This window comes from Falco punctatus (genome assembly GCF_963210335.1).
Source record: "Falco punctatus genome assembly, chromosome: 18".
Lineage (NCBI taxonomy): Eukaryota > Metazoa > Chordata > Aves > Falconiformes > Falconidae > Falco > Falco punctatus.
Genome location: NC_137598.1, coordinates 3,435,551 through 3,681,468, shown reverse-complemented (window position 1 = coordinate 3,681,468; position 245,918 = coordinate 3,435,551). Strand labels below are relative to the sequence as shown.

The following is a 245,918-nucleotide window of genomic DNA, read 5'->3' as shown; positions in this document are numbered from 1 at the left end:
GGGGGGGGGCTGTCAGTGCCGGTCAGCCGGTGCTGGCCCCGGCAGGGAGCTGGGCCCCCCGGCCCGGGAGCACCGGGTGGCCCCGGGAGCGAGACGCGACCTGATTAAAAAGGACGTTTCAAAAACAACGAGACGCAACAACCGGCTGCCATTTCCCGGCTGCTTCCTGCGGGGGGGGGAGGGGGACGGACGGACACGGGGGGGGGGGGGGGGCACGGCCTCAGCCCCGCCACCGGGAACACCCCCCCCCCCGGGCCCTGCGGCAAGGACAGGCCACCCCCTCCCCCCGCGCTCCCCCCGCCGCCCCCGCCGGGTCTCGCGTGGATGGGGGAGCGCCCCGCCCCCCCCCCCCCGCCGCGGGGGGGTCCCGGGTCCGGAGGGGGCGGGGAACGAACGGGGCCGGGGAACGACACGACGCTGCAGGGGGGGACTCCGTCCTGCGGGCGGGACGGGACCGGGAGGAACCGCACCGGGCACCGGGCCCGGGGCTCCCCGACAGGGCGGGGGGACGGACGCCTCACCGCGGGGGGGGGGGGGGGGGGGGGGGGGGGGGGGGGGGGGGGGGGGGGGGGGGGGGCGAGGGTTCGGCGGCGGCCGGTCAGGGGAGGGGGGCACAGAACAACAACGCCTCACCGAGATGGGGAAACGGGGGCAGGTCCCGCCGAGGCCGCCCCCCCCCCCCGCCCCAACACCCACCCCCCCCTCTCCGCCCCGGGACCGTTACCCCCGGTCCCGACCCCCGCACCTGGCAGCGGCGGCGCGGGCCCGGCGGGCGGCCGGGGCCCGGCTCAGGCGGCGCGGGGCGGGAGGCGGCTCGGCATGGCGCGGCCCCTCCGCACGGACCGGGCCGGGCCGGGCCGGGCCGCAGCGCGCCGGGCCCGCGGAGCCCAGCAGCGGCGCAGGGCAGGAAGCGCCTCGCGCCGCCGGGCGGTCCCAGCCCCGCCCCCCGGCGCCGACGTCACCGCCGCCGCGATGGCGTCACCGGGAGCGGCGCCGCGCGTCATCGGGGGGTGGGCCCAGCGCCCACGTGGGAGGGGATCCCCGCCCCCGTAGGGGTCAGGGCGGGGGGAATCCCCACGCGAGGGCCGCCCCCCCCCCCATCCCCTCACCCCCCCCCCCATCCCCTCACCCCCCCCTCCCAGCGGCCCGCGGCCCGTCACCCTCCCGGGTTCCCCGGGTCCCCCCGCCCCAGGTCCCCGGGGACCGCCTCCCCCCCCCCGCCCGGTTTCCCCGGGGCAACCCCCCCGCCCAGCGTCGTCGTCGTCCTCACGGTTCCCACAGATCCCCCCTCCCCGGTTCCTCCGGGACCACCCCCTCGCCCCAGTGCCCCCCCCCCCCCCAAGTACTGCCCCCTCATCCCCGTCACCCTCACCCCCGGGACCACCCCCCCTCCCCGCTGCCCCCGGCATTCTCCCCCCGCAGCCCCGGCCTCGCACCGGGACCGGGACCCCGGCATCGCCCGGCTCAGCGCGGCCGCAGGGACCCCCCTCACCCCCCAGGATCCCCGGTGACGCCACGAGCAGGGTCCGGGGGCGCCTCCGGGGACGGCGGTGGGAGCAGGGGGTCCCGGAGAGCTGGGGGGGGGGGGGGGGGGGGGCTGTCCCGGTGCGGCCCCGGGGGACCAATCCCTACCCGGGGCGGGGGTCCCCTTCCCGGTGGCGAGGGGGTGCCGGTACGAAGCCGGGGCTGCCGGTACAACCGGCCGGGCTCAGCGGGGGTCCCGGTGCTCGAAGGGGAGGGGGGAGGGGGGGGGCTGTCCCCGTGCCCGGCCGCGTGGTGCGTACCTGGGGGCGGCAGGGCCGGCCCGGTGCCGGTGCCCGCTGGTGGAGCCGGGCGGCGGCGCAGGTGCTCCCGGCCCCGCGTGATGTCAGCGGCCGCCGCCGCCCCCTCCGCCACGCGGGACGCGCCGCCATTTAAAGGGACCGCAGCCCTTCGTGGCATGGCGGGGGGGGGGGGGGGGGGGGGGGGGCAGGGAACGGCAAGGGGTACCCCCACCACGGCCCCTAGGGCTGCAGCCCGTACGGGGACGCCCCCGCAGTACCCCCTCCCCCCCGCTTCCGTGAGCCCTCGCTGTAGGGCCTGGCCCACCCCCACTGGGGTGGGGGGGGCTTTGGTGCCCCCGGGTGGGGGGGCGCAGCCCCGCACCGAGGAGGGCCGGGCCGTGCGCGGCCCCCCGGGACCCCCCGGACAAAGCTGCAGCTGGCGGGGCGGGGGCGGCCCTTTGTGCTGCAAAACGGTGGAGCTGCAATCGGAGGGAGGGGGGGGTTACTACGGACACACACCAGCCCCTGCCCGTGGGAGGGGGGATCCCTCCCAGCTTCCGGGGACACCCTCGGCCGAGGGTCTCTTTGCTGTGCAGACCTCCCCCCAGTACAGCCCCTTGTTGTCCCCCTCCTTCGGTGGAGGAGCCCCGCGGGGGGGCGGGGGGGGGGCAGGGGAGAGCCCCTGGAACAGCCTGGCCTTGCCAGTCCCGTGGGCAGGGGGCTCATGGGACCCCCGGGGGCAGAGGAGAGCCCCCCCGGAACAGCCTGGCCTTGCCAGTCCCGTGGGCAGGGGGCTCCCAGGACCCCCAAGCCCCCAGGACCGGGAGCCGCAGCACACAAGGCACCGGGACGTTTTCACCGATGTTTTATTGGAAACGTTAAATACTGGGGGTCCGGCCCCAGGCAGAGCCGGCGGGGGGGCGCAGGGGGGCCAGGCTCAGGCGTGCTCTTCAGCCAGCTTCTCCGCCTTGGCCACCGCCTCCTCGATGGGCCCCACCATGTAGAAGGCCTGCTCTGGGAGGTGGTCGTACTCGCCTGGGGGGGAGACGCCTTGTCAGTGGGGGGAGCAGGGCGCCCAGCCCTGCCCAGCCCCTCTGGGCCCCCAGCTCCCCCCCCCCCGCCCAGGGGGCCACCTCACCTGCCAGGATCTGCTTGAAGCCCTTGATGGTCTCCTTCAGTGGCACCAGCTTGCCCATGTGGCCGGTGAAGACCTCGGCCACCTGGAAAGGCTGTGACAAGAAGCGCTGGATCTTGCGAGCCCGGGCCACCGTCAGCTTGTCCTCTTCGGAGAGCTCGTCCATGCCCAGGATGGCGATGATGTCCTGCAAGGACTTGTAGTCCTGCGCGGAGAGATGTGGGGTGAGCGGCCAGTGCCAGGCTTCAACCCCCCCTCCCAGCACCCCTGCGGGGGGCTGCCCTGGCCCCCTCACCTGCAGGATCTTCTGCACCCCCCGAGCCACGTCGTAGTGCTCAGGCCCCACGATGTTGGGGTCCATGATGCGGGAGGTGGAGTCCAGGGGGTCCACGGCCGGGTAGATGCCCAGCTCGGCGATGGCACGGGACAGCACCGTGGTGGCGTCCAAGTGGGCGAAGGTGGTGGCTGGGGCAGGGTCGGTCAAGTCGTCAGCTGGCACGTAGATGGCCTGGGGAGGCGGGAGGGGACGGTGGGCCCGAGGTGGGTGCCAGGCAGGAGGGGACGGTGGGCCCGAGGTGGGTGCCAGGGAGGAGGGGACGGTGGGCCCCGATGTGGGTGCCGCGGCTCACCCGGCGCGGCGGGGCTGGCCCTGCCCTCACCTGCACTGAAGTGATGGAGCCCTTGCGCGTGGTGGTGATCCTCTCCTGCATGGTACCCATGTCGGTGGCCAGCGTGGGCTGGTAGCCCACAGCGGAGGGGATTCTCCCCAGCAGGGCTGACACCTGGGAGGGAGCAGGGCCTGTGAGAGGCTGCCCGGGGCCTGGCCACCGCTGCGCTCAGCACCGGGAGCCAGCACGCCAGCAGCCCCGCACCGAGCACAGACCTCGGAGCCAGCCTGGGTGAAGCGGAAGATGTTGTCGATGAAGAGCAGCACGTCCTGACCCTCCTGGTCCCTGAAGTATTCGGCCACCGTCAAGCCTGTCAGAGCCACTCTGGCGCGGGCGCCCGGGGGCTCATTCATCTGTCCATACACCAGGGCGACCTGCGGGCAGGACCCAGGTGTCAGCACCGCACCGCTCTGCCACCCACGCCCCTGGTGCTGCCGGGACCCCACCCAGCCACTCGGGAGACCCAGCCCACCTTAGAAGTGGCATCTTTCAGGTTGATGACCCCAGACTCAATCATCTCATGGTACAAATCGTTGCCTTCACGGGTTCGCTCCCCCACGCCGGCAAACACCGAGTAACCGCCGTGGGCTTTTGCCACGTTGTTGATCAGCTCCATGATCAGCACAGTCTTGCCAACGCCAGCACCTCCAAACAAACCTGGGAGGGAAGAGGAGTTGTGCTCAACACCAAGCTGATCTGGCGGCTCCCAGTGTCTCCCTTCCCCCATTTCCTCCTCAGATCAATAAACGTGGCTTCAGCAAGCTCAGGAGAACGAAAGTCAAGTTGTTACTCATCAGTGAAGGAAACAATTGCTGCAGAGGGACTGGTCCTGAGCCTCCGTGGGGCTGGCAGGGTGCCCCCTCCCCAGACAACCCCCCTTTCCTCTAGGGGCAACGTACCGATCTTGCCGCCCTTGGCGTAGGGAGCCAGCAGGTCCACCACCTTGATCCCTGTCACCAGGATCTCCTGTTCAACGCTCATCTCCACAAACTCGGGGGCTTCAGCGTGGATAGCAGCAAACCTGCAGCAGAACAGAAACGGAGCTGAGCAACTGAACCGAGACCCTCAGTCGGGGTGCTGGCAGGAGGCTGCGCAAGTGCAATCCCTGCTCATGACCCAGGAGAAAGGGAGCGTGGCGGGGACGTGGCACGTCCCTGTTCACACATGTGTCTCCTACTCCAGAACCCGTGCCCCCACCTCCAAGCCCCACGTGATGCTGGCTCCAGGCCCCTGGCATCACTCACTGTTTCGTCGTGATGGGGCCCCTCTCATCGATGGGTTCCCCAATGACGTTCATGATCCTGCCCAGGGTCTCGGGGCCAACGGGGATGCGGATGGGCGCGCCAGAGTCCAGCACCTTCTGTCCCCTCACCAGGCCTTCTGTCCCATCCATTGCGATTGTGCGCACAGTGTTCTCCCCTGCCAAAGCCCAAGGACAGCATCAGAGCAGTGCCCTCAAGCTGACCCTGGGGACAGCTGCTGGTGGCTTCCCCAGATCCTGCCAAAGGAACAGTTTGCTGGGTGGAGGACCAAGAGGAGCAGCAAAATCCAGGAAAAAAATAGCACAGAGCAAAATCGAGCCCAGGCCACGCTCATACTGCAGCCCTGCAGCCCAGAGCCCTCTGGCAGCCATTTTCCTCCTCCTCAGATTGAAATCCATGGCTTCAGCAAGCTCAGGAGAACGAAAGTCAAGACACATCATCACAGGAGGACCCCTCCCACCCTCTGCAGCCCTTCTGCGGCAGATGCTCACCCAGGTGCTGAGCCACCTCCAGCACCAACCGGGTCTCCCTGCCTTGCACCTCAAGGGCGTTGAGGATGGGGGGCAGCCCCTCATCGAACTGCACGTCCACCACTGCACCGATGACGGCCACGATGCGGCCGGTGGTCGAGCCGGCCTTGGCAGCAGCGGCTGGCTGGGCTGCATAGTCCCGTCCTGGGGGGAAGCAGAGTGACGAGTCAAGGTCAGCTGGGGAACGGGCAGCTCCCGGTTCCCGTGTGCGCTGGGGGTGCAGAGCTGGGGGTGCAGAGCTGGGGCTCCCCTGCATGCCCTGGCATGTGCCCAAGACCCCGGCACCCCGCCCCGTGTACCCAGGACCCCCTGCAGCCCTCGATCTGCCCAGGACGCCCTGATTGCCTCTCGGTGCACCCAAGGCCCCTGCACCCTTCTCGGTGCACCCAGGGCCCCCTGACTGGCCCTCTGTGCATCCCAGCCCCCCTGCTGCCCTCGATCTGCCCAAGCCCCCCTGAACACCCCTCGGTGCACCCAGGACGCCCTGAACACCCCTCGGTGCTCCCAGGACCGAGGTGCACCCCCCTGCATCCCCTCTGCGCACCCAAGACCCCTGCACCCTCCCCAGTGCACGCAGGACCCCCGTACACCCCCGATGCGCCCATGGGACGCTGCCCCCCGTCCCCTCGCCCTGACGGCCCGGCCCGGCCCACCGTGCCCCGGTAACGGGCCGGCGCAGGCCCCAAGGTGACCCCACGGCCGCCCCGCACTCACGCGCCCCGGCGGCGGCGGCTGGGCCGGCCCCGCGGCTGAGGAGCAGCGGCAAGAGGTCGCGGCCCGGCCCGGCCCGGCGGCGCAGCAGCGGCCGAACGGCGGCGGCGGCGGCGGCCGAGCAACGACCCGCGAGCCCCAACATGGCGGCGCCGACTGAGCCCCGCGCCCCGCCCGCCCCACACGGCTCCCGAGGGGCGGGGCCGCCGCTGCGTCACGCCCTGCCGCGCGAGCCGATTGGGCGCGGCCCGTATCCGCTCTCCCATTGGCCAAACCTACCTCGTTGCTTGCTCTCCGCCTCCTCGCCGTTGGGTCCTAGCGCTATCCGTCAAGCAGCGCGATGAATTGATTGGCTAAGGTTGGCGGAAAGGGCGGGCACACGCGGAAGGGCACCGGAAGCACCGCCGCACGTGTCCCGCGCTTGTCCTTGGGGCGGGCGCTGTGACCGACAGCCCAGGCCCCGCCACCGGCCAAGCTCAGCCTCGAGGGGCCGCCCGCCCCCCACCGCGGGCCCAGCTCAGTCCCGAGGGGCCGTCCGTCCCCCCCAGCACCGGGCCAACCCGTTCCACCGCGCCCCAACCCCCCACCCCCACCGTAGGGGAGCCCACCCTGGGCACAGCAATGCACAGGGCCCAGGCAGAAGGAGAGCCAGGGAGTCTTCAACAGTTTATTAGAAAGAATGCAGACATTAAAAAAATCCCAGCTGCTCTGAACATAAATTGAGGTTTTTCAGCCCGGTTATGAGGCGCCCACGCGCCCCCACGGTCTGTCACTCGCTTCCATGCCCACAGTGCAAATACGATTTGGTCTAAACGAACAGATTGACAAGCAACAACGTACAGCCACTCGCACCCCGGATTAGGAGATGTAAAGCTTTAGGGTCAAACGGTACCAGGGGACAGGCTCCAGCCACCTGCGCTGGGTGGGGAGCACGTGATGGGATTGAACACCAAAGGAGGAGAATTTTGTTTCCTTTTCAATACAAACTTTAGTGGAACAGACCTGAAGACACCACAGGGGTACTGCGCCTCGCCAGCCAAATTTTGTGAGCCAATGACAACACCCTTGTTTCAGCCAGTTTTGTTCCCGGTACAAACGTACAATTTCAGGCGGCAGAGAGGGGGGTGGGGGGGTGGGGGAAATTGCTCATTTACCACTTGGTGTAAATTCAGGATTCTCCCATTGTAATTACATCTGCTACGAGGCAAGGAGGCTCCGTAAACTTTATTGCAACTGTTCTCTATGGATTGCCTACACCTCAATTGGGTTTTTTTGGAAGTCTGGAAAACGGTTCACACATAACGTTATTGCCTCTCGTGGCTTAAGACCGCCCCGTGCCATAGTACACACCTACCATCGGTGAAGCCATTTAAAATGGACTGAAAATGGGTTAAAAGATGCAGGATCTCCCTTTAGGGCTATCAACTCAGGAATTCTTATCTCGATTATGAAATGTTGTAATGAACTTCTTTCCCCAAACCCTGAAGACAACAGTTTTCCTTACTCCAGATCCGGCATTTCTAGAAAGAAAGAGCAGAGCATTAGCAGGTTTGGGTTGGTTGGTGGTTTTTTTTGTTGTTTTAAAAAAAGAAGCTACCAGGAGCCCCATTATCACAAGGGACACAAGCACAAAGATCCAGCCCTCAATCACGAAGGGCACAGCACCTTCCAAGGCCTCTGACCCCACCCTTGGTTCTTCACAAGGAAGATCCACACGCAGCCACTGCTGCAAGCGCAGAAATCACGCAAGTAGAGCCAGCACCAGGCACTGATGCCCCCCCGCCCAAGCATGTGCCTGCTGCTCTTAAGGCCAAAGCCTCCCCAGGACCACAGCTGGCTGGGAAGGTCAAACTCGTGTTTCATGCTTGTGTGGAAAGGCTTTTGCTAGATTATATAGTGTCACACTGCTCAGGCAGGGCACTGGCATTAGCTCCCAGCTGGGATTCAGTGAGACTAAAAGGACAGAGCATCTCCTGGCTCTGCTCAAGGCTCTCGCTCAGCAAGGAGTGTTCAGCACGCACTTGCACCGTTGCACAGTGCACAGAAAGAAACAAGAACACCGACTTACTTTCATCATCACTGTCTGGTGAGTCCTGGAAAGAAGAAGAAACATTAACTGGAGCAGACTGTGCGTGAAGGCACTCTTCCCTCTGTCACCACTAACACAGCAACTGAGCTGCTGCTTCCAAAGCCCAGCGGCAAGCGTGCGCTCTGCCAGAGCGTATACCCCGAGGAACCCCAGGTTCCACAGGACATGCTTCACTTGGCCTCACCGGCCAGGCCCACTGTAACCAGCGGTCGCTGTGGAAGGGGCAGACACCAAGCTGTCCAGACACTGCAAGCACTGGCAGCACTGCTGCTGGAGGGAAGGAAGACGACTTTCACAAGTGCCATCATTCATCCAGACAAGGTCTGGTGCTATTTAAGCCTTTGACAGCACTGAATGAGTGCAAGTTTGACTTCAGCAAGCAGCAACGAATGTGCAGGGTGCTGAACCAGCCCTGCACGTATTTACTGCAAACAAAGTACTTACATCATCTGCCCCATCTACTTCTGGCAAGTCTACGTCGTCATCTCCGCCCATGTTATTCATCATCTGTTCCAGAGACATAATAGCCACATTACAGGGGTGAAGCCAACCACACTCTCTACATCAACTAGGGGAGCACTGTAAAAATCTAAAAATAACTTAAAATTGTCATAGTCAACAGCTGCCAGGCCTTTGGACAAATCAGCTGCACCTATGTAGGGATTACAAGGTGAGCATCTGAAAAAAATAATCTGAAGTTAATGGCTTGGCAAACCAACTGGTGCAGAAAGTCAGCACTGTTGTCTACCACAGGATGTATGTTCGCTTCCTATTTAATAGCAAACACAAATGGTCAACTTGGCTGCAGCATGGACGGCCCACAGCACTGGTTAAAGCTGGCAACAACTGTGCCTCAGCAAACCGGCAGAGCCTGCACCGGGACCAGCAGCCAGGAATGCGCCAGGAGGAAGAACGTGACTCTTCCTACAGCGGTCTGTCCCTGCTTGCCAAGACACAGCCCAGAAGGGAACCCCAAACTTCCAGGGACTCATCTTCGCATACCTCAGAAAAGCGATCGAAGTTGGACATGTCTTCATCTGAATCATCTTCCCAATCTTTCCAGTTGTTGAAGTCCACACTGAGCCAGTTGAGCTGCACATCAACACAAGAAGTTATTTAAGGACAAGCGAGTAGCAAGCTGTTACTGAGAGAAGGTTAATAAGAAGTACCAATCTGATCAGAAGCAAAGTAAGTGACCCATTAACTGCTACATCATTTAAACATGACCCAAATATTAAACAAAACTAAAACCCAGGGGAGGCAGCAGGCAGTGCTGCCCCGGCCACCACGGAGCCCACACCCACCTTTGCCCTCTCTTTTGTTAACCTCGGCCATGCCTGACCAGATTCTCCTTTTCGTAAACAACACAAGATAGATCTGTCTGTTCTTTTATGCTTTGATTCCTGAAAAAGAGCAAATACGCATCAGTACAATCATCACTAACTTCATCAGGAACTGCTTCTATTACTCCTTTTGTCTTAAGCTAGCAACTTATTCTCGGTCCTGAAAAACACCATCCAGAGATGCTTCCATGGATCTGAGTTTAAGCACATTATTAGTCTGAGAAACGATGTGCCCACAACACCAGAAGCAGCCTGAAGAACGGATGGTATTTTTCAGGATACAGCACTAAGAACAAAGCAAGAGGAGAGTCAAGAGGATACTTACAGTCAAGAGGATACTTACATTTGGATCAATATTATTAAAAAGGTCAATTTCGTTTAAATGTTTAAAGTTATCACTTCCTCCAAGACAACTGTTAAAAGGAAAAAAAAAGTTTGCATTAGCACAAGACACCTTATAAAATAAATAATAGCTCATTAACAGAACTCTATACTTTGTCAAGTTGTTCTGAAAAACCACCTGATCACCATCAGCACAGCCTTTACGTATCTCCCTGTTACCTTTCAGCTTCATTAAGGTCCAAATCACTTACCTGAACGTAAGTTTGGATTTTTCAAAATTTACATTAACATCTTTACTGTCTTCAACGCAAAATTCAATAAAGACATAGTCCCTCCGGTCGTACCACTTCGCAGAAGCGGGCTGCCTGTGAACAGACCATTTAAGAAAAGTTCAAATCAAGTTTTGTACCTTTCATCAAAATACCAGAAAAATATTTTCAAACTCACCCTTCCATGCTACCAGTAAACTTAACACCGGCTTTCCTTGTGTTTCTCCCCAAAAGGCAACTTGAGCAGTTTGATTTTTTTTTTTTATTACAGTTCAGGAAGTTCAACTAAAAGACTCCTTCCTGTTCTTAAAAGCTGCATTATTAGCTTATTATTAATAATCTTTAAAAGGCACTTAAGGCTGAAAAAAGCTTGAATAATAAAGAGATACAACACATTTAGTGCCCAATGCCCCTAAAAAGCTCATGCCAACATTCCTTGGAGAAGCCATCAGAGCCTGTGAGACTACAGTAAGCGCTACAGCACATCAAAATTATGACAAACTTTTCAAGATGAGCTACCACAGATTATGACACAATTTCAGTCACCTCTAACAGCTACACAGGCAGACTTCATGATGCTTTTTATTATCCAGAGTTAAAACCCCAAAGCCATTGAAAATCCCACTTTTTTGGACATTGTTACTATTTAAAAAAATGGATCCTTCCAACAACCTTGCTGTAAGACCTAGCTGAAGTCAGTACAGGTACAGGACTTGTAAAAAAAAATCACTTTTTTTCCTGTTCTGACTTCTTGCTACAACCTTCTACGTACAGACTTTTAACTCCTACGCTCTTGAGGATCTTCCTGGTTTTGCACAAGTATCACAAGCAGCGACAGCCTGTCCAGGGCACCAGAAAACGTGCCAGGGCTCCTGACCGACTGTTGCGTGCTTGCAATTCTATAGCCAGAACTCACCTGCAAAGCTCAAGTGCAGCCATACCCGATCGGCAGGTGAAAGTGACCTGGACCCAGCTCCCCACGCCTGGGACTCCCTCCCCCTGGTTTCAGTTATTCTCCTGGCAACTCAGGCCAAGCCCACAACCAAATGTCTGCATTCCAGGAAAAAGCAAACAGCCACCCAGCGGGAGCTGCTGTTGCTAAGGCACAGAAGACAACGACGGGTGCTTCTCACACTTCAGCTATCTTCCAGAGGTGCAAGACTGAAGCTGGGATTTCACAGTTAACGCCCCTACAGAGAAGACCTCAAAAGACCTACCTGTGAAATGTTCTGGTCACTTACCGTGATGGTTACTGTGACTACACAAAGCTAAACCACACAAGGACACAAAGAAAGCTGATGTTCCGCCCTGTATGTGACTGAGCAGCTTCCCCTTCGCGCACCAAGGAGTGACGTTGGGTCTCAGCATTGCACTCTTCGCATTACAGCACAATAACCTGACAAACTATAATTACCTTTTCAGAATATGTATTAAGGTGACCATTGCCAAGCCTTCAGAATAGATTGTGACTCACCTGATCATCAATCAATTGAATTCTTGGTGTCAAACTGACATATTTAGCAAAATTACTTACCAAGTGCTGCACCACTCCCCAAAGAAACCCCACTCCCCCACCCCAGGGCTGGCTCCTGTCCTGCTCTGTACACCTGCCTGCAGGATGAACTGAACCAGGACCCAGCCCAGAGCCACCAGCACCAGCTTTGAGCTCCATCAGTGCTACCTGTACAAGCACCAGTGCCAGCTCACGGAGAGGCTGGTACAGCAGCAGAAGCAGCCATGACTGCCTCCTCCAGCACTAGCACCTGTTTTAAGTGCAGAAAGCATCTGATCAGAGGCCAGTAACAGAGCATTTAACTTCTGAGAGCACAAAACCTACCTTGTTTCTGAATGCAACCTTTAGTTTCTAGCAAGATACTGTCCCCCCGCGTGAAAACCTAATGCTTTCCCTTGTAGCAGCATTTTTGGGAAATGTTAAGGCATCTCCCTATTCAGGTAAAGCACAGCGATAGCAGAGTAGCAAATTTCTTACTACAGTATTTTTAATTCCTTACTGGACATAGTTTTCCTCTTCTAAAAGGGAATGAAAGACTCTGAGGAAAAAAGGGGATGAGAAACGACCTGCTCTGCTCCCTCTGTGTGCGCCTCTGCATTTGGGAACTGAGCATTAGCCATTTCTCACGCTGCTGGAAGACAAAAATCCCTCTGCGTGGAACTTGGTACATGCTCAAGCACACTGTTATCAGAACAGAAATCTCAGTGTCCCTGCCCACGATGATGCAGGGGCTCCTGCTGAATAGCTTTAACACTTCACAAACATTTTCAATGTCAATGGAGATATCTCCAGCCTCCCCAGGGAGCTGCAGGCATTCCTCAGTTTTGCAGCTTTGGTTTGGCCGTGACCTCGGTATCTTTGCCAAGATCAGGGGTCAGAGGCACCAAAAGCTTGTTCACAGCACTTCCAAAAGTCTCACTGAGCTGTCCTAGAGCTGAAGGAAACTCACATACATCCAAGCTACAGAAGGGAATGAAAGATCAAAGAAAATGCACTAGAACATCATTCATGTTTCTAACGCTAAACGCATGCCGCCTCCCCAGATATTTAGTACTTACCACTCTGAACGTGCCTACTGTAATTAAAGCTAGGATGGGGTTGCCTCTTACCCTTTTTATCTGTTTTTCTAATCTCTCATCCTCCCAAAGGGAGGATGGAAACCTTCCTTTGGCTGTCCGTGAAGCGCTTTAGTCAGGACTTACCATTCAAACCAGTAATGCAGGATACATTGGAACTACTAACCAAAGTTACAGATGAGACGGAAGTCGCAGCTCATTTGCGTTGCCTGCCTACACCAAGATTCCTAGGAGACAACCGCACATGTGGAAGCCAAGGGTAAGGCGTGCACGTGCTCCGAGCGCTTCAGGGGGATGGTTCCCCTACGCCCACAGAAAGTCTTCTGTTTTCTTACAGGCACCAAGAAACACTGCCAGGACTTCTGAGCACAGTCACTTGTTACACAGAAAGCCTCACGTCTCCTCCTTCTTGCTCAAGCAAACTAATCCCAGGGGACCTCAGCCTTATGCCAACAGCGCCAACCTGAGTACAGGCTTTGGTTATGTATCATCCCCATGTCCTAATGGGATTTAGATTTCTCTGAAACAGAGAAGTTAATTTAAACATGCTTTTACCCATGCAGCAATAAACCACAGCAGACTTGGAGCAGCATACAGCCCAGGGAACCATCACTAGTGTTCCACATTCAGCAAGGATTTCTTCTGTCAAATCTACACTTGCTGCCACCTGTGCATTTTAGTGACTTCCTAAACAGACACAGCTGCCATGCATCTCCATCCAACTGCCTCTTCCATCACATTCAGAAGACAATCATGACAACAGCACCACAGAACAGCTTCTAGAAGCTTCACAGCAGAAATTTCCTGCTACTGGGCAATGTGTGGGCTCAGCTTCACCCAAGCAACCTCCCTGCTTCACCTGATCCACAGGGGCTCTGTGGTTGGCTGCCCACAATGCCAAGAGCCACCATTTGGCCACAGGCACCCTGGTCTCCAGCTTAACCACAGGCGCAGAAGCTGCTCCTTGCACACCATACTCACGAGCTGAATCTTCAGTTCTTAATGTTTGTAGCTCGGTGCGATTCAAGAAGTTTCCAAACCTGTCCTTGCGCTTCCTTGTCCACTCTGCAGACTGTGCCTACTGGAAGCCTGTCTTTGTCTCCTGGAAAGCATCCCAACGATACCTACAGTTTGAGAACACTGGAAAAGCTGTCTGCTGAACAAGACTTTTACCCCCAGACAGCAGTAAGAAATCTGTTCTACAGAAGTAGTTTTGCTTTCATTTATATACTCTGGAAAGGCGCCTTTTTTTTAATTAAAAAATTAGTTTCAGACCATAGGCAATTGTAAGTGGGATGCAGTAGCATTGTAGTTTCAAGATGATGCATTCTACAGACATTAAACATGAAAAACTCCCAACTTTTTTAATGTGCTTCTCGCTTTCAGTCACACTAAGATGAAGCAGCCACACATTTCGGAGTTTCAGAAGAGCTGCACTGAAGTAAATGCCTCTCTGGGGACAAGGGGGCAAAAAGCAACAGGTGACATCGGCTTTTCCACCGAGTGGTAATGCTTTCCTCAGCACCTGTGGCAGACCAACCTTTCTGACAAAAGAAAGCTTCAGAAAAATACTACCCCCTCCAGTCACTGAAGCCAAATACGGGGAAATCCAGACTGTCAGTGGGCAACGCTGCCATCAGGTTCAGGGGCAGCGCACCCCTTCCTTAACCGCCTGGTTTTGCTCTGAGAACCCCCACTCCGCGAAGTTTGGCTCCTCTTTCACTTGCACGGCTAGAGAACACTCACGTTGGCTGGAGCTCTGTCACAAGCAGCACACGCTGGTTTTGGGTCACTGAAGCAGCTTCAGTAGAATTACAATGAAGCCAGCTAATTAGGACTCCCCAGCATGGCACGAGCACTGCCTCGGAGCCCGGGTTTCCACTCGGGATATACCGGAGGCCGCACGAGCCACTCTCGGCGAAGGAATCCAGCCGCTCGGCTCCGCTCCCCTCCCGAGCACCCGGGGCTCTGCCCGCTCCCCCGCAGCCGGGAAGCTTCCCGAGCAGGCTCCGGCACCTGCACATGCACCACGGAGGCATCTTTTCACTTTTTTTTCTTAGTGGAGAGCTAAGAGCTTACAGACAGACCAGCATGCCCGGGCAGCACCGCGGATTTATTACTTACCGGGAAATGTTCTCAATTTTAGCTACTACCGCGTGCTGGAGGTCAGCGCTGAGCGACCGCTCCAGCCACGCTCAACACCCCCGTTCCGGGGGGCCCCTACACCGGCCGAGGGCCGGGCCCCGGCGAGCCCGCTCCGCCCCGGACCCATTCATTCCGCACGCCCGGGCCCCGCAGCGCGGGGGCGGCAGATCCGTGCCCCGTTCGCTTTAACCGGGGGCAGACACGGGCCAAACCGGCGCCGCTCCAGCCGCCGGGCCGGAGCGCACAGCGACCGCCGGGCCCACCCCTACGGCGGGCGGACACCGGAGCGGGCCCCACGGAGGGGGGACCCCCCGACCGCGCCGAGCTCCCCCGGGCCGCGGGGACACGCGGGCCGGCCAAGGTCACCACGCGAGCCGGCGGGACCCCACGCCCCGCTCCCCTCCCGCCTCCCGGCGCGGGGCCGCGTCCCCCGGCGGCCCGGGCCCGCTGAGACCGGGCCGGCCTGGGCCGCCCCGCGCGCCCTCGCCTCTCCCCAGCCCCAGGCCTCACATGGCGAATGGCGGCGGCTCCGGCTGGCGCTCCTGGCGGGGGACGGGGAGAGGGGTGGCCAGGCTCCGGGTCCGGCTCTGAGTGGCGGCGGCGGACGGCAGCGGTGGGCGGGCGGGCAGGCAGGCAGGCAGGGCCGTGACTCCGGCGGCGGCGGCGGCGCTGCGGCGGACTCGGGGCTCGGCGCGGCCTCGCTCCCACAATGCCCCGCGCACTCGGCCCTCGACGGCGCCCAGCGCTGGTGACGCAGCAAAATACCCGCCGCGCCGCCTCCCGCCGCTGCCCTGCGCATGCGCGGGCCCCGCGCGCGGCCCCTGGCGCGCCCCGCCGTCCGCCCCGCCCCGCCCCGCCCGCGCGCCCGCTCCCTCCTCCCTTCTAGCAGCTTCTCGCCGCGCAGGCGCAGTGCGGCCCGGCGGCCCGGGGCGGGGCCCGCCGTTGCCGTGGCGACGGGGCAGACCGCCCCCTGCCTTCCCCCGAGGGCTGCCGGGGACGGGGGTCTCCCCTCGGGCCCCCGCTATGGCTGGGGGTCTCCCTGCAGGTTCCCCACCGGTGTTGGGGGTCTCCCCACGGACCCCTGCCCACAGGGCCCTGCCAGGGCCGGGGATCTTTCCAGGGGTCCCCCACCGTGGCTGAGGGTCTCACCATGGGCCCCTGCTAGGAACAGGGGTCTCTCTGCAGGGCTGGGAGTCTCCCCCTGGGTCCCCCATCATGGTCGGGGGTTCTCTACAGGCCCTTGCTAGGACCACGGGTCTCTGTGGGTCCCCACCAGGGCCAGGGGTCTCTCCAGGGCTCCCCCACTGTGGCTGGGGGTCTCCCTGCGGGCCCCTGCCAGGGCTGGCTGTCTCTCCACAGGGCCCTGCTGGGACCAGGGGTCTCTCCATGGGTCCCCACCAGAACTGGGGGTCTCTCCACAGGGCCCTGCTGTGGCTGGGGGTCTCTCCAGGGGTCCCCCACCGTGGCTGAGGGTCTCACCATGGGCCCCTGCTAGGAACAGGGGTCTCTCTGCAGGGCTGGGAGTCTCCCCCTGGGTCCCCCATCATGGTCGGGCATCCTCCACAGGCCCTTGCTAGGACCAGGGGTCTCTGTGGGTCCCCACCAGGGCCAGGGGTCTCTCCTCAGGGCATTTCCAGGCCCCACCTCGCCATGGCTGGGGGTCTCCCTGCGGGCCCCTGCCAGGGCTGGCTGTCTCTCCACAGGGCCCTGCTGGGACCAGGGGCCTCTCCATGGGTCCCCACCAGAATTGGGGGTCTCCCCACAGGGCCCTGCTGTGGCTGGGGGTCTCTCCAGGGGTCCCTCACTGTGGCCAGGGGTCTCTCCATGGGCCCCTGCCAAGAGCAGGGGTCTCTCTGCAGGGCTGGAAGTCTCCCTGCAGGTCCCCCACCATGGCCAAGGGTCTCTCCATAGGCCCCTGCTGGGACCAGGGGTCTCTGCATGGTCAGGAGTCTCTCTGCAGGTCCCCCACGGTGGCTGAGGGTCTCCCCATGGGGCACTGCCAGGGCTGGGGGTCTCTCCGCAGGGCCGGGGGTCTCCCTGTGTGCTCCACCATGGCTGGGGGTCTTTCTGTGTGCCCTCACCATGGCTGGGGGTCTCCCCACCATTGTAAAACACCAGAGCTCTCTTAGATACCCATTTTCTTACGCCAGACAAAGAAATATTTATTACCTAATGAATAAAGAGGGAATAAATTTTGGTAATGTTGCTATTTTCAAGTGCCGTTGGCTAAATTTAGCTACCTACAGGTCTAATAAAGCATCTTAAGAAATACTTTTTTTTTTTTTTTTTTTTTTTTTTTTAGTTTTGAGAACTCACCTGTTCCTAGATTCTTTTCTGTAAGTATTTCTTTTGGATCCTAATACAGGCTTCACAATTCTTGAATTTTATTTCACCCAAGTCAGAACTTTGGGGCTGAAATTATTTAGATGTTGTACTGAAGAATGACAAATGCACGTAACAGATTAAGTTATGGCAGAATATTAGAATGTCGCAAAGCCTACCCTTTTCTTTCAGTTGACAACTTCATTAACAAAATGCATTCTCACTGCCTTTCTGTTACCATTATATTTATCAGGTCAACATCCCATGGGTTCAATGTTTTCCAAGACGGCAGGTCACCTAAGCTAGAGTTTTTCAGAAACAACACGTTGCTGCTCACCCTTTCAACACACCGTAACTCTACTAATGCTACTCATTCCTAGCAGTAACGTCTTAGTCAAACCTGCTCCACAAATTCACTCTTACCTGACAGCCACCATGTTCTTAAAGCACTGAACCCGCAGTTCCTAAAGGCCATTAAAAGTTGTTCTCTTAACGTTTGAAGACCCAGGCTACAACAATGAAAACCTCTTATTTTTTCCTAAGTTGACCTACAGCTTGGTTCTCTGGTTAGCTCGTGGTAGCTGTTCCAAGTACTCAAGTGTATGAAGAAAACCCAAGGCACAGGATTTACAATTTTTCACGATCTAACAGGGCAGACATGAACAACCGGTGCCATCTCGTTCCCCCCCATCGGACACTCCTGCTGGCACATCCTCAGTGATGGGCAGCCGTGGCCACTGCAGGTGCCGAGGTGGCCGTGCTGAGGTGGCCGTGCTGAGGTGGCCATCCTTGGGGAGGTGGCCATGCCAAGGTGGCTGTGCTGAGGTGGCCGTGCCAAGGTGGCCATCCTTGGGGAGGTGGCCGTGCTGAGGTGGCCAATGCTGAGGTGGCCGTGCCGAGATGGCCGTGCTGAGGTGGCTGTGCCGAGGTGGCTGTGCAGAGGTGGCCGTGCTGAGGTGGCCATGCTGAGGTGGCCGTGCCGAGGTGGCCATCCTTGGGGAGGTGGCCATGCCAAGGTGGCCATTGCTGAGGTGGCCATGCCGAGGTGGCCGTGCCAAGGTGGCCATCCTTGCGGAGGTGGCTGTGCCAAGGTGGCCATGCTGAGGTGGCCGTGCTGAGGTGGCTGTGCTGAGGTGGCCATGCCAAGGTGGCCGTGCCGAGGTGGCCGTGCCGAGGTGGCCGTGCTGAGGTGGCTGTGCCGAGGTGGCCATGCCAAGGTGGCCGTGCTGAGCTGGCCGTGCCAAGGTGGCCATCCTTGTGGAGGTGGCTGTGCCGAGGTGGCTGAGGTGGCTGTGCAGAGGTGGCCGTGCTGAGCTGGCCATCCTTGGGGAGGTGGCGTGCTACCTCCCAAAGCCAGAGAAGGAGAGAACGGCCGCCCCAAACAGGCCTTTCAATGGCAGGTCATCTGTCTTTGTGGCCCATCCCAAAGAATCCTTCCTGAAAGGGACAATGCAGAGCAGGGAATCGGGGAAGGTCACTGTCCAGACTGAAGGTGGAGGTGAGCAAAAGGCCTCGGGGTCCCGCAGCCCAGTCCTCGCACAGGGCCCATCACTGGCCTGTCCATGGCTGGACACTGCCCCTGGGCCCATTCCTGGCTGGATACTGTCCCCAGGCCTGTTCCTGGCTGGGTACCATCCCCGGGCCCGTTCCTGGATGGATGCTGCCCCCAGGCCCGTTCCTGGCTGGGCTCCATCCCTGGTCCTGTTCCCTGCTGGACACCATCCCTGGGTCCATTCCTGGTTGGGCCCCATACCCAGGCCTGTTCCTGGCTGGATACTGCCCCCGGGCCCGTTCCTGGCTGGGCCCCATCCCTGGGCCTGTTCCCACCTGGGCCACATCCCCAGGCCCGTTCCCAGCTGGGCTCCGGCCCCAGGCCCATTCCTGGCTTGGCTCCATCCCCTGGCCTGTTCTCCCAGCTGGGCCCTGTCCCCAGGCCTGTTCCCTGCTCAGCCCTGTTCCCGGACCCGTTCCTGGCTGAGCCTCATCCCTGGGCCCATTCCTGGCTGGCCCCATCCCTGGGCCTGTTCCCAGCTGGGCTCTGTCCACACACCCATTTCCAGCTGAGCCCCCTCCCCATGCCCATTCCTGGCCTGGCCCCATCACTGAGCCTGTTCCCAGCTTGGCCCTGTCCCCAGCTGGTCGCCATCCCCGGACCTGTTCCCTGCTCAGCCCTGTCTCCAGGCCCATTCCTGGGTGGGCCTCATCCCTGGGCCTGTTCCCAGCCCCATGGGCCATGGGGCCCTGGCTGCTCCCAGCGAGCCTGTGCCCGGCAGAGCCCTTCTCCAGCCCACCCTGGGGTCATTTTTATCCTCCCCAGCTGCCCCGAGCCGGCAGGTTTGGGCCCACACCCCTGTGCATGGCAGCACGTGCTGCCCGCCGGGCCTTCATCCTGCACTGCTGCAGGGCCTGCGCTGTGCCGCCATACCAGCCCCGAGCCCCCAGCACCGCTGCAGAGGGGGACACTCGTGCTGGGCCTTCCCCAGAGCACGTGTCTTACCAAAAAAAAAAAAAAAAAGGCAGCTTCCCCTGGGAGATGCAGTGATTCACGCCAAAGGCATCCCAGCTCATCACGAGGAGCACAGACCAGGACCAGACTCGGGAGCGAGCAGCAGCATTTGGGAACTGGGAACGCGAAGTGCCCACCTGCCAGCTGAGCAACTGGATAGTGAAACCCTGGGCCAAATCAAAAGCCAATTCCTGCTCCAGCGGGCAGTCAGGGAACAGCACAGGGAATCGAGCACGGTACTAATGAAAACTCAACTCTGCACCGAGCAGATGGGGCCTCTCCAGGCCTCGTTCCTGCCTGCGGCCTCCGAATTCAACCTCTCAGAGCTGGAAGCTGCTCTGAAATCCCATCGCTGCTCCCTGGGCCAGCAGCTTTCCAGTTTCTTAATTAAAACTGTCAAACACCGCTGCACAAGCCTTCCACTCAATCCCCCCCACTCGGGCTTGCCCATGGCCACCCTCCCTTGCAGCCCCTCGCGCTGCTGCCTCCTGGCAGGTGGGAGCTCTGCCCACCTGCATGGGTGGGCTGCAGGGTAATGGAGGGCTCCCAGCTGGCATCGCCGTTATTTCCTCTTGGGCTTCTCGCTCGCTGCCTGTGCTGCCATGTCACTCATCAGCTTTAATGAGCTGTTCCGAAACCCAGCATTTATGGCACAGGGGAGAAAATTCTGCTAAACGGCAGCAAGATGCCCATTTTCGCAGCTCCAGCCTCTGCATTTCGTGAGACTCAGGGCCGTGGGAGGGTAGACGTCAGCTCACTCCCCTGCGAGTGGGGGGGAAGATTCCCTCTGCCTGCAAAGAGCGGCTTTCTGGATGAGCAGAGACTTCCCGAGCGCAGTGCCTTCCACTGCTCAGCCCTGCTGTGCTGCCCCATCCAGCAAAGCAGCAGGTTGCAACAGCGGACCCGAAGCTGGACGAGCCTCAGCCTCCCTTCGGCTCAGGCTGGAAGGTGTGCGATGCCCCAGTCCATCCCCACCCCACAGCTGCGGGGAAGTAAGAAGCTTGTGGTCACCAAAGGAACGTCGGGGGGGATGAAGGTGACACCCTGCAGCAGGCTCCTCGCCTCCCATCTGGGACCTCCCGCTGTCTATGGAAGGAGACGGCCTGGGCTGGACCCAGTGTCCCAGGCATGGTGGTGACACTGGGGCTCATGGCCAGCCGACCTCCAGGACAGGAAGGAAATGAGGGAACGGGCAGGTGTTCTTCCGCTGCAGCGGGACGGGACAGGGTATCGGTGCTGAGATCTTCCCGGGAGGAAGGCTCCACCCTGGGACCTTGGCTACCAGGGAGGGGAAGGTAGCAAAGCCAACATGGAGCAGAAAGTGTTTCACCAACAATAAGCCACAACTTTTATTAATTGATAGAAATAGTACAAATTTTAAATTTAGTTGCATTTTACTTTTCTCTGAAACACCAAAAAACACTCCTCCCTCTGGCAGCTACATCGTCAACTCCTGCAGAGAGAGAAAGGCACGTTAGGAGCCAGCCTTGCCGGCAGCACGGAGCCCCACAGCCCGGCCCCTGACACGCAGAGGAATCCGGCACCACGGCTGCAGGCGGGAGGCACATCCCGTCCCTCAGCTCATGCCCTACGTGCGGCAGCAGCCACATGGGAACTACGTGCTGCACATCTCCCCCCAGGGACATCCCACCGGGAATGGTTCTCCCTCCTCCCCGGGCGCCAGGCCCACCCGGCCAGGCACTCACCATTATAGCGTTTACAATATCGTTACTGTTGTTCTTCAGGGCACGGACTGCCTTTGCTCGGGACACGTTCGCCTGTGACATCACCAGCTCGATGTCTTTCACCTCGACGCCAGTTTCGTCAACCTAAAGGAGACAGAGCCCAGGGTTCACGCCAGCCCAACCACGGTTTGTTCCGTGCCTGGCAGAGGGAAATGGGATTGTCTGGACTGGGGCAGCTCCTGCTCAGGCCACGCAGACAGAAGCTGGGAGGCAAGGCCGGGTACTGCCCAGGCCTGGGGACAGTCCCCTGGCAGTGCCTGGGACCAGATCCCCCCAGGGAAGGACCCTGTGCTCTCCTTTTCCCATCATGGTGAAGACACGGATGGAGGGAAGAAAACCATGGGTCTTAACACAAACTCTGGAGGCTTTGCAGCCGGCTCAGCCCCACAGTGAAGTGCCCAGCCCTGCAGAACCAGGCTGGGGAAGGCGTACCTCCTCTTCCTCGCTCTCCTCCTGCACGGTGGGAGTCTGTGTGTTTTCTTGGATGTTTGAAACAGTTTCTCCTTGCACTTTGAACTTTTCGGCAGCTGCCAGCTGGGCTTGCTGGGACAGGTCTTCGATCTGGAGGAGGAAAAGGTGTAAGTGAGGCTGGCCTCGTGCAGAGCAGGATGCCAGCATGCAGGCTCGGCGCGCCGCAGCTGTGCTCCCCACCCTGCAGCAGTGCCAGCACATCAAACAGCTCTGCCGAACAACGCAGCTGGGAAGCTGGCCCTCAACGCCCACCCCGGGTCTGCCCACATCCCTCTGGAGTGGCACAGAGCAGCTGCTGCAAGCACGGATTAACACAGCTGCCAGACACTCTGCAGTCAGCTCACCTTCGCTTCACCGAAGACTATGTAGGTGTCTGATGCTGGGCTCTTGTACACGTCTGGCTTTGTGATGACGAAGAGGATGTTCTTAGATTTCCGGATGGTGACTCTGGTTACTCCTGTCACCTGGCGAAGGCCCAGTTTAGACATTGCCTGAAAAACATGAGAGAAAAGTAAGCGAGGGAAAGAAGTTACTGAGACAGCCCAGCCTGTGAAAAGATGCATCCACTCATCTGCTCTCCAGAGACCCGGGTCCAACGATCGGTGTGCTCTTGCAAATGAAAATGTGCATTTTACTGCTGTGGAGGAGAAGCAATCCCAGGCTTTTAGCCTGACAATGCAGTGGGAGCCCGGGAGGGAACTCTCCCAGGACTGGCAGGATCTGTAGCACAGCCCTGAGCCCCTCCAGACACAAGGGATTTTGCCCACAGATGGGATGTCCCCCTGCCCGGGGGCCTGACGAGGACAGAAAGTCATACAAAGCTCTCGGCTCCCCAACGCCCAGCTGCTACTGTACGGGGCGGGAGGGCAGGAGCAGCAGGTGGGGCAAAGGCCCCAGCACTCGAGGATACCGTGCCAGACCCTGAGGCAAACCCCAGCCACCCACGGGCAGGCTGTTCACCGTGTACAGGTTTGGTCCAGCCACCACCCCACCTCACCTTCCGTGCTTTCTTTTCACTCCGGCTCTGTTTTGCTTTGCTGACAGGTTCTTCATCTATTTCAGCTGCTGCTGCAAGCTACAAGAATAGAAAACAAGAGGAACCCGTGACAACCCTGAGGTGGCGATGGACAGCACCAGCAGGGATCCTGCTCTGCTGCTGCTGGGTGCAGGGACGTGGCCAGCGTGTGCCGCCCGCCCTACCTGTGCCTGCTGCGTCGTGGCCTGTGTAGAGTCTTGCTCTTCGAGCTCTGGTACGGATTCATCACTGTCAGACTCTGTTCCAGACCCTACAGAAACAAACACACGTGTCTCTTTCCAGCTCAGGTAGGTCCAGGGGACACAGCAAGATCAAAGAACCGCACTGCTCCAGTGCAGCCCTTGTTGCTGGGGGTTCTGAGTGCTGACACCATTTCCAGCCCGCACGGTCAAGCAGGATCAGGTGGAAGGAGTGCTCTCTGCAACCCCAAACGCCATCAGCAGCAGGGAGCACAAAAGCCTGTTCTGAGCACGCTCACCATGGTGGAAGGGCTGCCAGAGCACCGCAGATGCCTGGACACTGCCTCCGGAATGCTGAGGCCCCAGGAGACAGCCCCAGCCGCTCCCCCCAGTTTGAGGCACCGTGGTGGCCGGCGTGGCAGCACGGCTGGAGGAGGAGCACAGGGCAGCGCTCCTCAGGCCTGGCACTGACTGGGACTCCCTCGGTTTCCCTCTGTTCAGGCAGTGGTGAAGCTGGAGTTGCAGGAGCTCAGACACACAACATGGAACTGAGACTCGAATCCCCGAGTCCTTGGGGCTTCTGCACCTTTCCGTGACTTTGCTACACGAGGCGATTTGCAATTACCTCGAAAATCCCCACCAGGGAACAGCATCTTTGGACGCTCAGGTTGGCCTCTGTGCCAGGTCCTGAACGCTGCTGGAGCCGGGGAGGCTCAGAGGGCTGCCAGCTCCTGTGCCACTGCCGCAGTGCCACCATTAGCTTGTGAACCATCATACAGCCGTGTCCGACCGCGCAGGAGTGAACAAAGCACAGCTGGGTGTCTCCAGCCTTAGAGGAGGCCAGAGGGTGACCACGATGTCCTCTCATGCAGCTGTTACCTGAATTCAGTCCTGTTTCCTTCTCTGGAAAGGGCCTCTGTGCCCACGGCCGTGCAGAGCACGCAGGAGCCCCCGACAAAGCTCTCTGCAGACTGTCGGTGCGTGCCTGGGGGCCCCCAACAGTTCAGCCAGGCGAAGGACTTTCCCCAGTGTGTGGGGACAGGCCCATTTTGGCACTGGCAGTGCCCGTAGCTCCCCTTTGCTAGCAGACAGACACAGGGAACACCACGGTGGATGGCAGACAGCCCCCCCCCGGGGTACAGGCACGTGGCAGCTCTTCCCAGAGCCTCCGTGTGAAGCCAGCTCAGGCAACAATCGCAGCACCCATGCCTCAAACCACACCGTGCTCCATGCCTGAAAACACGCATTAGTGACACTGACTCGCTGGCACTGGACCATGCTGAGCCCTGACCTGCCCGATCCCGCGGCCACGGGGCATCTCCCTTCCCCATTCCCCGGCTCACCGGCTGCTCGGGCAGGTTCAGCCCGGTCTGGCACGGTTCAGGCCTGCCTCCACCGCGGCACTTCCACAGACTATTCGTCTAGAGCAACACGCCAAGCGCCCCATCTACGGGTTAGTATCTGGTGGGCAGCCAGTGACACTCCATGCACACGGCAAACCGAGGTGGCAAATACCCTTGTCATTCCTCAGGACAGGCTGCTTAGCCGGAGGAGCAGGGGCCTCAGCGGGGGCCACGGCTGCTCGGGGAGAGAAGTCCACCAGGATGGGCTGCACCGGCAGCTTGGCAGCGGGCAGCTCGGGGGGGATCAGAGGCGGCAGGTCATCATCATCGACGGCAGAGCTGACAGGGGCTGGGGCCTTCGAGGGGGGCTTGGATGGGGGTGGGCGGGGGGATGGCTTGGCGACTTTCCCAGGAGGGGTCTGCTTCTTTGCAGGGGGAGCGCGCGGCGCAGAAGAGGCAGGCGAGGGGAGGTTACCTGCCGGGGCAGAGCCAGGAGGGCTGCCCTCTGGCTTCTGGGGGGCACCAGCAAGCCCTGGGGCTGGGGCAGCCGTGCCTGGAGTGGGAGCTGGCGTGCTGGGTGCCAGGGCTGCTGGGGGGGCAGCTGGAGCTGGTGGGGCTGCAGGAGATGATGGGGCTGCAGCAGGGCGCTTGGGAGGCGCTTTGGCTGCAGCTGGGGCTGGTGGAGCCGCTGGCACTGGAGCAGCAGGGGCAGAGGGAGCATGTGGAGCAGGGCCAGGGCTGCTCTTCAGAGGCTTTTTAGCTGCAGGGGGAGCAGCTGGAGCGGGTGGAGATGCAGGAGCTGGTGTGGCAGGGGCTGAGGGAGCAGCAACAGGGCCCTTGGAAGCCGCTTTGGCTGTGGAGGGCACAGCTGGAGCTGGTGGAGATGCAGGAGCTGGTGTGGCTGGGGCTGATGGAGCTGCAACAGGGCTCTTGGGAGCTGCTTTGGCTGCAGGAGGAGCAGCTGGAGATGCAGGAGCTGGTGTGGCAGGGGCAGAGGGAGCAGCAACAGGGCTCTTGGGAGCTGCTTTGGCTGCAGGAGGAGCAGCTGGAGATGCAGGAGCTGGTGTGGCAGGGGCCGAGGGAGCAGCAACAGGGCTCTTGGGAGCCACACCAGAGCTCTTGGGAGGCTTTTTGGCTGCAGGGGGGGCACCTGGAGCTGGTGGAGATGCAGGAGCTGGTGTGGCAGGGGCCGAGGGAGCAGCAACAGGGCCCTTGGGAGCCGCTTTGGCTGTGGAGGGCACAGCTGGAGCTGGTGGAGATGCAGGAGCTGGTGTGGCTGGGGCTGATGGAGCTGCAACAGGGCTCTTGGGAGCTGCTTTGGCTGCAGGAGCAGCTGGTGGAGATGCAGGAGCTGAGGGAGCAGCAACAGGGCTCTTGGGAGCCGCTTTGGCTGCAGGAGCAGCTGGTGGAGATGCAGGAGCTGAGGGAGCAGCAACAGGGCTCTTGGGAGCCACTTTGGCTGCAGGAGCAGCTGGTGGAGATGCAGGAGCCGGTGTGGCAGGGGCCGAGGGAGCAGCAACAGGGCTCTTGGGAGCTGCTTTGGCTGCAGGAGGAGCAGCTGGAGCTGGTGGAGATGCAGGAGCTGGTGTGGCAGGGGCAGAGGGAGCAGCAACAGGGCTCTTGGGAGCTGCTTTGGCTGCAGGAGGAGCAGCTGGAGCTGGTGGAGATGCAGGAGCTGGTGTGGCAGGGGCCAAAGGAGCAGCAACAGGGCTCTTGGGAGCTGCTTTGGCTGCGGGAGGGGTGGCAGGAGCTGCTGGGGCTGCCGCTGCTGTGGTGACAGGTGGGGAGCTGGCAGGGACAGAAGGAGCAGAAGGGGCAGTGACCGGGCTCAGAGAAGCCACTTTGACTGCAGGAGGAATGGATGGAGCTTCCACCACCGGTGTGACAGGCGGGGAGCTGGCAGAGGGGGCAGATGCGGTGGGAGGTGACCTTGCTGCAGGAGGGGCAGCTGAAGTTGGCACAGCAGGGACAGAAGGCGTAGATGGGGAAGCAACCAGGCTCACGGGAGCCACTTTGGCTGCAGGAGGGGGGGATGGAGCTGCCACCACCGGTGTGACAGGCGGGGAGCTGGCAGAGGGGTCAGATGTGGCAGTGACAGGGCTCACAGGTGGCAATTTGGCCGCAGGAGGGGCAGCCGGAGCTGGTGGAGCTGGTGTGGCAGGGGCAGAAGAAGCTGACAGGGCAGTGACTGGGCTCACGGGAGCCACTCTGGTTGCAGGAGGGGTGGCCGGAGCTGCCATCGCTGGTGTGACAGGTGGGGAGCTGGAAGGGGCTGAGGGGGCAGCAGGCACAGGAGCTACCAGTGGGGAGACAGGACTCACTGGAGCTGCTTTAGCCAAAGCAGCCATGGCTGCTGCCACTGGTGGCCCTGGGGGAGATGTGGCAGCTCCCAGAGAGGGTTTTGACAGGGCAGGAGCGATGGGAACGGCCACAGCGGCAGGCGCTGCCTGAGGTTCCGGGCTCTCAGGAGGTGTCCTGGCCATGGAGGGAGGGACCGGGTCTCCCAGAGCTGCAGGGGCAGCAGCCGGGGCCACTGGGACAGGGTCCACAGGACAGGTCTGGGCAAGAGAAGGAGCAACTGGAACCAGTGGAGAGACTGGAGCACCAGGGGTCAGGCCCTGTGGGGCAACAGCATTACTCCCAGGAGACATCACAGCTGGCACAAGAGGGCCAGCGGGTGACAACGGGGCCAGGGCCACGGGGGCAGCCAGGAAGCCAGGAGGAGAGATGGCACCGGTCAGGGCTTGGCACTGGGGAGGAGCTGGGGGGGGCAGGGGAGAGCTGGGGGCTGGGGCTCGGGGAGAGGCCGAGGCAGAAGCCAGCAGGGTGGAGGCAGGGCTGCCAGGAGACACTGGTACTGCTGGGGCAGCCAAGACAGGGCACGGAGGGGCTGCCGTGGGAAGAGGGGGAGAGCCCGGGCTCTGGGGACAAGCTGCAGCCTCGGGAGGCACGGCAGGAGCAGGCAGGAAAGTGGGGGACGCTGGTGGGGGAGATGGTGTCAGGGGAAGGGAAGGGGGCAGGAGGAGAGCAGCCGGGGCTGCCCCGGGGGCCAGGGAAGCGGCGGGGGCTGCGGAGGCTGCTGTGGGGGCAGGGAGAGGGGCCTGGGCTGCAGCTCCCGTGGGGCTCGCGGGGACGGCAGCTTTCACGGGAGAAGTGAGAGCTGTGGGGGGAGAGCCAGGGCTCATGGCAGGGGCGAGGGGGGCCACCGTCACTGCGGCAGGAGCAGCAGCCAGAGCAGGCAACACTGGGGCTGGGAGTCCCGGAGACACTGGGCTAACTGGGGCAGGCCCTGGAGATCCTGGGGCTGCAAAACCCATCGGGGACTGCGGAGCTGGAGGAGGGGAGGTGGTAACTGGGACCTGCAGAGCTGGGGCAGGGAGCTGGGGGGGAAGAGAAAACACGGGGATCGCTGCTGCTGGGACCACAGGGGGGGAAACGGGGGCCGGGGGCCCAGCAGGGACAGGCAGAGTCGCGGCAGGGCTGGGCGGCTCCGCTGGGAGAGCCTGGCCAGCGGGGCCCGGAGATGGAGTCAGAGGTGGGGAATGAGCAGCATGAAGAACAGCTAAAGGAGAGAAACAGAGTGAACCCGTGAGAGCAGGGAGAGAGGGAGGGGAGGCCAGCAGAAGGCAGCGTGCCCAGCACAGCCGGCCCCGTCCTGGCCCTGGCCTTCCCCAGCCTTCGTGCCTGGCCTCTAGGGCAGCAGAGGAACGTCTGCCCGACCCACCAACCCAGCGCAGACCGGGGCGTTCATCCACTTCTAGAAACCGGCACCGATTCTAGAGAGCGCCGTGCCAGCATAATCCAGCTGGTGGGCACAAGTGACAAATGAAAAAAACCCGCTGCTGGGATCAGCACGGCCACCCCAGGCTTCCCTCTTTAGAGGGAACCCTGGCACGGCACGGGGTGGCACCTGAAACGCCAGGAAGCCCCAGCAGGCCAGGGGCCAGGCTTTGCTGCCAGCTCTACCCTTGGCTCTTCCCTACCCAAAGGGGCTGCCACCACCTCCACGCAGCTCCGGAGGCCTGGCCAGAGCCCCAGCGCTGCTCCCCAGTCTGGGAAATGGCATCCCGGGCTGGCGGGAGCAGGGAGGGCAACAAGGACCCACCCGAGGATAGGAGGGAAAAGTCAAATTTAACACACTGGCATGCATAACTGCTCCAGGAGCGCACTGGCAGCAGGCAGACCCTCCCTCCAGCCCCAGTGTGACACAGGCAGCCCCTCCTGGCAGGCACACGCCCTTCAGGGACCAGGACACCAAGACACAGGGGAGCGGCGTGGCTCAACCGCACTGAGGGGACAGGACCCCGAGTCCTGACTCCCACGCAGTGACCTGCGCTCCCCTGTGCGAGCTGTTAGGGTTAATGTAACTGCAACCACCCAGAACAGCAAACTCTGGTTAATGTGGCACACGAGGTGTTAACGAGGAGGGTCCTGAGTACCTGGTGCTGCGACAGGAGCAGTAACAGGGGCTGCGGGAGGAAGGGCAGCTGGAGCTGAGGTGAGAACAACAGTTTGTTAAGACAAGTCCCGCTGAGGGAGGGCACTTGCCATCCAGCTCCCCCAGCACGTGCCTGCCTCCAGCCAGCGCTGGGAGCCCGGTGAGAGCCCAGTGCTCCCAAACGCCAGCTCAGGATCAGAGGGAACCGCTCAGGGGAAAGGGCTGTGAGAGCCAGGGAGAGCAGCGCTTGTCTGACCAGCGTAACCAGCACCACCGCCCGTCGGGAGAGCAGAACCGGCCCAGCCACACACCCGCCCCTCAGCAGCTCCAGCCCCGTGCATGGCACCAACCCCGAACACGAAGGCAGCGTGTCCCGGCAAGTCCGCTGGCAGGGACAGCGAGGGGAGCGCTGCCAGGCCAGCTGCCAAGGAGAAGCCACCGACAGCTGCGGAGCCCAAACCACAGTCAGGTTTGCAGAGACCTCAGCACATCGAGGGAACGACAGATCTCCTCCTGCTTCCGCACGGGGCACCGGCTCTCACCGCTGCAGCCGCATCCAGCTCTGCACAGGTCACCCGCTGACCTGCGATGGGGGTTCTGCCAGCGATTCCATTGCCCCACCTCTCCCATGCTGCAATTAGGGCTAATCACAGACTCAAGTCCTTGCCTCCCTACCGTGCAAAGCAGCAACATGTGCGGCGTGGAACTCACAGCAGCCTCCTCTGTGGGCAACATCCCTTTCTCTGTCCAAGAACAGCGGCCTGGCCCTGAAAGATGATTCCAAAGCCCCATTTCCCCCGCCTACCCTGAAATGTGGGATGGTGGGAGGAGGCAGGAACCTGCCTGGAGCTGAGCAGCTACTCAATGAGTGCCAGACATCAGTGCCTCGTGCCAACGGGTGCCAGGACACTTCCTGCTCCAGAGAATCTACTGGCGCCTCAAAAAGGAGAAACAAACCCTGCCAAGAGCTGAGCTGGTCCCAAGACCTTTACAGAACAGGCTACTCAGACAACACCCTTTTCTGGGAAGCTCGTTTATCCCTGCCAGCTCCTCCTGTTCCTTTTCCAACTCCACCAACACCTCACCAGCACCGTTTGAGCACATTCCTGTGATAAGCACAATATTTCAATTCACCACTTCTCCACTGACAGCCCTGCCTCACAGGATTGTCAAGAAGCACATATACTTTTTAAGGGATGCTTCAAACAAGCAGGCTGCAGAGCCTTCCGCGGTCTGGCTGCCCACATCCCAAAGCCAAACCCCTCTACTGCTGGATTAGAGACTGCTGCACCCAATCTCACAAGCTTTCCATGGAGCAGCCAACCTCCGAAGAATAAGACTAATGTCAAAGGAAACTGCTTGCGACTCCCACCCACGGGGTGATCTGCGCCAGCACCCCCAGCTCCTCTTGTGCTGCCGGATCTCAGAACAGCCGGCTGAGTAGAGGCAAGGCAGATGCGACAGCCATTGCACCCACACACCCCCTCCACCTGCAGACCTACCTAACGGTTCCCCCGCAGCTGCTCCAGCCTCTGCAGCTGCCCGTGTTGCTGCCCCAGGGCCGGAGAACAGGTCCTGCATTTCCTGCTCAGCACAAGCTGCCCACTGCCGGCTTCTACTGACCTCTGTCTCCTCCATGAAGCTGTCAGTCACTCAAGGGTAGCAGTGCTCAAGAGGAGAAAACATGCCAGTTGTTGCCTGAGACTGTGAGAAAAGCCATTCCGGGAAGGGGGGACACGCTGCTAAGTGCCCCCACGCAAGAATCCCAGCTACGCCTGGAGAGAGACCAAAAGTACAGCAGCTCCCCAGGACCTGAAACTGCAGCTGTCACACTGACAGCTGTCATTCAGCCGCACTGGGCATGGGGGGCCGTCTCCTCCCAGGGGCCTTTCTGCCAGCACCTCCTGACCGGAGGGAAGGCCCCACTTCCCTCGTGTTCCCCAAATCCAAGGCGCCCTTTGGACAGACCCCATCCACCACCGTGCACCACGTGGCTCCCCCAAGCTGGGTGACAACGCCTGGTCACATATTCCCATGGCCTGGAGCAGACGCAGGAAACCTGGGCAGAGCGTTTGCACCGCAGCACCTGGGACACCGTCAAGGCAGCTGGGCAGCGCAACAGGCAGCGCAGGCTGGGCACCACCTCCTGCCCCACGGTGGGCACAGGAGCCCGCGCTCCCCCGCCTGCGTGTTTCTGAGCTGCCCCGAATCCCTGGGCCGCCCCCCGCCACCAGCACAGCAACACTCCCCGGCCGCACTGTGATTCCAACATGGAGCCATGCGTCACATTCCCAGACCCGACCGGTTCCGGTGTGCAAAGGGATTATTAACATTTGTAGGCATCTCTGAACGTCCCAGTCACCACGCGGCTGCACCTCAACCCAGCTCCGGCCGCCCTCCTCCCACTTGCACTGCTCCAACACCCAAATCCGTATGGGAACATATGAGCAAGGTACAGAGCGTGCTGATACAACGCTCTCCCTGATAGTTTGGGACACGAGGGCCCACAAATAACGTGACTTTAGCAATAGCGATGTGTTTTGGGGTAGGAAGCTACAGAAGGAACACAATTTCCTTCGGCCCACGGCACAACGATGCAGAAGCTGAGAAAGACCCTCAGGCCTTGGTGCAGCCCCCAGCACCCCTGGGGTAACACGGAGCAGAGCACCTGCTGCCACCGGGTCCTCGCCCCCCGAGGACCCCCAGCCCTGGCTCCGCCGCTCCCGTGTCACCCAAGAACCCACCGGGCAGGGGTGAAACTCGCAGCGTCCGACCTTCCCCCTTAAACGCGACTGGGGGCCTGGGGGCCCAGGGGCCGTTCCCCCCCCGTAGCACGTTTCGCCCCCTCCCCGAAGCCGCGACACCCCCCCCCCCCGCCTCACCTGTCTCAGCCTGCGGCTGCGGCAGCTCCTGCTCCGTGGCCGGGACGGTTTCTGTAGCTTCGCCAGGCATTTCTGGGGAGAGGGAGAACGCACCAGGCCCGGGCTCGCCGGGGCTCCGGACAGCCCCAGGGCGGCCGCCGGTCCCTGGCCCTTCCCACAGCCACCCGCCAGCCGCTGTCTGGGGCACTGAACGCCTCCCGGTACCGGCAGGTCAGGAGGGACAGCTCAGCTGCCCGCTCGGTACCGGACACCCCGGGCCCAACGGGCCCCGAGCGCCGAACAGCACGGGCCGAGCCCGGTCCCACCCGGGGCTGCCAACGGTGCTTCCCCCGCCGGGCTGCGGAGCCGGCCTCCCCCGGGGGCCCGGCCCGCCGCCCCGGCCGCCTCTCCCCTCTCCCCAGAGCGGGCGACTCCTTCCCGGTGCGCGGCGCCGTCCCCGCCGGCCTTCCCGGCGCGACCATGGCCCCAGCGGCGGCTTCGGCCGGGCCCGCCGCCGCCCTCCCGCCCCCCTCCCGGCCCGGCCGCGGCCCGCGAGCAGCAGGCAGCCCCAGCAGCAGCCCCGACCCCGGGTGGCGGCGGATGGCGGCGGATAACAGCGGCGGGACTCACTGTACGGGGAGCAGGGCCCAAGATGGCGGCGGAAAGAGACAGAGCGGCTGAAGGCACCACTTCCGGGAGGACGAGCACTTCCGGGGCAAGGGGCAGCGGCCCACCAGCCCGCCCCGCCCGGAAGGCCGCGCTCCACCGTTCCGGGCCCTGGCCGGGCCGGGCCCTGGGGGCGGGGGACTGGAACCTCCCGGATGCTGACAGGGAACCCCCGGGTGCCAGCAAGGACCCCCGGTTGTAGGGCAGGGACCCCCCCGGTGCCAGCCGAATCCCCCCGCTGTGGGGCAGGGACCCCGGCCCCCTCCCACCTGGGCGCATCCCGGGCGCAGGCACGCGGGTGACCACAGACATTTAATGGTCTTTGCGTAGAAAAGGTACAAAAGGTGGGAAGGGCCCGTGTGGGGCTTGGGGGGAGGGGAGCAGGGAGCCCGCGCCCCAGCTCAGAGGCACCAGGACCCCCGACAGCTGGCGGTGGAGGTGATGACACCGGAATTGGTGATGGCAGTTGGTCCCATGGCAGCCTGGAGGCCTCAGAAATCTCCTTGTAGGTCTGCAGAGAGGAGAAATGGGAATTTTTACAGAAAAAGAGCAGTTTCTCAGAGCCATGGGGGTCCCCTTGAGGGTCCCCCTGCCAGCTGCATCCCTGCCAGGCACTTACCGCTCCTGCGGAGCAGCTCTCCTCTCCGGGCGTGCTCCATCTCCTCCACGAACTGCTCGAAGACCCGCACGTAGGGCGCCAGGCTCGTCTTCTTATAGTCTGGGAGGATTCAGGGGGTTGAGTGGGAACAGGAGTGGGCAGTGGGGACCCCCAGTGCCCCAGCCCCGGCCCCACTCACCCCGCACACGGCGCTTTGGCTCCGTTTCCTCACCATCCTGCTCCCCGTCTTGGCCAGCCGTGTCCAGCTCCTGGCACAGGGAACTGTGGGAGACGGTGGGATGTGGGGGGGGGGCTGCCGGTACAGCCGGGACCCCCTGTGACGCCTGCCCTGCTCACGTACCTGATGGTGGGGACAGCAAATGGGTCAAACTGGTCCAGCTTCTGCAGATCCAGCGGCACCGAAATACGACCTGCAAGAGAGGGGAGTCACTGCTGGGGGTCCCGGCCCCGGGGGTCCCCGGCCCCACAGACCACCAGAGCCACCTGTTTTGGGGTGGACGCTGAAAGGGCTCTTCAGCAGGTGCCCGATGCTTTTGCTGACGTTGATGTCGAGGCGGGGAAAGCAGTACTGCAGCATGATCTCCCAGTCTGCATAGCACGGAGTGTTCTTCCCGGCCCCCGGCCCCCGCTGTGGGGATAGGTGGGTCAGGGGGCAGCGGGGCAGGTAGCAGCACCTGGCCCCCTGCCTGGGGCAGCTCCACAGCCACTTACCCGCGTCCGCTCCATCCTGCTCTTCAGCAGCTCCCAGCGCTGCACCGAGTCCCGCTTCTTGGGGAACTCGCCCTGCAGCAGCTCACGGTGCTGTGGCCGGTGGTCAAGGCTGATCACGGACACGGCCGAGCCCGCTCCACCCGCAGGGACCCTCCCTCCAGACCCGGGATGGTGGGGCCGCTCTGGGAAGGATATCCTCCGGGACAAGTGCCAGCACCTTCTCCCAGCTCTCCGGGCTGCCCAGGATGTCCTGGCTCACCAGTGCGAACGCCTCGAAGTACTTCTCCACCACGCTGACCGACCGCCTGCGGAGCAGCGGGGAGAGGCTCAGCACCCCACGGCTGGGGGCTGTAGGGGCTGGGCAAGGGTGTCCCCACCGACCTGATGAAGGGGTGGATGGGCTCGGAGAGGTTCACCTTCTTCACAGTCTCTGCTCCGCCCTGGGGGGACAGCGGTGGTCAACCTTGGGGAGTGGGCAGGGGGTGCCTGGCCCTGTGCGCACCCACCTTCACCAGGCTCAGGTACTCCACGGTGGCCGCCCGCAGCGCCGGGGACCACTTCCGCACCGCGTCGTCGCACACCCAGCAGTGGACACCCCGCCGGCCCGAGTACACCCACAGACGATGCTTCATGCCCAGGTCCTCTGCGCAGGGAACAGCCAGGCTGCAGGAGCGCGCTGGGATGGGCTGCAGCGTCTGCCTAAGCCTGGCAGCGCTGCCGACCCGCCGGGCACCAGCGCATCCTCTGCTCCCCCCAGCCCCACGAGAGTGCTGCCCCGCTCCCCGCTTTGGGGTCCTGGTGACTCTATGGGGCAAAGCATGGTCTGGGCACGTCCTCAGTGCATGAGGATGGGGCCACATAGGTCCCCGAGACCCTCACCCACAAGTGCGCGGTCAATGACGCGGATGGCGATGGTCATCAGGGTCCAGCACTTGGAGCAGATGTCAGCTGAGCTGGAGGCAGAGCATGGTGGGTCAGAGGGCTGCCCCGTGCCCGTTCACACCCCCCCCCAACACCCACCAGCTATTCCAGCTTGTGCTGTGAACACCCCCAGGAACCTGCAGCATGTCCGCACGTCGTTGTAGTCCGTCATGTCGATGTCAAAGACCAGCTCCTTCTCCTGAGGCTGGAAGGCCCCCCCCAGGTGCACCGTGTTGTGCTGGTTGGGCTGTGGGACAGGATGAGCTCAGCGCTGGCTGGGGACCCCATGAGCTTGGGGCTGTGTCCCCCTGGGGCCGGCTGGCACCGGGGCTCCCGGTTGAGGTGCCGGAGCTCCTGCTGGGGGTCCCAGTCAGGGTGCCATGGCTACTGGTCAGGGTGCCGGATCTCCCAGTCGGGGTGCCATGGCTACTGGACAGGGTGCCGGATCTCCCAGTCGGGGTGCCAGGGCTACTGGACAGGGTGCTGGGGCTCCCAGTCGGGGTGCCAGGGCTACTGGTCTGGGCTCCCAGTTGGGGTGCCAGGGCACTGGGGCTCCTGGTCAGGATGCCAGAGCGCCCGGTCAGGGCTCCTGTTGAGGGTGCCAGGGCTCCCAGTTGGAGTGCCAGGGCTACTGGTCGAGGTGCCAGGGCTACTGGTTGGGGTGCCGGGGCTAGAGGACAGGGTGCCAGGGCTAGTGGACAGGGTGCTGGGGCTCCCAGTTGGGGTGCCAGGGCTACTGGTCAGGGCTCCCAGTTGGGATGCCATGGCGCTGGGGCTCCTGGTCATGCTGCTGGAGGCTTCCGGTCAGGGTGCCGTAGCTCCCAGTCGGGGCTCCTGGCGAGAGTGCCAGGGTTCCCAGTTGGGGTGCCAGGGCTCCTGGTCGGGGTGCCAGGGCTCCCAGTTCAGGTGCCATGATGCTGGGGCTCCCAGTCGGGGTGCCAGAGCTCCCAGTTGGGGTGCTATGGCTACTGGTTGGGATGCCATGGCTACTGGTGGGGCTTCTGGTGAGGGTGCCAGGGCTCCCAGTCAGGGTGTTGGGGCTCCTGGTGAGGGTGCCAGGGCTCCCAGTTGGGGTGCCAGAGCTCCCAGCTGGGATGCCATGGCTACTGGTGGGGGTCCTGGTGAGGGTGCCAGGGCTCCCAGTCGGGGTGCTGGGGCTCCTGGTCAGGGTGCCAGGGCTCCCAGTTCGGGTGCCACACTGCTGGGGCTCCCAGTTGGGGTGCCAGAGCTCCCAGTTGGGATGCCATGGCTACTGGTGGGGGTCCTGGTCAGGGTGCCAGGGCTCCCAGTTGGGGTGCCACGCTGCTGGGGCTCCCAGTTGGGGTGCCAGAGCTCCCAGTTGGGATGCCATGGCTACTGGTGGGGGTCCTGGTGAGGGTGCCCGGGCTCCCGGTCGCGGTGCCGGGGGGGCGCAGGACTCACCCGGTGGGAGTAGATGGCCCCGATATCGATCTTGTAGGGGTTGGTCCTCTGCAGCTCCCGCTCCAGCTCCTGGGGGCTGCCGAAGGACTGGAACCGCACGTAGACATCGTCCCGCAGCGTGAAGGAGAATTCCCGCAGCTGGAAGTAGTTCTTCACCACTGCGGGGGCGCGGGCGGGTTGGGGGGGGCCCTCACTGCCTCCCCCCCTGCTCCCCCCCGCCCTGCTCTCCCCGGTGCCCCAGAGCCCGGTCAGGGCACCCACCCGCCGGCACCCCCAGCGCCCCCGGGACCCCCGCGCTGCCCCCCGCCCCGCTCACCGCCGCCGTAGCCGAGCCAGCGGCCGTAGGCGCCGTACGGGAAGAGCCGCCGGTAAAAGACCGGGAGCAGCTCGGGCAGCGCCTCCGGCTCGAACGGCGCCATGGCGGGTGGCGGCGGGAAGCGGCGGGGCGGGCACCGGGGACGGGCACCGGGGGCCGCCGGGAGCTGTAGTCCGGCCCCGGGGCGGGGACAGCGCGGGGCGCGCCAAGCACCGAGGGGTCCCGGGGGGCAGCGCGGGGGTGCGGGAACCCTCAGGCGCTGCCCCGCTCCCGGTTTAACGGGTCCTCGGTGGGCGCACGGCTGCGACCGGACCCGACCCGGCTGCTGCCAGAGGGAAGCGCCAGGACCGGAGCAGACCCCCGAGCAGCCCCCGCAGCCCCGGGGCCGGAGCCGACCCCCGGGACCCGAGCAGACCCCCGCGTACAGCCCGCAGCACCGGGACCCGAGCAGACCCCCGGGTAGCCCGAGGACCGGAGCAGACCCCCGCGCAGGGCCCGCAGCCCCGGGACCGGCCGCCCACCGGGCTTGAAGTGTCAGCACCGCGACGGCACCGAGCCCCGGGGGGGCGGGCGGCGGGGGAGGGGACTGGACCGGATCAGGAGGGGGACGGCCGCTCCCGCGCTCTCCCGCCGCCGTTGCACCGGGGCCCTTCCCCCGCTCGTGGCCGCGTTAATTAATCATTGACAGCCGCGCGGGCACGGCCAAGGTCCGGCCTGAGCCGCCCAGTCCCGCGTCCGCAGCGCTGCCGGTTCAGCTCCCGCGTCCGCTCCTGGGTCCGCTCCCGGTTCGGCTCCCGCGTCCGCTGCCGGTTCGGCTCCCGGGTCCGCAGCGCTCCCGGTTCGGCTCCCGCGTCCGCTGCCGGTTCGGCTCCCGCGTCCGCTCTCGGTTCGGCTCCCGGGCCCGCTCCCGGGTCCGCTCCCGGGTCGGCTCCCAGTCTCTTCCCGGTGCCGGTGCGCGAGGATGTGGCTGTACCTGGCAGCGGTGCTGGTGGGGCTGTTCCTGCTGCGGCGATGGCACCGGGAGCGGCAGATGGTGCCGGGGCTCTCCGAGAAGTACGTGCTGATCACGGGCTGCGACAGCGGCTTCGGGCACCTGCTGGCCCAGCAGCTGGACGCGCGTGGGCTGCGGGTGCTGGCCGCCTGCCTGACCGAGGCCGGGGCTGCGCGGCTGCGGGCGGCCACCTCGCCGCGCCTGCAGACCCTCCTGCTGGACGTCACCTCCAGCCAGAGCATCGCCACCGCCGCTGCCTGGGTCCGGGAGCGTGTGGGTGACCAAGGTAGGACGGGGCGGCCGCCCCCATCGTCACCCCTGCCAGCCCTCCCGCCACCTCGCCGACCTGTGCCGGCACAGCCGGGGCTGGCACGGGACTGTGGGCAGGGCAGCAGCCTCGGCTCACCCCGTCCCCTCTCCCCAGGGCTCTGGGGGCTGGTGAACAACGCAGGCATCGCCATCCCCATCGCCCCAAATGAGTGGCTGACCAAGGACGACTTCGTCAGGGTGCTGGATGTCAACCTGGTTGGCCTCATTGAGGTGACGCTGAGCCTCCTGCCCCTGGTGCGGCGGGCGCGGGGCCGGGTGGTCAACGTGGCCAGCATCCTGGGCCGTATCTCCTGTTTCGGGGGGGGGTACTGCATCTCCAAGTTTGGTGTGGAGGCCTTCTCCGACAGTCTCCGGTAAGTCTGGCACGGCTGTCCCCCGCTCTGCTTTCCCAGTTTGCTTTCCCAGGCTCTGCCCAGCAGAGCCTCCATCTCTCCAGCCCCTTCCTCTTGCGACCACGAGTGCAGGTGGAGTTTGTTTTAGGGGCTGTGGGGATGCTTAACACAGAGAGTGGGGGGCAGAGCGCCCTGTGCCACAGCTGTGGGCCTTGGGTCCCGTGGGAGCGATCCCCCGCTGGGAGGGACCCTTGCCTGCTGCTGGCGGCCTCTGCTCCACGTTCAGCCAAGTTCATGTAGAGGCAGCCCAGGGTACAGGAGTACAAAGGACCGGGCAGAGCTTTGATTTCATTCCCCCACCCAATGGCTTCCCAGTGGCAGGGAGGCTGTGGCCACACCAGCTGGCGCTGCCTGCCCCGGCGCTGAGCCTCCCCCATCGGCCATCGCCCCCACGCCGGATCCTGCGGGCAATGGCCCCGCGGTGCTGAGGTTTGCTTTGGCCCCATCCCATCCAGACTCAGCAGATGTTTGCTCACGCACCACCTTGGACACATGCTGGGGCTGGCAGGGGGTCTGCTGGGGTGGTCAGGCTCCCCCCGCCGGACCTCCGGCATGAGGCTGCCGTGCGTCCTGCGCCAGAGCCGGTGCCCACCACAGCCCATGCCGGCGGGTGGCAGATGCGCCCGGGTGCTGGTCCCACGTCCCATGGGGCGTGATCCCTTCCAGGCTTGAGATGTACAACTTCGGGGTGAAGGTCAGCATAATTGAGCCAGGCTACTTCAAGACGATGATCACCAACGTCGAGAACCTGGAGAAGAGTTTTATTTCTACCTGGGAGAAGCTCCCAGAGGAAATGAAAGCGAGTTATGGGGAGAATTACTTGAAGAAGTGTAAGTACCTCACCTAAAGGTGAAGCGATGCTGTTTCTCTCCTGACACAAGGCACATCCCTGGGGCCACGGGGTGCCCCACCGCCCTCTCGTGCCCCTGAGCCCTTCAGCTGCGCTTGGCTCAAGGGTCCGAGCCCGGCAGGCTGAGCAGCGCTTTCTGCCTCTGCAGTTTCGGTAGCGCTCAGGAACATACAGAAGAAATACAGCTCCAACCTGAGGCTGGTCACGGACTGCATGGAGCACGCGCTGACCAGCTGCCACCCTCGCACCCGCTACTCGGCAGGCTGGGACGCTAAGCTGCTCTACATCCCCCTCAGCTACCTGCCCTCCGCCCTCACCGACGTTGTCCTCACCTGGTCCTACCCCAGGCCTGCCCGGGATGCCTGAGGCAGGGATGCGGGGCAGGCAGCCGACAGGCAGCGGCAGCCGGGGCCGGCAGCGCAGGATGGCACCCAGCACTGCCGCAGCCGAGACTGTGCCAATAGATTCCTGAATTTCGAACTCAGTGTACACCTCACAACCCGCTGTCCTCTGCTAGCAGAGCCGTTTGCTTCTGAATAAAGACAATTCCTCCTCCCCACCTGGCTGGCTTCGTTTCAGCCTTGGCAGGGGCTGCGGCACCGGGGCTGTGTCCCTGCTCTTCTGACATCACCGGTGCTGCTGCTGGCTGTGCCATGCCACGCTGTGCTGTGCCATGACATGCCATGGGAGCTCCCGGGGTCTCTGGCTGTTCCCCCAAGCACCTGCGCCGTGCAGGGTCTAGCCCTCGCTGGAGTGTGAGAGCTGCACTCACCCAAGCCAGTGCTCCAGAAGTTAACACACACGAATAAAAAGCAGCCCAGCACAATCCTGGGCAGGTTTCCCCCTGGGCAGGGCTGGCCAGCCTCTGGTCGAGTCCTGCTCCTCCTCCTCCTCCTCGTTGCCCCTCGGACACCCCGAGCAGCCCCTGCCTCTTTGCGCGGCTCTGCGGACCCGCAGCACCCGGTCAGCAACGGCTGCCCTGCTCCAGCAAACGGTGCCTGGGCATGGTGGGGTTGGGGACACCCCTTCTGTCCTGGGTGGCCCCAGCAGCTTTGCCACCTCCTCACGCAGGGCCCATCCTGGGGTGAGGGGACAAAGCCACCGCCCCCACCCAGACCGAAGCCAGGTGAGCACAGCGCAGCCAGCAAAGGGAGAACTCGGCAACCGGGTGCTGCCATCGGTGTTTGGAGGTCAGCCAAGCCCAGCTCCGTGGGGCAGCTGGATCCACCCTGCCGGCACAAACAGCCATCAGAGGCCACACCAGAGCTCCAGGCTCGCGGATCTGTGCGACACGAAGCCATGGATTACAGCTGCGAGACGCAAAACTTTCTCCAGCTGCTGCTGCAATCCTGCCCACGCTCCGGCATGCACCAGAGCACCACTGGCACCCGGCTCTCCCACCAGCACTGCCCAACGCGCCAGCTGGGGTCGGGCATCCTCACCAGCCTCTATATATACGGCATGAACGCGGCTGTGAGAAGGCTGTCCCTGAGCCAGTGCCGGTGCGCAAGGATGTGGCTGTACCTGGCAGCGGTGCTGGTGGGGCTGTTCCTGCTGCGGCGATGGCACCGGGAGCGGCAGATGGTGCCGGGGCTCTCCGAGAAGTACGTGCTGATCACGGGCTGCGACAGCGGCTTCGGGCACCTGCTGGCCCAGCAGCTGGACGCGCGTGGGCTGCGGGTGCTGGCCGCCTGCCTGACCGAGGCCGGGGCTGCGCGGCTGCGGGCGGCCACCTCGCCGCGCCTGCAGACCCTCCTGCTGGACGTCACCTCCAGCCAGAGCATCGCCACCGCCGCTGCCTGGGTCCGGGAGCGTGTGGGTGACCAAGGTAGGACGGGGCGGCCGCCCCCATCGTCACCCCTGCCAGCCCTCCCGCCACCTCGCCGACCTGTGCCGGCACAGCCGGGGCTGGCACGGGACCGTGGGCAGGGCAGCAGCCTCGGCTCACCCCGTCCCCTCTCCCCAGGGCTCTGGGGGCTGGTGAACAACGCAGGCATCAGCAACCCTACTGCCCCGAATGAGTGGCTGACCAAGGACGACTTCGTCAGGGTGCTGGATGTCAACCTGGTTGGCCTCATTGAGGTGACGCTGAGCCTCCTGCCCCTGGTGCGGCGGGCGCGGGGCCGGGTGGTCAACGTGGCCAGCGTCCTGGGCCGTATCTCCTGTTTCGGTGGGGGGTACTGCATCTCCAAGTTTGGCGTGGAGGCCTTCTCCGACAGTCTCCGGTATGATGCTGGTGGTGGTCGGTGGCCCCTGGTGTGCCCCTGTGCCGGGGCTTGTCCAGCGGCTGGGTGTGTGCTGGCAGGTGTAGGCGTGCCAGGCGCCTCTGCCCCACTTTCCCCACGTAAGGTTTTATGTTGCACCCAGTTACGTCCTTCCTCACCGAGCAAAGCAGCAGCGAGGCAAGAGGGGGGCTTGTGAAACACCAACACTGTCACCCCCGGGTTGGGAAATGGGGGCACAGCCGGATCAGCAGCTCTGCAATCAGAGAGAAAGTTCTGGGAAACTCTTGAGCAAGGAGAGGGCTCTCCCACGCCCACCCAGGGGATGGCGGGGGGGGTCACGGTTCCCCCTAACCCTGCATAGCTCGGTCCCCCCAAAGCGCCTGCCCGGCTTGGGGTGGTAGCTCCCTCCGTGGGGCTGACGGTCCCTCCCCATCCAGGCGTGAGATGCGACCCTTCGGGGTGCAGGTCTCCATCATCGAACCCGGCGCCTTCCGGACAGAGATAGTCAACCCCACCACGCTGGTCAACGGCTTCAAGCACGTCTGGGGGCAGCTCCCGGCAGAAACCCAGGCAGCCTACGGCCACCATTACCTGGACACCTGTGAGTACATCCCCGCGTGGTCCCAGCACTCCCCGGTGACCCCAGCACCGCCAGTGTGCTGGGCTGGGCTGACCCCCCCGCCTTGCCCACCCAGACGCCCGAAGGACCATCCTGCTGCACCGCCTGAGCAGCTCCTGCCTGTCCCCTGTCACCGATGCCATGGCACACGGGCTGCTCGCCCGCTTCCCCCGCAGCCGCTACACGGCTGGCTGGGACGCCCGGCTCGTCTTCCTGCCGCTCAGCTACTGCCCAGCCTGGCTCAGCGACACCATCATCGGCTTCTTCTTGCCCGTCCTGGCCGGGGGGACGGCTGGGCACCCCTGAGGGTGGCCACCAGGCTGGGGGTGCGGACACAGTGCACACGGGCACCTGCTCACCTCCAGCCCGTTAATGTGCTCAATAAAGCTGGTGCAAAGCAAGGGGCTGCCCGCGGTGAACCCCAGCCTTGGAGGTGTCTGAGAGCCGCCTGGCCGCGGCGCCGGGCCATCACCCCGCCGGGGCATGTGGTGCTGGTGGGTCCCCACTAGCCGGTGGCAGGACCCTGGGTGCTGGCTGTGCCCAGAGCAGCCGCACGGCCGGGGATGCCCAAGCTGCGGCACAGGATCGTATCCGCAGCCCTTTGAGGGGGTGGTGGCGGCACTGGGGGATCCAGCTTCTCCTTGCAGCTGGATTCAGGGGTCAGTCCACACCACGGGCATGGCTGATGGCAGCTGTGGGACCATCGCAGGTGCTGGCGGTGCTCTGGCTCCCTATCGCTGGCTCATGCCGGAGGGATGCTGCTGCCCTGGGAGATGGTTAAAGATGTTTTCCCCTTCACACCTAGTGCTTTCTGCAGCACCAGCCTTGGCATCCTCCAGGCTCACCGCTCCCTCTCTGAGGAGAGCTGAGAGAATTGCTCCTTGCAAAGATCCCCAAAGCTGTTGTGCTTCACTCCAGCTCTTCTGGGACCTCCCCATTCTGCCATATCCCAGCTTTTCCATGTGTTTGTCCAGGTCAGACTGCAGGGGCTTTGTCCCTCAGCTCCCCATCTCCTCCCTTGCACAGGTAAACCCAAGAGCTGGCTGGGAACGGCTCCATCCTCTCTTGCTGCTCCGGGGTCCTTTAGTGCCGCCGCAGCCTCCCAGCTCCCCCACGGGTGACCTCGGGCTCAGCCCTGGCAGCCGGTGCTCCCTTCCCGGCACAACACCCGCAACCACGCGGCCCGTTGTCCGTGGTCTGCTCTGGTAGCAGGTGATCAGGTCTAGCACGGAGGAAGCTGCCCTGGTAGGGACAAGCTCGCGGCGTGGCTGGGGATGCAGCTCAGCTGCCAGAGGATGGGCTGGAAAAGGTGCCACCGTTACCCATAACACTGCCAGCACAGCACGGGGAGCCTGGCGTGTGGCCGGTGACTCACACATCCTTCATACTTCTAATTAAGGGCTGATTAGTGGTGACTAGCTGGGGGTTAGGTCCCTGAGACTATGCACTTGCCTTCAGGACAAGAGCAGCTTTAGCAGCAGCCCCGCTCCCACCCACGTCGTGCTGCTCCTGTGCGTGCGGGACTGAGCCCACGTGAGCCCAAGCCCCCCCCTCGGGCTGCGACCGAGGGCAGGGGGACAAGAAGCTGCAGCAGGACGGGAGGCAGCACGTAGGGCTCTTGTGCAAGCTGTGTTACAACTCGCCGAGCTGTTTCCCCAGCCAAGAAAGCTTTCCTAAACGCTTTGCTCGGCTTAGTAAACCAGTGAGACGTCCCCAGCAGTCCCCACATGTCACGTTTCAGGCCCGCGTGTCCCCGAGGTGCCAGGCTTTCACGTGCACTGCAGCCTTGGCTGCAACTGCCCTGGGACCCTCGTGCCTGCATCCCTCCAGCAGCATCCCCGGCTGCCCAGGGAGGGAAGGGCAGGAGGACGGCAGATCCCTGGCGCTGCCACTGCCTGCAGCCCACCTTGCTCTGGGTCTGTGCTGCCCCCCACTCCCCAGGGGGCTGGCAGCAGCTGGGGGGGACCCGATGCCCGTATCGCACCCCACAGCGAAGTGCTGGCAGGTGGAGCAGGAACCGGCCAGGCTCAGCAGGGTCATTACCAGCCCCCCCCCTGCGCCTTCCTGCGCACCATCCGCCCGAGCCCTGATCCGCTGGGCTCCAAAGGACCCACTCGGATTGAAGCGGTCACTTTCTGCAGAGGAAACAGCCTTTTCCCACTTATCTCCAGACAAAGGGGAGAACCGGACCCTTAGGGAGGCCGGGGGCTCCTGGGCACACATTTGGGTGCCAATAGCCTTGGGGGTCCCTGAGAATTGCGGCAGGGATGGGGAGATGGGCTGAGCTGCCTGTTCCGCTCCCCACAGCTTGGAAATACAACTGGCTCCCGGACCTCGCTGCCCCCGCCGGGATCGGCAGCCCCCCACTCACACCCCCACGGCACCCAGGTTGCTCTCGATCGGAGAGTTCGGCGTGGAAATTTCCTGACCTGTTAAACAGAAGCAGTACAGCATCCCTGCCTCCCAGGGAGGCCAAGCCCCTCCAGCACATCGGGCGGCAGAGCAGCCCCTCGCAGCCCCCCCCCGGCCCCCAGCCCCCGGCCGAGGTGAAACGTGCCCCGTGGCGCTCAGGGCGAGCACAAAGCCACCGAGTTCCTGTTTGCAACCCAGGGCCTTGGTCCTGCTGGGGCTGGGTACCTGCGCTCTGGGTCATCGGCGCCGGGCTTGTTGTTGTGAGACCCGACTTATCAGTGCCCTCGTGCTTCCCCGCTCCGGCCGTGCCTTCCTTCCGAGCCGATTGTTGATCACAAAGTCTTGTCTGCACTCGAAAAGGAGATTTCCTGCAATTGTTTTGCAGGACTTGCAGCTTGTTGCAAAATTTTCTGCCTATCAGCCCCCTCCCCAGTGCCAGGGCAAGGCTCAAGCCCCCTCCCTTCCCCTGCAAAACCGCCAGGCAATCATGGCTCGATGATTAATTGCTGCCGGGCCAGAAGTGTTTCTGTGGCGATAGCCATCTACCATCAGGTCCTGCGACAGCTGGGAGCGATGGGCCGTGCTGACCTGGCAGAGATGCTCCACTTTCAGCCCTTTTCCCCCAAAAGCAAACCCTGAGCTCGCCCCGGTATCACGTGAGCATCAGGGACAGTTGGCAGCACGTTCGCCTGCACCCATCCTAGCGCCTTGGGACTCCATGGCCGCGGGAAGACCCAGCCCAGCTGGGTCCATCCCTGAGGATGTATTTTCCCCTCCTGCCCACAGTCAGAATGGGACCTGCGTGGGGTCCAGCCACGCAGACCACGGGGCCACGGCAGCCAGGTCCAGCGGGGGTGACGGTGGAGGGGAGCGGCCCGGGGAGCCTCAGGGAGCCCCGCTCCATCCCCAGGCACCTGCAGCTTCCACATGGACACCTGCCCGGGGCCTCCCTACGCTCATCCCCAGCCCTGCAGCAAAATCAAATGGGAGCTGAGCCCCGGGGCTGGAAATCAAGTCAAATGTCACCCACACTGGGCTGTCTCAGGATGTCGGACCACGACGGTCATTTCCTGCCGGGAAGCAGCCAACAAGCCCACCCTGAGCTCCGCGCCGCCGCGGCTCGGCTCTGCCAGAGGCACGTGAGCTGCCGAGCCGAGAGGATCGCCACGCTCCCCGAGCAGCCCCTCTGCACAGCCTTCAGCTCTGCCACCGGTGAGCCACCGCCTCTCCCCCCTGCCCGCGCCCCTCTGCCCCCTCTCCCACCGGCCTCTCTCAGGACCCGCAGCCTGGTGAGGGTGGGAGGCTGAGCAGCCATGGGGACAGGGGTCTCCAGCCCCGGGGGGGTCGCTCTCCTCTCCTCCTTGGTTTCAGGAGTGGGGTGGGTGGGTGCCGTTTGCCACAGGGCTGATGCTCTTCTGGGGGATGCCTGGCTGTGGTGCTCCCCGGCTTGCTGGGCACCGAGTGCCACGGAACGCCCCAGCGGCATGGCACGCTCCTCCGGCTCTCCCGGTGGCATGGCACGCTCCTCCGGCTCTCCCGGGGGAACGGCTGGTCTTATGAGCTCTTCTAGCAGCACGAGGCTGGATGGGCTCCACGGTGTCTTCACCGTGCGGATGCAGCTGTGCTGGCATCAGAGCTCTTACCCTTGGGGCAATAAAAGGATGTTAAGGTCAACTGCATTTCCCCTAAGTTTATAATTTTGTCACCTACCTGGAAGTCCCGACGGCTCCCAGAAACGCAGCTGTGAGACCGGCAGAGCAAGGGCTGGGTTTATGAAGCGACCACACAGCAAGGGCTCGGGTGGGGGACGAGGGCTTCCCTGCTAGTGCTGGGTCCAGCAGCCGTGGTCACCGGCGCATTTAATGGTCCGGTGCCTGCCCATGCCCCGGCCACCTCGCAGCCATTTGCTGGGGGTCAGGGGTCCCACAGGCTCGGTGGCAGCAGGACCTGAGCTCCGGAGCACGAGCTTTGATGGGGGCAGCTCCCCCCTGAATGTTGCTGCACTCCTGGGTTGTCAGCTCTGTTCTTGCAGTGACCGACATTGCTGCAGGCATCTCACTTGTCCTTCGTCCCTCCCCTCCGTTGGTCCCCAGCACTGCCTGGCCCTGGCCCTGGCTGGGGGACAGGGGACAGCCACCACCTGGGAGCACGTGTGGGTGCACGGGCGGCTGGTGTTTGTGGCTTGCATGTTGTCTGGGACGTCAGGTTATCACCTGATGGGGATACGGCACCTTTTGAGGGTTGATGTAAGAAGTCACCATAGAAGTAAAAACTGGATTAAAAAAAATGTGCATTGGGGTATTTTCGGAGGCTCCTGCGAGGGCTCAGTGCTTTCCCTTTCCTTGCAGCTACCAGGATGGCTGAGGTGACCACTGCCCTCATCGAGACACACACTCTCCTGAACGAGTACAGGGACTACCACAACTGGTCCGAGCTGTTCCACCTCCTGAACTACACCTACACCTTCTGCGAGTTCAGCCTGGATGAGAATGTCAAGAGGGTGGTCCTCTTCATCCTTTACCTGGTCATCTTTGTGGTGGGCTTGGTGGAGAACCTCCTTGTCATCTGGGTCAACTGGCAGACACGGGGCAACAAGAGCTTGGTCAACCTCTACATCATCAACATGGCCATTGCTGACCTCGGAGTGCTGCTCTCGCTGCCCATCTGGATGCTGGAGGTGATGCTGGATTACACCTGGCTCTGGGGCAGCTTCCTCTGCCGCTTCACGCACTACTTCTACTTTGCCAACATGTATGCCAGCATCTTCTTCCTCACCTGCCTGAGCGTGGATCGCTACGTGTCTCTGACCAGCTCCTCCCTCTTCTGGCGTAAGCACCAGCACCGCGCACGCCGCATCATCTGCGCCTGCAGCTGGGTCTTGGCAGCAGCGATCCCATTCCTGGAGGTTGCTCACATGCAGCTGGTCAACACCGGAGAGCCCATCTGCATCTTCATGGCCCCCTTCGAGACCTATGACGAGTGGGCGCTGGCAGTTAGCTTGGCCACCACCACCATTGGCTTCCTCATCCCCTTCCCCATCATCACTGTTTTCAACATCCTGACAGCCATGTTCATCAAGAGCGCCAAGCCAGACAGCAAGAAGCACTGTCTGCTCATCTACGCCTATATCATCGTGTTCCTCATCAGCTGGCTGCCCTTCCACATCATGCTGACCCTGCTCACCCTCGACGGCAATCACATCATCCTCCACTGCACCTTTGCCCACTTCCTCTACTTCTTCTACGACATCATAGACTGCTTCACCCTGCTCCACTGCGTGATTAACCCCATCCTCTACAACTTCTTGAGCAAAAACTTCCGCAGCAAGCTCATCTCCGCCGTGGTCAAGTACATCCCCAAAGACCAAGGCAGCCAGAAGGGCGCAGGCAATTCCTCCTCCACCACACAGCACTCCATAGTCATCGCAAAGGACAACAACCCTCCCAACTAAGGGGGATCGGACTCTCCCACTCATCACTGGCGAGTGGTTGTGGGGCGGGGGCAGCTCCCTGCGCTCACTGAGGTCAGTGAGATTGTTTTTCCTGGTGATGAGCAGACACTTTGCTTTTAAACAAGACTTCTCGGCGGGCCACCTCCTGTGCTCTGAAGGCAGGGCTGGGTGCCAAACGTGAAACGAGACGGTGCGGGGAGCTACAGGCACCTTGCCTCTGATGTCCTGCCGTAGCGGATCTATTTAGCTAAAGAAAGAATAAGAGAAAGAGATATTTCCTGTTTTCCAAGAGAAACGCTTGCAGTAATAAAGCGCGTTGCTTGGAGGTCTGAACACAAACCTGGCCCCTGGGACCCAACCCCCCTACCACCCCTGAGCCGTGGGGCTGGGGGCGTGCAAATCTTTCCCTGGACAGGATTTTCTGCACCCCCTGACTGTCACACACAAGCCCCGTCCCTGCAGAGGTGCCCGGCAAATGCTGCCCCTCTGCCGCGATGCCACCCCGAGCAGGAGAGGGGAAATCCATCCCTTTGGAACACAAACCGCTCCTCCCCATGCCTGGCAAACGGCTGGAAGCCTGATTTTAGTGAAATGAAGGCAACGTGAGCCCGAGAGGCATGACACACACCTGAGCTTTAGGGAGGGGAGGATCCATTCAAAATTAGCGACTCATTGAGAGCAATTTTGCAAACCCAGCGGTAAATGAGCGTTGGTGAAAACTGGGTTTGACTGGGCACGGCTGCTTCCAAACGTGACCGGTGGCAACAGAGGTGGGGTTCCCAGCTTGTGTTTTGCAGCAGGAGACCCATCCCATCAATCCCAGCCTCCTTTAGAGCATCTCCTGGTGGGTTTCTAAGGACACTGGTTGTGTTTCTAAACGTCGGCAGCCTCCGGCAGCCCTTCACGCCCACTCTCTTTCAATCAAAGTCATGCTGAAGCGTGCCCCGTGGGAACACGTAGGTGTGCAGAAACCCTCGGAGCCGGAGCACGGGCTGGACTTGTGGCGGTGTAAGAAACTGGAGCATCCGGAGAAAGTTCATCGTCGTCTGGATTCTGCTATGTCATGTGCTGCAGGTCAAGCCTTCGGCGGGGGAAGGTGAAAGAGCGACAGTCACTGGGAGCCCATAAATCTACCAGTGGCCTTGAGCTGCTCAAGAAACACATTTTTGAAAAAGCAAAGCATAAGCAAATCTCGGGACAGGATGCTTGCAGCACCGAGCAGTGGGAGGGGAGCAGGATGTCCTGGGCTGCGGGAGAAGCCGGGGCTGACACGGACCCTCGGTTATCGTGGGACTGGCTGGGGACAGCGCTGCTATTTACAGGGGTCCCGTGAGGGGTAAATCACTAAATGCCTCAGGGCTCCTTGTGCACAGAGATGTTCCTCCTCACTACCAGGGGATACCAGCCTTGGCAGAAAAAGCTGAACCTGTCCCTTACACAGAAATACTTTGTGCCGCAGCTGGGGAGGAGGCCAATCCCCTCGGACCCGTCCAGGGCAGCAACTCATGGCTCTTCTCGGTCGCTACTTACAGTTTCACAACTCGTAGAGCCGCTCGGACTGTAAGCCCTCCGGGGCGAAGGCTGTCCTTCGCCACCTGCACCGGCGTGGGAGCTCAGTGCCTTTGTCCCTGTCACCCTCCCGCGCACGCGTGCACAGCGAAGCCGCGCAGCCCCAGCGCCGGCCGGTGAACGCAAAGGCGGCCCCGCACCGCACGACCCACAGCTCTGACCCCCGATCTGCCCCAGGGCTTCCTCTTGCCCACACCCTGCCATTTGCTATGAAAAAATGGAAGATAATGCACTGCAACAAGACACTTGATGTGTGACATAACCAGGGCAACAACATATTAAATGTCAAGTTACTGAAACATGTAAAATTTGGTATTTGGCTTAATAAATTTTTTTTTTTACCTCTTCTAATGTATCTGCAACTTTGTTCATAGACCTCAGGGCCAGAGTGGCCTCAAATAAACCCTTACAGAGCCCTACGCAGCAACCTGGGTGTGAAACCCAGCAAGTCCTTTAGCTGGGGCTCTCAGCCCCCCTGTGAAGCCCTCACCACCCAAGGGTGGCCTGGCCCAGCCACGGGCTCCTTTAGCAATTACTGGCCCCATACCGCCGGACCATCTGCCCAGTGTGACTTTCCAGTGCCCGCTGCTGGTCGCCAGCTCAGCGACGGTGACCTGTCCCACCAGGTAAGCTCTGCCCAAGCTGCTCCAGCGGTGACCGAGACCAGCGGCCCCGGCTGATGGCCAACCCAGCAGGCAGGTCACCCCAACCCCAGAGGACACCTCGCTGCTGGAGAACAGGTAAAGCGGCTTTTGAAAACGCCAGCAGCGTTCGCCCGCTGATCTGGCTTGCCAGCCAACAGTGAAACACGGCGCTGGCAGCATGGAAAGGGCTTATCAAGGAACATAGACCCTGAGAATTTCCTAAACGGTTTCTAACAAGGGCTCTGCTCCCAACCTGCTGTGGGAACAGCCTGCAGAAATGCCCGAGTCCGTTCTCCCTGCGCTGTTCCGGGTGCCGGAGGAGGCGGCGAGGAAGAGGCCCCGGCTGCCTGGACTCGTGCCACAAATCCTGCAGAGCACAGCACAGGAGCAGGATACCAGGAATGGCTCACGTGCTTTTCCAGGCGCTCCTGAGGAGACAGAAATGCCAATCTGCACATTTAAAGAAACAAGTTCTTTTATAAAGAAGCAAGGTACAAGAGGTCAACATTTTCCATTTTATTATTCTAAATAAAAACCACACTTTGTGCTGAACAATGGAGTATAAAAGAACCCGATGTACAACGATTTTAGACATCTACTATTTGGGGGGAAAGTTTACAAAATATACAAAACTTTACAGCAAATAGATAGTAAACACTTAAATATCAGGAGGTCAGTACCTACTATTAACTTAACAGAAAGGTTAGACAGCAATTCAACTCATTTTTCTTTCTTCTGCTTAATTATTCTGATAAGAGACCTGGATGCTTTGAGAAAGGGGAGAATCAAACTGAACTTCGTGTTTTAGAAACTGGAATAAGACCACTCTCGAAGCACTGCCTTTTAGAGGGGGATTTTATGTCAGGGTTTCCCGTGAGGACCAACGACCCGGTCGCTCTCTGCAAACGCCACCGGCGCAGCTCCCAGCAAAGCATTTTCCCTCTGCGTTCCCCCCCTGCACCCCGAGGGTCTCAAAGCACTTTGCAAACACGAGTTAAACCTCACGGCTGCCCCAGGCGAGGTAGGTAAGTGTAGTCCCCACAGGTCGGTCGGAGCTACGGCTCCTCGGGGCAACGCAGCCTGTGGGGGACCCGGGACGAGCCCGTCGCTCCGGCCGATCCCACCTTCCCCAGCCACACAGCTTTCTGGTGGAACACCGGAGCTCCCAGCCAGGCTGGCCGGACTCGGGGACAGCCATGCCACAAGGGCACAGGGACAACAGAGCCCTGGCACTGGCTGGGGGCTTGGAGAGGCCCAGGACCCTCCCAGGGGAGGGAGCTCAGGTCTCTGACCCCTCTTGGGAAAACCCCGAGGAGGAGGAGCAGGGAGCGCTGCAGGTCCAGAGCTGTCCCTGCACCCCCTCCACAGACAAGACTCGCTGCAGATCTCAGGATGTTTCAAGTGGGAATGATTCGTTATAACACAGGAAAGAATCCAAGACACAGAAACACCAGGACCCGAGTGCTCTCCCCATCCCACAACTAAAAACAACGGGCAGAAGGCGCGGTAGGCTTTTGCTTTCCCAGACCTGTGTCCAGAAGGGTGGGTTTGCTTTGCCCGTTAGTGTTTCAGTGTAAAAGCTTCTCTTTTTGGTTTATGTGCACAAAAGGCTTTTGCTTCACAGCTTAGCTAGGTACGGGGCTGCAGGCGCTGCGGTGGGGCAGCGCTCCAAGCCATCCAAAAGCTCATCGCAGCTTCTGGGACATTTTAGGAGGGTCTCGAGGCTTTAAGGACTTGGCTCTCCCAAGCCTCGCCTGCCCCCCTCGCATCCTTCATAGCAATCTCCGGAGCAGAGCCGGCCGCATCCGTCCCTTGTCTACCAGCCCGTCTTGCCACCACCAGGACAATGGAAGAAACCTCATAACTCCAAGAGCTCCCGGAGGAGCCTCCAGCGACCCGTCGTCAAATCCCATGCTTTCCCTAGGGCGCCATGCATTCTCAAAATGATTTTTTTGTTAAACTCAGCACTAAGCTAAGCATGGCTCCGCAGAGCAGCTAGAGAACACCGACCGCAGCCTGGCAGCTGACCGGTACCGCAAGACCAGAGTTGGGAAACGAGAGCTCCAGCAGCAGACACGGCACAGCCCGGCCAGCCCCAGCGTTGGCCATCACTTTGGTGCCTCCCTTCCTCCGAAAACAGGCTCCAGGCACCAAAATCAGGACAAGTCCAGTTTAACACCCCCCCAGGGCGATCTCAGCTGGCCCCAAACTTCTCTGGTATTGCAGGGACTGGGGAAAGGACACAAGCTCCCTGTGGCCCCTCGTTTCTCCTCAGCAAGGTCCATTCCTCCCACCCCACCTCCGTGCAGCGGGGTCGGACTCGGGTACTGCAGGTCCAGGGGGTGACTGAGGGTGACACAAGCTCAGGATGAAGGAGCTGCCTGGGAAGGGTCATTAGGTCGAGCCAGGGCTCAGCACTGACGGCGGGGACATGGCTCGACACCAGCTCTTGTCTCTTCCCCCGTCACAGCGGGGCCGGACCTGGAGCTGCCATGGTGGAAACGCAGCTTTAGAGGCAAACGGCAGGGATGGCCGGGCTGAGGGGCAGGGGCAGGGGCTTCCAGCAGCTGCACACCCATGCACCCTCCGACTCCTCTCTCCCCAGGATTGCCAGCTCCTCCTGCTCCCGACAGCGATGCGCCCAGCTGACGCGGAGATGCGCTCTGCGAAGTCCAGGAGACGTCACAGCACCACTGCCCCCCCAGCACACACATTCCTGCTTCCCCAGTGCCGCCGCCCCCAGCCCCTCCGCAGACACGGTGGTGCTGAGCCACCCCCCACTCCTTATATTGCTACAGAGCTTGTCTCGCAGGACCGCAAGGGGGACGGGGCTAAAGGGAAATTATCATTCGATGGGGAAGGCTGTAACAGGAGTAAAGCGACCCGGCCAGGTCCAGGAACTGGTACAGGATGAGAAACAACGGAGGCTGCCATTTCCCTGGGACGCTAAGCACCATTATGCACTAGATGCTTTGCATCCCCCACACGCTTCGCAGGTACGAGCCAGCAAACTTCACCGCGCTCCTGGGAGGTAGGTAGGTACCACAAGTGTAACCACCCTCATTTTACAGATGAGGAAACTGAGGCAAAGAAGTGAAGTGACTTGCCCAAGGCCACAGCGGAGCGGGGGGAGTGACCCCCAGGAATTCCTAGCTCACCAACCGTGCGCCCAGCCCATGCCGCTCCTCTGCCGTGGGATGTCCCTTCGAGAGGAGGGGAAAGCGGGATGAGTTTACGGGGTTTGCAAATCACTAGTTTCTTTTTGTAACAGCATATCTTTACAGAAGCGCGGGAGCCAATTTACTACGACTGTGGCTTGACAGCCCTGAGCGCTTCCTGTTTGTGAGGTAGAATGAGTTACCTAAGGGCAGCCACAACTCATGCTGCGGCATCGGAAATATTTGTTCCTCTCCACCTCTGCCCCACAGCAGGATAACATGGGAAAAAGCCAATCCCCACCCTTCCTGGTGTAAGCACTGCCAGCACAGGGCTGACCTCGCCAGCGCAGCTGGGAGAGCCCACCGCGCCGAGGAGCCCCCAGCCCGCACCCGACGCATGTCTGGGAGAGGCTGAGCTGAGGTTCACGGCAGCTGCTGCTGCTGCCGCCGGCCCCCAGAGCTGCTCTGCTGCAGCCCCAGCCAGCGCCTGCTGAACTTAACAGCACGATTTGACAACAAGGTGTACGAACTCACATCGCACCAACAGCATCCTGCAACGCACGTTTGCCACGAGACATGTCCGGGATGCGGCGATCCACGACGGGCAGCCGCGGGAGGGGGCAACCCCCAGAGCAGAGAGGAGTCCTCAAAGGTACCTTCCTGGGGGTTAAGGCAACAGCTTCGTCGTGTCTTGTCTGCTGGCATCCATGCAGCCGCAGCGATACTGCGCTCTGGCATCCAGCGCTTCCAGCGCCTGGCAGCCCTGGGACACACCGCGCCGGCAGAGCACGATGTGCACAGCTGCTGTCGGCAGAGGAGAGCCAAGGAGACATTGGCACACTCTCAACGGCCAGATGCAGGCTGGCAGAAATTAGGCGTGACCATGCCACCACAAAGTATCTCCCAAGGACCAGTCGACCCCACCACACGAACCTGCTTCCCCTGCTCTCTCCAGTTCAGCAACTCCTTCGAGAGATCCCTCTGCTCATGCACCTGCCTCTTCCCTTCCACGCGGCCGCCCGGCTGCTCGGGCTCCTCAGAGAGGTGGTGTCACTCCTTCATCTCCTCCTTCGGAGATGGGGTCCGGGGGAACGAGTGAGCGGTGTGTCACAGGCACGGCAGAGGAACTGCCGGCCACGCTCCCGGCTCGGGCACGGCTCCTGCAGACCAGCGCTGCTGCCTGGGAACTGGGAACTGCCCTCGCCAGCGACAATCACCCTCCTACTTGTTTACCACCAGGTATCCCTCCTCACCTGCACACGCACACTCAGGTGCTTGCTCATCTCCCCTGCAACGAAGCAACGACGTCAAGCTGATTCTGTGACATGGACTTTGCTTATCTCCTCGCAATAGCAGCAGAACCCCAGTGATGCCCAGAATGAGTCTTTTTTTCCTTTTTTCTTTTTTTTTTAAATTCCTTTTTCCTTTTCTTCAAGTCCAGCACTATCCTGCTCTGGCTCTGTCCCTCTCTACTGAGGTCAGATATGAAAAATCTTAGCAGCATCAGTTTGTGGACAAGGTCAAACTGAGGGTTAGCCTAGTCAAGTGGGCTAAAAGGTTAAAAAAAATAGTAATATAATCTAGATTCCAAACCTAGTGAGAAATGCTAAGAACACAGAACTCGATGGCCTCTAACAGGACCAGAGGTAAGTAAACACGACAGACTTCTTGGAAACAGTGATGTAGCTTACGTGCTGTTAATTTGTACAATGCCACCAATCTAAAATGCCCTAGCAAGGCCAAAAAAAAAAAAAATATTTAAAAAAATAAAAAGGAGGGTTCCATTCATGATGCCTGACCATTAAATAACATAAATGACTTTTTTCTTTTTTTCCACAGCTTCTGTTATTAGCATTTGCTCCTTTGCTGGCTCTGCCCTGCCTCGCCCCATCAGCTGTCCGTGTTTTTCTCCGCATCTTTGGAATGGATGATATACATGAAAGTCTGTTCGATGGTGAAGTCTGGGGGCAGGCTGCCTTTATGCACACCTATGTGCTTGCTCATAAGGTTGAGCGTGGAGCTGTAATGCCCGCACACAGTACAGCGGTACATGAGGGCTCCCGAGTGCGTCCGCAGGTGGCACTTGATGGTGGAGCGGCCGCGGAAGAACTTGTGGCACACCTTGCACTGGTAGGGCTTTTCTCCGGTGTGGATCCTCCGGTGATAGTTGAACTCACTGGTGTGGGCAAACCTCTTTCCGCAGACCTTGCAGCTGTACTTGCTGTTGCCTGGCTGGTTTTGCAGCGCCAGGTCTTCACTCAGGAACTCCTCCGGCAGCTTCCTCTTCTGCAGGCCCTGCTGCTGGAGACGGTCTCCAAAGCTGGGTCGGATGTCCAGGCTGCCCCCGCACTTGTGCTGGCTGACGTGGTAACGATACGCCGCTTCCAGCTTGAAGCTCTGGCCGCAGAAGTGGCATCGGAAAAGAGCCTCCTCCATGTTCTGGTGAACGGCCAAGTGCTTCTCCAGGAGGTGCCGATCCACAAAGCTGTTGGCACAAACGGAGCAGGAGAAGACCGAGATGCCCAGGTGAGACAGGGTGTGCCACATCAGGCTGCAGAGGCTGAGGTGCCTCTGGTCACACACGACACACGTCTGGCTTTTCAAGTTCACGTGGTCCAGGATATGGTTGCGGACGTTGTGGAAATCTTTGGCCAAAGGCTTTCCGCAGGCGGCACACGCCAGCTCTGAGCCAGGCCCCCCCCCAAACATGGGGATCTTCCCCGGCAGCGGGTCACTGGGATGGACGATAACGTTGTTGTCGAAGACCCCTTCTCGTCGGTGGAGGGTCAGCTGCCACTGGGTGAAGAACTTGGTCTCGCACATGTCACAGGAGAAGAGAAAGATGCCGATGTGGGACAAAACATGGGTCACCCTGGAGTTCCGGTCCTGGAAGTGGGTTTCACAGACCTTGCAGTTCCCGGTGAGCAGATCGACATGGTCCCGCGCGTGCTGGCGGATCAGCTGGATGTTGGGCTCCAGGACCTTCTTGCACACCTGGCAGGGCATGGCCTTGCTGTCCCGGCTGTCGTTCTCAAAGGCCAGCTCTTCTTCGCTGTCGTCGCTCAGCTCAATAACTTCTTCTGAGGGGCCCAGCTCTTCACTGGCATCTTCGAAATGCAGTTCGTCCTCGCCCAAATCCTCCAGCTGAAGCTCATCCATCTGCCCGAAACCTTGCTCTTTGGAGTGGTCACTGTTGCTGGGACAGGAGTTGCTCCCCATGGAGACGTCCAGGGAAGGATCAGCGGTAAAGAAGCTGCCCTTGCCGTAGTCACCGTTGCTCTGGACCTTATACTGCTGGCAGGAGCTCGCAGTGGTTTGAACAATGATGTTCACACTGCCCAAGCTGGGCTGCGTCGCCATCCCCGCGGTGGGAGCGAACTGCCCTTGGTCTGATTCCTGCTCTGTCTTGGGAGGCTGCTGGGGATGCATCAGGGGAAGCATCTGACTGGCTTCGCTCACGGTATTCTTGTCGTCCTCTTTGTAGCTGCCTGACACCTCCCCATGCAAGACGTAACTCCGTTCGGGGCCAAAATGTTCCCCGCCGCTCCGGATTTCCCCCAACGAATGGCTCTGCTCCGAGGAGGTGCTGCTCAGAGGACCTGACCGGCCTTCGCTCATGGACAGGGAGGGTTGCTTCGTGATGGCTGAGCTCTCCAGGTCGGGGAAGGTTGAGTGGCAGGCCTTCAGCAGATCTTCCATGCCCAGCCGCTCTGCCACCTCATAAATGACGCCTACATTGATCAGGTCTGTGAAGAGCTCTGAGGTGTACACAAAGCTGAGGATCTTCTCGAAGTTGGCTGGCGTGATGAAATCCACTACGTAGGTCCTAGCAGCATCCAGCCCCGTGTTCAGAAAGAGGTTCTGGAAGTAGCCTGCGGCACAGGCCAGGACAGCCTTATGTGCAGCAAAGGAGCGGGTGCCCACCAAAATGGTGACGTCGCACATGGTCTCGGAGAGCCTGCACTTGTTGAGTTCCTTCAGCAGGTTGTTGGGGTGATTGGTGCTGTGCAACTTGATCCTCATGCCCATCTTAGCAGCTGCTTAAGAGTCCCTCTCCTGGTCAGCTTCTTCTTCACGCATTCATCAGCTGCTTGAGCAGGAGGTGCTTGGCATCCAGAAACTGGCAGGGCAAGCGGCTCTAGAGAGAGGAAAATGCAAAAAACGTTAATACCTTAACAGCCAAAGGACACCGTTCTCGTCATACTCGTTTTCCACCTTCCTGACGAGCAACAGAGAAGCAGCAGCACAGCTGCTTAGACAGAGCTTGACTAAAACCTCCCCGGGAACTTCAACGGCTGACTCTTCAGGAAGCGAAGGGAAGGACGTACAAAGCAGAAGGTGCGAGGTGACAAAATAAAAAGCCATTTACTCTGCCAGTGGCAGCCTTAAGATCCTGCTTCTATTTGGGCATGGGCAGAGGTCCCCCTGCCTTGCAGCCCCACTCAGCTCTGAAACGGCCCCAACTGGTGCCTGAGACACGGAGATCCTCCTCTCCCCCAGGGATAACGCTTCTCCCAGAGGGCTGGAATCGTGGATTCTCCCCCAGGTTCTCTGGGTCCCCTGGGATTTCTCCTCTGCGACACCGGCACTTGCAGCACCTTTCGGTACTCTTCGCTGGGCGGTTTGTGCCATGTTCCCTGGCACTTCCCACCCAAGCTCATCCTCCCAGCTTGTCCCACTGCTTTTGTCCCCCTGTCCCACTCATGGGTGCTCAGCCAGCTCTTGGGCCACCCGGGGCAGACATACCCAGGGGGCTCTGTCCCCAACCCCCTGCCTGCTGCTCCCCGTGACAGAGGACATGGACCCCAGAAGCTGTCAGATCGCGGGAGTTTGTGGGAGAGGGAAGGAGACGGGGCTGCCTCGGGACCCAGCGCCAGGGAAAGGTTAAAGGGGGCTGAAGGGGCTCGTCCTGCCCCCGGGACGCCCCAGGACTTAGGCAGGGATGGAGGCAGGGATGGAGGCAGGGACAGAGGCAGGGATGGGGGCAGGGATGGAAGCAGGGACGGCCCCTGGAATACCACGCACAGCTAGGGAGGATGAGGATGGCTGGGGAAGGCTCTGGAGGGGGAAATGCTCACCAGCCCAGAAAAACCCTGGATGTGGGCAGCTCCTGCAGCCTGGGGGTCCCGGCCTGGGGACGGAGAAGGGAAGGGGGGGCCCGGGGGGCTGCGGGAAGCCGGGTGAAGCCCCGGGCGGGGAGAGGCTCCCCTCCCCGGGGGACAGGGAATCCCGAACCTGCCGCAGGGGAAAAGGGAGCAGTTGGGGGGGGGGGGGGGGCAGAGACCCCCGGGGGCTGCAGGAGCCACGTGGGATAGCACGGGGCTGGGGGGCCCACGGGAGCGGGCAACGAGAGGCCGACGGGGGCGGGGGGATGGGACCCCCGAGGGGGTGGGCAGGAAAGGCCCCGCGTGGGGAGCCCCGGGGGGGGGGGGGGGAAGGGCGGCGGGAGGCCCCGTCGGGGGGGAGGGGGAGGCCCCCGGGGGGGGGGGGGCGGCGCGGGGCCGCCGGGGCTCCGAGCGGGGCTCCGGGGGGGGCAGCCGGGGGCCGGCGGGGCTGCGGGCCGGCAGCGCTCCTTACCCGCCCGGCGCCCCGCACCATCCCGGCTCGGCTCACACAAAGGCGCCGACCCGCCCTCCGTCCGCCCCGGCCGCCGCCGGAGCCGCCTTCCGCCCGCCGAGCGCGCCGCGGGGCCACAGCGCCCCCCGCGGCCCGGAGGGGAGCTGCGCGGGACGGGGCACGGGGACGGGCGGGGACGCGGGGAACGGGACACGGGCAGGGACACGGGGAACGGGGCACGGGACACGGGCAGGGACACGGGGCACGGGCAGGGACACGGGGAACGGGGAACGGGACACGGGACACGAGACACGGGACGCGAGCAGGGACACGGGGCACGGGGACGGGCGGGGACACGGGGGACGAGGAACGGGACACGGACAGGGACACGGGGAACGGGGAACGGTCGGGGGGACGGGGAAGGGGACACGGGACACGGGGGACGGGACACGGGGAACGGGCCGGGGCACGGACAGGGACACGGGGAACGGGGAACGGTCGGGGGGACGGGGAACGGGACACGGGACACGGGACACGGGGCACGGGCAGGGACACGGCGCCGTGTGGCTGGGGCAGGGGCGGGTGGCTGTAGCCCGCGAGCACGCGGTCCCCCCGCCCCCGCGGACCCCCCCACCCCCCCCACCCCCGTGGGCTGTCCCGGGTGGGTCCAAGCGTGGCGCAGCCAAGACACAGAGACGGGTGGGGCGCGTGTCCCGCACAGGCGCGGGTGGGTGTATACAGGGGGGATACACACGGTGCGCACGGGCGGGTGTGCAAGGGCGGGTGTGCACGGGTGCGTGTGCAAGGGCGGGTGTGCAAGGGCGGGTGTGCACGGGCGGGCACGGCCGCGGGTGCAAGGACACGCGCGCGTGGGTCGGACCAGCTCCAAGCGCGGCTCCGGCCCCGGTGTGTCCCACGACGGGTCGGTGGGTGCCGGCGCGCCCGGGCCGCCCCACGCCCCCCCCCAGCCGGTGCCTCGCCTCGGCGGCCCAGAGCACGGCCCACGCCGGTCCCCCGTGGGTGGGGGCCGCGAGGCGCGTCCCGTCCAGCCCCGCGGCTCAGGCCGCCCGCAGCGGGGTCCCGCCGGCCGCGGGGGGGCCCGAGGAGCACCGGGGGGACGGGCCGCCGCTCCCCCGCCCCGCCGGCCGCTCGGGCTCTGCCGCCCGCTTCCCCATGAGCCCCACGAAGAAGTCGTGCATGTCCCCTGCGGAGAGACCCGCTGTCAGCGGCGCGGGGACCGGCACCGGCACCAGGACCTAGCACCGGACTCAGCACCGGGACCGGCACCGGGACCCAGCACAGGCACAGGCAACAGGCACCGGTACCGGTACCGGCACCAGCACCCGGCACCAGCACCCGGCACCGGCACTTACGCTTCTGCGGAGCCGTGGGGGGACCTGGAAGAGACCGAGGCCGGTGAGCGACGCCGGCGGGGCGGGGGCCGGGCCGGGCGGCACCGGCTGGACCACCCCCACCTCCGGCCCCCCCCAGCCCCCCCGCAGCCCCCCCGCAACCCCCCCGGCGCTCACCGGCGTCCTCCTCCCGCAGCAGCTGCAGCAGGGCGGCGTAGGCGGCCCCGGGGCTGCCGCGGGCTCCCCAGGGCACCGGCTCCGGGACGGGCATCCCCTGCGGGAAGCGAAGCGGGTGAGCGGGGCGCCGGGGGGGGCCGGGATCCGCCCGTCGCTCCCTCCCACCGACGGTCTTACCTGCGCGGACCCCGGCGCGGGGGCGGGGGGGCGGCGGGCGAGGGCGAGCGACACCGCCAGGACCAGCAGCGCTGCCAGCACCGGGCGGCTCCTCATCCTCGGGGGGGCGGGGGGCGGGGGGCGGCGGTCAGCCGTGGGACGAGCCCGGGACCGGGCCAAGCGCTGGGGAGGGAAAGCAGCGACACGGGAGACGGGGGGGCTGAGGGTGGTGGGACCCCCACCCGTTATCTGCGGCCGGAGGGACCGCATCGCTTCCCCGGGGTGGTGGGGAGGAGGGTGGTGGTAAATCCGCTTCCCCCCCTCCCCGCGAGCTGTGGCTGGTAGCACCCTGCCAGCACCTTGGGGGGACACGTTACCAGGGTGCATGGCAGAGTCGCGGGGGGACACGGCTCTGCTGCGGCCCCGGGGGTCCCGTGCCACCAGCCATGCCTGTGGTGCCACCAGCCATGCCCGCGGTGCTGGACACGCACACGCTGCAGGCACACAGGGATCGCAAACATGGGCTCAGGCTCAGCCCAACACACGCGTGTCCCCTGGCACACGTACGCACTGCCACGCACACGCTGACAGCCACATCCCAGACCCAGACCTGCTTCCTGAGCCCCCCGAAGCCCTCCCCAAATTCAAACAGCATCTTCACCCCATCTCTCCCCCCGGCCCATGCCCTCCCCAGCACCTCCACCAACTCCCCCCTCTCCCTTCTGCTTTCTCCCGGCCGAGCTGGGTGAGGATGGGGTGCAGCAGCCCCCCAGGAACCCCGGGAAGCCCCCAGGGCCGCGTGCCGCAGAGGCACAGACCTGCTGAGCCCTCAGGTGTCGGCTGGCGTGGGGCTGGGGGCAGTGTGACCCTCGCTGCCGGCAGCTGTGGAGCAGGAGATGTGGCGAGGCAAGGTGGGCAGCGGTGAGGCAAGGTGGGCAGCGGCGAGGCAAGGTGGGCAGCGGTGAGGCAAGGTGGGCAGCGGCAGCAGGCTGTGCCAATGGCTCTCCCGGCACGGGTTCAGCCAGGAGGCAAAGTACCGGGGTGCTGGCTGCCGTGCGGTGTTAAATAAGGGGCTCTGCCCATGGCACGGCGTGGGTGGGTGAGAGGAGAGCCGCCAATGGGGGCTGGGGGGGGAGTGGTACCCTCACCCTGCAGCTTCACGCCCACGCAGGCACCATGTCACCGACAGGCACCGCTTACACACGCAGAGTCACACCACGACACAAGCGTGCCCATGCAGGCACACCAGCGTCCCACTGCACCCTGTGGTAGGGGGCCAGCACACAGGCGCGGTGCCCATGCAGCCCCCAGCCCCTCCTTGCGCTGCAGGCGTGGGGGGACATGCACACCCCAGCACGACGCAGTCATTGGCACACGCGTGGTGGGAGCGGTTGTATCTGTCGCTCCACAGTGGGGTTTTGGGAGGTCTCACGCCGCAGCGGGGGTCAGTTGAGCTCCCACCACATGGACACGATACACATGCGTGCAGATGATCACATCTGCACTCGCATACAACTCGCCTGCGCACACACGTGTGCTCACACACATGCATACTCTGTGCCACGCACCCTGCCCATCTCCCCAGGTCCCATTCCAGGGGTCCCAGCCTGCCTGGTCCTGTGCTGCCCACAGGGAGCACTCCTGGCTCTGACAGGCTGTGGCAGCCCCACATCTGGCCCCACAGGGGGCTGCCTGTCCCCAGCCCCTCCTGTCACCCAGACAGGGCCAGCACCAGCCCCCCAGCACCAGCCCAACTCGGCCTCCAGGGAGCTGTGGTTGTCCTGCATCCTGACCCCCATCCCCAGCCGTCCCCACGGCCCCCGCGCCCGGCCAGGGGTCTGGGGTGTGCAGAGGGGAAAGATGGGGAGGAAAAGTCGGGGCGGCAGCGGAGGGATCCGTGGGGGGAACACAAGTGAGAGCCGCCAAATTCAGCCTGAGCAACAGGTGGCTGCACCGGGGGCTGCGGCGGACCCCCGGGAAGGCGGCCTGGCAGCGGTGGCTCACGTGGCAGCGCAGCCCGGGGCAGGGCAGCATCTGCAGTGCTGGGGACGTTAATTAAATCGGAGCCTGGCCAGAGACGGCCTAATTAATTAATAACACCTACCTTTTGTGGTGCCAAGTGCGATGCAGCTGCGAAGAGCTGCGGTGCCCTGGGCTGCGGCGGGCTTGTTTATGGCTTTCGCCCCTCGCCGCAGACAGGCGGGAAGGTCCCTGGGCTGGGATGTGACACAGCCCACGGCGGGAAGCGGGGGGAGCCCTCGCAGCTGGGGTACATCCCTGCCGTCAAGTGCCCCCGCACGCACACACGTGCCCGCCCCACGTGCAGTCGCTGCCCAAGTGCCCTGGCACGCGTGCCCACACATGCCCCCCGTGCACGACAAGCCACGTCGATGCTGCAGGGCCCACCTGGGAGCTGGTGCTGATGCTGACATGACGGGGAGATGTCAGCTCCTGAAGGTAACGCGGGTGACATGTGGGGACAGGATAAAAGAAAAACCTTTCCGAGAGCTTGATGAGCGATGAGGAGAGAAAAGGCAGCAAGCGGGGCGGAGAGGGGGGGCTGCCACAGGAGCTGCGGGGAGACCCTGGCTCCTGGGGGCTGCAGGACTGGTGGGACCTGGTGGTGGAGGTCCTGCAGGAGCTGGGCTGCAGCAGTGGCACTGGGGCTGAGCGGCGGCTCATCTCTGTCGTCCCCCCCCCCCCATCCCTGGTCCCCAAATGCAGCCGCAGCGCCAGCCCAGGAACCACGGTGCCAGCGCGGCGAGGGGGGTGCGCGGCGAGGGGGTGCGCAGCAGGGAGCACCCTGCCCGGCGGGTCCTGCAGCAGGGTGGGGGACCCTGGGCAGGGGGAGATGGGGACGGCCAGCGCAGGCGGGCGGGTGCTGCCGACCTCACGTGCCAGCCACCTGCGGCCGCCCAGAAATTGCCTCTGCAGCAGCACGAGCTGCTTTCCCACTTAATGGGAAAAGTGGCCGCAATTTGGGGCCTTTCCAATCACCGCCGAGCCGAGCCGAGCCAAGCCAGCCGCAATCAGGCAGCGGAAAAGGCAGGGGGTCCGGGGGGGGGGGGGGGGGAGGGTTGTCTGTACCCTTGGGGCTGGGCTCTGCCCCTGTCCTGCTCCATCCCCCTGGCACCGTGTCCCGGGGCTCCGGCACAACTGGGTGCCCCTCCCCCACCTGTAATGGGGGGCACCCACTGCAGCAGCACCCAGGGACAGACACCAGAGCATCTGTTTAATGGTTTTGCAGCAATTCCTGGGTGGTGCAAGGACCCAGTGGGGCAGGGGGATGACACAAGGCGGGTGGGTGGGGGTGCTAGTGTGTGGGTGGGGGTCCTGGTGGGGGACAGGGGTCTCCTCAGTGGACCAGGACCACCATCTTGTTGCTGCCCCGCTTCTTGCAGACGGGGCCGTTGCTGTCCGCCTTGTCTGACTCCACCACGGTGATGGCCACGTCACCCTTCTGAAACCGGGTGGAGAACCTGGGGGGGGTGGGCAGGATGGAGGGGTGGAGTGGGGACACGCCCAGCCCCACCCCACCTCCTGCCCAATGAGCTGCCTTCGTTACATCCACCTCTCAGGGGCTGCCTGCTGCAGCCAATCAGGGCCCTCTGGTTGGTGCCCCACCCCATGACCCCGCCCTGCCAGCCCCGCCCTTGGCAGCCCCGCCCTGCCCCGCCCATACTGGTCAGTGATGTGCAGGCCCAGGCCCTGGGCCGTGGTGTCCATCAGGGTCTGGTGCAGGCGGGTGATGAGCTCAATGAGGTGGTTGCTGATGAGCAAGAAGTCGCCCTTGGGCCCCCCCGTGGAGGTCTGCGGAGAGATGGGGGGGGGGGTCAGTCCCGCCAGAGACCCCCTGACTCCCCCAGGGACCCCCCCGGTACCTCCTTGATGTGCAGGGCCAGGAGGCCGTCAGAGAAGCGGGTGACGGAGACGCTGCGGATGTCGCTCAGGCTGAGCACGGTCTTGGGCTGGGCGGCCTTGGGGTCGGCCAGGACCAGGTGCTCGGTGGTGAGCAGCAGCAGGCGTGGGACCGTCTGTGGGGGGGGGGTGTCAGCGCAGCCCCGCACGCCCTCCCACCGCGGTGGGGACGGGGAGGGGGCTCACCTTGCCGCTGGCTCTGTTCACCTTCCTCACGGTGTCGGCCATCACCAGCTTGTCCTTGGTCATGGCGTGAAGCTTCTGGTACTTGGGGTTCTGCGTCAGCCCCAGGTACTCGCCCTGGAAGGGCTGCTGCAGGCTGGGGGTGGGGGCTGTCAGCCTGTGCTGCCCTGTGCAGCCCCCCCAACCCCCCGCAGCTCCCAGCCCTGGCACCTTTTGGAGTAGAGCGTCTTCTTGTCCTTGAAGAGCTCGCTGGCGCAGAGCTTGGCTTGCAGCAGGGCCCTGCGCTGCGGCGTCAGCTGCTCCCGGTACTTCTTGCACTGCCGAGGGACGGAGCAATTTGGTGTCACCGAAGACAACCACTGCGGAGGCACTCAAGGTCCCAACCGGAGCCCCCCCAGCCTTCCCATCCCCCACCTGCTCCCACCTTCCAGTGGTAGAAGATGCTCCGCAGCTCCTGGTTGGCGTTGGCCAAGAACTTGTATGGTGCCGGGGGCCAGGTCCGCTCCATCACCGACAGCGGCGGGAGGTTCTTCCCCAGCCCCACCAGGAACTTCTGCACCTGGTGGCGGCAACGTGGTAGGGGGTCAGGGAGGTCCCCGGTCCAGCCCCAGGGGTGGGGGTGGGGAGGTGCTGTGCCCCCTCTCCCCCCGGCCCCGCTCACCAGCCGCCGGTAGATGAAGTTGGCCAGGCGGGCGCTGGCCTCGGAGCGGAAATATCGCCGGTACGCCCTGCGGACCTGCCGGAGACGGCCATCAGCAGCGGGGACACAGGGCCTCCTGCCACCAGCCCCCATGGGACACGGGTGTCCCTTCCCCTGTCCCCATTTGACCCTAGCGGAGAGGACAGCTGCTCCGGCCCAAGAGGGTGGGCAGGAGGCAGGGTGGGCAGACAGACAGACAGTCCCGGACACAGCGGTGTGGACAGCAGGACAGAGGCAGCGGGCAGGGCACGCAGCCCCGCGGTGGGGCTGGCCCCGTTACCTGGTACCCTCTCCAGTAAGCGGCAATGGTGGCAGCGGCTGCGTGACGGTGGCGCTGGCACTTCAGCTCCCGGAGGAGCCAGCGAGACTGCGGGAGGCGAAAGCCCAGGGAGCCCGAGGCAGGGGGAGACCCACACAGATACGGAGCGAGAGGGAGCAAGGCAGGAGAGAAGGATGGAAGATGGGGAGGGGAGATGACTCTGGTCCCAACATGGGGCACATTGAGTCCCTGGCCCCTCCTTGCCCCACACCCCCCACCCCACTGCCCACGCTGCCTGTGCTGCCCATGCTGCCCGCGCTTGGAGACCTGCTGGCCGCAGCCCGTGGCCTCGGGGTGCCCAGCCCTCACCTTCCAGCCCCGTGTGTATGCCTGGATGATCAGTATCGATCGCTTCATCTGCTTGTACTTGTTCTTTTGCTGCAGTGGGGAGAGGTGGGGTAAGCCAGGGGGCTCAGGAGAGCCAGGGGACCCTGCCCAGGGGGTGAGGAGTGGGCAGGGGAAGCATGGCCAGGACCCCCATTCCTTACCCTGTGGCCCCGGAACCAGGCGGAGATGATGATCTGGCTCTTGCGCATCAGCTGGTACTGAGTCCGGCACCGCCAGCCCCGAAACGTCTTCTGGATGAGGGTGGCAAGCTGGGACACGCGCTCCTGGCGCCGCCTCTCCAGGTCGAAGAGCTGGGGACAGGCAGGGCGAGTGCTGGGGCACCGAGCGGGGACAGGAACCCCCAGCCAGGAGCCGCAGCATCACCCAGGAGCCCCCAGGACAGGCTTGGGGCCACCAGTGAGGCTCAGGGACCTGTAGGGCTTCCCCCCCGGCAGTCCAACTGCCCCATTCCCAGACTCACGGTGTGCGGTGAGCGGATGAAGATCTTGGTGTGGCCATACGCCAGCTCCTCAGGGGGGAACGCCAGCTCCGCCAGCAGCACCTCGGCCCCCTCCCTGCGCAGGTGGGAGATGAGGCAGCTCAGAGCCCCGCAGCCCCCGGCCCGGGGGGGGCCACCAGATGCGCCCACAGCCTGGCTCGGCCTCGTACCTGTCGCTGCGGGCCCAGCGGGGCCAGGTGCGGGGGCTGAGCATCTTGTAGCGTTGCAGGAAGGGGCTGTAGAGCTGGCGGAAGGCATAGCCTGCCCGCCGCACCCGCACGTTCTCCATCAGCCCCAGGTACCGGATCTGTGCCAGCACCAGCTCCGGCGTGAAGAGCATGGCTGCTTTGGTCTCATTGGGCTTGATGCACCTGGGGAGGGCAGTGGTGGGCTGGGGGGGGTCCTGCTGGTGCTAGAGCCAGGGCTGGGGCTCCCTCCAGGGCCAGTACCTGATGTAGTTGGGGTTCTTGGAGTAGAGGTTCTTCATCAGCATCGCCACCGAGGACTTGAACTGGAAGCCTGCGGTGGGGGGCAGCTTGAGGGAGACTTTCTGGGGGTCTCCCTCGGGGAAGAGGGAGCGCAGCAGCTCGTGCCGGGCAGCCCACATTGCCTGTGAGAGGTCACGGAAGAGCAGGTCATTGTTCTTCTCGATGAAGCCCGTCACGTTGTAGGTCACCTGGGTGTGGGAGCAGGGTCAGCGCTCGGTGGGGTGAGCAGTGGCTGTGCTCAGGGAGGGAGGAGCGAGCAGGCTGTGGTTCAGCATCTCCATGCCCGTTCCCAGGCCAGTCCCTCATCTCCCAAGCAAAGGTGGGAAGAGGACCTGGGGATGCCGGGGCTGAGGGCGCCCGTGGCTGCTGGCAGACCTTGCCGGCATAGTGGTGGATGCGGAAGCTCTGCGGTGGCAGGCTGGTGTCCATGACGTGCCGGGCGTTCTGGGTCTCCCTGCTTTCATAGTGCTTGTGGGTGGTGAAGAGCTGGTTCAGTTTGGTGAGGAAGGTGTCCTCGTTGACCACGCCGGGCCGCAGGCACTCCTCGTCCAGCATGGCCAGGATCCCGCACTTGCTCTGCACCACGACGGACACCATCATCCCAAACCAGCCCCGGCCCCGAGCAGCGGCTCCATCAACCTGGGGCTGCTCTGGGCTCTGCTCAGCCCGAACTTGCGCTGGGGGGAGCCGGGACCCCACCCCAGGACCTTGGCACTGGGTCCAACTCACGTTCTCGATCAAGTTGCAGATGATGGTGTTGTCGAAAAACTCTACTGGGGTCCACTGGATGCCCTGGGAGCAGATGGGGGTCAGACAGCCAGACTCCCTGACATGTGGCACATGGATTGCCCAGACCCTGCCCCATGGACACCCCCCAGCTGATGTGGTGCAGGAACCGGACGTCCGGCCATGGGGACGAGGATCCCGAATCCCTCCCTACCTTCCTGCTATTGAACCTACTCCCAGCAGGGAGCGGGGGGAGGGAGGGACGTGCTGCAGAGCCGTCTCCAGCACTTCCCCCTCCTTGGGGCCGTGCTCCAGCACAGGCAGAGGGGCCACATCCAGCCCGACTGGCACGGGCCGGGGGTACCTCTCGGACATATTCCTCCTGCTCCTCCTTCAGGGTCATCAGGATGAAGATCTGCTGCAGCTTCTCATTGCAGTAGTTGATGATGAACTGCTCGAAGCCGTTGTCCTGTAAGAGAAAGGTCCTGCATGGCAGGTCGTGCCCAAGCCCCCAGCCCTGCCCCATGTCCCACCCACTTCCCCCAGCCCCCCCCGCCCAGCAGCAGGATTGCTCCAGGTGGGCCCTGCACTCACCTGGAAGATCTCGAAGCCGTAGATGTCCAGGACGCCCATCACCTTCCTCTGCTTGCCCGGCTTCACCTGGGGAGACAGCAGGGTGCTGAGCTGTGTCCTGGCCCCATGTGGGGTGGGGGTCCAGGGCCCTGTCCAGGATGGGGGGCCGGTGCCAGTCATCCCGGGCACTTACCTGGATGCTGGTGTTGATGCGGTTTACCAGCCAGTCAAAGAGGCGACTGTAGATGTTCTTGGCCAGCGCATCCCGGCCGTAGTAGCCCTGGGGAGAGGGAAGAGGGGCTCGTGCCGGCTCCTCGGGGACATTGACCCCACATCAGGGGATGGTCTCGCTCACCTGGGGGACACTGAGGGTGGTGAGCACCATCTCATCCCGTGCCTTCACTGTGCGGGAGCACAGCGCCCGCTCCAGCACGCTGGGGTCCAGCCCGATCAGCTTGCAGATCTCCTGCAGCTCTGTGCGGGGAGGCAGCAGTGCCGGGACTGAGCGGGGGGGCTGAGGGGGGGACCCCCCAACCTGCCCCAGGCCTGTCCCCACCCCTGGCCCTACCCTGAGGCTCAGCGATGCTGCAAGCCTCCATCCCGCTGGCCTGGTAGCTGCTGCTCAGCTGCACGTTGCCCAGCTTGAGCACCACAGCCGTCACCTCCAGCAGCGCCGTCACCTCGGCAGGTGAGAAGCCGATGACCCTCATGGCATCCTGGGGACAGATGAAGGCAGCTCAGGGTGACAGGGTTGGCCTCAGGCTGTTTGGAGGGGTGGAAGGGGGAGTCTCACAGCATCCCAGCCACCAGTACCTGTACGGCGTGGAAGTTGGCTGCGTCGTCCATGCCGGGCAGGCTGGAGCTCTCCGGGTTCAGGTAGCCGTAGTGCCGGCAGTCCTGGCGGAGCTTCAGCTGCTCTGGCAGGGGCGAGGAGGTGGCTCAGCCATGGCCCCCCCCAGCCCCCCAGCCCCCTCCAACCCCCTGTGCTGGGGAGCCTGGACCTACGGAGCAGCTGCACTGAGCCCCCAGCCAGGAGCTGGTAGAAGATGTGGAAGTTCCTCTCGCCCTTCACGTGCCGGACGATGCGGGATTTCTCCAGCAGGTCTGTGAGCAGGGGTCAGCATCACAGGGTGCACGAGGTGGGACCCCCTGCACGGGCGATCGGTACTCACAGTTGCTAATGACCCCTCCCAGGGGCTCCCCCTTGAAGTCGAACTCCACGTCCATGTACTTGCCCTGAGGGATGGGGCTGGGGTCAGGGCAGGGGGGCACAGTGAGGGGGCAGCAGCTCTGCGCCCCACGTCCACATCCCCATCTCCTGCGGTGCCTCCAGTCCCATCAGGGTCTGCATGGCTCCGGCAGGGTCCGGCCCCACTCCCCACGGGATGTGGCTCCACCGCCCCAGTTCCCCGGTCACTCACGAATCGGGAGGAATTGTCGTTGCGGACGGTCTTGGCGTTTCCAAAGGCTGTGGCGGGAGGACGGGTTACAGCGTGGTGCGGGGGCTGCGCCGAGCCCTGGGGTGGGCGTGGGATGTGGGGCGCGGGACACTTACCCTCCAGCACGGGGTTGGACTGCAGGAGCTGCTCCTTCACCTTGTCCACCTCCGCGCCTTTGCTGCACACAGCTGCCACGTAGGACATCACCAGCTTGCTGGCCTCTGCAAGTGAGGGGTCGTGGGTGCCGGGGCCGTGGGTGCCGGGGCCGTGGGTGCTGGGGCTGTGCCCACCCATCCCACGAGCCCCTCACAGCCCTGCGAGCCCCCGGCAGCACCCCCGCCTCTTACCTGTCTTGCCAGCCCCACTCTCGCCAGTGATGAGGATGCACTGGTCCCTGTCCCGGTCCCGCAGCGAGCGGTAGGCATCATCAGCAATGGCGTAGCTGGGGGTGAGAAGGGGGCTGGAGCAGTCTGGGGGCTTCAGGAAACACCGAGAGCTCCCATTATGGCTGTAAGCCGCCCCGAGCAGAATCCCCCAGACCCTGAAGCTTCGGGGTCGCCCATGGCTGAGGCCCTGGGCAGGACCTGGGGGCACCGAGGGTCCCCGCGGGGCTGCCGGGGTCCCCGTGCTCACATGTGGGGCTTCACAGCGAAGAAGTTGCAGTTGTGGTACTCCTGCACCTTCTCGGGGGTGTAGATGGGCAGGGGCCGGTACGGGTTCACCGAGATCACCACGTTCCCAATGTACGTCTGCGGGCGAGCAGGGCGGCGTGGGTGCGGGGCCGGGGAGACCCAGCCCAGATCCCGGTGCTCCCCACTCCGGAGCCCGTATACTGGTCCCCATGGACCCCATGCCCTGCTCTGCACCCCAGACCCTGTGCCCCCACTGGTCCCCGCCCCAGACCCTGTGCCCCACCCCAGTCCCCCCCCAAGACCCCATGTCCTGCTCCCTCCCAACCCCATGTCCTGCTCCTCCCCAGACCCCATGCTCTCCCATCCCCCCCCCAGACCCTCTGTCATGCTCCCCCCAGACCCCATGTCCTGCTCCCCCCCAGACCCCATATCCTGCTCCCCCTAGACCCCATGCCCACCCATCCCCCCCAGACCCCATGTCCTGCTCCCCCCAGATTCCATGTCCTCCTGTCCCCCCGCCCAGATCCCACGTCTGGGTCCCCCCAGACCCCATGCACTCCGACCCCCTGACCCCATGTCCTGCTCCTCCCAGACCCCATGCCCTCCCATCACTCCCCAGACCCCATGTCCTGCTTCCCCCCATACTCCCTGCCACTCCCACCCCCCAGACCCCATATCCTGCTCCACCCAGCCCCCCTGCCCTCCCCCCCAGTCCCCTGCCCCGGTGCCCACGTAGATGTCGCTGCGGTGGAAGCGTTCCTGCAGCGTGTGGAGCAGTGACCCCTCGGTCAGCGGGTCCAGCAGCACCAGGTCCCCGACTGCCGCCGCGTCCAGCAGCGAGGTGGTGGCTTCCATGGCTGGGTGGCTCCGGGGCAGCTGGGGCAGAGCAGAGAGGGGGCTGCAGCCACTGACACACAGCCCCTTCCTCAAAACACCCCCCAGTCCTCAGCAGCCCCTGCCCCCCACCCTTAGAAGCTCCGAAGGGCCCCAGCATGGAGCAGGGTGCCCCAGCCCCCAGGGGCACAGACCCACTGAGGTGCGCAGCAAGGCTTGAAGCACCGGCTGAGCCTGGCACTGGGCAGGGCAGGATGCAGCCCTTGGCCAGCTGCTCCCTGAGCCTGCCGTGCCCAGCTCCCCCAGGCACCCTGCCTGGGTGCAGACCCCGGTGGCAGGGGACAAGGCAGCCGCACGCCCGCAGCGGCACAGAGGGCTCCTTCCCGGGGCTCCCAGGACCCCGTGGTGGGGATGGGGGCTCGGGTGGGAGTGGGGCAGGATGCCGAGCTCCTGCCCACCGCTGCGAGGGAAGCGGGGGCCCGGCCAGGAAACATGGACACCTGGATCCTGTTCTTGGGGCAGGGATGAATTCAGCCTCTGCTTCCTCCCTCCTTCCTGGCAGGGGGAAGCTGGAGCGGGGAACGGGCAGGCTGAGAGGGCTGGGGGAGCCCAGACCCCCCGACAGCCCTGCAGCACCCGAGGGCTCCCACGAGGGACCATGCTGCTTTCCCCCCCCACGTTCAACCTGTCCTTCACCTGTCCTTTACGTTCCAGCCTTGTTCCCCGGGGTGACCTTCACCCTCGCTTTACAACCCCGGGCACAGGGCTGTAAACCCAGCCCCGCTTATCGGAGCCCGGGGAAAGTTCACGAGAGAGGAGGTGGGGAAGGATGGGGTGAGCGGGGCGATGGAGATGGCTCCATCAGGAGCTGCAGCCACTGGAGAAGGTGGCAGAGCCTCCCTCTGCACAGGGCACTGGCCCCAAGACCCCCGTCCTGCTGGGTGCAGGACCCCAGGGTGTGCACCCATGAGTGGGAGCCAGAGCAAGAGCCCCCCCGCAGGGCTCCAGGGCAGCCCCGGGCTCACCCCAGTCTTCCCTGCGGTGCCAGGGTGCCCCCGGCCAGCCCCAGGGTGCAGGGGTGCTCAGGTGCTTCAGGCTGGGAGCAGAGGGGTCCACAACTCACCTCCCAGTCGCACAGCAGCGGTTCCTGGAGTGGCTTCCACTGGGGCTGCCTGGGAGCCGGCGGTGCTCAGCCCAGCCCAGCACCCAGCACTGGCCCGGTGCAGCCCACGCGGGGGCGGGGGGCTGGAGGGCCCTCCCTCAGGGCACCGCGCCCATCGCGGACGGGGAAACTGAGGCACGAAGCAGCCAGCCAGCTGGGAAGCAGCCTCAGGCTCCGGCAGCCCCCAGCCCGTGCCCAGCCCAGGGTCCCAGCCCAGCTGCACCACCACCGCCACCGCTGCACTCCCCTGCCCGGCCCAGCAGCTGGGAGCAGGAACAAGCGGAGAAATTCACTTGCAGCCGAGCAAACAACGCGAGCTTCCTCCCAGGGCTGCGGGAAAGGGGGGTGACGTGCAGGGCCCGGTGGAGCTGGGAGCGCCGAGGGAAGAAGACACCAGGGCCAGAGATCCGTGGCCATGGTCCTGCCTTTGCTCCGGGGCTGCCGCAGGGAGCCCAGCACCCAGGGACCCATTCTGTGCCCACCCACCCCACCCCCCGGCACCAGCAGCATCCTTGGCAGAGCAAGAGCTCCCACAGGCAGGTGAGAGAGCCGAGGATGGAGCCCTAGGGGCTGGACAAATGAGACTCGTTACCTACAAAATACATCTTTATTAAAAAATATAATCAATCATTGAAACATGCAGAGGGGATGCAGTAACAGAGGCTGCTCCCACCAGAGCAGGCAGGGAAGCAGAGCAAGAGCAGGGCAGTAAACCTGGAACAGAAACAAACCAACGGCAAAAGCTCTGGCAGGGGCACGGGCGAGGTGGGGGCTGGCCGCAGGGACCCCGGCCCCCGGGACAGCGAGGCTGCCCGAGGGCAGCTTTATTGCTTGGAAAGTTGCATAGATCGGGGCATCCCCTCCCCCTCCACGCTTTGGCAAGGCCCAGGACCTGTGGGGGAGGGAGTGGGAACGCTGGCAGGGACACCCCCCCCTCCCCTGCCCGCACCAGCGGGGAAGGGAGCGCGGTGCATCCCCATGTAACAGCAGGGTAGAGGCAGAGTGTAGCAACTCCAAGGGGACTGGGAGGTGCCAGCGAAGCGGGGAGGAAGGAGCACATCCACACTCAGCCCAGGGAGCGCCCGGTAGGCAGAAGCAGGGGAAGAGGGAGGCTGGGCACAGCCTCTGCCAGGACACAGCAGCCGGGGGGAGCGGAGCGAGCGCGCGGGGCACCGAACGGACTTCCAAGCTGCCTTCTCCCGAGCTCCATGACACACACACGGCAGGGCCAGCTGAGCCCCAGCCCCACCACGAGGGATGTGCTGGGGTTTTTGGTATCCAAGGCAAAGGCACAGTCCAACCAGCTGTGCCCTTTGGCATCTTTGGTAACAGCAGGAGGAAGAGGAGCAGGTCGTCTGCTGCCTGCTCCCTCCCCGCGGCAGCCTGGCAGCGGGCAGATGCTGAGCACGCAGGTCCAAAGTTCCTCTTGTGCACGTCACCCTTGCAGGCATCTGCATGCAAGACAGACCTTTCGCTCCGTCCCCACCTCGGCAGGCAGAGACGCTACTGGCAGGACTGGGGTGCCCCGCAGCCCAGAGGCAGCAGGTGGGGAAGAGGGGCTCCCATCTGCTGGCCACAGTAGCCGTGCTGAGGGACAAGGCAGGCTGCTTCCAGCAGCCAGATCAGCACCCAGGCCTGCAGAGGAGGTCCTTGCCCCTACAATTCGTGCACTGGGAGCTCACAAGCACCCACGCCAAAAGCCAAGGTGGCTCCAGTCCACCTTCAAGAGAGGACCAGCATCCCACATCTTGTCAGCAGCCCAGTCCTCACCTGCCCTGCGGTCCCCAGCCCAGCCCGACTCCCTGCATCTCCTCTGCACCACTCAGGGCTGTGCTGACAAAAGCTTTCGTGCCTTAGCCTGGCAGGAGCTGCCTGGGGAAGATGAGGGTGTCAACCCCCCCTTGTCCTCCCACCAAGCTCTGCTGCAGCCAGCTCGGGGTGAGATCGGGGGTGCTGGCAGGCAGACGCGCCAGCTCTCCCCAGAAAACGGGGCTTTGTGCTCTGCAGGTGTCAGGGCAGCGGGGAAGCAGCAGCGGTTCTGCCCCTCACCTCCCTGGGCCTGTGGCAGCTGACCTCAATCAGCATCCAGGTGGTTGTGGGTCAAGGAGTAACTGATGTCGCTCCCATCAAAGGAGTTGTCATCATCATCCTCCTCGAAGAGCTGGTCCTCAAAGAACATGCTGCTCAGGCCGTACTCCTGCTCGTGGGCACAGACCTCGTTGGGGGTGATGTGACAGGCGCCCCCCACAAAGTCAGCAAACCTGGGAAGAAGCCACAAAGAAGCCGGTTGTGCCTCCGGTGAGGCCCTGGCACACAGGGAGCTGGGGTGAAGCGTTTCAGCGCCAGGACTGGGTGTTCTCTGTCCTTCCCCCGTGGCACACCCTGCTTCCGCGCACCACGGAGCTTCTGTGCCTCCACTTCCCTAACTCTAAAGCCCGATGCGACAGCACGGAGCGACCCCCGGCTTTCAGAAGCGCAGAGATGCAGGCCAGCCACCCTGAGCGTGCTGCCAGGGGACGTTACCTCTTGGGAGACTGGATGCGGGAGACTGCAGTCCAGGCAGAAAAATCTGGGCTCCTGCAGTAGCTTCGAAGCTCCTCGAGGGCCCTGCGTGTCTCCACCTCACCCTGCACCCGGTACTCCTCCTCCGTCAGCAGGCGAGGGGGGCTCGGCCCCAGCCTGGCACTCTGCAGTCTCCTGCCAGCGGAGTGGCACCAGTTACTGCCCACCCAGCCGGGGCAGGACCTTGGCGCAGGCCCAGCACCGAGGGCAGCTGGGTCAGAGCTGGCAGCGGGAGGAGCGAAGCACGTCCCTCCGGCCTCCGGAGCGAGGTTCCCAGCCACAAGGAGCAGCAGGGCACTCCCCTGCACCAACCCCAGGGAAAGAGGGACACCACTCCCCCCGGGTACATCCCCCCAGGCCCAAACCCCAGCAAAAATGCCCTGGTTCTGCACCACAGACTCCATCTAGCAGCTCATCCAGGCCCAACAACGGCTGGAAATCAGGAGCAAGCCGGGGTGCTTGCAGTCCTCACCTGTAGGCAGCAAAGGCCCACTGCATGGGGTAGTCCAGGTTCTTGGTGCAGATGGCGATGATCACCAAGGCCAAGGCGATGGGATAGATCTGGATGCCCGTGTACATCAGCAACAGGCCCAGGAACTGCAGGGCCCAGGAGAGGAGGTTGATGCTGCGCTCGTTCTCCAGCGGGCCGTACCTGTAGCACACGCTGAAGCTCACGAAGCCCACAAGCAGCAGGTAGCCTGCAGGAGAGCGGACACAGACTAGTGGGCTCAGCCTGGCTGACAGGAGCTGGCTGAGCAGCATCTGCCACGCTGGAGCCCACCTCTCTCAGGAGCACAAGGGCAGTGTCTGCAGCAACGAGGGGGGCAGAAAGCCTCAGCATTTTCCACCAGCACGCTGCAGCGCCAGTAGGAGACACACAGACTGGTGAACTGGTGAGTCTGAAGGGCTCACACCTACCCAGGAGGTACTGCCAGTAGGACTTGCAGATCTCCTGTAGGTTCTTGAAGATCAGCTGAAGAAGATACAGGGAAAAGGACCAGCCTCCTGCCAGCAGCAAGTAAATATGGCTTTTCTAGGAGAGGAGATGGGACACTCAAAGAGAGGCAGCAGGCAGCCACGGCTACCTCCTGCATTTTGCTCCACGCAAAGCCAGACCCACAACCCGGTACCCCAGGGCCATGTAGCCCAGCACTCTCACCAGAATAACTGTACAGGTGTAGAAAGGGCTACGGCTGCGAGGTCTCTCGCTCCGAGACAGCCTGACACTCACCTTGGGCATGACCTTGGACATCACATAGACAAGGATAAGCAGCGAGGTCAGCAAGCCGAAACTAATCCCAGCCGAGTAGTAGAAGAGTTGGCTCCTGCAAAGATCACACGCGTTTACAAGGTGTTTTACAGCTCACGGATGCCTGTGCACAAACACACCTGCTGGGAGCAACCCCCTGAGAGCCCGCAGAGCCAACCAGGCACAGCCCACCCAACCCTCCTCGTCCCCAGCTCACAGGGGAAAGGAGGCGACTTACCTGCTCAGCACGTCCCCGCAGAAGAACAAGAACAGTCCCAGGAAGAAAACCAGGAATAGCTTAGGGTCAAAGCCTGGGAAGAGAGCGAGTCCAGGTTGAGATGAACGCTGGCACGGGGCTCTCCGGGTTGAGCTCCAGCCTGCCACATAGTCACAAGGACAGGGAAGGGGCAGCATCCCAGGGAAACCTCCGACAAGTGACCTAAATTCCCCCCTTACATCCCACAGACAAAGACACGCTTCCCTTTGCAAGCCCATTTTTCTTCCCCAGGAAGGAGTTTGCACGCAGACCACGAGCTCCCTCGGCCACATTCTTGCTGCCCCCCGACAGTGCTGGTGCAGCCAGAACCACCTCCCACCCCAGGAGCCCCCGCCACGGAGGAGACGTACGTCGAAAGAGGGTGACGCAGTACGTGGTGCCAGCCTCCAGCAGCTCGACTTTCAGGCAGGTTTTGTTGCTGTAGAGATCCACATCGATGCTAGTGTCATTCAGCTTCTCCTTCAGGAAGGAGAAAACAACGTTCCACATGTTGAATTGCTTCAGCTTCTCCTCGCTGTCCACCTGAGTGACTTGGATCATCCGGCTGCTGTTGATCCGGATCTGTGCAGGGGAGGGGAGCAAACGGGGGCATGGCTGCAGCCGCCGGAGGGGCTCAGCCCAGCCCCCGGGACCAGGACCCGGAGATGACTGGGTCTCCGGGACAGGGACTGGAGAGGACCTGCCTTCTCCTCTCACCTGTGTCCTCGTCCATATGTCGTGCCATTGCGGGACACGCGTGTTGGTGTAGCAGAAGTGGTGAGGAGCTGCACGACGGTAAGTTTGGCCCTCGCGGAGTGGGATGACCGACTCCTCGGCATCTGCGCGACACAGAGCAAAGGGATTCCATAACGCAGACGGAATGAGAGGCCCCTGCTCCCACCCACTTCACCCACCACAACACACGGGTCCACTTTCCCATCCCGGACCCCCCAGTTAGGCGTGCTCCAGACACAAGCCCTTCCTCTGCCTTGTTCTTTCCTGGCTAACGCTGCTCCTGGCGCTGTCGCGGCAGCACCAGCTCCCCCCCTGCTCCCTTTCCAGCGTCACCCCTCGTTCTAGAGCCGGCTCCATCTCAGGGAATTCCCGTACGGCTCCCGCATCCCACGGCGGGCCCGGCCACTCCGGCAGGTCCGCCCGGCGACACGCTGGAAGCCCGGTCCCCAGCACCCTGCGCCGCAGCACCGGGCCGCAGCTGCCCACGGCCACCGTGCCGTGCCGTGCCCCGGCGGTGCCGTGTGCTCCCCCTAGACCGGCGGGTGGGCACCGAGCCCTGAGCCGCGGCCCCTCGCCCGGGGATGCAGAGGAAACACCCGGCGGCTTCCCGGGAAGGGCTGGCCGGGGCGGGGGGCTGCGCTCGGACCGGAGATGCGTGGGGCGGGAGGAAAGGCCCTCGGCTGCACCGGGCAGCTCCCCCTGTGCGAGCCCCGGCTCCCCGACCCCCGGAGGGGCCACCGGAGCCCCCTCGGGCCGCTGCCCGGGCCCGGCTGGGTCAGTGCCGCCGTCAGCTGTCCCGCTCCCGGCCGGGGTCGGCCCTCTGCCGCCGCAGGAGGCAACGACCCCAGGCTGGAGCCCCTTGCCCCCCCTCCCTTCGCACCGCCATGTGATACGTGACGCCCTCGCCCCGCCCGGTCCCGCCGCCCCGCCCGGTCCCGCCGCCGCTCCGCACACCTGCGCCGCTCCGCACACCTGCGCCGCTCCGCACACCTGCGCCGCGCAGCGGCAGGAGCAGCAGCACCAGCGTCGCCAAGAGCCGTTGCCGCCCCGGAGCCGGTTTCATCCCTCCCGCCGCGGCCGCACCAGCCACTTCCGTTTCCGCCCGCTCGGCAACGGCCGCTGAGACGGCGGCGGAGCCAACGAGAACGGCGCGTGCGCGTGGCGTCATCGCCGAGCGACGGCCGAGCTGACCAATCGGAAGGACTGTCGCGGCCCCCGCCGTGTTGACTGACAGGGCCTGCAGCCTATCAGCGTAGTGCGGGCAGGAACCAGCCATGGTTCCGCCTTTGGTTCTACGATGACCGACGGGCGCGCCATTCAAACCGGAGGGCCGCCCAGCCCGTGGCAACCTCGAGCCCAGCCTTAGTAACGGCCCTGATAGGCACGGCCCTCAGCCTATCAGAGAACAGGCCCGGCCCGCCGCGCCCTCCCAACTCCCCTCGGACTCCGCCTGATTGACAAGCGCCTCCTCCTATCAGGGAGCGGTCTCACGTTGTTTTTATGCAGGGGCCACGCGTGGGGGAGCGGCAGGTCCCGCCCCCGGTCCCGCTCCCCGCCGGCTGGGTGGCCGCGCCGGGTCGGGGCTCCGCGGGGCCGGGCCCGGGACAAGGGGCCCCGCCTGGGGCCAGGGGCAGCCCAGGGTGTCCCGTGGGGCCGGGGCGACCCCCGGCAGAGGGGGGATGGGGGGAATTCTGCATCCCACGGGCGAAGGCTCCGCTCGGTCGCGGGGGGGCCCCGTGCCCGCCCTGCGTCCCCCCGTTTCTCCCCGGTACGGGCCGCGTCCCTTCCCCCAGCGTGGGGGAGCAGCGGGGAGGCGCGGGGCGCCGCCATCCCCGGGAAAGGGGGGGTGACCTCCCCCCCGCGCGGGTCCCTCCCCGTGGGGCGGCGGGCGCCAGGACGCCGGGTGCGCCGGCCGCCCGTGGGCGGGGAGCGGGCTCGGGCAGCCCCCCCCAGGCCGTGGGCGGCGGAGCCGGGAAGCGGCGGGGCCGTGGGCGGAGGATGTGCGTCAGCCGGGGGCAGCAGCCGGGCCTGGGAACGGCCCCGCCGCGCTGGACGCCTGGTCGCGGGGTGGGGGTGGGGGGCGTGGGAGGGGCGGCCGGGCGGGGATCAAGTTGGGAGGAGCGGGACCCCCGCGTCGGGGACCGTGCCCGTGGGGGAGCCCCTGCTGTCCCCTGCCAGCGCCGGAGACGTGCCATGTCCCCCCCGCTCCAGCCCCGGGCAGGATCGCGCGGGGGCGGCTGCATCCACGCCAGGCGCCCGGTCTCACCAGCCGCAGTATAAATAGCGCTGAGCCCCGCAGGGCCGGCGGGGGGGCCGTGACCCTCCCGCGGGGGCGGGGTGCTGCGGGTGGGGGGCTTCGGCGTGGCCCCCCCCCCAGCACCTGAGAAACCTTGTCCCTCCGCTCCCATTCTCGCTGCTCTGGGCCAAGGCCTGCGCCGTGGGGGTGGGGGTGTTCACTCTGGAGCCTATCGATGGCAGCCGCTGCCTGCCGGTGACCGGCGGGGGGGGAACAGAACTGAGGCCGCAGCGGGCTCTGGCACCCGGGGCCGAGGGGGATATCCCGGGAGAGCGGCGGGGTAACGGGGCCGGGATGCTACGGGAACTGGAGATGCTGCGAGCACGGCCGGCTGGACCCCGGGGAGGGGGGGCGGGAGGGTCCCGCGTGCACGGCCCCGTGTGCCCCAGCCGGGGGTGCTGGGAGCCCCCGCGATGGCCGGGCACCTGCAGGGCCGGCGGCGGGACCCCCGGCCCCGCGTCCCCTCCTCCTCCGGGAGTGTGCTGCCTCCCCCCCCCCGGCGCCTCGCGTGTCCCCCCCGCCCCCTTCCCCGCTGCCCCCCCCCCCCCCCCCGGCAGAAGCTGCCCGCGCTGCGGGACCCCCGGTGCCGCCGTAGCGGGGCGCCGGTCCCCGCTCCCCCCGCTGCCGCTGCGCCTCCCGGCCGGTGGGGGGGAGGGGGGGGGGGCCGGTGCCGCCGCCCCCGCCCGCTGCCCCCCGCCCGCCGCGGCCGCCCGCGCTGCGCTCGGCGGGGGCGGCAGCCGCGGGATCCGCCCACGGGGCCTCCCACGCCGCGGCGCAGCCGGGGCCGCTGCTATTTCACGGTACCGCCCGTGTGGGCGGCCCGCAGAAGCGGCGCGGCGCGGCGGAGCGAGCGCGCCCGGCCCGGCCGTGGGACCCCCGAGCCCCGGGACCCCCCACCCCCACCGGACCCAGCGCCCGGCGCTGTCCCCGGAGCCCCCGCCGCCCCCCCGGAGCGCACGGCGGCCGCGCACGGGGCGGGCGTAGCGGCCGGAGGCGGCTCCAGCCGGCGGTGAGCGGCCGGGAGGGGATGGGGGGGGTCGGGGAGACCGCGGCACCGGGATGGGTCCGGGGCACGGGTGGGGGGGCACCGAGCAGGGCGGGGGAACCGGGGATGGATGGCTCCGGCGGAACCGGGACAGCGGCACATCGCCGGCTCCGCGCCGTCGGGGATGGGGAGGGGCTGGGGCAGCCCCGGACGGTCCGGCCCCACTCGGGGGCCCTGGGGGTTGAGGGGGATGGGCACGGCACCGGGAGGGGAGGGGAGGGGGGGGGGCATTCGAGTCTGTGCCGTGTCCGAGGGAGCTGTGGCTGTGGGGTCCATCCCACCCCGGGGAGCACGAGTGGGCCTGGGCGCCCCGTGGGGTTTGCACCCCGTGTCACCCTGGGGTGCTGCCCCCCCGCCCTCCCCACCACCCCGTATCCCCGGGCCAGAGAGTGGGGAGGGGGCTTCTCCTGCGTGTCCGTCTGTCCCCCGTGTCGTGACCCATCCGTCTGTCCCGCAGGCTCGCCATGGCCCTGCCCCGCACGCTGGGTGAGCTGCAGCTGTACCGGGTGCTGCAGCGCGCCAACCTGCTGGGCTACTACGAGACCTTCATCCAGCAAGGGGGGGACGACGTGCAGCAGCTCTGCGAGGCGGGCGAGGAGGAGTTCCTGGAGATCATGGCGCTGGTGGGCATGGCCACCAAGCCCCTGCACGTCCGCCGCCTCCAGAAGGCCCTGCGCGAGTGGGCCTCCAACCCCGGGCTCTTCAGCCAGCCGGTCTCGGCCGTGCCCGTCAGCAGCATCCCCCTCTTCAAGCTCTCCGAGGCCGGTGGGCGCAAGGCGCTCAGCAACGGGCACACCAGCCCCAGCGAGGCTGTGGGCAAGGGGGGCGGCAGCACCGGGACGCCCCCGGCACGGAGCCCCACGGAGCCGGGGGAGAAGCTGTCACCGTCGGCGGCCCCGCCGTGGCCGGGGAGGAGCACCCCTGAGTCGGAGGGAGGCGGGGATGAGGAGCCGGGGGGTCCCCCCTTTTCCCCGGGCGGGAGCGGTGGCGAGCAGCCGGTGGGCACGGAGGTGCTGGAGCCGGAGCTGGCGCGGACGGTGGCGGAGAGTGTGGAGCGGCTGCTGCAGAGCTGCCCCCGGGGCGGCGAGGCTGAGCTGCGGGCGCTGATGAAGCTCAACAAGAAGCTGGCCAAGGCCGTGGGGCACATCTTCCAGCTGGAGGATGGCGACCGGCACAAGGAGGAGGAGATCCGCCGGCACAGCGCAATCTACGGCCGTGGCGAGGCCCGGCGCCGCGAGGGCAAGCAGCTCACTCTGCACGAGGTGGGCGGCACGGTGGGGTCCGCGCTGGAAGGTCCTGGGGGGGCGGGGGCTCTGGAGGTGGTGGGGGGTGTCAGGCTCTGACCTGGGGAGGAGGCTGCGGTGGGGGCTCCCGCATGGAGTGGGTGGGAGCCGGGTTCTGCTCCTGCCCAGGTGGCACCAGACCCAAGCATCACCTTTGCCGTGGGGTCGCGTGGGCGCTGCCGTCCCTGCTCACGCTTCATCTCTGCCCCCAGCTCATCATCAACGAGGCGGCCGCCCAGTTCTGCCTACGGGACAACTCGCTGCTGCTGCGGCGCGTCGAGCTCTTCTCGCTCTCGCGGCAGGTTGCACGGGAGAGCACCTACCTGTCCTCGCTCAAGGTCGCCAGGTGAGCCTGGACCTGGCAAACCCCCTCCTCACCGGGCAGGGGGGCCTGGCCGTCACCCCCTCTGCGCCCCTGGGTGCTGTACCACAACCCAGCGCTTCTGGATGGGGATGGGACCCCACGGGGCCAAGTTCTCCTTCCTATCTTGTCAGGTGTTTTCTGCCTGACCTCGGGGTGTGGGAGGCAGAGGATGGCTGGGATGCCTGGCGCTAGGGGGAGGGGGATGCTGCTGGGTGGGGGCGCCCCATCCCTTGCCCCCTTCCCCAAAGCCCCTGCCCGCCGCGTGCCGTGGCCAGGCTGCCTTTTCCCTTCGCTCTCCAGCTGCTCCCCCCTTTTTGCCACCCCCGGCTTGATCTGCGCCAAAGCCGGGATCCGCGCTGTCCCATGGCACCGCCCTGCCCGGGCGGCCGCCCACGCTTGCCACCGTGGCTGGCACTGCCCACAGCGTGGCGGGAGCCCGGGCGGCCCTGCCTCTCGTGGGGCCCCTGCACCGCCGCCCCCACACCTGACACAGCCCCTTCTCCCCCCCCTCGCAGGGCACATCCCGAGGAGAGCGGAGCCACCGCGGCCAAGCGGCTCAAGCAGGAGGTGGGTGCCCACCCAGGGGTGCCGGGGGACACGCGCCCACACCCGCGTGTGTGGGGGTGCAGGCACGTGGGGTGCGCATGCACGTGCAGGTGTGCACACCTGTGAGCGTGGGCGGGAGCTCGCCCACGCGTGGGTGGGACGGCGCGGCGTGCCCGGGGCTGCCCACGCTGCCTCTGGCAGGTGGCGAGGGGCTGCGGGGCGGTGGCTGTGGGGCTGGTGCTGCCTGTGCAGCCGCGGGCACCCTGGGGTGGGTGGCACAGAGCCCCCGGGCAGGATGGGACCCCTCTGTGGTGCCCTGTGCTTACCCGTGCGCTCTTGGCAGGCGGGAGAGCAGAGCCGCCCTGAGCTGCTGCCGCTGCCGGTGGGGCCGGAGCCCCCCGGGGCTGCGTACCGAGCCAGCCTGGAGGAGGACGCGGGCAGCCTCTCCGGGGAGAGCCTCGACGGCCACCTGCAGGGTGAGTGGGGGTCCCTTCCCCTCCCCGGGGTGCCTGTGGGCAGGTGGTGGCCGCCCCCTCCTTGGCACTGACTCTTGCCCTTCTGTCCCCAGCGGCGGGGGCCTGTCCCCGGCTGACGCCGCCGCCCGGCATGGCCCCCGACGTGCCCCTCGGTCTCCCCCCCCATGGGCTCTGGAGTCGCCACATCCTCCAGCAGACGCTGATGGACGAGGGGCTGCGCCTGGCCCGGCTGGTCTCGCACGAGCGTGTGGGGCGGCTCAGCCCCTGTCTGCCAGGGAAGCCCCCGGGACCAGGTGAGCCCCCACCGGGCCGGGGTGGGGGGTTGCCGTGGGGTGGGGGTTTGCCGGGGGGCCGGGCTGTCTTCTCTCTACGGTAGCCTTGACGCCGTCTCCCCCCTCTCCCCGCAGAGTTCGAGGACGGGCTGGCGGAACGGGGTCCTCCGGCCCCGCCTGAGCCCCCCCGCGGCGCCATCAAGGTGGAGCAGGAGACCAGCCGGCAGTGAGGCCCCCGCAGCCCCCCGCCACCATTAACGAAGCAATAACGTGCTGGGGGACGGGTGCTGGTGGCGCGGCGGCAGCGCTCCGGGCGCAGGGAGCCGGCGAGGACTTGGCCACAGCCCCCCCAGGGCCCCCATCCCCTCCCGCACCGACGCTCTGGTTACCTCAGCCGCGGCGGGACGTGCCCCCCCCGCAGCAGCAATACCCTTGTCCCTGCCAGGCTCTGGGCCCCCGCCGCCCCCCCCGGGGCTGGGAAGCCGTCGATGGACTCGAACCCACTGTACAGCCCCTCCTGCCCGCGCCGGGGCTGCCTGGCCCCCGCCGTCACCCCTCGTGCTAACCGTGTCAACCCCCCCCGCCCCCCCCCAGGCCACTTCGGGCAGGCGAGCCGTGTCCCCCGGCCCCGTCACTGCGTAGGGACAAGCGTTTCACCACCAGCACGTGAGCCGCATGCAGCACCGCGTGCTCCCGCGTCAGCGCTGCTGCCCACGCCGGGCACACGGTGCTGGCGCGCAACAGCCCCGCGCGCACCCCCGCAGCGCCCACGCTCCAGCCGCCAGCCCCCCTCCCCGCAGCACGCACGTGCCGGCGCACCGTGCACACGCGTTGCGACGCCCCCCCACCCCCCACCCCCCCAGCGGCACCGCATTGCTCACGTTCAGCGTTACCCCTGTAAATACCAACCCCCCCACCCCCCCCCCGCAGCAACCACAGCTCAGTGCCAGCGCGCACCCCCCTGCCCCGCACGCCTCCCCGCAGCACACCTCCGCCCCCCCCCCCCCGCCCCCGATTACCTGCGTGCACTGCCATGCATGGTCCCTGTGCCATGGGGTGTCACACATGCAGTGGGGTGGCACACGTGTGCACCCCCTCCCAGCACGAAGCAGGCGGTGTTCGACGGGCACCGGGGTGGTGCTGCCGCCCCCCTCCCCCCGTTTCTGCAAGCCGTGCCCAGCCCCGGCCCCCCCCCCCCCCCTTAGGACTGTGTGGTGTCTTTTTAGAGCATTAGCAATTCTTCCTTTGTAACGTGTACAGTAGATTATTTATTTTGTTATTTTGGAATAAAACTTTATTTTATGGCTTATCTTCCTGCCCCCAGGCTCCCCTCTCCCTGCTACAGCCCCGCTCCAGGCTGGGTTGGGGGGGGGGGGTGTCACAGCTCACAGACCCCCCGGGTGTGCAAGGTGTCTGCCCCCCTTCCCAGGCCGGTGCAGGGGGTCTCGGTGCCCCCCGCCCTGGCACACAGCGGGCTGGTACCTCTGCGCCGGTGTGTTTCCCGCAGCCGCCTGCCACCCCCGCAGCTGACTCATCGCGGCCCCCGCGGGGCTGAGCCTGGCGGCGTGGGTGGGGGGCACCCACGCAGGTCAGGGCCCCTGTGCCTGCCCCCCCTCACCCGGCACCTCCCAGGCCCACGGACCCCAGCCTGGCGTGGGCGGCAGCGGCTCCGTACTCCGAAGTGCAGCGTATACACAAGGGGGGGGACAGGGTGTTACCCAAAGTGCTGCCCCCCCCGCTGGAAAATCCCCCCCTCCCCTGCCAGAGCTCCCACCCTGGCACAAGTGGTATTGAGTCCAGGAACCCAAACAAGGCTGGGGAGGGGGTGTCACAGCCCAACATCCCCCCCAGCAGCCCCCTCACACGTGCCCTGGCCGGATACTGTCGTCCCACCGAGACTCCCCCAGACCCCAGCAAGAGGCATTGGGGCTGGGGTACCCGCCGCGTGGCAGGGGGGGTGGGAAGGGGGGGCACAGTGCAGGGCCCTCCAGGGACATCTCCTGCAGGAGGAACTGGTCCAAGTCCGAGCTGGGCGGCAGGTCCATGCTGGGCGGCATCCTGGGGGGAGAGGTGACAGGGTGACTTGGGGCAGCTCGCCCTGGCCCCCTGCGGACCCCCCCACGCTTACCACCTTGGGGAGCTCTGCAGTGGCTGGTCCACCATCGGCGGGAATGGGCCCAGCTCGGGCATCTCCTCGTCCTGGGGCTCCGGTGAGGGGCCCCCCGACAGCAGCTGCGAGGCCTCCCCCGTTATGTACTGGTTGGGCATGAAGGGCCTGGGGGGCAAAAAACGGAGGGGGGGCTGATGCAGGCCATGGGATACCCCCCACGCCCAGGGGTGTGTGCCGGCCCCAAGGCATAGGGGGGGGGGAAGTGCTTGGTTTGGGGGGGATGGGATGGGGGGTCTTGCAGGGAGCACTGGTCAGCTGGGGAAGGTCCCTCCAGGTGTGCCTGCCCCGGGGCTGCGCCGCGGTGGGGAGAAGTGGGGGGGCAGATGGGGCTGCCCCCTCTCTGGCCGCGTGCCGGGTCTTACAAGGGGTTCCTGAAGGCAAGGTCCTGGCAGCGGGGCAGCGCGGGGTCCACAACCAGGGGCGGCGAGAGCATGGGTGATGTGCTACGGGGAGGAGCAGCGGGAGCACTGAGGGGTGGGGGGAAACGGCACCTGGCCCCTGCCCGAGGGCGGGGGATGGGGCTCACCCTGCCCCCCACCCAGCACCAGCACCGTTCCTACCTGGGGAAGGAGGACCTGAGGCTGTCTGAGGCCATGATGTTGACGTTGCTCTCAGCTGTGGGGTAGCCCGTGGGGATGGGCTGGGGGCAGAAGGGAGCAGGGGGGCTGCAGGCGCAGACACAGAGGGGTTGGCATCTGAGGGGCTTCCCTGCCACAGCCCCCTGCACCCCAGCACGTGCGAGGCAGGGCAGGTCTGCCTCCGCCCGGGCATCGCCGGGCACTCACCAGATGGGGCTGAGCACCGACTGCAGGCTCTCCGGGGGCAGCTCGGGCTGCAGCACGGGCAGGCTGAACATCTGAGCCGGGGGGGCGTCGGGGGGGGCCCTGGCAGCGCTCTGGGGCTGCTGGTCCCTGCAAAAGTGCATCATCCCCATCATCCCAGGCCGGGCTTGCACGCCACAAGGTCCAGCCTCTGAAGAGGTGCACGTGCGAGCCGCAGGCGTGCTCCGCCGCAGCTCGGGACACCCACGGCAGGTTCCTCTCTCCCAAATGCCCCCCTGTTTCGCCCGGTCAGAAACCCCCAGCCCAGCAGTGACGCTCGGGCCGGCTGGTGAGGTCCTTGCACGCACACCCACCTTTCGCTTTCCACCGTCATCTTGATGGCGGTGGAGACGTAGCCCCGGCCATCCTTGCCTGTCTGCTCTTCTGCTCAGAGAGGAGAAGCATCCATGAACCCCCACCCCAGCACAGGGCCGTGCCACATCAACCCCCTCTGCCAGCACTGGCCGCCCCTGCAAGCTCTGGGGCCAGAGGGGACCTGGGGGAGACCCCAACCCCCTCCGCCCTCCCAAGCCCTTCGGCTTCTCCCCACAGCACTGCTGGGGAGGCAGAGGTGAAGCCCAGGGCCCATCTCTGCCCCCCTCCCCCACTCACTGTTGTAGTGACTCCCAAACGCCTGGTCCTTGGGGGTGTTGGGGTAGAGGTTGCGGAGCTGCCCCAGGTCCCGGATTCGGTCACCGAGGGACCGGATGGACAGGTCCTTGGCGGAGAAGGGCTGGATGTTCTCCACCTGGCTGGAGCCTGCGGGGAGATGCAGCACGGGGCTCCACTGCCTGGTCCCCGTAACGCCCAACATCTCCAGGTCACAATGACACCCCCCTTTCGCGGTGCTGAGCGCAGCCCCTGTCTCCCCATCTCACCATCCTTGCCCCGGATGACGTGAGCGATAGTGACACCCCCGATCTCCGAGTCACTGAAGCGGAGCAGGAAGGTCCCGTCAGGCTCAGTGCTCAGGAGCTTGCAGACGTACTGCTTGCTGATGAAGCCGATGATGAGCCTAGAGGGATGGGCAGATGGGGGAGTGGGCCAGGGCCAGGGGGGAGGGGAGGGACCGGGATTCCCCAGCTCTGGCCCCGGGGCAGACATGAAGCCCCGCTCTGCCCCTGGGCACCCACCTGTCTGACCAGTAGCTTTTGAGGCATCTCTTGGTGAGGTCAAGGACTCCATCAAACCACTGCCAGAAGGTGAATCCTCGACCAGGCAGGATCTCCTGGGGCAGAGAGGGTGTGAGGCTCCCCAGGGCCACGCCAGCGCCTGCCCACCCTGGCCAGCCCTCCCAGTAACCTTGTTGAACTGGGCCCAGGAGACGCTGCGGCTCTGGAAGTCCTCGAAGCTGGCGCTGTGGTCGTTGAAGATCTTCTGGGCCAGGAAGAAGTAGTGCTCCTTGAGAAGCCCCTTGCTGGTCTGCACCTCTGCCATGAACTTCAGGTTCAGTGTATCACACATCTTCTCCCAGGGCACCCGCTCGGCCACCATGAAGGGCACCCGGTCCTGCAGCAGGGTGGGATGGCATCAGGCCCCGCGGCCCCAGCCCAGCCCACCGCATCCCACCCATGTGCTGTGGCTCCTGCTTCAGCCCACCGGACCCAAGCCCAGCGTCCCGGCCGCTCCTTCCCCCACCCCCTGCCCTTCCCTTGGGCTCGCGGCACTCACAATCTCGGAGAAGGCGTTATCCCACAGCACGGTCGCTTTGGCATTATTGTCCTGGTTCCCGTGGACGATGACCACGATGGGCAGAGACAGGACCTGGGGCAGAGCGCAGCCCCCTCAGCCCTGAGGGCACGCCGAGGGAAGTGGGGCTGCCTGTCCTGGGACCCTCCCAGCCCAGCACGGGGCTCCGCTCCCAGCTGTCCAGGACAGCTCGTCCCATGGGGGACAGCTCAGCACCATCCAGACCCATCCCGCGGGAGAGGGGCAGGCACCTGGAGGTGGATGGAGAGGTTGCTGGGGGTCAGGGTCACGGTGGTGCTGAACAGCATGGCACACTTCTCCTCCGTCACCGACTCGGAGCCCTTCCGCTCACAGCGCTTGATCTTCTTCAGCAGCTGGGGAGGGAGAGCGGAGCGTCACCCCTGGGCAAGCACCGGCCTTGGGGCCCCCCAGCCCACCCCCCACCAGTGGCTCTGTCACGGGGCCTCCCAGCCCCCCCAGCCGAGCCCCCAGCCCATCCCGCAGCCCCTGCACGGCCCCTCGCTGGTGGCACTCACCACGTTCTTGAAGTTAGCACAGCAGGTCCCGCTGGTGGGGTTGGTCTCCAGCGCCACCACGTTATGCATGATGTCTCCCGTGCTCTCGCTGGGCAGAGGAGGGGGTCAGGGGGGGAGTGGCAGCACGGCAGCCCCCCCGCCCCCCCGCTGGCCCTCTGGCTGCTCACCTGAGGGCACTGCTGTAGGCGCTGAGCGCCTGCTCCCGTGCCTGCTTCTCTGTCACCATGTCAGCCCGCACCATGTAGGGCTTGGACGATGCCTTCAGCAGCTGGGGGCCCAGCAGGAACCGGACGCTCGCCTGGAACTTGGTCTGGGTCTTCAGCACCTGCGGGGGCTGCTTCTCCACCAGGAAGGAGCTGGGGGACAAGGGGAGACAATGGTGCCCAGCACAGCACCCCCGCCGGCTCTGCCACCAGCCCCTGCAGACCCACCTCACCCCTCTGCCCCCCCCAGCCCGTTACCTCTTGACCAGGCTGGATAACACCTCACTGAAGCGCTCCAGGATCCGGGGCAGCAGCTCAGCCCCCAGCTCCGTGCTCGCCGCCATCACCTGCTGGTGCAGCTGGAAGTAAACCTCGACCAGGTTCTCGCACCTGCCGAGGGGATGACGGAGAAAGGGGCACCCTCAGCCAAGGCAGAGCTGGACCACCCCCACCCCCACCCCGAGCCCCTCGGGCCAGTGGGCTCCCCATTCCCGGGGGAGCAGAGCAGAGGGAGCAGGAGGGTTGCTCTGGGTTCCCCAGCCCTGCCCCATCCCACCTCACCTCTTCTGCAGTGGAGATAAGTTCTCCTCGAAGAGCGCCCCATTCCCAGCCAGCTGCTGCTGCCTCTTCCAGATCTGGATCCTCTTCAGCACCTGCTGCTTGGCTGCCTCCAGCTCTTTCACGGCCTCCAGGATCAGGGTGGGCAGCTCCTGGGGGGCAGCACCGGCCACGGGGCTCTGCATCGCACCGCCACCCCCCTCCCCAAGACCCACAGCCCTACAACCATCCCCGCAGGGCACCAAGACCCCCAGAGCCCTGCGCTGCCCTCCCTGCCCCAGAGCTGGTCTGCACCTTCCCTGGCAGGCAGGGCTGCTGGGCTCCCCCCGGGTGCCCCGGACCCCCACTCACGCTCTCGGGAGGTTTCGCTTCCATCTTCAGCTGCAGCGAGGCTGTGGGGGAAGGATGGGGCTGGTGTCTGCACTGCACCGCCCAGCACCCCGGGGAGGGTGGCATGCCGCCTTTGCTGCGCGCCACGGCAGCCCCACACCGAGCAGGGACCCATCCTGCCCCAACCCCTCACCTGCAGCACCATCCCGCAGCGCCTGGATCTCGCGGACGCGGTGCTGCAGCCGCTGTAGCCCCAGGCTGAACTTCAGCTCCTCCTGGCGCCGGTGGAAGCTGAGGGGCAGGTGACGGTCCTGGGGCAGAGCAAAGGGGGTGAGCAGGGTCCTGAGCCAGCCCCGTGCCTCGGGGTGCTCCAGGAGGGGGACGGGGACCTCGGGGTGCCCCAGGAGGGGGACAGGGACCTCGGGGTGCCCCAGGAGGGGGACGGGGACCACGCACCCTCTTGAGCACAGCGGCCTTCTCACCCTCCAGGATCGCCTTCAGGACAGCCACCAGCCGCAGCGGGTCCCGCCGGTAGGTGTTCTGCAGGGGGCCAAGCCCAGGGCGTCAGGGGGACAGGACGCACACCCAGCCCCAGCCCCCTCCCCACCCCGTTCACACGTTTCGAGCCCCCTTCCCACAGTGAACCACGCTAAGGCAGACTCCGAAGTTTCATGACCCAAAACACGGGACAGACCACAACTCGCTGCTGTTCTGACGGAGCTAATTTCCAGCTTTAAAACCACTTTAAACTGTGCATTAAAAAAATAGATGAGTCAACTTCCAATTAAAAAAAAACACCCAACAAAACATCGAACCAAAGCAATTTCTCTGTTTCTGCAAGCATCTCCCTGAGACTCACCAGCCTGACACCTGGTGAAGGTTCTCCCAGCTGCCCTGGCCCGGGTGGGTCGATGCTTTCCACCGAAAACGGAGAGGAATTTCCCTGCTGGCTCCGGCTCCCTGCGCCGTGCGCCAGCTCCTCCAGCCTTTGTGCATTTCCCAAATTAGCTACTTCCCAAAACAGCAGCAGAGCGCACGGGTGAACTGCCGGACTGACTGCCGGACTGCCGACGTGCTCGACAGCTTCCCGTGCTGGCCGGGAGGCAGCTCTGTGCCCGACCCCCCCAGCCCCCCCGCACCTGCCCCCCATCCTGATGCAGCACCAGCGGCGCTGGGCTGGCACGGGGGCTCTGCCAGGGCAAACCCTGCCAGACCCCGGGGGTTGGGGGGACAAAAGCCGGGGGTTTGGCTTCCCACCAGCCGGTTTCCCACCCCACTCACCCCAGCTGCTTCCCTGGCCCTGCGTTCACCCATCTGGTGGGCGAGCACCCAGCCCCCACCCCCACGCGGCAGCACCCACGGCCAGCGCGTCCCCTCCCCTCTGCGGGGCCAGGTCAGGACTGGCAGCGAGCTTGGGAGAAAGGAGGGTTTGCTGGTTTTCTCTTGTGGGATGAGGGATGGTCCGAGGAGGGAACATGGGAGGGTGGCTCTTCTTGAGCATTTAAAATAAATAAAAATAAAAAAAAATCAACACCCTAAGCTGAAACATCTGTGTGTTTTCCTACAATTGCAAAAAGCAAAGCAACAATCTGGTTTTGGACAATTACCCTGTTCCCCAGAAGCTATGACTAAAGCTGACCCCTTCCCAAGTGGTGAATATTAAAAATGTCTGTTACCAAAAAAGCAGGGCTTTCAACCAGAACGGGGCTCTGGGAGCGAGCACCACTCAGCCCTTACGCAGGAGAGAGAGTACAGGGGTTAAATCTGCAATCACAGAAGGTGGAAGAGAGACAGAAAGCAATTCAAACAGACCTTGATAAACAGAAACGGCCCAGAAAAAGAACCCCGGCGTACACACGCACACCCGGCAGGAGGAAACGCAGCAGAACACACGGCACAGAGGAAGGAAAAAAATCAAACGCTCAAGCAGAAAATGGGGAACATCTGGTGAGGCAGCCAGCCGGGTGCTGGCAGCTGGGGGGAGCGGGGCCGGGGGGCTTCCCCGTGGGGACAGGGGCCGGCACAGCGCCTGGGAGGATGTGGCCGTGGGGGGCAGCCCCCCGGGGAGCTGCGGAACCGTGGTGGCGAGGGCAAACCGGACAGCCCGGCGGGCAGGGTGGTGTGGGGAGCCGAGGGGAACCGCAGCTGCGGCCGTGACAGCCCCAGTGCCGCGGCGAGCTCGGGGTCAGCCCCTGGATGCAAACAAACCCCCTTCTGCCCCCCTGAAGTGCCCCAAAACCCCCAGTCGCTGAGACCGCACAAGCTCGTTGCGCACAGACGGCGCCGGCCTTGAAGCAGACGCCGAGGGGGAGCAGCCCCCGGCCCTGGCCCCTTCGAGCAGCGCTTGAACCAGCAAACGTGAAATACCGCAAAATAACCCCATCTTCCTGGGCAGCCAGCCACGACCCCAGCGCCACACAGCCCCGAGGGTCCCGTGCCCGACCCCCACGCACCTCAACGCCGCTGACTTGCTGGAGGATCTGGCACTGCTGCCTGTCGCTGCTGGCAGTGCTGCGGAGCTTCTCCAGCATGGCCGAGAGCATCCCGCCGGCCACGCTGGTGCAGAAGGCGTCCGAGCCATTGAGGAACTCCCTGGAGAGGGGAAAGTGGTGAGGGGAAAGCGGTTTGGTGGACGGGCAGGAATCCTCCACCCTCCCCTGTGCGACCCCGACCCCCACGCTCGCTCCGGGGAGGAAGGGGACACCCGCCTTCCCGGCGCGTAACCCGGTGCTGCTGGATTTTTAGGGGAAATTTGCTGCACGGACGGGGTGAACCGCGCTCTGAGCAGGACGGGGCAGTTCCCTGGAGAGGACACGACCTCCCGAAACCTCCCCCACGCGTACACCCAGCTGCTGCACGTCTGCCCACCCGCCCCCACTGTGCCTCATCCCTGCAGCGTGACCCCCACCGAGCGACGTGCTGTGGGTCCCGGAGCCACGCACCACGGACCAGCCCCCCTCGCCCACTGCTGCACCGCAGCCTTCTGCACCGCTCCTCTGGCCGGAGAGCACCGGCACCGCGCACGGCGGCGCGGCCGTGGCCCCACAAGGCAGGAGGATGGGCCGGGGGGGCCTTTCCCGCAACGACCGCACAAAGGAGAAGCTCCCCAGAAAGCCTGGCCGAGCCCGGCACGGGGACAATCAGTGGTGGCCATTACGGGGGCTGGGACCAGGCTGCACCCGCGGCCGCTGCCACCCCCAACACAGAGCGACACGGCGCAGACGCCGCGGGCACTGACGACCCCGAGCAGCCCCACCCGGACGGCTGCGCTCTCTGCCCATGGGTCCAGGAACTCCACTGGTGTCCAGTCTGGGGTCCTGAGACCCTTCCTGGGCTACGCTGCAAACACGCCTGCCTCCACCCCTGTCCTGCCTGCAGCCCCGACCCCCGGACAGGACCCTCAGACCAACACCGTGGTCCTGCCACTGGCCCCGACACCCCCTGCAGACCCCAACCCCCTCACCCACCTCAATGGGGCCCGTCACCAGCACCCACCTCCACCAGTGCGTGCGGACCTGATGGGTGAGGCACTGCCCAGGCTGGGGACCCCCCCCCAGCTCAGCTCACCGACGCTGACCCGGGGCGCGTGGGGGGCCGTGCCGGGGCAGGACAGAGCCCGCAGGCACCGGGGGACTCACCAGGGCTGGTTCTCCAGCCAGTCGGCCAGGAGACAGCGCAGGCTGCGGGGAAACTCTGTGAAGAGGCCGCTGAAGTCCTCCGGCGGCATCTGGGAGACGATGCTCCAGAGGGACATCTTGGGAAGAGTCACCTGCGGAGAAACAGGAGAGGGAAGGTGAGTGGGGTGACTCGGGCGCCGTGGGCGGCTGCTGCACCCAGCCACTGCCCGTCCCTCGTCCCTCTGCCGTCTGAACCTGCCGCTCAGCCGGGTCTGGGCTGCTGGGGTGGAAGAGGAGAAGGAGGAAGCCCCAACCCAGGATCAGCCTCTTGGGCAATCCTGGGCAGGCAGGCAGCCCACTCGCGCCTCAGTTTCCCACATTTCCAGAGAATCCCTGCGGTCCCGCCGCAGGCGATGCCCAAGGACGGGCGCGGAGGCGGGAGAGCCGCCAGGAGCAGGAACAGCACAAGACCCCAGCGCTCGGCGAGGCTGCTCTGCTGGGGTGGTCTCACCGGAGTGGCCTGGCTGCTCCTCAACGTCCCCCCAGCTGCCCCCCCCCGAGGAAGGCACCTTCCCCATGCCCCAGACGCCCCCCAGGACTGGGAGCTCCAAGCTGGTGGAAGGCACGAGGACTGGAACGAGGCGCTAGGTAGAAACCCCCCAGGGAAGGCCTGGGCTGGGGGGTCACGTCCCAGCCTGGACCACGGGTGCCGTTCCCCCCGCGCCCTGAGCCGAGCGTCACAACCCTGACGGTCCCTCCCCCTGCCCAGCACCGGCCCCCAGCACCACTGGCAGCCTGCCCCATCCTGCCCACGCCGTGCCTCTTCCCAACAGCTCCCTCCCTCCCCTCATGCTCACACCCCCCGGCCCCGCACCTCTGGGCCCCCCCGGGGGTCCGGCAGGCGACGGGGGCCACCGCACCCCCGGCCCCAACGCACCTGGCTGCCGCTTCCCCCAGACCCGGCCGGGGCAGGGGCCAGATCCTGCGGCGGGGCGCGAGGCACCGGCAGCTCACCGCCCAGCCGCGGCGCCTCCGGGACCCCCGCCCCCCCACCCGCCCGGGGTTGGCTCCTCGTCCCCCAAAGCCAAGAGCGAGCGGGAGCCGCGTCACGCGCCCTGGCGAGCAGCACGTTCCCACGGCCTGGCCGCGCTGCCCGAGCCCAGAGCCGAGGCGCAGGGCGGAGGTGGAGCTGCCGGAGACTTTGAGAAACATGCGAGGGGAAGGAAGCCAACATCACTAGGGCAACATGGCGGGGTGTGCAAAACAACTGCGACGCAGGCCCGCGCCCGGCCCCCAGCCCCGCTCCGGCCCCCAGCCCCGCGAGGGACCCTGGGGACAGGGGTGCGCCCCGGGCCGGTGGTGCGGAGCATCCCTCCCGCGGGGCCTGGGCACATGGGGGGATCAGCCGCGCCAGGTGGTCCCGCAAAGCCCCACGAGGGCGGAAGAACCGCAGCGGATGGAGACCCAACCCCCGGGCACCCGTCCCACCCCCGGGCACCCCTCCCACCCCCCAGTGCGGCGCTTCGGGGGTGGCCAGAGCAACCAGCCCCCCATGCACAAAGCCCCCCGGGGGGGTCAACATGGGAAACACGCTCAGCGCTGCCCGCGCCCCTCAGGGCCCCGGTGATGGTCGGTGGCGGCAGGCAGGGGAGCAGGGCAGGAGGGAGCAGCAGCGTCCCGCTCTGTGACCCCGGAGCTGCCACCCCTGTCGTGTCCCCCCCCCAAAAAAAAACCACCTGTATTTCTGCCCAGCCCCGGGCGGCAGCTGCTGGTGGGTGGGGGGCAGCCCAAAAGCCGGAGCTGCCCCCAGCCCCCCGCTGGCCCAGGGGACACCAGCTCAGGGGACACCGGCTCGGGGGAGCCCGGGGGGGACCGGCCCATCCCCCGCTGGCATCAGTCAGGGCAGCGCCCCCAGCCCGGCCGTGCCCTGCCCCCCTCCCGTCCCCATCGCCACCTTTGCCGGCTCTGCTCCTCCTGCGCCCGCCCCAGCTCCCGTCACGTCCCCCCAGTTCCCGTCACTGCACCGGGCTTCCTGGAGAGGAAACCCAGGATCGGGCCCCGGGGGTCTGCTCCGCCGGGACCCCACCGGCGCTGGGCAGCGGCAGGGATCGATGTCCCGCTGGGGGGACAGGCAGCCGCCGGCCCCACAGCCCGCGGCGCACCCACGCGTGCCCCACCGCAGATGCCCCCGCGTGTCCCGTGGCCCCAGGACGGGGGTCCCGCTCCGGGGGGCACCACCTGGGGAGACCCCGCGGCTGCCAGGTGCCCCCGGCCCGGCGCTGGGGCAGGATCGGGCACCGGGCGGGGGCGGGGGGGGGGGGGGGAAGCAGCCACCTCGGGTGCGCCCCAAGCCCCCCCCCCCGCCACCTTGCCGAGCCCCCCCGGAGCAATCACTTTCACTTCCTCCTCCTCCAGAGGGGCTGCTGCACCTCGGGGGTCCCCCGGGCTGGCAGGTGGGGCGGGGGGAGCCCAGGTGCCGGGGGGGGCTGGGTGACCCCCACACCCCCAGCGCGTGTTTCTGCTTACTCACCGCCCCGCCCCGCGCGCCCGTTACTCATTAACCACCGGCACTTCCCGGCACGGACCGCAGCCCCCCCCTCCCCCACGCCTGGGGGTCCGGGGCTGCCCAGGGACCCCCCCTCCAGGCTGGCGCCCCCCGGCCCCGGGCGATTTCCCATCCCTGCGCCCGAGGCTGAGCTGGGGCTGCAGCACGGGGGTCCGCGCGTCCCTCCGCGCCCCCCGCCCCCCCCGGTGCAGGGGTTTCCCGGGGGTTTCCCAGGACGCTCGGAGGGTCCCAGCGCCCCCCGCCCAGGACACCCGGGCTCGGCGGTCGCCTTGCCCCGCGGGGTCGCAGCCGGGGGGACCCCTCGCTGCCTCTCGGCGACCCCGTTTCCTCAGCATGGGGGGGGGGGGCGCCCAGGCCAGGGACCCCCGACCCAGGCAGCGGGACGCGGGGTCCGGGCTGCCCACCCTCGGCACCGGGAAGAGGAGCGGGACCGTCCCCGCCCCGGGGGATCCAGGCTGGATGCGGCCCAGGCGCCACCACGGGCCCGTCCGCGGGGTCGGGGGACTCAGGACGCCCCCCCAGCCCCGCCAGGGGCTCCTGCTCTGCCCCACGCACCCGCCACCGCGGCACTGCGGGGCCCCGCGCCGAGCGCCCCCCTGCCCGGCCAAGGGGAGACCCCCGCAGCCCCCCTGCCCACAGGCTCCCACCCCCGCCCCCCTGCGAGGACACGGCCCCGCTCCGCTGCCCGGGAAGACCCCCGTGCCCCCGCGGGGGCCGTGCCGCGCTGCGCAGCCCCCTGCCCCGGCCGCAGGAACGTGCTGGCTGGGCAGCGCCCCCCGCCCCGAGCAGCCCCTGCCAGCCCCAGGGACAGCGGGGCTGGGCGGAGGGTACCGGGGAAGCCCCCTGCCCACCGGCACGGCCGCAGCACCGGGCCCCCTCCTGCCCCGGGCGGGATAAGGATGGCCCGCACCGAGCCAGCGAAGCCCCCCGCCCCGCCCGCAGCAGCCCGGGCCGCCCCACTGTCACCGCGCTCCCCCCGCCCTCAGGGATCGGGCCCCCGCGCCCCCTCCCCGCGCAGGGCAGGGAGCCGCGCGCCCGCCCGGGCCCTCCCGCGGCCGGGACCCCCCCCCGGCCCCGCCGGTACCTGCGGGAGGCGCCGCTGCGGGGCGGCCGGGCCGGGCCGCGCGGTCCCTCAGTCCATGGCGGCGGCTCCGCTCGGGCGGGAAGTGCCGGCGCCAGGAAGGGGGAGGGGACGCGGGGGCGCGGGGGGGCTCCGGCACCGGGACCGGCACCGGGACCCCAGAGCTGCTCCGCGGCCACCCTGGGCCTGCCCCACATCATCCCATCGATCCCCTGCCCCACATCAGCCCATCTATCCACCGCCCCACGCCCGCCCCACATCAGCCCATCTATCCTCTGCCCTACGCCCGCCCCACATCAGCCCCATCTATCCCAAACCCGCCCCACATCAGCCTCATCTATCCCACACCTGCCCCACATCAGCCCCATCTATCCCCTGCCCCATGCCTGCCCCACATCAGCCCCATCTATCCCACGCCTGCCCCACATCAGCCCCATCTATCCCACGCCTGCCCCATGTCAGCCCCAATCTATCCACTGCCCCATGCCTGCCCCACATCAGGCCCATCTATCTAGTGCCCCACATCAGCCCCCGTCCATCACCTGCCCCACACCAACCCCCATTACCTACTGCCCCACACCTGCCCTGTATTGCCCCCCCCCCGCCCCACATCTGACACCCACCCACGGTCCCGCTCCTGCCCCACATCAGAGCCCTCAGCCCCCTGGCCGGGCTCCCCTGCCCCCCCACCTGTTCCAGGGCAGCCGAGGGGGTGAGTGCTCCAGGTCGTGCCCACCCCGTGCCCGGGGGCCTTTGCTGGGGACCACCCCCCCCGCGGAGCCGGGCCGTGGTCCCCCCCTGCCCCCCACGGTTTGACTGCGTCCCCGGGCTGGGTCTGCCCCATAGCTGCCCCCGGGCTCTGCCCCCTTCCCTGCCTGTGTCTGCTGCTGCCGGGACATGGGGGGGTCCCGGGGGGGTGCACGGGGCTTAAGGGGTGCGCGCTGCGCGGGGGGGATGTTGTGTATGGGGGGGGTCACGTTGCACGCGGGGGGTCGCTGCACGGGGGGGTCCCCGCGAGGGGCCGGACCAGCTCGTCCCCCGCCCCGGGGGTTCCTGAAGGCCGCCCCGCCAACCCCCACCGGCGCGGAGGGGCCGCCCCGCGCAGCGCCACCCGCGGCCGCCAGGGGGCGCTGCCGCACCGCCGGTGCCGGGTCCCCCCGTTCCCCCCATCGCCCCTCGCGCCGCTGCGCCCGTGGCCCCGTTACGGGCATCACGCGGGGGCGCGGCCCCCCCGCCCGGGGGTGCCCCCCCCTCGCTTGCCCCTTTCTGCAGCACCGGGGTCCCCCGGACGGCCGGACCCCGCCGTGACTCGGGACAGCCCTGGTTCGGGGCTGAGCAGCATCCCCGGAGGAGCTGGGGGGGCTGGGAAGGGGCTTCCCGGCCCTGCCCAGCCCCCCGGGTCCTTGTGAACCCCCCCGGGCCCCCTCCGGCTGCGAGGCGTGGGACCCCTGGGGGCGTGGCCCCTGTGCTGCTTCTCTCCCCCCCCCCCCCCCGCCCTGCCAGCACTGCTGCCTCACTGGGTGGGGGGAGGTGTGTGACGTCATTGTTTTAACAGGTGACATCACTCGGGGGGGACATACAGGCTGAGGGGTGCCTGCACTGCTCTCCATCTCCCCCTGCCTCGGCACTGGGGTCCCCCGGCAGGCCGGACCCTCGCTGTGGGGCGGCCCTGATGCCGATCACCATCCCCGGGGGGGCTGGGGAGGGTCGTCCTGGCCTTGCCCAGCCCCCCCCCGCCGTCCCCATGGCCCCATCCCGGGCATCCCTCCTCCCGTTGCTCTGGCTGGGACTGAGACCGGACAAGGTCTGGCACCGGTCTTTTTGCCCGGGGGGGGGGGGGGCTTCACAGCAGGATCCTCAGTACCAGGAGGGGCAGCTGCTGTGAGCACTCCCCTCCCCCCCCAGCCGCTCACATCTGCAGCGAGACCCCCTGCAAGGCCCCTGGAGGGGGGGGGGTGAGGGGTAGCAATGGCCTTCATTCTGCCAGCTTTGGGGGGGCTACGGGGCTGCCCTGTCCTGGGGGGCAGTAGCACCCATGGGGAGGGGGCTGTGTGGAGCCATGTGGGCGCTGGCCGGGGGTCACACACAGGGGGAACCCTGGTGAGCACCCGCCGTTCCGGCCATCCCTGCTGCACGGGGCTTGTGCAACCTCCGGGGCGGGGGCACAGAGCCACCCTTTGGACCCCCCCGTACCCCCCCCCCCCAGCACCCCTGCCTCCGGCCCTTCTGCAGGGCTGGCTTCCCATGAACATCTGGACCTTCTTCTCCAACATCTGGTGCAGTAGCAGGCGGAACCAACACACCACACACTCCCCCCCGCCCCTGGACTGGCCCCCCCTCCCCCCCTGCCCCCCATGCTCTGACAGCGCTGCTGCCTCACCAGAGTGGGGGCAGGTGTGTGACATCACTGTTTAAACAGGTGACATCACCCGAGGGGTGGGGGTGGTAATGGACAGGCAGCTGCCCGGTGAGGGGGTGCCTGCGCTGCCCCCAACTCCCCCCGCCTCAGCACCCTGCCCAGCGCCCTGCCGGCAGCGCCGCGGCAGGATGCGGTGGCAGCCAAATGACAAGTGACGTCACGGCCCCGGCTCTGATGTCAGGGCTCTGAGCTCATTCCCACTGCTGTGGTGGCTGGGACGGGACCAGGGGGGCTCGGTGGGGGGGAGGCAGGAGGGAACCAGCCCCACAGGGACCCACAGCTGGTGAAGGGACAGGGTGGGCTGGCAGTGGGCTCGGCCTGGGGAGGGGTCCAGGCTGCCAGCCCCCCTGGCTGGGCAGCAGCCCCCCTGCAGCTCTGGCCGTGCCTGGGCCCTGCAGCCAGCTGGATCCCCAGGGCCTTTTGGAATGTTGCAATTATTGGCAGCGTGGCCCCAGCCCCCACCAGCCAAACCCACGCATTTTGGTGATGGAGCCTCGTCACCAACCCTCTGCGGCAGGGTGCGACCCTGTCGGTGGAGGGATGGGTGTTCTAGTGAGACGCCAGAACCCAGGTTGTTTTTTGGGGACGAAGCCACCGGCCCTTGGCGTGGCTGTCGCAGCCCCGTGGTGGCCTGGCCCGGTGTGGGTGATCGGCTCTGCCGCGCTCGGGAGCTGGAGTTGGGCGAGTGACCCCCAGCCCTGCGGCCTGGCCAGTGGTGGGACCCCACTGGCACGGGGGTCTGCTGCCCTGTCCTCGAGCCCTGTGCCCATCCGCGGGGATGTGGTGAGGGTCCCGCTGGGCCCCTTTGTCTGCAAAAGGCCCCCCAGGTGCTGCCCGGGGGTCACACCTGCTCCCCGTGGGGTCCCTGGGTGCTGAGAGGGGCTGCCGGGTTGGCTGCGCCGCCCGTGGATGCCGGCTGCTGCCCGGCTCTGCCGTCCGTCCTGGGAGCTGGTCACCCTCCATCCCATGTGTGGAGGGGGGTGGGCCTCCCCTGCGGCCCCCAGCTTGGGGGGCATTGGCAGGGGCTGGGCACCACGGTGCTGCAGGCAGACCCTGCTGCTGCCATCCCCAGGCCTGCTCTGCCCTTGCCAACACTGTGCCCACACCGTGCCCATACTGTGCCCATACCATGCCCACACCGTGCCCACACCGTGTCCACACTATGCCCATGCCGTGCCCACACTGTGCCCACACCGTGCCCATACCATGCCCATACCATGCCACCGTGCCCATACCGTGCCCACACCGTGCCCACACCGTGCCCATACCCATGCCTTATCCATGCCATGCCTACATCCATCCCATCTCCATGCCATACCCATACCATGCCATACCCACACCTTACCCACACCATACCCATGGCTTACCCACACCATACCCACGCCTTACCCACACCATACCCACGCCTTACTCATGCCATGCCTATATCCACACCGTACCCACGCCTTACCCGTGCCATGCCCATACCATGCCTAAACCCATGCCATGCCCGAGCCATATGCACATCATGCCCGTACCATACCCCCGCCATACATATACAATGCCTATATTCATACCACCTGGTGCCCACCCGCACTGACACCGTGCCCATGCCATACCCGCGCTGTGCCCACACCGCACCGTACCCGTACCCATGGGCACTCACGTCATACCTGTACCCATGTCATACCTGTGCTCCCACCATGCCCACACCGACACCATCCCCATCCCCATCCCCCCTCATCCCCATACACATCCCCCCATCCTCATACCCCCCCCCATGCCCATCCCCCCCCATCCCCATCCCCATCCCCCCCCCATGCCCACGCCATACCCGCCCCCGGGCCCGGCCGGGGGGCACAGCCCCGGCACCACACGCGCATGCGCGCTGCGGTGCCGCCGCGTAGGAGCCCCCCCCCCCCAACGCGCGCCCCCCCCCAACGCGCGCCCCCCCCCCAACGCGCGCCCCCCCCCCACGCGCGGCGGCGGCAGCGGCGGCAGCTCGAGCCCGGTGACGTCAGGCGGGCGGCGGCGCGCGCTCTATCCATCCCTCCGCGGCGGCGGCGGCGCGCGCAGCCCCCCCCCCCCCCCCCCATTCCCGGCCCGCCCCCGCCCCGCCGCCCCCGGCGCCGCCGCCGCCGCTGCCGCCCAGCCCGGAGGGGCCGCCCGCCCCGCCCCGCCCGCGCCCCTTCCCCCTCCCCCTCCCTCCGCGGATGTCGGTGCGCGGGCCCGGGACGCGCCGCCCCGCGGGCAGCACGGCGTGAGGAGCCGCCGCCGCGCCGCCGACCGCCGGCATGGGGCCGCTGCTGGCCCTGGCCGGGTGCCTGCTGGCCCTGCTGGCCGCGCCCGCCGCCCGCGCCCTCGAGGGTGAGTCCGGGGCCGCGGGAGCCGGTGCCCCCCGGGGGAGCGGCGGCGAGGCTGGGGGGGGGGGAGCGCTGCAGCTGCGCGGCCCCGCGGCCGGTGTCGGGGGCGCGGGGCCGGGGGCGGCCGGGGCTCGGCTGGGCGGCAGCGCCGGGTCGGGCCGGGGAGGGGGGGCGGGAGGCGCCGCTCGGTCCCCCCGTGCCCCCCACCCCCGCGCCGCCGTGACAAAGCAGAGCGGGCGCAGCCCGGCCCCGCCGCGCCACGGGGGACACTGGGGGGGGGGGGATACGCACACCGCGGGGGGTCACACTTGGGGGGGGGGGGGGCGACACACCGCGGGGGGGGCACCGGGAGCGGGCTTGGGCGGCGCGTCCTTCCCCGCGCGGCGGGGATGCGGCCGCGGCCCCCGGCCCCACCTCCCTCTCCCCGGGCTGCTCTCCCCGTTTTCTGCCTCCGTGCCAGCCCCGGTGCCTGCACCCGCCATCCCGTTTTCCTCTGGAATCCAAAGTTTCTCCCACAGCCGAGCAGGAAAGTTGGAAACCGGCGCCGCAGCGGGGGCCGGGGGTCCCCCCACTGCCAGGGCCACCCGTGACAGCCCGGCCTCACCCCATGCTCCCGCTCTTGCATAACCGGGGCCACTGCTCCGGCGCAGCCCGGCCGCCCAGTTTGGCCATGGCCGGACTGGTGCCACTGGGAAAATGTTTACCCAGCTCTGGGGCCGGCTGGCTGTCCCACCGCCCGGCCTCCGCGTTTGTCCAAGCTGCGCACGTCGCCTTCCCTGCCCGTACTGATCTATTCAGTAAAGACTGGAGCGAGCCGGGCTGCTCGGTGTGCGAGGGGCTGCTCGGTGTGCGAGGGGCTGCTCGGTGTGCGAGGGGCTGCTCGGTGTGCGAGGGGCTGCTCGGTGTGCGAGGGGCTGCTCGGTGTGCGAGGGGCTGCTCTTGGCAGCGCAGGAGCTGGCAGCCCAGCGCGCTGGGAGCCGGCGGTGAAGTTCCTCGCGACGCCCGGACACGCAGGGTGCGAGGCTGGTGCCCCCTTTAAAAGCAGAGGGATGGGGGTTCCGCGTTGGCTCTCCTCTTACGGATTCCCTCTGTCCAGCTGGGAATGGCCTGGCAAAGGCGAGTGGCTGGAGCAATGGATGGGCGAGGGTCGGTGGTGGTTTTTTTTGGGGGGGGAGAAGTTTTTTCTGTCCCTTTCCTTGCCCACCTTGGAGCAAACTAGGCGAAGCCGCTGGCATTTGGTGTCGTGGCAGTGGCAGCGCCTGACCCATCGCCAGGTCGGAGGGATGGAAGAGGAGGAGGAGGAGGTTTGGGCAAATGCCAGATCCCTGCCCCAGATCAGTGTCTGGGGCTGCAGGAGGCTGGAGCCTGTGGTTTCCATCCCTCCGGCCCCTCCTCGCCTCGCTGGAGGTCTGGGTGCTTAATTAGCGTCCCCTGGAGTGAGGTGGCAGGAGGCCATGGCACCCCACAGCCACCCCTCAGCTGACACCCATGCGGTCGTTAGTACAGGCTTGATTGACCCGCTGGCACCCGCTCGGCCGGTCAGTGGTGCAGGTGATGGTGGAGGGCTGAGCCCACCGGGGTCACCTGCTCCTGGGACCCCACATCCTGGAGGCATCGTCCTCGCTCCGTGGTGGCTCGGAGCAGCCGGTGGATCCAGAAGTTCGTGGGGGCGGGAGGGACAGGCATCACTCGTTGCATAAGCCGCGTTGCCTTTGGAAACAAGGCTGCAGAATGATGATGTGCTGGAGGGAAGTTCCTCCATCCTCTTCTCTACCCCAGGAGCTGGAGCAGGGCAAAAGCCAGCGCAGAGGAGACACCCCCTCCTTCCAGCAGCGTGTCCCCCGCCTGGGGGGCTGCCCTTGGGCGTGATGTTGGGGATGAGGTGCCATTCCGCCCTGCGGAGCCTTGGGTGGTGCAGCAGGGCGAGGGGGGCCTTGGAGAGCTGGGGAAGGAGCTGTGTGAGTCTGAGGGTGGGAGGATGCAGGGGGGGCTCTCAACGCCCCCCGCACTGGCAGGGCTGCGGCTGGGCTGACGGGGAAGCAGGAGGTGGCACCTTGGTGGCACCTGAGCTGGTGCCTTGGCCCTGGCTGGGCTCTGCTTTCCCTGACTGCCGGTCTGCAGGGGGGCCGGCTCGGTGCCGCGGGGCCCTGGGGGAACCGTGGCGGAGCTGGTGCTGCCCAGCTGCCACCGACAGCGGAGTGCAGGGTCCCCGTCCTTGTCCAGAGACCCACCGACCCACACCCACTGCCTCGGTTTGCACCCCAAGCCACTGCCTTGGTCTGCAGCTCTGGAAGCTGTTTGCTTGTTCCTGGCTTTGGCTGCAGGAGAAGGAGGCAAAGTCCAGCTGGTGGGGTGGAGGGTGGCGGGGGACGTGGGACAAAGGGCACCGGTGTGCGGCTCCTGTCTGCCGGAGCTCCGCGGCTCACCAGGGCGGCATGGAGCTTCCCTGGGTCACGCTGCCGGAGCTGGGCAGCCCTCGGGAGGGGAGCGAGGGCAGGCAGGGATCGCCCCGTTTCTGTTTTGGAAATACCTGTGGTTAAGGGTGGCGGTGGTGGTTCGGCGCAGCGCTTCCCTCTCACCGCCTTGGTGGTCTGGTGCATCTCGTGCGCGCGAGGGGAGCGCGTGTGCCTGCGTGTGCACGTGTGTGCGCTGCTTCCCTGGGCATGCGTGGACGTGCCTAGAGCCGTGATGGGTTCAGCGGAGGTGAAGAGAGGAGTGTTTGGGGGCTGCTGGGAGGAGAAGGCAGGAGCTGTCGGAGGGGCTGCCACTGGGTGGTGGCTCCTCTGTGCAATGGTGAGGGCTCTGGTGTCCCGTGTGTCTGGCATCCCCGCATGTCCCGGGAGCCCCGTGGGGCTCTGCCCCCACACAGGAGGTGCTGTGCCGTGGGATGCCAGCACTCCCTGGTGCTGCCGCAGTGTCCAGAGGAGAGGGCTGGGCTCCAGCCCCTGTCCCACCTGCTCCCTGCCCCGTGACGTGCGCTGACGTACAGACGATGGGGCAGCATCCCTGGCAAAGCGTGGCGGCGCTGCCCGTTTTGGGGTGACACTGAAGCGCTGCCTTCTCACTGCTTCCCAGGCTGTTTCGAGGCATTGTGGGTGGTGTGGAGGTGGGAACAGCTGTGCCATCCCCCTCATCTTTGGTGTCTCAGCCCCACCACTCGCCCCTCATCTTCTCTCCGTGCTGGTTCCATGTGTTCCACAGGAGCTGGGAAGGAGCGGGGGCTGCTCAAACCCTCCAGCTGGTGATGCTTTTCCTCCGGTGTCAAGTACCAGTCAGGCAGATGGGAGCAAAACCACCCCAGTCCTTCCTGGTCCTCAAAGGCGCTGGCCCCCAGAGCCCCCCCCGGAGCTGACTCTGTTTTGGCAATCACTGGTTCCTCTTTGCCAGCAGCCGGTACTCGATCCGGTGCGGCTGGCTCCCGGCGGGGCAGGGCTGGTTGCCTGCCCGGTACACTAGCCAGCACGGGCTGCACTCTGCTGTGCAGGGCATTCCCGTTTCCTTGCAGAAACAGCAGGATCGGAATGGAAAAGCAGAGACAGGGACAAGCTGCATAAAACAGCTGCTGGGTGGGATCCCCAGAAGCGCAGCATCGAGTCCACTGTCGGGGGGACAGGGTGGTGGCAGGAGAGTTGGCCCCAAAACCCACCCCCTCGGTGTCTGGGATGAGGGTGTTTGGGAAGGGACCACAGGCAGGTTGAGCTCGGCCCCCCTCCATCTCCCTCTGGAGGGTGTGGGGGGACTCGAAAGCGTCCTGGTTATCTCCTGGTGCTTGCCATGGTGACTGTGGGCTGAGACTGGGGAGGGGGGTTGAGGACCGGGCAGGGTGAGGGCACGGAGCCCTTTGGGCAGAACGCAGGAGCGTTGTTACCATTCATCGAGGTGGCTTTGGGGGCCAGGTGGGGACGACGGGCACGCGGGGGTCCCGCACATGTGCACCGTGGGCTGCCGGTGCCACAGCTCGTCCCTGCGTGGCGGCAGCGTGAGCAGCCGGTGGTGGAGGGGAGGCAGCTGCTCTCGCCGTCAGGTGGGTCCTGCTGCCACAGCCTTGCCACCATCTCGCAGGCGCTGGGGGGGCTTCGTGGGGAGTGGGGCCCCCGCTCGAGGTGCTTTCTGCCGGGGGTGGGTGCCCGCGGCTCGGGGGTTTTGCTGCCGGGCATGGCCCTGATGCCCCAGGGGGCAGGAGGAGCTGAGCCCACATCTGTGACCACCCACGGTCCTTGGGGGTTTTGGCTTTGCCTTTGGGGTGACTTCCCGAGCCCGAGCCGGGAGCACGTGCCGCCGCGAGTGCCCTTTGCCCTGGGCTGGGGGTGCACGGGGCCGGGGGGGGGGGCGGCCTGGGGCAGGGCTGGGCCCGGGAGCTGTGGAGCACCCAGGATGGGACGTGGAGCCGCCGTCCTGCCGAGTCAGCGTGATTAGCCCATGGTGACCAGCGGGTGAGACCGCGGCTTTGTGGCGGTGCAGGAGGTTCCTTTTCCCGGCACTGAAATTATTTCACTTCCCAGATCTGTGTCAAGCAACTTATTTGGGTCAGGTAAAACCCTTGCTCTCTGCCCCTGAGACCCCCCCCCGCTGACCCACAGCCCGGCTCGGGGGCTGTGCCCCTCCGACAGCCGCCTGCCTGCTTGCGGTGCCTTGGCCGAGCACGGAGTCGTCCTGCTCCTTCTGCTCCCGGCTCATCCCCATGAGCCACAGGGCTCAGCCGAAATGCCCGGGATGAATCCAGCAGCCCGCAGGCTGGGAAATGGGCTGCCCGGAGATGGTGCTGGCTCCCGGTCAGGGCGGCTGACTCAGCCGGTGACCAGTGGATGTGTCAGCCCGTTGCCTTCCTGTGCTCCCTGCTTTGCCAGGTAGGCAGGACTCGCCTTCTTGCTCGGACTGAATTCTAGCTCTGTCACCTCCCAGGGCGCGCGTCTCTGCCGTGTTCCCGTGGGTGTCCCGTGTGGGATGCTTGGCCCTGCACCGGGGGCTGTGGGCAGGGTCCCTCCGGCAGCCTGTGCCCCTGTGCCGTGGGTGTGCTGCTCCCCAGGATCCTGCTGCATCCTTCGAGCCAAGCAGCCGCTCCTACCTGGGGAGGGGGAGCGTTTGTGGGCACCGCTTGCCCCACAGCCAGGCAGAGGAGCCGGCGGAGGCCACCGAGCCCTGTTTTACACTGGGGGAGCAGCTGGTGCCGTTGGTTCTGCACTGAGTGCTGTGTGCTGGGGGGGTGGTCCTAGCTCGGGGGGTGTGGAGCATGCCTGCTGCACCCTGCTTGGGTCCCTGGGGTGGCTGGCGGTCCCTGGGGTGACCAGTGGTCCCTGGGCTGCAGGCGGCACGTGCTGGGGCCTCGCCGGGTGCTTGGGGTTTTTTTTTTTGCATCCGGCACCGTCTTCCGCTGGCTCTCCCAAAGAGCGCGTCAGCTCCGGCCGCGCTGCAGCTTGTTGTCGAGGGGATGCGTTTTCCTCTCCTTCAGATTCCGCCAGCCGGTGCAGGACTGACTCAAGCTATTTACAGACCAGGTTTTGCTGTTGACTTAACTTTTCAGTCACTTCCATTTAATGTACCTTGGCAGGCTGACCTGCCAGTGGCAAGCAGCAGCGAATATTTCCAGCGTTTTCTAATTCGGCTCAAACTTCTTGTTTTCTTCGCTTGGTGCCTCTTATTTTAAGAAGGAAAACTGGGTGGGCCGTGAGCACTGTTTTGCTGGATGTTTTTCTGTTGTGCGAGCTTGCTTTCCCCAACGCAGTCCAGCCATTTCTAGGGCTAAATATAGACTCACAATGTCCTTCCTTAGCCAGGGGAACGGAGCAGGCTGGAGCTGCAGCCATGCAGATGCTTTGCGGGATCAGAGACAGTCCCAGCACTGCTTGAAGCAAAGGGCTTGTGGGGTTGGCGACCCAAATGTTGGATAATGACCTTGCTGGCAGCTCGGAGCTTCTCCGGTGGGAGCGTGCTCACCGTGCCGCTGAGGGGAGGGATGAGAAGAGCAGCCTCGGCTCCAGGGAGTGTCAGCCTGCGGGGAAGGTGAGAGCAGGTCTGTAATGTCCAAAACACGTGGACTGAGGCATCAGTGGGAATTGCGGATGTCTGGGAGGGCGTCTAATTGAGTTGGAAGTTGCATCTTTAATTGAGTGGACTAATTAGCCTCTTGCGAGATGCTGCTTCTCCAACTGAGACCGTAGCAAGGATGGGCAGGTGCTGACGGTCGCATCGGGCGTGTGAGGCGGTGACAGGCAGGTGAAGGGTGAGGTGAATTGCGAGCGAGCGGTTCGCTTGGTAAATAACGGGGGGCGGCTGGTGGTGGGGGTCGAGGGCAGTAATCGCTGCTTTTAGACTTACTGCTGGACGTGGGGCTCTGGTGTCCATCACTTGGCCGCCAAATTCAGGAGGAGGGTTTCGGCTGGGGGATGGGGGTCACAAAGGCTTTCTGAGCCATCACGCTGCTGCCCCCCGCCCCGGCCTTGCTGGGGGTGGCTGGGTTTTGTTTGCTGTGGGCTGCCAGGCAAATTGTTATTTTAATCTGCCAAGAGCTTTGAAACGCATCAATCTAGTCCATTTACTTAATATGGTGCAGCTCTTTGTTTGCAGGCGCTGCTGCAGCCGTCTGAGCGCAGGGACCGAGCGCTCACTGGGTCCCGGATTCACACAGCGGTTCATTGTAGCCGATGAACAGTCGAGTGTCTCCGCTGCTTGTGCTGCTGGTGAGATGGGCTGCGCCAGGCTGCCCGCACCTCGTGCCGCTGCGTTAGGCTCCTTGGGGCCAAGTCCCCTCCCGGTGTCCCCTCTCTCTGCTTTCCTGCACCCTGGGGGGCAGAGCCCCTCCGTGCCGCAGCGGCACGGCACCCTGCAGACGTGCCGGGTGGTTTTTCTATTGATGCTGTGCTCAGGATGTGACTGTCGTGGCCTAAAGGACTGCGTGGGGCCACAAGCACTCCTGCTGTGCGTGTGATGCTGCGGTGCTGGGGAGCAGCAGGTCCCCTGCCCACGCTGCCCCTCTCTGCTCTGCAGGCACCCGCCTGGCTTGCTGACGGTGGGGCTGCCGGCACGTGCCCGCTCAGAGCAGCCCTGTCTGGGGACAAGTGTGTTGCCCGTCCCCAGCTGCCGGCACCGATGCCCCTTGGCCGTACCCAGTTGGTTGGCAGCTGGGAGAGTGGCTCCAGCTGGTGCACGATGCTCCAAAGGTGGCTCTGAGACCCAGTGGGCAGCAGCATCCCAAAGCATGGCGCTTGCAGCAGCCCCGTCATCCCTTGGGCGCACGTGCTGGCTTGGTGCCGGACCCCGTCCCTCCAGTCGGCCGGTGCGCGGCTGGGGGCTGGGAGAAGGCTGCGAAGGGTTTCCTCCCGGCGCTCGGCGCCGCCGGGTGTCGTGGTGCCTTTTTATTGTTTGGAAAAGGAAGCACTTGGGTTTAATACTTCCCGCGACGATCGCCTTCCAGCAGGCCAGGCGGATGCTGTGGGGCACCAGGGGCAGACGCCGCGTGGAGAGCGGTGCTGTGCCTGCGCCTTTGCCCCTGAGCCGGGACCTGCGCTTCCTGGGTTATTTCCAAAGAGGGAAATTTCCTTCCCCTGTCCTCCAAGCAGCAGCTGAATTGTCTGTGAGCCCCTGGCCTCATCCGCACTGCGGGACACGGCCCCTGCCTGCTGCTCGGGGGCTGCTCCTGGGGCCGTGAGCCGGCTCAGCATCCCTGGGCTGGTGCCCGCGCCGTGGCCCTGCTTCCTGCCGCAGCCCCCGGCTGCTGCCGGCCCTTCCAGATGGGTTCGCTCAGCGTCTCCTCTCGCGGCCTGGAGCGTGCTTTCCCCACCGAAGGGCGGATTTGGAGCCTAGCACTGTGCTTTACTCACCAGCTTGGTCATCTCCTCCGCAGCTGCTCTGATGCCATCGCCCCTCAAAACGTGCCCAGCCCAGCCCCGCGCCTTTTTGGCTGCGTAAAATCTTAAAGTTTCTTTTTCTGCAACTTGCAGAAGGTAAAACCAGGCAGACCAGAATCCCAGACCCACTGGAACCACTGGAGCATCCAGGCTGCTGCAGGCGAGTGGTTCTTTGCTGGCATAGCCGAGCTACGCTGGTGGAGATGCTGAGTGGCGGGGTGGCGTCTGGGATGCAGCACTGGAGCAGACATAACTGTACTGGGTTCCTCTTTAATCGTTCATGCTGGTTATAAACAGATGGGATGCTTTGCCATGCTGAGGATTTTTTTACCCCTTTACATCTTAAAATACATCTGAGCAGGAGTCGGGGAGCAGAGCACTGCTGAGCAAACCTGCCCCGGTCCCTTGGCCCTGCGCGCGGGGACATGGCTGGGTGGTTCTGCGGTTTGTACAGCGGATCTGGGCAGCAGCAGCGACAAGCCCGGGCGTTGCATGATGGCCCCGTGCATGGCTTTAGGGTTCACTCTGTTGTTGTTGGATCCCCCCCTCCCACCGCTCTGGCTCGGGGCTCGGCGTTTGGGTGGTGGCTGTGGCTGGTGGGCACTGCTGGGCTCTGCGGAGCTCTTGGCACCAGGCTTGGCTGCCAGCATCTGGGGCTGGAGCTGTGGCCGGAGGGACGGTGCTGGGCTGGTGTGGTACCTGGTGGAGTAGAGCGGGGATGAGCTCCAGCGTGGGCCCCTCGAGCCGCAGGGCTGTGCAGCGCTGTCTGAGGATGCTGAGATGCCCCGGGCTGCAGCTCTGCAAAGCCACTTCGAAGCCGCTGCAGGACGTGATTTACGGGGGCGCGCTGCTGAGGAGACCCCACACCTCTGCCTGCCCCACGCTGGCACCTTGCCGGCAAGCACGTGCGTGCCACAGGAGCTGCCACATGGCCGGTGCCTGGAAAATGCCAGTGCAGGTGTGACGTCCGTCGGGGGAAGGATCTTCCCCACCGGGCTGGGAGGCAGTGGTTCGCTGGGGCTGTGTCCTTGCGGGCTGGTCCAGTTTGCTTTTGGGGACCGGGACGGGAGCAGGTGACAGCCAAAAGCCCGGTGCGGGCAGGGAGCTCCGGCAGAGCAGGGCAGGGCTGTGGTGCTGCTGTGGCTTGTTTTCTCCTGGGGAGACCTTGAAATAGCAGGAGATGGTGCTGTGCAACGGGTGGCACCGTGGCTCCGTGACCCTGTCCTCCCCAGAGCTGGGAGATGCTCCCCACGATGCGCGGTCCCCAGAGGACCTCAGGAGGGGACCCGGTGGCTGGAGATAGGGTCTTCAGGTCCTTGTCCCCATCTTGCTGCTCTCCCTCCTCCTGGAGCTCCCTGTGTCTCCTGTGGGCAGGACGAGGGGGCGGCTTCTCCCTGCCTGGGCTGGGGTGGGACCCCCCGTGTGCACCCTGGTGGGGACCCACAGGGGTGGTCACCCCAAGGTGGCTGAGCTGGGGCTGGCCAGGTCGTCCCTGGCGTGCAGGCTGCGTTCACACGGGCAGGTGGACCAGAATCCAGAGCAGCTCCCCACGCGGATGCGCTGCTCGGGAATAAAAGTCCCTTTATGCCAGAATAATTAGTGTACTCAGAGCATGCTAATTATTCTGGGATAAAAGTGACTTTTATTCCGGCAGAGTGTCCTCTCAAAGGGCCCTTTCTGCCCGCTCCCAGGGCACAATAGCTGCTCTGCTCCGTTTCCCCATCTCAGACAAAGTCCTTATTTGCGAAGCCAGCGAAATTGAGTTGACTAATGAATTAAGGCCAATGGTTTTGGCCTGGCTCCAGCGCTTTGAAAGCCTTGGCGAGCTGATGCCCGTCCCGGGCAGGAGGAAGCGCAGCACCATCCTGCCCCAGCCAAGCCCCCGTGAGCTGCCTTCAGCCCCGGGCTCTGCTGCGGAGCTCCGGCAGCGTCCTGCCCCCTGATTCAGCTGTCCAGATGAAATGCCTATTAATCTATAATGTGCAATTGCTTTATTGCACAATGCAGGCAGGTCTCTGGAGGAAGCGTTATCAGCTTTAGCCACAAGCCATAAATAACTGCCTCCAGTGCAGAACACTATATTCTGTTTGGGTTCCCAACTGCCGAGGGTATAAACATCCCACTTCTTATTGCTAGAATAAATAAAGGGAATAAAACCTTCTGAGCAGGTAGAGGATGGGGGGGTGGCTCTGCAGTAGCCCCCCTGGCTGGCAGGGTCTCCTGCCTGCAGCAGCTGCCCTCTCCCCATCCCTTGCTGGGGAAGGAGATGGGTAGGGGGGAGCGGGGCATCCCCCCCCCCCCCCCCGTAGGGATGGCCGCTGGCCAGGGACGGCTGCAGCCCATCCAACTGCACCAAGAGGACTTGAGCCTCTTTCTCTTGGCTGCAAATGCTTTTTTCTTTTTCTTTTCTTTTCTTTTCTTTTTTTTTTTTCCCATTTAAATTGCAGATAAGCTGCAAAACGAGAAAGAAATAAAAAAAGCGTGGTTCTTCCTTGAAACACCCTCCACTGCATGGCTGCAGCCTGCCCCTTCTGCCCCTCCCCACCACATTTTGTATGATCAAGATTTTTTTTTTCTTTTCTTTTTTTTTTTCTTTTTCTTTCCCCCGTTCTGAAAATGCTGTGGGTTTGTTTCATCTGGTTCCATCTCCTGCCATTTTTCAGCTCGTTTTTCTGCAGACCTCTCCGTGGGGCTGGAGGCAGGAGGGGGACGAGGGGGTTGCACTCCAGCGCAGATCCCTCAGCTTCTGAATTTGGTTTAAAATGCAAATCTTACCCCCCCTCCTTTTTTTTTTTTTTTTTTTTTTTTTAATGCATTTCATCTGAAGGTGGCGGAGCTGCCGGAGCCCGGGAAGCAGGAGGGGAAGGGGCTGGGCGGGTGGGGGGAATGCATTCCTCCCAGCGCGTCCAGATTTCCTGATGCGTGTTCGCATTTAAATCATCTCCTGGATCTGTTTGAAGTCAGGTGACCGCGGTGCTGTCGGGGATGAAAGCAGCCCTTGGGAGCCACAAGATGATTTTAGTCCCCTTCCCCCTCCCCGCTGAGGATGGATGCTCTTGGGCAGCCTCCATCTTCTGTCCTCCCTTAGGGGCACGGTCTCCATCGTCCTTCTTTCCTTCTTCTCCTGGTCTTCCCTCCCCTCTTGTCCTTTGTCTGAGTTTGGGTGGCAGCGATGGCAGGTCCTGCGGCTGGTGGAGATCCCGTCCCCGTGCAGATCCCGTCCCCGTGGAGATCCCGTCCCAGTGCACATCCCAGTGCACATGGTGGAGGCGTTGGGGGCAGATCTGGGGTGCTGGGGCTTCTCCCTTGCGCCCTGGGGTTGTGTCACCTCCCCCTGCGCTGGCCACAGGGATTCGTGCCTGGAGGGAGCTGGGGTTGTCCCCGGAGCAGAGGGGGACATCGGGGGTCCCGGGCTCCCCCTCCCTAACTCACTCTGGGGTACCCAGTGCGGGGACCTGGTTGCTCCCGGTCTTTGCTCCTGTGCTTGTGGGGCAGGATGGGTGCCCATCCTGTCGGGAGAGCCTGGGTGGGTGATGGGGGGGTGCGCGGAGCCTGCCCCGCGTGGGAAGGGGCTGTGGGGGCGCACGGCCAGCCCCTGGGGATGGCTGGGTCAAGGGCCAGGCTGTCCCCAGTGGGATGACAGCTCCTTGCTTAGATGCTCACTTGCGTGGCCTTGAGGGGGGATCTGGCAGCTGGGGGACAGCGGCTGGAGCCCACCCTGCTTGTACCCCCCCCCCCGGCAGCGGGCCCTGCTGGCCCCCACCAGGCCTGGGATGGGGATGGGGGCAGACGGGGTGTGGGGGCTGCCGCTTGGTTCTGGAGAGCATCCCTGGGTTGAGCTGGGGGAGAGCAAAAGCTGGGGATGAAGAACCGGGGAAGGTGCTGGCATGATGTGGCGTGCGCCGCGTCAGCGCCCAGAGCCGCAGGTGATGGTTCCATCGCTTTGGCTGGGTTTGGGGTGGTGTTTCCAATTTGCCGCCTCGGGGTCCCTAAAAATCAGGTGAGTCGCAGCAAAACCTGCACGGGAGCCCTTCCGCTCGCCTCGGCCGGAGGACGCTCGGTCACGGAGCCTTTCCTAGGGATGGCTGCCATGCAAGCGTCGCTGGCCAAGCCGCAGCGGGCTTTTCTTCTCAAAATTGTCTTTTTTAACGTATTTTGGTTTTTTAAAGAAGGTTAACGCCTCGTGATTTAGTTGCAATAGGCAGACTTGAAAGGAAAAGCCGGGGGGGTGGGGGGTTGTGTGGGGGGGGAAATATGTATTTTAAAGTCAATATTTACTTAACGATTGGAGGGGCCCATCCCCCAGCCCAGCCACGCATACCTGCGGCTTCGCTGGCAGGACTGGCTGGGAGCACACAGCGACGTCAGTCATGGAAGCGGCTGGGATGGAGCAGTGGGTCTGGTTTGAATCTTCCCGTTGGAGGGGGCCGGGTGGAAGAATTGCAAAAATGCATTTGAACTGTTTAGGGATCTTGTATTTAAACGCAAAGCAAACAAATAGGCCTGCCTTTCCCCTGCTCCTTGGAAAAAAACGGGCCCACAAACTTAAGGTTTTGGGTTTTTTTAAATGTCTCTATTACCCTGTCCAGCTCTTCGGAGCCGAAGGACCTGGCAAACTTGCATTCCTTGTCAGCTTGCAAATTTGGCGCAAACTCCTGCGCCGCGCTGTGCCCCTGCGGTGGTTTGGGGTTTTGGCATCAGCGGCGTGGCTCCCGTACCAAACCCCAGCCCGCAGGAGCCGGGCGGCGCGGGCGAGGGGCACGCGACCCTCCCTGCTTCATCCCTTCCTGGTGCCTGGAGAGTCCCGAGAGCAGAGAAAACAGGAACAAACCGTGGGGTTTCGGAAATTCAGCGGCAAAGGATGGATGACGGGGGGGAGAAAAATGAAGTATGAGGTGACTCCTGCTTTTTGTCTTTGGTTCATTGGGCGACTTGGAGGTTCTTCCCACTTGGTGCCGTGGGACCACATGCCAGGGCTTTGGGGGGGTCCTGGGGGGGGGCACTGGCTCGGCTGTTACTGGGGAGAGTGGCCCCAGGGTTGTGGTGAGCTGCGGCCAAGTGATGTCTTGAGGGCTGAGTTGACAGGGAGGGATGGTGAAGAGGAGGGACGGTGGGACGAAGCTGTGATGTTCGGCTGGCTGATGGGGACAGGCTCTCCCCGGAGAAAGGCAGTTGGCCAAAAGTGGCCAAAATTGGGCGAAATGGTAACTGGGAGCAGAGCAGATTGTAGCAGTGGTTCCCCTGCGCCTTGGCGTGCGTTGAGCCTTCGAGGCACGCACCGGCACAGCCGTTGTGCCCACGTGCTTGCGGTGGCGGTGAGCCCCACGGGGCCGCTGCTCGGCTGATGCCGCCTTTGCTCGCTGGGGCTTCGCTGTGCCCCACTCCGGGGTCCCGTGGCTCCCTCCAGAACAACCTGGCAGATTTTTGTGTCGTTGAGGCGAAGCGCGCCTGTGCGGCGTTGGGAGCATCTGGCCGGCTGTGCCATCCACGTTGTCGTGCCCGGCGGGGGCACGCAGGGTGCCTGGCTGGGGTACCACAGACCACCAGCTCCATGCTGCCCCTCGGACCCAGCTGCTGCATCCATCCCGGTGGGCGCAGGGCGAGCTGCTGGGGCTGAGCCCGCGTGCTGGGCGGGTTTGCGGCTCCCTGGTGCGGGAGGTGTGAGTGGGGTGTGCAAGCGTGGTGGTGAGCGGGGACGGAGACCTGGAAGGAATGCGGAGTGGGTTTATTTTTCTCCTTCTCACGCTTTCTTCTACCCCCCCCCCCCCCCCCCCCCGAACATCTGTTTTGCAAATCATGCTCATTCCAGTCCGTATTTATGGCCAGCGCTGTTTCCTTTGCAAAGTAGCGGCTGGCCACCCCCTCCCGAGGCGAGGAGGAGGAGTTGGGCTGAAGAGGAAAGCACAGCTTGCTCAGGGAAGGAGTTCTTTAATATTTTTGTGGTTTGCTTCCAGCCTATCTAGGTTTTTATGCCGTACTCGTCTGTGCACTGAAGGTAATTTGGCGGCTGCTCAAGGTGAAGACCTCCTGCTCGCCAGCCTCCCGAAATAGTCCCTTTAAAAGGAAGTGTTGATTTCTTGCTTTAGGCAAAAATGAGATGTGTTTTGTTGTGTTTCTTTAACAGCCCTTTTCCCCAGCCCGCTGCACTCCTAACACGGAGCCTCGGGCTGCTGGCATCCATGGGGTGCTGGGGGGCACAGCAAGGCTCTCCTTGGGGTGCTGGGGGGCACAGCAAGGCTCTCCTTGGGGTGCTGGGGGGCACAGCCAGGCTTTCCTTGTGGGGGATAGTGGGGGGCACAGCCAGGCTCTTGGTCCCCATCCCGCCTGGGAAGCCCCCAGCTGCTGCTCTGGGGCATCTGCTCCCACCCCGTGCAGGAGAAGAAGGATCCCCTTTCTTGCACCCAAACAGCCATTTTTGGGGCCGTTTTTTCAGTAGAGTTCCCCCCCCCGTCCCCTTTGCGTTACTTCTGAGCAGGGATCTCTTCGCTCGCTGCCAAAGAGGGACGTGTTTTCCGCGGCCGGCGCTCGCAGCTGTCCTGGCCACGCTCTGAGCCGGCCATTGTGCGCGGCATGAAGGCGCCTTTATTCTCCAACCCGGAGCTGGAGCTCCGCTCTCCGCTGCCATTGCTGCTTCTGCTGGTGCGGCCGCTTGGCTTTTGGAAAGAAATTTGGCTCCCGGTGAAGGATGCATTAATAGATACCTTCTTTAATTGTCCACCTGGCACTGAGGCATCTCGACACTTACTCTGGGGCCATTGAACTCGCTGGGAACACGCTGTGCGAGGACAGAAAGTGCGTGGGGTTGCTGAGAGCCGGCGGCCGAGGGGGAAGCGATCTCCTTCCCTCCCCTGCACGGAGCCGCAGCGGTGGCCGCGTGTGGGAAAACGGGGCCTCGCGCTGCCGAAGCCATCCCGATGTTTGGGGGCGGTGGAGGGGGCACAGCCAGGGATGGGAGATGGGATCCGGGGGTGGCTTCGTGGTGGCTTGACATGCCCTGTGGTGCGAGGGGTCCAGGACTGCTCCCCAGGGTCCGCCTGCACCGTGGGGGGGGACGGAGCTGGAGCATCGCCACCTGTGAGCAGGGTGTCCTCGCGGCACGTGTGCAGCCTGGCGAAGCGTGTGCGAGCCACGTTTCGGTGCTGGGAAGAAATCCCGCATGTCCCGCTGCTGCGGGGGGGAGCTGGCGGTGGGGGAACATGCTCTGCTCTGGTCCAGGCGCAGCTGGGGATGGGGCTGCTCTGCAAGGGGTACGTGCTGCTATTAGAGGTGTCTCCTTCAGGCGAGGGACAACCTTCCACGCCGCTGGTTGAGCATCTCTGCTCCAGGATCGGCGTCTCCAGTGCAAAACGAGATCCTGTCCTGGCTCTGGTTTCTCCTCCCGTGTAGACGCAGCCCTGCGGGGCTGTGAGCAGCTGGGATGGGGCAGGAGGCTGGGAACCACTTTAGGGGGGGGTTCGCCCTAATCCTGTGGGTCACCTGCTCCCCTCGGGGGCAGGTGAGAGGCCGGGAGCTGTGCTCAGCGCTGGGGGAGGCGGTGGCTGCTGTTGGCCCGCTGGGTTCCTGGGCGCTGGCTGCGGTCGGCTGGGCGGTTGCGGCAGCCGTAGGTCACTTTGTGGCTGCTGGAGACCTGGGAGGATGAGGGAGAGCAGGGAATCCGAGGGAGTGTCGGTTCTTTGCTGTGGTTTTCTTAATGAATCTTGCATTCGGTACGCTTGTGGCTGGGAGACGGAGGTGGAAGATGAGCTCCTCCGGGAAGAGGGGGCGGTGGCGGAGCCGGCTGCGGAGCTGAGCCGGTTGCAGGAGGGGGCTGTCCCCGAGCCCCCAGCCCTGCGCGGCCACATCCTGCTGAAGGAGGGGGACAGGCTTGGTCTCCCAGTCGTCTCCCACCTAAAGAAGGTGTGTGTGGGGGGGTAGAGGGGCGGCATCGGCTCATAACCAGGGATGTTTCATCCATTTTGATACGTCCAGTCTCCATCTTGATTGCACTGAGCTCCCTGTTGTGGTGTCGAGCCTTTCCCTGGAAGCAACAGCTCCGACGCTACCGGTGCTGGTGCTTTGAAGGCTGAAGCGATGCAAGGTTTGCAGGAGGTGGTACTGTTCAGTCAAACCAAATGACATCAAACAAAGCCCTTTTGCAGGTCTGAAGAATAATTAGCATCGTTACACGGTGGGGAGAGTTTCCTCCCACCCTTTAGGGACTGGGAGCGGGGACCGTGCCGTCTGCGTCCCCTTCCCTCGCAGCATCCCTGCCGCAAACCGGGAGCTGCCGGGACCTGGCTGCAGCGTGTCCCTGGCAGGGCAGGAGCTGGAGAGAAACCGCGGCACCATCCCCGCCTGGTGTGCGCCGCCGGGTGAGCCGGGTCATGAAACGCATGAAACGAGCTGCAGCGGTGGCAGCGGCTCCCGCCCGTGGTGCTGCTTGCTGCGGCTGCGGAAGACCAGGGATGACACAAGATAAATGTTGAGGGAATTGCGCCTGTGTGGCTGCTTTTTGCGTTTAACAAACAGTCACGGTGGCGTTCCGGCAGGCTTTTGAGATTCCCTGCCTTCCCCAGGGCTTGGGCTCGCGGTGCAGAGCAGAAGCTGTAGTCGCTGTGGACGCGTTCACCGCAGCGGCTCGCCGGGAGGAAAGTGAGATGCTGAGCGAATGGCGAGCAGATGCCCGAGCCAGCCGGGGCCTCGCCGGGGAGCCGCTGGTGCGGTGCATTGGGCTCGAAGCTGGCACGGCTTCATGGTGCTTCGCCCCTTCCCCACTGCAGCTCCTGCCTGGGCCTGTGCTGCTGGCAGTGCCGCGGGGCTGCTGGCCCTGGGTGCATCGCGGGTGCAGTGACGGATGCGGTGACCGGTGGTGGATGCGTTTCCCTGCGCTTGGCGCTGCCCTCGCTGCTGCACGTTGGCCACTGGAGACCCCGGTGTGGGGCCGGCCGCTGACAGCCGGGGGTCTCTGCCTCACCGCAGCCCTGATGCTTTGGCAAAGGGGGAGTCACATAGCCTGGGCTTGGGGGTGCAGTGACCCCCCCCCCCCCCCATTGCAGCCTGTGCTGGGGGTGCAGTGACCCCCCCCATTGCACCCTGCCCCTCCAAGGTGCCAGGCTTGGCAGGGCGAGCACCCCAGTCCGGAGCTGCGGGGGGCACTGGGGCTCATCCCAGCCCCGCTCCTGTCCCGTCCTGGTAGTTTTGTGCTCTGCGCTTTTGGTTTTCCTGCTGTTTTTTGTTACGATTTTGTTTTATTTCTGCGTGTCCCAGGGTGGGAGTGCTGGGGTTGCTGCCACCCCCCTCCCCCGCGGGAGCATCCTGGCTGCACACGTGTGTTTCCTGGGCACAGGATGGATGGAAAACCCGTCTTGCTGCTCCTGGTGCTGCTGTCTTTGTGATTTAAAAATGTTACTTTTTAATTTGTTCTCATTTGGGTTTTCTTATTTTTTCCCCTGTCTTTTTTACTGTCTAGCATAGAAAATAAACTGCCTTTGGCTCCCAGGAGCTAATTCATCCAAGTTAAATGATCTTTAAAATCTGTTAGCGCATCATGGATCTCAGTTCCTGTTTTCTCGCAGTGTAATTAATGCTTCAGTTTAAATTTTCTCCTTTCCTTAGGGGCAAGGTTGATGGATCTGATGCCAGGCTAAAACTTTTGCTGAGCCATTAGAAAGAAATCAAACTAAAAGCAATCTAGTCCTTAATTTAAAATTATATATTTTTTTAAATAACTTGTCTTTGGGAAGAAACTGATCTTGTTTATTATCATTATTTCTTTTCTCATCCAGCACCGAAGACATGTAGCCCTAAACAGTTTGCATGCAAAGATCAGATTACGTGCATATCTAAGGGCTGGCGCTGTGACGGGGAAAAGGATTGTCCGGATGGCTCGGATGAATCACCCGATATATGTATGTATGCCTTTCCTTCCTAATAATGTTCTTTTGGTTTTATTTCATCCATTCTCTCATTGCATGGTCGTTCCAGGGTCCTGAACAGGCAGCATCACGCAACTGCTCTACCTCAGCTCCTGTTTCTCCCGTAGCACCAGGAGCCCACAGCACCGTGGGGGGTGGGTACCACTCGGGGCAGGAGCCCAAGCCGTCCATCTGTCCGTCCTCGCTTTATCTCCCCAGCCGCTGCTCCAGGGGCCTCTGCCTCTGGGGCCATGATCCATCATAACAAAACAGCCTCCTGGGAACGGTGTATCACTGATTTTATTTTTGTTTTGGTTTTTGTTTCTTTGTTTGTTTTGTTTCCATCCAAATTGGTTTACACGAGGAAGGCAGAGTCCTGGAGGCGAGCATGCAGCAAGCTGGGGCGCTGGGCAGGGGCTTCGCGGGGTCGGCAGCATCCCTCCCTCGGGTGGCTCTGACTCTGGTGCCTGGTGTTTAACGGGCACTTGGGCTGAGGCTGGGCAGAAGGGAAGGAGCAGATCTCTGGGAGTCCTGGGGAACAGCTGGAAAAGCGACGCCACTTTCCCCAGATGTGTTTGGTGTAGGATGCTGTGTTGGTTTTACGGTTTTTGTGCTGGGCCGTTGGGAGCCATGCTACTGCAGCAGTGCCGGCATCCCCGGCGCTGGGGATGCTCCTGCCTCACATGGGACAGTTGGGTCCCTCCGGAAGCAAATGGGGAACTGGGCTGGGTTAGATGGGGCACAAGGGCTGGAGATGGAGCAGGTGGGTGGGTGTCTGCGCGGGGGAGCGAGCCAGAGCCAAGCTGGGTACGGTGGGTGTGCTGGTCCCGCCGCACCACGCAGTGCCGGGGCCTCTGCTCTGGCTGGGCTGGAGCAAGAAACCACCTGGTTTTGTCCCGGTTTCTCCTCCATCTGACGAGGGAGGCTGTGCTGCCCTTGTTGCCTTGCAGGAGCAGCCTCATTAGGTTGTTTTACCGTGTCAGGAAAGCAGCTTCGGGATGCCGGGCTGGCAGGGCAACCGCACCAGCTTCATCCCTGCTGCTGCTCACCGGTGCCCAGCAAAATCCTCTCATCCTCTGGCCCAGGGATCCTCCCCAGAGTCCTGCTCCACGCTGTACTTGGCGTAAAGGTCTCCTCCAAAGCAGTTTCTGGTTTGGCACCGGGGTTATTTATTTCTTAAGGCAAAATGATGCAACCGTCCCCTCCTTGGGAGGGATGAGGGGGCTGGGATGGGCTGTCTGGCTCCAGTCAATCAGCAGCCCTGGAAAATTACTGCGGGAGGACTCAGAGGCCCTTCCCTGGCTGGAAGAAATCCGTCCTGATTGACGTATTCACTTGCCGTGCATGTCTGCGCTCGCTTTGCCGCCCCCCATCCCTAGGACAGGTGAACGGAAAATGGGCCCCTTGGATGCTTTTCCCTCTTTCCCTTCTTCCTCTTTCTTCACTGCGAAGGCACCGCTGGTGGGGGCTGGTAAAGTCTCCCCCCAGGATGGGGAAGGCAGCGCCGCACCTGCCTGCTCCGGCTGCTGCTGGCCCTCCGTGAGCCACTCCATTGGTGCCCTCCGCTGTGGGGTGAGCATCGCGATCCCTGCTCCAGCACCCCGCGGGCCGGTGAGGTGCCTGGTGCTGGGAGCAGTGTCCGGCCGCTCTGCAGATGCACCTCATGCCCATCGGTGCAGCAGTTGTGGTCTCGAGGGGTGGAGGCAGGAGGATGCTCTCTGGTTTGCTCAGAGTCCCCCGAGGGCTCGGGCACCCGCAGCTCCCACAGGAGGAGGGAGGCTCATTCCTTGGGGAGTGCAGGACCCCCGCTCACTGTGCACCCCTCGCTAGATGCTTCCAGGACAGGCGAGTGAGAGCCTCTTGCAAGGCACAGACCGAAGCCCAGCAGCCTGTTCTCTCTGCTCACCCTGCCAGCACCTGCGGGACAGAGCCCACAGGTTCCATCACCAACGCAGACCCTATGCTTTGGAAACACCTTCCTCCTGGGGAGTGGCTCCTTCAGCGCTGAGGTTTGGGGACCTGGAGGGGCTTGACCTTTCTGAGGGACTCCACTCACTTGCCCCAAGTTGCAGTTTTGAAGCCCCAAGACCGCGTTAGCCCAGGGAGCGCCAGGAGGACGCCTGTGCCCTCAGGTCAGGGGCAGCATCGCTGCTGGTTCCTCTGTGCCGGTGGCTGGGCAGCGCTCGGCACGGTGCTGGTGCCCACCTGGGCTGGTGCTCGACTGCGCCCACCTTTCCCATGGGCAGGGGGTAGGAGGGGGAGGTTGCTGCCTGCTCCTGCCTGCTCCTGCCTGCTCCTGCCCAGGCTTGCACAAGCGGAGTCCGACCTGTCAGCACGTGCGTCACGGAGCCCCATATCTCCGGGATTGCCAGGCAAGCTTTTCTCACGCCACTCCGGCACCGGGGCTTCCAGCAGGCTCTCATCCTTCTTATCTTTTTGGCAGGGAGAGAATGACTTTTATTACTATTATTTAATCTCTTTCTAAGCTCAGGCTGCAAACGTGGCTCTTGCACGCTGCTTGGCGCACCCTTTCACGCCCTGGCAGCGCAGCAGGGTTATTTACATTGCACTAATGTACTCATGTCAGAGTCTCTTGAAACGCCGTCTATTATGTGTGAGGTTTTCCTCCCTGGGGAATCCTTTTAAGTATTTGCTGGCTTTGCTCACGTGTTAGCGGAGCATAGGAAGAGTTCCCTTCCTGATCTCTTTGCTGTGCTTGTGGCTGTGCGAGCGGCTCGTACCCGGTTCTTGCCCAGTCGGTTGGGTTTTCAGTCCATGGAGCTTTCCTGGGGGGAAAAAAACTTGGACAAGAGCCTCCCTCCTGTTGAAAATCAAAGGAGGTGAGGGGCTCTGAGAAATGAATTTGCTGCGGCTGAGCTACAGCTGTCATCTGGCCGCTGCATCCCGGCTGGCCTCATGCCTGGAGCTCTCCCGGCTCAGCTGGGTGCCCTGGCCAGGCTGGGGCTGTGCCTGCGAGCGGGACGGCCGAGCTGCCGGCGTGCGTTTCTCTGGCCGCGCAGCAGCGGCACCATTTGCTTCACCACAGACGTGTCTGCGGGTCCGTGGCCTTTGGTCGCTTGGGTGTTTGCGAGGATTCAGCATCGAACGGCCCCATCGGTCCAAGGATTCGGGTCTCAAATCCCTTGTCTCGCTGGGCTGGCCTGGGGCTGGACCTGTCGGTGGTGTGCCTCTGCTTGGGTCTGGACGTGCCTCGTGAGCCTGTTGTCTGCAAAGCCTTTGCTCTCCTCTTTGTGCGGCGCTGGCACTGGGCGCAGCGGGGAAGCAGCAGCAGGACCTGCCCTGCCTGAGCTCTGCCGATGCTCGGCTGCATCCCGGCGGGGCGAGTGGGACCATCCCGCTCCCAGCGCCTCCTGCCTCTTCCTCCTGTTCCCCCAAATCTCTGCCTGTCTGGGCTGTTGCCAAATCAACTACAGGCTGCATTTACAGGAGGAAGAATTGCTGCTGTTCTCTTTTTTTTTTTTTTTTTTTTTTTCTTCTTTCCATGTGGTTTTTAGAGGTTAAAAATTCCTGTCTAATTCAGCTCCTTGGGGTGTACCACAAGCTTGTCACATGTAATAAATTGGCTCATTTATTAGTGCGCCAACACAGTCAAAAGCAAACAAAGTGGTTTGTAGATTAATCCTGCCCCGTTTGTGATAAGTAGTTTGATCCAGGCTCTTTGCGGGGGAATAATGGACACGGCAGATCAGTTTTGACTGATGAACTGTGCACTTTATTTCAGTGCCTTCATTCTTTTGGCCCGTATATTGATACTACTTAATTAACCCTTAATTTGCAATTACTTGGTGCCTGGACCTGTTGTTCAGCCCCCCATGAAAAATAAAAGCTGTGAGGTGGCACCTGCTAAGAAATTCTCCTGGGAATTGCCTGCCGGATGCCCTGGATTGGGGCAGGGAAGGAGGAGAAACCCATCATGGCTGCGACGAAGCCCAGGAGCCCTGAGCTCCGTGTCCGCATCCTGGAGGAGCCTGTCGCCCCAGTGCCAAGCCAGTTGGCTAACTGGAAACATACTGGAATGTGCTTGATGCACAGCCCGTGCGCAGGGGAGCGATCTGGCGTCTGGAGCCTGTTAGGTTTCCGTTCCCCGGGCGCTTCTTATGCAAGAAGGGGCAGGCGTGTGCCAGCGGCCCCGAGTTAGTCACTTTGTGCAAAAGTGGCAATCGAAAGGGGAAGCGGTGGCAGGCTGGGGAGCGCTCCTGCAGCGCGCGGTGGTTGCGTGCTCGGCGGGGGCTTTCATGCACTGCCCCTGCTGTGGGAACCTCCTGCCCGTCTCTGCGGCAGCAGCGGCGTGCTGGGCTGCGGGGCGGCTTCTTGGAAGGTCTCATGCTGGACTTGAGTCCTGCGGAGGTTTTGGTGCGTTTGGGAAGGGCAGAGGAGGAACCCAGCCTGCTCCGTCGGCTCCTGGAGTAGCTGCTTGCTGTTCCGTAGAGGGTTGGGTGTGCAGAGGCGCCTGCCTGGGACGAGCTGAGGGCTCTTGTGCAGGGTCAGGAGAACCCTGGGGTCTCAGCCACCGGGTCCCACCTGTCCCTCATCCACATTCCCCTCGGTCCTTGCCCGGTGGAGTGAGATGGGCTGTTCCGCCCGCGCTCTCCTGGCTGCAGGCAGTGCAAGCCCTGCCTGTCCTTGGGGCAGTGCCCCTGCAGAAGGGGCTCAGGCTACACTGGAGCAGGAGAGGAGCCACCCCCGGCTCTAACCTGGGTCTCCTGTTGGTGTGGCCAGCTCTGTGCTGCAGGCTGGGTGCCGGGGCGGCACTGGGTCGTGGGGGAGAAGCACCAGTGCAGCCCTGCAACGGGGTTGAGCTGTTGGGCTGGAGGCAAGAGCCAGGCCTGGGATGTTCGCGGTCCCGATGTTCTTCCCTGGGCTTTGTGGTGCCCCGCGGGAGCAGCACCTGCCGGCAGCCTGAGGACCGAGGTTAAAAGCAGGTCTGGTGTAGCTGGGCAGAGCTCGCTGGGAGGACACGGAGCCCTTGCCGGCCGGGGCAGGAGCGGTGCTGGATGAGGCTGTGCTGGCACGCGGAGTGCTGGGCTGGACCCTGCAAGCTGCGCGTGATGCAACGCTCCCTCTCCAAGGAGAGTTTCAGCTTATTTAGGACAAGCTCCACCGGTGGAGTCTTAGATGAAGGTGACTGCTGGTCTCAATAAGCTGTCTAAAACGGGACCGTGCCTGGACAAAGCGCTCAGCGTGTGATGCGCTGCCGGTGCCCTTCTCCGTGATCACCTGGCGCTTTGCCTGCCGTGAAGGAGGGGGTGGTCCGTGGGGAGCTCGGGGAGCTATTTCTGCCACCGTCTCAGTGATGTGCTGCCTGCCCTGCCGAAGCGAGGGCCAGGCACAACCGGCCCCTGCCTCCCCGTAAAACAGGATTTCAGTACTTCGCTTGCGTGCTGCCGTTGACTCAGCAAGGCGTGGTGTTGGCTCCGGCGAGAGCTGGCGAAACGCGTATTCAGCCCTAAAGCAGAACTTGGGTTTGGGGCCAGGGAGGAGAGGGAGAGACTGTGGAGGGGACCTCGGGCTTTGCAGGGCTTGCTGGTCCGCGTGCCGTGCCGGTGGGCTGCTGGCCCCGAGCCGGCGCTGTGCCGCGGGTCGCCCGTCGGTACGGCACCCCCAGGCAGCTGCCAAACTGTTAGAGCCGAGATGGTGGTGGAGCTTCTAACGGGGTTTCAGGTTGTTAATCGATTTACGGTGTGTTTTGTTGTTTGTCTCAGTGCCATGCTTCTTTTCAGAGAAGCTTAAAAATAAAGCCTTGCTTCCTTTGTAATTTTTCTAGTTTAATAAACGGAGATTAAGTCTCCCTGGGTCGCGTAGCTCTGGCTCTTACCGGCCCCCCGCAAGCCGGCCTTACAGTGGCCCCCGAGCGGGGAGCGGGCTGGTACCTGAGCAGGGGGGTGCTTGGCACGGGGGGAGCTGGGGGGCTGGCTGTGCTCGGGGGGCTCAGCCTGACCCTGTGTGCTCCCCGCCCCCCCCCCCCCCCAGCAGCCAGGGGTGCCCAGAGCCGTGTGTCCAGGCAGCCCGCAGTGGATGTCACCCGTGGGAGCTTGAAATGGGGACTCTGGGGCTGCGGAGGTCTGGGGTCACCTTCCTCCTGGGATCCCGGCCCGTCAACCCGGCTGTTCCTGAGGGTGGGCACATGTCTCCTGACGGCGGTTGGTGGGGCAGGCCAAAGGTCCCTGTTCCCCCCCGCCCCGGGTCTCCTCGCTTTTTGCACGATGCTCCAGCTCAGGCTGCTGCGGGGGCGATGGAAGAGGCAAAGTTCACACCAGACGGGTCGTGCCTGTCCTCCCCACGGAGCGGTGCGGGCAGCGGCCCCACCTGCTCTGAAAGGGGAATCCAGTGGCTGTTAATGAGCTTCCCCCAGTGAGGGCTGGGGGTGCGGGAGTGGGCAGAGCCCCCCGGTTTGAGCCTTTTCTGGTGACCTTTTCTGGCCTTGAGCTGCCGTGGCAGCCAAGGGGATTTGGGACTGGCCTTGCTGGGTGGGAGCTGCTTTTGCTCTGGGGCACGTGCCAGGCAGGGGAATCCAAACCAAGGAGGATCTAACGTACGTCTGGGCAGAGGGAATCAAAGCGTGTTCACACGTTTGCCACCGGCGTGGTGCTTGCCTGCTGCAGAAACGTTCCTGTGAACATCCCGGGGAACATTCCTGAACCCCTGCATCTGCCCTAGGAGCTTTTACCCAAAATCTTGCTGTGCAAGGCCACGTCCAGCAGGTGATGGTCCCTGCTGGAGAGCCACGGCGCGGTGACGTGGGGGGCTGAAGAGTTCCCTCGAGTTTTGGGTGTTTCCTCTGGGCGATGGGGTTGCAGAGCCCTCATGCTCTCCCTTTGGTGACACTTCTGCCTTCTGCTGTCTTGCAGGTCCTCAGAGCAAGGTGTCTCGATGCCAGCCCAACGAGCACAACTGCCTGGGCACGGAGCTGTGCATTCACATGAGCAAACTGTGCAACGGGCTCCACGACTGCTTCGACGGCTCCGATGAGGGGCCGCACTGTCGGGGTAGGTGTCTGGGGGGTGGCGGTCAGAGAGGGGCTGCGGGCAGGCGGGCTGCCCCACGAGATGCTGCCCTTACCTTTCCCTGCCCCCACGGGAAGTCGTGAGAGCCCCATTTGTCCCTGGTTTCTGGTTGTATGGTGTGAGCCATGTGTTGGTTTTGTTCAATGGCTTCACACCGGTGCCACCACCGCGCGCGCGCTCCCCTCTCGGGGCTGGGCACAGCCGGTAGCAGACCCTGAGATTAGCCAGAGCCGCTTGCAAGCGAAATGCCCGTCATTCCTGAGCCTGCAGGCCATTAAATAGCTGCATTGTCTCCTGGGCTTAAAAGCTCAGAGGGCTGGGGTTCTGCATCAGATAGGAGAGACCAGTATGTTTTTTTTCCTAATTTCCAAGAGCTTTGTCCCCCCTCCTGGCCTGTCCCTGGTTGCTAATCCTGCTGGAAAACTCTCCCTAAACCAGTGGGCTGGCTTGCTGAGGCGCAGATTAGTCGCTCGGAAACGCGTGTCCTGGGCTGACCCCCGGGGCTCGGCAGCTCTGGGTGAGCATCAGCCAATTCTTCTCCCCAGCCCTTCCCCCGCCTGGGGCTGCTGCCCTGCCCAGCCCGAACCAGGTGCGGACACCCTGCCCCAAGGGCTCCCTCCGGGGCTGGGATGGGGCTCCCCAGGAGCCCAGGGCGGCTTCTGCAGCTGCGCCTGAGCTGACAATTAATATTTTGCTAATAGTTCTCGTTACTGAAGCAGGGTCTGATTTTTCACAGCTGGGCAGCACGTGACCCGCGCGCACGAGGCAAGAGCTGGCCCCGTGTCGGGACAGTTGCTGCTCGCAGGTTTGGGCACGCGGGGGATGTCAGCCCCGGTGGTGTCGGATGCTGGGGTCCTCCCTGCCCGCCGGCTGGCTGCCCCGGGGTGCCATTTCCCCACAGCTGGTTGCCAGCCCCCACCTGCCGCTGCCCCGGGCTTGGGGAGGTGACTTGTCCCCCCCGCTCGCTCCCTCTGTGTGGGCAGGTTTGTCCCTCATGTCGGGGTGCCGGGGAGACACCGCAGCCGACATCTGCCAAAACTCCCCCCATCGTCCTCCTCCTGCAGACCCGGCACTCTCGGGAGGGGGGGTTTCTTTTTTGGGGATGCGTGTGGTGCTTTAGCTGAGAGATAAGAATCTGAAATGAATATCTGGGTCTGCCAAAGCTGATAAACAGCTCAGCTGGGCCCTGCCTGGCTTATTAAATATGGTTCCACGTGCGAGGAGCAGGATTTGCTCAGTGCCTGGGTGCTGCTCCCCCGTCAGCCCCAGCTGCAGAGGGGCACATGGAAAGTGCTGGAAGGTTTTGGTTTGGAGAGGCTGGTGGCCGCGCAGCTGCCGTTTCCCCTCTGCCGGCAGATTTGCTGGGACCCAGTTCGATGCCCTCCGAGCACCCAAATGACTGGGTTGGGCAGGGTGAGGAGGGGACGGGAGAAAATAAAGCCCAGCATAAACCAACCCCCCACCAAAGGGCTGACAGCGTGTCCTTCAGCAGTTGCTCAATGGCCTCGGTGAAGTTGGGGGCTGCTGCTGTGTGCCAGCGGAGCGAGGCGGGCAGCCCTGGCCTCCCCCCGCGCAGGTGGGGGCTTTATTGGTGCTTTTTACGACCGCGAATGGAGATGAAGGTGCAGGAGGTGCTGAGCCAGGAGACCACATCTCTGGTCCCAGCTTCGCCCTGGGCTAGCCAACCCTGACCTTGACCTTGACCCTGACCCTGGGGCTGGGGCTGTGCCCCCTCTGCAGGGGGATGGGCTCTCCTGTGCGCCTGGCAGCTGGCTGCCTGCCCGAGCGCTCCTCCGCTGCCCGCACCACAGCATCTCTGGCGCAGAGTGGTCCCCGGGCAAGTAACACGGAGAGAACGTGGCTGAGAAGCTCGCCCTGAAGTCTGTCTGGGATCCGTGTCCATTACGGCCCCCCCTTCCTCCTCTGAGGGTCTCCATCCTTCCCTCCCCACCACGGAGCAGGGGACAGCGTGGAGGCCCCCAGCAAAGCCTGCTGGGGTGCCTGGGGGTCCCCGTCACCCAGTGCTGGGGCTCAGGCATCCACCCCTGTTCCTCACCCGAGCGTCCCTGCTCACACGTCGGTGATGGCCTTTCTCCTTGGTCTTCCCTGTCTCCTCAGAACAATTAGCAAACTGCACGGCCCTGGCCTGCCAGCACCACTGCGTGCCGACGCTGAGCGGACCAGCCTGCTACTGCAACAACTCCTTCCAGCTGGCCCAGGACAGGAGGAGCTGCAAAGGTCGGTACCGGTACGGAGCGCAGCGGGCAGAGCCGTCGTGGTGCCCTGCGGCCAGAGGGACCTGGGGGCTCGGCAGACCCTGACCTTCAGGGGGGAACACGGGGGGCTGAGGGGATGGGATGGGGCTCTGCCTCCCCGCTGCTGGCGTGGATGCAGCTCCTGAAAGCCCGAGCACGGAATATCGGGAGGGAGTAAAGGGCTTTGCCTTTGTGCGCGGAGTCGGGGGCCATTGCCAGGCTTGTACGTGCTCCCAGCGCCTGCGCCCCGGCGAGGATGCTGGAAAATGGGAGAGGGTCGGTGAGCAGCGATCAGAGCGGTGCCATGCCTGGGAACAAGTCTGGAAGTGAGAGATTGCGGCGGCTCCGGCTCTTTCATTTATCTGAGCAAAGGTGAAAGGCGCCTTTATCAGCTCCTGCACGCACCTCTGGGGGCAAGAGCTCCCCAGCGGAGACTGCTCTCTCATCTGGCAGAAGAAAGAGCAGCGTGCAAGGCAGGGCTTTGGGCGCGAAAGATTAGAGAAATTCAGACTGGAAATTTAGGCGCAGGTTTTGCAGAGAGCGGGGGAGGGCAGCGGATAATTAGGCCTTGAAAAGGCTCAGCTGGGAGGCAGGGATTGTCCCTTTGCTGCCTCGCTGCTGATGCTGGAGCAGAAAGCGGGGGGCTACCCGCAGGTGTTGTGGGGTGACGCTGGCCAGGTATTCCTCTGGGGGCTGGGGATCGTCTCCTCCCCTGCAGCTCTGCCTTGGAACAAAGGCTCCCCCCTTTTCTCCCTCTTAAGGCAGCGAAGGAGAGATGCTGGCTGGTCCAAACCCTGGGGTTTGCCTTCTTTTCCAGACTTTGATGAATGCACCGTCTACGGGACCTGCAGCCAGACGTGCACCAACACGGAGGGCTCCTACACGTGCAGCTGCGTAGAAGGATACCTCCTGCAGCCTGATAACAGATCCTGCAAGGCCAAGAATGGTGAGATCCTTGACAGGACGAGCATATGGCTTCTGGGCAGCTCTGCAAACCGTGGCCTCCTGCCCTATGTGTAGCCTTGCCCCTGGGTCTTCCCATCAGGGTGCTCTCCCCTGGGGACTGTCCTACCTCCTTGCCCATGCTGGGCTGCACGTCACGGTCTTGTTCTCGCCGGAGCAGGAGGGCCGGGCCGCAGGCTGACACAGCATCGCCGCCACGAGCGTTGGGTGCTGTGCCATGACCACCCTTCTCCCCTCCTTCCCCCGCCAGAGCCTGTGGACCGCCCTCCCGTGCTGCTCATCGCCAACTCCCAGAACATCCTGGCCACCTACCTGAGCGGAGCCCCTGTGCCCAACATCACCCCCACCAGTGCCAAGCAGACCACAGCCATGGACTTCAACTACATTGAAGACACGGTGTGCTGGGTTCACGTGGGCGACAGCCCCGCACAGACCATCCTCAAGTGTGCCAAGATCCCCAACCTGAAGGGCTTCGTGGAAGAGCGCTCCATCAACATCTCCCTCAGCCTACACCGTGAGTGCATACTCCCCTTCGGACCTTGTCCTCACTTAAATGGTTCCTCCTCCTGGTTCCTGCTCCCCCCAGTCCCCATTTTCCCTGCGACAGCCTGAGCATCCCCAGCCAGCGGTGGGTGAAGCAGGGGTGTATTTTGGCAGGAGGTGGCTTTCCACGGGGCCAGGCACCGAGGCTTCAGCGCAAACGTAGCTTTTGGCTTTCCTTTTCCTTCCCTCCTATTACTTCTTGCCAGTTTCGTGATTTCTTTGCACATGAGGGAAAACAATCCAGCGAGGAGCGGAGAGGGTACCTGCGTAGCGTGTTGGGGGACAGCAGTTCTTGTTGCTTCCTCGTGGTTTTCGCCCGCTGTTCCTCTGGCCCAGCCAAACGTCGGTCCCCACCCCAAGCAGTGACTGAGAACGAAACCCCCCGACCAAAAAGTGCCTCCTGTGGGGCGGCTGCCTGAGTCACCGGCGTGAGTGGCAGATGCTGGTTTTATTCTGCTTGTGTCTTCCCAGCCATAATGAGTGTGGTTACAGCTCTGCCTCCTGTACGGGCTTGCTGGTCCCAGTTCAGCAGTCAGAACAGGAAGGAGAGTTACTTGCTGGGATTTTGGTGCTCTTTGACTCGAGCCCGTGCCCATGCCTGCTCTCCTGAGAGCCTCTGCCCGGTGAGGGGTCCCGGCAGAAGCCGTGGGCTTCCAGGCACCTTTCTTGGGTGCTGCTGCAGGTGCAGGGCGGTGGGGTTGGTGAGATCCCCCTGAGAGGGGAGGTTGGGGGGTGCCGTAGCCGTACAGCCAGGATGTGGGAAACCGCTCCCAGCGTTGTCGCTGATTTGCAACCTTGAAACCAGAGACCCAGTCAGTCGGGGTGGGACTGGGGGCACCTGGGATTTGCAGTGCGTTTCCGTCAGGTTTTGCAACCTTCTGCTTCCCTGGCATCATCCTCCTGAAGTTGGGGGTGCTCCCAGGAGAGACTCTGCGGTGCCTGAAGCCAGAGGGATCCCCTCCTTTCCCGGCGACGCGGGTGTTACGGGATGAGCAACAGCTAACCTGGCGAATTAGATGAACATGTATGAACTGATCTTTGCAAATGAGCAAAGGTCTCAGGTGGATTGTGGCGCCGAGGGCGTTTCTCTGCCGAGGGCGATGTCACGGTGCCCGGCTGCCGAGGGGGACCCGGCTGAAGCACGGGGTGCAAGCGGGGGACCCGCAGGCCCCTGCCGCCCCTCGGGCTGCGCTGGCGCTGGGGCTCGGCAGGCTCTGGCCGCTGTGCCCTGCCGAGGGTGTGTGCAGCGTGGTTAATTTGAGCTTGCAATGTGTATTTTTAGGGCAGTGTGTATTTTTAGGGAGAGGCCTCACCCTTTGCTCTTGCAGGCGATAGCCTGAAATTAGGCAGGACAGGGCTCGGCTCTGCTCTCCCCTCCCCCCCCGATGGTTTAAGGGGGTCCCCGCTTCTATGTGCTCCTTCTGGCTCCTCTCCTGAGGCTTCCTGGGGCTGAGTTTGGCCTCCCAGTGGCTCACCGGGGGGGCAGACCCCAGCATCGTGTAAAAAGCTCAGGCTGCGCACTTGTCACCAGCGCAGGTTTAATGGGATTTCCACCGCCGAGGCTGTGGGTCACATGTGGCGCGTGAGCAGAGAGCTGCAGGACGGCCCGGGGGGCTGTGGAACCGCTGGGTCTGGGGGAGGCTTCAGGCTGTTCCCGAGGTCAGCCCGGCCACCTTTCCGCAGGGGGTCCCCACACTGTGAGGGTCCCCAGCTCTCCGGGTGCCCTCGGCCGGCTGCGGGTGCAGCAGCGGCAGGGCTCGGCGACCCGGCTCTGGCGCGGCGGTGGCTGTGGCAGGGGCAACCGTGGTGATGGGGAATCAGAGCAGGGTCAGGACCTGCAGCACTGACCGCGGCCCCGCGGCGGTACCCGGATGAGGTTGTCAGCCTGGCCGGCTTTTGGGGTGGTGCCTTGGGCTGCTCCAGCAAGTTAATCTGAGACAGGACCTTTTAATTGTGTTCAGGACAGGAAAGGAACCCGTAATAAAGAGCATGTTCGAGTCCAGACAAGAAAAAGGTGCCGTGCCTTGCTCAGCCTCCTGATGGGTTGCGATAGCTCCGGGTGGGAAGAAGGGAATCCAGCTGACCTGGGTGGGAAAGCACCTGCCCTTGCCCCGGGATGAGGGAGCAGCCGCATCCCCAGGGAGGGGGGGACCGGCGGCTCCTGCGTGCTCCCGGCTGCTGCTGGGTGCTGGCTGCTTGCAGGGGAGCTGCGGTGGGGTCCCACCTCCATCGGCGGTGGGGTCCCTCCTCCTGTGTGGAGCACGAAACAGCCTTGGGTGTGGGCTGCGGAGCACAAGCGCGTGCTCGGCTCTGATTTTTCAGCTCCAGAGGTGGGCTGGTGGTGTGGATGTGCCATCAGCCTCCTGGCCTGCGGACTGCGCCCTGGTGGGTACGTGCTGCCTGGACAGCTGCGCGTCGCCTGCAAGCGCTGCATTAGTAATAACAACGCAATGCACCTCGGAAGGAGCGAGAACATGGCTCCGGCATCTCTCCCAGCAGATCTTCCTCCTGGCCAGGGAGGGTGTGATGAAGGACCTCCATTAACCCCCTCCATTAACCGGCTCTGAGCTGCCGCTTCTGCCCTCCCTTGGGTTCGATGGTGGAGACTTGCGGTAGGGGCACATCTCAGCGGTGCCGCAGGTGCTGTTCGTGGCAGGTTGCGGGGCAGAGGGGGTGGGAGCAGGGCTGCCCCCCCCCCCCAAACTGCTTGTTGGCTGCGTGGCGCCAGTTGCTTTTTATTCCCGTTTGCCCAGGGAATGGTCCTTACCCAGCTTTGCTGCACGCTCCCGGCAGGCTGCGTGCCTTCCCCTGGTCACCGTGGGTTGGTGACACGCGGGGAAATGTCCTCGCAGGGTTTGTCCGTGAGCACAAACGAGTTGGAGACATGAGTTTCCTCCCGCCCGGGATCCGGTGCTGGGGGTTGTGATGACGAGATAATGTCACTCCCTCGCTTCTCTCTGTCAGGACACTGGAGAGACCTGTGAATCCAATTAGTGGTTTCCCTCTTTATTTGCTTCTTTATGGCATTATCTGCTAACAGCAGGAGTCAGGCTTCCCTGGTGCCTGCTGCTAATGGGGCTTGAGTTGGCATCTGATGGGGGAAGACTGATGCTGAAGAGCTGGAAATTAGCAGCCCCCAGCTGTCAGGGGTAGGTCTGGGCTGGTGAGATGTCACAGCCCAGCTCTGATAGCAGCTCTGCTTCCCTGCCTTTCTGTCCCCACTCCCTTCCTGCAGAGAGATTAGTGTCACTTGTGTTGTGGGAGATGTGTTAAATGAATGCTATTAACAGGGCTTGGCAAGACCCACGGTACCCTGAAGCTTTGCTTTTCCCCTGGTCCTTGCACTACTAAACCCTTTTCTCTACCCTCAGCCTTGAGTACCGATGCACTTTTTTCATGGTGCCTGTCCCTTGGTTCCCAAACAACGTGCTGCCCATGGACATTTTTCACAGGCAGTGATTTTCTCCGTTGATCTGAGCTGGCTGGTCCCCCACCCCCAGGTCTTTTTCCAGGGACACACTAAAAAGCAGAGGCTGGTGAAGTCTTCCATCTATTTCTGTTATAAAAATCCACCTCATGTTGGAATTGAATTATTTCTCTCCGCCATCAGTCGGAGCCAGCTGCGGTGGCTGGGAAGCCCTGGGCACCTCTCTGGCACAGAGGTGATGGGGGGACGCGTGGGGCACGGTGCCGGTGGCCGTGGCAGCTCCTGGCGAGTGCTGGGGACGGGGGACTCGGAGGTGGCACCTTCCCACCCAGCACCCGGAGCTTGGCTTCCCTTGGGACGGCTCCCTGGCTGCTGAGCGCCTGCTGGAGCGCCCACCGGGCTCAGCCCCGTCAGGAGGACAGGACACGAGCGTGCGTGCGGCGGTGCCGGGGGGGCTCGTCCTTCCTGCCAACACTGAGTTGCAACAAGGGGAACTTGTCTCGTCCTTCCTCCCTTCCCGCTCTCCCTCTCCTCTGCTCCGTGTGAAAATCCAGCGCTGTTCCTGACCGGGGAGGATCCTGGCAGGCATCGCACATCCGCTCGTGCTCAAGGACAGACAGGCGTGTGCCTGCGTGGGGGGAGCGCCATGCTCCGGAGTGCGCCCAGGCTCGGCTCCCCCGGCACCCGGCGCCTGCTCCGGAGCAGCTGAGCGTCGCTCAGGCGGGTTCCCCGGGAGCCCCCCAGCCCCTGTCAGCCCAGACCCCTCCAGCCCCAGCCTTGCCACCCGCGAGGGGCTGGGGACAGCTGGTGCCCAGGGCAGGTTTTGCTCTGAAGTGACAGCGCTCGCGTGCAGGCGTGAAGGAGGGGGGAGCCCTGCCGGTGCCTGGCAGGGGGCTGCTGCCGGTCCCTGCGGACCCACCTTGCTCAGCCGCTAATCCCTGACCTCCGGGGATTTCTGATCCCGTGGGTTTTCTCAACCAGATTCCAACCGCCACGTGTTTCCCCGAGACAATGTCCTCATTTGTTTGGAGTTGGGCTTCCAAAGAATTCCAAAGCAAAACAACACACCAAAAAAAATAATGATTTTTTTTTTTTTTTTTTTTTTTTTAAATCTGCTTCCAGGGCCTTGTGCTGCTCAGCCTTCCCGGCTGGGTAGCTCGTGGCTTGGCACTGCCCGGCCAAAGGGGCAGAGGTGGGGGTACAGTGCAGGTCCTGCCGGGATGCTGCCGCTCCCTGTGCCGGGTCCTGGCTGGGGTGGCAGTTGTCTTGATTATACCTGTCCTGCCGCCATCTCTGCTAAGATGGTTTGTGCAAAAAGCTTGCTGCATCCCAGGGCCCACCCGGAGACCTCCGTCCCCCAGCTCTGCTGGCCACCCAGCTCGACCTGCTGCCCGTGCCCCCTCGTCCCGGGGCTGCAGCTGGGGGGGCGCGTGGCCGGCTGCAGCTCCTTGGTCGAGCCCCTGCGCCCTGCCTCCCACCCCAGGGCTGGGACAGGGAAGGGCGAGGGAAGCAACGGTCAGATCTGTGTGACCTTCAGCAGGATTTGTGCCCCTCTCCTCCCCCAGGTGACACGCAAGGTGGTGACACTCCCCCGCAGCGTGCACAGGGGGCTCGGGGGGGGGTGTGGGGTGAGGGCGGCTCGGTGTGCAGCCCTGCCAGGAGCCCTCCTTAAGAGGACACCGTTAATTGGCAGCAGGTTGACCCCTCGCCAGCTGCTTCTCGGCCTCCCCGGCATTTGTGCAAGCGCTGCGGTGGCAGCTCCAGTGCCGTGTCACCCGGTGATACTCGGCTTTCAGGAAAGGGCAGGAGCCCTTTGCTTTTACTGTGGAAAAATACCGGAGAACATGTGTCAGGAGACCGAGCCCTGGGTTTCTCAGTGGGTCTCCTGCCCTGTTCCCCTTCTCTTTCTCTTTCTTTTTCCCCCTTTTTCAGCCGACTCGTGACTTTTTGCACAGTCAGAACCAGCAGCTCCACCGTGCCAGGGTTTGTTTTGCTGAATGCGTTTATTGTGCTGGAAGGTCACTGGTGCCAGTGCTGCTAATTCCTGGCCCCAGCAGCCCAGGTGCCCGGAGCGCTGGTGTTCTCCTGGCGCAGGGCGATGGCTGCAGGTTTGGCGATGTCCCCCTGGCAGTGCCGGAGCCAGGGCTGCTGGTGTGGGGACTGTGGCCGGCTCCCAGGCGGAGCGGGCAGGAATGTCAGCTGCGCGGCGGGACGTGTGCAGGGCTGCTGGGAAAGGGCTGTGGAGGTTCCTTGATTTATTATTTCTTGTTTTAAGGTTTGTTGTTTTCTTTTTCTTTTATAAAACAAGCCCCCAGGATGGGGTTTGAAGTATCAGGACATTTGATCCCGAGTGCATTATAAACCCTAAACGATAGCAATCTGGCCATTATTAAAATACCTTGCTGGGCAGCATCTATCTAAACAAGCATGTCTAGGAGGTTGTTTTCATTGACTCCATTTCAGCCCTGTTACTTGTAATGACCTGTCCTGCTGCCAATAAGCAGAGGAGCTGTAGGGTTTGGGACAAATGGATTTCAGGGAGACGTTGCTCTGCAGAGGAATCCAAGTACATTTCTTTCCCCACTTTGCATGGAAAGCTATTTTTCTTCCTTGCTGCCTCACCCTAGCCAAGAAAGAGGCTCCAATGTGAACTTACTTGGCAAGAAAGCAGGATGATTGGTAATTTCATCTGCTGATTCCTTTCTCTTTTTTTTTTTTTTTTTTGGCTTTTTTTTTTTTTTTAACTGTTTACGACTGTTCTTGTAGCAGTGACGCATGAGAGCAAGGGATGGGTGCAGCGCGTCTGGGGCCAGTGTGCTCACACCAGCTCATCAGCTCTTTGTGTTGGAGGAGACTACGGCTGTGATGATTTTAATCGGGCTGTTAATGAAGTGCCTGCTGGTCTTTGTTCAGCCTGGAGGCAGATCTGCTGCAGACGCTGGGGAAAATGCTCAGGACCACTCTGGCTCTGCCCAGCCCCTCTGGCTTTATTTCCCCTTGGTGTTTCGCCACATGTAGGACAGGGATAAAGCCCCTAAGGGGGACTGAGACCCCCCCGGAGCAGAGTGAGCCGGCCTGGGATGGTTTTGCTGAGTGGTCCAAGGGCGGCAGCATCCCCGTGCCAGGAGGGGTTGTGCCGGGAGGGGATGGCTCTGCGGTGCTTGGGCTTGCCCAGACCTGCTGCCCGAGCTGCCATCTCCCTTCCTTGTGGCCACCCCAACCCCCCAGGCTGCGATGGCGAGTGGGGAAGGGTCTTCTCTGCTTCTCCCTTCCCAGGAGGGAGAAGCCCTGTGCACTCCCCCCATCCGCGGCAGGAGCTGGTCCCCTCCGTGTCCCTCTGGCCAGCCCCGAGGCATCGAGCGTGGGGAAGCCTGGAGCGTGGGGCAAGCTGCTTCCCGTCTTGCTGGGGACAAAAGGGTGAAGTTAATGTCCTGAGTAACTGGGATCCTCCTGTGCGCGGGGCTGGGTTTGATTTCGGACGGACAGGAGCGTGTTTATCCCTGCCCGTATCTGTCCGTCTGTCCCGCGCCGCCTCCTGTGCTCGTGCCGGGTTCACTTCGCTGCGGCTGAGCCCTGCTAGGATCCTTTCTGCCCCGACCGGCCCCATTTTCACTTTCTTGTCCCCTCGCCCCTCAAAATCATCCCAACAACTGTTCTCTGGGTTCCTGTTGAGCCTGTGTCTCTCTCCTCTCACCCAGAAGGAAGCCAAGCGCCCTGTCCCTCTGTCGGCCTCTGCTGAATATTTTTGCCCGTGGAATGGTCTCATTAAGGCAGAGTAATTAGCGGTCCCTTGGCTGCCCTCCACGCAGCTGAGATGGAGCTCGTTCCATCTCTGTTCCTGCTCTTCCCACCTCCGGTGCTGCAGCTGGGCTCGCGCGGGGTTGCTGTGGGGCTGAGCCTGGCCGTGGGGAGGGGGCGCGTTTGGGACCCGGGGGGGGGGGGGAGGCACAAGCTGTCTGGCAGGAGGGTGACAAAATGCTGCCCAGTGCGTCCCCCCTCCCCGGGGGGCTGGGGGCCGAGCCAGTCGGGGCTGTGCCCGGGGCCGGAGCGGTGCCGGTGGTCCCTGAGCGTTTCCCTTAGGACGTGGCTGCGCTGCAGGGGGCAGGGGGTGAGGGGTGGGCCCCTGGGGGTCCGGGCAGCCCAGGGCTCCCTGGGGAAGGGCGATGCTCTGGCATCTTTTCCATTAACTGCCAGTCGCTCTGCCTGTCCCCAGGGATGGCCAGGCTGGGGCTTCCCTCCCACAGCAGCCCAGTGGCCGGGGGGGCTGCGCAGCCCCGGGGGGGTGGTTTTACCTCCCAGGGAGTCCCTGGCTTGTGCGGACGTGGGGGTGTGTGTGTGTGGAGGCCACAAGGATCCTTCCCAGCACCGAGTCAGGCGTCCTGGACGTGGGCCACCGGCTTCCGCCCAGCGGTTCCCTCCTCTGAGCTGAGCGGCTTGACAGAGGGGGGGTTTAAATTTATTTTATTTTTTAACCTGGTTTTCTAAGGAAACAAGGCTGACGTGATGGTGGTGGCTGTGCCTGCCGCTGTCTGTCCTGTCCACAGCCCCCTGCTCACCATCTCGGAGCCAGCAGCGAGGCTGGAGGTGGTGGCTCCTGGCACAAGGAGGGGTCTGTCCTGGGAGCGGGGCAGGGGGGGCTGCGGCGGACCCTGGAGGGGCACAGGGTGCCTCTCTGTCCCACGGCTGCCACCCTTCAGGGCTGGAGTTTGTCTTCCTGCCTGTCCTGTTAACATACTTCTAATTAAGGAAAATTGTCCCCAGGAGCAGTGTTTATCCATGGAGCATGTTGCCATTACAGAGACGGTCTTGTTCTCCGGGGGAGAGGATGTCTGCGGAGGGAAGAGACAGAAATTCCTCCAGATTATGGTATTATGTAAATGTATCAAACGGATCATTCCCTATAAAAAGGAAAGTAGGAAACCAATGTATTTGAGAAGCCCTGGGGACTGCATTCCTGACGAGCCTCTGTTCCTCTTCTGGAGGCGTTTTAGAACCGAAACATTCGGCAACTTTTCCAAGTGTTTTTTTTCCGCAGGAGCCGCGTGTCGTTGGCTCTCCTGGCGCTGCAGGACATGCAGTGTGGCTGCCCGCCTGGGCTTCTGGCTGGGTGGCAAGTCGGGCACGGCCCCCCTCGCACCCCGGGCTCTGACTCGCAGGAGTTTTGCAGGGAGCTGAATGTGCGTCTGAATGATGAGACAAGATCTTTGGTATTGTCAAAATGAATTGTGTTTGTTTAGAGTGAAAACCCAGTAGTTTCTTCCTTTGGTATATCTTCTGTTTCATCCATCTGTAGTAAAGCAGAATACTTTAAGGAAAAGGGAATCTAACAATTCCATAGGAGGATGCGGCGCTGACTGCCTCGGGAGGTGGCTCTCCGGGTGGCTTCTCTGCATCCAATGCGATGCCGACAAGCAATTTCGGTGCTTGGGCCGTGGGCTGCAGAGTTGCCCGTGTGTGTTTCTCCGAAGCCCATCACTGCGGCCCAAATGTCTGCTGGCTGGGGTTTGTTTAAGTCTGATCTGCTGTAGCTGCAGCAAAAGATGTGGGCTGTTCTTAGTAGGTGCACGTGGACATAAATATACTTTATTGAGAAACAACACGCAAGCGTCAGCAGCGGAGCTCGGTCCAGCTCTTTTATCTCTTCCATGTGGCTGGGGCAAGGGTGAAGATGCACCTCAGCAGAACAGGGGGTAGGGACCCCTGATGAGGGAGCTCTGCGCCTGGTGTTGGAGGTGGGGATGTTTTCAGCTGCTTCAAAGGGGGCAGTCCTGCAAGGAGCATTCCCGGGACCTCTCCTGACCGGTCCTGCTCCGGACACCCCACAGGGAGCGTTCCCTTTAGGAGCAGTTGAGAGGTGGGGTTTCTTCCAGACTGCTGCAGTGTAGAGGGCTTCTTTCCAGGCTCTTTGCACCTTCACCACTACAGGTGGTTTCTCTTCTTCCACGCGTAACTGTGGAGGAGTCAGGGTGAGCTGCTGAGCTGCACACATCTTCATTGCAGCTGTTTCAGAACTGTGTCGAAATCCGTGTTTTAGTCTGAGAGAAGATTGCGCGTTTCCTTCCTCCTTGTGTCAGGCCACAATTGATGCATTCGCAGACTGCACAACAACTGATTCATGCAGAGGAAAGTTATGTGCTGGGTCAGCAAAGCTCGTTCCCCAAAAATCCCACAGCCTTGCGGTGCTTGACTGGTCGTGGGGTAAATCAGACGCTCCGCGGCTCGGGTTAAGGGAGGGAGAACCTCTGGCCGGTGGACACCCGTTGAGTTGATGACCCACTTGCATCAAGGAGCGATTTGCGCGGGACAAGATGCTCCCGGCCCCATTGAGCGCAGGGTGCGATTGGAACTGGGGAGGGGGAAGGTTATTGCTGACAGTGCCTGGGAAAGGCTTGTGAGAGTTGACGGGGCTAAGAACTTCTTGAGTGGAGGCTAGATGCTTCTGCTGCCCCTTGGGGCAGTTGCTTTCCCTGGGTGTGCCCTGGTAGCGCCGTGACAGGTCTCAGCCCCGTGTCGGGGGAGTCTGGGCTGGAAGGGACACATTGGAGCCTTCTCCAGCCAGCTGGCGCCAGCAGTGGCTCCTCACGGCCCCGGAGGCTCTTCAGCCTCTGCCGCTGGAGCCCATGAGGAGGAGAAGGGAAACCCCAAGCACGGTGCTACATCGATGATTTTGTGGCAGGGACTTCAGCAAGAGCTTGGTTCTCGGTTCGCTCTGTTCGTGTTGAGCGTGAAACCAGGAAACATCTGTGCGGGGTGGGTTTCGGAGTTTGCTGAAGTTGCCAGCCCGCCCTTGTTGAGCAACATGTCACTTGCACGCTGATGAACTTCTTGGTGCTCCCTCTCCCCTCTGTCCTCCCTCCGCCTGCTCTCTCCCCACGCGGGTGGCAGTGGCCGCAGCCCATGCGGCCGGCGCTCTTTGTGGGCAGTGCCTCTGAGAGGGCCGGCTGGCACGGACCGCGGCTCGCCAGCCTGCCGGGGTCGGTTGGCTTCTTCCAGGAAGAGCCTTTCAAGTTGACATTCCCTGTCCTCTGGCCCCACAAGCTCGTGTTCAAACACTAGCAAACAAACAAATCTTGGGAAATGAGCACTGCATGTTGCGATTGCTTGCAACGCCCAGCCATGGTTGAGCAAGGAGGAAGGCTTGGGATGGGAATCGGTGGGAAGGGTGCGCTCGCCAGCCGGCCCCCCTCCCCCGCTGGGAGCTGTGGGCAGGAGGGGGGTGGTCGCTGCCCCCCGGCTTCTTCCTTCCGTGCGAGTAGTTCACAGGACCCGTGTGTGCCTGGGGATGGGCTGGACCCTGCTGTGTCCTTACGTGTGTCTTGTCGGTCACGGGTGGCCATGGCCCACCTTCCCCAGGCTGGGGGGCCGCCCGCGCCCGGCGGGGGGAGGCTGCATCCCTCACTCCTCACCTCTCCCAAAGTCGAATGGTGAGCGGGGGGAGAGCTCTCTGCGAGCTTGTGCGAGGGGTTAAAAATAGACGTTTGCTAAATTAGCTTCCACTGAAAGTTCAAGAGGAAATCCAGGTTTAGCTGGGGCTACAAGAAAGAGCTGAAAATAATAATAATAATAATCATCATAATAAAAACTGATTCCTGTGAAGGAGGGGGGGAGGATGGCGAGCAGGGAGAGAAGGAGCAAGCTGAAAAACAAAAGCCTTTGAGGAGGGTAATGCTTTCCAGCTGCAAAAATACAGCCTGGGAGAAGAGCAAGTGCTTGCGTCACCCCCAGCTCCCTGGCCCAGCACTGCCCCGCTTGGAGCTGGGGCCTGGCCAGGAGACCCCCGGAGGATGGGGACCCTCCGACAGGGAGAGGTGACGGTCACGGAGCCGGCGTGAGGCAAGCTGCGGGCCCCAGGAGGCGAGCACTGGGAACCTGTAGCTTGTTTTGGCAGTTTTCCCTTTTGATTCCTGTGTAGCCCTCAAGTGCCGTGTTGGGGAGCATCCTCCCCGTCAGAGCTGCTGGCCACAGCTTTGGCTCAGCGGGATGTGGCCAGTGAGGTGGCAGCGGCCCCGTGACGCTGGGGGCTTTGGTGGAGAGTGACGGGAAAGGAGGACCGAGGTGTGGGCGAGTGCCGGTGATGGGCGATGGCTGGGACCCTTCGGGAGGGAGGCAGCGAGGAAAAGCCGAAGCCCATGGCCGGGGGTCTGCACCCCAGTGCGGGGTCGAGGGCCTCCACGCCGTCCCGCTGGGCGCTCCCCGTCCGCCCCTGCTTGGATCGTTCCTCTGGTCCTGTGACTCTGACTCAGCCCCGCAGGCGCCAGCCAAGACCTGCTTTTTTGGGGAATTCTTGCACATCTCTGTGCTGAAGCATTTCTCGCCCAGGCAGGGCTGCGCGCGTGTGCGTGGCTCTGCCGCCCCCTCCCCTTGTCGGGGGGGGGGGGGGGGGGGCGGGAATTGGGGCCGGGGGGTGCAGCAGGGAGGGAGGATGGGCACCGGTCCAGGCACCGTGACTCAGGCAGCCCCATCTCGGAGGCAGAGCATGGCCCTCGCCTGCCCCCCGCCACCCCCACGCACCTTTTTAGGTGCTTTCTGCTCAGCACAAAAACCTTTCTCCAGCAGGCACCCTTGGGGGGTGCGGGGGTCTGGGTAGGACCAGGAGCCCCAACTTTGCCCTGGCCCCACCGCCAGCTCTGGCACGTTGGGCAGCACAGCGGGAGCCCTGCGCGGGCCTTCAGCATCGGCCAGTTTGGTGCTAATTCCTCGGCTCTGGCAATTTCCACTTGTTTTTAGGAGATGCGTCGCCCTGGGTGGTGGCTGCAGGCGCCGCGGCATCGCCCTTCTGGAGGGGGGGGCCGCTGGTCACCAGCTGGCCATCACCGCCGGCAGGACATCCCTGTCGCTGGGGCCACGTGTGAGCGAGCTGGCCTGGGTGACCCGGGGACGCTTGGGCTTCGGGTCTGTGCTCGGACAGGGCCCCCCCAAGCCACCGAGTGCTCATCATGGGGTCCCATCAAAACCCAGGCAGCGCTTCGTGGTGCTGCAGCAGGGAAGAGCTTGATACCATCAGGCCGAATTCTGCGAGCAGGGGGAGCGCGGGGCGTGCAAAACGTCCTGGCTTGATTCATGTTTTCCCTCCCTCTGTGCTCCTGAGTTTCTGCGCTGGTTAATAATTCAGTGGTGTCTGGCCCTGCTCCGCCGGGGCTGTCTGGGTCCCGGTGTCCTCAGGGTGGTCGGGCTGCGGGGCTGCTGCTGCTCCCGTCCCTGCTCTCCTGCTCTGCCTTGCCCGTGCTGGCCGTGACGCTGGGCCGTGGTGCCGGCACTGCAGTGCTGCCGTGTCGGCGCGGGGTCCCGGGGGTGGTGCGGGGTCCCGGGGGCACTCGCCAAAAGGACAGACCTCCAGAGCACTTGGCACCTCCCCGAACCCGTGGGTGCTGCAGCCCCTCACCCCGGCCTTTGGCCTGGGGCTGGCAGGCGAGGGGCAGCTGGGCAGTGCTGTGCGCTGACCTGGTTGCAAGGAAAGAATTCGGGTGCGTTGGGTTTATCCGATTTAACGGGCTTTCACTGGTTTAATTAAACACTTCAACGCTGCGTGCCGGATGCTGCCTCTCACCTGCTCCAGGGCTCGGGGTGCCCCTGCAGCTCTGCATTAGCGCTGCCCGGGCTGCCTTGCCCTAGCTGGGCTCTGCTGCAGCCCTCGGCTGCTGCGGTCCCTCCTGGTGCTGCCGTGATGGGGGCTTTGTGGACCTTTGCCATCCTGATGCTGCAGTTTGAGCCCCTTCCGTGCTGCTGGGCTCCCCAGGTGCTGGCTTTGCCACCTCCAGTGCCCACCTCGCAGAGCCGTCCCTCTGCTTGGGCTGGTGTTCCCGTGGGATGCTTTCCCGGCTGTGCGTGATGTCTCCAGCACCACCCTCCTGCAGCTGGGCTGCCTGGGGGGTGGCGGGTCCCCTCTCCCTCGGGAGGAGAGGATGGGGTGCAGCGTCGATGGGTGCTGGGTGACCAGGGCCAGGTCCCCGGTGCAGTGCAGGTGGCGGCTCCTTCGTGGCTCACGTGGCCTTCCTCACTCCCCAGCTACGTTTGTGCTTGAGATGCCCGGTGGGTGGGCTGGGACGTGGCCGGAGAACCCGTGCACAGGCACACAAAGGGCTGTGGCTCCCTCGCTCCCTGCCTAACCTCTCCTACCTCCTTCTCCCACGGCCTAGATGTGGAGCAAATGGCTATTGACTGGCTCACGGGCAACTTCTACTTCGTGGATGACATCGATGACAGGATCTTTGTCTGCAACAAGAATGGAGTCACCTGCGTCACGCTGCTGGACCTGGAGCTGTACAACCCCAAGGGCATAGCGCTGGACCCAGCCATGGGGTAAGAGTCCTGCCTGGGGGTGGGAGGGCTCAGCATCGCTGCCTGGACCTGCGACACCGGCGTGGGGAGGTGGAACAAGCCAGGAGGGTCCAGGTCGGGTGCTGCGGCGGGGATGCTGCTGGAGAAGCGACTCGCCTGCCCGCAAAGGGCCCCCTCAGCGATGAGTGAATCACAGCATTTTCTCTCCCTCAGCGGAGGCTGGCGCCATGTGCTGTAGGGCAGTCGTGGCAGCAGCATTTTAAGCAGCCCGCTGGTACAGGCCCCTTTTGGAGGAGATGAAGGTTTGGTCCTCGGGCATGAGTCAGGGCAGCCCGAGCCTCTGCTCACCTGCACGGCGCTGGGGTGGGAGCAGAGCCGGACCGGTGCAGCGCTGGGGAGCATCAGCGTCTGAACCTGGGTCTTCTAACAAACTGTTCTTGGTGACAGCTGGCAAGCATGTGGCTGTGGGTCTGGTGGGGTCTCCTGTGCCTGCGTGCCCATGTCCAGGAGCCGCTCTGCAGGGGCCCATCCTGCTCCGCCCGCCCTGGGCAGCAGCTTTGCTGGCGCTCGGTCCTGTGGGACAGGCCTGGCCAGGCTCAGGACAAGCTGCTGCTTCCAGCGTGTGGCTGCGTGGTTGCAGCTTTGCGCTGGATTTTGGGAACTGAAACAGTCAGATACTTGCACGGATCGAGCAGGTCCCCTTGTGCCTATTTTTACGGGGTGGTGCAGTCAGATGGGCGACTCTCAGACCCTCATCAAGCCTTTTGCAAAATCCTGCGCACGGGGAAGCTGGGATGGTGACTCATCGGAACAGCTCGGAGTGTGTGTGGGTGGCAGCTGCTGGATCCCGGGCATGGGGAGCCGGCGTGGCTGAGGCTGCAGCGGGCAGAGCAGAGCGGCGTGGCGGATCCCACTGGGCACGTTCTGCAAGCGCGGTCCGGCCACAGGGCACGCGTGCAAGGAAGGTCCTGCTGCCTGGTGGGGCAGTCAGTCAGCGTGCGAGCACGGTCTACCTAACCCGACGGTGCACTCCGTCCAAGGGCGCTCACCTGAGCGTCCCAGTGAAACCAGTAAAAGGGACATCTCCCCCCTCACCTGCTGCTTTTCAGATGGGTGCTTTTTTCCTTGCCCGGATGCAGAGAGCTGATGTTATTGAGCAGAAGATCTGAAATATTTCTTATATAAAAATAAATACCGCATAGCAGCCTGGAGGGGGACTCCGGCCTCCAAAAGGGAAGGTGCAGACAGGCCCCATGGGCGACTGAGTTAAGTTCTCTTGGGTGCCGCAGCAGAGACCCAGCACAGCCCAGGTGCTCGGGGCAGCGGTGCTGAGCCCCAGCTCTGGGCTGTGCCTTGCTGGGATGTGCTGTGCCAGGAGCTGCCGCCGCAGGCAGGACAGCTGTCAGGCACATGGCACGCGGGCAGGTGCGTCAGGTTGTGTCTTAACATGTCAGCTGGTGGAGGGCCCTGGACCTCTTCCTGGTGACACCAGCAAATCTGGGTTCAAGCTTTTGTCAGCCTGATTCATGCCAGGGTTGCTGCGGCGCCTCTGAGCTCCCGTTGTGGCCGTGCCGGGCAGCAGGTGCAGGCAGGTGCTGCCAGCTCTTGGCACAGCTGGGCCGTGCAGCCAAGCAAGGCTGCGGTGGACCCCAGCCACCCCCGTGCCCGCAGCGGCAAGCCCGTGTCTGCAGGCGTGAGCACGCACCCTCTGTCCACTTGCATCCTCCCTCTCTCCGGGCTGGATGTGACCTCCAGGCTCTGAGCTCCTGCATTTGCCCTTCTCACGCAGCAAAGTGTTCTTCACCGACTACGGGCAGATCCCCAAGGTGGAGCGCTGCGACATGGATGGGCAGAACCGCACCAAGCTGGTGGACAGCAAGATCGTCTTCCCCCATGGCATCACCTTGGACTTGGTGAACCGGCTGGTGTACTGGGCTGATGCCTACCTGGACTATATTGAGGTGGTGGACTACGAAGGCAAGAACAGACATACCATCATCCAGGGCATCCTGGTGAGTGGGTCCAGAGGGAGGTCAGGGTCGGGGGGGCCTTACGGCAGTGTGCTGGAGGCATGTCTGAGCTTGGTCTGCTGGGGGGCACTGGTCCGCGGGCTTGGCTTTGCCAGTCCAGCAAAGGAAAGGTGCGAGCTGCTGAGCACCAGCCGGTCCTGCAGCATCGAGCCCGATCTCGTGCCCTAAATGAAGTGGGGGTGGGATGAGGGGCCGGGAGCGGGGGCTTCGCACGCCTCGGAACCAGGGGTTTCGTGTGTCTCCTCCTAAATTCCTTGTGGACGCCTGCATGGTGCCTTCCAGATTGAACACCTCTACGGGCTAACCGTCTTCGAGAACTACCTCTATGCCACCAACTCTGACAACGCCAACGCTCAGCAGAAAACCAGCGTCATCCGGGTCAACCGCTTCAACAGCACCGAGTACCAGGTGGTGACGCGGGTGGACAAGGGAGGAGCGCTGCACATCTACCACCAACGGCGCCAGCCCACAGGTGGGACCCCGGCCTGGGAAAAGCAGCTTCTTGCATCCCAACGGCTGGGTGGGGGTGGGGACAGGCTGCACCTTCTGAATTCCCTCCCCTAATGGGGCCAGACGCCCAGCACAGCACGTGCCCTGGAGCCTCCTGCAGCCCCGAGGAGCCGTGCTCAACCCGATTGCCCCTGGTTCACCCCCTCCCCGTGAGCTCCGTGCCCCTGGCAGGGGGGTAGTAGCAGAGCTGGTGGCATTGCCAGAGCCAGCCCGGGGTGCTGAGTGCTTGGGCAGGCCAAAACGTGCCGGCCCAGGGACAGGGACAGATGAGCAGCTGCCCAGCTGTGGTCCGCAGGGACTCCTGCAGCTGCTGCCCTGCTGGCAGTGCTCCTTGGCTGGGGGCTCGGGTGGGATTCCTGCTCCCCCAGCAGTGGGGAGATGGCCTCTCCGGGCTGCTGAGCACCCTGGGGTGCCCCGGCCCCTGCTCTCACTCCGTCTCCTCCTGGAAGAGCTGTGGCAGCTGTCCCCGTGAGCTGGGCAGCTGTGCCACGTGGCTGATCGATCACGTCTCGCCAGCAAGTGCAAGGACGTTGGAGCAGATGTGGCATCTTGAAATATTAATGGATCCCTCTCGCGGTGCCCACGCGCTCTCAGTCCCCGCTGCCTGTGTGTTCCCCCTTCAGCTGGGGCTGCGTGCTCCCGGGCACCAAGGGATTTCAAAGGAGTTGAAAGGCTTCAGAGCTGAGCGGTCCCCTCCCCACGTCTGTCCCTGTCTGCCTGCTCCACCCCCAGCACCTTCCTGCAGTTAATCAGTTTACACGTTTAAAATCCTCTTAGTGTCTGCAGCCTGCTTGGCATTTTCCAGAATGTAAAATTAATGAGGAGATTTCTAAGGGGTGCGATTAAGGGGGCTCATCCTGCCAGCGCTGTCAGCGCAGTGGCCGGGCAGTCCCGCTCTCACCGTGGCTTGGGAGGGGTGGGCTGCCAGGACAGAGGCAGCGTGGCCCAGTGACCGTGGTGGTGGGCTGGTTTCTGCTCCACAGTGATCCTTGGTTCCGTGCAGCTCCTTTCCCCATCTCTGTGTTGTCCGTCCCGTGCAGTGCTCAGCCCCTGGCCGACTGGCTGAGATCCCGGGGGAAGGGCCCCCCCCCTAAACCCTGGAGAGCCGTGGCCAGGCCGGCAGCACCCCTGAGACCGTCTCCGCATCCCTGCCTGTGCTGCCTGGTGGACACGGAGCTGTGGCCGGGCAGGACATCCCCGTGCTGCCCTGGGTGCCTGCGGCCGCTGCAGCTCCTGCTCTCTGTTGCAGTGAGGAGCCATGCCTGCGAGTCCGACCAGTTCGGCAAGCCGGGAGGCTGCTCCGATATCTGCCTCCTCGGGAACAGCCACAAGACCCGAACCTGCCGGTGCCGCTCCGGGTTCAGCCTGGGCAGCGATGGGAAGTCCTGCAAAAGTGAGTCCTGCCCCCCCACCCCGGAGAGATGTGGGAGGGGGCGTTCTGGATCAGAGGGACCGGGGTGAGCAGCGGCACTTGTGCCGGCCGGGGGGGTACACACGGGCAGGGGTGAGCAGAGCGGTTCAGTTCCTTCCCTGCTGGGTGCGGACCCCGAGTTCCTCCCTGGCCGAAGCTGCGGGCTGCCCACTGGGCTCTGCGTCCCCGCGGACCTGTGGGGTGCGGGGACAGGTTGCTGCCTCCTCCTGGCCTCTGGGTCGTAGCTGTGCCCCCACGAAAGCCCCAGTGACACGTGTGTTGGGCTGCCCACCCCCAGCGCTGCCCTGTGCTGGTGGTGATGGCTCTTGCCGTCTCCCTGCAGAGCCCGAGCACGAGCTGTTCCTGGTGTACGGGAAGGGGCGTCCGGGCATCATCCGCGGCATGGACATGGGGGCCAAGGTGCCGGATGAGCACATGATCCCCATCGAGAACCTCATGAACCCCCGAGCACTGGACTTCCACGCTGAGACTGGCTTCATCTACTTTGCTGACACCACCAGCTACCTCATCGGGCGCCAGAAGATCGATGGCACGGAGCGAGAGACCATCCTGAAGGACGGTGCGTGGCCGAGAGGCCCAGCCTGGTCCCTCCCCAGTGCCCCCAGTTAGCCCCCAGGAGCCAGCAGCAAGGGCCGTCAGTGCTTCTGTCCTCTCCCCTGCAGCTTTGACCCTTAAAACTCAGGTTTTAAGCTGCTGTTTGGGTTTATCTGTAGACTGCTATTGAGATGGGCACAGAGCTCGTGCCCCAGCAGAGGTGGGAGATGGACCCCTGTCCCCCTCCTGCCCGAGCTGGCCCACCCCGATCTGTCAGGTGGGAGGAGGAGGGAAGGATGGGGAATCCTCAGTCAGGGTCCCTGGGGCTCAGTGCCGCGGCCAGTGCATCCCCACGCTGCCAGCGAGGATGTTTGTGCTGCCTCAGGCTGAACCAGCCAAGGATGCTCCAGAATTTGGCTTTTTCCAGCCCAGACTCCCTGTGGCTGCCCGCGCAGGGGCTGGGGGGGTCCGTCATCCCTGTCGGTTTGAGTGGGGATCGGGTGGTGCTGAATGTGCTGTGGATCGTATGGGGCTGTCGCTTCCACTTCTCGTCTTCCCGCTGCCGCGCAGCCCTGGTGACGAGCACCCGCTCCTGCTTTTCCCCAAAGGCATCCACAACGTGGAAGGGATCGCTGTGGACTGGATGGGGAACAACCTATACTGGACAGATGACGGCCCCAAAAAGACCATCAGCGTGGCTCGGCTGGAGAAGGCCGCCCAGACGCGAAAGACGCTGATCGAGGGGAAGATGACCCACCCGCGTGCGATTGTGGTGGACCCCCTGAACGGGTGCGGGGGCTGAGCGCGGGGGGCTGGCTCGTGGGAGGGCATGGTTGGGTCTCCAGCTCTGCGTGGTGGTCGCTGCATCACTGAGCGTTCGTGGTGGATCCCGGGCTGTGACAGCGGGGCCAGGCAGCGGCACCAGCTCTGTGCGGCCGTTTCAGCCTGGGTTCGGTGGCCGGGGTGGCCGTCGGGCTGCTGCCTTGGGCTGGGACCGCGGTGCAGGGCAGCAGGACCGGCCGCTGCTTTGTGTCCACCGCTCTGCGGGCAGCTGGAGAGCTCGCGCCTGGGCTGGTGGAGGCTCCGAGCCCACCTTGTCTGTGTCTGTAACAGCTTCTCCTCTGTGGCAGGTGGATGTACTGGACGGACTGGGAGGAGGATCCCAAGGACAGCAAGAGGGGCAAGATTGAGAGAGCCTGGATGGACGGTTCCAATCGCAATGTCTTCATCACCTCCAAGACTGTCCTGTGGCCCAACGGGTTGAGCCTGGACATCCCGGCCAAGATCCTTTACTGGGTGGATGCTTTCTATGACCGCATCGAGATGGTCTATCTCAACGGCACCGAGCGGAAGGCAAGTGGAGGCCCCGCGGGCTCTCGGGCACTGATCACCCCACAGCCTCAGCTGGCTGTGTCCTCTGCGGGTCTGCTCGGTGGGTGGCTGGCCACGTTCAGCCATGCTCCCCTGCCGCCTGTCCCCTCCTCTCCCCTTCCAATGTCCCTCGCCATGTCCCACCACGTGGGGTTTCCCTGGGCGCCAGTCCCAGCTAACGACGAGCCTCTCCTCCTCCCTGTGCCCACAGATCGTGTACGAGGGGCCTGAGCTGAATCACGCCTTCGGGCTGTGCCACTACAGCAACTTTCTCTTCTGGACCGAGTACCGCAGCGGCAGCATCTACCGCCTGGACCAGGCCTCCAAGGTGGTGAGCCTGCTGCGGAACGAGCGCCCGCCCATCTTCGAGATCCGGATGTACGACGCGCAGCAGCAGCAAGGTGCTGGGGCTGCCCCCGCAGGGGGACCTGCCATGCCTGAGGGGACGGGGGGCTGGATGAGGGATGGGACAGGGGGCTGGGGGCTGAGGAAGCGCCCTGCCTAAGCAGCCCCCCCACACCTCTTTTTGCTTTGTTTTGGCCGTATCCCTGCCCGTCTCTCCATCCCCATGCACCCTGCCTTTCTCTTGGTAAACGCTGCTGTCACCCACCCCCTGCCCTTCCAAACTTTCCTCCCTTTCTTTCCCTCCCTCCCTGCCTGCCAGGCTTTATGTCTCCTGAGGGGTCCCCCCTTCTGTAGCCTGATGAACTGGGGTCTCCAGCTGGGTTCCAGCTGTGGAGCCTGCTGAGGGAGCCCAGGGAGCTGGGGGAAGCCAGCAGCCCCCCCCGTGGGTCACCTGTGTTCCCTGAGTGCTGAAGCCCCCTCCTCACCCCTGCCCTGCCTCCGCAGTGGGCTCCAACAAGTGCCGTGTAAACAACGGCGGCTGCAGCAGCTTGTGCCTGGCCACCCCCCGGGGCCGTCAGTGCGCCTGTGCCGAGGACCAGATCCTGGGAACGGACTCCGTCACCTGCCAGGGTAGGCTGCCTTGGGTGAGCCCCCAGTGGGACCCCCCTTTTCCCAAGGGATGGGTGGGGACACGGCGTCTGCGGCCCCACACTGGCACAGCAGCAACGATGCCTCACGTGGTGGGGGGCTGCTCTGAGGAGGTGGGTGCTCCCTGCGCCTGTGGGACCCTGCAGTCAGGTGATGTTACTGGCTTTGGTTCCTCCTCTTGCATGGTGGCAGCAGGACAGCTGCTGGCCCGAGGAAGCGGGTCGGAATCCCTGGTGGGCATCGCTGTGTGTCTGCAGCCGTGGCTGATGCTGCCCACGCAGCCAGGGCAGGTTCACGCTGCTGCCAGGTGGGGAGAACCCCATTTGTGTGGGGACCTGGCCGGTACCGTGCTTCGCCAGTTAAATGGGAGAGGTGAAGCTCTGCCAGCACAGCCTGTGCCTGCAGGCTGAGCCAGGGTCTTTCCCCTCGATCGTGGGCTGCACCTTCTTTTTTTTGGGCTCAGGACCTGGTGCACGTGGGCACAAGTGTCTCTGTACGCTCTCAGGGCTGCTGGGCAGCCGCGTAGACATCCTGCCAGCCTGGGGACACAGGACCGTCCTCACCGCTGCCCTGCGCTTGGTCACTTGGTTAAAATCATCCCCTCCCTTTGCTTTTCCCTTGCCAGCCAACCCGTCCTACATCCCCCCTCCGCAGTGCCAGCCCGGGGAGTTTGCCTGCAAGAACAACCGCTGCATCCAGGAGCGCTGGAAATGCGACGGCGACAACGACTGCCTGGACAACAGTGACGAAGCCCCCGAGCTCTGCCGTGCGTAGCTGCCTCCTGCGTGGTGGGATGGGGGTTTACGTGTTCCTGGGGCAGGATCTGGGCTTCCCTGAGATGTGGGGCCAGCGGCTGGGCAGCTGGGAGCCCTGCGTGCCCTCCCCAGCTCTAGGAGGGGAGCAGACTCAAGCAGCTGAGGAGGGAAACGGGGATTAGGATCCTGGGTCCCCAGTTTGTCCGAGGCTCCCTGCCCTTTTCTGTCTCAGGTTTTCTCTCCACCAGTCGTTGAGGAAGAATGGGGGTGGGATGGAGAGGGGCAGGTCCTGAGCATGTGTCTCCCCTCCAGACCAGCACACCTGCCCCTCGGACCGTTTCAAGTGCAAGAACAACCGCTGCATCCCCAACCGCTGGCTCTGCGATGGGGACAACGACTGCGGGAACAATGAGGACGAGTCCAACTCCACCTGCTCAGGTGAGGAGCCTGCCTTGTCCCTGCGGGAACAGAGGGAGAGCTCGCCTTGCTGTGCTTAGCTGCAGCCTTCACCCTTCCCTGCGCGCTGCGGGGCTGAGGCCAAGGTTTCGGGGCCTCGCGCATCCCTGCTGCCCACCTTGCAGCCAGCTCTGCACCTGTGCCTCGCAGTAGCCCCGGGGGTTTGTTCCCTGCCTTCCCCCCAGCAAAGCGAGGCACTGCCCGCTACTAATGCTCTGTCTGTCTCTCCTGGGTCAGCTCGGACCTGCTCCCCCAACCAGTTCTCCTGTGCCAGTGGGCGCTGCATCCCCATCTCCTGGACGTGTGACCTGGACGATGACTGCGGGGACCGCTCCGACGAGTCTGCCTCATGCGGTGAGCTGGGGCGGGGAGCGCTGAGAGCACGGGGCTCCGTGGGGAGCACCGCTTCTCACCACACCGTGGGGCAGGGGCACCAGTGGGGCCAGCCGTGAGGACTGGGGCGCAGGGTGTCTCCCCTACACTGATCGTGCCTCTGCCTCCTCCGCAGCCTACCCAACCTGCTTCCCCTTGACGCAGTTCACCTGCAACAACGGGCGCTGCATCAACATCAACTGGCGGTGTGACAACGGTAAGGACCACGGCCCCGCAGCTGCCAAGCGGGGTGCAGCCGGGGACAGCGAGATCAGATGCAGGGGTGCCAGCCTGGCAGGGGCCCCTGTTCCTGCAAGTGCCACTTCTCCACCTTGTGCTACACAGCAGAGCCCAGGCCCTGGAGAGGGGAGGCACTAGCTGAAGCTGCAAGCGCATCCTGCAACACCAAGACCCACATTTTTCTTGGCTGCCCTTGGGGGGAGCGTGTTGCGGGAGCAGCCTGGCAGGGATCATTTCAGCAGACCATGGCATTGTTTGCAAAGTGACCAAAGCTTTGCCCCAGGTCTTGAGACAGAGTGACCTGTGCTGCTGGTGGAGCCCAGCCAGGTCCCGTAGCCCCAGGAGAGGTCTCCCAGCGAGCTTACATCTGGCCTCCGATCTCTTTCCAGGGCCAGGCCTGGGAGAGAGAGTTTGCCCTGGGGCTGCTTTCCTTCCCCACAGGTTTATTTCAGTCTTCCCAGCAGCTCTGCATCGGTGGGTTTAATTAGTGGCTTCAGAGCAGGCGAGACTCTCAGAGCTGCAGAGTGCACGTGCTGGTGCAGGGGTTGGTGGGGGGCTGCGGGTGCAGGTCTGTCCCTGGGGTCATCCTGAGCAAATGGTCTTTTCCTCCCAGGGCAGCCCCATCTCTGAGCTGTCCTCACCGAGGGACGGTCTCTTTTCCCAGGGATCTACCAGCACTGGCAGCCAGGCGCTTGCAAAAGCCCCGGCCTTGGCGTGGGGCACCTCTGCGGAGCCGGGAGCCTCTCCAGGCAGGGCAGGGGCTGCAGCGAGGAGGGGCTCCCACCCGGCTGCCTCGGGCTCCCCCAGCACCCTCCGCTGCTTCTGGTCTTGCCTCCCAGGCCGCTCGGTGTGCCTGCGCAGCCTCTCTGTGTCCCTCTCCATGTCAGTGTTCACGTCCTGGCGTCAGCGTGTTTTTGTGCCACCCTCTGTGCGTGTGCCGTGTTGTGTTGTTTTGTTTGTCATTGTGCCCACTCTCCTGTCTGGTTGGTTCTGTGTTTCAGAAAAAGATTGTGGGGATGGCTCTGACGAAAAGAACTGTCCAAAGCCTACCGGTTAGTGCATAGATCAACATGCACCAGACCCCAAACCTGGCCCCACGCAACCCCCAAACCTGCCCCCTCCAGAGCTCTGCAAGCTCCGTGGGCTGCTTCCCCAGACACTGGCAATGCCCCCCATGCTCTGCAGCAATGCCACGCTCTCTGGCAATGCCCCCCGTGCACTCTGGCAATGCCCCCTGCGCCCCAGCAGCGGGAGGGATGTGCCAGGGAGCGAAGCAGCCGTCCCTCCTGGCTCACCGAGCGGAGTCGCTCGGGAAGTTGGTAGGAGCCCACAGAGATCAGGGTCTGCAGCTGCAGCAGCCGGGCTGCTGGTGAAGTTACGTGGCAGCCATCAGTGCCATCACCCCTGAGCCCATCAGTGCCATCATCCCTGTGCCCATCAGTGCCATCACCCCTGAGCCCATCAGTGCCATCACCCCTGAGCCCATCAGTGCCATCATCCCTGTGCCCTTCAGTGCCATCATCCCTGTGCCCTTCAGTGCCATCACCCCTGTGCCCATCAGTGCCATCACCCCTGTGCCCATCAGTGCCATCATCCCTGTGCCCTTCAGTGCCATCATCCCTGTGCCCATCAGTGCCATCACCCCTGTGCCCATCAGTGCCATCACCCCTGAGCCCATCAGTGCCATCACCCCTGTGCCCTTCAGTGCCATCATCCCTGAGCCCATCAGTGCCATCATCCCTGAGCCCATCAGTGCCATCACCCCTGTGCCCTTCAGTGCCATCACCCCTGTGCCCTTCAGTGCCATCACCCCTGTGCCCATCGGTGCCATCACCCCTGAGCCCATCGGTGCCATCACCCCTGAGCCCTTCAGTGCCATCACCCCTGAGCCCTTCAGTGCCATCACCCCTGTGCCCGTCATGAGCTCCCCTACGCAGGGGGAGACAGAGGCACCGGGAGGCAAAGGCCCCTTCCCAAGCTCAGGTGGGGCATCCACAGCAGAGCAGAGCCCTGTGGTGGTTCCAGCTGGTGCCCTGCGCCGGCAGGCGGAGGGGCTGCATTGCCAGTGTCCTGGTACCGTCAGACTGAAGCTCCCCCTGCCCATCAGTGGGCAATGGGGTTTCCTCCAGGCAATTGGTCACTTGACACCCCCCAATTGGCCGTACCAGCCCACCTCCCCAAGGATGCGCCCCATAAAGGAGTGCACCGCCCCCCCAACTCCGCTCCCGCTGCAGTGGAGCGGCCCCCTTGGCGCTGGGTGCCCTCCCAGCCTCCCCAGGTACATGGCTGATCTATGCAGTTTCTGTGTTTCATTTTCTTTGTGCGGCTGCTGGTGCTGTGGCTGCGCCTGGCAAGTGTGTTGGGGGGGCGAGAGGGGCAGGGGCTCTCCGTTCAGCCTGGCCGCTCTGGCGGGGGTCCTGCGGCCAGCACCGAGGGGCTGCCTGTCACCCCGTGTCCTGTCTGCCAGTGTGGTCCATCCAGTCCCCGTTGTTCCCCGCTTTCCCCAGCTGCCTCCTCTGGCGGGGGGTCTCTGCCTTCCTCCCTCCTGCCGTGCCGCTGCCAGCTCTCCCACCGGCCGGCTGGGCGCTCTCTGAGCCCCCTCCCGCTCCCCTTCCCTCCCCAGACAACGACTGTGGGGACAACAGTGACGAGGCGGGCTGCAGCCACTCCTGCTCCAGCAACCAGTTCAAGTGCAACAGCGGGCGCTGCATCCCGGTGCACTGGACGTGCGACGGGGACAATGACTGCGGGGACTACAGCGACGAGACTCACGCCAACTGCACCAACCAGGGTGAGCCCCAGGCTGCGGCGGGGCCAGGCTGCCCCTGTGCTGCTGCCCAGTGTCCTCCCCTGCCAGGACCCGGGTCCTGCCCCAGGAGGGAGGGAGGGGGTGGCAGATGGACCCTCCTGGGCATCAGCTCTGCTGCCATCCTGCCTGGAGACCTGAAAGCATCCCCAAGCAGAGCTCCCTCCACCACCACCACCACCTTTCCAGGCAGGGAATTGTGCAGCCCCCTCTGCGCACCCTGAGTCTCCAAATACCCCTCTCCTGCACCTCTGGGTGCCCCCAGCCCTTTCCCTGGCAGGCTGAGTCCCTAGTCCACCTCCCACCCCCTGAGCCCCCCCAGTTCCCAGCTCCTCAGGGCAAAGGCAGTGAGTGGGTGCTTGTGCCCCCCCCCAGCCACGCGCCCACCCGGGGGCTGCCACACGGATGAGTTCCAGTGCCGGCTGGATGGACTCTGCATCCCCATGCGCTGGCGCTGCGACGGCGACACGGACTGCATGGACTCCAGTGACGAGAAAAACTGCGAGGGCGTCACCCATGTCTGTGACCCCAACGTCAAGTTTGGCTGCAAGGACTCAGGTGAGAGCGGGGGAGTGGGGAACTGCTCCCCCTGCCCCCTCTGACCTGGAGAAGGGGCTGGGACCCACCTCGGCTCGGTGGGGATGGGGACAGCGTTGGAGGTACACCAGCTCTGGGGCAGTCAGGACCCCAAGCGCCTGAAATAACATCTCCTGTGTGTCTAATCTGCCCCCTCCTCACTCCCCCCTCGGCAGCCCGCTGCATCAGCAAGGCCTGGGTCTGCGACGGCGACAGTGACTGCGAGGACAACTCGGATGAGGAGAACTGCGAGTCCCTGGTGTGCAAACCTCCCTCCCACACCTGCGCCAACAACACCTCCATCTGCCTCCCCCCCGAGAAGCTCTGTGACGGCTCTGATGACTGCGGGGACGGCTCTGATGAGGGCGAGCTCTGCGGTGAGTGCGGAGCTGGGTGCCAGGACGGCGGGTCTCCCCCGGCCGGCAGCGGGACGAGGACCTGACGAGCGCATCCTCTCTCCACAGACCAGTGCTCCCTGAACAACGGCGGCTGCAGCCATAACTGCACCGTGGCCCCTGGCGAGGGCATTATCTGCTCCTGTCCCCTGGGGATGGAGCTGGGCTCCGACAACAAGACGTGCCAGATCCAAAGCTACTGTGCCAAGCACCTCAAGTGCAGCCAGAAGTGCGAGCAGGACAAGTACAACGTCAAGTGCTCCTGCTACGAGGGCTGGATGCTGGAGCCCGACGGCGAGAGCTGCCGCAGCCTGGGTATGTGCGGGTGGGCTGCAGGGGCTGGCAGCATCACCCCGGCTGCCTGTGATGTGGGTTGTCCTCCCCCCACTCTCAAAGGTGGCAGCGGCAGAGCTGATGACTGTGCCAGGTCCTGGGGGGGTCTGCCTGCTGGTGGACCCCTCGCTGTCCCCACCTGGCACAAGCAGCCTTTTACGGTGCAGCGGTGTGGGTGGTCCCATAGCTGCTGACCCCAGGAGCCGGTGGCACTGACCCCCTGCCTTGCCCGTGCCCGCCTTCTGACCCTGCCCTGCTTTCCCCAGACCCCTTCAAGCCATTCATCATATTCTCCAACCGCCACGAGATCCGCCGCATTGACCTGCACCGGGGTGACTACAGCGTCCTGGTCCCCGGGCTGCGCAACACCATCGCCTTGGACTTCCACCTCAACCAGAGCTCACTGTACTGGACCGATGTGGTGGAGGACAAAATCTACAGGGGAAAGCTGCTTGAGAATGGGGGTGCGTAGCCCCAGGGCTGTGGTGCAAGCTGGCGGGGGCCAGACGGGTGGGGAAGCAGGGTTGTGGTTCGGGGATAGACGCCGGCAATGATGCCTTGGCGATGCCAAGCGACGGTGCAGCTGCCGGAGTCCACAGCCCCTGTAGCGATCTCATTCTGCTCTCCGAAGTCGCTCATTATGAAGGAGTTAATTAGCATTCCCCGCACTCTCCTAATGGCAATTGCAGCCCAGCAGCTGGGAGCACAAAGCCGGGCCCCCTCCCCATCGGTGCTGCAGAGCCACGGGAGGGGACCCCCACAGCGAGAGCCTGGCGCTGGGTGCTGGGACCAACGGACATGGGATCCCTTTGGGATTCAGGCTTCGTTTGGGGAAGAAGTGTCCCCCCGCCATTGACTCCAGTCACGCTGGGTGGGAGCTGTTCAGGACTGGGACGCAATGGTGGCAGGTGGGCCAGGGAAGGACCACCAGCCTGAGCCCTCCTGGTGCTGTGACCCACAGCTCTGACCAGTTTCGAGGTGGTGATACAGTACGGGCTGGCCACCCCCGAGGGGCTGGCCGTGGACTGGATCGCTGGCAACATCTACTGGGTGGAGAGCAACCTGGACCAGATCGAGGTGGCCAAGCTGGACGGCACCATGCGAACCACGCTGCTGGCTGGGGACATCGAGCATCCCCGTGCCATTGCCCTGGACCCCCGCTACGGGTAAGGCAGGAGGGTACATGGGTCACCAGGTCACGGTGGCACCCTCGGGATCTTGCAGGGGGACCAGGCAACGAACTCCTGTCTGGGCAGACACCACGCCGCTGATTCAGGAGGCAAAGCCTGCTGTCCCCATGCTGACCGTCCCCACTTGCTGTCCCTCACAGGATCCTCTTCTGGACGGACTGGGATGCCAGCCTGCCCCGCATCGAGGCCGCCTCCATGAGCGGCGCAGGCCGGCGCACCATCCACAAAGAGACGGGCTCGGGGGGCTGGCCCAACGGGCTCACCGTCGACTACCTGGAGAAGCGCATCCTCTGGATTGATGCCAGGTAGGACCAGGACACCCATCATCTCTGCCCCGTGTTTCCCTGGACCCCTGCCCTCCCCATCCCCCCCAGGTCTGGCTCCTTCCCCCGGCTCCTGGGCGGTTTTGCCGTTTGACTGCTGGGCTGGGCGCAGAGCCTTGCTCTGTGGAGGCTGTTTGCACCTGCAACATGTTCCAGCCTTCGCGCTGTGTTTACTGCTCTGTGGGCGCTGTCATCCCTGGTGTAAATCAGCAGCCGCCCCTCCGCAGCATTAAGCAGAGCAGAGGTGCTGGCTGCTTACACCCTGTGGGTTAAAGACCCCTGGTACCCCTGGCCCAGCCCTGAGCCGCTCTCACCCCTCGTCCCTGCTGCGCGCAGGTCGGACGCCATCTACTCAGCCCTGTACGATGGGACGGGACACATCGAGGTGCTGCGGGGACACGAGTACCTGTCACATCCCTTCGCTGTCACCCTGTATGGGGGCGAGGTCTACTGGACCGACTGGCGCACCAACACGCTGGCCAAGGCCAACAAGTGGACAGGGCACAATGTGACAGTGGTGCAGAGGACCAACACGCAGCCGTTTGACCTGCAGGTGTATCACCCGTCCCGGCAGCCCCTGGGTGAGGCCTGGGGAAGCGAAGTTGGTGGGATGAGACGGGGGGAGCACAGTGGGGAGATGGTGCCGGCACTTAGTGCGTACCTACACCCACTTGGAGCATCATGTGGGAGCTGCTCCCACCGCCGTGGCTGCCCCTTCCCACCCTCTGCTGAGCCAGAGGCTCCACGGTGGCCCTGGCCACCCAGCAAAGAGGTGTCCTGGGGTGACGAGGCTGATGGGTCGGAGCTCCTCAAGGGGCGGGCAAGGTCTGGGAGGTCCGCAGCTCTCTGGGGCTTCTGGTGTCCCCTGCAACAGGGGCGTTGCTGAGTCTTGTCACTTTTGCAGCTCCTAATCCCTGTGAAGCCAATGGGGGCAAAGGGCCATGTTCCCACCTCTGCCTCATCAACTACAACCGCACGTTGTCCTGTGCCTGCCCCCACCTCATGAAGCTGGACAAGGACAACACGACCTGCTATGGTAGGGGTCTGCCCAGGTCATCCCACCCTGGGGTGGGGAGGATGCGCGGGTGCTTCAGAGCCGGCTCTGCAGACCAGGCAGAGGTCCCACAGCTGCCCCTCTTGTCTTTCTCCCCAGAGTTTAAGAAGTTCCTGCTGTACGCGCGGCAGATGGAGATCCGGGGCGTGGACATTGACAACCCCTACTACAACTACATCATCTCCTTCACGGTGCCCGACATTGACAACGTCACGGTGGTGGACTATGATGCCCTGGAGCAGCGCATTTACTGGTCTGATGTGCGCACCCAGACCATCAAGAGAGCCTTCATCAATGGCACTGGGGTGGAGACCGTCGTCTCTGCAGGTGGGTGTGGAGGAGCATCGCCCCACACGGCTGTTCCCATCAGGTCCCGGAGTGGGTCAAGAGCGGTTCCAAAGAACGTTTATCAGTATGGTGATAAACACTTTATATATAAAAATAAATGTGTATATATATATATATAAAAATATATAAAATATATATATAAAATATATATATAACTAGAGGCTTTCCTTCCTCTTCCTCTGAGCATCATCCCAGCCCCATTCTCTCAACTAACGAGTCTCCCTTCTCCGTTCCCTTCCAGACCTGCCCAACGCTCACGGCCTCTCTGTGGATTGGGTTTCCAGAAACCTCTTCTGGACCAGCTACGACGCCAACAAGAAGCAGATCAACGTGGCGCGGCTGGACGGCTCCTTCAAGAACGCCGTGATCCAAGGGCTGGACAAGCCTCACTGCCTGGTGGTTCACCCCCTCCACGGGTAAGTCTGTGGCGGCAGGCGGTGCCAGCGGGGCCGGGGTCAGGCCAGGAGCGTCGAGGGAGGAGAAGGTGCACGTGCAGGCACGCGTGCCTGCGTGCGTGATGGTGATGGAGCACGTGCGCGGTGGAGGAGAGAACAGGTTGCTCTCCCAATGTGTCAGCGCGCGTAGGAGGTGTGTGAGAGGCGATGGGGCCTCAGCTCGGGAGGTGTGTGTGTCTGCTGGCGCGTGCAGAGCAGCAAGCTGTGTTTCCGCACGCGCACGCGTGCACGTGAAGGAGAGCAGGCTGCAGACGAGTGTACAGCTCTGAGCGCGGGCCAGCCCCGGTGTGCACAGGGCTTTGCTGGGCAGGGCTGCACGAGTGCTTGCAAACACCAGACCCCCTCGCGGGTGCCAGCAGTGGGGGCGAGGAGGCCGGCGGGCTGCCTGGGCAGTGCAGCAAGAGGGGCCAGCATGGGGCTGGGGGGGCTGGCGGAGCCCAGGGGGGCTGGGGGGGCAGCCTGCGGGCCACCTCCGTGGGGCCATTAGAGCCACCGTGCTCAGCGTCCCCTTACTGGTGCAGGAAGCTGTACTGGACAGATGGGGACAACATCAGTGTGGCCAACATGGACGGCAGCAACCGCACTCTCCTCTTCACCGGCCAGAAAGGGCCTGTTGGTACGGACACCCCCCCCGCGCCCCCAGTACCACCCGGCCTTGCTGGCCCTCAGAGCCTCAGGCCCCTCTGACAGCCCTGCCTCCCTGGGGGGCTGGTGGGTGGCTTGTGCTGGGTCACCCTGACCTCGTGTGCCCGTCACCCCGTCTGCCGGTCCCATCCCACCTCCCAGGCGGTGACGGTTCCCCGCGTGCTCCTCAGTGACGGTCCCTTGCTTTCCAGGCTTGGCCATCGACTACCCAGAGAGCAAGCTGTACTGGATCAGCTCCGGCAACGGCACCATCAACAGATGCAACCTGGACGGCAGCAACCTGGAGGTGATCGAGTCCGTGAAGGGTCAGCTGAGCAAGGCGACCGCCCTGGCCATCATGGGTGAGAGCTGGCAGGGTGATGGGGGCTTCGTGAAGCCCTTTCCCTTTCTCCCGGCCCTGCCCAAACACAGACTGCTCCTTGCCACCCCCAGCAGCTGTGGAGGGGGTGCTTCTCCACCAAAGGCTGAGCTCAGACTCCTTTTTCCAGGCCATCGCGTGTAAATCTGTGCGGAGCCACCGCTCTTTGCTGCTGGGGCGGGAGGGGAGGGGGAAAGCTGCTGCATGTTCCTGCCTTCTCCTCCCAGGCAACAAGCTGTGGTGGGCTGACCAGGCCTCCGAGAGGATGGGCACCTGCAACAAGGAGGACGGGTCGGAGGTGACAGTGCTACGCAACAGCACCACGCTGGTGATGCACATGAAGGTGTACGACGAGAGCATCCAGCAAGGTGAGCGCGTGGCCCGGGGCCACAGACCCTGCAGGGCCAAACGGTGGCTCTGCCACAGTGCCAGTGGGGCCAGCGGCTGGCCCATGGTGGCCGTTTGGCCGGCTGACCCCATCCTTTCTTGCTGGCCCAAGCCTGGCCCTCGCCCTCACACCAGGCTCCTGCCAGCTGGTGCAGAGCGTGGCATCTTGTGTGGCTGCCCTGAGCGGCGCTGGCCCCGCTGCCGCCGCCTCTCCCCCGGCAGCCGCATCCCCAGTGGCTCTGCCCTGGCCCCCAGCTGCCCCACGGCTCTGCCCTGGCCCCGGCTGCCCCTCACTCCCTCTTCTCTCTGCAGCAACCGGGACCAACCCCTGCAGCCTGAACAACGGCGACTGCTCACAGCTCTGTCTCCCCACCTCCGAGACCTCCCGGTCCTGCATGTGCACCGCGGGCTACAGCCTGAAGAGCGGGCAGCAGTCCTGCGAAGGTGAGTGTGCCTGTCCCGGTCCCCTCACCCCTGTTACCCCTCAGCCTTCCCCAGCCGTGTGTGCTGCATACTGCAGCTCTGCCTGCATTGCGTGGTGCTGCGCGGCTGAGCAAGGCGTGCGTGCCGGCATGGTGCTGGTAGCTGCTCGCTCTGGCTGCGTGCAGGCTCCTCCCGACTGCCCTGCACCCAGCAGTGCTGCGGGGGGATGCTGAGGGTCAGAGGGATGCTGGGGGGCTCAGAAGACGCTGTGAGCTTGGGCCGCAGCGAGACCCTCACATGGGCTGTCCCTGTGAGGGGCTGGCAGCAATGAGTGCGGGGGCAACGCGCGGGCACCGAGCCCTGGGTTTAGCGGGAGGAGGTGAACAGGACTGCACGGTGGGAGCCCTCAAAGAAGAGGTGAAACCCTTGGTGTCGGCAGGAGAACTGGGTCGCTGACACCGCAATCACCGGGAACGGGGCTGGGCAGCATTTGCCCTGCAGATCCCTAGTCCTGGTTTGCCACCATCTCCCTTGGGAGGGAAGAGCCCCCCCCCCCCCCCCCTCCCCGGCTCCCCGGTCACTGCCAGGTCCTCTGAAAGGCTGTTTGTGTGCAAAATGTTCTTGGTGTTTTGGGAGGGGGCTGGCAGAGCTGCTGCACCATCTGGGTCAGGGCAGGGACTGAATAACAAGCGCTGCCCTGACCCAGATGCAGCGCAGAGGCTTTGCCAGCGCTCGGGAGCGGAGGTGGCTCTGGAAAGGGGCCTTGCTCGTGCCTCCCCTGCGCTGCTGTGGGTCAGGGCCCCCTGAGCAGGTCAGATGTTGGATGTGGGGCTCGCAGCCTCCAGGGAGGTCTGGGCAGGGCCAGCCGGAGCGCAGCCCCTCCGCAGAGCAGAGCCGGGAAGGGCTTTGTGGCTGTTGGTGGGTTCCTGCCCCAGCCATCAAAAACATCATCCCTGACTATGTCCGTGCTGGGTTTGGAGCGGGTTCTTCCCTGCCCTCTTTCCACGAGGTTCGCCATTCCTTCCCCTAGCCGGTGTGGCAGTGAAAGCCATCCCGTCCCGCTCACCGAGAAGTTTGCTCCTTATGTTCAGCCCAGTTAGTCCTGCCTCGCATGGGGACCCAAGTGAAGCAGGGGCATCCCTCCCTCCGTGAGAAACCACGGTGCTGCGTAGCCTTTGCAGCGTACCAGGCACGTGCTGCCCACGCAAGCATGTCACCCCCTGGCCACAAGCACCGTGGGCAATATCAGGCACTCGGTGTCCGGCAGGACTGCCTCCCCTGCCACCTCCCCAGCTGCCGGCGGAGCTGCCGCTTGCGCTGCCAGCCCACGTCTCACATGCGTCAGCCTCGGGGTGGGCGTAGGAGCTGCCTGTGCAGAGATGCTTCAGGCAGCCGCAGAGCCTGCCGGCAGGTCCAGCCAGCTCAGTTCAGCCCTGCCCTGCCTGCTCCTCTGCTGTCCTGGACCATCTGTCTAGGCCAGAGACTTGTGGTGCTGCTGTCACAGCAGGGTCGAGCCCTCCCACCAGCCCCGCCAGGCTTGTACTCCTCCACGGAGCTGCTGTTGCAGTTTTCCGTGAGTTGTGGTTCTCTGTTGAAGGGACAGTGTGTGGTTTGTGTGACGCATCTGACTGCCCCCGCATCTGTGTCGCAGGTGTCGGCTCCTTCCTCCTGTATTCGGTCCATGAGGGGATCCGTGGCATTCCCCTGGACCCCAACGACAAGTCAGATGCTCTCGTGCCCGTATCGGGGACCTCCCTGGCCGTGGGGATCGACTTCCATGCAGGTGATGTGGGGGCTGGGAGCAGGACAGCAGGGCCAGAATGGTCACAGAGGGGGAATGCGAGGGGGACCATCACTGGACCCTCCTCTGGCACTGCTCTGCTGTAGAGCATCTCCCCTTGGCAGCTCCGGGCGAGGGAGGGTTTCGGGTCCCCACGCCAGGGCCCTGGGGGGCGGCTCAGCCCGGGTCTGTGCCACCCTTGGGGTGACTTGGAGGTGGTCGCTGACACCTGCTCTCCTGCCTGGCCCCTCTCAGAGAACGACACGATTTACTGGGTGGACATGGGTCTGAGCACCATTAGCCGAGCCAAGCGGGACCAGACGTGGCGGGAGGATGTGGTCACCAATGGCATTGGCCGTGTGGAGGGCATCGCCGTGGACTGGATTGCTGGTGAGACGGGGCTCCGGAGCAGGGAGGAGCGGGTGGGTAGCAGGAGAGCGGGGCTCGGGTGGGTGTTCACCATCCCCTCTCTGAAGGAAACATCTACTGGACGGACCAAGGTTTTGACGTCATCGAGGTGGCCAGGCTGAACGGGTCCTTCCGCTACGTGGTCATCTCGCAGGGGCTGGACAAGCCACGGGCCATCACGGTCCATCCGGAGAAGGGGTGAGACACCGCACAAAGCTGCCCAGGGACGGGGTGGGCACACAGCAGAGACCCCTGGCACCCTCCCAGCAGAACCGTGCAGTTTGCACGCAGTGGAGAAGAACTTGTAGGTCTCCTGGCACACCAAGGGACCAGCCCCTGGTGTCCAAAGCAGTTGGGTTTAACACGGTTTCACTGATGGGCTGAGCTTCCTGGGAGCTCCCTGTGACTTTGTGAGTGCCAGCACCTCAGGACATCCAACTGGAGTGCGCCCAGACCGGCTCCAGCTTTGGATGGAGCCACAGGGAGAGAAGAGTGGTTTGGGTCCAGGAGGGATGGACACCTTATGTCCCTGGCACACAGGCTGGTCTCGGGGCTGCATCCATCTGCAGCGGAGCACCCCTTTCCCCAGCTGCAGCACGGTCTGCAAGCACGCAGCGGCCAGGAGGCTGGCAGGTCACCGGGGGACTGGACTGGGGCCCCAGTGTAAAGGGATGAGGGAGCGAGGGTTTTTTTCTCTGCTCCGATGGCCAAAATGCCCAAGGATGCTGCTTCTGGCCAGCCCCGTGGTCACGTCCCCGCTGTCCCCTGCAGGTACCTGTTCTGGACGGAGTGGGGGCAGTACCCCCGCATCGAACGGTCGCGCCTGGACGGCACCGAGCGGATGGTGCTGGTGAACGTCAGCATCAGTTGGCCCAATGGGATCTCCGTCGACTACGAGGTACAGCCACCAGCTGGGGGATGGTGCCGCGCTGGGGCCTGGCAGGGAACGTGCCGGTCCCAAGGGTCCCTGCAGCCGTGACCCTCCCGGTGGGGCTGCCAGGGACACGGCTCGCTCCCCAGAGCCCCCCTCTGTGCAGGGAGGGTTGTCCAGGGTGGTCATCCTGTGCTGGGACCTTCTGCCGGACATGGTGGGAGGTGCAGAGGGTGCCTTGGTGCCAGCCCGGCGCGTTGCTCCCTGGCTGACTGGGATGCTTTCTCATCCCCTCAGGATGGGAAGCTTTACTGGTGCGATGCCCGGACAGACAAGATTGAACGGATCGACCTGGAGACGGGTGAAAACCGAGAGGTTGTCCTGTCCAGCAACAACATGGACATGTTCTCAGTGTCAGTCTTCGAGGAGTACATTTACTGGAGTGACAGGTACAGTGCCCGAGGGGTCCGGCGCTGCTGGGGTGCCCCGGACATCGGTGGTGTGGGAGGGTGGGGGGAGCTGGTGGGTGCTGTGGGGAAGGTGGCGGAGGTGGGTCCTGCCGCAGGGTGCTGCTGGGGTGGGCCCCCCGTCAGTTCCTGAGTGTCTGTCCTTTCTTAGGACTCACGCGAATGGCTCCATCAAAAGAGGCAACAAGGACAACGCCACCGAGTCGGTGTCCCTGCGGACGGGGATCGGCGTGCAGCTCAAGGACATCAAAGTCTTCAACCGGGCCAGGCAGAAGGGTGCGTGCAGGAGCGGGGTGTCAGCCCCTCGCGCCGTGCTGCCGAGCACCCACAGCCACCCGCGCTGGGCTCCCGCAGCAGGCAGGGGCAGGAGGGGGATGGAAACAACTGGGCCACTGTGTCCTCGTCAAAGAACCGTGCCGTGCCCTGGGCTGAGCCCGTTTCTTTTCCAGCTTCCTCTGGGAGTGGGGAGGGGTGAAAAGCAGCCGAGCGGCAGCATCCTTCCGCACAGAGCCCAGTCCCTCCAGCAATCCCCCCTTTCCTCCTCAGGCACCAACATCTGCGCCCAGAGCAACGGGGGCTGCCAGCAGCTCTGCCTGTTCCGGGGCAACGGGCAGAGGACGTGCGCCTGCGCCCACGGCATGCTGTCTGAGGACGGGGTGAGCTGCCGGGACTACGATGGCTACCTGCTGTATTCAGAGCGCACCATCCTCAAGAGCATCCACCTGTCCGACGAGAACAACCTCAATGCACCCATCAAGCCCTTCGAGGATGCGGAGCACATGAAGAATGTCATTGCCCTGGCCTTTGACTACCGCTACGGCTCCAAGGGCAGCAACCGCATATTCTACAGCGACATCCACTTTGGCAACATCCAGCAGATCAATGACGACGGCACGGGGCGCAAGACCATTGTGGAGAGTGAGTGTCGCAGGGTTTCCCCCCCTGTGCTTCTGCCCTCAGACCCCTCTTCTCTGTTCTCCACCACCACCTCTCCCTGACCGCCCTCCTTCCTCACCCAAGGGCTTTTATTACTTTTCTCGATCAACATTTTTGGGTGTTTTTGAGAGGCGTTTTGAGTGGCAGCTGTGAAGGGTTCAGCTGTGAGCTTTCTGTTGGAGCCTCTGCAAGAGGCAGCAGCCTGTGGTAGAGGACGCAAGTGTCAGGAGCGGGCTGCAGAGCTCGTCCTGGCAAGGAGAGCGTATCACGAGGCTCGGGCGTGCACATGGGTATGCATTGCTCTAGAAACAAGGCACTGCAGCAAACTTGGGATCTGCTCTCTGTTTGCATTTGACTTCCAAGACAGACCCGTTGAGCCTGAGCAAACCTTGCTGCTCCGCGCCCCGTCTGCACCTCCAGCCCTCGGTTTGCACTCGTCGGGTTTATTGGCTCCTGCAGCAGCTGAGAAGTCTGTTGCTCTGCGTCACTGGGGAGCACCTCCAGCAAGGGTTATAGATGTGCTCGCTAATGAGTGTATTTACATTTGGCACTTGGGGTAGCTGTTATCACTGAGATCAGGACAGCAGGGCCCATCTCTCATAGCCGGTTCATTAAACCTTTTGCTGATCGTTAACGAGGGAGGAAGGACGGGTGTACAGTTTGAGTTCCTGGCCTGGGAGCTGGAGGGAAGGTCTCCTGGTCAGCCACAAGTCTTCATCTTGTCACTTTGTGCCTCTGGGCTTCAGCTCTCCCCTGGCAGAGGGAGACCCTTCCCCTCCCAGCGCCGCTGCCGTGGGGGTGGGGGACCCAGAGCGAGGTCCAGCCAGCACAGGGGAGGTGATGAGCATGAGCTTGAAAGCCAAGTTCCAGTCCTTGTTTCATCATAGGTGAACATCACTCAGCCTTACTGCAGGGAAGTGTCATTACCTGGTGGGTGGCAGAGGTCTGCCCAGGAGGTCCCTAAAGCCTCCTGGGGTCTCAGCTCACCTGTCAGCCCCAGCATCAGCTGGGCTCTGCTGAGCCCCCTTAGGTGCTGCTGCGTTGGCGCAGTGTTGGCAAGTGGCTGGGGCCTCTGAGGGATTTTTTGGGGGGTGTAATTAAAAACAATAACTTCAGGCTGCCCAAGAAGCTGTGTCCAAGTGTCACGGTCTGCGCAGGGCGTGCGGAGTGAGCCGGGCAGCCTTGCAGGAGCACAGGCTGGATGTGACCCTTGTCTGTCCTCCACTCCTGCAGACGTGGGCTCGGTGGAGGGGCTGGCGTACCACCGAGGCTGGGACACGCTGTACTGGACAAGCTACACCACCTCCACCATCACCCGCCACACCGTGGACCAGAGCCGCCTGGGGGCTTTCGAGAGGGAGACCGTGATCACCATGTCGGGGGATGATCACCCCCGGGCCTTCGTGCTGGACGAGTGCCAGAAGTGAGTGGCCATCGCTGGTCCAGCCAGCCCGCCTGGGGGTCCCCATGGTTCCAGGGCCAGCATCCAGGCAGACACCTCTCCACTGGGGAGGAAGCACTGGTTCCCAGCACAGAGTACTGGACCCCAGGGAGGAAAGGCGCAGTGCCCTCCCTCCCCACACATCCTTCAGTATCCCAAAGCAAAGACAGAAACCCTGTCCCCTTCTCTGGCTGGCTGGTGTCACGGGGTACCGTGTTTCCCAGCTGGCTGCAGTGGCCTCATTCATCCCCCTCCCACCCCTTTTTATACTGGGACAATGTCCCATCCCATCCCAAAGTCCCCGGAAGCCCCACAGCAACAGAAGGGTGGGCTGAGCAGAGAGCTGGGGCTGCAAAAGCATCGCATGTCTCTCCCCTTCCAGCCTGATGTTCTGGACCAACTGGAATGAGCAGCACCCCAGCATCATGCGTGCCACCCTCTCTGGTGCCAATGTCCTCATCATCATTGACCAGGACATACGGACACCCAATGGGCTGGCCATTGACCACAAGGCTGAGAAGATCTACTTCTCTGATGCCACGCTGGACAAAATCGAACGCTGTGAATACGATGGCTCCCACCGCCACGTGAGTCGAGACCTGGCTCCAGCAGCGGGGGTGGGGAGCGGCGAGTGTCGAAATGAGGGGGTGGCGCGTTGTCAGAGGAAAGCAGAGCTGTTCTGGGGCGTGGGGGGGGTGAGCATTTGGGGTGGTGCTGGGGCTGCGTCCCACAGCCAGGTTCTCCCATGCTTGCGGTTTGCCAATGTCCGGCAGGTGATCCTGAAATCGGAGCCCGTGCACCCCTTTGGCCTGGCTGTCTACGGCGATTACATCTTCTGGACGGACTGGGTACGCAGGGCTGTGCAACGAGCCAACAAGTACGTGGGCACCGACATGAAGCTGCTGCGTGTTGACATCCCCCAGCAGCCCATGGGCATCATTGCCGTGGCCAACGACACCGACAGCTGTAAGGATGCTCCCCATCACCCGCAGCCTCAGCACCACAGGCCCCTGCTCCCCTGCCTCTGCCAGACCCCTGCCCCCCGTCTCGGGCAGCTCAGCCCCCTGCCCAACAGCGCTGATCTTCCACCCTGGCCGCAGGCCAGGGGAAGGGGGAACCCACCCCACCATCCTTCCTGGCTGTCGTTGCCCCTTAGGGACCCTTGCGCCAAGGCCTGTCCCCAGACCCTGTGCAGGCTGGAGAGAGAGGGTATGCCCCATTTACGCTCTTCCCAGGGCATCTCCTTGGAGACTGGATGCTCCCAACCCCAGGCATCCCCCTCGCCCCATCTGGAGCCCCTGGGGGGAACCCCTGCTTTTCCTCTCCCCAGCAGGGGGGTCAAGGGGAAGGCACGGCTGAGGCTGTTCCCAGCGTGACTGCTCTCCATCTCTCCTAGGCGAGCTGTCCCCGTGCAGGGTGAACAACGGCGGCTGTCAGGATCTCTGCCTGCTCACGCCCAAAGGACACGTCAACTGCTCCTGCCGTGGCGAGCGCGTCTTGCAGGAGGATTTCACCTGCAAAGGTGGAGGGGAGGTGGAAGCGGGAGCTGATGGGGATGGGAAGGGGAGGAGAGGCCGGTCTCAGCCTGGCAGAGCTGACGTTCCCCGTGCCCTCCCCAGCCCTGAATTCCACCTGCAACGTGCACGACGAGTTTGAGTGTGGGAATGGCGACTGCATTGACTTCAGTCGGACCTGCGATGGCGTGGTCCACTGCAAGGACAAGTCGGATGAGAAGCAGTCCTACTGCAGTAAGGTTCCTCCTCTTGCTGCTTTGCTCAAACACGCACGCGCACCCCCCAGCACACACAGGCACCCTGCTCGAGCCGTCTGCTCTGTTCGGCAAAGGCAGCCGCGACTCCTGGGTGTCTTCTTGTGTCCCTTGGGTGTTCGCAGGCAGGCTTTAAGGACTCCCCACCTTTTCCAGTTTTGGGGGGCAGGCTGGAGAGTGGGACACCTTGAGCTGATGCAGTGAGGGCTGCAGCACCCTCCCTCTAACAGCAACCCTCGCTCCTCTGCTGCGAGGGGTCTCTGCTGGGCAAAGACCAAGCTTAACCCTGCGATGCTGCCAGCACAGCACGAGGGAGCCTCCTTCCTCGCCCTGCCTCTGTAGTTTCTTCCCTTGCTGAAGGGTCCCTGAGGAGCTGAGACACACGGGGGTGCCAGCCCTCCCCTCGCGCTCACCTCTTCCTCCTCCTCCTCCTCCTCCCTCGCAGGCAGCCGCAAGTGCAAGAAGGGTTACCTGCACTGCATGAACGGGCGCTGCATCGCCAGCCGCTACTGGTGCAATGGCGTGGATGACTGCGGGGACAATTCAGACGAAGTGCCGTGTAACAGTAAGCAGGCTGTCTGGCTCCCAGCCAGCCCTTGCCAGGGCTCCGTCAGCTGTCTGGGACAGGGACAGAGGCTTCAGGAAGGAGTTACCTTCAGCTTGACAGGATCAGAGCAGAGCTGGGGCTTAACAGGGAGTCAAGGTCTAAATCCTACTTGTGCTGCTTACGCCACAGACTGCTTTGTAAAGCACGCTCCCTGACAGCTGGGAAGGACTCCCGAGCAGAGCCGTGCAGCACCCAGGGCCTCCCGAGAGCCGTGGTTTGGCACCCAGGAGCAACGCAAGGCGATAGCGAGGCGCAGTGTTGCTGTTCCTCACTGCTCCCGTGCTCCTGAGAAAAGGGCACCCAAGGGCAGCATCAGCCTGTCTGCGTGGTTCAGAACCAGCGGGGGAGGTCAGGAGCCTCCCAGAGCCCATCCAGGCCGGCCAGCGGCAGGCCAGCTCGGGAGATGAGCTCAGGCTGCCGGGCAGAGTCCGTGAGCCGGAGGAGGGTCCCGGGCTCCCCTCAGCCAGGAGGGGACAAGAGCTGGGGGTACAGGATCGGGCGGTCCATAGCGGTGCCGGGCAGCGGGTCTACATTCATGCATGCAATTCCACAGCACGACTGGGGGCTGTGGGGTGGCTGTACACACTGGGTCCCCCAGCCGAGCCTGACCCGCTGCGGGGGCTTCCCCCTTGCAGAAACCAGCTGCGCTGCTACTGAGTTTCGCTGCCGAGATGGGAGCTGCATTGGGAATTCGAGCCGCTGTAACCAGTTCATCGATTGCGAGGATGCTTCAGATGAAATGAACTGCAGTGAGTGCCCCAGCTGCTGTCCCGTGTTCCCTGCTGCCTCCCCAGCTCTGCCCCGCTGTAGCTCTGGAGGTGCTCCTGCCCTCTGTGTCTGGTGGGCAGGGGCCTGGGCCCCCCCTGCACCTTGTTTCAGTCTTTGGGACTTCTGCTGAACTGGGGAGGGAGAAGGGCCCTGGCTGCCATCCCGCCGGCAGGGGCCAGCCCAGGTTAGCCCACTGGCTGGAAGCAGCCCCAGCCCATCACTGCAGCCCCCCGCGCTGGGCTTGGCACCTCCTGTTTAACGTGGTCCCACACGCAAGGCAGGGTCAGCTCACTGCTGCCTGGAGGGGGGCGGGGAAGGGCTGTCAGCAGTGGGGTGAGGGCTTGTGCCGCACGATGGGAGCTGGACCGAAGGGCTCTACTGATGGCAAGCAGCACCCGTCACCCGGGGCTTCTGGTGTGGTTCCTTGCAGCCGCCACGGACTGCAGCAGCTATTTCAAGCTGGGGGTGAAGGGCACCACGTTCCAGAAGTGCGAACACACCTCGCTGTGCTACGCTCCGAGCTGGGTGTGCGATGGAGCAAACGACTGTGGAGACTACTCAGATGAGCGCAACTGCCCGGGTGAGAGCGGGGAGAGGAGAGCAGGGTGGGCCGGGGGAGAGCAGGGACATCACGCCGACCCTCTGGCCGGGTGCTCCCCTTGGGGGTCTGTGTGGGCGGCGGACGCTTTGTTTGCGCAGTGGGACCGTCACCCTTTGCCTGCGCAGCTCCTGCACGGAGGGTGCTGCAGGGCGCTGGTTGATGTGCGATCACAGGGGGCTTTGAGGGAGGAATCGGAGCTTCGGAGTGGGGCAGCTGTGGGTTGGGAGGAGGCAGGACATGTCCCTGCCACCACCCTTACGATTCCTTCACAAAGCAGGCGGGAGGAAACCCAAGTGTCCGGCCAATTACTTCGCCTGCCCGAGCGGGAGGTGCATCCCCATGACTTGGACCTGCGACAAGGAGGACGACTGCGAGAATGGAGAAGACGAGACTCACTGCAGTGAGCGGCAGGGTGGGGAGAGCAAGGGACTTGGGGGCAATAGCATGGGGTGACAAGCACAGGCGTGCTGGAGGGAAGGCAGGACTCTCTCCTCTCTCTGACATCTCTTTGCCGAGGACCAGACTCCAGATTTCCCGCCCCCCCCCGCAGTGGTCCTATTCCATGAGCTTGGGCTTTTAACTGTGTCCAATGCACGTGTCCTTGTGCATTTTTTTGCTCAGCACATGCACGAGTGTCCGTGGTCATTTTGAAGGTGGCCAGTTGCGGCTCGCTTGAGTTATGTTTTTAGTTCCAACCTCCTTCAACAAACCCCAAATGGTGCTCAGGAACTGGGGAATCTCCCCAGCCCTCCAGAAGGGTGAATCCCCCACCCGTCCTGCAGCTGCAGTGCCCATCAGCACGGCGTGTGGGCACTGCCGCAGTAGCCCCAGCACCACCCTGGGCTCCAGCCCTGGAGGCCAGCTGGCCCAGCCTGGCTGTGCTCTGCTGCCATGTCCTTCCCCCCCCTCGCCCTAGCCCTGACCCCTCCTCTCCTCTTCTCCCAGACAAGTTCTGCTACCCCGTGCAGTTTGAGTGCAACAACCACCGCTGCATCTCCAAGCTGTGGGTGTGTGATGGGGCAGACGACTGCGGGGATGGCTCTGATGAGGACAGCCGCTGCCGTGAGTCTGCTCCAGCCCCCCTGACCTCTCCCAGTCCCCGCCTGTGGTGCTGCTCCATCTCTGTGTACTCCTGCCTCTGCCCATCTCTTCTCCCACCCTTGCTCTCCTGTGCTGTGGTCCTCGCTGCTCTCCTGCACTCTGTATCTCGGGGCCCCTGAGGTGTGGGGGCACGTAGCCCAGGAGTGCCGGTTTTCCAGCCGTGGGGGTGACCGGCCTTCCTGCTTCTCCCTTCCCCAGGGCTGACCACCTGCAGCACGGGATCCTTCCAGTGCCCAGGCACCTACGTGTGCGTGCCGGAGCGCTGGCTCTGTGATGGAGACAAGGACTGTGCGGACGGAGCTGATGAGACCCTCGCTGCTGGCTGCTGTGAGTCCCCAGGGGGCTGGCTGTGGTGGGGGGCCAGGGCAGGAGAAGAGCAGTGCAGTGCAGGCAGAGCTGCCAGGGGGGCTAGCCCCACTCCCCGGGGTCCCTGTCGGTAGCAGGTGGGATGCCTTGTCCTGGCCGCTTCCCTGCCAGGCTTGCAGGAGGAAGCTGCAGTGCTGTGGTCACAGCAGACCTGGACACGGGGACATTTGGGTGCCTTTCTGTGACTGTGAGGAGAGGAGGAGCATCGTCCCGCAGAGCAGTAGCCAAAGGCACCACGTTGCCTGGGTGCTGGTCACGGCCACAGGACAAGGGCACAGACCTGGGCTCAGGCTGGGAGTGAAGGAGTGGGAGTCCCTGCCCCGGCTGGGCTGTGCCTCAGCTCTTGTCCCCAGCACCCCAAGACAAAGGGCTTGGGGAGCAGGCAGGAGAGCATGTGGTCTGGCGAGGGGCTGACAGCGATGCCTCGTTGCAGTGTACAACAACACATGCGACGAGCGGGAGTTCATGTGCAGAAACCGCCAGTGCATTCCCAAGCACTTTGTCTGCGACCACGACGATGACTGCGGTGACGGCTCAGATGAGTCCCCGGAGTGTGGTGGGTGTCTGCAGGGCCAGCGAGGACAGCAGGGGCTTTATCTCCTGTGGCACAGGCCCTGGCAGCCACGCTGGGTCCTCTGGGCTTTGAGACAAGACCCTGGAAGGGTCTCCGTCGTTCAGGGGTGGTCTGGCCTGAGAGCAGGGGGAGGGGGAGCCAGGAGAGGGGGGGTAGGAGGGTTCGGTGCTGGAGAGCCACAGGAGAGCTCTCCCCGCAGCCCTGCTGTGCAGGGCATCTGCCCTGGCACAGAGCGGTTTTGGAGAGATCCAAACCCGCCCGTGTGTGCCACCTCCTCGGCCCCTGCAGCGCAGCCCCATCCCCAGGCGCACTGCAGAGGGGTCTGGGCACCCGTGCCATGGCTCCGTGCAGCCCAGCCGCCGCGGTGCCCCCGTTCTGTGGGCTGCACCGCCTGAGCCTGCTGCCCTCCCGCAGAGTACCCCACCTGCGGCCCCCACGAGTTCCGCTGCGCCAACGGCCGCTGCCTCAGCAACAGGCAGTGGGAGTGCGACGGCGAGTTTGACTGCCATGACCACTCGGACGAGGCACCCAAGAACCCACGCTGCACCAGCCCAGGTACCGGCGGAGGCCGCGGCCGGGAGCGGGGCTGCCCGGCTGCCTCACACTGATCACTGCCGCCTCCTCTCCGCCCTGCTGCAGAGAACAAGTGCAACGACTCCTTCTTCCTCTGCAAGAACGGGAAGTGCATCCCGGAGGCACTGCTTTGCGACAACAACAACGACTGCGCCGACGGCTCGGATGAACTCAACTGCTTCATCAATGAGTGTCTCAACAAGAAGCTGAGCGGCTGTTCCCAGGAGTGTGAGGACCTCAAGATTGGATACAAGGTAGGGGCCCACGGGCTTGGAGGATTGGCCGGAGGGATGCTCTCGCGCTCCCTTCCTCCTCCACAGACACTCTTCTGTCCTGCGCCAGCTGGGCAGGGGGTGCACACACAGGCATTTTTGGCCATGCTTGTGTGTGCTGCTCTTGTGTCTGCAAGGTGGCTGTGCCTGAGCCCGCTTGTGCCATGGTGATGCCTGTCACGTCCCAGCGTGCGGGCCCTGGATATGTCTAACAGCTCCGGGTTGCCTCCTGCAGTGTAGATGCCATCCCGGGTTCCGGCTGAAGGACGATGGGAAGACGTGCATTGACATCGACGAGTGCTCCACCACCTACCCCTGCAGCCAGAAGTGCATCAACACTCTGGGGAGCTACAAGTGCCTGTGCATAGACGGCTACAAGCTCAAACCTGACAACCCCACCAGCTGTAAAGCTGTCACAGGTGAGAGCCAGGAGCGGACTCGGGGGTCAGGGATGCTCTTCTGGTGACCATGTGATGCTGCTGGCATTGGAGTCGGTCACAGTGCTCCGCAAGGCGAAGTAGCTGCACCCAACTCATGAAGGAGAGCTGGGAAGCAGTGGGGCAGGTCCTCAGGGGATCTGCCCACGTCCCAGCGGTGCTTCCCTGACGTGTGTTGTGGTTTCCCCGTGCAGATGAAGAGCCCTTCCTCATCTTTGCCAACCGGTACTACCTGAGGAAGCTCAACCTGGATGGCTCCAACTACATGCTGCTCAAGCAGGTGCGGGGGGAGCTGGGAGCAGGAGGGGGCACGGGCCCCCCATGGCCAGGGGTTTGGGGTGGGAGAGGGGCCCTGCAGGGCACGAGACCTGGCGGCCTCGGGGTTTGGGCTCTTGGCTTCCCAGGCAGGTGGTCGATCATGTATAAGCAACAGCTTCCACTATGAGCATACAGGAGGTCACGTGTAAACAGTAGCTCTTGGGTAGCAGATCTTTATACGGTTGGGGCTGCACGACAGCTGTCTGTAGGTGCTTGTGACTCCTCTGCTGCAGGGACCGGGAGCTGAGGCTGGGGCCTCACTGGTATTTGTAAAGCCCCCACGACCCAGTGCTGGGAGGCAAGGCTCATTCAACACTTCTGCCTCTCTCCCAGGGGCTGAACAATGCGGTGGCTCTGGATTTCGACTATCGGGAGCAGATGATCTACTGGACAGATGTCACCACACAGGGCAGCATGATCCGCCGCATGCACATCAACGGGAGCAACGTTCAGGTGGGGGCTGAGGCAGCCCCTCGGGCACCCTCGGTCCTCACCCACCTCCTGCCCGGCTGCCTGAAGAGGCCCAGACCCCCCCAGACACGGGGGAAGCGGGCACAAGCCCTGCTGTAGGGTCATCACTGGGCTCGGGGCATCAGCCCAGTTGCTGCAGGGATGTGTTGCAGCAGCATCCTCATCAGAGGCTGGCTCCAGGCTGCCCCAAAGCAGTGGGCAGGGAGGGCTGAGGGGAGAGAGGAGTGAGGAAAGGGCGCTGGGCAGGAGTGGGGGCAGTGTGCTGGGGAAGGGGGGATGTTGTCATCCCTGAGGGACCAGGGCAGGACCTGGCTCTCCCTGTCCAGCCCCACCGTCTCTTTTTCTCCCAACAGGTTCTCCACCGCACTGGCCTCAGCAACCCTGATGGGCTGGCTGTGGACTGGGTGGGAGGCAACCTCTACTGGTGCGACAAAGGTCGGGACACCATCGAGGTGTCAAAGCTCAACGGCGCCTACCGCACCGTGCTGGTGAACTCGGGCTTGCGTGAGCCCCGGGCGCTGGTGGTGGATGTGCAGAATGGGTGAGAGCCTGGGGGACCTGGACCCTTCCCTGTGCAGGGAGAGGGCTGCTGTCTTGCCATAGTCCTGGGGGCTGGGAGATGGGATGGGACCTTCCCTCGTTGCCACCGGGACACCTGGCTGCTTCTCCCTGCCCTGCACCCACAGCCCCAGGCACCTCGATTTAGCCGCATGACGGGCAGAGTGCGGCTGCTGCTGTGGCTTGGGCTGAAGTCAGCCTCCCTCTACTCTTCTTTCACCCCCAGTTACCTATACTGGACAGACTGGGGGGACCACTCCCTCATCGGGAAGATTGGCATGGATGGTACCAACCGCAGTGTCATCGTCGACACCAAGATAACTTGGCCCAACGGCCTCACCCTCGACTACATCAACAGCCGGATCTACTGGGCTGATGCGCGGGAGGACTACATCGAGTTTGCCAGCCTGGATGGCTCCAACCGGCACACGGGTGAGAGCGCGCCGGGGCTCCTGGGGTGCCAGCAGGCCTTTGTGGGGTGCGGGCTTTGGATTGGTCTCAGGAGCAGGAGCCAGGGCTGCTGGAGACGGTCCCCAGCTCTGGCAGCTCCTCTGTGCCTCTGAGCGGGGGACAAGGTGTGTTCCCTGGCTGAGCTGTCCCTGCAGAAAGGCTGCGCTGAGGGAGGGGTGGCGTGGGGCAGCCCCTTGCTGAGCCGCCCGCTCCCCCTCGCAGTACTGAGCCAGGACATCCCGCACATCTTTGCGCTCACCCTCTTTGAGGATTTCATTTACTGGACTGACTGGGAGACCAAGTCCATCAACCGGGCCCACAAGACTACGGGTGCCAACAAGACCCTGCTGATCAGCACGCTGCACCGCCCCATGGACATCCACATCTACCACCCCTACCGCCAGCCCGATGGTGAGCCGTGGGGCAGGGGCTGCGGGGCTGGGGTGGTCCTGGCAGCGCAGAGCAGCCCTGGGCAGGAGGCTGGGGCTGGGGGCGATGTGCAAAGGTTGGGCAGGGTGTGCAGAAGGGCGGTGTGCGGCGAGGAGGGTGTCGCAGCTGGGGGTTCACGTGCCGCCCTGAGGGTCCCCTGTCTTGGTGTGACTGATTGTCTCCCTGCTCTCCCCAGTTCCCAACCATCCCTGTAAGACCAACAACGCCGGCTGCAGCAACCTCTGCCTCCTCTCGCCAGGCGGGGGGCACAAGTGTGCTTGTCCCACCAACTTCTACTTGGGCAGCGATGGCAAAACCTGCGTCTCCAACTGCACGGCCAGCCAGGTAACAGCCTGCCTGCCCCTGCCCGCCCCTGCCTGCATGGACATGCACCCTGTGGCAACCGTGTGCCTGTGCTGGTGCGCATCCCTCCCGCGGTGGTTTCACCAGGTCCCAGCGCCTCGGGCGGCGCAGCTGGTGCTGGGGAGCTCACGGAAGGTGCGGGCAGCACCTCCCTCCTGTGGCACTTCCCAGCACGTACAGACTGCAGTGGTTCGGGGGTGCCCTGGGGAGCCAGAGACCCTCTGGCTCTGGAGCGATCTTCTGCCTGCTCCTCTCCATCCCTCCAGCTCCGGAGGCTGCGGAGGGTGGGCTCAGGGTTAAGGCCTTGCTCCGGGTCAGGGCAGAGTGTCCTGGGGGCGCCTGGGAAGGGACAGCACAGAGATCGGTGCCCTCGGCAGCGTTCCCTGGGGACAAAGCCCTCTGGGGTCCTCCCTCCCCATTCCCAGCCACCCTCACCAGCTTGTCTCTCTCCCCATTGCAGTTTGTCTGCAAGAACGACAAGTGCATCCCTTTCTGGTGGAAATGCGACACCGAGGACGACTGCGGGGACCGTTCAGATGAGCCGGAGGACTGCCGTGAGTGCCGAGCGGGGCTGACCACAGCCCACGGTGTCCCAGCACCCCGGCCCCCCTGCCCGGCTCTTGCCAGCCCTACGGCATCTCTGTGCTGTCAGCCTGGCGCTGGTCCCCCAAAGCCCTGCTGCTGCTCCCCGCTCAGCTCTGGTGGGAACAGGGGTTGCCCCACTAAAGGGCTTGGAGAACGGCGGGGTAGACACTGTCCCTGCGTGGGGTATTGCCCCCCTGCTGCTCTCGGAGCGGAGCTGCCCCTTCGCTGCACCAGAGCCCAGGGTTGGGTGCTGGTTGCTCAGTCCCTGCTGAGGATCCCCGAGGAGAAAGTGGGAGGTTAAAGTTTGCTCTGAAAATGTTCCCCAGAGCAAACCTTTCACCCTGTCTTACCCACCCCACAGCCGAGTTCAAATGCAGGCCAGGGCAGTTCCAGTGCTCCACTGGGATCTGCACCAACCCAGCCTTCATCTGTGATGGTGACAACGACTGCCAGGACAACTCAGATGAAGCCAACTGTGGTAGGTTCTCCACATCCCCTCGCAACCCTCAAACCCCAGCAGGGCTGCAGCATCCCGGCAGAGCAGAGATGCAGCGTGTCAGCTTTTGACCGTGCTGCCTCCCTCCCCAGATATCCACGTCTGTCTGCCCAGCCAGTTCAAATGCACCAACACCAACCGCTGCATCCCCGGCATTTTCCGCTGCAATGGTCAGGACAACTGCGGTGACGGCGAGGATGAGAAGGACTGCCGTAAGTGGGGACCTGTTAAGCGTGTTAAGGATGGGGAGCACGTACGATTAGGGGTGAGGAGTTCAGTGCTGCATCAGATCTGTGTATTTGGGTATCGGCTTCTCTGCCGGCTGGCTTCTGGGTGGTCCTGCTCCTGGGCATGGGGCTTTCTCCTTACCTCTGCTCTGCACAGAGCCGCTATCCGCTGTCACACTTCTGTTTCCTAGTGGAAACAAAATCCTTAAATCCCTCAGAGTGGCAAGTTCAGTATTTGCTGTGGATTTGCACTGAGCCCGCTGCACACCTGAGGGATTTTGTGCCTCCTGCCCTGTGTCCCTGCAGCTGGTCAAGTCCTCTGGGGCCACCACCGCGCTCCGCTCCCCTCCCTTCTCGTGCACGTGGTCACCAAGCATGGCCAGACACTTGTGATGCCCAGAGTGGCTGCGTGCCTCTGTGCTCTGTGGGATGGTGGCTGGCAGACCCCTGCCTGCCCTGCTGCCTCTCCTGACTCTGCTTCTCCCTCCTGCAGCGGAGGTGACTTGTGCCCCCAACCAGTTCCAGTGCGCGATCACCAAGCGCTGCATCCCCCGCGTCTGGGTGTGCGACCGGGACAACGACTGTGTGGATGGCTCAGATGAACCTGCCAACTGCAGTAAGACACCTGCGTGGGGTGGGGGGCGTGGGTCTGGCCCCACCAAAACCTGGAGCTCGCCCACAGCCGGTCACGTCTGTGTGTCTCTGCCTGTGGGGTGGCAGGTCCCTGCTCAGTCCCTGCGGGTGCTGCGGGCAGTGGGTGGTGGGGTGGTGGCTCTGCCTGGGTCTGTCCCGCTGAGATACTCCTCTCTCTGACCTCTCCCCGGAGAGCTGCTTGAAGGGAGAATCTTGCCTGCCCTGCTCCAGGCAGGGGTGCTGCAGTGAGTCCCAGGCTGCTGGCACAGGGTGTTCATCAGCCCTGCAGAGGAAGAAATGTGCCTGGCCGTGCTCCCGCATTGTAACCCCCCCTCCCCTCCTCATGTCCACGTCACCCTGTTTCTCCCCGCCAGCACAAATGACGTGTGGTGTGGACGAGTTCCGGTGCAAGGACTCGGGCCGGTGCATCCCAGCACGCTGGAAGTGTGACGGGGAGGACGACTGCGGGGACGGGTCTGATGAGCCCAAGGAGGAATGCGGTGAGTGGGAGCTGGGGCTGGGGAGACGAGTCCAGAGAGCATCTCGTGCCCCTTCCCCAAGGGTCGGGCTGCCCTGGCACTTTGTCCCCTCCCCCTCCCCGGTGTGCCTGGGGCTGGGTGAAGTTTCAGCTGCTCCTTTTTGCAAACCACGGGGGGCCGGGGCCAGGCTGGGTTGGAGAGCAGCACTGCCCGCTCTGCTGGCTGGTGTGGCCATCCCTCCCCTTGTGGGGGCAATGCTGATGCCTGTCCCTGTCTCATCCCACCCAGACGAACGCACCTGTGAGCCCTACCAGTTCCGCTGCAAGAACAACCGCTGCGTGCCAGGTCGCTGGCAGTGCGACTACGACAATGACTGCGGGGACAACTCGGATGAGGAGAGCTGCAGTATGTGCCGCCTTCAAGCCTTTGCTATCCTGGGCGCTGGCTGTGCACTGGGGAGGGGAGCGGTTCAGGTCCCACAGCCCCTCGTGTCTGCCGGTGCCCCCGGCTATGGGGGGAGCATCAGGCCGACTGGGGCTGGTGGCGGGGAGCAGCCTTCTCCCCCCGGACCTGGGTCTGGCTAGGCTGGTCCCACAGCCAGGCTCGGCTGCGGGCTGTTCTCAGGAGGAGCCCCAAGTGGGATAGAGGAAAGGCAGGAGGTGAACCCAGTGCCCTCCCCGGCCGGCAGCCACAGGTCCTGCGTGGCCGTGCTTACCCGTGGGGCTTGCAGGAGCCTGGTCCCACGAACGGTGAAGCAGCTTTGCTTTAGAGCATCGCCCCATGCTTTGGCCCCAGCCTGGCAGGCAGCACCCTGTGAAATGGTTTGGCCTGGGAAGGCACTGGGGACACACTGAGCCTTTGCGGGGAGAGCTGTGAAACCACCTGAACCCAGGTCACAAACCTGGACCTGGAGCAGCGTGCGGGAAGGCGGCTGGTCGCCAGAAGCCATGGCAGACGGTCAGATTGCTGCCCCTTAATGAGTTACTGCTTGTTAGCGGAGCTGTGCCAGCGCCCGCCCCACTGAGCAGCGGAGGACCGTGACGGTCTGCGTGGACGAGGCAGTTCCTGGGGCTGTGCTGTGGGCAGGAGCCTGGTCCTGCCCCTCCAGAGGGGCTCAAGCTGCCCACGGGATGGCACCGGGGTCTGCTGCCAGCTGCAGGGTCCCGGACAGAGCCAGATGCTCATCCCACCATGCAGTGCCTGCCCTGGGTCCCTCTGTCTCCCTGCAGCTCTCTAGGGTGCAACTTCTTTTTCTTTTCTGTTGATTTCATGTCGTGTTTTTGAGTTTGTGCCATTTCACTTCATCTTATGTTTTTCTCCATTTTCACACTGTCGTTATGGGGCGCTCAGAGGTAGGTTCCTGCCAAAATCTTTTAATTCTGTGTGCAGTCTCGCTAAAATCAATGGAGACAATAAATTCTAGGTGAGGGCAGAGGGGTCAGGACTGGACAACCCAGGCAGATTTACTGAGCATCAGCACCAGCGTCTCCCTCCACTGGAGCTGCAGCTGGGGAGGGTCCAACCCTGCTGCCTCCACTACCGGGGCCATGCATGGCTCACACTTGGCTCCAAAGTCTGTCCCCACCTTGACCCTTCCTGCTCCAGCTGGACACCCCCTGTGCAGCCCCCCCTTCCCCTACAGTTCTGCCGCCTGCCCTGGGGCAGTGGGGAGGGGAAGGGTCCCAAGAGCTGTCCTGGGTGGGAGGGTGTGCCGTGTGCCCTCCTCCTGCAGATGGATTTGGTACCGGGTGCATTGAGCTCTGTGGGGGAGTCTGTCCCCGTGCCCTGCAAGGGGGGCTGGGGGGGCTGGCTCTGCCAGACTGGCCAGGGTGCCGCTGCCTCTCCTCCTGCCTGCAGCTGCTGGTGGGGCAGCGACAGGGGCAACAGGGACCTGTGGGGCTGGTGCTGCCTTCGGTGGAGAGTAACATGCAGGACACACGCAGCCGGAAAGCTGCCAGAAGCGAGTCTGTATGGCCATAGTACCGCCCCCCCAAAAAAAAAAAAAAAAAAAAAAATTCCCTGCAGGGAGCTGGGAGCCCTGGAGTGGGATGGGGAGTGGGATGGGAAGGGGGCTGGGAGGTGGTATCAGCCATGCCCCTCTCTGGCAGTTCCCCTGGCTCTGCTTGCACCTCACCCTGTCCCCAGTGCCACTGGACGTGTGTCTGTGCCAGCCTGTGCCCCCCCCCTACGCTGTTGGCCAGGGAGACCTTCTGCCCTCGCAGCCCTGCCTGCAGCCCACGCTCAGGGGGATGCTCTGTGTTCTCTGCCCCCAGCACCCCGGCCCTGCTCGGAGAGCGAGTTCTCCTGCGCCAACGGCCGCTGCATTGCCGGCAGGTGGAAGTGCGATGGGGACCATGACTGTGCGGATGGCTCTGATGAGGTATGGCACCGAGGGCAGGGGCTCCCTGCCAGCACGTGTGGGAGTGAGGACGCGTGCCACCCGGTCTGTGTGCCAGTGGTGCCCTGCCACCAAGCAGGGGCTGAGAGCCTGGTTCTGGCTGAAGTCGTGGGACAGGAGGCTACCACAGCCGGGGCTGTCCCTGCTGACTGCTGTCCTTCACCCTTCCCCTGCAGAAAGACTGCACGCCGCGCTGCGAGTTCGACCAGTTCCAGTGCAAGAACGGGCACTGCATCCCCATGCGCTGGCGCTGCGACGCTGATGCAGACTGCATGGACGGCACTGACGAGGAGAACTGTGGCACTGGGGGTAATGGCAGCGCTCGTGGCTCCCTCGGGGCTGGTCATCTTCCCATCCCATGCCCTCGCGTGTCCCATGTCCCTGCCGTGGGTGGGAGGGCTCCACCGGGTGTGTGTCAGCACCGCTCTGCCCAGCCCCAGGGCATGCACAGACACGTATCGGAGCCCTGGAGAGCTCCCAGCCACACTGGAAATTGGAGTTGCAGCCCCAGACTAGCGTTTTGGCAGCCCAGCAGCAGTGGCTGACATGTCTCCTCCTGCCCTGTGCTGTCGCAGTTCGCACATGCCCCTTGGATGAGTTCCAGTGCAACAACACACTGTGCAAGCCCCTGGCCTGGAAGTGCGATGGGGAGGACGACTGCGGGGATAACTCGGATGAAAACCCCGAGGAGTGCTGTGAGTGACACCGTGTTGCCTCTCCCCACTCCCGGCAAAGCCCCTGCCCGGCATGCATCGCCCGCGGGGGCGGCAGCCTGCCCTGAGCACCCGCTGGGGAGGGGTGACGGTCCCAGTGCTTGGGCACCGCTGCAGGTACCAGGGGGGCGGTGGGTACCTCTGGCAGCCCCACACATCCCCTTGAGATGCGTCCCTTTGGGGGCAGCTGGTGGGGCCGAGGGGGCACAGGTGGCGCCGGCGGAGAGCGGAGTTGCAGAGGTGCTGAGCCAGGCCGGGGGCTGGCGGTGGGTAGCGGGGGCTGAGGGCAGGGGGCTGGGTGAGAAGAGGGCTGACCCCCTGCAGCTGGGCCAGCAACCGGGCGATTGTCTCTGCTTCAGTCTCTTTGCTTCAGTCTCCGGAGCCCGCTCGCCCTCGTGGGACCGGCCTCCCCAGAGAGCAGGCAGAGGCTGAGCAGCAGCTCGTGACAAGTGTGACAGCCTGGCTATGGCGTCTCCTTTCACCGTCACCGTTTGTTTCTGTTTGCCGGTGCAGTGAAATTCCAGTGTCCCCCCAACAGACCGTTCCGCTGCAAGAACGACCGGGTATGTCTGTGGATCGGTCGACAGTGTGACGGCATTGACAACTGTGGAGACAACACAGATGAGAAGGACTGCGGTGAGTGGGGCTGCCCGTGGGCGCTGCTCTGCGCCTGGCACGGACGGGGCCGTGGGTCGCTGCTGGTCCCCGCAGAGCCCTGGATTTAGCCCACGTGTTGGGCTTGGCTTTGCCCGCTCCTTCCCGAAACCGGGAGGCGGGTGCAGGCATCCTGGGTCCCTGCCTGGTCCCTGCCTGTGCCATTCGCACCCTGAGGCTCCCCCAGGGCTGGGTGCCCCGGGATGCAGCGTTGTCACAGCCGCTGCCTGTGCTCCCACAGAGTCACCCACAGCCAAGCCCAAGAGCTGCAGCCAGGACAAGAATGAGTTCCTGTGCGAAAACAAGAAGTGCATCAGTGCCAACCTCCGCTGCAACTTCTTCGATGACTGTGGAGATGGCTCCGATGAGGAATCCTGCTCCCATGGTGAGCAGGGAGCTGGGATGTTGCTGGGGGGGGGTGTTGTCACTGAGGGTGGGCACTGGGGATGCTGTGAAGGCACGGGGGCTAACGGCACGTCCCACCACAGATCACAAGTCATACGACTGCATGACCAACACCACCATGTGTGGGGACGAGGCCCAGTGCGTTCAGTCACAGTCCACCTCGTACTGTACTTGCCGCAGAGGCTTCCAGAAGGTGCCAGACAAGAATTCCTGCCAAGGTACTTCCCACCACCGCCGGAGAGGGCTCGGGGTTGGGCCATCAGGTTTACGGTTGTTTTTTGCCAGTAAGATGTGTCTTCACACCTGTGGAGTGGCTGCAGCACCAGAAATGGTGTCCCTGGGGCACAAAGATGGGGAGTGGAGAGGGCTGGGGTCTCTGAGCCCTGGCCAGTGAGGGGCTGGCCCCAGCCATGTGCACAAGGGCACCTTCCTGGTCTGCCCCCCAACTCCTGTCTCCCACTGCCCAGATGTCAACGAGTGCCTGCGCTTTGGGACGTGCTCCCAGCTCTGCAACAACACCAAGGGCTCCCATGTCTGCAGCTGTGCCAAGAACTTCATGAAGACGGACAACATGTGCAAGGCAGAAGGTCAGGAGGGAACGGGGCCCTGCACAGACCCTGCGTGTGCCCGTGGCGCCCTGCAGGACCCAGCCACTCTTCCTTCCCTGCTGCTTCTCCTCCCCTTGCACCTCTGCCCACCCTTCCTTCTGGCACTGCTGGGGCCATCACCTGTCCTTGCCTGACGGAGCGAGCCCCAGGGGGTGCCAAGCTCGCAGCAACCCCATCCAGTGCCCCACTGTGGAGCTGCGCTGACCCCCCCGTCCCAGCCCAGCCCAGCCCGCACCAACAGCTCCTCCTCCGCAGGCTCCGAGCACCAGATCCTCTACATCGCGGATGACAACAAGATCCGGAGCATGTACCCCTTCAACCCCAACTCGGCCTACGAACCAGCCTTCCAGGGCGACGAGAACGTGCGCATCGATGCCATGGACATCTACGTCAAGGGCAACAAGATCTACTGGACCAACTGGCACACGGGCAGGATCTCATACCGGGAGCTGCCCGCCTCTTCCACTGCCTCCACCGCCTCCAACCGCAACCGGCGCCAGATTGACGGCGGCGTTACCCACCTGAATGTGAGCTCTGTCGGGGGCACGGTGGGAGGCACCGAGGCCGGGCTGACGGTGTCCTCTGCCCTCACCTCTCCCCGCTTTCTGCCCTTCTCAGATCTCGGGGCTGAAGATGCCGCGGGGAATTGCCATCGACTGGGTAGCTGGGAACATCTACTGGACAGACTCGGGGCGGGATGTCATTGAGGTGGCGCAGATGAAAGGCGAGAATCGCAAGACGCTGATCTCAGGCATGATCGATGAGCCCCACGCCATCGTAGTCGACCCACTTAGGGGGTGAGAGACTTGAGCCCTTTCTCCCTTCCCTCTGCCCAGCCCTCACCCCGGCTTCTCTTACCAGCAAGCCCACCTGTGGTGGAAGCTCCCTGTGCCCCAGCATCACTCCGTGTCGGCTCAAGTTGCTGTGCCTTGGGGTCAGCTGGCCCACTGGGGTCCCATCAGTGGCTCTAGGACACCGTGGGGAGAACGTGGGAGGGTTTCTTTGCCAGCAGAGAGTCGGACTGTCCTGTTCTTCCCCTCCTTGCTTCCCTGCTGGGAATGACCTGCCTGTGTCCTTCACAGGACAATGTACTGGTCAGACTGGGGCAACCACCCCAAGATCGAGACGGCCGCTATGGACGGGACACTGCGCGAGACCCTGGTGCAGGACAACATCCAGTGGCCAACAGGTGAACAAAGATGGGTGCCAGGAGGGGCACGAGGGGTGGTGAAAGCCTTGACAGGAGGGATGTACAACCTGGCTTGTGTTGGGGAGGCTCAGCCTGGGAGCTCTGAGCTCCATGGCAGGAGTGTAGGAGTGGCAGGGGGGGCTGCTCTGCTGGTCACTTGGTCAGGAAGGGCTCAGGGTGGGCTGGGGACCCGTACCTCACCGGGGGGGGTGTGCCCCTCAGGCCTGGCTGTGGACTACCACAATGAGCGGCTGTACTGGGCTGACGCCAAGCTCTCCGTCATCGGCAGCATCCGGCTCAACGGTACCGACCCTGTCGTGGCCATCGACAACAAGAAGGGTAAGCAGCGTCTGAGACCCACCAGAGCAGCAGGGAGGAGAAGGACACGTCTAGGGGGATGTCCCTGGGGTGCAGTCCTGGCACAGCCCGGCTCCCCGGCGCCCCTGGCCTGGGTCCCACTGCAGGGCAAACGACAGCACGGAGCCAGGGATGCTCAGCAGACGGCAGCGGGGGTGGGCGTCCCTCATTGGGGGCTCCACAGCAGGACCAGAGCCTGCTGGCACTGCTGTCCCCCCAGCACTGTCCCCCTTGTACAGGGTGGGAGGCCCTCACCTCAAATCCATCCAGAATCCTTAATCAGCCCTGCCCAAGGCTGCGAGCAGGCAGCCGTGCCGCCTCTGCCTGCACATGTCCCCACTTCACTTCCCCAGGGCTGAGCCATCCTTTCAGCATTGACATCTTTGAGGATTACATCTACGGTGTCACCTACATCAACAACCGCATCTTCAAGATCCACAAGTTTGGGCACAAAGCTGTCACCAACCTGACGTCTGGCCTCAACCATGCCACCGACGTGGTGCTCTACCACCAGTACAAGCAACCGGAGGGTGGGTGCCAGGCCCAGGACCCCCGCCCGGCTCCCAGGGTGGGAGGGAGGTGCCTGGGGCCTGATCTCTGGTGCGGGATGTCAGAGGGCAAGGGGAGCACTGGCAGAGCTTGGGGCAGGAGGGGACTTGGCCACCCAGCTTCCCTGACCAAAGGGGGGAGGGGGGGGCATCAGGATGGGCAGAGCGGGGTGGGGGCGGGGAGGGGAGTGGGTTGGGGGAGGCCAGCTGCAATGGTGAGCTGTCAGCTGGTGACCCGGGGGCAGGGGGGGACAGGCACAGGGTCTGGGCAGCTGTAGGGTCGTGGGGGATGTCCTGAAGCTCTTGGGGAGCAGTTTGACAAGAGGGCTGTGGGTCTCTCTGCTACCCTCACCCCACGTTGTCCCCTCCCTCTTGGCAGTGACCAACCCTTGTGACCGCAAGAAGTGCGAGTGGCTCTGCCTGCTCAGCCCCAGTGGCCCCGTCTGCACCTGCCCCAATGGCAAGCGCCTGGACAACGGCACCTGCGTGGTCATTCCCTCACCCACCGTCTCCCCTGTCGGTAGGTGGTCCAGGGGAGGAGGGGGAAGGGGAGGGTCCTGCCTGGCACGGTCTTGCTCACCTCCATCCGTCCCTCCCTCCCAGTGCCCACCACCGACACCTGTGACCTGGTCTGCCTGAACGGTGGCAGCTGCTTCCTCAACGCCCGCAAGCAGGCCAAGTGCCGCTGCCAGCCGCGCTACAACGGGGAGAAGTGCCAGATCGACCAGTGCTGGGACTACTGCCAGAACGGGGGCACCTGCGCCGCCTCCCCATCGGGTGAGGCTGCTGAGGGCGAGCCTGGGGGTCGGGGCTGGTCCTGGGCAGATGGAGAGCGCGCTGACGGCTCTTGTCCTCAGGCATGCCAACCTGCCGCTGCCCCACCGGCTTCACGGGGCCCCGGTGCAATCAGCAAGTGTGCACCGACTACTGCCTGAACAACGGCAGCTGCACCGTCAACCAGGGCAACCAGCCCAACTGCCGCTGCCTGCCCACCTTCATCGGGGACCGCTGCCAGTACCGTGAGTGCTGCCTGCCTGGGCGAGGGCAGCTGGGGACAGCACCTGGGAGGTCAGACTGCCGGGTCCCCCTCTTCTGGGGATGCTCTGCGGGGACACGGCGTTGGGGTGGTGCTCTGTGTGGGGGACCAGGGTCACGGGCAGCCCCCCAGAGGGGGGCCGGTGTGGGGCTGCCCACCCTGACCCCACTGTCCCCTGCAGGGCAGTGCTTCGACTACTGTGAGAACGAGGGCATCTGCCAGATGACGGCCAGCGGCGCTAAGCAGTGCCGCTGCCCGCCACAGTTTGAGGGCACCCAGTGCCAGGACAACAAATGCTCCCGGTGCCAGGAGGGCAAGTGCAGCATCAACAAGCAGAGCGGAGAAGTCTCCTGCATGTAGGTGTCAGGGACATCGAACTGGAGGGAGGAAGAGGGGATGGTGGGCACAAGGACCCAAGAAAAACTCATGTGCCTGTGGCCCGATCACTGGGGATCAGCCACAGCTGAGAGATGCTGGCTTAGTAATTCTGAGCAGCTAAGAAACCTTGGCAAATTGGGGGCCCCGGGAGGAGGTGTCCCTCTCCCAAGCCCATCCTGACGTCCCACCAGCCACTGGTATGGCACAGCCACAAATGATGCCAGAGGGATGAGCTAACAGCCTTCAGCAAGCAGAGTCCTGGGTGCTGGGGGTGGGGGGGGCACAGGATAGGTTGGGGGTATGCATGTGCCTGATCCTCTCTGCCCCGCAGCTGCCCAGACGGCAAGATAGCGCCCAGCTGCCTGACCTGCGACAATTACTGCCTGCATGGCGGTACCTGCTCCATCAGCGACAAGACGCAGCTGCCCGAGTGCCTGTAAGCAGAGCTGGGGGCTGGGGGGTGACGGGGGGTGGCTAAAGGCAGGCTACTTGCCCCCCCAAGCAGAGGGAGCATGTGACTGACAGACCTCAATCTGTTTGCCCCAACCCCTAGGTCTGTACCCCACCTTTCCCTCCCCCTCCCCGCATGCTTTCCTGCCCCCGCTAACCCCGCTGCTCTCCCTGCGCTCGCAGGTGCCCAGCCGGGATGACAGGGACGCGCTGCGAGGACTTCATCGTCAGCCAGCAGCAGAGCAACCGTATGTGCGGGGTGGTCCCGCAGGGCCCGACTCCAAACCCGGGGGGGTGGGAGCCCGTCTTTGCCTGGTGAAGCCAGGGTTGCCCAGTGCCCCTGTGCAACTCCTGAACCCCGTTCTTTGCTGGAGGGGGAGGGGACAGGTCCTATCCCGTGGGGCAGAACTAGCCCGGCTGCTGGACCTGGGCCCCCTGCGCACGCTCTGACTGTACCTGCGCCTCTCCTCCCGCAGGAACAGCCTCCATTGTCATCCCCATCCTGCTGCTGCTCATCCTCCTCACCGTGGTGGCTTTTGTCTGGTACAAGTGGAGGATTAAAGGGTGAGTACAGGCTGTTGGGGGCTGGGAGGGAGCGTTACGCAGCCAGGATGGAAACCCTCCTTGCAGGAGCTGAAAGCCTTGATTGTGCGGGATAAACGAGCAGGACTGCTGGCGGGGTGGGGGGCTCCATTCGCTGCAACCTGTGTTGTTGGCACTGACCCTCCGTCTCACCCCCTACCCAGTGCCAAGGGCTTCCAGCACCAGCGGATGACAAACGGTGCCATGAATGTGGAGATCGGGAACCCCACCTACAAAATGTACGAGGGGGAGCCCGACGATGACGTGGGAGAGCTGCTGGACGCAGACTTCGCCCTGGACCCCGACAAGGTGAGGAGTGGGGCTGTGCGGCACGGCGGGGCTGTTGGCTGTGCAGGGTCCAGCCCAATGCAGGGGGTGCTGAGCAGGGCGGGGGGGGCACGTTGCTGCAGCAGTGTCGGGGCTCCCTGGGACTGCTCTGTGCAGGGGGAGCTGGGGGGCTGCAAGGGGTCGTAAAGGCTTCACGGTTGGAAGCTGTGGGGAGGGACGGCGGCGCCGTGCCGTGAGGAGGTCACGGCTGGTGCGGGCTCTCACCGAGGCACCCCCGGGCGAGGGACACCTCTGGGGACCGCTCTTCTGGGGAGGGAGGTATCCGTGCCCCCTCCCACCTGTTCCCCCCTCTCTGCAGCCCACCAACTTCACCAACCCCGTCTATGCCACGCTGTACATGGGTGCCCACAACAGCCGCAACTCGCTGGCTAGCACGGACGAGAAGCGGGAGCTGCTGTCGCGGGGGGCGGACGACGACCTGGCGGACCCCCTGGCATAGGGGCAGGACAGGGGCGAAGGGCCACCGGGCCGCGGTGCCCGAGCCTGGCACAGACACCCATGGCAGGAGGCGGGCGGGGCCGGGGGAGCCAAGAGCCACTGTATAAATGTACAAATGAAGGATTATTACTTTTCTATGTGAGCAGTATTATTACCTGTATATTCCCCGGTACCAGGCCTCGGCGCCTCTCATTGCCAGATCCGGCTTTGGTTTATTTTAAATCTCTTTACATCGGGGCACCCCCCCCCTCCCTCCCCTCCCACCCGCCAGACAAGGCAGCGTTTCGGAGCAGGGACGGCGCCGCGGTCGCTGTGCCGGGATGGACTCGCTGGGGCTGCTGCAGCTGGGGCTGACACGGGGTCACCGCAACGCGGGGCGCAGGCAGCAGCGGCACCGGCTGGAGGGTGGCAGAGCGGGGGGCTCGTGCTCCCCAGCTCTTGGCTCTGTCCCCTCCGCCCCTGCAGCTCCCCTCGCCGGGGGACCTGTTTCCTACACACACCCCCCAAGTCTGCTGCTCCCCAGGTCCCCCTGTTCTGCAGCTTGGCCTCTGCAAGCCTCCTTGGCCCCCTCCCCCCTTTTCCATCCCTCCCTCCTCACCTTTTCCTCCACCGATCCCTCCCTGCCATTCTCGGCTCTGCCCAACTGTTAGAGGGGACTGGGACGGTGCCCCCACTGCTGCCCCCAGCCCCATTGCAGTACGGATGGGGCCTGGCCCCACGGCCCCTCGCTCCAGCTTGTCACCTGCACCTCGCCCGCTCTCCAACATGCACATTTTTTAACAGGAAAAAAAAAAACCCAAAAAAACCAACAAAAACATGGAAATGACCTAGCTTTTATAGTAGAAATAAATAAACGCATGTGGGGGGAGGGCGGGGGGCGACCCCATCCTTTTATTGGGGGGAAATGTTTTAATAATTTTTGCTGGATTACTTTACAACTAAACAAAACAGATATTGTTATAAATAAAATTTTTAAAAACTGAAGCGCAGGCTGCTGGTTGGGGGGGAGGCGAGGCCGGGGAGGCAGGCACCGGTACCAGCCGGGCCCCAAGGTCACTGGGTGTCATGGCCCTGATGCCCTCCCAGTCCAGCGGTGCCAGTGCTGGCCCAGGGAGTGGTGTCACAGACGGGTGGTGTAAGGCAGGAGGATCCCTCCACTGCATTGCCCTCGGGGTGTGCAGGGGGGAAATGGGGTTTTCCATGCGGGTCCCTGGGCAGGGAACGGGGATGGGTGGGGGAGCTGTGCCCCTGTGCGTTGCGTAGCCTGGGCACCCTCAGGTGCAACGCATGTGCTGGTGCGTGTGTGGCTCAGGGTGATGCATGTGTGCACACACGTGTGCACCGGCTCCCCACTGCTGCCGTCCCCAGGCCCTGCAGGGCACCCTCAGCTGCTGTGGCCTTGGCGCTGACTCCTGTAGGGAGCAGAAACACCCCATGGCACTGGGCACTGGGCACCGGACCCCGGGCATTGAGCACTGGGCACCCAGCCCCAGGCATTGAGCACTGGGCACCGGGCACTGAGCACTGGGCACCCAGCCCCAGGCATTCAGCACTGGGCACCGGGCATTGAACACTGGACATCGGGCACTGGGCACCCGGCCCCAGGCATTCAGCACTGGGCACTGGACACCGGGCATTGAACACTGGGCACTGAGCACTGGGCACCCGGCCCCAGGCATTCAGCACTGGGCACCCGGCCCCAGGCATTGAACACTGGGCACTGGACACCGGGCATTGAACACTGGGCACTGAGCACTGGGCACCCGGCCCCAGGCATTCAGCACTGGGCACTGGACACCGGGCATTGAACACTGGGCACCGGGCACTGAGCACTGGGCACCCAGCCCCAGGCATTCAGCACTGGGCACCCGGCCCCAGGCATTGAACACTGGGCACTGGACACCGGGCATTGAACACTGGGCACTGAGCACTGGGCACCCGGCCCCAGGCATTCAGCACTGGGCACTGGACACCGGGCATTGAACACTGGGCACCGGGCACTGAGCACTGGGCACCTGGCCCCAGGCATTGAGCACTGGGCACTGGACACCGGGCATTGAACACTGGGCACCGGGCACTGAGCACTGGGCACTGAGCATGGAGCACTGGGCGGTGGGAATGGGGCACCGGGCGGGCACTGAGCACCGAGCACGCGGCACCGGGCACCGAGCACCGGCGGCGCGCGCGGTCCCAGAAGCCGCCACCAGGTGGTGCCGCCGCCCTCGTGAACGGAGCGGGGGGGCTGCAGGCGAACCCCCGTGTGACCCCATGTGTGTCCCCCGTGTGCCCCCTCTGCTCCGTGTGCCCCACCATGTGCCTGCCCACGTGCCCTCACTGCTTCGTGTGCCCCCCCCGTGTGCCCCCCTGTGTGCACGCACCGCTCCGGGTGCCCCCCCGGCACACACACGGCTCCATGTTCACCCCGTGTGCCCCCATTGTGCACGCACCAGTCTGTGTGCACCCTATGTACCCCCCCAGGTGCATGCACCACTCCATGTGCAGTCCATGTGCCCCCCATGCGCACACTGCCCTGCATGCCCTCGTGCGCCCCCCGTGCACCCCCCATGTGCCCCCCGTGTGCACGCACCGCTCCGTGCTCCCCCCATGTGCCGCCCTGCAACGGGCAGAGCTGGGGCGCAGGTCCCACACAGCCTGCGGGGGGGGGGTCTGGGCCTGCTCACTGGCTCAGTGAGGGCTGGGGGCAGCAGGAGGAGTGGGGGGCACACGGGGGTCACTTGCCTGATGTCTGTCCCCTCCCCAGTGTCCCCACTGCCCCTCCCCCCAACCTTGGTCCTTCCACATGGCCCCCCAGCTGCAGCCGGCAGGGACGGCCAGGGCAGCACTGGGTGCTGAGGACAGGGGACTTGGGGGGACCACCTGCGCCCCTCAGAGAGCAGCAGGGGCTGGAGAGCAGGGCTGGCCAGCCAGGGGCTCATGGCCACCCCGGTGGGCTTGGGCTGAGCAGAGTGGGGGCGAGGGCCGGCCCGTGCTCGGGGCGTCAGGCCGTCGTGCCGGCAGCCACACCGCCCTGGCCGTGCCATGTGCCCAGCTACAGCAGCAGGACCAGGGTCATGAAGGGACCCCAGCACCATCACAGGACCCCATGACACCCCCAGCCCGTGACTCGGCCAAGCGTGTCAACCCTCAGCACCCTCTTTGCCAGCACCCAGCGTGGCACCGGCCCCCCGCGGGTGCCGAGCTGAGGACACAGCTGCTGCCTTTGAAAAGCCCCAAACCCGCTGCAAAGGGATCCGGCGCAGCCCGAGTGCAGCGCGGCCCTCAGATCTATTTCAATACCGGCTCTTTGTTCACTTATCAGTTTCTTATATCTCCTCTAGAGGTTTTTTTCTCCCTTTCCCTTCTCCCTCCCTCCCTCTTTTTTTCTTTTTTTCCTTCAATCTTTATTATTTTTTAAAACCTTCACTTATTTCCCATGCCATTGCCTCTGCCCTCCCAGCTCTTAGGCCAGTGAGCTGTTAATTGTGTGCAAAGGGTCTTCCCAGGGCAACCGGACCTCTCGCAGACCCCAGCATCCCATTGCTCCCTGGTGAGACCCTCAGGGACACCAGGACCCCCAGGCGTTGGCTGTGGCAATGCCCTGGCCGTGCAGGGGTAGCTGGTAGCCCATGGGCCGTGCCGGCAAGGTTGGCCCCCCGCAGCCCCCAGCCAGGGTTCAGCTACCCCATCCCTTCTGCAGGCCTGGCGTAAATGCAGCAGTTGGATGAGGGGGCAGCACCTGGCTCCCGGGGGGGGGATTTTTGTGGGATGTCGGGTGGGCAGGGAGAGGGGCACAGAGGCTCCCGGCAGTGTGGGCAGTGAGGAGAAGGGCAGGAGCAGGAGCAGGGGCTGCAGGGCTGGCAGCAGCTCACACACCCGCCAGCAGCGCTGGCACCAGGGGAGCAGCAAGAGTTGGGCTGAGGGATCTTCCCTGGAGGGGGGGTCCCCTGCATCCCCGCTGCAGACCCTAAGTGCAAGGTGCTGGGCGCTGGGTGCTGGTCCAGGCGGGCACTGTGCTGCCCAGAGCTGCTGTGGGGCTGCTGTGGGGATCGTATGCGGCTGTGATGGGGCTGGCTGGGGTCCCATGGTGCCAGCGCTCCTGGATCCCCTGCTCCGCATCGGCACTGCCCTTGCCTTTCCCTTCCCTTTCTCTCCCGTCTCCCTTCATTTCTCTCCCTCTCCCTTTCTGTTGCTTATTTCTCCTTTACCTTTTATTCATTCTGTCTCCACACGTATGCGCGGTTCTGCAATGTTCCCCCATCCTGTGCTTGCCCCCAGCCCTGCTAATACCAAAGCCCCTGCCGGCAGCTTCCCGGGGAAGGTGACTAGATAATAATAGTAATAACAGTAACAATAATAGTAATATCAATAAAGGGTTAGTGTTGGGGAGGGACCCCTGCTGAGCTGGGGGGGCTGGGGGGGGTGGGGTATGAGAACACCTGGCAGACCCCTCTGAGAGGAGCCAGCACTGGGCTGGAGGGATAAGCACACATGTGTGCATGTGCGTGCACACATGTGTACGTGCAGGTGACGGCAGGTTGCGTGTCCAGCTTGAGACGTGGTGCAGGCGCTGGGGGTGTTTGCACGCTCCTGGGTGTGCAAGGCAGGGGTGCCTGTGTGTGAGCACCTCGGTGTGAGCGCAGAGCCTGGGGGCTGCCCCTCAGAGACCCTCTGGTACGATGCTCCCCCTTCTTTGCTGGAGTCTTTGGTGGGAGGGGCAGACGCAGGGGACCCCCTCCCCTCCCCAGGTGCAGATGGGCAGGATGGACATGGGCAGGACTGTCCCTGCCAGGTGCAAGCACATCCCCCTGGACAGGAGCGGGACTGGGGGCATCCCGGGGTGCTGGGGTCTCCTGGGAGAGGGGGAGCAGGACTTGGGGGCATCCCGGGGTGCTGGGGTCTCCTGGGGGGGGGGGGGGGGCAGGACTGGGGGCACCCCGGGGTGCTGGGGTTTCCCAGGAGAGGGGGGGCAGGACCAGGAGCATCCCGGGGTGCTGGGGTCTCCAGGGAGAGGGGGGGCAGCCCCAGCCCTGGCCCCTCCCCGGGCACAGGGCTGGCCCGGAGCCGCCCCGGTGCGGCCAGGGGCTGGACGCAGGCTCGCCGGGACGCCCCCCGGAGCCGCCCCCGCCCGCTGCCCGGTGCCCGCCGCCCGCCGCCCGGTGCCCCCCCCGCGGGGGCGGCGGGCCGGGATTGGCGGGGCGCCGCGGAGGCGCCGCCCGGCCCCAGCAAGTCTCCAACTTTCTTCCTGCCTCCCCTCGCCGCCGCCCGCCGCCCGCCGCCGTGCTCCCTCCATCCCGGGAGCCCCGCGGAGCCCCGCGATGCTCCGCCGCCGCCTGCCCCTGCTCGGGCCCTGGCTGCTGCTGCAGGTACGGGGGCACCGGGCGCGCCCCGCCCGCGGGCAGCAAAGTTGCCGCTGCCGCCGGGGGGTGCGCGGCTCGAGGAGGTGGGGGGGGGGGGGGGGGCTGCAGTTCCCGGAGGGGGGGTTGCAGTTCCAGGGGCGGGGGGGGGTGGTCGAGCAATTATTGGGAGGGTGCTACAATTCCGGGGGGATCCGTGCCGTTCCGCGGGGGGGGGGGATGTGCAGTCCTGGCAGGGGGTCTTGCGGCGGGGGGAAGGGGGGCGTGCGGCTAACGGGGAAATATGCAGTTCGGTGGCCGAGGGGGGGATCGTGCAGTCGCGCGGGGGCTCAGGCAGACACGGAGATAGCGGACAACTGGGGGGGGGGGGGCTTGTGCAGTCGCGAGGAGGGGGTCGTGCCGTCATGGGGGGGACGCGTTTGCAGGAGGGTGAATGGGAGAGTTGTATGGCGCGGGGGTGGGGGGCGCAGCGGGCAAGGATCGCACAGCGGGGGGGTCCCGCTCGCCCCAAGTTGGAGAGGGCTCGGGGGCTGTTCCGGACCCTGCGCGGGGGGTGCGGGGCACCGCGCTCCGGCGCCGGGCGGAGTTGGGGACCCGTGGGGCTGGGGGGGGGGGGGGGGGGGGGGGCAGCGTGGTGTCCCGCCGCCGGTGCAGCCCCCGGTTCCAACCAGCGCCCCCCCGGAGCAGAGCGCGGAAGGCGCCGTCTGGCAAGTGCCCGGGGGGGGGGGAGGGCAGCGAGACGCGCGAGACTGAGCCGCGCGTGAGCGTGGGGGCGGCCGCGCGGGGGCGGGGGGGCGCGCTTGTCCCGCACCTGCATCGCACCTGCGGAGGGGGAGCAGCGGGACGGGCCTGCGGTGGGGCGAGCGAGGGTAGGCAGGAGGGTGCCCCGGCGGGGGGGGCAGCCGCACCCCGAGCAGGGCCGGGGGGGGCAGCCAAGGTTCCCCCGGCTCCGAGCAGGGTGTGAGCGCCGAAACCACCTGCAGAGGTGATGCCTCATCCCTGTCCTGACTTGGTGTGGGCTCAGCTCCAGCGCCGGCGTGGCCTTTGCCTCTGCTGGGGGGCAGCTCCCCTCCAGCTCCGTCCCCCCACCTCGCTGGGGTGCCCCCTCAGCCGGGGGGGGCGGCACACTGGGCATTTGCCCCAGGGACAGGCTTGGCCTCGCTGAGCTGGGGGGGGGGGGGGGGGGGGCTTTGCCTGTTCTTGCCCCTTCGCCTGTCAGTGGAGGTGGAGGAGAGGCTGTAGATGCGGAGACACCCTCCCCACCCGCAGAGCCCCCCCCCCCCCCCCCGATGGCCCCTGATGCCTGATGCTTCCCAAGGCCACTTGCCTCTCTGGGTCCCCCGCCTCTGCCACCTTCCCCCCGGAGCCCAGCAAGGCTTTCCCCACCCAGCAGGAGCTGCCCTATTTGGGGGCTACAGCTGCATCTGGCGTCAGCATCTGTGGTGGTCATGAATGGGGGGATCTGTGCCACCCCACCCCCCTGCCATACAGTTCTGCTGGGGGGGGGGGCAGGCTCATCACCCAGCAGATCTGATTTCCTGACACTCCATTTTTACTTTCTGTTTCATGAATAAAATCAAACGAGTCAATTCCCTCTCGGGAATTGGATGCACATCAGGGACACCCCCCTACCCCCCCCACCCCCCGCACAACCCTACCCCCCAGGCAAAGGCTCCTGCAACTTGTCTCTCTGGCACGCTCCTCTCTGTATGTATATAGATGGCTAGATGTGTGTGCGAGCGTGTGTCTGTGTGTGGGGGTGGCTCTGCGTGACCCCCCCCCTCCCCGTGTCCATCTAACGCAGAGCATCTGTCGGTGCTGGAGCTGCTTCAAGACAAATGGTTTTGTTTTGATGAAATCAGGAGCAGGGCGCTGCCCCTGTCCCCCTCCCTGACTGCACAGGCAGCCACGCTGGGCGGTGAGGAGGGGGCTCACAGCTGGGGGGAGTGGGCCCATCCCGGGGCGCAGGGTGGGTACTTGGGTGCGGGAGCCTCCTGCCATGTGCGTGGGCAATAACCCCGGGAGATGCTGGCGGGGACAGTGAGCCCCAACCCCTCTGCGGTGCGGGCCCAGCACTGGCCGGTGGTCCGTGGGCTTCCTGGCATAGGGACGGGGTTGCAGGGGGGGGCAGGGTCTTCACAGCCATGTGCCCAGCTGGGTTGCAGGGGGAGGGAGATGGAGCTGCACCCTAGTCCTCCGGCCCGTTGGGGAGAAACTTTCCCGGCCTCTCTGGGAGGGCAGGAGGCAGCCTGAGGGGTGGGAGGGGGCCTGCCAGCTCCCCCCCAGCCCCAGTTGCTGCACGGGACCTGAGCTCCCCACTGCTGGTCCCACTGGGGTTGTGGTGGGAACGGTGGGTGAAGAGGCAGATGTGGCTACCTCCCGCGGGCAGGCGAGCATTTGCTCCTGGGGGGGGATGTTTGGGAGAGCATCACTGCTGCAGGAAGGACAGACCCCCGGGGTGTCTCCCCACCGCTGTGTGTGCTGATTGTCCCTGCTGGGGGTGTGTGCCAGTGTGCATCTCCCTGCTGGGGTGGACAAGCTCTCCCAGCCCAGTGGGTGCCCATCTCCACTGTGTGTGTGCAAATCACCTCCCCCCCGACCCCCTACCCTTCATGGCTGCTGCCGCCTGGGATTTGTCTTCTCCTCCCCATGCACCTGGGCTCGGGATGGCAGCGCCTGGGCGGGCGGGAGAGATGCTGCCCAGTGCTCCCTGCAGGTGATCTCCCTGCCCCTGCCTTCCTCAGGCTGCTGGTTTATATTTATGAATTATATTTTTTTTTTCTGTGCACTGAGCATTAAATCTTAGGGGTCCCTCAGAGTAGGGTCTAGCCTGGCTTCCTGCTGGTTTGGGTCCCATCCAGCCCCCCAGGTGCAGCCGGGAGCAATGGGACAGGCCCCTGGCTGGCTGTAGCTCTGCGGCACATCCAACTGCCATCCTTGGGCTTGGAGGGGCAGCTGGAATTTTGCAGAGGAAGGGCAATTCCTAGCCAGCAACCTGCTGGCCTTCCTGGGAGAGAGATGTCACCTCAGCCTTGTGGTCCCCGATGCCCAGGTGATGGCCTGATCCACCCCAGGTGCTGAACAAGAGCCAGTGGTGGAAGGGGCAGTGTGCCACTGTCCCCAGCGCAGGCAGGAGCGACCCGGGTGCCCGGGAGGAGAGCGGGGTGCTGTGGCTTGGCGCTGGAGCCAGGACACCACGTGTCTTCCCTCATCCCTGCTCCAGCCCCGCTGCCTGCCTGTGCCTTCGCAGGGATGTGCCTCCCCAGCACCTTGCCTCGGTTTCCCTCCTTCCTAGCAGGTGGGGAGGTGAGATAGCGGGTGTCTGCAAAGCACCTGGAGTGTTGCTGGCAGGTTTTCCTTCCTGGATTAACCCTTCCCGGGAAAATCCTGCCTTGCAGCGCCGGTGGCCATGCCAGCAGGAGGCTGGTGGCGTGGGATGCCAGCCTCCGGGAAACTCGCCCTGCTTCATTCCCTTTCCCTTGCTGTCACCCAAGAGCTGTCACACGTCTGCCAGGTTGTTGGCTGACAGATGGCTTTGCTCTTAAGCAGATGCTGCCCTTTTGGTGCAAGGACACCCCTATTCACCCCACCCCCTAGCTCCCATTAATGGGGAGAATTTAACTGTTTCATGGCTTGGAGACGTATACCCCATTTGGGACCAGGGCGGGGGGTAAATGGGGTTTGGGTGCCAGTGCAGCCCTGCAAGCCCCCGTCTGGCCAGGGGTCCCTCCGGGTACAGAGCAGGACGCTGCCCAGCCAGCGGCTGCTGGGGCCAGGGGAGCAGCTCCATGCGTCCCCCCTCCCCCGGTTCCTGCTGGTCTCCCGAGCTGACCGTTGTTGCAGCGGGTGCTGTGTGCTCAGCATGGCTGAGCTAATCTATCGCCAAACAAACACACACAGTTATTCCGAAAGAAGGTTTCCAAGCGACTCATTTCCCTTTTTTTAATAACTCTTCCCTGTGGTGCCCTTTGCACCCTGAGCTGAGAGATTCAATAAGGCTGGAGCCTGGAGCATGGCGCAGCTCAGCTTCCCACCGAGGGGGGAGGAGCAGTGGCTGGGGAGGGGGGGGGGGCACCAAAGGGTGCCCCCCGGCCAGACCCACTCCTGCTCTTCCACTGTGGTGTTCTGGCTGAGATCTGGGGCCTGCCTGATTGCTTCCCCTTGCTCCCCTCCCTTGTTTTTAATTGCCAGTTTTCTGCAGGGGGGCTGGCAGGGGGTGGCACGAGCTGGGACGGTGAGGCAGCCGCTGAAGCGGGCGCTTCCATCTGTGACAGCAGCCCTGAGCTGAGCGCCCGTCAGCCCCACTGCTAATCACACCCATGCCAATTAACGCTCCCAGATTAATGACTTTTGCCCCCCACCCCGCATCCACAGCTCTTCCTCCCGGGGAGCCAAAGTCCCAGCAGCCGGTAAGCCCAGCAGTGGGGCAATGCCGAGCTGAGACCCCGGCAGCTGGAGCCTCCCACCCCCCTGCCTGCCCTGGCCAAGCTCCAGCATCTCTGAAGAGCTGCCTGGCTCAGCCTTCGCGCTCGGGCGCTGAAGGTAAATGGCCCAGGAAAGATGAAGCTTCCTCTCCAGCCGCTTGGATTGCTACTAAAGAAATAATCACGTCCCTGTGCCCGTGTTCTCCACCCCCCACCCCCCCCCCCGCCGCCTTTTTTCCTGATCGCTGTTGCAAAAGGAAAGTCATTGTGGAAATGAGTGCCCAGCCTGCAGAAATGATCAGCTGCAAAGAGCCTGCAGGGCCCTGTGCTCGCAGTGGGATTAATTTTCCCCTCCCCAAATAAATCCCCATCAGACCCTGTTGCTCGGACAGGGGCTGACTGCTGCACGCCCAGCGCGTGGCATGTTGCTCAGCCCGGTGCCACCGGCGGTGCAGACCCCGTCCAGGTCCAGCCCCTGTGGCTCACCCAGCAGCTGGGCTGGGCTCGGTGGGTGTCACAGTGGGAAAGACCCTCTTAATTCCTTCTCCTGTCCCCCCAGCACTGAGCAGCGGAGCCTCTGCCCTCGGTTCCTCAGCAGAGTGATGCTTTGCACCACTTTGCCTGGTGCCTGCTGGGGACCCAGAGCCCGGGAAGGGTGGTGCATGCAACCTGGGGCCAAATCCTGCCCCCAGAGATTGTGAGGGGCTTCCAGAGGGCGATTGGCTGCAGGGACCCGTCATCCCCTGCTCCTGGCAGTAGCCGGTGCCCGGCTGCAGCGGGGCACAGTCCTTGTGACCCCAGGACAGCACAGCCCAAGAGGAGCTGCGGCCTCAGTGATGCCCTTGAGGGTCCCCTGCACCCCTGGGTCTCTTGGAGGGTTTTAATCAGCCTCTGCTGCCGGGGGGGGGGTGCAGGGGACAGCCACGTCCTTGCCACTGCTCCTCCCTTCCTTCTCCTGCTGGGTAGAATAAATCCTGGCTGGCCCTGGGAATGTGCTGGGGGGAGATGGGGGTAGCACAGTGGGTGCAGTGCTGAGGGGGGCACAGGGACGGGGTCTCCACTGAGGGGACAGCCCCGCATTTGCTCCTCTCTGTGGTGACCTTCGCACCAGCCCTGTGTCATGGGGGGTGGGGTGGGGGTGGTGGTGCAGGGGGGAGGGGGGGCTGGAAATGCAATTTATGATCCCGCCTGATACGATCTTATAAAATTTCCCGGGCACACTCGAAATTACATTTCCATAGCTCAGGAGAAGCGATCTCCTCACACGCCGATACCTGCCACTTTTATGGCTACATTTATTGCAATAATAAAGTGAAATGGTGAGGCAAGGGGGTGGGGGTGGGCCAGGGGGGAGGAGAGGCAGCTGGGCAGAAGGTAGGGGCTGCATCCCTGAGGGCCCGGGGTCCCTCTGGTTTGGGGGGGGCTCAGGGGAAGCTCTGCACCCCCCAGGAAGACCTCGCTCACCGAAGAACCAGGACAGCTCTGGAGGGGTGGAGAGAGCCCTGCAGCCTGCTCCACCGTGGGGAAACTGAGGCAGAGCCGCAAGGGCTGAGAAGGGGGGATGTGGGCATCCTGGCTGGGCACCCCTGGGTGCCTGGGACTAGTCCCTGCCGGCTCTGCCTCCATTTCCCCACACGCTATCCATGTAACTGCGTGCCCGTGTCTCCCAAGCGCGAGGGGCTCAGCCGAGGGAGCCACAGCCCTGGCACCGCACGGGAGCATGCAGCACTGCGCTGGCCGGGAGCAGCCCCTCTCCTCACTGACCCCCAGCCCCTTCCGCCCCCCACCCCACCCCACCCCCCGTGGTGCCAGGTCCGGCTGGCCAAGCCGAGCTGGGCGTCTCAGGCAGGCTGGGCTGCGGCTGGCTCCAGGGGATGCTGGCAATGCGCTGCCTGGGTGAGCAGGATTCAATTTCCTCCGAGCCCATCAGCTCACGCGTCCCTGTCCCTCCCGCCACCCCCGTGCCCCCTCGCCGCTGGCTTGTACACACCCGCCTGCACACCCCTCACCCCCTTCCCGCTCCGTTTATCTCCTCATTTTCTCATTCATTCTCTTTTCTTCCTTGAGTCCAATGAGTCACACAAGCCCTGAATCCTTTGCCTGGTGCTGTCTCCTCCCTTCTATTATATTTTTTCCTTTGCTCTTAACAGCACTTTTCTTTTTCACCCGTGGGGGGAGAGACTGGGGATGCACATTTTTCCCTGCTCCCCCCCCAGCCACCTACCAGCTCCTGTCTCACCATGAAGCCCTTAAAAGTAATAAATAAATAAAACAACGGCTGAGAAAAGAAAAGGCAGGAAACGAGTGACAGGGAAAAGGAACCAAAACGAAAGAAAGAAGGAGGAAAAAAAAAGTCCTACTCGGGCTATGAAATATTTATTAGCCAGCGCGTGCCGAGCGCGTTAATAAAGCCGCAGCATTTGCATATTTTTTCCATCTGCAAGGAGTGAGGTGTCTGTTTAGGGGGTGAAGGCAAGTGTGTCTGGGGGAAGCTGATTTCTCCTGGCCCCGCAGAGGTCATGCTCCCACATGAGGCGACACCGGCTGTCACCTGAGCATCACTTCAGGCATGGGTGTCACCGGGAGCAGGACCACAGCGTGGCTCCCGTGGGTCCTGCCGCCACCATGGGCTGCGTGTGCAGGGTGGGCACCAGCAGCTTCAGCAGGCCCACGGTGCTGTAATCACCCAGTGGTGGGTCTGGCTTTGGCAAGCTTGTCTGGGCTCTGCTCCTGCCAAGGAGGTGCTGGTGCTGGGTTTGCCTGGTGCTGCATTTGCCCACCCTGGCGCTGAGGGTTCTGCAGCCGCCTGCCTGCTATGCTGGGTTTGGGTGCATGTAAACTGCTGGCAGCTGTGGCAGTGGCAGCATGGAAGAGGCAGAGGAAAGACTGAGGAGGCCTTCAGGTGGTCATGCTGAGCTCACCTTCAGGGCAGGATTTGTCTGGCCATCACTGTGACTCTGTGTGTGTGGCAGGGTGGCTGTGCATGAGTGCATCCTGACTTGTCCCTGTCTGTCACCTGCTCGACCCCTTGGTGCCTGGAACTGGGGCAGGTTCAGCATCCCTTGGAGCACAATGCCCTTTCGCCCTGCCACGTCCATCCTGTCCCTTTGTGCTGGGACAGCGGCTGCATGTGAAGTCCGGGGGGAGGGGGGGCAGGAGGAGGGGGCTGAGTGACACTGAGGGGTTGCAAGGTGAGGAGAGGATGGCCCATGTGTCAGCAGGGAGGGGTCTGGCTGTGGGACACCCTGTGCCTGCCCAGGACCTGCAGCCCTAACCCTGTAACCCCTGCTGGGCTGCGCACTGCTGCTCTCCCCAGGCCCCCTTTACCTGCCCTCTCCCCGTCCTGCAGCCCCGTCCTTTTGCCCTTGAGTCCTCTCCACTGGAGGAGCAGCATCCTCGGTTGCAGCCTCCCCAGGCAGGGATGGGCAGCCAGACTGGGTCTCACCTTGCGCTTCTGGTCTGTGGCCCCTGGGCTCCTCCCAGCTCCACCAGCACCCCAGACCCACCCCAGGTGTGCCCAACAGCAGGTTAAATCGTTACCCTGGCACCAAGGAGTCATCACCACAGATTTGCCTCGTGGGGACTTCCATTAACAGCCTGCCACTCACCAGCCTCATCTACACTTGTCAATGCTTCTGCCCCCCCGACGTGCACTGGGGCACGTGCACGGGAGGCACAGGACCGCATTCGTCCCAGGGTGCACACTCACTGTGTGCTCTCACCCATCCACAGGTGTTCAGACGTGTGTTGCACGCCTCAGGCGTGGGCTTGGGTCCCTCCTCACAGCCCAGCAGAGCCCACCGCTGCACCGCGTCACCCTGCCACCGCATTAGCACCCGCGCGGCGCCAGCGAGATAAATGGGAGCTGTCAGAGGCACCTTGTTTGCTGCTAACCTTTGGAAATGCCACACCGCCCCGGGCTGCACTGCGCCGGGGGGAGCGGGCCTGTGGGGATTGTCGCTCACCACCTCCAATTAATCTCCTTGCACTAACGAAGGCAGCGGGGTGACAGGGGAGAGACCGGCTTGACCCTGTGCCCATGGGAAGAGCTGGAGACCCCCATCAGCAGATCAGCACCTGCTTTGCCACTAGCTCCCGAGGTGGGGGGACAGCTTGGAGCTGGGTGCAGGGGACAGTCTGGCTGTAGGGACAGGGCCTTTGGTGAGGCTTGTCATGGGTACTCTGCTCCTGGTGCAGGCAGGGGCTCTTTTGCCTTGAGATGGTACCCCACCCATCAGTCATGGCCTTGTTCTCAGGGTGCTGGCAGCTCATCACAGTCTGCACTGGGGCAGCTGGTCCACCCTGCCCCTCCCCATGCTGATCCACTTCCCTCCGCCAAGGTGACCGTGGGTCTCAGGGGAGCAGCTGACGGCACTTGGCCCCACCAGCAAATGGGATGTGAGTGGCCATCACTGCTGGTCCTGACAAGCCAAATTGATGCCGGCACTGAGAGCCTTCCCAGTCCCTCTGCAGCCGCCCCCAGCCCTTCCTGCATCCTTCCCTGGCTGCTTGTGCACACGTGGAGTGACACACGGGTGCCTGCAGACGCATGGCAGCCCTGTACAGCCACACACACGCACAGAAAAGTGCACAAGGGGCTTGAGAGCGGCAAAAACATGTATTGTTGTCTTGGGGTAATGTGTGGATGCAGCAGCGCATGCATGTGTAACAATAAAAAACAAGCGTACCAGACAAGCACACATGAATGGTGCATCACAGCCAGAGCCCAGCGCGCAGTGGAGCCAGGCATGGCCCTCCTCTGGCACAGGGGACGGATCCTGGTGCGGCCAGGGAGGGAGGGGGCTCTGCACACACCCTTGCAGGGACAGGAGGCACTGTGACACCCCCGAGTGAAGCAGGTCCAAGAGGCTCACGTGCACGCGTGTGCGTGCTGCACCCCAACCACTCACAAGCAGAAACATTAATATTTAACCCAAGGTGTGAGCGGGACCTGCCCTGAATGCTGACAGTGCTGGCAGGGTGCAGGGGGGGTGACCTTGACTCCCCTCAGCGCTGTTGTGGAAGAGGCTTGCCGTGGCCATGGCCCATGGGCTCCGAGACCCCCGACTGGCCCGGGGAAGCCGTCCTCTGGGGGCTGCACCAGGGGCTGCTGGTAGCGAGGATCTCCCCCATGGCCCCAGCCTGCACTTGTGCTGCAATCAATAGCCCTGGCTGCATCGAGAGTTGCTGCCCTGCTCTGCAATTCCCTTTCATCCCCCGTTCCCCCAGCAGCTCCTGGGGGTGGCTGGGATGCTGGCAGCCTAGTCCCTTACCCTGAGGGGCTGGGGGACACGTTTCTCCTTGCACACCCCCAGGAGTGCCCTGCCTTGCCCTGCCTGTGCCCCACAGCCCCTGGCCCCATCCTGCCCCATCCTCCCACACAAGCCAGGCCTGGGAACCTGCAGTCTCCAGTGATGCAGGGAGCCGTTGTCGATGCCTCCTTCCCCAGTACGTCCTTGTGTTCCCCACTGCATCCCCTCACCACTGCCTGTCTGTCCCTACTGCATCTCTGGTCTCCATCACTTCCCCATCACAGCCTCTTCCCATCGCATCCCCATTCCCTTTGCATCTCCGTCACTGCTAGCAGGGGATCGTGGAAGGAGGGTGAATGGGAAAGGGAAACTGAGGCAGAGGGAGGAGGGCCGCAGTGGCTCACGTAGCACTGCTGGGGGAACCAGCCGTCCTGGCTCTCAGCCCTAGCTGAGATGGAAAGCCAGCGCAGAGCTGAGAAACCTCCAGAAATCTTTCCCGGGCTGGTGGGGGCTTGGGCAGCGTATGCGCACGTTCCGCGCGGGCTGCAGGCGCTGCGCTGCTCCTTGTCCCCCCTCCGAGGGTGCAGGCGGCTCCGGGGGGCTCCCAGCTCCAGCCTTACCGCTGCCCCTCGCCCGCCCGCGCTCCTCGGGAGGGGGGGAGGCCCACAGCCTCCCCACGGCAGGACGCGGGGTCTCCTGGGCTAATGAATATGTACGAGTGGGATTAATGATGGAGCAGAGCTGGGGCAGAGGGGGAACGCCGGGCTCGCCGGGGCCACCGTCCCCCGGCCCGCAAAACACCACTCCCCCGGCTGGAGCTGGGGGTGCTGGGGGGCTGCCCCTCTCCCCCTCCCCCATTTATCTCTTCATCTCGCGGTCCTGCCGCGCTCGCTCCCTCTCTCGCTGGCTGGTGAAGACACCCGGCTTTGAAGCTGCGTTGAAATATAGATAAGGGCGAAGGCAGCAGCCGCGCTCAAAGAGAGATTGGGGAGGGAGCTGGGGGACGGCCAGACCGGAGCGGGGGGCTGCGGGGATGCTCAGCCGCAGCTCCGCACCGCAGAGCCCCCTGTCCCCACTCCCTGGGCTGGGTTGAGTCTCCACAAATCTTCCTCCCCTGCCCACAGACTCGGGGCCAGGCAGCCCGGACCGGACCGGCCGGTTCCCGAGCAGAGCCCCGGGGCAGAATGGCCAGTGCCGGCAGCAGCTGGGTTGCCTCCCCTGCCCCTGCTGCCTCCCTGCCTTGGCTATCTCCCTGCCCCGGCTGCTTCCCTGCCCGGGGCTGCCTCCCTGCCCGGGGCTGCCTCCCCTGCCCCCGCTGCCTCCCTGCCCTTGGCCATCTCCCTGCCCGGGGCTGCCTACCTGCCCCGGCTGCCTCCCCTGCCCCCGCTGCCTTCTCTGCCCCCGCTGCCCCTGCCCCGGCTGCCTCCCCTGCCGGTGCGGTGCTGGCGAGAGCGAGCACATGCCAGAGCAGATTTACAGGCTGATCCCGGCGCACGCAGCATTAGGGGGATAAGGCAATAGATCCTGCAGACAGCAGCGCGCAGCCTGGCCAGAGACTCCAGCTCAGCAGTGGAGAACGGAACGAGTGTGGGGGTCTGTGGCCGGGGCAGCCCTCCACAGTGCTGCTCCATCCAGCACAGACCAGTCCCCGCACACAGACCTGCCTGGCCACAGGGGAGTGGGCTTGGGGGACTCACCCCTCTCTGATGGGGGTCATGGGCTGAGTGCACTGCGCTCTGAGGGGGAAACAGCTTCGAGCCATTCTGACAGTGCTGTAAGGTGGCTGGTGTCAGGATGAGACCCAAGCAGTGGCAAGCAGGAGCCAACCCTTGTGCCTCCTGCCCTGCCTCCAGCCCCACAGGGTCGGATTCAGCACTGAGGCTTACCTCAGTTTCCTATGGGAGCACCACACCCCCAGGCTCCCCCCAGGCCCTTCCAGCTGGCGCCTCTGCTCTGCTCGCCACCCTCCCTCCCCGCTCCCCTCCTCCCGCGTCCCCGTCTGGAAACAGGTCGTCCAGAGCAAAAACTGCCAGAGCAGCCTGAGCACCTGCCAGCTCGCGGGCGACAGTGATTGACGAGGCCGGGGCTGACGGAGCAGCATCCTGCGTGCCGGGAGCAGCTGGCAGGGCAGGCAGGGGCACACCGGGCACCAGGGTGCAGAGCCAGGAGCAAGCCAAGCTGAGAGATGGGGAAGCGGGGGGGCAGGCGGGCTTAGGCAAGGGAGGGACATGGGACACGTCAGACAGGGTCCCAGGGCTGAAGAGGTGCCAGCTGGCTCTGCTCGCCACTGCTGAGCCACGCAATGTTGGTCCCGGCAGCTGGACCGGCAGAGCCATGGCAGTGGGGAAACTCGGGAAGCAGACACTATGGTCCCTTCCCAGCTGGCACCTGGCAGGAGATGGGTCCCGGACTGGGTGCATCTCCAGAGTCCTGGTGTGCCAGTGCCCATCAGTGCTTCCTTAACCGGATTCACAGCTCGCCCAGGTTGGAGAGACAAGGCAGCAAGTCTCCATCACAGCTCCCTGCCTCGATTTACCCCAGCAGGAGAGGAGCTGGCTCTCCCCACCCTGTGAGAGCTGTTGCCGAAGGCTCCTGGCTCTGTGTTGCACAAGGGGGTGTCCCCATGCCGACGCAGGGACCTTGCAGCTGCCTGGCATTTTCCTTCCCTCTGCTTGCCCATTTTTCTGCTTTTGCTGCAAATTCCCTGCCTTGCCAGAACGCAGAAAATTACCCCATCCCCTCCCCCTCCAGCAGAGCAAGGGGTCCCTGCTCATTCCTTGTGTGCCCCTCCTCTGCACACAATGCACCCCACTCTTCAGCTGTGTCCACCCGGTGTAATTATCCTGGAGGGCGGAGCGGCTGCCGTGCAGCCTGGCAGGGGTCTCTGTAATTTCAGCTGCAGATCAGAGGCACTGGGTAATGCAATTAGGCTTCCCTGGCAGGCGGTGCGGGGCTCTGATGCCTCCCCATCTCTGCGCACGCTGCTGCCTGCCACCCCCCTCCATTTTAATAGGTCTCAGCTGTGGTGGGGCAGGCAGTCATGAATTGTCCAGTGTCCTGCTTCTCCTTGTCACGGGGACATGGATGATGCTGGAGAAGCAGCCCTGGCTCCGGGGTGTGTCTGGGACAGGCCTGTGCGAAGCTGAGCAGGGGTTGGGGGCGGCGTGGGCAGGGTGCAGCCATGCTCGGTTCTGGGCATGGCTGGGGGCATAGTGGACGGGGGGAGGCGCGGTACTAAAAGGGCATATGGGCCCGGAGGCGTGCGTGGCCACGGACGGGATGGAGGGGCGCAGGAGGGGTACATGGACACAGAGCGGGGCATGGGGACAGGCAGGAGGAAGAGCCAGGAGCAGAGGCAGGAGAATGAGCCAGGGCAGCAGGCAGGATGAGCCAGGGGTGGCAGGCAGGAGGATGCACAAGGGCCAGCAGGCAGGAAGATGAGTCAGGAGCCAGGGGCAGCAGAAAGGGCAGCAGACAGGAGGATGAGTGAGGGGTAGCAGACACAGCTCATGCAGTCTCTGCCCTCTTTCCCCCAGATGGTGTGTGCTGGGGGCCACATTGCCAAGACCTTGGGGTACCTGGAGCTGGGCACCTCCGGCCTCCTCAAGGATGTCCCTTATGGCACCCTGAAGCCCCCCATGCTCGACCCCAGGCAGCTGATTCCAGCTGAGCCCCCCCGGGGTGCAGGAACACCCTTGGGTGCTGTGCGGAGCCCCTGGGACTGGCAGAAGAACCAAACAGCTGGGGAGCTGCTGAGCCCCCGCGCCCGGCGCAAGCCCTCGCTGAAGTCTGGCCGCACCAAGAAGATCTTTGGCTGGGGTGATTTCTACTTCAACATCAAGACGCTGAAGTTCAGCCTGCTGGTGACGGGAAAGATTGTTGACCACATCAACGGGACCTTCAGCGTCTATTTCCGCCACAACTCCTCCAGCCTGGGCAATGTCTCGGTCAGTATTGTGCCCCCCTCCAAGGCTGTGGGCTTCGAGGTGCTGGTGCCAGCCCCACCGCCACTCCCCCACCCACCACCCCAGCAGAGCACCTTGCCTGAGGGGCGCCCAGCCAAGGCCCTCAACTGCCACGTGGAGTACGAGAAAACCAACCGGGCACGGAAGAACAAGCCCTGCCTGTATGACCCCTCCAAGGTGTGCTTCACCGAGCACACGCAGAGCCACGCCGCCTGGCTCTGCGCCAAGCCCTTCAAGGTCATCTGCATCTTCATCTCCTTCCTCAGCATCGACTACAAGCTGGTCCAGAAGGTCTGCCCTGACTACAACTTCCAGCACGACAACCCCTACTTCGGCTGATGGCCGCAGGAAGGGGCGGCGGGTGCCAGAGCTGGAGGTAGATGGAGGCTGGGGGCTCCTGCACCCCGTCCCAGCTGCATGGTGCACCCCATCACCCCCGCACCAGTCCCCCCTTCGTCACTGCAGCACCTCCCCGGGCACAGGAGTGGGGCCAGGGACAGCCCACCTGGGGCACAGCTGGTGCAGGGGGTCTCAGCCCCACCGCGCACCTGCGCTCCCACCCCTGCAGCAGGGTGGGGGGTGCTGGTGCAGAGCCTGCCCCCCCGCTGTAGGCTGGGCTGGGGTCCCTGGGAGCATGGGGGCAAGCTGGGGGGTACAGCCCCATGCGATGGCACCAGCTAGGCACACAGCACCTCCGCGGTGGGCGCAGGGGCGGTGGTAGCAGGGGGGGGTTGCCTTGTGCCGGTGCACGGGAGAGCTCTGGCTTCACCCCGCACGCTGGGGGGGGGGCTTTTGTTTTTCTGCAGCCGTCGGGGACGTGTGAACACGTGTGTGCACACCGGTCTGCGCGTGCGCGAGGGCACCCGTCCGGGTACTTTGGAGCCTCCCCCCAGCCCCCCACCCCCCCTCCCAGGCTGCAGCAGCGCTGGGGCACCAAGCCGAGCCCCTGGTGCCCCGGGGCCACCCCCCGCCCCGGGGGGCCCTGCCCAGACCCGCCGTGCCCTGAAGAGGTGCCACGCCACGGGCCGGGACCCGGGGGGGCTGTCGCCGAGCCGGCCGGGCCCGTGCGGGGCCGCACCTCCCCCTGGCTCTGGGCAGGGGCTTCTTCATATTTTTTTAAGAAAATTAAAATGGAAAAAAAGTGGAAAATAAAGAAAAACATTGGGAAAAAGCATGCAGAAGCGCTGGAGTGTGCTGATCCCGTACCCCCGCGGCGGAGCCCACCGGGATGGCGGGGGGGGAGCGGGAGGGGCAGGGGGACGGGGGTGCGGACGGCGCCAGCACCGGGGCGCCCCGCGGCGGGGGCTGCACCTCCAGTTTCCCGTCGGGCCCCGCGGTGCCGGCAGCCCTTTGGCCCCGCCCCAGCAGCGCGCGCCGGGGGCGGGGCGGGCCGGGACCGGGGCCGGCACCGGGACCCGGGCACCGGGACCCGGCCGGGACCCGCCTGCAGCGCGGACCGCGATGTGGCTGCTCCGCCTGGGCAGGGTGAGTCTGGGAGCCCGGCGGGGGTCCCGGTGCCCGCGGGGTGCCCGTGCCCGTGCCTGGGGGGGTGCCGGTGCCCGGGCAGGTCCCGTTGCACAGGGAATGCCGGTGCCCGCAGCGGGCCCCAGCACCCGGGGGGGGGCTCCCGGTGCCCGCACGGGTCCCGATGCCCGCAGGGGGTCCCGGTCCCCGCCGTGTCCCCGTGCCCAGGGGGTGTCGCGGTGCCCGGGGGCGATCCGGCTACCCGCGGGGGGTGTCCCGGTGCCGGGGGGGTCGCGCTGTGCGTACCCGATTGTCCCGACCCCCCTCCCGCCCCAGCGCCCCATTGCAGCCGCGGGGGGCAGCTCCTGCTCGGCGGGTGTCGGGGCAGCGGCGCCTGGTCCCGCCCCCCCCCCCCGCCGGGCTGCGGCACCCCCGGTCCAGCCTGCGCGGACTTTGCGTCTGTCCCAAAGTCCCCGGGCCGGGGCAGCCACCGCCGGCCTTGCCCCCTGCCCGGCGCCCACGGGTGATGCAATGAGGCCACGGCGGTTACATCACCCGGCACCGGGCACCGGCACCGGGTCTAAGAGGGGGGGCACAGTTCGCTTTCCGGGACCCCCGGGACCCCGGGCTGAGGGGCGCAGTGAGGGCTCACACCCCCCCCCCCCCCAGCCTTGTGCATGGTGCTGCGGGGGGGTTGTTGGAGGGGTTCCCCATTGCACACCCCCCTGCAGCACTGTGCACAACGTGGGGGTCTTGGCGGGGGGCTGAGCATCTGGCTGTCCCCCCCGAGCGCTGCTCTGCCGCACGCGTGCTCTGCACCCACAGCGGGCCTGGCTGTCGTTCCTCCTGCTTCGGCATCGGCCCTCAGCTGCGGCCGTGGGCCCGGGAGGCCTTGGGAGGGTCTCCATGTGCCTTATGGGGACCCTGGGGTCCCTGCGTGCTCACCCTGCGGGGTGGCACCAGTGGCTGGAGACAGAACACCAGGGTCTTGCTGCTGGCACTGTCACCTGCTGGTCCAGGGCACTTTGGGGGGTAAGGGGGCCTGGCACGCGCCTCTGCGGGGTCGCAGCCTGTCAGCCCCCCCCCCATCTCCTGCACAGGCCCTGCAGAGATACGGTGGCCGTGTGGCTACCAGCAGCCAGCAGGCGCAGCATGGCACCGCTGCGGTGGCTGCCACTGGGCACGTGCCCAGCTGGACGGGACAGGAGAGTCTGGCTGAGAGTGACCCAGAGATGTGGACCCTGGTCCAGAAGGAGAAGGATCGGCAGTGCCGGGGGCTGGAGCTCATCGCCTCTGAGGTGGGGTACAGGGTCCTTGGCGCAGGGGGCGGTGACAGTCCCGGGGGGGCCCTGCTCAGGTGGGAGCTCTGCTGTCCCATCTCTGAGCCCCTTTTTCCTCCAGAATTTCTGCAGCCGTGCGGCACTGGAAGCCCTGGGCTCCTGCCTCAACAACAAGTACTCGGAGGGGTACCCTGGCAAGAGGTAACGGGGGGAAGCAGGCTCTGGGGGTGGGAGGGCACTGGTGGCATCGGGGGTCCTGCCGTGGCCTGGATTCAGCTGCAGGGAAGGTGAAGGGGAGCCCCGGGGCAGGAGTGGGTGCTTCCAAGGGAAGGCTCTCCTCTCCACTGAGGTCTCCTGTGGGGCATGGTGGGCAGCTGTGGGGCTGGTCAGGGGAAGGCCCCCCCCCCGACAACCTCCCTTCCACAGGTACTATGGGGGAGCTGAAGTGGTGGACCAGATCGAGCTCCTGTGCGAGCAGCGGGCTCTGGAGGCGTTCGACCTGGATCCGGCCCGCTGGGGCGTCAACGTTCAGCCCTACTCGGGGTCTCCAGCCAACTTAGCAGCCTACACCGCCCTGCTGCAGCCCCACGACCGCCTGATGGGGCTGGACCTGCCCGATGGGGGCCAGTATGTAGTGGGGTGGGGTGGCCTGGAGCCTGCTGCCTCTTGGGGGGGCCCAGCCTGATCCCGCACCTCTGCCCTCCCCTGCAGCCTCACACATGGGTACATGTCGGACGTCAAGAGAATCTCAGCAACATCCATCTTCTTCGAGTCAATGCCCTACAAACTTGACGTGAGCCAAGGGGGGCGGGTTCCTGGGGGAAGGGGGGGGATCGGCTGGCCAAGCTGTGCTGGTGGTGCCACTGTGGTGCCCAAGCTGCTCTGCCGTCCCCTGCCCTACCCTCCCAGTGTCACGGGCCGTGTCCCAGTGCCGCAGGGTGCTTGGGTGCTGCCTGTGACTCAGCCAAACACCCTGTGCTCAGAGCTGGGGTGGGGGCAGGGAAGTGCATGTGCCTCAGCAAGCCGTCTGTCTGTCCATCCCTCGTAGCCAGCCACGGGACTGATTGACTACAACCAACTGGAGGTGACGGCACGGCTCTTCCGCCCTCGTCTCATCATTGCCGGCACTAGTGCATACGCTCGCCTCGTTGACTACGCTCGCATGAAGAAGGTACAGGGGCAGCGTCTCCGTCCTGGGTGCCTGCCACAGCATAAGGGCAGTTGCACCCCACTCGTGGCCGTGGGGACAGGGACAGCCCGTAACTCCCCATGTCCCCAGGTGTGTGAGGAAGTGAAGGCGTACTTGCTTGCAGACATAGCGCACGTCAGCGGGCTGATGGCAGCCAAGGTCATCCCTTCGCCCTTCGAGTACGCAGACGTGGTCACCAGCACTACACACAAGACACTACGTGGCGTCAGGTGAGGCTGCGTCCTGCCACCCCCTCCCCTGGGAGGACACTTGCCCATGGTGGGCGACCACGAAGCAGAGGCTGCATTTCATGCTTTGGCTGGAGCCAGAGCTGAGCAAGAGGGACCTGCAGGAGGGTGGTAGCGGCGTTGGTGCTGCCCTGTATTGCGGGGAGGGGGCTGAGCCCCTGCCATGGGGCAACAGCGGGCAGGTAGGAGGAGTGGTACCAGCTCTCTCCCACTGCCAGGTCGGGACTGATCTTCTACCGCAAGGGCGTGCGCTCGGTGGATAAGAAGACGGGCAAGGAGATACACTACGACTTGGAGGACAGGATCAACTTTGCTGTCTTCCCCTCCCTGCAAGGGGGCCCCCATAACCACGCCATTGCCGCTGTGGCTGTGACCCTCAAGGAGGTCTGTGCCGGGGCGGTGAGCTCGGGGCTGGGGGTGACCCGGGCCCCATGCTGATGTGTTCTCCTCTCCTAGGCCAGTTCACCAGCTTTCCGCCAGTACTGCCAGCAGGTGCTGAAGAACTCCAAAGCCATGGCGCAAGCCCTGCTCCAGCGTGGGTACACCCTGGTGTCAGGTAATGCCTCCTTCCCTGCCCTTCTGGGGGTAAGGAGGGCTGAGGCTGTGGTAGGTCACAAGTGGCACCGCTTGGTCTCAGTGCCCTTAGGCAGCATTGGGGAGCGTTTGGCGGGTTGGGTGGCAGAGGAAGGGGTGGAAGGCAGAACAGGGCTTGGGAGGCGGAACGGGGGCAGTGCCGCAGAGCGGAGAAGGGGCTGGGATGTGGCGGTGAGGAGAGGGGCTGACCGGGGGTGCTCAGGGATGGCTGTCACTCCTCACTCCTTTCCCTTGCTCCCCAGGTGGCACCGACAACCACCTGGTGCTGGTGGACTTGCGGCCCAAGGGCATTGACGGTGCACGAGCTGAGCGGGTGCTGGAGCTCGTCTCCATCACTGCCAACAAGAACACGTGCCCGGGGGACAAGAGTGCGCTCACGCCAGGGGGGCTGCGCCTGGGTGAGGGACAGAGCCTGCTCAGGGGGGTCTGCAAGGGCACGTGGTGATAGAACAAGGGGTAACAGCTTTAAACTGAAAGAGGGTGGACTTAGGTTAGATATGAGGAAGAAATTCTTCGCTGTGAGGGTGGTGAGGCGCTGGCACAGGTTGCCCAGAGAAGCTGTGGATGCCCTGTCCCCGCGAGTGGTCAAGGCCAGGTTGGATGGGGCCTGAAGCAACCTGCTCTAGTGGAAGGTGTTCCCAGGGCAGCGGGGTTGGAACTGGGGGATCCTTAAGGGCCCTTCCAACCCAAACCATTCTGTGATTAGAGTCTATGATTCCTGCCTCCATCCATCCTGGCAGGGAGGGTCCCCGGCTTCCACCCCGGGGCATCCCGCCTCAGATTCACCCCTCTCTGAGGACTCGCCATGGGAATTTGGAGCCAGTTTCTGGCTCAGAGAGGGGCACAGGACCCCATGGGGGCCAGGCTTGGGGAGTCCCTTTGCGGAACTGGCTTCTGCAAGTGGAGCTGCTCCTGGCCCTGATGGGCTCCATCCCCCCCCAGGTGCCCCTGCATTGACCTCCCGCCACTTCCGTGAGGAGGATTTCCAGAAAGTCGTGGCTTTCATCGATGAGGGCATCATGCTGGCCCTGGACATCAAGAGCAAAACCAGTGAGTGAGCGGGGGGGCCCCCATCTCCCACCTTCCTGGGTGCCAGCTGGCACCTCTCTGTTTGGGGTGCGGGGACCGTGCCCCAAGTTGGTGCCAGCCTGCCCCCCTTGCCTGGGCAGGGACGGGGCTGCTGTAGTGTCCCCCCACCCTTCACACCGTCTCCCCCCCTGCCCCCAGGCAAGCTCCAGGAGTTCAAGACCTTCCTGCTGCAGGACGCGGAGACACAGCGCCGCTTGGCCGACCTGCGCCAGCGTGTGGAGACCTTCGCTCGTGCCTTCCCCATGCCTGGCTTCAGCGACCACTGAGCGGGGGCTCTCACCCCTTCTGCCAGGCTGGGACTACCGAGGGGCGAGGGGAGGCTTAAACCCACCCTCTGCATTCCCCGTTCCCCCTCATCCCCCACCAGGGTACTCCCTCCCTGGGCCCACCCCCATCCTGCTGTCAGTGTTAGGGTACAGAGACACCCCCACCCAGACCCTGATGGAGGGACCCATCCTCGCTCCAGCCTTGTCCCCTCTGTCCAGGCAAGTCTTGCACTTTTCTACAGGGGGAGGTCAGTAATAAAAGTGGGGGCAGGTCTGCCGGTGCGGAGCTGTGTGGGTGCTGAGCTGGGGAGGGAGGGATTGGTGACAAAGTGTTGTGGGGGGACAGCGTCCCCGGGACCCCATAGCACTGTGCCAGGGTGCTGTGGGTGGATGTGGAGCACGGACTGCTGGGTCTCGCTCAGTGTAACCCCTGCCCCCGAGGCAAGACGGGTATGGTGGGGGTCTGTGGGGGAGGGGTCTGTGGCCAAGGCTGCCCCCCCTGCTCTCCTCCTGCTGCAGGGTGCAGAGCCATGAGCGAGACCCCCCCGCCTGGCTGGAGGTAGCCCAGCTCTGGGCAGGCCAGCAGCCACCTATTCCCTGGCACGTCCCGCTGTCCTGGGTCATCTGCTCCGTATTTCCTGGCCGTGAGGTCCCTGACGTGGCCTCAGCCGAACAAACAGCGCTGGGCAGGGCCCCCCCGCCGCTGGCAAGGGCCAGCTCCCGGCCCTGTGGCACAAACCCCAGGGGGCAGCCGGGGCTGCACACGCATGTAGGACATGCACATGTATCCTTGTGCATGTGTGTGACCCCCTCCACCCCACACGGCTTTTCCATCCCCGGGGGGGGGGGGCTGGGTTGGGACGTTGGGATGGGGTGGTCCCTGGGCAGCCCCCTGGGGCCCCGGAGCGTGGGAGAGAGGAAACGCGGCACCAAGAGGCCATGAACCAGCGTTTCCAGCGGGATGTGAGCCCCCACCCCAACCTTTGGAGGGGGGTGTTGAATGTCTCCGATCTTTATGGGCCTGGGAAACTGCATGTATAATGCATTTTGCTGCCCCCCGCCCAGCCCCCAGTAATCTATTAACATCCGACAAAGTTTAATGCAGGTGGGACACAATGGCGAGTGTGACATGCCAGGCAGGGCGGGAGGGCGCATGGGCTGGTGGCAGCGGTCATGTTGCTCCCAGGGTGATGTAGTTTATTGCGGGCAGGAGCACAGCCCCACGTTTGGGGGTGCTGGGGAAGCAGACCTGTGTGCGCTGTGACTGTTGCAGAGCCGCGGGACAGGTGAGAGCCGGGAAGGCTGGTGGTGGCCGTGATGGTGCTGCTGGGGGTGGGTGCGCTCTCCCCTACCCCAGCACATCCCAGGGTCAGCTCAGAAACTGGGACGGTCCTTCTTGAGGTTCTTGTAGTCAGTGGAAACTGCCAGAAACTGGAGAAAGGAAGGACATGAGAGGGTGTTGCATCCCCTGTAGCTGCCACTGCAGCCTGGCCTTGGCTGTGGGGTGGGGGGCCGGTGTTCCCCTCCCAGATCTGAGCACAAGGAGCTGGAGGGCTCACGCACCAGTGCCCCAGGGCTGACACCACCTCCCCGCTTCCACGAAGAAAACGTGATGCCTTGCCCTAAGTGTGACCATTCCCCCACCCCAGAGTGCCAGGTCCCCGATTTGCCCAGTGCTCACTTTATACTGGTCCGTGGGGCTCAGCTTATTCCAGGGTTCAGGATTATTTTTTCGATCCCAGCTGCAAGGGGTGATGGGGCCATCAGCACCTGTAAGGAGGGTGGGGGAGACGGCCCTGCCCTCCCCCCCTTTTACCCTGACTCTGCCCCCAGCCCCGACTCTGCAGAAATAATCCACTGTACCCACACACCCCAGTGCTGCTGCGGTTGGCAGGTCAGGGGGCTCTGATCGGGTCCCTCCAAGCCCCCTGGGGTGAGGAGCTGGGGGGGCAGGGGCAGGCACGCTCCCTGGGGGGTGCTCCTGGAGCATCCCTGCCACAGCCTGACTCACCCGAACTGCAGCCTGGCTGCCGCCCCAGCACAGGGCTGGCACACAGGCTGCTGCACCGGCCGTGCGTGCAGGGGTGCACGTCTGCCTGCTCCCCCCCCCCCCCCCAACCACACATCCCTCAGCTGGCAACTCTGCAGGCACTGCCTTGCTGCACTCCTGCCTGAGGGGCTCCCTTCTGGCCTTGGCTGCTCTGACTGCCCCCCCTTCCCAAAAGCCCCCAGCCCCCAGCCTTCATTCCCGGTTTGGGGGGCAGCGGGGGGAGCTGCTGCCTGCCCTGTTGTGCCCACCTGCTGTGAGTGAGCACGGATACTGCAGCACTTGTGAGCATGCGATGCTTGTGAGTGTGCAAGGCAACTGCACGGGGTGGCTGGTGGTGCTCAGCTAAAACCTTCCCAAAGAGGACACGTCCCGTCCTGTCCCAGGAGGGGTTGTGGACGGCCAGCAAAGCCGTGGGATGGGTCCCTGGAGAGAGCGGCTCACGTCTCCCCCTCTCCCGTCCCCCTGCAATCCACTAGTGTTGGCCAAGAGCAGAATTTTCCATCTGGGAAGATGCGTGCGTGCGCGCGCGTGTGCGCACGTTGAGGGCTGGAGAGGAGCTGTGCTGCAAATGCAGACCCCTGGAGCTGTTTAATAGCATTAATGTGCTGTGGGGGTGCTGCTGTTGCTTTATCCAACCCCCATCCCCCGCCCCCCCCCCCCCCCCCCCCCCCCCGCACACCCCTGCGCTTCCACCATCAAAGACAAGGTGCCTGGATCTGCTAATTGCTGAGCTAAGTACCCTGGGCAGCTGGCGTCAAATTAAATCAATGAGCGTTTTACCGGGAGCAAACAAATATTAGATAGGCATTAGACAGCGTGGGGCTGCAGGGACTGTGGGCCACTGAGCTACAAGGGAAAAAAAAATAGTCTCGTGCGCCACAGCATGCCTGTCTGTCCTGTGCCAATCCATCCAGCCTCTATTCCTCATCAATCCATCCCCACACCTTGTCTCCTTCTCCCTTCTCTCCCTCTCCATTCATCCTTGCACACCGCTTTTGTGTCTGTCTATCCCTCCTTCTCTCTGCCCATTCCTTCTCCATCCATCCATCCCACTGGTTTCCCATTCCTCTACCAATCCATCCCTCCCCACACTGTCTTTCCCCCTCTCCATCAGTCACATACTGCTTTTATCTGCCTCCCCATCCACCCATCCATCCCGCTCCCGCCGCCGTCCTGTATCCTCTCCTGCCAGCCCCCAGTTCCACAGCAGCTGGTGCAGCGCCCAGAGCAGCAGACTGAAGGGGCCCTCGTCCCCCCCCAAGCAAGGAGAGGGCAGATGGTGCCCCAGGTTCCCTCACCCCCTCCGGGCACCTCTGCACCCTCCCTCACCCCCTCCGGGTGCCTCTGCACCCAGGTTTGCCAGGAAGGTGTCGGAGTGCACCCAGGTACCTTATGCACCATAGTGCCCACCCGCCGCACCTGGACATCAGCCCCCTCGGCTCCGGGGGCGCGGACCAAGTGCCCGAGGGGTGCCCAGGGGCACCCCGACCCATACCTGACGTCTGGGCTGTACAGGGCCAGCCTCAGCAGGTACAGGACAGCACTGCCCAGGCCAACGCTGATGAAGCCAATGAGGGGAATGAGCTGGAGAGAGAGAGAGAGAGAGAGAGAGAGAGAAATGAAAAATACCCCAATAAAATGAATATTTATCAGGCTGACTGGAGAGTGAAAGGGAGAGCTGACACACCGGGAGATTTACAGGGGAAATATGGCAGAGCAATCCTGTAGCTGGGCTGCGGTACACAGTGTAGCTGTCAGCTTGAGTGACTGAATTAAAAGAGGGAGAGAAAAATCGGCTCGTGTTGGAGAGGAATTGGATTTGGAATGAGAAATCACTTCCCCTCTGCCTGCTGCTGCCCAGCGCCGGTGCTGGCTGGTGTGGCCACGGGTGAGGGCAGGGGGGCCCGGTCCTGGCATGCGTGGTGCCCCTGGTCAGGGGCTGAGCCTCAGCTAACGATTCCTCCCCACGGCTCTCGGTCCCTGCCCGGTGCAGCGCCGCAGCCCTGGGCAGGGTTGGCCCCAGCCAGGGTGCCCCCCATGGCAGGCTCACTGCCCCCCACAGCTGCACCCCCCGGCCCTGCACCCCTTCCCCACCACCTCCCGGTGAAGCATGAGATGAGGAGGGTTCAGTTCATCTTCCCCCGTGCCTACAGCAGGGACAACTGGGACATACTGGGGACAGACATCATGCTGGTGGCTGAGCAGCTGGGTCCACAGCAGGTTTTGGGGATGCAGTGACAGTGCAGTGGCGGCGGGGGAGGCACTCAGACATCCCCTGCCCCCCTCCCCAGGGGCTGCCCCAGCCCCGCAGTGGGCACTCCTGCGAGCAGGAGGTCCCTTCGCCCCCCTCCATGCCCACAGGGCCCCTCCTCAGGCCTTTGCACCGCCACCAGCTCTCTCATCTCCGCTCTCCCCTGCTCTCCCCTGCACTCGTGCTGCCAATCCCCCAGTGCCCGGGGGGACATGGCCTCAATCGGAGCCGAGACGAGGCTGCTTTGACCTCCCCCAAATTGCCGCAGCCCCCGCGCTGGGGAAGACGGTCTGAGCGTAATGAACCTCCCACCAACCCGCGCCCCTGGGAAGGCAAACACGGCCGGCGCCTCGCCATGCCCATTAGCGGGGAGCGGGGGCTGGTGGTGCTGCAAGAGCCGTGCGTGCCGTGCAGTTTGCATTGCCAGCACCTGAGCGCCTGGGTTATATTTGCAATTTTGCTTGGCAGCTTGAGCTCTTAGCACGTGTCTCCAAACCCCCACCCAACCACCCACTGCACGGTGACTCAGTTTCCCCACTTGGATGAGACTGGGGGGGTCTGGGGGGACGACTCTAAACCATGAAGAAAAGGGTCTGTCCAAACCCCTCTGTTCTGTGCCAAGCACCTTGATGACCTGCACACAGAGCGGGTCTTGTAGGGAAGACACCTGAGCAGTCAGATGTGTCCCTCCCCCAGGCACTCCCCGCCCAGCCTTTGGTCCCCAACATAGCCACCCCTCTGCATCCTCTCCCAGTGCCCCCAGCACGGCCCAGCTCCTGCTTGGCAGCACCCATGGCCAAACCAAGCAGCACTCCGCACTCACACCGGCTGATCAAGCACCCGGCAGATGCCAACGCCAATTTGGGAGGTTAGAGGCATCAGCAGATAATGATCTTTTGCGCCGTGTGCGGCTGGGTGCCAGGAGGATCTGGCAGTAGCCGCTACCCAACCGCGCCGGCTAATCAAGACGAACTCCACAGCACTGGGAATTGCAGTGTCCGTTGGAGGAGATTCGGGGCGACGGGTTCGTCTCACCATCTGCTGCTGACACCTTCTGGGTAATTAATGCCTGGGAAGAATTAAGGGTAGGGGGAGCTGGGGCAACCGCTCATGCAGCAGGCGAGGGGCTCAGAGCTGCAAGTGCAGGCAGTGGGGCCTGATCCCCCCCCCAAGACGTGCACAAAAATAAACAAGACTTATTGAGAGCTCGACCTGAAGCATACGGGGAGTTAAAACGCTGCTTGAGTGTGTGCAGTGTCCGCCCTCTCACCCCAACCGTGGGGACCTGTTTGGCATGAGGCAGGCATTCCCCTGCTCCCTGGGACCCCCATCTCTGCCAGCAGCGGGGCCAAGCCCCCCAGCCAGGCACGGCTGGTGCCACCAGCCTGGCTGCAGCCCCAGCCATCACCCAGCACTTCCAAGTGACCAGTAATGAGCCGGTGCCAGCTCTGCCGGGGTGGGGATCTGGCCCCTTTCCTACTGCTCTGGCAACAAAAACAGCAGGAAGGAGAAAACAAACACATGAAGATGCTGGGTGAGGCAAGGGGTCCTGTGCCTGGAGGGGGTGGAATGAGCACCTCATGCCAGGGTTTGGATGAGCATCCCACGGCTGGACCATGCATGGAGGGGAATGGGCAGTGGGACGCAGTGGTGGGTTCTGCCCAGCGCCCAAAGGCACCCGCTGAGCTGTGCAGCCCCTGGACTGCCATGCCGGTGGGCTCTTGCCCTTCCAAACCTCCTGTGCTTCACTGCCACGGTGCTCCACCGGCATGCCTGGGACATTAATCACTGCCAGGCGGGCAGGCAGCTGGGCATGCTGCGGTGGGAGAGTCTATTGCCAGGTGAAAGTGCTGATGTACCTGCCCGGCACGAGCTGCAGCTGATCACATGTAGTGGATGACATGTCAAAAATTGCCCCAGCAACCTCTGCCGGCAGTAATCCTGCTTAATGACGCCAGGCACACGCCGGGCACTTCATGTACAGGCACCCAGGACCACCCCACCCCACCCACCTTTACACACACTGTTTGGGGGCCTCTCTGTGCCCCCTAAGTCACACCACCATGGCAGACACAAACAGAAAAGCCCCATATCCCCCCATTCTGCACACAGAAACACACCGCAGTGCCACGAAGAGCGTGCAGGAGCCTTGGCTGGTGCCGTCCATCCAGCCGCTCTCACCGAGGACACGCAAAGCACCCCAGTGTCCCGGCTGCCCCGAAGAGCCCAGCCCCAGGTTCTCCCGCTCCAGCCCTGGACTCCACTCCCCTGCCCGAGCCTGCCGCCAAGCCAGGCGTCGGGATGCTCAGCCATGGCTCATCATCCTTTCCAGCCTGGCTGCTTTACCCTCCCCAAACCCAACTGCCAACAGCTTACGTGACTTCCAGCTTGCAGCTTGTTAACCCTCCCCAGGCCACCAGCCCCTGCCAGCACCCCAGGGAGGGCACTGGGTAGGGGGGGATAGGCAAGTGGGGGGCTGGGGACCCTCTGGCAAGGGCCAGGTCCCTGCTGCGGGAGGGGACCCATCCTGGCAGCCAAAGAAGCCCGTTCTGGCAGAGCGGGCATACTTGCCCAGCTGCCACCGTCTTGGACGGTCTGTAGTTTATGAGGGTTTAAGCCACAAAACCCTCAGCCTGAAATTTTGATGGCAGGGGGCAGGGACAGATCTGAGCTGAAAGGATGGGAGTTGGGGCTTCAAACGTAGGGCTGCCGGGGCCAGTGGGGAGGGGGCTTGATTTCCATCCCCCCTCCCTCAAAGAAGCCCCCGGAGCAGGGTACAGTGGGGGAGGACATGGAGCCCCAGCCTAGGCGTGCCCGCCAGGGCAAGTAAGCCTGGGTGTGTTTAAGAGTCGATGTGTCCCAAGCCCAGCCTGGCTCAGCGAAGGAGCTCCGGCCCCTCAGCAGTCTGGATGGTGGGAGCGGGTCAGCCAGCACAGGGTGGTCTCACCTCTCCTCAGCAAAGGAGGGCTGGGGACCACCGGGACTACCCAGCTTACCTGGAAGATGCTGCAAGAGCTGGGAGGACAGTGTGAAGGAGAAGCTGGCAAGCAGGGACAACCTGGGAAGGGACCGGGAGGGCAGGGGAGCTGGACTGGGAGGCTGGGAAAGGGTTTGGGGAGTGGGAGGAAGAGGGGGCTGGCAAAGGGCAGAGGAGGGCTGGAGGAATGGGGGGGGTAGGAAGGAAGGAGAAGGATGTGGAGAAGCACAGGGTCCCTGAGGCATGTGATGGGGGAAGCGCAAGGGTGAGCCCAGGACGGGGGCTGCAGGGGGTCCCTGGGAGGAGAAGAGGGGCAGAGAGATGGGGAGGAACGGGGGTCCCTGGAGGGAGAGGGCGTGGGGTGACTCACTCCGGGGTGCCGCTTGACGTGCCGGGAGAACATGCTTCCGAGCAGGGGGCCCTTCATGGCGAGGGTGTGGGAAGGTCCCGCTGCGGTGGCAGGCTCTCGAGTGCTGTCCGAGGATGGAGGGTGGGCAGGAGACGCGAGGGAGGCGTTTGCGACAGGGCTGGGAGGGACGGGGCGGGACGGTGCGGGGATCCCCATCCAGGGACACAAGCTGGAAGGGGAAAAGGAGGCTGAGGATGGGGGTCTGAGCCCGGGCTGCACTCTGCCCCTTCAAGCCCCTCCCGCAGTGAGCCCTGATGACTGGGTTAATGGGTTTGCTGCTGCACCCCAGGCCACATTTGTGCCTCAGTTTCCCTCGCTGTACAAGGGGCCAGCCCTTTCCGTTCACGTGCAAATCCTTCACAGGTTGCTCCGCACCTTCCTGCCAGGGCGAACGATGAGTCGTGTGATTTGTTATGACAACTTTGCCGGTGTTTGCTGCCTCCCCTCAGCGCCCCCCTCCACCCTCCCATTTATGATAAATGACATAACACCCAATTTGCATTTAGCAATGCAAATCTCCCTGGCAGTAACAGATGCTGCTGTGCATATGGAAACCAGCTATTTGTATCCACTGGCTCTTAACAAAAGACTGGGGAGATGGACTGAGCGGGCAGCCGCCAGCAGCAGGCTGGAACTGGGCGCGGACTGGCCCTCCCCGACCCTGACCGAGGCGTGGGGGCTGGTCACGCTCCGGCCGTGGCAAGAGCCAGCGCAGCCTGTATCTGAGGCGGGCAGAGCATGATGAGGAGGCGTGCGATGGTGGCAGCGTCACACACCTGAAGGGCACAGGCAGCCCCTGTTGCACGCCCCTTCCACTGAGGGCTCACGGCTAAAAGCCCGTGCCCCCCCGGTCCTGGCTCGTGCAGGTGCGTACATGCACGCACACACGCATACATGGGTAGACAACATACATGCTGGCGTGGTGGCAGGCACTTGCACACGAACACCCCTGCACATGCACACACACACATGCACGCCAGCCCTGGGCCAATTCTTTTCCCCACTGGCCTGTCAGCCCCCCGCTTTGCAGGTTTGGCTTGGAGCACCCCAGGGAGCCCCCGCTCTGCCGCTGCCCCGCTGCCTGGCTGTCCAGCGTCCCTCCCCACCTCAGCACCCTCTGACCCGCACAGCGCAGCCCGCAGGGCGCCGCTCCATCCTCTCCGCATTTCTTTCAGCAAAGTGTGAAAGGACAAAGGGGAGAAATTTCTCTGGAGTGTGTGGAAATAAATAAACAGGGCCTGAGTTGCAGCCAGTAGCGCCGTGTTGAGGCCTTTGTTGATATAATTAGAGTTTTGAAATGGGATTGATTAAGTGCCACTCCCCAAGACAGAGTGCATCCTGCCCTCCGCACAGGCACGCGTGTGTCCTTCGCCGTGTTCCTCTGCCAATGGCGGCTGCGGCACAGGGACAGTAGCGAGGTGCATGGGGGGGGGTGGTATGTGTAGGGTCACAGCAGGGGTGTGCAGGGGTGGTCACAGGGTATGTGCGTGTGCACATGTGTGTAAGTGGTGGGACTCGAGTGCAGGGCCATGACCCCCCTGGAGCGCAGCACTGGAGCACTGAGCAGGGATGCTCAGAGGGCACCCAGCCGCATTAGGGGCCCAGGACGCCTGGGGGATCCCAGTCCCACCACAGCCAGGTCTGCTTCGGAGCAGCCTGCATCTCTGCACCCTGGCCCAATGCAAGCTCCTAACTCCCTGCAGACAAGCCCAGGACTTCCCCTAGAGATGCAGCGGGATTCCCTGCCCACAAAGCCCAGCTGCCTCCATGCTCATTAATGATTGTAATTAAGAGACAGTTTAATCCTACACCGTGCTTCCCTCTTCCATGGTGATTACGGCGCATGCCCTACTGCTCCAGAGCCCTCCTGGGTAGGATGCTCGCAGCCCCACGAGAGCAGCCGTTGTGAGGGGTTCAACCTTGCACAGTGCTGGGGAGGGCTCCAGCGTGCTCCCATCCTCCCACCCACCCCCCTGCCCCCTGAGGCAGCTACGATAAACCCCAGCAAACAGATACTGCTGGAGATTCTTCTCTTTCATGGTCGCCCCTGACTGGCACCATGCAGATCTGATGGGTCAGCGCTTTTGGGGAAGAACAAGACAGCCCACAAATACTTCCTAGAGCGAAAAGAATTACAGCAGCTGACCTCAAGCAGCATGCACATGCACGTGCGTGGAAAGACACCTGTAAATGCAGAGCTACACGTACATGCACATCTAGGCAGCTCTGCACTCACACACGTGTGTGCATGGACACACGCCCCTGCCTGCACAGCTACACATACCTGCACACACACACACACACGCGCGCGTGCATGTCCTGACAGATGTGCGTGGCTCACGGGTGTATACACACCTTTATAAGCAGACACATGTTTGCACACGTGCATGCACACAAACACGCATGGCTAGGTGCGCAGTCACACGCGTGCCGGTGCAGCCCCTGGCCCCATATGAGAGCTATGCAGAGCTGCCCTCGCAGGGTGGGGAACTGAAAAGACAAATGGGGCGGGGGGGCTGGAGAGAGCCGCTGGGCCTTGGTGTCTCCACTTGCAGCTGCTGTGGCGGGTTATTTTACAACCACTCCAAAAATATTATTCAAGATGAAGGAGAATCACGGCTGCTGCGAGCGAGCGCAGGGCCGTCGCGGGGAATTTATCATTCCGAATTGGGTGCCCCCCCCCCCCCCCCTGCAACGCCACGGTGATGAAGTGCTTCATTAATGGGAGATGCTGTGGCTTGGGGCTGAACGTGCCTGCACCTGAGCATGGTGCTTCCTCTGGCTCCCAGCCTCAGCACTCAGCTCTCCCATCCCCCCCCATCCCCCCCCAGCTGCTCAACCTGCCTCCCAGCTACACACAACCCCCCACTGCATGGGCACTGTCCCACAGTTCCTGGCCTCCCCACAGCCTCCCTGGCCCCACAGCCACCCCACTGGTTGTGCCCCCCCCCCCAGCCCTGGAAGGAGCCCTCCAAACCCTCCTCTTGACGGTGACACAGGGTCACCCCTCGCTGCTAACGGGGACCTTTCCCTAGTTAAGGCTCTGCTCATGCCGAAGCTGTAAATCTCACTGGCTTTTGGTGGGGCGCAATGGAAACCATCATAAAAAATTCATACCAACTAAAGCAAACAAACAATAAACAAACAGCCAATAATTAAATGGTGAATTAACGGGATATATTTCATAGTCCCACAGAGCCATGTGGCGGGATGAGCCCTAGCACGGCGTGAAGGGGCTGGATCCTGGGGGGACCCAGCTGCCCCCGGCCCCCTCGCCCCGGCCCGGGCACAGCCACACTGGGGGGCATGAGTAGCCCTGCAGGGGCTGCTGAGGCTGGGCAACACCAGAAGCTCCATGAATGGCATCATGTCAGCATTAACGTGACATTTTGTGATGACTTGCACAGCCAGACAGTGGCAGATCAACCGCATCCGTTCCTCCCTGACAGACCACCATGTGCACAGTGCCGAGACTCTCCCACCTCCCTCACCTTGAGCTAGCTCGTGATGTCATGCCCGCCCCATGATGTCACTGATCTCTATGACATCACAGTCCCCTCCTTGCTCCTGCCTGGCTGTAATGTGCTTCTGAGCACGCCTGCCTACTAGCACCCGGGGGCTGGTCCTGGCACCATCCATCCATCACACAGCACGGGCACATGTCATTTGTAACCAGCACCTTCATTTAAACGGCTATTATCATCCTAATTCCCCCCATTAATCACAGGGCACTGGGTGATGAGCATCAGGGGAACAGATCTCTGACCCACAGCTGCTGCAGGATAGGGCGGGGGGGACACCAGCCTGATACCCTGAGACTCTGACACCCCCCGGGTAATGCTGCAAAAGGTGCACGAGATGCGAGATGCTGGCCTTCCTTGTCGCCACCGGCTCAGGGAACCTTCCGTGGCCACAGGGCCACCAACCTGGGCAGCACGCGGGGTCCTAGTGGGGGAGGGGTGTCCCCACCACAGCCCCGCGACCGGACGGGAGCCCTGGCTGGGGCTTCTGGGGCGCCGGGGTGCGCAGGTCAGCTCGTCCATGGCTGCTGTTGCGCCAGGAGGCATTTCCTGAAACCAACCCCGCAATTAACCACCGACTTGGCCCCGGCCCGCAATATTGATTTTTTTTTTTTTTTTTTTCATAATTCTCTGAAGAAAAGCCCAAGCCCAGAGCTGCGATTTTCCAAAGTCTGTTTTATAAATAACCGGGGTCACCAGCTGCCAATTGCTGTAATGCTGCCTTGATACAATTTAATAAACATAATAGCCTCTTCCCTCATTGTGACAAAGATACTGGTGGGGACCGCGCTGCACCTGGTACAGGAACACATGGCTGAGACACACGCACACGGCTGAGACATGCACACACACGGCTGAGATGTATGCACGTGGCTGAGACATGCATGCACATGGCTGATGTACACACGCCTGAGACATGCATGTCAGAGACGTGCAAGCGCACATCTGAGACACATGCGCATGGCTGAGACATGCACACACACCTGAGACGTGCACATGTCTGAGACACACACACATCTGAAACACGTGTGCACACGGCGGCACCATTCAAGCACCTGGTTGGGACATGTGCACACACTGAGACACGCACACACAGATGAAACGTGTGCACACAGATGAGACAGGCACAGATGAGACACACATGCACACGGATGAGACATGCACACACGGATGAGATGCGTGCACACGGATGAGACATGCACGCACGGGTAAGACACGCACACAGGGATGAGACACACATGCACACACTGAAGACATCCCTGCTGGGGACATCCCTGCTGGGGCCAGCAGCTGCAGGACCGGACCCGCTGCCACCGGCAGCCCCACGCCGCCCCCACGCCGGCAGCGTTTGCGCAGGTGAGCGCGGGCAGCCCCGCCCCCCGCCCGGCACGCGGCTGCACGTGCGCGAGGGGCCGCGGTCCCGCGTGGGGCCGCCCCGGAGCCTCCGGGAGGCCGGTGGCGCCCCCTCGTGGCCGCAGCGTGGGTCGGGCCGGCGGGGCCGCGGCCGGGGTCGGGACAGGGACAACGACAGCGACAGGGACCGAGCGGTCCCCGCTGCTGGCACCTGGCAGCGCGTGGCTCCCGCCGTGCTGCCGCCCACCACCGTGCGGGGCCCTGGGGGGGGGGTGTGTGGCACACGGCCCCCCGCCCCCCCAAAGCACCTCGACCCCAGCCTCCCGGGGACGCACTGCAGATCCCGGTGCCCCGTGGCTCCAGACTCGGAGCGGAGCCTCCTGGGCCAGGGAGCACGCTGAGCGCCACAGGCAGATCCGGGTCCCCCCTCCCACGTCCTGGGGGGCCACGCCGAGCCCCCAGCAGCCACCCCCTCTCCAGCTCCCCATCTCCCACCCCCAGACCTGCTGACTGATGCCAGAGACTCCAAAATCAATTCCCATCCCCGCCAGGACACAGCAAGAAGGCAACAAATCACGGCTGCTGCTCTGCAGCCCCAGCGCCTCATTTTTCTTGCTGAACTCCATAATAAGAAATCAATGGCAGACGCTGCACTCCTGATGCATCTCCCCTGGGACAGGTGGCAGCAGGTCCTTGTGCCCCCACCCCCCAGTCCCCTTGCCAGACCCCAGCTCTGGCAGGGCCCATGCTGCCCCTTCCCTGGCTCCCCAGGGGTTCCCCGCTTTGGTGCACCGCAGCCGCTGGGTACGCTCAGCCCTGTGCTGTCGATCGGGGCCAGGCTGATGCCAGCCCACGGTGCATCCACCTCATCCTGCTGCAGCCTCTGGGGAGGCTGGGGGGCCTGGGGGGCCCAAACAGGTCCCTGCAACGTTGTGGAGGGGGGCACAAACCCAGCCAGACGCAGAACAGGGCAGGAAGGTGCCCAGCGGGTTCTTTGCCCAAACCTGCAGCACCAAAAGGATGGGATGGGGTGGCAGGAGGGACCCCAGCATCCTGCGGGTGCAGATCCGGGGGGGCGCGGAGCTGCTGTCACGCGGCAGCTCCAGCAGCTGCAGAAGGGCCTGGGCTGGGGAGAGCCGCTCCAATTAGCTGTAATCGCGCTTCCCCGCAGTGCCTGACACCGAAAAACCTACATAATTACCAGCAGCGACAGGGAAGGCAGGACCATGCGCTCGTGCTTAATTGAGTGTTTACAGCCCTGTGAGGGGGGGGCAATAACAGCTCTACAAAAAAGCAACACCACCCCCACCCCCCCCAACAGCTAGAGAAGGGAGGAAGGAAGGGGGGGGAGTACAGCCCCATCCCTTTGCAGCAGGGTTTGCTGTGTCCTTGCACCTCTCCCGGGGCATCCCTGTCGCTGTCCCCAGGTAGACAGGACAGGTAGCGCCTGCCACCACCAGCACCAGCAGCCCCTGAGCTCGTGGTTGATTTGCAAATGCAGCTGCAGGAGCTGGAGGTCTTGCTCCTGTCAGCCCAGCTGAAATCCCCAGGGCCAGCTGGGGGGAGTCACCACATCCAGACCTGCCCCAGAGGCAGTGATGGGGCACAGGGGGGACACACACCTGCCCAAGGGCTGGGTCCTCCTGCCAAGGTGGGGAGGCGCAATCCCAGAGGCATGGCCAGGTTTTGGGGCTGGAAGCGTCACACCAAGGAGGGGTGATCTGTGAAGAAGTGACAGGCACCGGACCCCGTCCTGTGGCCAACACCAACCTGCCCACACTGTGCCACCCCCCAGCCCCGGCGGACAAAGCTCCTGCCCAGCTGTTTTCTCCTCGTTAATTTTGCATGAGCATGATGATAATTCTGCTCGCCGCATTGCCTCAGACCCCATAACAATGAGCCACGGTGCCACCCCTGGGCCAGGCAGCACTGGTGCCATGAGACAGCTGGGGCCAGAGGTCTCCAAAGGGGGCACAGCCAGGGCACTCCCCCCTGCGCCCCGCTCCCTGCTGGGCCCCCGCTGCCGGAATGCGAATGTGCTCCTGCATGTGCTCCTGCCTGGCGTGCATGGGGGGGGGGGGGGGGGGGGCGGATGCATGGGGTGACACACATGTCAGCACAAACAAGGTGGCACACATGGGAGAATGAGCAGGAACAGGCTTGCAGGGACACACAGAGACGTGTGTGGGAATACAGGCAGCAGTGTGCATGGAGGCACGCAAATACCTAAGTGCACCACACACCTGTCCCACCCCAGCAGCCTGATGGCTTTGCAGCATCTCCCACCCCAGAGGTGCCGGAGCTGGCGTCTTCCCTCCCTCATCCTTCCGTGCCCAGAAACAACCTGTGGGATGGGTCATCTGGGTCAGAGAAGTGCTTTTTTCTGTATCCTGCAGCTAGAGACACCTGGGTTGGTGGGGTCAGGGGAGTGGGGTGCACTGATGTCCCCGTGCCACCCAGGAGGGGCACTCGGGCAGAACGCAGGCGTTGGAGCCCAGTCACCACGCAGGCACTCACCAGCAGCCTGGGGCTGTACAGCGCTGCTGCACCACAAGTATGCTGGCAGGTGGTGCTGAGCAAGGGGCCCCAAAATAGGGCTTGAGGGGGGGAGGATGGGGGCAGACAGCTTTCTGCCATACCAAGTCCTGCCCTCCCAGACGTCTGCCACTTTCTCATGTGCCCAACTAGAATCGCTAATTCCAAGAAACTCAGGCTAGATTAATTTTCATTTCCCCATGCAAATCAGTGCTAATTAGGATGGATTTAGTTCACATCACAGGGGCTGTGGGGACAGACGCTGCACACAGTTGTCACTCCCCAGCCAGGCTTTGGGGTGTTTCATCCACAGTTAATGATTTGGGAGGGCGGACCCCACTGTCTGGAGGTCAGGAGCCAGGGTGGGGGCAGCAGGTAGAGCAGAGATTGCTCTGGAACACCTGGTCCCTCTGACAACGCAGCCCCCACGCAGGATCCCTGTGCTGGCCAGCATCCTTCTGCCCCTCACCAGGACACTGCCCACGCTGGAGCCAAAGCTGCTCCTCCCAGGCCTCTCCCCCAGAGCTTCTCCCTGCCCCTGGTCAGTGCCCGTGTGGGATGTTGCTGGACCACAGAGGTAACGAGCATCAGCGATGGGGCAAAGACAGGCGCCAGGGCGAGGAGGGGGATCTCACCAGCCTGGGGGCTGGAGCTGCTGGTTTGCAGGCTCAGAGCAAGGCAGTGACAGGCAGTGGCAGGGGGTCCCTGGGGGCCCTTCTTCACCAGCTGCCTTTTAAATGCAGATGGAGGTCTGATCTGGAGGCTGAGCTGCCTTGTGCTGGGGAGCAGGTAAGCATCCCAGCATTGGCCTGGCTGGGACAGGCCAGCAGCACCCAGCAGAATGCGACCATCCCCGGTTGCCTGGGGTCTGCCCTGCTCAGAGGGGCAGGTGACAGCACAGTCCCCATCCCCATCCCCTTGTGTCGAGTCCGTCCACCTCCCCCATCGTCTGTCCCCCTCCCCCGTCCCGTTCCGTCCCCCCCCTCCCCCGCAACTCTTTCAGATTCTGCCTGTGCCTCCTCCTTTGCCAAATATTTAAGTCATTAACACTGCCCGCAGGCTCCTGTTTACGAAGCTTGTTGTTGAGCCAAGAAGGATTCCTGGCTGCCTCAGAGCAGACAGCGCAAACTGCACATGGGACCCCCAGACACAAAGCTCAACCCCACAAAAGGGCTGGGTCACCCACTGCTGCCTGTGATACACGGCTGAGCCCCCCACGCCAGCAGTGGCACCCCACATACCCCCCACGCTCAGAGACCAGCCCTGTCCCACCCAGCACCACGCAGCCCCCAGGGACGTGCTGCACAGCGGGGGACTTGCCCCTGGGAGCAGCCCAGTCCGCGGCTGGGACAGACACCAGCACCCTGTGCCCCTGCACCCTGGCTGCAGCTTCCTTTGCCCCTCCTGGCTCTGCTGCCCCCTGAAATCTGGCTTGCCTTGTGCCTCTTACTCCCACCCCACAGCCCAAGGGCCCCCAGACTCCTCTGCACCCCCAAGCATCCCTGAGCATCACTGTTCCTCCTCTGCAGCACTGGAGAGGCTGGGGCAGCCTGGAGCAGGGGCAGAAGGGGGGCACTGCCCAGCTGCACCCCCACACTCTCACCTCTGCTCCCTTGGCCGAGCGATGGGCTGTTCATGGCACCATACACTGATCCCTGGGCTGGGGAAGGAAATGCAAACCCCAGTACGGGTCCCTGTCTCCGAGGGGTGCAGCCTGAATGTGAGGACAGCCCCAGGGGCAGGACGCTGGTCCCATCAGCTCTCACGCTGCTGGGATGGGTGCCAGAGCAAGGGCCTGTGCTCCCAGCACCCCCAGCTGTGCCTGGGGCAGAGAGAAGCAGAGGGATGAGGGGGGGGGGGGGGGGGGGGCTGTGGAGGGCACAGTGCTGTGCCATGCTGTGGGGGACCGCGCAGCATGGCTAGAGGTCTAGGCAGGCTGTGAGGCCAGAGACAGTGTGACAAACAGCCAGAGGCAGTGCCTGCCTCCTGCCTTCATTAAATCCCCCCTAACGAGCTCAGCACTGAGCCCTGGGGCCCAGCTGGACTCGCTCAGAGCTGGTCATTACTGCTGACAAGGACCTGTCAAAGCAGGAGATGTGTGTGTGTGCCCCATGCACAGCGCAGCCAGGGGGCCCTCACTGCAGGGGCACCACAGAGTTGGGGACACCTACCCCCAAAGCTTGCTGGCTCCCCTCACACTCTTCCCTCCCAGCCAAGCAGGAAGATGTGTGGCCCCTGCCCTGGTACTAGTGCAGGATTGGGCCCTCTCTCCTTGCCCATGCTGGTGCTTGGGGATGGGGTGAGACTGAAAGTGCAGGGAGCTGTGTGGGGACCCTGGGGCTCCCCTGGCAGCATTGCTGGGACTGAAAGGAGGGTGGGGAAGGAAGGAGGGGGCACAAGGAGAGAGCACAGGCAATGGCATTGGGCAGGTGGGAAATGGTGATGGCAGAGCACCAGAAGGAAGGGAGCTCTGGGCAGGAGTGCTGCGGAGCCCTGGATTTTCCTCTCCAAGCTCCCCTCCCAGGACGCGCCTGGAGCAGGAGAGATGGAGGAGGATGAGGAGCACAGCCCCCTCCCCCCCCCCCCCCCCCCCCCCGCCTGAATCCCCAAGCAGAGCTGCTCCTTCCCGGGAGCACCCTGGCACAGATAAGGAGCCCCAGTGATCCCCAGGGCACGTTTAATCTGGGACAGGACAGTTATTGGATAAATACCATGAATATGTAAATTGCATTTATGCTGATTTATAGCTGGGGGGGCAGGTGGGGAGCGGAGACAGTTTAGTTTAGTTTAACGCATTTATTTCCCTGTCTGGAGATGGAGAACAATCTCTGAGCACTGCATCTGCCAAGCCAGAGGAGATGATTCAGGCAGAGCCACGCAGACAGGAGCATCCTGGGGCCAGGCTGGATAGGGGGGGGCCTCATCTCTGAGGACAAGAGGTGGGCAGGCTGGGGTGCAGCACCCAGCCACCTCCACCTCCCACTGCACCCCCGGGGGCTCACTGTCCTCACCTGGGGCCCGGAGAAGGGGCAGGTGCTCCCGTCCCCTCCATGCCAGTGCTGCTCTCCTGGGATGATGTATGGACCCAGCACAAGACCAGTGGTATTTCAATTAATTTCTGGGCCTTGCAAAGTCTCCTGACCTTTCACAAGATGCAGCGAGAAATTGAGGTGATTAATCTGGCAGGTCAGGGTGGCTCCTCCACTCTGACATTCCCTGTGTGTACATACCCCACACGTATAGGGTGGGGTAGGGGGCAGACCCCTTTGCAGAAAGGGGCTGTAGAGGATTTAGCAGGGAGATGCTGAGCGTCCCCGTGCTGGCAGAGTCACAGCCCCTCTCTGCAAACAGCTGGGTCACAGCCAGGCTGTGGGCACCAGGAATGGGAAAATCACGAGCAAGACCGACCCCTAAACTTCTGCTCAGCCACCGTACAGCTGGCACAGGACCTCTGGAGCATGTGTTGCACCTGTGCCCACACCAGGAGAGGGTGCAGCATGAGGCCACCCAGCACCAGCCATCCTCCCCCACGCAGGAAGGCGGTGGCACTCTCAACCCCGTTGCTCATCAGGTGCAAATGTCTCCCCCCACCTCTGCTTGCCCCTCACATCTCACTTGCACCCTCTGGGGAAGGAGGGCAGCGGGGACGGGGCTGCACACGGCCGGAGGGGCTGCCAGGAGCACCTGGGCAGCCAGGATGCACATGGTCTAGCTGGGAGGGGGGATGGGATTCACCTCTTAATTTCCTATTAACTGCTGATCAATCCAATTAGATCCCGCATGTAATGAAGGCCATCTGCTTGGTAGGGCTGGGGCCCAACACTCCCCCCCTATCCAAAAGCATGTGCTACCCTGCACAGCCGCCGAGAAGTCCATGAGTGCTGGCAGGGAAGGGGTCTAGGGATGGGAGGCTGATGAAAGGGGTTTTACCCAATTTTCCAGATGACTCTAATTAAGTTGTTCTTTTCAGCTGTTAAATTAGCTGGAGCCCTCCTCCCTTCCCTGGGTGGTTCCCCCCTTCCCCTCCCTACTTCTCAGTTGCAGCAAATCAGCTTCCAGCCTCCCCCCCCCCCACCCCTTCTTCCCCCCCCCGCAGGGCTCTGCAAATAAATAAATAGACAGTCCCAGTAAAATTAACCATATGAGGAGCTGCAAATGAGGTGGAAAATTTTAATGGTTCAGCATTTAAAAGCTGTCTGACAGGAGGCAGGGACATGAGTGAGCAGGGAGGAAACAGTCCTGGGAGCTGTGTGTTGTTGTTCCTCCCCCTGCCCCCCTCCCCAGCCCCTCATTCCCCAATTTCCATTATTCTCTGCTGCCCGGAGCAGCACATGTCCCAGCTGCTGCTTGAGATGCTGGGACTGGGTGAGGACCCCCGAGGTGGGGACCAGGCATCTGCGCCGCTGCCTCCCCGATCCCGTAGCAGCCTCTAGGACACCTCTGGGGCCAGAGACCCTGCAGCCCCCAGCCCCTCGCGGGGCAGCGGGACCTGGCAGAGGTTAACTCAGGCCAAGCCAGGCGGCTCGGGACTGGCAGGTGACTGGCGCCCAGGGCCTCCAAGTCCCCGGTGAGCTGGCAGCAAGCCCCGGGTGAGGGGATGCAGGGACAGGAGCTGCTCTGGCTCCTGGGCAGCAGCAGCAGCAGCCCCGGCACAGCCCACCTGGCCAAAGGTGGGAGGCAGAGCCCCCCCGAAGCCGCGGGGGAGGCAGAGCCGCCCCCAGGACCCAGCTCCCCATCGCTCCCCCCGCCCCCAGCAGCAGCACGTCCCTGCCAGCGCGGCCCCCTCCGTGCGTGTGTATCTCCTGATTATTCCGCAGGCAGCGGAGATTGGGAGGCAGCAGCTGGGTCGGGCCTGGGGGAGCACGGAGACCCCTCCCCATGGTCCCCCCCACGGTGGTCCCCCCCGGGGCAGCCCATCCGGGGCTGGGCTGTGGGACCGCTGTGCGCCCCGGGAGGGGCCGGCAGCACCACGACGCCCTCCCGGGGGTCAGGGGTAGGGGGGGGCCGCTTTGCCCTTGAACGTCGTGTGTCCCCCCCGCCCCGCCAGCGAGGGCCCAGTCATGAATATTCACGGTGCGTGACACGGTCGGGGCGGCCGCGGTTGCCGGTGGAGGGCGGGCAGCGACCCCCGGCCCACCGTGAAGCGCCGCAGGGGGAGCGGGGGGGAGCACCGCACTCACACCCGCACCGGGGGTGGCGCGAGCCGGTGGGGGGGCTCCCCCCGGGCACCGGCTGGGCGCTGCCCCACGAGCCGCCCGCCAGGGGGCGCCGCGGCTTCCCTGCGCCCGCTGGGTCATTTGCATATCTTTGCATATGGCGCGCCAGCAGCGCCCCCGCCCGGCCGGCGGCGGCTCCGAGGGGCCGCCCGGGCACAGCGAGGCCGGTGCTCAGAGCCCCGCGGCGCCCGGCCCGGCCCGGCCCGGCCCGCTCCGGCGGGGTCCGCGGCGACCGCGACCTTGCTGCGGCAGCTGCCGTTACCGGGCGGTCCCGCCGGGCCGCCCCGTCCCGCGCTGCCCTGTCGCTATGGCGACGGACGGTACCGGCCCCCGTCGCCGTGGTTACCGCCGGCGTCACGGCTCCGGGACGTCACGGGCAGCCGGTGCAGCCGCCCCTGCGGCCCGAGGCCCCCGCGCCCCCGGAGCCCCCCGGCCGAGGCAGCGGGGCCGGCGAGGTGCCCCCCCCGCCCCCGGGGCGCCCGTTTCCCCGCCGCGCCGCCCGCCCGAGCACCTGTTACTGGCTCGGTGCTCGCCGCCCCCCCGCGCTCCAAGGACTCGTCCTGTCCCCGGGCCCTGTCACCTGTCGCCTGCAGCCCCTATTCGGGCCCCGCCGGGCCCCGCGCCAGCGCTCGGCACCGCGGGGCGGCCCCAGTCCCGTCGCGTCCCCCCCGGGGCTGCGGGCCGGTGAGGGGTCCTGCCTCCTGCCACTCCCGCCGACCGCGCCCCCCCCCCCCCCCCCCGGGACCCGCTGGGCTCCGACGTGCTCGGAACAGCCTTTGGCTGTGGGGGGCCCACGCGGGGTCCTGGGTACCGTGTTGGCGTGGGGGGGTCGGGGAGGGTGGATGGTGTGCGCACGTGTGTGTGCACACGCGCAGGGCACTGGTGTGTGCTGCACTGGGTGTCGCAGGGAGCAGGAAAGCACCAGCCGGGGCCACCGGCAGCCCCCCAGTGAGCCCCCCACCCCCCTAGATCCAAACCAGGGAGAGCTCTGGGTTGGGGAGCAGACATGTATTGCCAAAACTCAGGATTACACAGCCCGGAGCAGTGGGACAGGACCACACTGACACCCCCGAGGCACCCAGCACCCACCACCTCTGGTGGGGGGGAGGGCTAGGTGGCCTCCAAAGCGAGTCTAGGGGTGCCCCCTCCTTGCATCCAGTTTCTCTGAGGCCACCAAAAACCCCATGGGGGAAACAGCCGAAGAGGCATCCCCCACACTCTCAGCCTGCCCTGGTCCTGGCAGAGACAGTCCCCACCGGAGACCCCATTGCTGCAGGCATCAGGGATGGAGGTGCCCACCATCCTCATCCCCATCCCTGCCCAGTTCCGGCAGCTCCCTGCACCCAAGGTCCATCCGTCCCCCTGGGCTGGGGGGCCCTAGGATGCTGCCCCACTCAGATCTCCTGCAGGAAATCCACAGGGAAGAGCCCCACTTTGCGGCCGGTGTAGACTTTCACGTAACCATTCACCTCTTCACCCTTCTGTACCACGATCTGGGGGCGAGAGGGGGGCAGGTGAGACCCCAGGGCCCCACAGAGCAGGGGGACAGCAGCAACCCCCAGGGGAAGGTGGGGGGGGGCTGGGCAAAGCTGGTCTCGTCCGAGGGGCTGGGGGCAGTGGGCAGCATGGGGGTGGATGTGGGCCATGGCAGGGAGCAGCTGTGGGGTGCAGCGGGGCAGCCGTGATGGGTGGGGGCTGAGGGACCACGGGCTGTGACCACCACGTAGTCCAGTCTCACCTGATCCTTCTTCAGCGTGATCTGCCCGATCTCCCGGTTGCCCACGAAGGAGCGTGTCACCTTGTGCACCCGCTCACCTGCCCGCACCCGGATGATGAAGTTAGGAGGGAAGTAGCCAATTTTTTCACCGATCTTCCCCTGAAAGAAATCAGTGGATGGGTGCGAGGTGGGGATTGGAGCCAATCCATATGATCCCCAGACTCCCCCATGACAAACAGTCTGCAGGTCATGGGCTGGCATGAGGACACAGGAGGTCTAGGGGGCCGTGTCCCCCTCAGGGTGCGATTTGCACTCCCAGCTGACCTCTCCCTTTGCTTTAAGCTCTGCATCTTTCCCCTCCGCGCTTGCAGGACACCAGCCTTACCCGCCACCACTCCTCATTGGAATCATCAATCACCGTGATCTTCTCCCCTGGCCTGCAAAGGGAAAGAAGGGCTCAGTGTGAGGGGGGAACAGGTACCCCCTCGCCACAGTACACCTTGAGGCTGGCAAGGAAAATTACTCTTCCCACAGCACCAGCTCCTAGATCCCTGTGTCAGGGAAGGTCAAGGAATGCACGCAGCCCACAAGCTCGGGGACAGACATGACCAGCTCAGCCTCAGGTCTGGGGTGCAAGAAACCACATCAAGACAGACACCAGCAGTCTTGGAAATGAGGCTTGTGCCCAACACCCGGGAGCTGGGAGAGCTGGCTCGGAGAGCTGGGACCCCTGCTCAATGTGTAGCACACTGGGGCAGGCAGAAAAGCCACAAAACCCAAACCACAGCCAGCGTAGCCCTAATTTCTGCCCTCATTCATTCATTCAGAGACCCCTCCTGGCCATAAGACCTCACTGTTAAGGAGAAGACTTGTCCCCCTCCGCAACAGACATGCCACATCCTTCCCCTCATCACTCCTATGCCCATAATGTGGCTGGGAACTTACGGGAAATCTAGGTCATCTTTCTCCAGAGCTTTGAAGCGATAAAGTGCCACAAAATAGTGAGACTGCAGATAGCCACCACGCATCCCTGGCTGTGGCTTCTTGTTCTGAGGGAGGAGGAGAGAGGGGTTCAGGGCCCCAGAGAGGCTGAGGACAGCTCCAGGGAGCCCAGCAAGGAGATCCCGGCAGCCTCTGCCTACACTGCTCCAAGGCCGGGGAGTGGTGGCATGTAGGGTGAGGATGACGGATACCTTGTCATCTGCTGCGCTCTTCTCAGTCTTCTTGTCCCCTTCAGAGGTGCCTGGAAATGGGAGGAGGGGGGTTACACCTCTCCTGGTGCTGCCTCCCTGCCCCACAACCAGCCTCTTCCCAAGGATCTCCTGTGACCAGGTCAACAAGGGGAAGCAGAGAAGGTGGAGACCTGAACTGAAGTTTCCCCATTTCTGCAGAGTAAACCCCATCCTGGTGGACTCCCTCCCCATCAGGCTCCCTCCCTGCCCCATGCTCACGGCTGAGGCTCAGCTCCCCCCAGTTCCCTGCCTCTCCGTGTGCAGACAGCCCCGCTGCAGTCGCAGCACTCACCGCCCTCGGTTTTGCCTCCTTCTGGCTTCGTGGCCTCTGGCTCCTCATCCATCATAGCAGCCAAAGGCTGCAAGGCAGAGAGCTGTCAGGGGGTGCAGAGCAGGCAGGGAGGTGGGGGTGGCAATGGGGTGTAGGCTGTGGTGCTGGGACCATCGGGCATTTGGAGCGACAGGCCAACCCTGCACTCACGTTTTTCTTGTCATCCTGCCCTTTCTTGCGTTCCTTGTTGGCCATAATGACACCCGTCCGCAGGGTCTCGAACACGGGGTCGCTCCTGTTGTCTGCTGCAGGGGCACAGGGATGGTGAGAGGGGTTCAGCTCCAGGATGCAAGGAGATGGGGCACTCCAGCGTGGGGACAGTACTTACAGAGCAGGTCCTTGACGCAGGCGTATTGCTGGTCACTGTAGAGGGGTGAGCTGTATGCCCGGCGAAACCCTGGGGGCTGGAGGGAAAAAGGAGGTCAGAGCATCAGCCTCCACCCAGACCCTTGGGCCCTGCTGTGAGAGCTGAGGGGGAGCGGGTGGATGCTGGGGACCCAGAAGGTGACCATGCAGCAGGCAGGTGATGCCTCTGCGGTCCCCCCTCAGAGCCAGGAAGGGAGGTGGGTCATTGTGCCTGGGTCATGGCCACAAGGACCGAGCCGGCCACTCCCTGCCATGGTGCTTTGGTCTTCCCTGCGAGGGGATGCCCCAAGCCCAGGGCTGGTGGGAACACTCACGATTTTGCCAAAGCAGCGCTGCATCTCCACGTAGGACTGGCAGTGGTGGTGGATGTTGGTTTTGCAGTTCTTGCACCTCAGGCCAAATTTGTTGTTGACTGGCGGTGTGTGGGGGAAGAGGGGCAGAAAGGAGAGGCAATGTGACACTGCAGCTGTGGGCTGTGGGGACGGCTGGGCTGAAGTCCTCTCCAGCCTTGTCCCCCAGCACTCACCCTGGCCATGGCCCCCAGCCCCAGCCCCCTCAGGACTCACGGACAATCATGCGGGCACAAACATCACAAAACTTGGGCTTTTTGTAGTAATGATCTTTGAACTTGTGGGGTTTGTCATTGACAAGTTTCTGGGGCTCTGGAGGGGGCTCAGGCTCCTCCTCCTCTTCCTCCTCTTCCTCCTCCTCATAGATGTAGTAGATGGGTCCCCCTGAAGGGCTGACCAGCTCCCCATTGGGCTGCGGCTCTGGCGTTGTCTCCTCCTTGGGTTTTCGCTGGAAAAGTTGCTTCAGCTTCTGTAGCTGCTGGGGCAGGAGAGGATGCATTGCACACGGCAGGCATGTGGGGTGAGGCAGGCAGAGAAGCTGGTGCCTGGCCCCCTGCCCCTTTGCTCTGACCCAGACACTCCTTTGTCCCCAAGTGGGAAGAGACCCCAGGCACCTTGGGTCAGAAATGCTGTGAGGACAGGGACCTTCCTCCCGGTGCCATGAGGTCACCACAACAGGAGAAACTGTGACTCCTGAGCACCGTTGTGGCTGTGGGTACCCTGGGGAAAAGCCAAGCTGGGAAATGGCCACCCAGTGCCCTGCTGGGTCAGGAGCCCGCCAGGCATCCCCGGGCCCCACGAAGACTCCTGGGGCTGAGGCAATGCCAGAAAGTTGCTGCCCTGTGGGCACCCACTTACCCGGCTCCTGGGTTTCCCACCTGACGTGGGTGAAGCTGCTGGTGGCTCTGGCACTTCCTTCTCTGTCATGCTACAAGGGGAGAAGAGAGACATCACTTTGGCTGGGGCTGTTCCCGCTGCAGGTGCCCAGTGGGGGAAAGGAACAGCCAGAACTTGCTGGATGGGAAGCATCTTCCAAGCCAGTGCTTCCCTCTGCCCCAGCAGCACCACCTCCCGCCCCAGTAAGGGCCAGTCCCGCGGGGGTCATGTCCTGGAGCCCTGGGGTACCCCCTGGGCCCTGCTGCGCAGGCTGGGGGTGGCAGGCTCCCAGCCCAACGTGCACAGCACTGCTGCGTGCTCGTGGTGGATGTGGTGCCAAGCGCTGCCAGCCAGACCCTGGGCTACCTACACGTGTCCGTCTCTGTCTAGACTTCTCCATCTCAACCATTAAACTGCAAACGGTGCCACTCTCGGCCCCTTAGGACAAACATGCCTTTGACGCTGCCCGGCATCACCGTGCAGCCCTGCTTTCTTCTCCACAGAAGCCCCATGCTACCACGGGGGCAGGATCTGCTCCTGCATCCCCCAAACACGCCAGCTCTGACTGTCAGCCATCCCCACAGTCCTTCTACACAGACATCACTGGTTTTGGGGACACCTAACATGAAGCCCCCGCCACCCCCACCCCCCATGTCCCTGTGGAAACCAACTAGGATGACCAGCAGGGAAGAGCTGGGGAGTCCTGGGGCAAGGGGTGCAAAGAGCCCTGGGGTCCTGCAGCAGTGTGGGTGGAGCAGGGGCCCACGGGGGTCAGCAGCCACGATGAGGGGGGAGCCGCGTACGGGAACACACTTACGCTGTGTTTGGAGCTCTCGCCCTGCGATGAAAAACCCCGCCAAGTGTGGCCGATGTCGGGGCCCCGTTGGCTGCGGAGCCCCCAGCCCTCCGTGCCGGGTGCGCAGGGAAGGGGGCAGCTGCCCCAGTCCCCTGGCGGGCGGGAGTGACAGGCCGGAGGGGAACAGACAGCTGAGCGCTGGCGGAGGCTGACGCCGAGAAATTGGAGCCCAAGGAGGGGAGCGGGTGGAGAGGAGCCACCGGCTATTTGCGTTAGTGGTTGCTGGGCGTGCCAGGGGACACCCACCCCCTGGCATGGGGCAGCAGCGGAGCCGGGGCACACCGAGTGCTCCAGCCCTGATGTCTTGCTTGCTTTTGCATTTGAGACCCCTGCAGCTGGGAGAGGAAGAGCGGCAGCGGTGTGGTTGGGGTCTCTCATACGGCAGCTCAGCCCCATACCCTCCAGCCACAAATCCTGCTGGTCTGCTCCCTGCTGAGACAGAGCAGGGGACCCCACTGCCATCACGCTGCCCTGCAGCGGGTTGCAGGTCCCCAGAACTGGACCGGCACCCCAGCACCAGAGTCCCTGCACCCACGACCCTGCCAGGCTGTGGGTGGCAGCGGGCAGAGGTTTGCACCAGGCCTGGGGCTGGAGCTCACACCCCTTCCAGGCTCCACCAGCAGCAGGCTTCCTCCGCTTGCACCTGCTCTTGAAGGTGTAGCATCCAGATGCTGCAAGAGGCTGTGGCTGCTGTGCGCAACACCCCGGCGAGCGCGGTGCCAGCCCGACTCCTGTACCCACAGCGCAGGACACAGTGATACCTGCACCTATCGACTTCAGTGCTGCTCCCCTGGCATCAGGAGGAAGATGTTGCTTCCTGGCAGGGGATACAGCTGGGGACCCTGCCCCTCTGTTCTTGCCCTTGCACAGCTGCATGGGGCCAGCAGCTGGGGAAAGAGGCTACGACTACCCAAGTGGGGGGACCAGCCCCAGGTCAAAGTGCCCATTGCTCCTGGCCCAGCTGTAGCTCCCAGCCTTGGCGTGCCGCGAGCTGACAGCCCTCATAGGTGCCAAGCACGGGTGCAGGATCGGGGCAGGAACACATCCTCCTGCGAGTGCCCCTTCTGATCCTTGGCTGTCGGCTGTCATCTCACCCCGAAGAGACAGCACACACAGCCTCTACCACTGGTATTGGCAGAGAACGGGAAAGCAGCGTTAAAGTGATGGACAAGTTTTCTTCTTTTATTTAAAAACAACCCCCCAAATAAAATAAAACAAAAAAATACCCCCCAAATAATAACCTGATTAAATAAAATGTGCAGTGAACATACCAATCAACACCTGTATGTGCGGTTCAACACAGTGCTTAACAAAACAATATACACAGGGTAAGGTGGGCGGGCATGGGCATCACTCCAAAAATAATAATAATAAAAAAAAAATCAATTTCTTGTCTCTTAATTATGTCCATATAAATATATCCAGGAGGGAAGGCGAGAGGAAGGGAGGGCAGAAAGGAAAAGAGAAGGCAGAGGGAAGTGCCCGTAGTCCAGTGTGCTCTGTGCCCATGTGTGAGCCCTACTGTGAGCTGGCACGCTCCAGCACCCGCAAGTCATAGTTCTTTTTGGCCACACGCAGCTTGAAGCGGCTGAGGGAGTTATTGAGGCGGAGGGAGGCATTCTGGGCAGCCAGCGGGCTGGGAAACACGGCCACGATGGTGTATAAGGCAGCAAGGTCACTGTGCCTGCCGTTCTCTGGAGTCCCATTGTTGTCCCCGCCGCCTCCATCTCCACGGCGCCCCTGAGTCTCTTTCAGCCACTGGATTTTGGCACCAGCCATGGCAAGCTGGGTGAAGAGCTTGTCAGCCTCTGTCCGCGTGATGCCCTCGGGCAGGTCTGTCACTTCCAGAACTCGACCCAGTACTGCAGTGGAAAGACAGCACGTGTCAGCGGCAGCAGATTCTTGGGTGGCAACGGCACAGTGAGAGCTGACGCGTGGGCTCCTCGCTAGCTCTGGGGTTGGAGCAGGTCACCTCTACTTTGCCTGTGGAAGCAGCGCTTTGCAAAGCTGTCCCCACATTATGAATGTATTTTTTTAAGCCAGTCACTTCTTCCCCCTCAAACTGCCCCTACCATTCTGCTCCCTACAGTGCCCCATCCTGGTCCTTTCTGTTGGCCACATCCCGGTCCCCACACGGCCTGCTTCAAGAGGAGACTGGTATTTCCCATTTGCCCACAGCTCCAGTGGCACAAAGCCCTCCTTGCTTCCTTTGGCCGGGCTTGGCTTTTTGGTTAGGGCTTTCCCAGGTGTTCTGCCCCATCTTCCTATCCTGATCTTTGGGTACCAGGACCAGGAACTAACCCAGCTCTCCTGCTTTCTGTCCCTGGGAGGGAGAAAGACAGGCTGTGCTCACAGAGGACTCGTGCAGATCCTGAATGTGACGCTGCCCTGTGGGCCTTGTGTGCCCAGGTTAGCGTCATGCCAACCTCTTTGCCTCTGCTCTGTGGTACCCAAACACTTCTGCTGCCTCCTGCCTCGGCTTTTGGGCTTAGCAGAGGGCTGCCTGAACGGATTCTTTGCTAATATTAACGCGGCATCGTAATGAACATGCCAGCCACAAGGAGGGGGGCAGCTCTCTCGGAAGCAGCTCTTAAAGGGACCCCTGCAACCAGCTGCTGTTGTTGGTGACACGGGGGACAAGCCTCCAGAGAGCCAGTGAAGACTGCCTCACTTCCAGGATGCCTGGCTCACGCCCAGCTAGCAAGCCCTGTATTGCTGTGGAGAGCAGCCAGACTTGTGCCTCTCTCTCCGGCCCGGATGACCAAGTAGAGACCCCCCCAGGGTGAGGAACAGGGAGTCCCTTCCCCTTTGAGAGAGATGATCCGCTGGGGATTTCAGCCCTCGCAGCCACCCCTGGAAGATCCCCAAGGCCCTTTATAAAGTTGAGGGCTCTGCAGCTCCTGGCCCCCCTGGGAAATGGAAGCATGAGAGGGAAGAGTGACTTGGGAATGCAATGGTGGGAACAAGATCTCAGGGGTCTGGACACTCCCTTTCTGCTGAGAAAGAGGAATAAAAATGCACGAGTTCTGCCAGCTCTACCCGCTCAATCATTTCAATCCTCACAGAGGCAGGAACAGGGTCCAGGTGTCCTACTGCTCATCGCCGACTCTCCAAAAATTTCTCCCCACTCTTCCTCAGCAGCTTTGCTCAGAGCAGGCAGTGTTTACTGGGGTTCTGAGCAACCCCTGTCCCCCCACCTCCTGATGGGTGCAGCTCACTGGGACTGGCCCTGCTGCATGCCTCCCCCCGCCCCCCCCGGCCCCAGCCAGGCCTCGTGGGCTGTGGGGGTGCTGTGTGTGTGTGGGAGGCAGTGGCAGGCAGGAACTGCTCTCCACAGCCACCCCCAGCAATGGGTTCTGTGGGATGCTGCTGCGGGGCAGAGATGGCACCTGGAGTCTCTGCCAATGCCAGCTGCCCCCGGGCAGTGGGGACTAGTCAGAGGGCAAAGGGGGAACTGCTTGAGGAGGGTCACTTGCCTACATCACTTGTCCCAAGGTCAGTGGATGCAGACTTGAGGGCCTGTCTCTTGCTCCGGTTTCCATGTTTCATTCCAGTCTGCCCCTTAAAGAATAGAAATGGTTGTGTGTCACCTGAGGAGACCCTGCGGCCTCACCATGCCCAAGAGCATCCTGGGAGCAGGGGCCAAGACCAAACATGACTGGGCCATGGCTGCAAAGGGGAATGAGGACACCCGGATGAACCTTGCACACACTGGCACCTCTGAGGTGACACCATGCTTGGGTGACTTAGGTGAGATCAAGGCACAGCCACGGTTCCAGGACACTCAAAGGACTCGGGGCTGACACTGCTTCTGGGTAAAGCTGGGAGCAGGATGAAATCTGAGCCCAGTGCCAGGCTCCAGGGAAATCCATTTACCATGGCAGCTCTGCTGCGGGGATGGCAAGAGCGGGGGCAGGCAGCCTGCTGCCCAACCGAGGGGCGTCCGCAGGGCAGTGTGTGAGACCCGCTTCTTCCAGGGGCAGGGGGGTGGGTCTTGCTCTGCTCTGAGGACAGTGAAAGGGTGGGCAGAGAGGGGTTTGGGCCCATTTTACCTGGTGTGCATTGTAGTTGGGCTGGTTGTGGAGCAGTGGTGGGGGACAGATAGACAGATTATACTGCAGCGGCTGGCCCAGCAACGAGTAGCGCCCATCACCTGTAAGAAAGAAGCAAGTGTTTGTAGGGGTCTGGAGAAATGGCCGGGAAGACCCAGCCCCGTGCTGTCCCCACTCCCTTCCCTTACCTTGTGCTGGGCCCATGGGCCGGGGGAACTGCGTGAGGACAGGGAGAGGGCTCAGCCCCGTGCAGACACTGTTGAGGTTGGTGACGGGAGACGGCGTTGGGGACTGGGTGGGAGATGTGATGGGGCTGTTCAGCTGGGTGCTGGCCTGGGGGAGGGAGAGTGTTAGACAGCCCCAGTGCTTGTGACTGGTCCCACACCTGACTCACCACCATGGGTGACCCACCCCATCTCCCAGCCCATTCAGACAGCTCGGACGCTGGTGTCCTCTCTCTCCTGTCTGGCTGCTCCCAAAAGATGAGCTGCCACCTTCCCAGTCCTCTCAATACCTGAGCACTGGTGTCGGGGTTGTACAGGTCTCCTGGCTTCTGCCCCCGCTGGTCCAGGCTGTAGTACTTACAGTGGCTCCACTGCACCACGGAGGGGTTCTGGGGGGCCTGGGGGCCATTGGGTACATTCAGCTGCATCACAACCACGCCAGGGCCTGATGGAGACACCCCTGGGGAGAGATGACAGCAGCAATATTGGCCAGGCTGTGTGCAACTCTGCACTCTTCCCTACGACACCCCTTCTGTACTCTCTCCTCTGCCACTCCTGCCTGCCCATCTGGGCTGAAAAAAGGTCCCACCAAGACCTGGCTGGGATCCCTCTCTGATAACAATCACAGCTCGTATCAGAGAGTGATGACTTTTAATCCAGGAGAAATGCGAGCAGAGGGA

The 245,918-nt window shown here is 63.7% G+C and overlaps 19 protein-coding genes across 62 annotated transcripts in view; 7 read left to right on the top strand and 12 right to left on the bottom strand.

The window, feature by feature from the left end:
- Positions 1-2,611: 2,611 nt before the first annotated feature.
- ATP5F1B (ATP synthase F1 subunit beta) lies at positions 2,612-6,246 on the bottom strand. Its single transcript, XM_080368346.1, has 10 exons — positions 6,073-6,246; positions 5,320-5,502; positions 4,811-4,985; positions 4,466-4,587; positions 4,039-4,223; positions 3,782-3,940; positions 3,558-3,680; positions 3,194-3,406; positions 2,902-3,103; positions 2,612-2,798 (listed from the first exon to the last, which is right to left on the bottom strand). The coding sequence occupies exons 1-10, from the start codon at positions 6,212-6,214 to the stop codon at positions 2,701-2,703; spliced, it is 1,602 nt and encodes a 533-aa protein (XP_080224472.1). The 5' UTR covers positions 6,215-6,246; the 3' UTR covers positions 2,612-2,700.
- A 476-nt stretch (positions 6,247-6,722) lies between these two features.
- Positions 6,723-16,786, bottom strand: PTGES3 (prostaglandin E synthase 3; the record flags this gene model as incomplete). Its single annotated transcript, XM_080368216.1, has 9 exons — positions 6,723-7,589; positions 8,138-8,162; positions 8,603-8,665; positions 9,161-9,250; positions 9,463-9,561; positions 9,845-9,914; positions 10,095-10,208; positions 15,357-15,990; positions 16,735-16,786. The coding sequence occupies 9 exons, from the start codon at positions 16,784-16,786 to the stop codon at positions 7,570-7,572; spliced, it is 1,167 nt and encodes a 388-aa protein (XP_080224342.1). The 3' UTR covers positions 6,723-7,569.
- A 4,210-nt stretch (positions 16,787-20,996) lies between these two features.
- NACA (nascent polypeptide associated complex subunit alpha) lies at positions 20,997-68,498 on the bottom strand. Of its 9 annotated transcripts, XM_080368329.1 has the most exons (9): positions 25,599-28,105; positions 25,416-25,493; positions 24,621-25,229; positions 23,091-23,176; positions 22,888-22,965; positions 22,235-22,381; positions 21,852-21,980; positions 21,381-21,503; positions 20,997-21,127 (listed from the first exon to the last, which is right to left on the bottom strand). In XM_080368329.1, exons 1-9 carry the CDS (start codon positions 27,763-27,765, stop codon positions 21,113-21,115), a joined length of 3,432 nt encoding a protein of 1,143 aa, XP_080224455.1. In that variant the 5' UTR covers positions 27,766-28,105; the 3' UTR covers positions 20,997-21,112. The 9 variants fall into 9 exon arrangements, with proteins under 9 accessions (XP_080224455.1, XP_080224457.1, XP_080224456.1 ...); XM_080368331.1 differs by lacking the exons at positions 24,621-25,229; positions 25,416-25,493; positions 25,599-28,105 and adding exons at positions 31,769-31,840; positions 68,493-68,498; XM_080368330.1 differs by lacking the exons at positions 24,621-25,229; positions 25,416-25,493; positions 25,599-28,105 and adding exons at positions 31,769-31,840; positions 32,378-32,513.
- Positions 32,755-36,553, bottom strand: PRIM1 (DNA primase subunit 1). Its single transcript, XM_080368356.1, has 13 exons — positions 36,403-36,553; positions 36,087-36,244; positions 34,802-34,911; positions 34,623-34,696; positions 34,250-34,386; positions 34,125-34,183; positions 33,937-34,048; positions 33,744-33,833; positions 33,516-33,660; positions 33,373-33,442; positions 33,211-33,293; positions 33,033-33,131; positions 32,755-32,924 (listed from the first exon to the last, which is right to left on the bottom strand). The coding sequence occupies exons 1-13, from the start codon at positions 36,503-36,505 to the stop codon at positions 32,905-32,907; spliced, it is 1,260 nt and encodes a 419-aa protein (XP_080224482.1). The 5' UTR covers positions 36,506-36,553; the 3' UTR covers positions 32,755-32,904.
- Positions 36,561-39,524, top strand: LOC308054906 (retinol dehydrogenase 16-like). Its single transcript, XM_080368353.1, has 5 exons — positions 36,561-37,224; positions 37,338-37,679; positions 37,818-38,076; positions 38,782-38,945; positions 39,114-39,524. The coding sequence occupies exons 2-5, from the start codon at positions 37,364-37,366 to the stop codon at positions 39,329-39,331; spliced, it is 957 nt and encodes a 318-aa protein (XP_080224479.1). The 5' UTR covers positions 36,561-37,224; positions 37,338-37,363; the 3' UTR covers positions 39,332-39,524.
- LOC308054902 (retinol dehydrogenase 16-like) lies at positions 39,675-44,669 on the top strand. Of its 4 annotated transcripts, XM_080368345.1 has the most exons (4): positions 39,675-40,793; positions 40,932-41,190; positions 41,628-41,791; positions 41,886-42,217. In XM_080368345.1, exons 1-4 carry the CDS (start codon positions 40,265-40,267, stop codon positions 42,113-42,115), a joined length of 1,182 nt encoding a protein of 393 aa, XP_080224471.1. In that variant the 5' UTR covers positions 39,675-40,264; the 3' UTR covers positions 42,116-42,217. The 4 variants fall into 4 exon arrangements, with proteins under 4 accessions (XP_080224471.1, XP_080224469.1, XP_080224470.1 ...); XM_080368343.1 differs by having other exon boundaries at positions 41,628-44,669; XM_080368344.1 differs by having other exon boundaries at positions 39,675-41,190.
- On the top strand, positions 44,822-49,581 carry ACKR5 (atypical chemokine receptor 5). The gene is made up of 2 exons (XM_080368347.1): positions 44,822-45,433; positions 46,570-49,581. The coding sequence occupies exons 1-2, from the start codon at positions 44,983-44,985 to the stop codon at positions 47,670-47,672; spliced, it is 1,554 nt and encodes a 517-aa protein (XP_080224473.1). The 5' UTR covers positions 44,822-44,982; the 3' UTR covers positions 47,673-49,581.
- Positions 50,387-58,811, bottom strand: ZBTB39 (zinc finger and BTB domain containing 39). Of its 2 annotated transcripts, none has more exons than XM_080368338.1 (2): positions 58,621-58,811; positions 50,387-57,181 (listed from the first exon to the last, which is right to left on the bottom strand). In XM_080368338.1, exon 2 carries the CDS (start codon positions 57,070-57,072, stop codon positions 54,934-54,936), a length of 2,139 nt encoding a protein of 712 aa, XP_080224464.1. In that variant the 5' UTR covers positions 57,073-57,181; positions 58,621-58,811; the 3' UTR covers positions 50,387-54,933. The 2 variants fall into 2 exon arrangements, with proteins under 2 accessions (XP_080224464.1, XP_080224465.1); XM_080368339.1 differs by lacking the exon at positions 58,621-58,811 and adding an exon at positions 58,122-58,292.
- Positions 59,154-60,671, bottom strand: TAC3 (tachykinin precursor 3; the record flags this gene model as incomplete). 2 transcript variants are annotated; one of them, XM_080368355.1, is made up of 4 exons in its annotated part: positions 59,154-59,803; positions 59,973-59,996; positions 60,129-60,225; positions 60,306-60,671. In XM_080368355.1, 4 exons carry the CDS (start codon positions 60,669-60,671, stop codon positions 59,658-59,660), a joined length of 633 nt encoding a protein of 210 aa, XP_080224481.1. In that variant the 3' UTR covers positions 59,154-59,657. The 2 variants fall into 2 exon arrangements, with proteins under 2 accessions (XP_080224481.1, XP_080224480.1); XM_080368354.1 differs by having other exon boundaries at positions 59,973-60,225.
- Positions 63,608-71,042, bottom strand: MYO1A (myosin IA). The gene is made up of 28 exons (XM_080368322.1): positions 70,821-71,042; positions 70,090-70,205; positions 69,804-69,898; positions 69,573-69,677; positions 69,439-69,485; positions 69,190-69,253; positions 69,023-69,121; positions 68,831-68,934; positions 68,586-68,733; positions 68,373-68,491; positions 68,211-68,297; positions 68,039-68,104; positions 67,809-67,913; positions 67,448-67,510; positions 67,094-67,294; positions 66,680-66,906; positions 66,401-66,601; positions 66,213-66,306; positions 65,893-66,042; positions 65,714-65,782; positions 65,366-65,452; positions 65,047-65,121; positions 64,810-64,944; positions 64,596-64,702; positions 64,389-64,521; positions 64,166-64,318; positions 63,967-64,094; positions 63,608-63,763 (listed from the first exon to the last, which is right to left on the bottom strand). Exons 1-28 carry the CDS (start codon positions 70,941-70,943, stop codon positions 63,640-63,642), a joined length of 3,225 nt encoding a protein of 1,074 aa, XP_080224448.1. The 5' UTR covers positions 70,944-71,042; the 3' UTR covers positions 63,608-63,639.
- Positions 71,043-72,961: 1,919 nt separating this feature from the next.
- NEMP1 (nuclear envelope integral membrane protein 1) lies at positions 72,962-78,345 on the bottom strand. Of its 5 annotated transcripts, none has more exons than XM_080368348.1 (10): positions 77,841-78,345; positions 76,869-76,990; positions 76,523-76,733; positions 76,134-76,206; positions 75,878-75,971; positions 75,565-75,679; positions 75,119-75,344; positions 74,608-74,781; positions 74,158-74,345; positions 72,963-73,535 (listed from the first exon to the last, which is right to left on the bottom strand). In XM_080368348.1, the coding sequence occupies exons 1-9, from the start codon at positions 78,160-78,162 to the stop codon at positions 74,159-74,161; spliced, it is 1,524 nt and encodes a 507-aa protein (XP_080224474.1). In that variant the 5' UTR covers positions 78,163-78,345; the 3' UTR covers positions 72,963-73,535; position 74,158. The 5 variants fall into 5 exon arrangements, with proteins under 5 accessions (XP_080224475.1, XP_080224474.1, XP_080224478.1 ...); XM_080368352.1 differs by having other exon boundaries at positions 76,523-76,631; XM_080368350.1 differs by having other exon boundaries at positions 77,859-78,345.
- An 88-nt stretch (positions 78,346-78,433) lies between these two features.
- Positions 78,434-84,321, top strand: NAB2 (NGFI-A binding protein 2). 2 transcript variants are annotated; one of them, XM_080368341.1, is made up of 7 exons: positions 78,434-78,654; positions 80,685-81,489; positions 81,723-81,856; positions 82,390-82,441; positions 82,764-82,896; positions 82,989-83,189; positions 83,304-84,321. In XM_080368341.1, exons 1-7 carry the CDS (start codon positions 78,566-78,568, stop codon positions 83,396-83,398), a joined length of 1,509 nt encoding a protein of 502 aa, XP_080224467.1. In that variant the 5' UTR covers positions 78,434-78,565; the 3' UTR covers positions 83,399-84,321. The 2 variants fall into 2 exon arrangements, with proteins under 2 accessions (XP_080224467.1, XP_080224466.1); XM_080368340.1 differs by lacking the exon at positions 78,434-78,654 and adding an exon at positions 79,294-80,191.
- A 111-nt stretch (positions 84,322-84,432) lies between these two features.
- STAT6 (signal transducer and activator of transcription 6) lies at positions 84,433-96,919 on the bottom strand. Of its 8 annotated transcripts, none has more exons than XM_080368337.1 (22): positions 96,743-96,919; positions 93,114-93,244; positions 91,929-92,067; positions 89,932-90,015; positions 89,669-89,786; positions 89,440-89,537; positions 89,149-89,297; positions 88,846-88,977; positions 88,552-88,740; positions 88,385-88,472; positions 88,100-88,222; positions 87,831-87,923; positions 87,462-87,668; positions 87,293-87,387; positions 87,038-87,174; positions 86,772-86,918; positions 86,474-86,543; positions 86,124-86,249; positions 85,899-86,003; positions 85,701-85,781; positions 85,297-85,443; positions 84,433-85,226 (listed from the first exon to the last, which is right to left on the bottom strand). In XM_080368337.1, exons 2-22 carry the CDS (start codon positions 93,227-93,229, stop codon positions 85,028-85,030), a joined length of 2,643 nt encoding a protein of 880 aa, XP_080224463.1. In that variant the 5' UTR covers positions 93,230-93,244; positions 96,743-96,919; the 3' UTR covers positions 84,433-85,027. The 8 variants fall into 8 exon arrangements, 6 of the variants coding, with proteins under 6 accessions (XP_080224463.1, XP_080224459.1, XP_080224458.1 ...); XM_080368333.1 differs by lacking the exon at positions 96,743-96,919 and adding an exon at positions 94,030-94,526 and having other exon boundaries at positions 85,300-85,443; XM_080368332.1 differs by lacking the exon at positions 96,743-96,919 and adding an exon at positions 94,030-94,524.
- A 4,427-nt stretch (positions 96,920-101,346) lies between these two features.
- Positions 101,347-190,781, top strand: LRP1 (LDL receptor related protein 1). Of its 3 annotated transcripts, none has more exons than XM_080369072.1 (89): positions 101,347-101,504; positions 119,109-119,231; positions 126,107-126,244; positions 128,381-128,500; positions 129,335-129,463; positions 129,731-129,994; positions 143,587-143,749; positions 145,518-145,740; positions 146,041-146,230; positions 147,518-147,661; positions 148,023-148,259; positions 148,843-149,023; positions 149,365-149,587; positions 149,817-150,006; positions 150,455-150,580; positions 151,224-151,364; positions 151,666-151,791; positions 152,047-152,163; positions 152,318-152,398; positions 155,045-155,212; positions 155,603-155,785; positions 155,980-156,180; positions 156,268-156,513; positions 156,798-156,995; positions 157,493-157,697; positions 157,862-158,026; positions 158,381-158,625; positions 158,949-159,080; positions 159,198-159,425; positions 159,688-159,862; positions 160,423-160,517; positions 160,738-160,887; positions 161,132-161,272; positions 161,604-161,735; positions 163,366-163,497; positions 163,750-163,884; positions 163,971-164,100; positions 164,674-164,800; positions 165,071-165,222; positions 165,392-165,516; positions 165,787-166,158; positions 167,410-167,599; positions 168,000-168,204; positions 168,391-168,583; positions 169,014-169,139; positions 169,237-169,365; positions 169,831-169,950; positions 170,628-170,741; positions 171,191-171,340; positions 171,639-171,761; positions 172,307-172,423; positions 172,661-172,789; positions 173,262-173,384; positions 173,817-173,957; positions 174,042-174,229; positions 174,483-174,666; positions 174,879-174,964; positions 175,336-175,455; positions 175,827-176,014; positions 176,258-176,463; positions 176,704-176,892; positions 177,107-177,255; positions 177,734-177,827; positions 178,220-178,336; positions 178,447-178,566; positions 179,075-179,197; positions 179,589-179,714; positions 179,982-180,098; positions 181,967-182,073; positions 182,268-182,400; positions 182,667-182,786; positions 183,318-183,440; positions 183,700-183,843; positions 183,947-184,081; positions 184,331-184,450; positions 184,727-184,998; positions 185,090-185,268; positions 185,554-185,660; positions 185,883-185,999; positions 186,371-186,547; positions 186,945-187,085; positions 187,169-187,342; positions 187,423-187,584; positions 187,783-187,957; positions 188,311-188,415; positions 188,613-188,677; positions 188,906-188,993; positions 189,176-189,320; positions 189,658-190,781. In XM_080369072.1, the coding sequence occupies exons 1-89, from the start codon at positions 101,432-101,434 to the stop codon at positions 189,796-189,798; spliced, it is 13,623 nt and encodes a 4,540-aa protein (XP_080225198.1). In that variant the 5' UTR covers positions 101,347-101,431; the 3' UTR covers positions 189,799-190,781. The 3 variants fall into 3 exon arrangements, with proteins under 3 accessions (XP_080225198.1, XP_080225197.1, XP_080225199.1); XM_080369071.1 differs by having other exon boundaries at positions 171,639-171,773; XM_080369073.1 differs by lacking the exon at positions 119,109-119,231 and having other exon boundaries at positions 171,639-171,773.
- A 4,103-nt stretch (positions 190,782-194,884) lies between these two features.
- NXPH4 (neurexophilin 4) lies at positions 194,885-209,575 on the top strand. Its single transcript, XM_080369094.1, has 2 exons — positions 194,885-195,160; positions 208,364-209,575. The coding sequence occupies exons 1-2, from the start codon at positions 195,113-195,115 to the stop codon at positions 209,129-209,131; spliced, it is 816 nt and encodes a 271-aa protein (XP_080225220.1). The 5' UTR covers positions 194,885-195,112; the 3' UTR covers positions 209,132-209,575.
- A 559-nt stretch (positions 209,576-210,134) lies between these two features.
- On the top strand, positions 210,135-215,196 carry SHMT2 (serine hydroxymethyltransferase 2). The gene is made up of 12 exons (XM_080369093.1): positions 210,135-210,277; positions 211,357-211,554; positions 211,658-211,737; positions 211,963-212,163; positions 212,248-212,329; positions 212,585-212,707; positions 212,816-212,955; positions 213,192-213,357; positions 213,430-213,529; positions 213,810-213,965; positions 214,510-214,617; positions 214,795-215,196. Exons 1-12 carry the CDS (start codon positions 210,254-210,256, stop codon positions 214,920-214,922), a joined length of 1,506 nt encoding a protein of 501 aa, XP_080225219.1. The 5' UTR covers positions 210,135-210,253; the 3' UTR covers positions 214,923-215,196.
- Positions 215,197-216,001: 805 nt separating this feature from the next.
- NDUFA4L2 (NDUFA4 mitochondrial complex associated like 2) lies at positions 216,002-225,423 on the bottom strand. Its single transcript, XM_080369099.1, has 4 exons — positions 222,571-225,423; positions 218,468-218,556; positions 216,604-216,664; positions 216,002-216,353 (listed from the first exon to the last, which is right to left on the bottom strand). Exons 1-4 carry the CDS (start codon positions 222,763-222,765, stop codon positions 216,297-216,299), a joined length of 402 nt encoding a protein of 133 aa, XP_080225225.1. The 5' UTR covers positions 222,766-225,423; the 3' UTR covers positions 216,002-216,296.
- A 10,804-nt stretch (positions 225,424-236,227) lies between these two features.
- STAC3 (SH3 and cysteine rich domain 3) lies at positions 236,228-241,148 on the bottom strand. Of its 2 annotated transcripts, none has more exons than XM_080369097.1 (12): positions 240,924-241,148; positions 240,089-240,158; positions 239,447-239,705; positions 239,195-239,292; positions 238,843-238,918; positions 238,665-238,759; positions 238,476-238,542; positions 238,145-238,194; positions 237,897-238,000; positions 237,337-237,388; positions 236,973-237,110; positions 236,228-236,727 (listed from the first exon to the last, which is right to left on the bottom strand). In XM_080369097.1, exons 2-12 carry the CDS (start codon positions 240,155-240,157, stop codon positions 236,629-236,631), a joined length of 1,107 nt encoding a protein of 368 aa, XP_080225223.1. In that variant the 5' UTR covers position 240,158; positions 240,924-241,148; the 3' UTR covers positions 236,228-236,628. The 2 variants fall into 2 exon arrangements, with proteins under 2 accessions (XP_080225223.1, XP_080225222.1); XM_080369096.1 differs by having other exon boundaries at positions 239,447-239,678; positions 240,924-241,116.
- A 969-nt stretch (positions 241,149-242,117) lies between these two features.
- R3HDM2 (R3H domain containing 2) overlaps positions 242,118-245,918 on the bottom strand; it is a 61,514-nt gene continuing 57,713 nt past the window's right edge. For 15 of the 16 annotated variants that reach the window (XM_080369087.1, XM_080369080.1, XM_080369092.1 and 12 more), the window contains 5 exons: positions 245,529-245,698; positions 245,203-245,347; positions 245,015-245,115; positions 244,439-244,523; positions 242,118-242,824 (listed from right to left, as the gene is read on the bottom strand). In XM_080369087.1, coding sequence (XP_080225213.1) covers positions 242,481-242,824; positions 244,439-244,523; positions 245,015-245,115; positions 245,203-245,347; positions 245,529-245,698 — 845 coding nt within the window. In that variant the 3' untranslated portion in view covers positions 242,118-242,480. Of the gene's footprint in view, positions 242,825-244,438; positions 244,524-245,014; positions 245,116-245,202; positions 245,348-245,528; positions 245,699-245,918 lie in introns of those variants that run through there. The other variant, XR_013924499.1, reaches the window with a different exon arrangement.

Coding starts and splice junctions, on each gene's coding strand:
- ATP5F1B (XM_080368346.1), bottom strand. CDS start 6,214: ATGTTGGGGCTCGCGGGTCGTTGCTCGGCCGCCGCCGCCGCCGCCGTT. Junction 4,588..4,810: donor GGCCCCATCACGACGAAACA/GTGAGTGATGCC, acceptor GTTCTGCTGCAG/GTTTGCTGCTATCCACGCTG. Junction 4,224..4,465: donor CGCCAAGGGCGGCAAGATCG/GTACGTTGCCCC, acceptor CTTCCCTCCCAG/GTTTGTTTGGAGGTGCTGGC.
- NACA (XM_080368323.1), bottom strand. CDS start 27,765: ATGGGTTTTGCAGCCCCAGGATCTCCAGGGCCTGCCCCAGTTAGCCCA. Junction 22,966..23,090: donor CCACGACGCAGCAGGCACAG/GTAGGGCGGGCG, acceptor CTATTCTTGTAG/CTTGCAGCAGCAGCTGAAAT. Junction 21,981..22,234: donor TAGTCTTCGGTGAAGCGAAG/GTGAGCTGACTG, acceptor TTCCTCCTCCAG/ATCGAAGACCTGTCCCAGCA.
- PRIM1 (XM_080368356.1), bottom strand. CDS start 36,505: ATGGCGCCGTTCGAGCCGGAGGCGCTGCCCGAGCTGCTCCCGGTCTTT. Junction 34,912..36,086: donor GGGCCATCTACTCCCACCGG/GTGAGTCCTGCG, acceptor CCTGTCCCACAG/CCCAACCAGCACAACACGGT. Junction 34,387..34,622: donor CATTGACCGCGCACTTGTGG/GTGAGGGTCTCG, acceptor TTCCCTGCGCAG/AGGACCTGGGCATGAAGCAT.
- LOC308054906 (XM_080368353.1), top strand. CDS start 37,364: ATGTGGCTGTACCTGGCAGCGGTGCTGGTGGGGCTGTTCCTGCTGCGG. Junction 37,680..37,817: donor GGAGCGTGTGGGTGACCAAG/GTAGGACGGGGC, acceptor CCCTCTCCCCAG/GGCTCTGGGGGCTGGTGAAC. Junction 38,946..39,113: donor GGAGAATTACTTGAAGAAGT/GTAAGTACCTCA, acceptor CTGCCTCTGCAG/TTTCGGTAGCGCTCAGGAAC.
- LOC308054902 (XM_080368342.1), top strand. CDS start 40,265: ATGGATTACAGCTGCGAGACGCAAAACTTTCTCCAGCTGCTGCTGCAA. Junction 41,191..41,627: donor GCCTTCTCCGACAGTCTCCG/GTATGATGCTGG, acceptor CTCCCCATCCAG/GCGTGAGATGCGACCCTTCG.
- ACKR5 (XM_080368347.1), top strand. CDS start 44,983: ATGTATTTTCCCCTCCTGCCCACAGTCAGAATGGGACCTGCGTGGGGT. Junction 45,434..46,569: donor AGCCTTCAGCTCTGCCACCG/GTGAGCCACCGC, acceptor CTTTCCTTGCAG/CTACCAGGATGGCTGAGGTG.
- ZBTB39 (XM_080368338.1), bottom strand. CDS start 57,072: ATGGGCATGAGGATCAAGTTGCACAGCACCAATCACCCCAACAACCTG.
- MYO1A (XM_080368322.1), bottom strand. CDS start 70,943: ATGGAAGCCACCACCTCGCTGCTGGACGCGGCGGCAGTCGGGGACCTG. Junction 65,122..65,365: donor CTTACTGGAGAGGGTACCAG/GTAACGGGGCCA, acceptor CGTCTCCGGCAG/GTCCGCAGGGCGTACCGGCG. Junction 64,703..64,809: donor GCATCTTCTACCACTGGAAG/GTGGGAGCAGGT, acceptor GTCCCTCGGCAG/TGCAAGAAGTACCGGGAGCA.
- NEMP1 (XM_080368349.1), bottom strand. CDS start 78,162: ATGGCTGGTTCCTGCCCGCACTACGCTGATAGGCTGCAGGCCCTGTCA. Junction 75,680..75,877: donor TGTCCAAGGTCATGCCCAAG/GTGAGTGTCAGG, acceptor CTCCTCTCCTAG/AAAAGCCATATTTACTTGCT. Junction 75,345..75,564: donor CTACTGGCAGTACCTCCTGG/GTAGGTGTGAGC, acceptor GCTCTCCTGCAG/GCTACCTGCTGCTTGTGGGC.
- NAB2 (XM_080368340.1), top strand. CDS start 79,596: ATGGCCGGGCACCTGCAGGGCCGGCGGCGGGACCCCCGGCCCCGCGTC. Junction 81,490..81,722: donor AGCAGCTCACTCTGCACGAG/GTGGGCGGCACG, acceptor CTCTGCCCCCAG/CTCATCATCAACGAGGCGGC. Junction 82,442..82,763: donor CCAAGCGGCTCAAGCAGGAG/GTGGGTGCCCAC, acceptor CGCTCTTGGCAG/GCGGGAGAGCAGAGCCGCCC.
- STAT6 (XM_080368332.1), bottom strand. CDS start 94,326: ATGTTGGCTTCCTTCCCCTCGCATGTTTCTCAAAGTCTCCGGCAGCTC. Junction 88,473..88,551: donor GCCTACAGCAGTGCCCTCAG/GTGAGCAGCCAG, acceptor TCCTCTGCCCAG/CGAGAGCACGGGAGACATCA. Junction 86,544..86,771: donor GTTTGGGAGTCACTACAACA/GTGAGTGGGGGA, acceptor CTCTCTGAGCAG/AAGAGCAGACAGGCAAGGAT.
- LRP1 (XM_080369071.1), top strand. CDS start 101,432: ATGGGGCCGCTGCTGGCCCTGGCCGGGTGCCTGCTGGCCCTGCTGGCC. Junction 184,999..185,089: donor GCGGCGTTACCCACCTGAAT/GTGAGCTCTGTC, acceptor TGCCCTTCTCAG/ATCTCGGGGCTGAAGATGCC. Junction 185,269..185,553: donor GTAGTCGACCCACTTAGGGG/GTGAGAGACTTG, acceptor TGTCCTTCACAG/GACAATGTACTGGTCAGACT.
- NXPH4 (XM_080369094.1), top strand. CDS start 195,113: ATGCTCCGCCGCCGCCTGCCCCTGCTCGGGCCCTGGCTGCTGCTGCAG. Junction 195,161..208,363: donor GGCCCTGGCTGCTGCTGCAG/GTACGGGGGCAC, acceptor TCTTTCCCCCAG/ATGGTGTGTGCTGGGGGCCA.
- SHMT2 (XM_080369093.1), top strand. CDS start 210,254: ATGTGGCTGCTCCGCCTGGGCAGG. Junction 212,164..212,247: donor GACCTGCCCGATGGGGGCCA/GTATGTAGTGGG, acceptor CCTCCCCTGCAG/CCTCACACATGGGTACATGT. Junction 212,708..212,815: donor ACTACGCTCGCATGAAGAAG/GTACAGGGGCAG, acceptor CCATGTCCCCAG/GTGTGTGAGGAAGTGAAGGC.
- NDUFA4L2 (XM_080369099.1), bottom strand. CDS start 222,765: ATGGGGATCCCCGCACCGTCCCGCCCCGTCCCTCCCAGCCCTGTCGCA. Junction 216,665..218,467: donor CTGTACAGCCCAGACGTCAG/GTATGGGTCGGG, acceptor CACCCCTTGCAG/CTGGGATCGAAAAAATAATC. Junction 216,354..216,603: donor GCCCCACGGACCAGTATAAA/GTGAGCACTGGG, acceptor TCCTTTCTCCAG/TTTCTGGCAGTTTCCACTGA.
- STAC3 (XM_080369097.1), bottom strand. CDS start 240,157: ATGACAGAGAAGGAAGTGCCAGAGCCACCAGCAGCTTCACCCACGTCA. Junction 239,706..240,088: donor GTGGGAAACCCAGGAGCCGG/GTAAGTGGGTGC, acceptor CTGCCCCAGCAG/CTACAGAAGCTGAAGCAACT. Junction 238,919..239,194: donor AGCGCTGCTTTGGCAAAATC/GTGAGTGTTCCC, acceptor TTTTCCCTCCAG/CCCCCAGGGTTTCGCCGGGC.